Source organism: Podarcis raffonei, chromosome 4 (genome assembly GCF_027172205.1).
Source record: "Podarcis raffonei isolate rPodRaf1 chromosome 4, rPodRaf1.pri, whole genome shotgun sequence".
Classification (NCBI taxonomy): Eukaryota; Metazoa; Chordata; class Lepidosauria; order Squamata; family Lacertidae; genus Podarcis; species Podarcis raffonei.
Window position 1 is genome coordinate 105704486 of NC_070605.1, and position 288358 is coordinate 105992843.

Consider the following 288358-nt stretch of genomic DNA (forward strand, 5'->3'; position numbering starts at 1 on the left):
ACTCTTCTCGTACTAGAGTCTGGCTCTTGTAAAGTTAAAACTAAATCATCTGCAAACGCTCTCAGTTTATACTGTTTAGCTCCGACCTGAATCCCTTTAACCAGCTGGTCCCCTCTGATCATGTTTAATAAAACCTCCAGGACAGATATAAAAAGCAATGGGGATATTGGGCATCCCTGTCGTGTCCCTTTTTCAATAGCAAATTCTTCTGTAACCACATTATTTACAATCAATTGTGCTTTTTGTTCAGAGTAAATCGCACTTATACCATTCTCAAAACCTTGGCCTACCCCCATCCCTTGGAGATTCTTTTTCATAAAACTCCAAGAGATATTGTCAAAGGCTTTCTCCGCATCCACAAATATTAACACTGCCTTAGTATTAATATTAGCTTCCAGTAACTCCATAATGTCTATTATATTTCTCACATTGTCTGACAAATGTCTTCCTGGAAGAAAGCCCGCTTGGTCTTTATGAATCTCCCCCACCAAAACTCTTTTCAGTCTTTTTGCTAAAATGTCTGCAAAAATTTTGTAATCCACATTAAGTAATGATATAGGGCGGTAGTTCTTAACCCAGTTGGGGATGACTCTAGGGTTGCGCTCATCTCACTTTATTGGCCGAGGGAGCCGGAGTACAGCTTCCAGGTCATGTGGCCAGCATGACTAAGCCGCTTCTCGCGAACCAGAGCAGCGCACGGAAACAGTGGCGTAGCGTGGGTTGTCAGCACCCGGGGCAAGGCAAGTAATTTGCGCCCCCTAACCAGTGGATTTGCACCCCCTAACCCATGGATTTGCGCCCCCTAACCCTAACCCCAGATGTTGCGCCCGGTGCAGCCGGGGCCCCCCCTGCACCCCCCATGCTACGCCACTGCACGGAAACAACATTTACCTTCCCGCTGGAGCGGTACCTATTTATCTACTTGTACTTTGACGTGCTTTCGAACTGCTACGTTGGTAGGAGCAGCGACCGAGAAACGGGAGCTCACCCCATCGCGGGGATTCGAACCACCGACCTTCTGATCGGCTAGTCCTAGGCTCTGTGGTTTAACCCACAGCGCCACCCGCATCCCTTAACATATTTGTACATTTGGGCTAATGGTGCCATAGCAATTAATGCTGTCCTGTGCTTAAGCCATTGTCCTACTTAAGCCATTTCTTGCTCTTGTTCCTAGGAGGCTGGTATTCAGAGATACAGTGCCTCTAATGCAAAAGTACAGGGTAGCTGTTTGCCCAACTCCACAGAGGACAGTCATCTGGTCCAAGCCTGGATTGAAGAACCATAAGGAGGAACATCAGTTGCTCATCAGGTCAGTCTTCTGCCCTATGCTGAGATGTAAAGGGACCCCTGACCATTAGGTCCAGTCGTGACCGACTCTGGGGTTGCGGCGCTCATCTCGCTTTATTGGCCGAGGGAGCCGGCATTTGTCCACAGACAGCTTCTGGGTCATGTGGCCAGCATGACTAAGACGCTTCTGGCGAACCAGAGCAGCGCACGGAAACACCATTTATATTCCCTCCGGAGCGGAACCTATTTATCTACTTGCACTCTGACGTGCTTTCGAACTGCTAGGATGGCAGGAGCAGGGACTGATCAACGGGAGCTCACCCCATCGCGGGGATTCAAACCACTGAATTCCTGATTGGCAAGCCCTAGGCTCTGTGGTTTAACCCACAGCGCCACCTACGTCCCAGAGGAGTTCTAATACAGATCTTCAAAAAAATAAATCAATCATTAAGCAAAATTAAAAGAAATGCTTTCAAGGATGAAGCCGGTCACCACAAGTAGTAGGCCAACACTTACTCTAAAATCAAGAAACTGCAATGCATAGGGTCAGAACTGTTGCCTTCTCAGCACAGAGAGAGTAATGCAATGTGTCACACAATGCCCTGGAAACTGATGGAAGAATAAGATTTGTGGGGCTTTGAAATCCATTTCTAATAATTTGACGCTTTAAAATCATTGGAGAGCTTGATAATGGAGAATATGGTGGGCATTAGGGATATTGTAAGGAGTCAAATGGGGCGCGGGTGGTGCTGCGGGAAGGTAAATGGCATTTCAGTGCACTGCTCTGCTTTGCCAGAAGTGGCTTAGTCCTGCTGGCCACAAGACCCGGAAGCTGTATGCCGGCTCCCTCGGCCAGTAAAGTGAGATGAGCGCCGCGATCCCAGAGTCGCCCGCGACTGGAGCTAATGGTCAGGGGTCCCTTTACCTTTTAAAGGAGTCAAATATGGACATTTAGAGGGAGAAGACACCTTCAGTTGTCCCCAGCACTTTTCCAGCTACTGCAAGTAAGTTCCTGGGCCCCTGGGAGTGCAGGGCAGATGGCAGCAGGAGTGATGGAGGCAGGTGCTCTATGGGTGCCTTTAAGCTTTTAGTGAACATTAAAAGCAGGTACTTGCACAAGGCTCAAGCTTTTTTTCAGTCCCTAAATTGAGTGCTCATAAAAATTCAACGCATTAGGGGTTTGTGCATCTTTCCTGAAGAAGCATAATCACAGCAGTCTCATATTCAGAAATGTGTAGTACAGCCTTCCTGGGATTACCCCACTTTGGACTGTAAGTGAGATACCGGATGTTTAAATTATTCCTCATGGGGGGAGGGGGAAACACTGCATGTTCTTATTTTACCAAGGGAATTTCCATCACATAAATCTGTAGAGCAGCAAAACTAGCATAGGAGAAGGCTAAGCTACTTCTTTTAAATATTCAGAACCTCCTTTCATGCAGAAAGACAGCATACCTGTGCATGCCTTTGTACAGATAGTATACACATTGCTGGCTGAGAACACAGCCAGGTCATTCTTTTTCTTGATTCAGACCGAAGCTGGTTTTGAGGGAAGACACCTCAAAATGAAGTATTTCATAAGAAATAGCAGGGTAGATGTGAGTTGTGGTTAATGTCATATGCACACCACTTTCGAAACCAGCAGTCAGAGCTCACTGGAGAAGAATAAATTAGGACACACACAGCCTGAGTAGATGGTACACAGCTAGATAGACTGACAACCTGACTCAAAACTGGGCAGCAGCATCATATATACAGTTTTGTTTTAGTGAAAAGCTTTCTAGGCAGGCTGGAATATGAACTTTTCAATTAAATCCTTCTAAATGAGATTAGACGGTATAAAATTTATAGTGTTGCCATTAAAAATATCAGCCGGCATGCAGAAAGGTTAGCCCTAATCCCACAATTCAAACACAAAAAGAAAATGGGGGCTTTTGCTGGTGGCCTCCCAGCTTCTTCTTAATTTCAGGACTTAAATGGACCTTTCAAAAGCTGACAATAATCCTATATAACCCCTTTGTAGAATATTAGAAAGGATCCAAACACTGTATTCAAGAATGAAAAGATAAACGTTGCAATTACAGTTTAATCTCTCCAGCTACAGAACTCCTATTTGCTTACTTTCTCACCCAGTATCATTGTCCTTAATGCTGCGTTCCCCTCCACAGTCACACTAATGACAAATGCAAAATGTTATGCAGATGGTTTTAAAAGGCTTAAGCCTTTCAAGACTTTCATGAAAGATCTAGGAGAGGAAATGGTTGGCAGACGCTGTTTGTGGCTCCTTAAAGAGACCTTGAAGAAAATGTAATGCAAATTTTATGCCATTTTTTCATGTTGCATACTGTGCCCACAATAAGTGAACAAATTATTGATTTTCAATAGGGAAATTATATCAAACACTTATTTCATGCTTTCTGGGTCAGCGTTAGCCAGCAATAAGCTTGTCAGGATGACATTTATTTAAATCCAGTAACCTCTGTTATGTCAGAGGAGGAGATGCTGAGTTTGCACGATGAATCAAAGCTGTCTGCTTTAATGTAGATATCCTAGCACATTTCCTTAAAATCAATTTTAAGAGCAATGGAACATCCTCAAAGCACATGAAGCATTCTTATTGTGTGAAAATGGACCATTCATTTGGCAGGCTTTGAAACAGCAATTGTGTGGTGTTTTGCTTCTTTAAGGTAGGCCAGAGTATTACACTTCCTCAGTCTGATGGGGTTTAAATTGATAACCTTTGCTGTCCATTCCAGGAAAGGTGCTATTTGGGGATTGTTTGGTGGAATGTGTCCCCGTGATTTTGGCAGTGGTAATAGCTGCACATACAAAAGTGGCACATAATGGAGATGACTAAGGTGGCTTCTTTCTTTCACCTGATTTTCTGTGTACAGGAAGAGGTTTTTACATATGATGGAGCATTCAGTGATTCATCTCCTTCCTCTTGCGGTCTAGTCCAGGGACAGTGTGATGACCTTATCTGCTGTGTGTAAAGTGGGCTTCAGAGAGAGTTGAAGGAGCCAATCTGCCAGGCCTGCCTGCCCTCTTCAATTCCCTCTCCTTGTACATCTATCTTGAAATGGAGATCTGTGGGCAGGTTTCATCTTGAGCATTTAATTCTGCAATGTGCATAGCCCTTTAGGTACTTTAACAATTAATCACCAGAAGATAGGAGAGAATGAAAAGTGAGAAAGGACATGTGAGTCACTCAGGCGTCCTGTTCCCCACATATCCTACCTTCCAATCCTGCTGACATACAAGTAGCTAACTGGATTCTGAAATCTGTAATAACATTGACAATTCCCAAGAATATAAGGCCTTTGAGGATCTGACTGCAGAGCTGTAAAATCAAAGGCTATAGAATGCATTTGGTGAAGCTTTGACCAAACTGTGGGAGGCAGTGGAAGACAGTGCCTGGCGTGCTCTGGTCCATGGGGTCACAAAGAGTCGGACACGACTAAACGACTAAATAACAACAACACAAATTTAGCATCAAATGGAAGACACACTGCTGGAGTAAGGTCCACTCAGGATCAGCCAAATGGAGCTCCTGGGTCAATCCAAATCTGCCTAAAGCAGTGTGACTAGCATTCAGCAACAAAAGCTTGTAAACAGAGCAATCAGGAGCCTTTACTGAGTGCAGCATTCCTGAACTGATCTGCCCCAGCACTGCAGCTTGCATTTGGTGCCAAATTTCAACAGTGCGAAACGCAAGCTGGTTGGCTCTGCTTAAATTTGGCACAGAATGCAAATCATGGTTCTTCACCTGGGCTTGGATTCACCAGATGTCCTACGACGTCATGGGACTGACAAAACATGGTGTATAGAGGGGCTGGTCAAAATCAGATCTGGCCCACTGGCTGAAACTGGTCCCATACCCCTGCAGTTCATGAGCCACCCCTGCATAAACAACTGCTGGACTGCAACCAGCTTGGTGCATCCCAAGGTGTACAGGCTTGAATGAATCATAGAACTGTAGAGTTGGAAAGGACCCCCACCTAGCCCAACCCCTTGCAAAGCAGGAATCTCAGCTAAAGCATCCAAGACAGATGGCCACCCAACCTCTGCTTAAAAGCCTCCAAGCAAGGAGAGTCCACAATCTCCCGAGGGAGACTGTTCCACTGTCGAAAGGCTCTTACTGTCAGAAAGTTCTTCCAGATGTTTCGTTGGAATCTCCTTTCTTGTAACTTGAAGCCACTGGTTTGAATGCTACCCTCCAGAGCAGGAGAAAACAAGCTTGCTCCGTCTTCCATGGTTCAGCCCTTGAGATATTTGAAGATGGATATTATATCTCCCCTCAGTCTCCTCTTTTCCAGGCTAAGATCCCTTATAAGGTCCCTTCACCCCTGAAAGATTCCATAACATTTGCACTCTGGGCTGCTGAAGAAGTTGAGAAGCAGAATCCAAGATAATGGGAATAAAGGGTGCCTGTTTTGTTTTTTTTTTAAAAAAGTCCAGCTTTGTTTTTAAAAGTTACTTACACAGTGAATTCTAGTTTCAGAGTCTGTTATGAATAAGCCTACCTTTACTGGACTTTCCCCCCTCATAATGATTGAATTATCACCCGATTTTATGTGTGAGTGTGTTCTTCGCGAAGTGCTCAATGTCATCTTCCCTTTTGTTGAAAAGTAAATTAAGCAGCTCAAAGAAGCTTTGTGCCAATGTGTTTGCTTCTTTATTCTGTCCGGGAATATTGGGAATTCAGATCGCCTCCTTTCTTTGCAACACCAAGTGTAATAGCTTTAAGAAGAGCATAAGAAGAAACGTAAGCAGAGGGGGAGAGAAAATGCAAATACACTGTGGCAAAGGTCCCAGGAGATAAATAATACATGCAGGCATGATGCATTTTTCTATGTGTTTGAAGCAACATTTCAATTCCTTGGCATTTATTGGAGGGGAATAATCTGATAAAACTTTTCACCCATTTTGGTAGTCCTCTACCAAGGCAATGATACAGAATAGCAGACTTGCTGAAGCTGTCATTCTTGCACTGAAAGAGGGCCACCACAATTGCACAATGCAGGCATGTTGTTCTGGGTTGGTGTTTTGGAGAAGAAACAGGAAGCAGGCAGCCTGCCAAAGAGGTATGCATGAGCAGGCAGCTTCAGAATCTCTAGCTGCAAAGGACCTGGTGGAACCCTTCTGGGCCCTTCTGACCATCTGATGCAAACCATCTCCCTCCTACTTTGATGCTTCAGAGAGCCTGTGCTTCATTGACTGGCACCTTGCACATGTAGAGAGCCTCCTTGGGTTCTTCACAGTGTCTCCACTGAGGTGCTGGAAGGTCATAGAAGGGGCTCCATTACACATGACCTGGCATTGGAAAGGTGGTTTCATGAGGTGTTGCCCTTTCCAGGTATGTTTCTCACAGAGGGGAGTCAACTTCTACAGACATGAGGATTTTGTGCATTTATGTATTTATTTATTTGCTTACATAATACAGTGGTACCTCTGGTTGTGAACGGGATCAATTCTGGAGGCCCATTTGCAACATGAAAAGCCCGCAACCCGAAGTGCCATATCTGCGCAGGTGCACAGTGCGATTTGGCTCTTGTGCGCATGCACAAAGCGCAATTTAGCGCTTCTGCGCATGCGCGAGTGGCAAAACCCGGAAGTAACCCTTTCCGGTACTTCCGGGTCGCCGTGGGACGCAACCTGAAAAAAACATATCATGAAGCAAACATAACATGAGGTATGACTGTAATGAATTTGCACCCCTCCCTAAATCTATTTAAAAATACTTCACTAAAATCAAACTAAAAAAAGCAATGGTAGAAAGAGATTAAAAGTAAGCAACGACAGTCCCTCAGAAGGTGGTGGACTCTCATTTCCTGGGGGTTCTTAAGCAGAGGTTGGATGGCATCTGTCAGGGATGCTTTAGCTGAGATTCCTGCATTGCAGGGGGGTGGACTCGATGAACCTCGGGTCCCTTCCAACTCTAGGATTATTTGATTCAGTCAATAAGATGACAGACAAAACCAGGTCAAAAACAGTTGCACCACAGATTAAAATTTAAAAGTAAAAGCTGAAGGAGGGGGCATTTACCTGGTGCCAAAAGACATCCAAGTCAGAGCCAGGTATGCTTACCTAGAACAATGTTACCTAAGTGGGGCATCACAACCAAGAAGGCCCACCCTCCATTTATCACCTGGCTCACCACAGGTAGTGAAGTACCCCTGAAGATCACTTAAGACTCTTTGTGATCCATTTTATTCCCTTCAGCTTTTTCCGACCTCAGAAAAGGAGGGTCCTGACAACTCCTCAGAGGAAGGTTGAGGGGAGTGCAACCTGTTCACCCACACTGGGTGCTGAGCTGAGAGGGAGCTGCAGGAGACGCCACAGCAACGGTGTAGAATGGAAGGCGAGAGCAGGATGACAAATTGGGGTGTCACACCGCTGAAATTTGGAAGCCCAGAGTCCACCACTACAACTCATCTTTCAAGCCACTCTTCCTCAGTGCAAACAGCAACAGAAGCTGTCCTCCTTCTCCCCTCACATTCATTGGTATCAGGCAAATGGGAGCAAGCAGCTGAGGGGCAAATTGGATGCAATCTCTTCCAAGCCTCAGTAGCTGTTCATATTCAGGAGTGTGGTGAGGGAGCGGCTGAGCTCTCAGGAAGAGAAAACGGGAGTGTGGGGAGTGGGAGAGGCAACACTTCTGCCTTCTATCCCTTGGTCAGTTCAGAATGTGGCCTTACACTCTCACTAAGCCAAGGACTAAACTAGAACATGCTCCTTCTTCCTATGTGTTCCTTCCTTGTTGCAATGTTCAGTTCTCATCCTGTTTGTTTGTTTGTTTGTTTGTTTGTTTGTTGTTTGTTTGTTTTGTTGCTGAATGAATTATTTCTAACTCTGCATTAATATTTTTCTACTCTTAGTCAAACAGGGCAAGGGCACAAAAATGGTGTTGCAAAGCAACAGTTGTTATGTCAGTATTACGGTGGTATCCAAATGGGATTTTTGAATGTGTACACTGAAGTTTGCTACTAGATGCTGCCGAGACCAGTACCTCCTTAATGCATAAACCAGTGGGAAAATCTTCCAGAGCCAGGATGGTCTAAAGAAGGAATTATCTGGCATCAAGGCTAATATCCAAGTCTTTATGGGTTTAATTGAGTTGGGAATTTTATCAACAGTCGCTGCACCACCCCCACCCGGCATGACCTAATACATCGAACCAAGATCTTGATTGCAATTCAATTGACCTTGAAACCCTAGCTGACATTGCCCTCAGCAATGAATGGGATTCTGGGAGGCATGCAGATGTACCCTTACAGGATATACTCCCTCCAAGCAAGACTGTTATCAGAACGACCTACTGGAAAGGTCCCATCTTACTATAGCTGATCCTATCCTGCTTCTTATTGGTGAATGGCAAGAGGCTTTGGAGGGGGAAATGGGTGACCTTGATTCAGTAAGAGACCAAAATGGACCTGTTTTAAGGGTAAACTTCCATCAATAAAGCAGTGACCTGATTTTAAATAGTTCTACTCAAAAGAGACTTTTCAGTCTAACCCGGATTACTATATCTCTGTATTCAAATGGCCGTTAATGTGTGTAGATAAGAAAGTTCAGAGGTATTAACTGAAATAATATCAGTAGCTGGGACTGAAAAGAAGGTTCATGGGGATTTGACATGTTCATGTTTATATTCCTTGGGGCACAATGGAACAAGAGGTGTTATTGATTTCTCCTTCTCTTCCTTGGAGTATTGCAAAACTTTTTGGTCTTTGCTCCCTAATTTTGCAAAATATAACGTGTCATTTAAATGGAGGTAAGCATCTCTTAGGTCAAAACCCCCATTTCACATATACTAGATGCTGCCAAAATTCAAATATGCTATAGGGAACATTGGGATATATCTAGATATTTATTTAATTAGTTTCCTAGCTGCAGCCTTCCCAGTGGTTAACTAAAACTGTGCTAATTTATATATTTTTAAAAAATGCACACTAAAGTCACTTTCTGCTGGCAAAACCCCAGCCACAGAAGGTGGCCATGATTCTAGGGTTGCAGTTGATTCATGCTTTACCACATAATAATTGCAACTATTCTGAAGCAGTTTGGTTCTCTGAAATAGCTCTTAAAGATCAGCTGTCATGGATAAACTTTGCTTATCATATAAAGGCATTGCCCATCAGCGGAGTCCAGCTTCTCAAATGAGATGCTTATCACTTGACAGCTGAAGGGTAGTCAGCATGGTGTGCCAAAAAATAGAATTATATACCAAGAAAACTCAGATTTTGGGCCAAGGAAATTCATAAAACTATTACAGCAAGTCACATTATATAAATTAATATGAAATTACACAACATTTATTCTGACTTGGCCTATACTGAAGAAAGTTTAACGCTTTCAAAACTGCCCAACCTAAACATAAAGAATAAATCATGCATTTTAAAAATTACTTGAAATAAAATGTATGCTTCCCTTTGATAGTATGTATATATATGCAGGAGGAATGTGACTGTGTAGTGATATTAATAATGTTTGTTTGTCTGGTTGCTTGCTTGAAAAAAGCCTCTTCATAAAAAATTGTTGCTATGTACTAATGTGCACAGAAGGACTTTTCAAGCCCTGTTGTTGTGCACTGATGGGCATAAATGGCTGTATTTTTAAACACACATACATTAAAATTTTTGTGCATTTTGAATGATCACTCCAAATAACCAAACATTGTATGCTTTTCAAGAAGGCAAAAATGTTCATGGAGTTCACTTCCTGCCCTGTTTAGCACAACAACAATAATATATTAAAATAGGAAATATCACATCACTTTTACAAATGGGGGCTTGAGAGCGAGATCAATTGTCCTTCTGGGGACTGAAGCTCCACCACCACTAAAACTTTCACAGTTTATGCAGGCAAGTCTGCATGTTGACACTCTTGAGTTCCTTTACCAATAATTTAGGAACTTTCACCACTTTGTAACAGCTAAATTTTGCTGCCTGTGCAACCTATTCTGAAGCACTTGAATCTGACCTTTGAGGAATTTGTAAGGAAACCGTATTTTTTAACTTACAAAATGTGTGCATTTTCTCTGCTAGGGGCAGCAGAGGAGAACTTTGGAAGGAAATTAGAAGGGCATATTTCAAAGGTCTAACAGCTTAAATTTCCACGCTTTACCTTGCTGCATAATTTGTAATTTTAAAACTCTGCTGGGTTTCTCTCACTAAAGAGCACTTGCTCCAAACCTTGATCTTAGCATCCAGGGAATTCTTTTTTTGTATATATATTTTTCCTCCCCACCAACAGTAAGTCCTTCAACAGGAGTGTTCTAGGGCCATGGCAGTCGTGGGACCCGAGAGGGGACTTAGGCTGGATTCTGAGCCCATTCAGCAACCCAGCAACAGAGCAGGACTTTAAAGGCTTGCTTCCCCCTGCCAGGCTCTGGCAGAGAATCAGCATTGCTTAGGAGTGTAGATAAGTTATCATTATTAGTTATCATTATAGTGGTTAGAATTATGGAGCTGAAAAATAGCTAAAAATAATATTATATACTCGTGAATTTTCATAAACATTCTATAAGAACTTTCTAGTAGAAAAGTGGATGCAATTCTTCACCCAATGCTAAATAAGTGGGGAGAAGCAGGTGCCCACTCACCACCCACTGCTGTGAATTACCATATAGTATATCAACTTTGGTTGAGATTAACTGCAGCAAATAATTACCATAATAATTACAATAATTGTTATAGAAATGGAAAAAAGCCTTGTAGAATAGATTGGGGTAACATGCATTCCTTTTAAAACAAAGGACTGACTCATTATAACAAGACATATTTTCTCTCCGAAACTAATTAACTTGTCAGTCAAATTTACTTGAACAATGTTTAAAATGCCTGTGGAATTCTGGAAAAAAGTTTCAGAAATGTTGAGGGTGGGTAGGTGGGGGAGATGGTGATCCATCTTCATATTTTCTTTCTCTTCTCACTTCCCATTTTGCTATATATACATAAGCATCAATGAAATTAATGTATGTCACATCACTTCACATTACTGGGAAGAAGGGAGAAAGACGCACAAACTTTGTAGCCATTGCCACCTAGTCTGGCTCCACTGCACTTCCACCGCTGGTACATGAACCTGAGGACACTTGATGTCAGTCACAATCTAAATGTAGACCGTAGATTTTTGAGAACTAGTCCTGTATTGAACCAGCTTCCATCCAATTGGAAACACAAGCCATGGTTCAGCTGAGGTGTGCACACTTCAGACAACCTCTGCACATGGACAAATGCTGGATCAGGCCAATGGCCCGTCTAGTCCAGCATCCTAGACAGTGGTCTGTGGGAAACCCCACAAGCAGGATTTGAGTGTAATAATAATAATAATAATAATAATAATTTATTATTTATACCCCTCCCATCTGGCTGGGTTTCCGCAGCCACTCTGGGCGGCTTCCACAGAGACCAAAAATACACTAAAATGTCACACATTAAAAACTTCCCTGAACAGGGCTGCCTTAAGATGTCTTCTGAATGTCAGGTAGTTGCTTATCGCTTTGACATCTGATGGGAGGGCGTTCCACAGGGCGGGCGCCACTACCGAGAAGGCCCTCTGCCTGGTTCCCTGTAGCTTTGCTTCTCGCAATGAGGGAACCGCCAGAAGGCCCTCGGCGCTGGACCTCAGTGTCCGGGCAGAACGATGGGGGTGGAAACTCTCCTTCAGGTATACTGGGCCGAGGCCGTTTAGGGCTTTAAAGGTCAACACCAGCACTTTGAATTGTGCTTGGAAACGTACTGGGAGCCAATGTAGGTCTTTCAGGACCGGTGTTATGTGGTCTCGGCGGCTGCCCCCAGTCACCAGTCTAGCTGCCACATTCTGGATTAGTTGTAGTTTCTGGGTCACCTTCGAAGGTAGCCCCACATAGAGCGCATTGCAGTAGTCCAAGCGCGAGATAACTAAAGCATGCACCATTCTGGCGAGACAGTCCGCGGGCAGGTAGGGTCTCAGCCTGCGTACCAGGTGGAGTTGGTGGACAGCTGCCCTGGATACAGAATTGACCTGTGCCTCCATGGACAGCTGTGAGTCCAAAATGACTCCCAGGCTGAGCACCTGGTCCTTCAGGGGCACAGTTACCCCATTCAGGACCAGGGAGTCCTCCACACCAGCCCGCTGCCTGTTCCACAAAAACAGTACTTCTGTCTTGTCAGGATTCAACCTCAATCGATTAGCTGCCATCCATCCTCCAACCGCCTCCAGGCACTCACACAGGACCTTCACCGCCTTCACTGGTTCTGATTTGAAAGAGAGGTAGAGCTGGGTATCATCTGCATATTGATGGACACCTAGTCCAAACCCCCTGATGATCTCTCCCAGCGGCTTCATATAGATGTTAAAAAGCATGGGGGAGAGGACGGAACCCTGAGGCACCCCACAAGTGAGAGCCCAGGGGTCTGAACACTCATCCCCCACCACCACTTTCTGAACACGGCCCAGGGGGAAGGAGCTAAACCACCGTATAACAGTGCCCCCAGCTCCCAGCCCCTCTAGACGGTCCAGAAGGATGTTATGGTCGATTGTATCAAAGGCCGCTGAGAGATCCAGCAGAACTAGGAAACAGCTCTCACCTTTGTCCCTAGCCCGCCGGAGATCATCAACCAGCGCGACCAAGGCAGTTTCAGTCCCATGATGAGTCCTGAATCCCGATTGGAAGGGATCCAAATGGTCCGCATCTTCCAGGCATGCCTGGAGTTGTTCAGCAACTCGCTCAATCACCTTGCCCAAGAATGGAAGATTTGAGACTGGGCAATAGTTGGCCATACTAGCTGGGTCTAAAGATGTTTTTTTAAGAAGCGGTTTAATGACCGCCTCTTTCAGCGGATCTGGGAATGTTCCCTCACAGAGGAAAGCATTCACCACCCCGCAGAGCCCATCGCCCAGCCCTTCCTGGCTTGCTTTTATTAGCCAGGATGGGCAAGGATCAAGGAGACAGGTGGTTGGTTTCACGCGTCCAAGCAGCCTGTCCACATCCTCTGGGGTAACGGATTGAAATTGATTCCATGCAACTTGATCAGACAGGGCTCTAGCACTCTCCCGCCCCAGCCCTGCTCCCACAGTGGTGTCTAGCAAGAACAGCACACTCCCCTCCTTCACTTTTCAGCAACTTTTATTCAGAAGCATTACTGCCTCTGACGGTGAAGCCAGAGCATCGCCATCATGGCTTGTGTCATCTCTTCCTCACTTTTTCTCTAAGCTAAAAAGTACCAAATGTTTTGATTTTGAGTCACTCCATCCCCTTGATCATTTTGGTTGCCCTTTACTGAACCTTTTCCAACTTGACAACATCCTTTTTGAGGTCAGGCAACCAGAATTGCACACAGTATTCCCAGTGCAACCATGCTATAGATTTGCAAATCTAGCGCATGCACAGGTGACAACTTCCTTGAGTTCAGGAGGTAGGAGGCTACGGATGCAGGGAAACCAAGCTGGTAATGTGCATCAGGTGAAGTCATGCCCACCCATTCTCTGGTGTGTACAGCAATGTAAACATGCAATTTGAAGCACAGTGCACTCATACAGCTTCACTGTGTTTCAAGCTGCTAATGTGTACCATGGAGTTGAAGTGGCTTGATGTTCATGTATTATTTTATTTGGCCCTTAAGCTTTGATTATTCATTTATTGGCTGATTACAAAGCTGTGGTTGTGGTCCTACATTAAGGGTGAGGTGGATGAATATCATCCCACCAGGATTTCCCTGCTGTCTAATTTCTTTGTGCTTCCCAGACACACAGAGAGAGGAACAGTAAGACAGAAACAAAGATAGGAGCATAATTTCAAAAAATATTTAGGGAATACCCAAGAGGAAATAAGAAAAAGTGTGTGTGTGTGTGTGTGTGTGTCAGAGGCAGAGAAAGCAGCAAGCGTCCTGGGGTTGCGCCAACCACGGCAAGCATCGGGGGGGGGTACATGTGGCAATGTCACCCCCCTCAGGGATTACACCCAGGGCATGTTGCACCCCCTGGACCCCCCTTTCTCTGCCAGTGGTGTATGTACTGGCACACTGCTTGTTAATAGCTTAATTACTACCATCTGAATGGAAGAGAGATTGAGGGAGAAACAGAAAATATTACAAAAAAGTATCTACATGCTTGTGAATTCTTAAAAGTTCAAACAGTCCCATCTGCATTTGTTGTGAAGTCTTTCCAGTAAAACTAATGAGAGTAATTTTATCCATTGAACAGTAGAAAAGCAAGTCGTGCATTTATTTACTTTAAGTGGGCTGTTGCAGATTTGATGTGGGCCTATCAATAGTGAGTGGATTCTATTTGCCCACCTTACAGAGTTGCTTCAGCATATGCAAAAGTGATATTTAGGTGCTCCTGGCAGCTTCTCAAATGTTGGGATTTAAAATATCTTCTTAGAGGTCATTCCAAGTATCTAGCAGAGTTTGCTGTATAAATGTATTTCATCCCACAACCTGGGTGGCTTCATTTGTTAGAATCCACAGCACACAGTTATAGCTGTTAGAGTATACTGTTCTAAACTCCTGTTGCAATTTTTCATTTCCATCAAGTGTCCCCCTCTGTTGTTTTAGCCTGTTATTGGACTTGTGTAGCACACAATTTGGAGAAACAGGAGGATAGCAGCTGTCCGATCTGTGATTAGTCCATGAATTGTAAATCAGGTCGGTTCACTTTAAAATGTGACTAAACAATTTTTTTAAAAAAAATTTCAGCATTTCTATCTGAAGCAAAATGTTTCAGAAGCTCCTGTGCGGAAAGCAATTAAACAAACATTTTCATAGGACTAGCAGTTTTTTTAATGGGAGTTTTATATTTTTCTACTAATGATGCATAACCCCCCCCCCCTTCTCCTTATTTTCACAGGAAAAGAGGACAGTGCCATAAACCCTAAAATTCTTGAGAATGGTCAAACCAGTTTTCTGTTTTATTGAAGGTGAAATGTGAGGAAAGTGCAAAATATTTATTTTTTTCCTTTTTAACATTTACTATTTCCATTAGCAGGCTGCTTAGATCTTAGCACTCACATTAGGACTCTATAGGAAGTACTTGCCAAAGAAAATTGCTGTCACAACCTTTCGTTACTTTACACAAAAATCTGTAGGAACAGTAATTAGCACTATAAAAAAGACAGTGATTCGTTTTTGAGGGGCGGGATGCAGAAAATAAACCTTGCACCATAATGAAGTCCTTTGCCCTTCCCTCTAGTCCACCAACTGTGTTCTGCTCCCCACCTAATCAAGATCTAATCTCCCTTCCTCCTCTTCTCCCCCTTTCCCTAACATTCCTCCTCAGCTTTGCCTTCCTCTCTCCCCGCTGCTCTTCCACTCTTCTCCCGTTACTTCTGATAACTGCTGGTAACTTTTCCACGCTAGGCCAAGTTTACTTCACTGGTTTGTCTTGTTTTATAATTCCCCAAAGTATTTTTCTACACTTTATCAGCATGTTCTAATCCTACTTCTTATTGCATACCCCCCCGCCCCCGGTATTTTGGGAGGGCAATTCAGGGCACCCCACCCTATTGAACCCATTGCTCCCTCCCTCCCTCCTCCTGCAAGTGTGAGGTCACACTGGCCTGCACAGGATTGAGAGATGCCATGCCAACCTGCATGGCCTCCACCTCCTCCAGCGCTGCAGAAGTGCCATGATGGAGGGAGGAGGAAGATTGGCAATGCACAGGGTTTTCCTTCCATTTTGGGCGGTCCCATGCTCTGGTGTGAGCCAACTGACTTGCGCCACAGCACCGAACAAAAAAGTCTGTCTTTTGGTCCTGCACTGTGGTGCAGCCAGAGCATAGGAGTCAAAACAGGACAACTGGGATTGGAATCAGAAGACGGAGTGACTTCTGTCAATCTGTGATGTGCCCCGCTTAAATCAGGACACTTGGAGGGTATGTTATTGGTATATGGGTCCTATTTTGAGGCTACTAATTTTTAAATTAGTTTTAATAACTCTACCTCTCCAAATGTGGTGTGCTTTCTTGAGAAATACCTGGTGTACTGAATCCAGGTAACTGGCCTCTTGGTCAGACTGCTACTGTGGTCATTTGTTCTAGGCTCAAGGCTGGCAGTAGCAGCTCTTTGATCTTGCTCCTCAAATCTCAAGTGATGTCCGGTAAGCAAGAAGCGAAGCCTTCTCGCCCTGCAGGCTTAGTCCAGACTTCTTAATAAAGGATCATGCAGGCTTGCCTTGGGCTCAAATGAACTATACCCTCTGTACTCAAATCCACTCTTCTTTTCAAGATTATTGTTCCAGCCAAAGGCCATGACAAAGCTGCAGCAATAAAACAATACAGATCCATAATATGAGCCAGCATCCATGATGTAAGAGAAAAGTTATGAGAGACAGTGCTTTTAAAAACAAAACAAAAAACAAAAACATTTAGGGGTATTCTCATTCCATTTGAGACTCAGGAAACACCGTGACAGAAAATGAGGCCGCCAGGGGGGGAGCAACAGAACTAACGAGTTACCATGCTAGAGAAGAAACTAGAAATTTTATTTTTTTTAGTTTCTTCTCCTGTTAGATTCACAAAATGTTTAAGGGTATGCATACCCCTGCGTACCCCAGAAAACAGCACTTATCAGAGACATCAACAAATTCAAATCCAGCTTAATTTCAAATTAAGCCTCTGAATCACCACAACAATTAATAGTGATTTTAATTGAACTCTTTTTCCAGACTTTTTTGGCAGCCAGTGCCACTTTCTGTGTTATGAAAGTATTATTGTCACTCAGAAGAAACTGGATTTCTGCTGGGGTATACAAAGGTTTCAGAAAGTGATCTCTTGGGCCTCTCTAAAAGGGGCAGGCTAACAGATGATGAATGATGTCATCCACTTGAGGTGCATCACAAATATAAAGTCTGTCTGTGTATGGGGCAGCCATGCAGTGGGCATCACTGGGGAAATCTGGTGTTTTTAATGAGTTACAGGTCCCTTCTAGATTCTATCCAGAAGAGCCAATCCCTTAGTTGACACTTATTCAAGGTCAAAGCAGAGCTTGGCCTTTTCAAGATTGCCTTAATGCAGAAGGGAGTTTATGCCTGCTCTACCCTTTATGCCTGTGAAGTGATATGGCAGAGAAGCAGGGACGCTGACTTGGGCCCCAGGTTATGGATGCCCAAGGGCACCTATGACATAATGTGACATCATGGCGTCATGGCGTGTTGCATTGGTGGCACAGCAGCGCTTCCGATGCCTCACAGGGTCTCCAAGGGCCTCACGTCCAAGGCCCTGCAAGACCTCCAATGTGACTTCCGGTTTCTACCAGAAGTTGTGTTCAGAGGCCTGGCAGGGCCTCGGGTGTCACTTCTGAGACCTTGTGGTGTCTCAGAGGTCACATCTGGGGCCTTGCGAGGCCTCTAATGCGACTTCGGTTTCTACCAAAAGTCACGTTCAGAGTCCTACATTGTGGGTGCACCCTGGGCCCCCCCGGAATCTATGTCAGAGAGGATTGGGGCCCAACTAATCCCTGATTATTACATTCACTTTACAAACAAGTCTACGCTCAGAGTTGAATGTCTGATAACTTGCATTCAAGCAATCATGGGAACTTTAGTTCAGTGACAGATGAGAGCCAGTCTGGATGGGACGCCTTGTAAAGAATCCTTCATTTTCCTTACATTTCCAACATTTATTATCGGGCAAATGATAGATTTTTGCAAGCTTGACTGGGGTCATGTACCACCTATACATCATTTTCATAATATTCTCTCTTAAGGCATTGCATGCCGTAAATTGAATCCCAGTGGTCCACAACTGTTCCCAGTCAGCAAACATAATATTATGTCCAACGTCTTGTGCCCATTTAATCATTACAGATTTAACCATCTCATCCTGAGTATTCCATTTCAACAGCAAATTATACATTTTTGACAAAGTCTTAGTTTTGGGTTCTATCAGTTCTGTTTCCAATTTAGATTTTTCCACCTGGAAACCAACTTTCTTATCCAAATTATAAGCCTCCATTATCTGATAATAATGAAGCCAGTCTCGCACTTTATCTTTTAATTTCTCAAAACTCTGCAATTTCAGTCTGTCCCCTTCTTGCTCCAAAATTTCCCCTAATTTTGGCCATTTGGCCTCCATATTGAGTTTTTTCTGAGCCTTAGCCTCCATTGGTGACAACCACCTTGAGGTTTTATTTTCCAGTAAATCCTTATATCTAATCCAAACATTAAACAATGCTTTCCTGACAATATGGTTTTTAAATGCTTTGCGTGCTTTAACCTTGTCATACCACAGATATGCATGCCACCCAAAAACGTTGTTAAAACCTTCTAAATCCAAAATGTCTGTATTCTCAAGAAGCAGCCAGTCTTTCAACCAGCAGAATGCTGCTGATTCATAGTAGAGTTTGAAGTCTGGCAGGGCAAATCCACCCCTTTCCTTTACATCAGTTAATATCTTAAATTTTATTCTAGGCTTCTTGCCCTGCCAGACAAATTTAGAAATGTCTTTCTGCCACTTCTTGAAACAGTCCATCTTGTCCAAAATTTGCAATGTTTGAAACAAAAACAACATTCTGGGCAATACATTCATCTTTATAGCTGCAATTCGACCCAACAAGGAAAGCTTCAAATTTGACCAAATTTATAAATCTTTTTTCACTTCAGCCCAGCATTTTTCATAATTATCTTTAAACAAATTCCCATTTTTAGCTTTAAACAAATTCCCATTTTAATCCCCAGGTATTTCACTTTCTTAACCACAGTCAGTCCTGTTTCATTCTGAAACTTCTCTCTTTCAATCGTTGTTAAATTTTTCTCAAGAACCTTAGTTTTTAACTTGTTCAATTTGAACCCTGCAACCTGACCAAATTCTTGAATTAATTCTAAAACTCTTTTAGTACTAGATTCTGGCTCCTGTAGTGTCAAAACTAGATCATCTGCAAAAGCTCTCAATTTATACTGTTTAGCTCCGACCTGTATACCTTTAACCATCCGGTCCCTTCTAATCATATTCAGCAAAACCTCCAGGACCGATATGAAAAGCAAAGGGGAAACTGGGCATCCCTGTCGTGTCCCTTTTTCTATCTTAAATTGTTCCGTAACCACATTATTTACAATTAATTTGGCCTTTTGTTCAGAATATATTGCACCTATACCATTCTCAAAGCCATGGCCTACCCCCATACCCTGTAGGTTCTTTTTCATAAAACTCCAAGAAATATTGTCAAAGGCTTTCTCTGCATCCACAAATATCAGAACTGCTTTAGTGTTTATGTTCACTTCTAGCTTTTCCAAAATGTCAATTATATTCCATCAGAAAGATGTCTTCCCGGAAGAAAGCCCGCTTGGTCCTTATGAATCTCTTCAATCAATACTTTTTTCAGTCTCTTAGCCAAAATATCAGCAAAAATTTTGTAATCCACATTTAGTAAGGATATGGGACGGTAGTTCCTAAGTTGAGTCTTTTCAGTCTCTGTTTTTGGTATTAGTGTAATATAGGCCTCTTTCCACAATTCTGGTGCCCCTTTCCCTTCCAAAATTTCATTGCAGACTTCCTTCAAAGGTTGTAATAGCCACTCTTTCAAAAATCTGTAGTAGCTGGAAGTCAGCCCATCCGGTCCTGGAGACTTGCCTACTTGCATATTTTGAATGGCACCTTCTATCTCCTGGTCAGATATTTTGCAATTCAACATTAATTTACTTTCTTGTGAATTTTTTTGTAATCCATTTATCTTCAAAAATCGGTCTATGTCCATTTCGTTCTGTGGTCCTTGTGCATATAATTGTTTAAAATACTTCTGGAAGCAATTTCTAATCTCAATTGGATTATGTATGTCTTTTCCTTCTACTTCTAAATTTGTAATAGTGTTTAATTTTTGTCTTTTTTTCAGTTGCCAAGCCAATAATTTCCCACCTTTGTTCGCAGATTCAAATGTCTTTTGTCTCATTTGTTTAATTTTTCATTCTATTTCCTGATTCATCAATTCCATACATTGTACTTGAAATAACTTTATTTCTTTCAAGATCTCCTGTGACTTTGGCTTTACTCTCAGTTTTTTCTCTCCTTCTTTTATTTTTTCCAAAATTTTATCCTTTTTCTCATTTTGGCTTTTCTTCTTTATTGCATTCTGTTGAATCAGGAACCCTCTCATCACAGCTTTACTTGCATCCCAAATTACTCTTTTTTCAACATTAGTAGTCATATTTATTTCAAAATAATCTCTCAAAGTTTTTTGGGCCTTTTTATATACTTCTTCATCTCTAAATAGAGTGTCATTCATCCTCCATCTAAAGGAACCGGGTGTTATTTGCTTCATCTCCATCTTTACAGCATTATGGTCTGAGCAAGTTTTAGGGCAGATTTCCACTTTTTTTATCTTTGGTGCCATTCCTCTAGTAATCCAGATTTGGTCAATTCTAGTCCATGTCATCTTAGCTTCAGAGAAGAAAGTTCCCTCTCTCCCCAGGGGGTTCTTAGTTCGAAAGGTGGAGTATAAATGCCACCAATAAATACATGTGCATGGATGCATCTTCCAGGTCAGGCCTTGGTATTCATAATGCCATTTCATCCCTTTTCTGAAATAGATCTCAAGAATTTCATGTACATGAATGAACATGTATACTCACATCACCTATCATGTATTGCTCCCAGTTGGATGTTTGTTTGTTGTTTGTTTGTTTACTATATTGGCCTATACCCACAGGTCTCAGGGTGGTTCACAAGTTAAAATACACAAGGGATATGCAAAGCAGCCCTAAGGACGCTTCACAGAGCAGCATGCATATAAAGATTGGTCCCTAATAGACTTGTCTGTTCATCTGCTAGAGGCTTATATTCTGTAACGTGCATGGCATTATATAGTACATACAGTGCAGTGAATAAGACACACGCAGGGGGTATACAAATTGCATTTGGGAGGATTATATGTAACCAAATCTGAATGATGAACACATTGTCCATCTGCTTGTTTTCAGTGACAAAATTACCAGTCACAGCATTAATATGGAAGCACATTGGTGTGATAAGGCATACTTCAATTTGCAGGAGGTGGGCACAGATCTGGAGCATGCTGCATGCTGCAGCAGTGTTTATCCAATTTAAGCTTATTTTCACTGAGGTCATTTCAATCTGTCGGAATAGCTCCTAATACACATAGAAAGACAGACTCAACAAAAAAAGAAAGAAGATTAAGTGGGCGGGGGGAGAGAAAGGGATTACATAAAGAGGATGTTCCGTGCGGCAGAGGAGGCTCTCTGACTTCGATTTACAACACAGTGCAGTCAAAGTTGCACAGAGCACCAGATTCCGGCAACTTTGAATGTACAAGACATTGACCCTTCAGAATGCAAACCAGCTGAGCTTCTCATTTGGCTCTTACTATTCAAAGGATTTGAAGCTTTAATTAAGGAAACATCCCAGGACGTCTTTCTCTTTAAATGGGCACCACCTGCATCAAATGAAAATGATCTGTTTGGACTGCTTGATTTCCTAACATTACAGAGGCAATTGACAGCACCCATATGGCCATTAAAAGCATCTGATGAGCAAATACACAGGAACTGCAAGATGGTCCATTCAGGGGGGAAAAAGAAGATGAAATATGATTCATTCCTTGAAAAGTAAATTGCTTATGATAGAGCCATAGAAAGAAACACTCTTTCTGAAATTTGCACTGTGGATGGACAAGATAATTAAGACTGCCGCTGTAATGGTTTTGGCCTTCAGAATATTTAGCATAAGACTATTCTGTGAAAATTACCTCAATGGCATACGTAGATTATATTTTATTTTTGAACTGAATGTCAAAAATCACATCCTTCTTCTTGTTTTCCTGTGCAGGAGTTGGTGGCTGTGCCACAGCATGGTAAATTATCATTCCCAGCCTCATACACCTGCAAGAAAGATGTACATAATTTAAAGAAATGTAAAGGCTTTAAAGAAAACGTGGGAGTCTTTTCCAAAAATCTGCATTGAAATCATGCTTGTAGAAGAAAATGTGGAAACAGCTGATAGAATATATTTATTCAGACTGAATCAAGTCACAGGAAACATTCAGACTGAAGTGTAATTCTATGATTTTGATTAATACAGAGAAAAGGGAGCTGCACTATAAGTGTTTCTACTAATTATAAACTAATGTTATAAAAGCATTAATACTCCCTGAATAATGTTGACTAGTCAGAAAGCTTGGAGTTCTGAGGATATTACCGGAATACCTACAATCTAGAAATGTGACTTTGGGCTGGATTTCATATTCTGTTTTCCATGCCCCAGTCACCTCTGTGTGCAGAATTTCTTCCTCCCTGATGCATCGTTATTTATTTAGGAGCATTTCTACCATGGCTACCAAGGAGGTTCTTCAGGCAGCTAACAATATATTTAAAACACAATAAAATAGACATTGATTGATTGATTATTTAATTTTTATTCCACTTAATATATTAAACAGATATTAAACATATATTAAGTGGTGTACAGAAAACAGAGGCAACAACTGACAACTTAAACTGTTACAAAAATACAGTTACATATAGAAATGTTACATTAATACAAAGTTACCCCTTTTTATATATTACTAGTATCAATTTGTTTTCTTTTGTTTCTTTTGTTTTCCCTCCCTCTCAGCCTCCGGGTTCTTACCCAGGGTCCAAGCAAACTCTCAGCTCGCCCGCAAAAGTCTCACAGTGAGAAGAGTACCTGGAAACAGTCTCTTAATCTGCTTTTCATGGGGAGGCGCAAGATGGCTGGTCCTTCCTCAGGCTGCCCACAGCTGCATCTCATTCAGCTGCCCTCTCCATACCCAGTTCCAGTGTGTTGGTTGGGTTTCCCAGGGGCTCCAGACGATGGGGAAAGGGCCCCCTCCACTCACAGCTCTTCCCCCCCCTCTGTCCTCTCCCCCTCCTCCTCCACCAGCTGTTTTGGACAACTTGCACAAACTAACATCCTGTGATATGGCATAATTAAGCAGCACTGCAATACATGTAATTTCAGTGCTAACTTAAATCTCTGCCCTCACACAACGTAATGGTGTGAGGAAACGTGATATTTCATTTCTAAAGCAAAGCTTGCTACAGACGTAAACTGATTTAGGAAAGAGGAGGCATCCTATGTCCCCAGTGCCACAGGTCAGTGCTCTGGCTCTCAACCAGAAGAGGGGTGCGGGTGGCACTGTCGTCTAAACCACTGAGCCTCTTGGGCTTGCTGATCAGAAAGTTGGTAGTTCAAATCTACACGATAGGTGTGAGCTCCCATTGCTCTGTCCCAGCTCCCGCCAACCTAGCAGTTCAAAAGCACACCACTGCAAGTAGATAAATAGGTACCACTGTGGTGGGAAGGTAAACGATGTTTCCATGTGCTTTGGTTTCCGTCATGGTGTTCAGCTGCGCCAGAAGCAGTTTAGTCCTTCTGGCCACAAGCTGTCTGTGGACAAACAGCAGCTCCCTCAACCTGAAAAGCAAGATGAGCACCCCACAGTCGCCTTTGTCTGGACTTAACCAACCGACTTAACCAACCACCTTTACCTTTACCTAACCAGAAGGTTGATGGTTTGTGGGCGGCTGTGGGCAGGGCTCCTGCATTACAGAGCTTGGGCTAGATGACTCTCAGGATCCCTCCCAACTCTAGAATTCTATGATTCTATATGACAGACTTTGGTAATATGGCACCCTGAGCGAGGGAAGGAAAATGGCACTCCCCCACTCAGTATTTCCTATTTTCACAATAATTCCTTTTGGTATACAGTGGTACCTGTACCTATTCCGGAGCCCCGTTCGCATCCTGAACAGAACGTAAGACGCGACTGCGTGTGTGCGCGGGTCGCGTTTTGCCACTTCTGCGCATGCTACTGGAGCACAACCCGAAAATACTTATTCTGAAGTGTATTTATCTCAAGGTATGAGTGTAGTTGCTTTTTTAGTTGATTTTCTCAAAAGTCTCTCAAGTACACTACATCATAGTTACAGCAACTCAGTCGCCCATCTGACTGGGCCTAGCTATGAGTATGTACCCATATAAATATTTGTTGTTGTTGTTGTTTTATTTTGAGCTCCCACGGCTTGGCACCCTGTGTGAGGGAGCCACCTGCACCGCTCTAAATCTGGTGTTGCCCTAACCACCAAAAGTGATGTGCCCAGGAGCCAGAAATCTCTCCCATTCATACATTCAGCCCACATGAGACGGAGGGAGCCGAGATACTACTTCCCATGAAGGTTCACAATCGCCAGCAAAAACAACGACACAGACAAGGGATGCCACTATGCACTGGCGGAGGAAGGTGGGTGCAGGGGGTGCACCGCTCCGGGTGTCATCCCTAAGCGGGGGTAACATTCGGGGCGCCGCCTGCCGGCGACTCGGACTCCCACGCCTACCGCGTCGAGGGAAGGGGGAAGCTGCTGCGCTCCTTTGGCGGTTCCTTCCTCTCTCCTTCCACTCGCCCGCCTCCTCCCCATCCTCTCCCCTGCCTGCCTGCCTGCCTGCCTGCCTCCTCCAGCCGGGAGCGCGGCGCAGCAGCTCCCCCCTTCCCGTGACAGCTGGCTGTAGGCGCGGGAGTCACAGGCGGGCGGTGCGCCATTGCCCTGTGCTCCTGGCTGGAGGCAGGCAGGGGAGAGGACGGGAAGGAGGCAGGCGAGTGGGAAGGGGAGAGGAAGGAGCGGGATCAGTGGGTGCGCGCGTGTGTGGCTATCCCGCACCTGAGAGGGCACCCTCTGCACCCCTCGGGAGTGCGCCCGCCCTGGGCAGCGCAGGAGGCATATGCTCCACCACTGCCACTATGGTAAGAAGTTGGCAAATAACTACACACTTCTCACTTTGCAGGAACCCTTCTCATTTGAAAATGAGAGGACACTTACTTAATTTATATACTTCAAATATCGACCAATTAAGGAGTAAGGAATTAATAACACATTTATTAACAGCAGCTAGTATGGTAATAGCCAGAACATGGAAAATCTTGTAACTAATGAATATTGATCACTTGCATAATATAGGCTGGCAAACAGCCATAATGGAAAAGCTGTCGTAAAAATTGAAGGTGGCAAGGAGAGAAAAAACAAGATAAATTTTACACTGTATGGTATGATTTTATGAGATATACAAATGAAACATGTGGACAAGAAACATTTACAACATATATTGCAACATGGTGTAGATAAGCAGGCAATACTCTTTGCTTCATTTCTATTATTCTATGTTTACCAAGTTGATTTATTGAAGATTTCATTTTACTGTTTTACTATAATCACCTCATTATCATGTACTGTAAAATAATATGTTTAGTAGTTTACCCCCCTAGTGATGCATTTTTGTTAGTTATGTCATGTTTTATGATTTATATGTGTACAATTTTGCAACAACAAAATAAAAAAAAATTGTTTAAAAAAGGGAACTGAGAGATCACCACAGATGTTCACTTCCAGAGTGAAGAGAGCACTCACTGAGTAGCAAGCACCTCACAACTCTCTCTTGCACTGCTTCTAGAAAAATCTGCAGTCGTCTCATCAAAGGCTCATGAATCTGCACTGGTTTGGCTAAAATAAGTGCCGGGCATCACAGTGGACTCTGGGGTGTCTCCTCATTCCTCAATGGCAGTGGCACCCATCAGTTAAAAGTAGCCTCTGCCTCACCAGCTTCCCAGGTAATAACAAATACCGTATTTTTTGCACCATAACACTCACTTTTTTCCTCCTAGAAAGTAAGGGGAAATGTCTGTGCGTGTTATGGAGGAAATGCCTACGGGTGGCATGCCTACAGATTTTCCTCCTCTAAAAACTACGTGCGTGTTATGGTCGGGTGCGTGTTATAGAGCGAAAAATACGGTACTTCACCTTGCGCTCCCCGTTTAAAGGCAAAGTGAATAGCAAGGATGTAGACAAACACAGCAGTTTCCATATATATGATTCCTTGGCTACCCGTTGGCTATCCCTGTTGTATATATACTCAAAGTGGCTGGATAGGAAATTGCCTGGAAGACTCATGCAAGCCACTCAGGGGAAATATAAATGTCCTGAGTAAATAAATATCCTTCCTGTCTTTAAAAACACAAACAAAAAACCCATCCTCCATCCTGATAAAGAGCTTTGTGCAGTTCAAAAAGTTTACAAATTGCACTGTGAATGTTGGTTAGTCGCAGTAAGAGCATTATTTGATTGACCCTGCACATTTTATTCCAAGAGACCAAGAGGGCTGTGATGTTTTGATCTGTTTCCAGAAAGGAATTCTAACAGATTGCAGCATGATCCTTCTTTCCTAATAATTTATCAACATACCATACGGTGACAAAAGCCAAAATCTCTAACCTAATTTACATTTTTTTAAAAACACCTTTTTGTAGGTCATCCAAAAACCTGATGAGATCCAAGGTGGCAGCTCTTGCCTGTCTGTTTCCCATCAGAGACAGAGTGATAGGAAGAAAGGGTAAGAAGCCCACCTGCAGACCCTCATTTCTCATCTGTCAGTGGCAGCTGGGGGTTGGTGGTGAATGCATAGAAAGCAGAGATTATTTTTACAAAAGGTTGTGCTCTGCAGTTCTGCTCACAGCCTCTGCTAAGCAAGTTGGAAAGATTAGACTTTCTCAACTGACCCTTCAGTAGCCCTGCAGCAGCAGCAACAGCATACTAGCTGTTGGTCATGGGAATTTTCAGGTGGAATTTCAGTACAAAATTTCCTGTACACAAATTACAATCCTTTCCATTTCCTTTGTTTGAAATATTAAAGCAAGCAGTAGTGTTCCATAGCTCATGAAAGGATGAAAATATTCTAATAGAAATCAGATGGTTTATTGATCAGAACAGGTTCTCATGTTGTCCCCTTGGCCCAGCATATAAGGGGCATTTTAGTACAGAAGACATAATCTGTAAACAAGAAAAGTCATAACAAGAAGATGAATATCGAGGGAGGAATTGTATACACAAGAAGCTGGCATATAGGAGCGTCTCCACCCCCATTGCTCAGCCCAGACACTGAGGTCCTCTTCCGAGGGTCTTCTGGTGGTTCCCTCGTTGCGAGAAGTGAGGTTACAGGGAACCAGGCAGAGGGCCTTCTTGGTAGTGGCACCTGCCCTGTGGAACGTCAGATGTCAAGTAGATAAACAGATATATGACATTCAGAAGACATTTGAAAGCAGCCCTGTGTAAGAAGGTTTTTAATGTGGAATGCCCTCCCATCAGATGTCAAGGAAATAAAGAATTACACAAGATTTAGAAGACTTCTACCCTCTATGGGGAAGTTTTTAATGTTTGATGTTTTACTGTGTTCGATGCTTTAATTTGCTGGAAGTCACCCAAAGTGACTGGAGCAATCCAGTAAGATGGCCGAAATAATAATAATAATAATAATAATAATAATAATAATAATAATAATAATAATGTAAGCCAGTGTAAATTAAGCTGCAATTAAGTTACACCAGAGCCAAACTGTAGAGCCAAAGAATTTCAACTTTTGAAAAATAGGACAAATGATACTCAGATTTTGCCCTTTCAGTATTAAACCTATGTTGTTAATTACTCTAAACAGTTGAACTCAGATGATGGCCCATACCTGGTGGTTCAAGTCCTCACCTGGGACTTTTTTTCTTCTTAGCTTAGGAATCAGAGTCTCTCTTTCTTGGGTTGATGCCAGTTGTCATTCCAGTGAAGCTTCAAGTTCTTTTAATACATTTCCATTTCTCTCTACAAACCTTAGTGAAACGTTCTATCCAGGATTCTGCAGATATTTGCACATCTTTCAGAATTCTCTCCTACCTTCCATAGAATAATAACCCTCCCAAAATGTATCTCCTCTTTCTTACTGATAAGCTTAGATCTTCCCAAAACATGTTTTTTTAATTATTTCCACAGATAATTTCCCTTTGAGCTCACTGTTGACCATTCCCTCTCCCTGGCAAACCATGTCCATATATTTGCCTCTGATGAAGTAGTGTGTGGTCTGCAAATGCTTATGCCATGATGAACGTGTTAGTCTTTAAGGTGCCAGAAAATTTTGTTGTTTTAAATTGCTTTCTTGTTTGCTTTAAAGGCGTGTGTGTGTGTGTGTGTGTGTGTGTGTTTAATCAATTCCTCAAGGGTTCCTGTTGCTTTTAATCATTGTGAAGTCTCATGTATTTGTGCAATTTCCTCTTAGCTATCCTACATTCTAAATCAAACCACCCATGGATCTGGCTTCCTAAAGTCTTAACTGATGCTGTCTTAACCACTAAGCAATAATCTTATGATATAAATTATTAAATTTAGAAATTTCAAAATACACTGATAACACTAGATACACTCTGTGCCTTCCATAACTTTCTTTCTACCGTCTCACTTAGGGTTCTATATGCATCAATTTACCTCTTTTCTTCTACACTGCATAAATATGGAAGAGGCAGTATCCTGCAATTATTAGCTAACCCTGGTCCTGGTCTCTGTCCAGTAAAGGACACTAGGAAATACCTAAAGGGGAGGTCAGTGTCCCAGGGCCCCTTGCAACTTCATGCGAACAGGAGCTTCATCAGGCCTTGCTCACATGTGGCCATGACCCTAAGGGCTGCACCACTCACTCCTTTTGTATTGGGGAAGCCGCCGCTGCCTTTGAACAGGGCCTTCCTATGACACAGATAAAAACACTGGGCCTCCAGCACTTCTCGGCTTACAAGCATTACATCTGCTCTAGCAGCAACCCAGTACTGACCTCTTAATTGTCTGTTTCAGGTGTGGTGCCCAAGGAAATATGGATCAGTGGACTGCCTGATGGGGTGTACCTGTCGGTCACTGGGAACAAACTCTGGTTGCAGGATCTGGCCAAGGGCCAAAGGAGTGGTTGTGCATCTGAGTGGTTTGGTGGTGACACAGCAAAATGGTGGGGGCCCTCGGGGGCATTGGGTTGGATCCTTAGCTAGAAAATCCATGTACGAAAAAGTAAGAAACCTTGACTTACCAGAACTGTAAGCCCCTCTCTCTGAATAACCCCAAATTGTTTCAGGTGAATTCAGCTGAAATGCCCTCCAAAATTCAATCAAAATCTGAGAGTGAAGCAGAAGGAAACCAGCCCTATTGAAGATTATGCTTCACTTGCAGTGAACTTGGTTTATCATTACAGCCCCCTCAAGTCTGAACGTCACTGGAATCACTGATGTTATTACCTAGGACAAAAAATTATTCCCAGACCTCTGAGCTGATAACATGCACAGAAATCCCTTCTGCTACAAAACCATCTCCCCTTATGGTCTGCACAGTGTTGTTGACATCTGATAATCTGGTATCCCATTTATAATGACTATTGTGTGTAGAAAATATTAATACTGTATGATTTCTAGCTCAGTGCCTGAGCGAGAAATATGTTGCACATCAAACAGTCAGCACCGATGCGACAATAATAGACTCATTTACAAGACGCGTCAACAAATAGTTCTTAAAGCTAGTGCAAATGTATTCTTAAAAGCATCAGTGTTGGAAATGGAACAGAGAGAGTCTGCTATTCCCCAAAGTTAAAACTTCTTCTAAAAAAATATTTTCAGCATGCTTCCCCTCTCTAAAACATAAAAGATAAAAATGCTGGGTGTAAGAAATATGCACAAGATTTACAAGTGGAGCAGATTGATTCTGTCCTTCCAAAACAAGGAAGGGTTTGCAGTTTTTCCCACTCTCGGACCAGGCTGCTTTACACAGGCTTAACTGGGTAAGTGACTGGCTTCACAGTTTAAAATCTTGCACATCGCCTTTTTTTTTTTAACTGAAGGATGCAAAAATACATAATTATATCCATTCTTAAGGAAATCAGCCCTGAGTGCTCACTGGAAGGACAGATCATGAAGCTGAGGCTCCAATACTTTGGCCCCCTCATGAGAAGAGAAGACTCCCTGGAAAAGACCCTGAAGTTGGGAAAGATGGAGGGCACAAAGAGAAGGGGACGACAGAGGATGAGATGGTTGGACAGTGTTCTCGAAGCTACAAACATGAGTCTGACCAAACTGCGGGAGACAGTGGAAGACAGGAGTGCCTGGCGTGCTCTGGTCCATGGGGTCATGAAGAGTCGGACATGACTAAACAACTAAACAACAACAACAATGTGCACTAAACATGGTGAGATGTAAATAAAAGAGAAAAAGAGAAAGAGAAACAGCACCCATGTAGAAGACAAAGTAAAGGGGGGAGGGGAAGAAAACCAAAATTGCATACTTTACAAAGTTGTTATTGTAATTCACCAGATCCTAACCTATTACAATATTTGTAAGAATGGATTCCAAATACCATTGAATTTGTCCATGGCAAGTCTGTGTTTACATGCAAGTTGTTCATATGTGAGTTTGTATAGGTCTTCAATCCAGTCATAGAAGGGAGCTGCCACATTTTTATTTTTCCAATTCATCAGCACCAAGTCTTTTTGCCTTGGTTAGGGCTTGGAGAGTCCATTCCTTTTGTAAAGTTCCATGTGCTGGGTATATAATTCAAAAGGATATTTTGCACTGTAAATGTAAGATTATTCTGTACAGTTCTGTTGATAGTTTCTTGATAGCTTACCTGTGTTATAATACTTCCAATTCAAAAAAATTGCACTGTGATCAGAAACATAACATACATCAATATCACAGTTTGAATTTGATGGGACAAGGATGCTGTTATTAAGAAAAAAATCCAACCTAAAACAATTTTTATGCACTTGATTATAGAACAAAAACTTTTGGTAGGATGTCTTAAGCACCAAGGGTCAACCAGATTCACCTATTGCATGTACTTTTTGAGAGTTTCTCTAACTAATGAATCTTTTTTTCGTGGTGGTATGTTTCTATCAAGGTTAGGATCAATTATTTCATTGAAATCACCTCCCATTATAAGTTTATCATATGTACTTTGACTCAGATGACTAAAACACTGATAGAACGTATCTGGGGAATCTACATTTGGCCCATATATATTATTCAACATTCTTACCATTTTGGCAATTGTCACACTCAAAATAAAATAGCATCCATTTTCATCACTAATAACTTGTTGTATATCCATCTTTTCACATCAAGACCTCTAGCATTAGTGGTATAATTTGTAGTATAGTGGTACCTCGGGTTAAGTACTTAATTCGTTCTGGAGGTCCATTCTTAACCTGAAACTGCTGCTGCACCGCCGGAGCACGATTTCTGTTCTTAACCTGAAGCACTATTTCTGCGTTAGCGGAGCCTGTAACCTGAAGCATATGTAACCTGAAGCGTATGTAACCTGAGGTACCACTGTATATACCTTTCCTACCCAATCCTTCATTAACACTTTTTTGTCTTGTTGCAACAAATGTGTCTCTTTTAAATAAGCGATATTAGTTTTTAAATATTTTAAATATTGCAGAATTACTTGTTGGTTTTTTTTAATGTCTTTACATTCAGACTAACTTCTTATTGTACTATTAATTTTCTTTTGGCCCCTCTTATCTCAAGTCATAAATCTTGCACATCACTTAACAACCCAATCTAGCTGACATTACGGCAAGTGGGGAACAATGGAAGATAAATATGATTTGGGGAATCATCAATTCCCCTGACAATATCAGTGAGGGCTAAAAAGAGGGGGTGTTGAAGCTACTTCCCACTGGACTGGTCCATCTATGTGGACATAGGAAAGGACCTCAGTCCTTGGAGAGCCAGTACAGAGTCGTCGTCATCATCATCATGTGTAATGCAGCAGTAAAAAGGCTAATGCAATTCTAGGCTGCTTCAACAGAAGTATAGGGTCCTGATCAAGAAAAGTAATAGCCCCACTCTATTCTGCCTTGGTCAAACCACATCTGGAATACTGCATCCAGTTTTCGGTGCCACAATTTAGGCTGGAAGGTGTGCAGAGGAGGGTGACCAATATGATCCAGGGTCTAGAAACTCTGCCTTATGAGGAACACTTGAAGGAGTTGGGTATGTTTAGCCTAAAAAAGGGGAGACTGAGAGGAGATATGATTATAGCCATCTTCAAATATCTTAAGGGCTGTCACATAGAAGTGGAGCAAGCTTCTTTTCTACTTCTCCAGAGGGTAGGACTCAAACCAATGGATTCAAATTATAAGAAGGCAGATTCTGACTAAACAGGAGGAACTTTCTGACAGTAAAATCTAGAATCTCCTTCATTGGAGTTTTTAAAGCAGAGGTTGGATGGCCACCTGTCATGGCTGCTTTAGTTGTGATTCCTGCATTGCAGGGGGTTGGACTAGATGAGCTTTGGGGTCGCCTCCCACTCTACAGTTCTATGATTCTATGATCTCCTTAAGGTTATAGCTAACCTTAAGGTGAGATTAAATAGCAGGTGAGCACCCTTAGGCACCTCTGAAAGTGGAGAGTGTTTCCGGGGGCCAGCTACTCTGGGTTATGGGGCCCTTACCCTGGACATGGAACACCATGGCTCTAGCTGTAGTAGGACTAAAAGAGCCATTGTCCTGGCACATGGCACATGCTTGCCAGTTCTGAGAGGTGTTGAAAGTCAACAGTATGTGGAGGACTACAAGTTCCTGCCTCACACACCCAATACAGTCGTACCTCGGAATAAATACGCTTCAGGTTGAGCGCTTTCGGGTTGCGCTCCGCGGCGACCCGGAAGTAACGGAGTGCGTTACTTTTGGGTTTCACCGCTTGCGCATGCGCAGACACTCAAAATGATGTCACATGCATGCGCAGAAGCAGTGAAACACGACCCGCAGACACGCTGTTACGTCTTACATTCTGTTCGGGATGCGAACGGGGCTCCGGAACGATCCCGTTCGCATCCCGAGGTACCACTGTAATAGTAATGCATCTTTACCAGTTTGGAATATCTTGCTTGTTGATGTCTGAAACAGTGGGATTGATGCTGCTGCTGCTGCTGATTTAAAGGAGGGAAGTGTTCGTTTCCTGATGACACAAAAGGACAGGAAATGTAGCAAATATCTTCCAAGAAAAAAAAAGATGTGTGTCCTATGATTTAAAGAACTTCAAGACCAAACAGAAAGGCACCTGGAGGAAAACGACATGCAAAGGTACAAGAGGAAGACAGCTGAAGAGAAACAAAAAGAAAGGAAAAAAATATAACAGAACAAGGACACCCAGAGGCACAATCTGATCCAAATTATTCTGGGCGTCACAGCAGAATGAAATATCCAATCTGACTTCCCCTTACATACACTTGAAACAAATATCCCATCATTTGTGCCTCTTGAAGTTTTGTGGTATGGATGTGCATACCTATGCAAAATAAACACTGATGAGAGAGGCAGAGGTGAGCAGAGACTCCAAGATGAGAGACTTAAGCAGCAATCATAGCAGCAGGCTCCATAGGTCAGGATCCAGCAGATCTCTGGCTGAGCTGGAGGTTAACTCCCTCCTTCTTGGCTCAGTATATCTCCCCTGGCTCAGTGGGCTGAGCCAAGCTGGTGTAAGTCCTGAAAGAAAATAGTGTGGCAGAGGCATGGCAGGGGAAGGGCGGGGCAGGATGGCTTAGGTTATATATTAAGCCACCTGGCCAAATGAAACTGGCAAAAAGGGTGGCATAACTCAAACACTACTTTAAAGGCTTAGGCCAGCTGAGGCAGCAGTAGCCCCACTGCTGAATGGAGTTTGGATGTGCTGCAGCTTAATGCCAGCTCACCTTACACTGTCCTCCTTTGTGTGGGCTTCTTGTGCATAGGTTCATTTCCTAAGGGTAGTGTTCTGCTGGTGCAACAGGGCTTCAGTTTCCTCTTCTTCCCCTGTAACCCACCCAAATTTAGCTCCCCTCACCCTGGAGCTGATTTTGAAGGCACACAGAGGCCTGGAGGAGACAGAAGAGGCAGTGCCACTCCACACACAGAACAGAAGTCCCTTGTGCCAGTAGAGCTGCCCAAAGTGTGGCTAAGAGGAACGCAGTCTGGACTGGAAGTACAAAGTGGAGGTACACCATCACCCACAACCACCAAGCCCAAGAAGGCATGTAAAAGAGTTTTTTTTAAATGACTTTTTAAAAATAAAGAATAACATTAAACATTGCAAACAACTAACAATGGGCAATGGTCCCCAGGGCCTTTATGGGAGCTGCTTAAGTCCTTCCTTGCCAAGCCATCACATGTTTAGAGAACACATGCACTATGTTCACAGTGGTGTGCTGCTCTCTGGCTGGGCTTCCCAACATCTACACATTCAGTTATATGCATGAAAGAGCACCCTGAGTACACAAAGCGGAATACACACGGGAGCTTTCACACAGTTGGGAACCACAATGGTGCAGGATTTCTGATTATATTCATGTCAGGCTAATAATGCTTTCCAGGTGTCCTCACCAGCTGCCTGTTTCTGAAGCCTGTCACCTGCCGGTGCCCTTTTTATCCTGCCGTTTCAGCTGCCCAGTAAATATTAATTATATCCCAAAGGCATCATAGACCCTATGTCAGGTTTTTATAAAAATGTATTCATCATTCCCCGCCTTCAATGTACTGGGACCGGCCCGTTTCTTCTCCAGCTCACTCAGAAGCTTCACTCCTCCCTTGAGAAGATGAGCTCTTTTCAAACAAATTCTAAATGCTGCGTGAAGTTACAAGGAGGCCTGTCACTTAAATGGGTTGCAACTACGTAGGTCAGAATCAGTGGGGGAGGTGCCTGCCCAGAAGGGTGCACCAATGTTGGGAGAGGCTTCGTATATTAATAAATGTTGTGCTTTAGTGAAAGTTAAAGAGCATTGCCAGCACTCCACGCATCAGGAGTGCTGAACACATGCTAGAGGCGGTAGACAATGTAGTCTCCCTGGGCTCCACTATAACTGCAACCTTTCCATTGATGCAATTCTTAGGCCACTCTTCTGAAGGTGGTTCCGAAGGGATCCCTGCTATCAGAGTTGCTCCTCTACTGTTCCTATTCTCTCCCTACCCTCTTCCTTTGCAATGAAACAGCAGACACTTAAATAATTGCTGTTTTACTAATACTTCACACCTAAGCATGCTTGGCATACGTCAGGAAAATTCCTGACATGTCCTGGTTTTCGGGTGTAAAAATGGTGTCAGGGGGGAATTATGTCAAATTGGCAAAATGTCGGGGAAAACCAGGATGTATGGCAATGCGATGGAAAAAGCTCAACAATTTGGTTTTTTTCCTTTTAAAAGTTCATACCGAGAAACCATACATTATGCAGACGCAAGCCTCACTGAACTCCATGCAAATTGTTCCCTTATATCTATGTCCAGGATTGTAGCCTGAATGGGTTAGTCTTTAAGGTCTCACACAGGACTGTTAACAAGGGTCCCCATAAATTTCCAGGTTGGTGGGAAAAGACTATTTCCCTCCCCTCAATGTATGCACGTCTATGTCTTATTTCCAGAATGTGGAATAAGGTAGAAGGATATAAATGGACTGGGGCCAGAGAGATGAGGGTTAAGATCACCACCCAGCCATGAAATTCACTGCGTGAGCTTGAGCTGCTCAATGCCTCTCAGTGTCAGATCCCTCACAGGGTTGTTGTGATGATGGCATGGGGGAAAGAAGACCAAGGATTTCCACCTTGAGCTCCTTGGAGGATACAAACTCAATAATAATAAATAGGACTTCCGGGTTGGCGCCATCGCCGAATGGCGGACTCCCTCCGAGCTCCGGAGGGAGCCTGCTCGGCAGGGGCTGGGTCCTACCGCATCGGCGACGCGGGGACCCTTAAAAACCACGGCCACGGAGGCCGTGGACATGGAGACTCGGCTGGCACTGCTAGCGCCCTCCCGACTCGTGAAGGAGCCTTTTTAAAGGCTACAGATCGGGTGCCGGGGAGAAGCGTGGTGCTTTGAGTCCTCTGCTATCCCTGCCGAGCGAAGCCGCATGCCATCCGGCGGAGAGCGCTGACTTCTTCCATTGAGAATTCGGATTTGTAACAACAACCCGTGAGTAATTTGGAAACCGGGTTTAAAAGGAGAAAAAAAAGAATTTTTTTTTCGGATTTGATACGAGCGGGGGGGGGATCCAAAAAGGAAGTCAGTCCCCCTCCCTACTGTAAACCTTCCAAAACAAGGACTGGGAAACCAAGGTCCAAAAAGAATTGAATTGCTGATAAGAACTAAGAATTCCACGATGGGAAACTACAAGAACTGTGCTGGAGGAAGAATTGAGGGAGAAGGAAAACGTAACCCCCCCCCTGGGAACCGGGGTGATTGAGGAGAGAGCCTGGCGAAAAGCGAAGGAGATTTTGACAGCTGTCAAAGTAGCTGTCAAAGTCCGAAATTTAAAGAGGACTTGATTATGAGGACTTTGCTGGTTAATTTTGCTACAATTTGTTACAATTTGTCAAAACTTGGATATAAAATGGCGAAAACATGGATAACAATCGGACTTTTGGACTAGAGAAAACAAAGTTACAACAATCCCCCTAGAGGAGTTTCGGGACATTACAAAGAAGGTCGTAAGTGGAAAAATACCATTGGAATTCTACAGGACTGGTTATCTTCTGGGAAAGCTGCGAAACGGAAACAATATTGTGTCTACAGGGTGTTTAGCTAAACAATAGAATTTTCTATTGAAGAAAGGAAGGGACTGAACGTATGTTTTTGTTCCTGAATAACAATAATCCCTGCAGACCTACTAAACTTCTGAATTAGAACGTTTTGGCAGCGGAACAAGAGGAAACTGGACTACAACTTGGAAAGAACAATGGGGGGAGCTCTATTAAAGATTGGAAATTAAATGGTTTAAAAATAACTTTAAAAATAATTATAAAAAGAAAAAAGCCAGCAAGGAATCGGGGGGAAAATGTGATTTATGGACTTTAAGAATTCCAGGCAGACAATATGGATTAGTGGTCAGGGGGAAATTAAACCGGGGACGGGGGGGGGGAGAACTAGAATCCAAAGGCTTGTCAACTATTTTTTGAATTGGCTTTTTTTCATTTACTATACTTTTTATTCCTTGTTTCTTATTTCTTTATTGTGTGAGGTGTCTTTATCACTAAAAAAAAAGGGGAAATTGTGGAATGGAAAGGGGGTGGGCCCTGGGGAGAGAACTCTTGTCTTTTATTAAGGGTACTGGTGAGGACTGAATAATTTTAAATTTAAATTTGAATAATGGTTTAAACAAATTAAGTTTTAATTAGAACTGAGAACTTGTGGAGCCAACAATATGATAGGGGAATATGGTAGGGGTGGGGGAAGGAGGGAGTCCCGGAAAGAGGGTGTTTGAAAAGAAGGCTTTGAATGTATTCTATTCTTTTTCTTTCTGTATCTCTGAAAATCTTAATAAATATTATTTAAAAAAAAAAAATAATAATAAATAAAGGATGATAATCATACAACATCTACTCCAGCCTACCAGTCTCTGGTTTTGAATAGGGGGAGGGTCAGGTTAGGAATCATGAAAAAAGACCAACCTAAAAACAGAAGGAGAGAAAAATGGTGATTTCAAAGCATGGCAGAAGTTTGAGCAGAATGAGCAGGTGATGACACTGAGGAGGGAGTTTCGAAAGGCTCTACCTTATCTTTTTGTGTTTGCCTCTGTGCTGCACCCATCTCTGCTATTTCTCCTTGTTAAAACTGGTTTGATTGTATTAAATAAACTCAGTGTGCCTCTGTCCCAACTTTACTCAACCTCTGCTGTTGTTTAAAGCTACCATTTCCTTCTCAGTATATTCCATCCCTGCTTTACTCAAACCTTCACACTTGTTCAAGTGTAACATATGAATGGGACAGGAAAGCGTTTTTGGCTTTGAGAATGTGGGAAGGGATTTAACAAGAATACTCATTGGCAGAACTGTACCCCGTACCAGCCATGGACCAGCTTCCCCTAGTTAGATGGTATGCTGGCAACCAGGAAGAAGCCCAAGGCTTCCTCAATGCCATGTCCAAAATACTCTCTAAGCAAAATTTCTTGGCAAAGCACCTGTGAATGTGGTGAGAACTATACCTCGAAATGAGGCTGGATTTGAAATGCCATCCAAACTTCTGTTAGGAAAGGTCAACATCTCAACCAAGGTGCAATAATTGGGCTAAGGAACTAGTGAGAATTCTAGAGGAAGGTATAAAATGCCCAAAGCTGCCTACTGTAGAGCTGCCAATGGATTTTTAAAAAATATTCAAAATGCCATAGAATTGCATTGCTCAAAGATCACAGCATTAACTGACAAATATTTATTTAACAAATGTAAGGTAATTAGTAAGAATTTGCAGAATTGTTTCACACAACTGCCTATGTTCTCACACTGTATAAGGCAACGACATGTGAGAATTTCATGGGGTATGAGGAAATGACACACAGAAATTACTTTTTCACACCTGGGCAGGAAAAGAAATCTGTATATCTTCCAAAGGTAACCTCTACTTTTGTTTTTCTCCACAGCTGTACAGTATAAATCTCTTGGTGTCACTAGAAATGTTCCCATTGTTCCTCATGTAACTGAAGTACATGCATATCTTCATTAGCACTGAAAGGAAAAACTGATTACCTGTTTCAGAGATGCTTCTGCTATTGAAAGCCAGAGTGTCGCAACAAACACATGATAGTTACCGGTACCTGGCAGCTCCTTACATAAACAAAGTATCTAGACATGACCTGGAAATGAATAGAGGGCCCCAATAGTAATGCCAGGGCAACATTAGGCCCTATTCAGCTCTGCCCCCAGCAGTAGCTGGCCAGACTAGTAAAGCAGGAAGTTGGTGGTCATTCTTTGTGGCTTGTCCCCAGCATCTGGGAAGCAAAGGTTTGCTGTCTCCAGAGATGGCCCACCCGTGAGGCAGATGGAAGCCGCTGCCTTGGGTTGTGGGATCTCATGGGCTCCCCACCCACCCCTGCCACCACACAACCCCTGTCAGCAAAGCTCTGGCCACCTTCTTGTTTCACCTCTGAAGCATGTTTCCAAAGAGAAGTACACTAGCCATTCGGATGCATGCTCATCCATGCAGAAGGTCACACGGTGGCATCCCATGGGTTGGGAAGGGTACTCAATGTATGAGGAAACCTTGCAGTGTCCTAGTACCAGGAAGTCAGTAAAACTTGTGTGTGTGATCAACATAGCAGCTAGGACCTGCTACATGTGTAAGACCAAGGTTCCAGTCTTGATAATCCATATTGTCCAAGAATGCCTGCACCTGCCACACACATCTATTCTAAAGGGGGAGTTGTTTGCAACTAGTCAGCAGTCTAGACCAATAACTCCAGCGCCGTCTTCTTTAGGAATGAGCAAACCCTTGCCTCTTTCAAGGCAGTAGAGACCCTCCCCTGTTTCATAAGGAAGCATTAACCAGGCCAATCAAACCCCCTCTGCTAGATTTAATAAGCCAAGAGGGACAGGGGTAAAGAGTGTGCTTGGTTGGACATAGAACCACAGGACCCTTGTCCACATCATCAGGCTGCATAAACTGAGTGGTCCACCAACGCATTTTGGTAGGGAGTGCAACAAATATGGAATCGAGGTCTCTTCAAAGTTGAATGACTTTATCCTTGAAATGTGCAGCTGGTTGGTCAAAGCAGGTCTTTGAGGGCTCCAGAGATTATTTCTCCTCTGTTGGATCAGCAATCTCTGGACCCACCAGAAAAAGCTCCATCAGGCAGTTGCTTGAGAATGAAATGCAAGCTATGAAGTTCACTGTCTTCATTGCCTGCACTGCCACACAGTAGACACAATCCTATGCACCAACCTGTGTTTTGTCTGCTTCAGAGTGAGACTTGTGCTTTTGCTCTAGTCTGTATGGCTTGCTTCATAGCCCATAAGTTCATGAGCATATTTGGAGTGATATTGTCAACCACCCACCTCATCTCACTGACTGGGGCTTCAACAGCATTGTTGACTTTCTCCACTGGAAAATTCCCCAGAGCAATCCAGAATCTGTCAGATTTCATTAGTCTCTGGTGGCAGACCCATCCAAATAATCCAGCTGCCTTGAAAGGGGATGGGGGTGGGTATTATCGCAAACAATCCCAACGTCACCAAATGGTGGGCAGACCATGACAATATGGTGCACTCCAATTCCAATGCCCACCTTCAAAACACCCCTCACATCACTTGTGAGAAAAGACATCAGCAAACGTCTGCCCTGTTCAGTGTGTTGGACTGATGTCTCTTTGAGATAGTCCTAATGTTGGCATGGAGTTTAGAAAGTGAAACAAGTTCAAAAAGTTTGGGAACCAAAGTTTGAGAATCTTCTTTCCAAAAAGAAGCAATTCTGGGGCAATGGTTCACAGGTTCTTGGAGTCTAGTATAATGCAGGTTAATGATTGTATAAAAACAAGGCAACAGAGGAGATAAAAGTGTTGCATTATTGGATAATCCATGCATCATCTGTAATAACCAGTAATAACTTCATAGGAAAGCAGAGCACTCAGACTGAAAAAGTATAGACATACAGTATGTGTTTCAGTGGGGGGGGGGGCAAGAAAGCTTAGAAAGATTACAGAATGCAGTGCCAAGTGTAGCAATCAGTTAAAACAGTAAAAGTGAAATGAAATGAAAATTGCAGCAGAGGTTAAGATAAATAATAAACCATATTTTCAAGTACACAAGAAATGAGAGGTCATTGAAGGAGACAGTGGGATTTCAAAGAGATAGCCTGGATAATTTACTAACCGAAGAGGCAGACATTGCTAAAATGCAATCAAATGAATTCTTTTTCTCTGTGTTCACACAGAAGACTGGGGGACAGATGTCAGCAACAGACATAAATTTCCCAGGAGAGCCAGTAAAAAATATCCAAGGCAGATAGATTCATGCTAGAACAGGTGATCAAAAAATTAGAACATCTGAAAACTAGCAGAGCTTCAGAGCTGGGCGGGGGGAATATGTGGATCCTCTCAGGAATTCACAAAGAAAAGGCTACAAATGGCAGGGAAAACAATTCCAGAAAGATTTGGAACCCTTTGAGGAATGCAGAGGGGTACCAAGATGAGGAACTATTCCCAGATGGTGGGCCTGGTCATTCTCATAGGTTGACAAAGCTTTGCAGGTATAAATAAAGGCAAAGGTAAAGGGAGCCCTGATCGTTAGATCCAGTCGCGGGCGACTCTGGGGTTGTGGTGCTCATCTCGCTTTATTGGCTGAGGGAGCTGGCGTACAGCTTCCGGGTCATGTGGCCAGCATGACTAAGCCACTTCTGGCAAACCAGAGCAGCACATGGAAACGCCGTTTACCTTCCCACCAGAGTGGTACCTATTTATCTACTCAAACTTGATGTGCTTTCGAACTGTTAGGTTGGCAGGAGCTGGGACTGAACAATGGGCGCTCACCCCGTCACGGGGATTCAAACCGCTGACCTTTCTATCGGCTAGCCCTAGGCTCTGTGGTTGCAGCAAACTGATGGCAGGTTTTTTAACGAAAGCCTGAAACAAAAATGTGGGCCTGTTCCAACACTTCAGTAGTCTGCCTTTAGAATTCTGCCAGTGCCTCAATGAGTCCCTGGAATGTGGAGATGAGCCGGTTGATTGATATGATCCTAGTATCCTAGAATGGTAGAGTCTGAAGTAGTCCCAAAGGTCATCTAGTCCAACCCCCTGCAATGCAAGATTCTCAACCAGATCATACCTGGCAGATGGTCACCCAACCTCTGCCTAAAAACCTCCAAGGAAGGAGAGTCCACCACCTCTTGTGGGAGTCTGTTCTGTTGTCTATATGGTTTCTGGTACAGACTATATAGCTTTCTGGTTTACTGGGATGTTGAAGCGAAGAGTGAACACGGCGTAGGGCTCACCTTCTGCTTGTTTTAGAGGGATTCTTCCTGGTGAAAATGTTGATTGTTTTATATTTACTGTTTTAGCCCACTGGTATAAGGCTGATATATGTTTTATAAGTTAATAAACAGCCTTGACAAGGTCCTCTCTCATCAGGAAGGGTCATGGTTGGTGTATCACCTGAAGCTGGAGAAAAGCACCCCATGCCACTGGTGCCACCTGGGCACCTCAACAAAAATGCCTGGTTGGGGAGAGTGCACTCCAATTCCAAACAGGTTAAATATCCAGCCCCTGGGTCCCAGCTGACGACTTCCACTGCTGTCCTAGAGTCAGATGTAAATGAGCAAGAGAGCCCATGGGTGACTGTGCAGCACAGATATCCAGATGATTTCACCAAGCAGTTTCATGCAGGTGTTGAACAGTGTGGGGGACAAGATGGAACCCCAAGGAGCCCCATAGGCCACAGGCCCAAGGGAAGGGCAGCAGCCTCTCAGCACCACCATCTGGTTCCAGCCTCCCAGGAATGAAGGAAAGAAGAGAGTGTACACAGAGCTTGTCCCTACAGGGTGGTCCAGAAGGATACCATGGTCGCTGAGAGGTCCAGGAAAACCAACAGGGTCACACTCTCTGGTCCATCCATCTCCCATCACAAATCAGTAGAATGGCCAACCAGTTTTATTTCCCAAAACCAGTTAGGAAGTCAGACTGAAAAGGATCTAGATAATCAGTTTCATCCAGAAATCCCTAGAAATGCTACACATCTTGTCCAAAACAGAAGTATTTAACAGTAGGTGATAATTGTTCATACTGGAGGAGCCATAACAAGAGGGAGGAAGGACCTTCACAAAAGGGGCTGAAAAGCTGACAGTCCTAACACTCTTATTCCACAGGTGCCCACAGGAGGGATCTCTTTGCAATAGCTATACTTTTGGGTTAGGGGTGGTTAAGGGGTGCAGAGACTTGATTGGCCAGAGAGCAGGTGATCTGCAGAAATGCCTCCACAAGCTTCTGTAAGGAGCATAAAATATGTATGGGACAGAAAAGATTGTGTGGGTTTGATTACTTTTGGGTGGCTTGCTTGCTGTTCTCTTTGGATGGTTGTGCCCTAGCAGCTCTACCAGAACAGCCTTCGCTGCTTTTCTGACTTGAAAATAAATTGTCCCATGTGAGCCTTGCATTTCCTTTTTTTCTTTTTGGAAAAGCAACCCTTGGCCTGCATGCTGGCCATGCATATTTGGACTTAGCAAACCTCTTGACACCCTTCCTTTTTCTCCTTACTTCAGCAATTGTAGATATAATGGCTGATTAAGGTAATTTGTCGTACAGCATCTTGCAAGCAACTTAGAACAATCAATCACCTCACCATCACAAAGGTTAAAATAAACTACCCACCTGAATAATTCAGTCTGAATAGTTTCATAATTATATACTCATATTGCAGGGGGACTGACTATGACTGAGTGTGGGTTATGTCAGCCCTACAAAGTAGTCTAGTGTTGTTATACCCATTTTTCTGAAGGGAGTGGTGAGGAAGTTTGTGACAATCATGTTGTTAATTTGGAGAAGTGCAAATTTTGAAGAATAACTGTGTTTCAGTTTGTATATTGATCTTTGCCACTGCCAGTTTCTTACACTTGCTAATCGCCATCATTCTATGGGTGTTTCCAGCAATCGTGGGACCATTTCCCCATGGCCACCAACTGTTCATCTGGCACTGCATGCATCACAGAAGAAGGTGGGTGAGTCGCCTATAACTCAGATTACTCGGTGTCTGTGCTTTTGAAGGAATGCCTTCATCTCCCACTCTCTTGTGCAGAGATATATGTCTAATTCCAGGAGCAGCCCTGAAAAATTAGGAAACTTGGAGGGCATGCAAGGTCCCTTGAAAGGAGGGAAGCTCCACCTCACGATGCTGAGACCTGGCCAGGATCCACATATGGCTACTGCCTCCAGGAGCTTGCAGCTCAGGTCAGATAAAGTGTCCCTATTGCAGAAGAGGCACTGAAGCATGACTTACAATAAAATGTAATCCAGGCAGATCAGAAAAATCAGGAAGTATGTAATCATAGCTACCCATTATAGAACAGTACAGAACTAATTATCTCCTTTGAACTACGCAACAAGATATATAAAGCAAAACATAATTAACACCACTACAAGACTAGTATATCCCAGACCAAACACCAGGTTTTTCCATTTATTATCAGAATTCTAAATCTGTTCCAAAATGCATTTATCTACTTCTGGAATGGGGACATATGGTGTGTGGTCTATGAGAAAATTATTAATTTGAATGGATAGTTCTAAATTTTAAAATACATTTCTTTATATTTCCTGAGGAAATATCTGAATGCACGAATCTATGCCTGGTTAATGGAATAGAGCCAGGTTTCTGAACCCAAAAAGTTTAAAACAACAACACACACCACACCAGTTCAAGCCCCCACCCAGAGAACCTGGGAACCCATTTCGACTGGGTGATGTGCCACACCATTCACACACCAGCAGCAACTCTGTATTTACTTCAAACACATTAGGCAAAGAAGAAGAACGCTAGAGGACTAAGAACAATTCCAGTTTCATTCCAGGTATCCTAGAGTCCTGTGTCATGGGTTTTCCCCCATTTCACTTTTAATTTGTGCATGTAGAAAACAAGCATGTTGTACAGAAATCTAGCCTAGCCTTCTCTCTCTTATATGTTATTTTTCTATGTGCAGGATTTTTTATTTTATTTTTGTATTCAGTTATATGAGCCCACATCTGCAAAGCCCAAACTCGGGTTTAGCACCTCAGCAAGTATTACACTTTAGAAAACTTGTTTAAGAGCACTGCATAATGACTTGCTTCCTCCCCCTCTATTTCTTTTTTGACACTGGCTTTGGGGCATGGTGCAGCTTTTGCATCTCTCAAAGGACCAACTCTGGCAGAGTGTGTCACAGGAGGTGAGACAACTACAGGTTGTGCATGCATTTTTTATGCCTGTACACACCAGAGTTTACAGATGTGACGTCTGCTGATGTGCCCCCTTGCTTTAACCAAGTAAACAAAGAAGAAGAAGAAAGTCTTATGCATTTGATATTTATTTTCTCTTTTGATATTTCCTATCTTTTCTTGTGCAATCTGTCCCATCGTATTTGGGAGGGGGGAGAAGGGAGGTAATGTGCTTTAAGATCTTCCTTTCTCTTTCTCTCTCTTTTAAAGTCTTTTTTCCATTCTGTAAGAGAGTAATGATCAAGAGATACCTACCATGTCTCCATAGTATCTCCTTTATAAAAATATGTGTGAGCTTGTACAGTATATATAAGATTTAAGTGAGAGAAAGCCACCTGAGGTTTCATTAGGCAATAATTCAGGAACAAAGGTAAATTCACATCCCAACCATATGGGTGTTGAACAGAAACAAAATCTTGATAAAGGACACCTCACAATATTTAAAGCTACATCAACTAAATGATTAATATAGTGAAAGATATCATGCTGACACGGGTGGCGCTGTGGGTTAAACCACTGAGCCTAGGGCTTGCCGATCAGAAGGTCGGCGGTTTGAATCCCCGCGACGGGGTGAGCTCCCGTTGCTCGGTCCCTGCTCCTGCCAACCTAGCAGTTCGAAAGCATGTCAAAGTGCAATTAGATAAATAGGTACCGCTCTGGCGGGAAGGTAAACGGTGTTTCCTTGTGCTGCTTTGGTTCGCCAGAAGCACCTTAGTCATGCTGGCCACATGCTGACCCGGAAGCTGTACGCTGGCTCCCTTGGCCAATAAAGCGAGATGAGCGCTGCAACCCCAGAGTTGGCCACGACTGGACCTCATGGGCAGGGGTCCCTTTACCTTTACCTTTATCATGCTGAAGGAGCTATGGGAGCAAAATGAGAGTTAGGCAAGTGAGGGGGAATGAAAGGGGATTTAGTAGGGTTTGTTTTTACTTTTACATCCATGTTGAGACAGCAGCAAAAATAGCTCATGGTCTTCTAGGCTGCATCAACAGAAGTCTAGTGTCCAGATCAAGGAAAGTAATAGTACCACTTTATTCTGCCTTGGTCAGACCACATCTGGAATACTGTGTCCAGTTCTGGGCATCACAATTTTAAAAGGATGATGACAAGCTGGAACATGTGCAGAGGAGGTGACCAAGATTATCAAGGTTCTGGAAACCAAGCCCTATGCGGAGCGCTTGAAGGAGCTGTGAAGGTTAGCTAGGAAAAGAGGAGACCAAGAGGAGATAGGATAGCCATTTTCAAATATCTCAAGGGCTGCCACATGGAAGAAGAAACAAGCTTGTTTTCCCCTGCTTTGAAGGGTAGGACCTGAACCAATGGATTCAAGTTACAAGAAAGGAGATTCTGACTCAACATCAGGAAGAACTTTCTGACAGTAAGAGCTGTTTGACAATGGAAAGGTCTCCCTTGGTTATGGACTCTCTTTTCTTGGAGATTTTTAAGCAGAGGCTGGATCTGTTATCTCAGGTTTAGCTGAGATTCCTGCATTGCAGGAGGTTGGACTAGATGACACTTGGGGCACCTTCCAACTCTGTGATTATACTATACCACTGTCCTCATTATGTCCTGTTACAAGTTAGAATGCTCCTGTGGGCAGACTGATCCAGCAAAGGGCATCCTTACATTCACTTTTAACCAGTGCTTTTTTTAAAAAAAGAAAAAGAACTGCCGGAACTCACCATGAACACCTCCCTCTTAGAATGGCAAGGACACCCACCTGAGAGGAGCTGGAACTGAGTTCTGGTGAGTTTCCCTTGAAAAAAGCCCTGCTTTTAACCCAAACATTCATTGCAGGACCCATTTCTTAAAATTTTACCACATATTTGCATAGTGGTGATGCTCCTTTCCTGTTGTTATCCACCAGCTGAAGACCAGTTCTCTATTTGGTTTCTAATTGTTTTGCAGAATGTAGACATTCTCTGGCATCTTTTTTTATTTGCTATTTATTTAAGATGCTTTAATCTACAGTGCAAACCACTTGCAGATTTGTTTAAATATTAGTGCTATGAAAATTGTCAATTTTGTATTTTATTTTTTTGGAAGAAAAATTGAATCTGCCCTGGGAGCACTTGCTGAAGGGTGAACTACAAATACATATAATAAACAGTAAGATAATTCCATTTGGTTCCCATATTACAACCTCCAAAACAAGCAGGAAGAATAGGTAGTCTAAATCATAAATTTGTAGAGGTGCCATCAAATGGAAGCTCAGAGATCCTGCACTCAGCCATCCAGTTGGACAGTTGTACCAGCACCTGAAAAGGCATAATGCAGAGGAGGTTCAATCCAAGCAAACTTATGCAAGGTAAAGGTAAAGGACCTCTGGACGGTTAAGTCCAGTCAAAGGCGACTGTGGGGCTGTGGCCCTCCTCTCACTTCAGACCGAGGGAGCCGGTGTTTGTCCACAGACAGCTTTCCGGGCCATGTGGCCAGCAGGACTAAACCGCTTCTGGTGCAACGGAGCATCATGAAAGAAACCAGAGTGCACGGAAACGCCGTTTACCTTCCCGCTGCAGCAGTACCTTGCATTGGTGTGCTTTCGAACTGCTAGCTTGGCAGGAGCTGGGACAGAGCAACGGGAGCTCACCCCATTGCGCTGATTCAAACTGCCGACCTTCTGATTGACAAGCCCAAGAGGCTCAGTGATTTAGACCACAGAACCACCCGAGTCCTTGTGCAAGCTTATGTGTAGCATTGAGAGCCCTAGCTGCCAGTAACACTACGTGACATTCAAGATCATAGACCCATTAATAATGTTTTTACTAGTGGTGATATAATCTTTGATGCTAGCAGTAATTGCAGGTTCCTTTGCTGCATTTGATAAAGCTGTTCATGTGTTCATCTCCATGCATTCTCAGAATGTGTGGCAAGAGAATGAAAGCTGAACTGGGCATGCTAAACCTATTCATCCCACTTGTCTCTGCCTGCTGTAGCCGCATTGAGCAGAAGGTCTAACAGGGGAATAATCTTTGCATTTAGAATCTCCACATGATCAGGAAACCTGGGTGGTTCCTTCTTTTTATTATTTTACAACATACAAATGTATTTTATGCCTTTGACCTTCCCACTGAACATTGATTTTGTTCTTCGCCTGCCAGAAAGGATTCTGTCTGTAGATTATGTGTGACTAATCCATGTAGTTCATATTTATGCTGTGGATGGAGGTAAAAGTTTCTGCAGTTCCTATCCTTCTTTTAAATAAAAACTAATTGTGGTCTGTGGGAGGATATCAGATATCCTCATTACTCTTCTCTGAAAACAGATCTGTGGGCTTTGTTGTCAGTGGTGCACAAATGTCAATATGTATTGGAGTTCAGCAGCTAATCAGAATCATGTAATCCATAGAAACCATTTCTGGCTAACCATAACAAATAAAAGCAGTTGTGTAAAACTGTGCAAGGGCCCTAACAGTAGAGGAATGCTCTCAAGACAAAAAAGTGTATCCCAAAAAATCAATATCCAAGTCTTGGCACACTTCACGCTCCTAAGTGCTTCAGTGCTTGGGGGGGGGGGTTGCAGGGTTTATGTAGTTTGGAATAGTCATAAAGACAGCTCCTTGGCACTTGCAAGTGTGAGAGGGGGAGAATCTTCATTTGCAGCAATTTTCCACTTGCAGAATCTAAAAGCCTTCTTTGTTTGTTTACTAAGCCAGTTTTAAGCACTTGCAGGAGACACTCGCTGGAGTCCACAGGCCAAAAGGGCCAGTCTGCCATCACTTCATATATTTTTAGCAAGGTAAGTAGATTTGGGAAAAACAGACCATCCATAAAACCACAGACAGCAATGCTGCTGTTGCCTGGAAATATCTCTCATTTCTGTTCACTGCAGTTCACTTACTTCCTTGTATGTCTTCCCAGTTTTCAAAAAACAAATGAAAACACTTATGCAGACAGTACAGTCATGGGTTTGGATGTTAAGCAGTATACTAGACCCCACTGATCCCTGGATCCAGCAAGTGTTAAAATCTAATCAAGCTTTCTAATTCCTGGAAACAGCCAAGCTGGCTTTCTGGTAAGATGATGGGGACTGAAGGGCTCAGTGTGAGATGGCAAATGGGTGGCCCCCCTCTCGGAACAGACAAGGCAGAGCTGAGGGCAGAGAGTAGCAGTGATGTGAGCTAGAGGTAAAAGCAGCAAGCTGGAGAGAGAGAAGAGCCAGGACTGATTTGTTTGAATCCAAGGCTGCAGCTCTGGGAGAAGCAAGACCCTTTTGGAGTGTTAATGCTGTGAAGCCCTCCATTGCGTATATGGGGAAATAAACCATATATCCCAGGCATGTCCAACTCCCATGAGACTGTGATCTACTCCCAGTTTTTTAAAAAAACTGGTAGTGATCTACCCATTGTCATTGGAGGGAGGGGGAGCGTCTGTGGGGTGGGGGGGTGTGGATTGCCCAGAGTTGCTGAGTTTTTTTTAGGAGGGCAGTGCCCAGAGTTGTAGAGCTTTTGGGGGGGAGGATTGCACATAGTTTTTAAAAAACCTTTTCCCTGTAATTTTTTGTACATGATCCCGAGATCTACCAGGATCAGCCAGAGATCTACCGGTTGGACATCCCTGATATATCCTAAAGACACCACTTTCTCTACTGCCCCTCATTCTGATGAAACCAAATCCTGGGTAAATGCCTGAAAGCCCTGGAATCTCACAGCGCTCAGATTGGTGTGGCAAGAGCACTACACCCACAAAAAAGGCAGTCACACTAGGATTTGGGACACAATTTTAGCCTGAGCCTTAATATTGTTCTGCTATTTATTTTTACTTGGCTTATTGCAGAAAGGGAAAACATGATGCATGCATGGATGGATGGATGGATGGATCCCCTTGGCATTCATGTGGCACATTTCCAAAGGCTCAGAGCGCTTTGCCTCACAGCAGTGCAGTAAGCCTAGTATAAATGTGAGACCATTTTGTTTTGCATCTCTATGGAGTGCTGCCTGGTCATTGTCATACTCAAATGAGCTCCCTAAACCTACATGTGTAGCATTAACTCACGTGGGACTGTTCCTGGGCCTGTGTACAGCACTCTGCCAAGTTAATGCAGCATTCCTGGGTGTCGAATAAGGCAACAAACTGCTTGAATATAAGAAGAGCCCTGATGGATCAGACCAGTAGCCCATTCTGTTCTCACAGTAGCCAACCAGATGCCTATGAGCAGTGCTTTTTTTCTAGAAAAACAGGTGCTGGAGGCGGCAGAGCTGATTTCCTGTGAGTTCCTCCTGCCTATGAGAATCCTATATGCAGGACCTCTGTGCAACAGCACTCTCCCTCCTGCAGTTTCCAGGAACTGGTATTCACAAGCATACTGCCTCCAGCTGCGGGCCTCAAACATAGCCATCAGGGTTAGTAGCCACTGGCAGCCTTATCATTGGAACTAAGGGAGAACCAATGATGCTGTCCATTTCACTTTTCAGCCATTCACCAAATCTTTGTATCCCAGGACAAATCTAACAAATATGTAACATGCTCCCATTTTGGTGTGGCTTTGCTCTTCTGGAACTGGCATCATCCAGTTCAATTTTGGACACTCTTCTCGCTTGCAGGGAAGTAAACATGGGAGGAGGAGTATGAAAGGCAGAGGTCTGACATGGGTAGCCTCCTCCCTGCTCTCTGTGCAATTGTGCAGGGCTGTAAATCACACATCCATGAGCAGAGGAGGTCTTGTGCTCCAGACCTTTACCCTCAAACTTGTGCAGGGCTGCAAACTGGCGAACCCTGATGCACTAGAGGGCCTTGGCAATGCACCCCAAATCACCTCTCCATGTTCATGTGCATGTGAGCAAAAAGGATGCCCAAACAGGGCTTGCAAAGATTTGCTGGCTGGAATAGTGTCACACATGTGTATTTGGTAGATGTTTTAGTTGTGTGTGTTGGAGTCTTTCTGTGGAAAGCAAAGGAAATCTATTTCCTCTCTGAACATCTGCGTTATATTCTCTTAGGTTTTCCTTTCCTCTCCTACACACGCCTTGCTCACAATAATGCAGCAATATGTGCTTTGGGGATGTGAACCTGCTGCATTCCAAGAAATCCATTACTTTCACAACAGTTGGGTAATGTCTAGTTTCACAGACAATACACAATTATGCAGTCATCACTTTTTGCAAAATATTTTCTTCTGAGGATACTTGAACAATCCCCTGAATGGAATAGTGCTGGACAGCAGTGAAATAACATCAATTCTCTGAAAATTGGGATCTCCATTAGCACGGCTTCCATCTTATTTCATAGAAGAAGGTAATTGTTTATTTAAGTTACTATCCCCATCCGTTCCAAAGACACAGACCCTGTTATCTTTGAATATTCAAAAGACATGGTAACAGTATAAATCAGTTTCACAAGTAGCCACTTGCCAGTAAATAGACACCTAGTGGCAGGCCCCTTCCCTTTGTTGTGTGAGGACTGCTATAAGGTGTTTGGGGGGGGTGATTGTGTGTGTGTGTGTGTGTGTGAGAGAGAGAGAGAGAGAGAGAGAGAGAGAGAGAGAGAGAGAAATCCTACCCTTCCTCCCAAAGGAGTCCAGTTAAGGAAGTGACTACCATAGATTTGTGTGGGCAGGTGGGGTAGCAAACTCCACCACCACTGACTTACTAATATTGGGTACTTTGGGTACTTATTTGAAAGTAAAATTACTCAGCAGCAGTTGACTTGCAGACACTGAGGTGTGGCTCACAAGGTAAGTGTTGAAGTAGCAATGCCACCACATAGGATTATCTCCTCAGCATTACTGCTACATCAGATCAAAATGTTTGCTGTTCTGTTCCCACACTGGCCAGCCAGGCGCTTATGGAAAGCCCAAGATTTGATGAGTGCGATAAAGGTGTGCCACAGCCCGACTCCAGGCACACTGGAGCACAGGGTATGGTGCCCAAAGACATACCTGTCTAGGTGTATGCATGTATGTATTTATGTAGGTATAACTTTTATACACTGCCCTTTTGAATAAAAATTCATCCAAGGCTGCACATTGCCCCAAAGGTCAGGCTCTGGTTACACATATTTCTTCTTCCCTGTCATTTCTTTGTAATTTTGTGGGGACGGACTGAAGCAGCCGGGTCAGGGGCAGTGATGGCAGCGATGGCAGAAAGCTCAACAGCAAGAGCAACTGAAAAGCCAGCCCAACAGGATTTGCATTCATTGGTGCAACTCACCCAGCCCTTAATAAATTGTTTTGGGGCTAGAAAAGTTCAAAGCCAAAAGCGGCTGATTTCCCCGGAGCCAATCAATACGAGAAGTGTGCTGGTGTTAGGATCACAGCTGAGTGGGTTTTGTCCTTTCATCACTAGCTGCAGATGGCATGTAATTTAGGGATGCCCGTTTGGTGAAATTTACTAGCTTCTCTGGAGATTGCACATATGGGTTTGCATTTTTAAAAAACCAATTGTGCCATATATAGTATGTAAAGTAACAGATGTAAGTATTGACGGGAAAAGGATAACATTTTTTAAAGAAGCTATATCTACGAAACGGATACTATGTGTGCATGTGGTATGCTTTGAAGCATCCTACGTGCCATTTTTAACTTCACAGAAAATAGACAGAAAATACCAAAGCTCCTAAATTAGATATGAGAATCTGTCATTACGGTTTATGGCTTTCCAGCATCTATATTGTATTGCTCTTGTGGCAATGAAGCCTATGACATTGCCTGGCTCAGAATTTTCAGTTGCACAGGAAAGACTAAATTTCTAGTGCAGGTTCTGTGAGGGAAATATTATCTCCAGTTTGTCTGGTTATCTCCCGCTTGGACTACTGCAATGCGCTCTACATGGGGCTACCTTTGAATGTGACTCAGAAACTATTACTAATCCAGAGTGCAGCTACCAGACTAGTGACTGAGAGCAGCCACCGGGACCATATAACACCAGTCCTAAGAAATCTTTGCTGACTGTCAGTATGTTTCTGAGCACAATTCAAAGTGTAAGTGCTGACCTTTAAAGCCCTAAATGGCCTCGGCCCAGAATACCTGAAGGAGCATCTCCATCCCCATCGTTCAGCTCAGACATTGAGGTCCAGCGCCAAGGGCCTTCTGGCGGTTCTCTCGCTGCGAGAAGCCAAGTTACAGGGAACCAGGCAGAGGGCCTTCCCAGTAATGGCACCTGCCCTGTGGAACGCCCTCCCATCAGATGTCAAGGAAGATATCTGAAGGCAGCTCTGTATAGGGAAGTTTTTAATGTTTCATGTTTTCATTTGTTGGAAGCCACCCAGAGTGGCTGAGGCAACCCAGGCAGATGAGCGGCATATAAACAAAATATTATTATTATTATTATTATTATTATTATTATTATTATTATTACTACCTCACATGGAGTCAACTGAAAACTGGAGAGCTATCCTAGTTGTAGGGAAGATATGAAACAGGAGCCCAGAGTCAAAGAAGTTAAAGGGTGGGTGCACAGAAGGTGGTGGCCTGAGACAGAACAACCTAAAGAAAGAGTATATGGAGAATGAGGCTTCATGGAAAGGACAGCAGATGCAGGGAACTGAGGAGAGATGAGGCTTACTAGGCAGATATGAAGAAGCCTCAGAGTACTTAAGGGAAGAAATGAGAAAAGTGCTTAGGAGACCAATAAAAAGCTAATGGAAGTAGGTCAAAGCAGGGATGGTGAACAAAGGAAAAACTAATGATAACTTACAACCGGGGCAAATCTATATAGGGATTGGAGAAGAGATCCTGAGGGTCATATAGTTCAACCCTCTGTAATGCAGAGGCCATCCAGCCTCTGCTTAAAAGCGTCAAATGAAGGAGAGTCCACCACCTTCCAAGGGAGTCTGTTCCCCTGTTAAACAGTTCTTACCATCTAAAAGTTCTTCCTGATGTTTAGATGGAATCTCCTTTCTTGAATTCATTGGTTTGGGTTCTGTTCTCCAAAGCAGGACAGAACAAGCTTTCTCCATCCTCCATGTGACAACCCTTTAGATATTTGAACATAGCAATCATTTCTCTTCTCAGTCACCTCTTTACCAGGCTAAACATACCCAACTCCCTCAACCGTTCCTCATAAAGCTTGGTTTTAGGACTCTTTATCATCTTGGTCACCCTCCTCTGCACATGTTCCAGCTTGTCAATATCTTTCTTAAATTGTAGTGCCCAAAACTGGACACAAGACTCCAGATGTGGTCTGACCAAGGCCGAATAAAGAGGTGCTATAACTTGCCTTGATTGGGAGACTAGACTTCTGTTGATGAAACATAGAATTGCATTAGCTTTTTTGCTGCTGCGTCGCACTGTGGACTAATGCTCAGTTTGTGATCTCTTAATACCCCTAGATCCTTTTCACATGTACTACTGGGAAGCCAGGTGTACCCCATCTAATATCTATGCAGCTGGTTATTCCTGTCTAAGTGTAGAACCTTACATTTGTCCCTATTGAAATTCATTTTGTTAGTTTGGGCCCACCTCTCCAGTCTGTTAAGGTCATTTTGAACCCTGATTCTGTCTTCAGCAACATTGGTTATCCCTCCCAGTTTGGTGCAATCTGCAAAAGTGATGTGCATCCCCTCAATGTAGAAATGGATTGAGGCACTGGGAGAGGATATATTATTTAGTTATTAGCCTTCCTTACACACGTGAGTGCGGACAGCAGAGTACCATCCTTTGCAGCTTTAAACTTGGAAGCTAAAACAAAGTTGTTTTAACCTTCTAGAAACAATAAGCCAAGATACTTTAAGGCAGACTGGATTTTTGTGATATTAGCCCTCCCCCCCCTTAAAAACATCTCTCTCTCTCTCTCTCTCTCTCTCTCTCTCTCACACACACACACACACACACACACAAACAGAGAGAGAGAGTTTGGTGAAGAAATAAAAGTAGACACATCTACAGCAATTACAGTAGCAAAATGAAGGCAGGTTAATAAATACTATCTAAGTTGTTGTTGTTGTTTAGTTGTTTAGTCGTGTCTGACTCTTTGTGACCCCAAAGTACAAAGTGTAAGTTCAGAAATGCAGAGCTCAGACATGCACATGTGGTCAGTTTGGAAGCCTGAAGAAAGAGGAGGCTGCCCAGACAGGAAGGAAGTAGCATATCTCTCTAGTAAGCTCTGTGAGCCTCGGCCCCTTCATGTGTCTATCTAGCAAAACAAGAATTGTGGGTTTGACTCACTAATGTCCCATACCTTCATCCAAGTCATTTATAAAAATGTTGAACAACAATGGGCCCAGGTCAGAACCTTGCAATAGACCTTAACCTATTGGCAGAAAAGGCCATTGTTCAGGAAAAGAAGAAAGCAGAGAAGCAGAAAGCAGAGAGAGCCAGTGTGGTGTAGTGGTTAAGAGCAGTGGACTCGTAATCTGGGGAACCAGGTTCGCTTCCCTGCTCCTCCACCTGCAGCTGCTGGGTGACCTTGAGCCAGTCACACTTCTTTGAAGTCTCTCAGCCCCACTTACCTCACAGAGTGTTTGTTGTGGGGGAGGAAGGGAAAGGAGAATGTTAGCCGCTTTGAGACTCCTTCGGGTAGTGATAAAGCGGAATATCAAATCCAAACTCTTCTTCTTCTTCTTCAGAGGGTATCTAAGGACTGGATCCAGGATCATTGTAATCCACCTCAAGAGCTGTTAGGCTGACGGGTGGTATTGTCATGTCTTCAATAAATGCATTAAAAACGTTAAACCATCAGACAAACAAAGCATCCAAATGTACGGCTGCAGATTCATATTACATTAATTAAGTGTTATTATTTTTTCACAGGGATAAAAACTTCAGGTCAGTTCTCCACATATTCACATCAGTTGGCAACTTAGAAATCCTCATAAAATTCATCTACATTTTAATCTAAATTTCTTCTAATATACACATTTTTGTATGCAATTTTGCCTAGCAAACATATTTCTGCAAAGTTATTTTCCCCCAATGCAATGCATTTGGGTATGTTATTTTCAAGAATGCACACATTTGTATGGACCCTTTACTCCAGAATATACATTTTGTACACATTGCTTTTCTGGAGAACTGTATCACAAATTTGGAAAAAGTGCACATTTCAAAGGATGACTGATTCAGTTCACATTTTGATTCAGGACACGTGAACTGGGCAAATTTGCTTTTAAATGTAAACTGAATCCGATTTCTCCTCCATCTCTGAATATCACAGTCAAGGTCTTAAATCTCCAGAGTGTACTGAACTACAGAATGAAGAGCTTTTTAGTTCTTGGTGTAGAAGACTGGAGCCAAGAAGAGTATTAGATAAAACCTACCCTAGATTAAATGGTTGTGGTTTTTTAAAAATATATTCCTTCATGAACATACAAGAAAGAATTTTGAGTTCTAGCCAAATTTTTGTTTGTTTTTTAAAAGTATGTGTGACCTTCCAGCTTTGCAAAAATGTTGTCAGTGCAAAAATCCTCCACAGATATTGTTGGACTACACCTCCCATCAACCACAGTCACTATGACCAATGGTCAAGGACATAGGCACCAGGTTCCACCCAACTTTTTGGGGAGGGGGGAATTGCATGTGTGTGACGTCACCCGTATGACACACACATGTGACAGGGCCTGCCACAGTTGCAGGGAGGCCTGACATGGCCCACTGCAGTGAGGCCCGATGGGTCTCGGCCCCTCAAGATTGGGGGGAGTCCGCTCCATCCCAATATATTTCCTCAGCCCCACAGAGTTGGCACCTGTAGTCAAGGATGATTGGACTTGTAACCTGACATTATTGCCAGGGCCACAGATTCCCCATCCCTGGTGCAGAACTTTTGCCATATATTACAGAACTTGTTCCCGCTCACCTTGCCTCCTCTAACTTGTATTAATCTTGGATTTTTTATTTAAATGATCTTGGTTTTTTTATTTAAAAAAGAAACCTTCCAAAACATTCCTAGATATGTGAGTAATGCTGAAGGCGGAAGATCTTTTTTTAGCTACATGGGAAGTGCCTTGTGGGTGTTTTTTACTGTCCGCGCTATTCTGTTACTTCAGCTCTTTTATCTCTTGGTTATTTAAGTGGTTATTATGTGCTAATGGTTTATTGCTATTGGGACTGTGATATTCATATGTAATTCTGAAATGCTGTTTGTCACTCTGAGGAACCTCGTGTGAAAAGGCAAGATATAACACTCCAGATATAACACTAAACATGCAGCTGCTCTGCCAAAATCAGCAGCACCCCCTCCCCCCCCACAAAGTATGGTTGTGACATTGTGATGCTGAAAGGCTCTTTGCCATCTTCCTACCATCACAGATGTGGAAAAGAGGTGGTAAAATCCAGAATTATTATGACACGAGGTAAATTGTATTCAATATTTCAGAGAGGGAGCGGTTGCTAAATGAATGGCTTTTGTTTCCAGCACCATCTTATAATTTGGCCCTGATTAATACCAGCAATGAAGCAGCAACAATGACTTACAATGCAATGGGGCGTGTTCCCCGGCAAGCATGCACAGGATTTCAGGTTTAGCTTCAGAACTGGGAACAGGTGTAAAACTGTATGGAGAACAGCATCAGCCTTGTTCTGGCAGGGCATGTGGTGGTACCTGATTTCCATTTCTCTATTCAGGTGTTAGCGAGCACATATGCTGGAGACAAGGGATCTGCCCAGACTTTTCTATTCAGCAGTGCAATCTGGTGTCTCTCTCAGCTGTTCATTCTGCCATCACATATGGAAGCAAAACATAATTAAAAGATTGGACTGGTCCATGAGGCTTTCTGACACGGATTGTTTGTAGACTGCACATAATTTTGTGCTATTTCTCTCAGCCTCCTGACGTAAATAGCCAGGACCGCAATTTTGCATGCAAATCATGGGCATTAACAGAAGATCTGATGGAGGTTCCCACCCCCTGTTGTTTATGAATGCCAGGCATTTGAAATTACTAGGCACAGAATAGCTTTCACCTTGCAATGTTCTCTCCACACTTCCTGAATAGGAAGCAGGTTCTCCAAGGAAGAGCAAAGGCTGGCTGCCAAGACAAATCCAGGCTGGGTTGCACAGCCCCCATGGTGTGCCACAAGGCTGAGGAAATTGATTGAGTGATGACTGTACAAGCAGAACCTTTCTTCCCGCATGCAGCTGCATTTTTGAGCTCTTGCAGGGACATGCAGGAAGCCAATCCATACACAGTCCTGAATATGTGACTGGTAGTCAGGATGCTGACAGTTGCATGGAACAGCTGCAATACTGTTTGCGTGAGTGGTCAGGGGGTTTCTTTACTTCAGCCATGTAAAGGTTCTTGAATTCCTGTGGAGAATGGAAGGTTGACATTGCAGTTACTTCCCATGGCTGGCTCTTGGGGGAGATGGATTGGCAAGGGAAGCAACCACACTGGCCTTTTGCAAATGATTTGGTAGGCGTTACCTTACCAGAGCTGCATGGGAATATGTCTTTAGGGCTTGTCCTCACTTCTGCTTTTCCTGCTGCCACTGTTTTCCGGGGGGGGGGGAGTTCTGCAGATAAGACGTTTTTCTGCAGATTGACGTTTGTTCTGATTCAGTGCTAAACTGGGTTTTCTGGGGAAAGTGGTGACACAAATGAAAAGCCACTTGCAGCTGTACCTAGAAAGCAGGGGACAAGCGGGAAACCTCTCAGCCCCCTGCTCTTCTAGGCCTGGGTCAAGCGGAAGCATGGATGACGTGCCCTTAGTCTCCCCATAATCTAAGACTGACTCCCGAGGCCTCTTCCATCCTCTCTTGGCAGCAGATGAAGTGGAGAACAAATGGACAGTGGGTGGGAGGCAGTAAAAAAGAGGAGGAAAAGGGACATCTCCATGCAGTTGTCTTTGGCCCACCACTGATATGCTGCCCCAAAGGGAATGTGGTGCCCATCCCAGAAAAGCTGGCTCACCCTTGCAATAAACAGTCAAGACTTTCCCATTATGAATTTCCAATACTTTTTGTTTCACTTTAACATATGAACACCTTAATGTTCTAATAGTAACTGCAGAGATGAGATAGATAGATGATAGATAGATATAGATAGATAGATAGATAGATAGATAGATAGATAGATAGATAGACTCAATTATATAGATCCAGGTGTCTCTATAAGGCCCTAAATATTGTTTAATCAGGATGAAGTTTAAATATTTTTGACATTATTGTTCCTGAAGTACAAAGAGAAATTGTGACCTGAACAGCTGATAACTCAAATCCAGCAAAGAATCAAATCTATTGTCATCAAATTTATATTTATATTTATATGCATGGAACATTATAATTGACATCTGATTAATTAGATTGCTTGAATACTATCACTATTATCAAGAACCATTTTGAATTACCCCCCACCACTAGAATTGCCATTTCAGATTTCAGTGGGGAAGAACAAATGACTGTTGAAGTAGCTGCCGTCCAGAACTACTGCCACTAAGTACGTAGCAACTGAGGAGAGGCTTGTCTCTTACTAGCTCATCATGCAGAGAAGTGACTGAACTTTAGCTGGCTGTGCTCAGCATGAGTCACTGGTATCAGCAGCCAACACTCACATGGCGAGTCCATAGCGGCACCCCTGAACTGTGCCACCTCCAGTGTTGCTGTGTGGTGCCAATCCAAAGGCCAAGTCCCTGCCTTCTCAGCAGCTACTGTGCCAGTGGCAACCACTGCACGATCCATTACCTGGTGACAGTCATGAGAAACAAAATCAACCAGGTTTCTTTAGACCAAGTATGGCAAAACAGAACAATACATGAGGGCCATATACAAGAGCTGGGGTGATATTGCAGACAATTAGAAGACAAGTAACCTGGCCAGAGATAAGGGACACTCCTCTTTCAACCATGCTGTCACTATTAACATGCAGCATGCCAACATATTGGGAGAAAATTGCAACTACTTTGCTCCTCTCCTCTGCTGCCACCATTCTGCTGGGAGTTAATCCATGGTTGGCTTAGAAGTACGTCAGGTGTCTCAACCCAGGCTTGTGGTTTGTTACCCTGAAACAAACCATGAGTTTACCACGGTTTACAAATCAGAATTTTTTGAGTTTGGACTTAATGCTAAGGCAGGTGAAGGAGAAAAATGACTGCAATTTTGTCCCCACATACCAGCAAACTGAGCATCCATCTTTAAAACATAGTTAAGATTAATTGTGATTTAAAATGATGTACAAACCAGGGGGCAGCCTGAAATATGAGAAGGAACTTCACTTGCTCTTTGGACAACTTTGCATAGTCCAAACGACTAAATCAAATCATGGGGGGGGGGGGGGAATAAAGGCATACTAAATGCAAAAAGAATCCCCTAATGATGTGTGTTATGTATGCACATAAAGTGAAGGAATACTAATGAAGAGACTAAATGGAATTTCATTTGGATTTTTTGTCAGAAATACAGTCACATCAGGGGGGGAAGTTACTCTAAATTCCTGCATATTTGAATACAGGACCATGGGAATTAGACAATGGTTCTTTTCATGCTGCATGTTCACCACAAGTGTTGCTCAAGTATGATACATCAGCAGACGGAGCATTAGATTGCAAAATGAAGAAGAGTGAGCAAAACATACACTTTGTCCTCTTTTCTCCCTTCCTTCCTGAAACATCCCCTCACCTTAATCGCCCCCTGGATACATGCTGTCAGGGGCTTGAGTGCAACTCCTCTCCTGATACTCTTCCTCCCACCCTCCCACTTTTCTTTAAGTTGAACATTTGCATGCATACCCATAGAACCACACGTAAGCAGAGGCCCTTACGTTGCCCAAGTGTGACCCCATTAAACCACGGGTGGCACTGGAGTTCGGCATCAGGAGGAATAAATGGGATCCCACAACAAAATGTTCCTAGGTATCTAAGGTGTGACTTGGCATTAGCCTTGGCATTTTCCTTTCCCTTGGTGCAAACTGTATGTGCTTAGAAGGCAGAAATTCAATGGATGAAACTTTGGTCGTTCCCCCCGAGTTGTGCAGAGGGGGCTGCCATTACCTGTGGAATTTCTGCCTAAGGGCAGGTAGCCCTCATGTGTGTGTCTGGAGCCCTCATGTGTGTGTCTGGAGAAGTGGTAGAAAACCTGATCCAACCTGTGGGACGGGGGGAGGTCACCGAGGCTCCAGTCTTTGGGAATTGGGAGAATTATATAAAAGGAGGGGGGTTTTCAGGGAGAAATTGGGCTGTAGGGTGCCCCCTGCCAAAGGTCAAGCATGAACCCTATTTGGCCACCAGCTTCTCAGTTGTTGTTTGTTTCCCTTAAAACTTCTTGGCTTGCACATAATGTTCTGCAACGCGCTACATAATTTACAAAATCCACATTTTTGGGCAGGCAGCACAGAAGGTTTTTTTTCTTTTTGGAGGGAGGGGGTGTCACGATGGGAAAGCAGCAGAACCTGATGGTCTAAGTGCTAGTGGAAGGGAACCCTTCAATGACACCACATTTGCAATGGGGAGGGGACACACACATCCCACCCACCCCAAGTCAGCTCCTCCCACCTGCTATTCCAGGGTGGCTCCAGAGTTTTTAGCTGGCAGAAACCCCCCCCCCCCCCCCGGATGGGATCCTGCTCAGGGAGGGGTCAAGACAGAGAGGAGAGGCTGGGGGGGTCAGACACAAAGCAGGGAAGAGGACACACAGCGAGTCTCTCTTGCTCTGGACTCAACAGTGAGCAGCTCAGGAGACCAGAAACACAGCTGGGGGGGGGCATGGGAGTCACTTTCTCCACCATTAATTCTGCTACACTCAGCTGTGAGGTGAGTGAGAAAGCCACCTCTCCATGGGCAGCATACAAAGCACACAGAAGCCTGGGAAGCAGGTAATCCAGAAGGGATCCAGCTCCGGGATCCACTAGGGGGTGCATAGGAAGATGGCCGACAATAACATCTCTCCGACCCACGGGAGGTAATTTGGGGGCTATGTTGGGAGTAATTAGGCTCCCTACCCACTCAAGACGGTGAGTGGGGCCGTTTGCCTGCTGTGCCCGATACCACCCCCGAATTTGTGAGGGGGATGGGGGCACTAGGCACAAAAACCCTCCCGTGGGTTCTCGGCACTCCTCGACGCTATCTCTGATCTGCGCCACTAGCTGCAAGAACTTCAAAAGAATTAAATTGGCACGAAGGAAATGCACATACTTCAGGAAATGAGGAGGAGTGAAGGCTGCAACAGAAGAGGTCTCTGGAAAAACAAGATTTAATTTATGAGAAGATACGTCAAGATACGGTACAGCAAATGACCGATGGGGGAGGGGGGGAAATGTTTTATTTTTTTACTTATGTGATTAAACCCAAGAATCCCCTCCCTTCAAGAGTCAAAAGCCAGAAATGAGTAAGGACTTAAGCTGTGAATTTAAGGCTGTGTGGAGATAAACTTTCGAACCAAAGCATGTTTATAGAAGACTGTGGAATGTATAAGAGCTTTGTTATGACGCAGTCAAAAATTCCGACGCCATTTTGGGAAGCTCTGTCGGAGGACTAAGACTGGGGGGAGAAAGAGTGAAAGAGAGTCTTTTTAAACTCCTCAAAGAGGTCTTAAGATCGACAGAGCTATAAATCTACGATGGAAAAAGTGATCTTATCTCCGAAGGTGACGATTTATGGGAACTATCTGGACTTGAGGAATGACGACGGGAAATTCACACAGGAGTATTATTGGCGTTTATCAGCTTAAGGAGACCATCAGAAGAGACCATAAAGGACTATAAAGGACAAAGAGAAAATATAAGAATAAGAAGTGATGTGGAAACAGCAAGAGAAGATTGGAAAGAACTATGAACATGTGTTTGGACTGTTGGAACATCTATTTGGACTTATTTGGACTGATTTGGACATTAATGCAGAAGTAAGGATTTAGATCAGAATCCTTCCTCGGATCTGGAAGTATGGGACCCCCCAACAAAATTTAAAAATTCGGCTCTGTAATTTGGAATTTATGTGGTTTGATTCGATGTGATTGGCCGGTTAATAAAATTTATTTGGGAAAAAAAAACAGAAGGGATCCGGCTCCACTTTGGACATTTCAGTGTCCAGGAAATGCAGTTTACCCCCCCCCCCATGCAATTTGGCCCCCAGAGGTACTGACTAGCACAGTGTAGCAGCAGCAGGTGGGCAGCGGACCACGGGATCAAGGGGGCCCCACTGAGGCCCCCCCATCTCCCCCTCTCTCCAGCCAGGAGAGAATCTGAAATATATTCCGAGTCCTGTAGTGATTTCAGGCTCTTTATTGCAGCTTGTAAAACAGTGATTGAATTGCCCCCCAAACCTCAGGCTTTTATATACATTATTTACACAATCAGAGTCCCGTCTGATTGGCTGATTCTGCTTCCCTCCTGGAGCCTGATTGGTCTTTTCCTGCAGGCCAATCAGTTGTTGCATTCTAGGATCCTACTTGCCTATTGTTCTAGGATCCAAGCTTAGTACATAACAGAAGAGAGGAAAAGATTCCAGCAATCGAGACCCCCCCCCTCGAGACCTGCCGTATTCTGGGAGAGTTACACTGCATGGCTGCCACCTAGGCCCCTCTCTTCCCTCAGACGGCCCCTTCCACCCTTACGATTCACACCAGGCCCCCTTCACAGATGGAAGGAGCCCGCAGAAAGGGAAGGGAGAGCAGGACCACGCTCTGAGATTCCCAAGGTGCACAAATTACAAGAGAAGTCTAAAAGGGGTACATTTCTGAGTCTCTCTCTAGAAGCTATGAACACGAAGCTGCCTTTAAAATGCTTACAATACTTTTGGACCTCCTATTTTCATATCTAATGCCCAAAATTCATAATTGAAACCTGTAATTTCTAGCACAGCGAGAGCCAATCTGTCCATGAAATAGAATTTGGGGCTCTTGAAGTTACTTTTGCCTTCGTTTTCAGAATTTGATGTGGGGGAAGGCACTTCCTGTAACAAAAAATAGTAATTTACATGCAGAGTGGCAGCTTCATTAACTACTATAGTGAAGCTATGCACAATCCAAAATTAATAGTGATTTTGGAGTCCTTTGGCTTGTGGAATCCTCTTGCTAGATTTCTGAAATGCAATCCAGCAGCCTCATGCAAACCAGTCACTGCAAGGGAACACAGTAGTTAGGAGACCATTTATTCAGTTCTGCTTCATTATTATTCCACAGTTCCATATTATTATGCCTTGGCTTCCACTCTGGTCGTCTTCTGGCAAGAAAAGAGAATTTCAGAATAATAATGGAATTTTTGCATGTACTCTCACACTTTACTTGTCACACATTTTCACCCTTCAAATGTCTTCTTAGGTTTTTCTCCCCCTTCCTGCACAAGTACACTAGCGCGGAGAATGTGCCCCCCTAATAAATTAGAGAAGGGAAGACAAAAATAGTGTTATTCCCCTAGTCTGTGCTTCCATTTTAGCTGTAGGTATGAGTGCAACAGACCTGAACCCAAACAATGAACGGAGGCACACTTCAAACTCCACCTCACATCCTTACAGGTGAGTGATATACGCCCCCCCTCCTCAGCCATGTTTACTGGATCGTCTCTCAGGCATGTATGTGTGTGTACGCGCTCCTAGCAATTGTGGACTTCTTGGACCTTCAATAAATAAAGGCCTTTTTTGGTTTTTCAAGAGCAAAACAGAGAGGAAGAAAAGAGCTGGCAGCACATTTGAAAGCTGGTGCTGCTGGAGTGCTTTCTATTTTATGCCTAGAGGAAAAAGTGATGAGACGTGAGTGAGGGAAGGGATGACATCTTTCTGAAGTAGTTGAACCTAGAGTCTGGATGCCCGATAGGAGCTTATTTTCACAGTGAAAGCAGCCCTTTCTGCATAATGAATAAAGATAAGATATTTGTGAAATGAAATATGCCACTGCCCCTTTCATTTCTGAAAGAAATAACTTATTCCCATGAAAAAACTGTCAGCATGGCGCATTGCTTTCACCAGAGTGTTAGCACATTTTCTTGACAGTTTATTAAAGTTTCACATAGAAGTCATGCAGATTAGTCTAAATATCTTATTTTGCCTTAACGCCAGATTCCTGGTGGTGGTGGGTTTAATTTAAAAAACAACCACCAGGAATGAAGTCTTCAGGTTCATTCATCATCATTTGGTTCTGAGCTTGCAGTATGCCAAAAAATAGTAAACACTTGTGGAATCTGTAGTAATTGAAAGCAGCAGTAAATTACATTTTAAGTGCTCATCAAGGTAAGAGGGAGGCTCTTCAGGAGCTCATCGTAGGCTCTTGTTAGGAAATATGCCAAAGGAGGCCACATGAAAGTTCAGAGATGGTGCTGATTCCCAGTCTCTTCACACACACACACACACACACACACACACACACACACACCCCTTTTCATTCTGGAGTGCAGGAGAAATAGCATTCCTGGTTTTGTTTAAAAAAACAACCACAACAAAGTGGCAGCATAAGGATTTCCTCCTCCTGACTTTTCAAGTGGTCTGCATCATAATGAGTTCAGTTTTCAGAGCTCTCTTGGAGAATTCCCACAGAAACTCAAGAGTTTTCCAAGCTTTCCCCTAGAAAACTGAAGGCAAAAACCAAGGCCAGATTGCTCGTTCCCAACCTTACCTATTGAAAACAAATTTTCCCTTATCTGAAATTCAGCAGGACTTGACTGCTGACATCCGTGTTCCAATAACGTTCTCTACTGTAATGCTATCTAGGTGGGCATGTCTTCAGAGATGCTCAGGAATCCTATCTGGTACAGAGTGCAGCCATCCAGTTGTCATTGGATGCTGACTTGCACACAGCATTTCTCCCCAATTCTGAACGCAGTTAGTTGGCTTCCAGTCAGTTTCTCAACACAATCGGAGGTGCTGGTTTTAATCTTAAAAGTTTCAGATCAAGCTTATAAAATGTAGGCTCAAGCAAGCTCTTTTTTTCCCCTTTCCAGATGATCTTTATTGAATTTTTAGTTACATACTATACACACACGTACATTATATTTCACATTTGTTCTTGCCCTCCCGAGCTGACTTCCCTCCTTCCTTCTTCCAGCTTTTTTATGTCATCTTTAACTTTTCGCATTGTCTTTGTCCATTTTATATATAATTCTTCTTCTTAATTTTTTCCATAAAATGCCTGTAAACAAATAAATCTTTCTATATATACAATTCTTGTTGTCTGTCTATATTCATGTACAAATATTGTTCAACAATAGTCCTAATATACATTTTTAATTCATTTTGATATTATTATCCAATAAATTTCTTGTGTTTTCCCGTTATGAGGTATATTTTAGTTCTACTGGTTTCTCTATTTCACATCATCTTCTCTCTATATAACATAAATTTTCCCCATTCTTTCTGATATGTTTCATCAGCCTGATGTCAAATTTTTGCAATTAGTTTGGCTTTTTCTGCATACTCCATAACCTTGTACTGCCACTCTTCTATTGTAGGCAATTTTTGCTGTTTCCACACCTAAGCCAGCAATAACCTCGCCACTGTTGTTGTGTATAAGAACAGTTTCTGGTCATTCTTGTCAATATCCTCTCCCACCATTCCCAACAGGAATGACTCTGGTTTTTTCAAAAACGCATACCTAAAAATCTTCTTTAATTTGTTATATATAAATATATATTCCCAATACGTTTTCACTATGTCACATGTCCACCACATGTGGAAGAAACTGCCTTCTTTCACCCCACACTTCCAACAGTTCTTATTTCCTGTTTTATACATCTTTGACAATTTAATTGGCGTGAGGTACCATCTGTACGTCATTTTTAACAGATTTTATTTTAACAATGTATAAGCTGTAAATTTTAGGCCGGTGTTCCATAATTTTATCCACTTTTCATACTCAGTGTTGTGGCCTACATCTATTCCCACTTAATCATGACACTTTTGTTTTCTTCATCTTTTGTGTGCCATTCTAGCAAATACTCATAGACCTTAGACAGTGGTGTGTGTGGTTTTGTTGTTGTTGTAGTACTGCAGTTTCTAGTATTGATTTTGTTTGTTCATACCCTCTTGCTTTCTTATCTTTTGAGAATATGTCATTCATTTGATGGTATTCCATCCAAGTTGATAATTTGTCTTTTAATTCCTCATAAGGTTTGATCTTAATTACATTATTCTCTTCCAATAACATGTCTCCATAGGTCAACCATTTTCCTTTCATATTTAGTCTTTTCAGTGAAAATGCCCCTTGGGGTGACAGCCATCATGGTGTCTTCCTTTCAAACCACTCTTTATATCTAATCCAGACTTCAAATAGTGGTCTTTTTATGATGTGATTTAAAAAGTCCCGATGTACTCTGACCTTGTCTTACCAAAGGTATGCGTGACACCCGTATCTGTTTCTGAACCCCTCCAGATATAATATGTCTGTATTTTCCAAGCTGAACCATTCTTTTAACCATGTTATACATGCAGCTTCATAATATATTTTGAGGTCCGGTAATGAAAAGCTTCCTCTTTCCTTTTTATCCGTTAAAAGTTTGAATTTTATTCTAGGCTTTTCCCCCTGCCATACAAACCTAGAAATCACTTTTTGCCACTCATTGAATTGGCCTTGTCCTGTTATAATTGGAATAGTTTGAAATAAAAAGAGCATCTTTGGTAGGACACTCATCTTAATAGATGCTATCCTTCCACAGAAGGATAGCTTCAGTCTGTTCCATATTTTCAAGCAAGCTCAATGAAGTCTACCAGCCACATGCTGTGGCTTTCTAGGTGCTTTACAAACTGCTCCTCGGTTTTAAAGACACAAGCAGGCAGCAGAAACCAGTTTCCTGCACTTCTGGCATGTCCTCACCATGCAGCTGGGTTTGCATTAGTTGTGGGTCAAAGGTTGTGCAGGTTGGTATAAGGTTTCAGGGCAGAGATGAAGAACCTGTGGCCCTCCAGATGCTATCAACCCTAGCCAGCATGCCCTATGGTCCATGATGACAGCAATGGCAGTCTTATGGTAGTGTTGGGATGCTGCCGGGGAGACGGGGGCATTTGGCAGGCCCCCAGCTGGCTCCAGCCACCAGCCGGGCGAAACTCCGGTTCTCGGAACAGCATCAAAACCGCAACTCAAACCTCAGAAGCCTTCAGAAGCTTAACCACGCAAGCCAGCAGAGATAAGAACTCTTTGCAATGGAAGAGGCGGACAGAGACATGTGTAAGCATTATTTACAGGCGTTTATTCAGCATAGTTCAGGAACAAAGGAAAAAACATATCTGCTTCCCTTCGTGTCCAAGCAAAACAGCAGTAGCAAAAGCAATATACAAACGGAAGTTCCCAGCAAGCCTGTGCTGGAAGTAAACAGGCATGTGACACACAACAGTCATGCCTGTTCCTTTTAAGGTGAAACGGAACTATATCCTAACAGGCAGTGGCAGAGCCACAGATTCCCAACCCAGTGTAGTGTCAGATATATGGTCTGTGGGGATCCTGTGCACAGCCCTTTGGGTGGAGGCTATTCATTTACCTGATGATATCAATGTTAGGGGTGTAGGAGGAGATGATAATGTTTCTGTCTGTATACTGTGCTTCTCCCTCCCTCCTCAAACAATATGGGAATGATCCCTACTGTGGGGCAAGCAGGGGGAAAGGGTGATGCTAGTGACGTCTCTTAAGTGGGTGCTCCTGCCCTCTCCCCTCAAAAGAAAACCTTGGCAAACAATAAGGAAAAGCATAATAATAATGATCTGGATGGTGTTTGTGCACTTTCCCACCCACAGGCAGCTAGGATTCCAACCGCCCCCCCCCCATCAAAAATCCCAACAACTTTTGAACAATTCAGGGGGAAATGATGGTGATGAAGATGACTCCCCCTGCCAAAAGACAATAACTTGGGAGCAACCAGGAGAGACGTGATGAAAATGATGCCTACATACTGCTCTCCCCAACAACTTGGTAATAATCAGAAAGAAAGAGATGGTGATGGTAATGCCATGTCCTCCCCTCACCCTCATGTTCAACTGAGGCCCCTCTCACGTAGCTGCCTGGTTCATGTGCCAGCAGTCAGCCCCACCAAGACAGCAGCAAAGGGACAATTCCCATGTTGCTTTCTCCAACCGCCCTCTCCCCATTTTCAAAAGCAGCTGCCTGCCACATGGCTGGCACGCAACAAAACAAGTTACAGGCAATTTCTGTGATTTCCCACGCCATTCCAATACACTTTTTTTCAAAGTAGCTGCCTGCCTACTGCTCCATGTAGCTGCCAGGAGGCAAGACAAAACAAATGAAGCAGCAAACAGATGAATCTTGCACTTCTTCTTCCACCACTCCAGAGCAGCTGCCTGCTGCTTTCTCCACAAGTCCAGTGGGCAGAAGCGGCAAACAAGCCATGACACTTCTCTTCCTCCCACTTTTCAAAAAGCCACTGCCACCACCGCTCCCCCCCCCCCACGCTTGAACAAAAAAGCTCCCTCCATTTTTTCATGAATAGGCAGCAAATCAAAGAGAAGGCAAACAACCTTGACACTTCCCCAACATCCTCCCAAAGGAGTGGCAACTATCTTATTTCCTTTCCATCTTTGTCCCACAACAGCTTCCCAGGCAAACCCTTCACTCTGGAAATACCAAATGGAGTTGGAACTGCTCTGTGCTGCAGGGTCAGAAGAAGAATGATGTCATCCTTCTGCTGGTGTTGGGTTGGAGACTCCAGCTTAGAAGGTTGCCTACACATTATGTTTCTTAATTGTCTTTCTAGAAGGGCCAGAGGCTTCTTACAAATGAAAGCTCAGCATCTAGGGTTGCTGCTCCCAAAGGGGTGCAATTACTCCAATTGTCCAGCCCTTTTAGATCCCCAGGGAGAAGAAGAAGAAGAGGAGGAGGAGGAGGAGTGTGGATTTGATATCCCGCTTTATCACTACCCTAAGGAGTCTCAAAGCGGCTAACATTCTCCTTTCCCTTCCTCCCCCACAACAAACACTCTGTGAGGTGAGTGGGGCTGAGAGACTTCAGAGAAGTGTGAACAAGGTCACCCAGCAGCTGCATGTGGAGCAGCGGAGACGCAAACCCAGTTCCCCAGATTACGAGACTACCGCTCTTAACCACAACACCACCCTGGGAGGGAGTGCTGTTGCCTGGGGTCCAAACAATTCACTTATCAACCAAATCTAGGACCTCCCTCATTGGCTAAAAATCACTGAGAGACGGGAGCAGCCAGGTTGGCAAATTTAACAGAAATTGCTTAGAAACGGCACATTACACTTCATAACTTGTTGTTGTTGTTTAGTCCATTAGTTGTGTCCAACTCTTCATGACCCCATGGACCAGAACACGCCAGGCACTCCTGTCTTCCACTGCCTCCTACAGCTTGATCAAACTCATGTTCGTAGCTTCGAGAACACTGTCCAACCATCTCGTCCTCTGTCATCTCCTTCTCCTTGTGCCCTCCATCTTTCCCAACATCAGGGTCTTTTCCAGGGAGTCTTCTCTTCTCATGAGGTGGCCAAAGTATTGGAGCCTCAGCTTCAGGATCTGTCCTTCCAGTAATCACTCAGGGCTCATTTCCTTCAGAATAGAGAGGTTTGATCTTCTTGCAGTCCATGGGACTCTCGAGTCTCCTCCAGCACCATAATTCAAAAGCACAAATTCTTCAGCGATCAGCCTTCTTTATGGTCCAGCTCTCACTTCCAAACATCACTACTGGGAAAACCATAGCTTTAACTATACGGACCTTTGTCGGCAAGGTGATGTCTCTGCTTTTTAAGATGCTGTCTAGGTTTGTCATTGCTTTTCTCCCAAGAAGTAGGTGTCTTTTAATTTCGCGACTGCTGTCACCATCTGCAGTGATCATGGAGCCCAAGAAAGAAAAATCTCTCACTGCCTCCATTTCTTCCCCTTCTATTTGCCAGGAGGTGATGGGACCAGTGGCCATGATCTCTTTTTTTTTTTTATGTTGCGCTTCAGACCATATTCTGCGCTCTCCTCTTTCACCCTCAATAAAAGGTTCTTTAATTCCTCCTCACTTTCTGCCATCAAGGTTGTGTCATCTGCATATCTGAGATTGTTGATATTTCTTCCGGCAATCTTAATTCCGGCTTGGGATACATCCAGCCCAGCCTTTTTGCATGATGAATTCTGCATATAAGTTAAATAAGCAGGGAGATAATATACAGCCTTGTCATACTCCTTTCCCAATTCTGAACCAATCAATTGTTCCATATCCAATTCTAATTGTTGCTTCTTGTCTCATATAGAGATTTCTCAGGATAAGGTGGTCAGGCACTCCCATTTCTTTAAGAACCCTCCATAGTTTGCTGTGGTCCACACAGTCTTTTGTGTAGTCAATGTAGCAGAAGTAAATATTTTTCTGGAACTCTCTGGCTTTCTCTATAATCCAGTGCCTGTTTGCAATTTGGTCTCTGGTTCCTCTGCCCCTTCGAAATCCAGCTTGTACTTCTGGGAGTTTTCGGTCCACATACTGCTTAAGCCTGCCTTGTAGAATTTTAAGCATAACCTTGCTAGCGTGTGAGATGAGTGCAATTGTGCGGTAGGTGGAGCATTCTTTGGCACTGCCCTTCTTTGGGATTGGGATGTAGACTGATCTTCTCCAATCCTCTGGCCACTGCTGAGCTTTCCAAATTTGCTGGCATATTGAGTGTAGCACCTTAACAGCATCATCTTTTAAAACTTTAAATAGTTCAGCGGGAATACCATCACTTCCACTGGCCTTGTTATTTGCAGTACTTTCTAAGGCCCATTTGACTTCACTCTCCAGGATGTCTGGCTCAAGGTCAGCAGCCACACTACCTGGGGTGTATGAGCCATCCCTATCTTTCTGGTATAATTCCTCTGTGCATTCTTGCCACCTCTTCTTGATGTCTTCTAACTTGTTAGGAAGGCCTTTTTGGAGGCTGCTCCCAGACTTTGAAACACCTTCCCTAGATAAGTTATTCTTGGTCCTTCCTTGCTTTCCTTTCACTGGCAGGTGATAAACCTTATTTCAACAGGCTTTGAGGAACTGACTGCTTTTAATGAAAGGGCTGGTGCCATGCTGTTTTTATTGTAATCACCTGTATGTTTAAAATGGATATTTTATATTTATATATAGTTTTAATTCAATAAACAGTTAATTCCTGATTAAAGATTGTTTATAGCTGTTCTATAGCTGTTCTATCCTATTTATAGCCGTTCCTGTTTAATCTGTAAGCTGCCTTGAGTCCCTATCAGTGAAGGTTTAGGATCAGAGTTTTCCTTCTCCTAGTGGATGAGTCTCATCTGCCCCTCGCCTCCCTCTACAGCACATGCAGAAACCACCTTCTTGACCGCTGGACCCACTATTGGTCTCTATCTGCCAGAGCCTTAATAGCCCAACTCAAAACACAATCCACAAATGCTTAATATCTGGATAGTCCTAGAATCATAGACTTGTAGAGTTGGAAGGGACCATGAGGGTCATCTAGCCCAACCCCCTGCAATGCAGGGATCTTTTGTCCAATGTGGGGCCTGAACCCACCGCCCTGAGATTAAGAGTCTTGTGCTGTGCTGACTGAGCTACCCAAGTCTTTTCACCCTATTTTGATTACCCACCATTTAAATTTATTTCCATTCAATTTATTAATATTAGAAATCCTTCGTTCTGTTTTAATTTTATTTGATGTCCCGCCACCTCAGATGTGTGAGGCCCCTTCTCCTTCTGCTTCTGCAGACTTTGCCTGTGCCTGCCTGTAGTCTTTTTTAATCAGTCTTGAGTGATTTTATTTCAATTATGTATTCCCCTAACCCTTTATTATTAATTACTATTGCTCTGTATGTGCCAAATATTGTTTTTCGATTTATCAATATTTATTCCTGTCATTATTAATTATTGCATACTGTCTTCATGTGCCTGCTTTCCACATGGATACTAGTGATTGCCGTAAGCACTTGCTGTGCAGCTGGAGTCACTCAGTCTGTCCTCAAGGGAGTTTCTTCATCCCTTTATCTACCTACCTACCTACCTACCTACCTACCTACCTACCTGTCTACAGCATTGGTGTGTGGTTTGATTTTTGTAAATCTACCAAAGAATAAAATAAAATCAGGATTAAGGGGTTTTCTCAGGGTGGTGGGCGGTGCTTGTGCTTTGTCTGATAGGGGTGGGGGTGGTGGCACTTGGCCTTCTTTGATAGGGAATGCTCTGCGGGTGGTGGACAAAAAATGGGTGGGGGTTGAGAAGGGTCACTTGGGGGGAGTGAGAACTGGGGGGGGGGGGCAGAAGCCCAGATGCTGCTGGGGCAGCTGTCAAGCAGAAGAGAAATGGACACTGTCAGCGCTGCCCAAGGTCCCAGCTCACACAAGACCAACGCTGCTTCTTGCTCAAGTTTAAAAGTCTTTATTGAAGTTCAGTTTCATTTCCAGACGCGCAGCGCGCAACGCTACGTCTATCCATCAGACCGTAGAAGTCCCATCTGAATCTCCTCCCCCCTGACACCAGCTTAAGATTCTAGCCTTACTCCACCTCTTCCTCTGTTCCTTCTTTCTCTGGGTCCTTCTGCTAGTCGGAGTCTCAGCCCTCCTAGATTCCTCTGACGCTGATTCTGCTGACTCTTCTCCCCCCCTCCTTCTGGCTTTAGGACCTGGCTCCCAATCCGGGTTTTCTGCTGTCCCGCGCTCCTCCACATTTGAACTTGGCGCGCGCGCGCAGCCTCCCACTTTCCTTCTGACCGTTACACTTGTGTCACTGCTCCCCCTTTCGGGGAGGCTAGCTGGACCTGGCCTTCCCTCCGTCTCCCCACTCCCCGATGGAGGAGAAGCTGGTCCTGACTCACGTGACTCTTCCCCCCCACTGTGCTCTGGCGGGGGAACTGGCCCTACTCCTCCGCTACTCCTTTGGGACTCCCCTCTGGTTCCTTGTTTATGGATCGTCCCCCCTGGGACTCGCCTCGTCCTTACCATAGGCGCCCCCTCCTGGGAATCTTCTGATTCGCTGGAGAAGCTCATGGAATCTCTCGGTCCACTGTCATATTCCCCTACGCTCCCCTCTGATTCCTCTCCTCCGCTCTCTATTTGCTCTCTCCCCTGCTCTTCTGCTCCTGAGCCTCTGACAGACACACACAGAGACTCAGATAGCCACCTGTTTGTCACATGGTCCCACCCTGGGAGGGGCCAAGCATGTGCTTTGGGTAGAAGGGGTTCCCTTCCCAGAAGTACCTGGCACTTACCCTTCTTCTGGTAGGAAACACTTTGAATAAGGGGTGGGGTCAAAAAGTGGGGGTCCGTGAGGGTCAGTTGTGGGGGGAGTGAGAATTCCTGTGGCCGGCAGAAACACAGGCACCCAAGGGCAGGACACCTTCCAACATTCCTCTGATAAAAATGTCCCTATTTCCTCTGAGGAATGTTGGAGGGTGTGGAAGTGGCTTTTGTTCCTCAGAACTGCAGTGCAGAGGGAAGGGAATAGCCCTAAATCTCGCTCCAGGGGATTTCCTCTCTGCGCAAGACCCCCCACTTAGACTGCAGTTTCATGTAGTGAACTGTTGAGGAGAAGCCCTTTCCCAAAGAAGCTTCTTGAGGACACAGAGGACTGCGGGGGGGGGGGGGGAAGGATGAGCTCCTCTTCACTTATGCAGCGTTTTGATAAACCCTGTACAGTCATACCTCGGGTTACAGATGCTTCAGGTTGCGTTTTTTTCAGGTTGCGGACCGCCGAAACCTGGAAGTATCAGAATGGGTTACTTCCGGGTTTTGGCGGTCGTGCATGCGCAGAAGCGCTAAATCACACTTTGTGCATGCGCAGAAGCACCGAATTGCAACCCGCGCTGCGGGTTGCGGATGCTGTGGGTTGCGAACGTGATCCGTGCGGGATGCACAACCCGAGTGCCCACTGCATATTGCACACATAGAAATATGTTCCTTCTGAGCTTGGTGCCATGCAGTCCTCGCTACAACCACCATTAAAGGTTATGCAGGTTTTCTTGCTGCAAATATGAACTTGCTTACTGATGCGTTTCTGGGGTGATGCCAAATGAGACTAGGGTAGTAGAAGCTGTTGCCAAATTGCATTAACCCTTCCTGCTGTACAGATGAAGCACCATTTTTGTCTTCTGTTGATGCAACCATCAGTTTACCCTTTCCACATTTTGTTTATTTAAACAAAAAAACAAAAACAAAAAACCCCCAGCATTGTATCTTATTTTCAAAGTAATATATTTGACGTCTGAATCAGAAGATCACCTGTCTGAATGGCAGTTCCCTCTTCAATCCTTGCCACAGTTTCCTCTGCCCTTACAGGCTTCGATTCCCCAGCTCCTATTTAATATTCAACTCACTCAAGAACATTCAATGTACTTTTGCAACAATATCACTTTTCATCTTTGCCTAGTCCTTGAAAGTGAGAGGGGAGGATATATGCCTATTAAATACTTTTTTAAAAAAAATCTTGGCGGAGTTCCTCCATCTTCTCCAAAATAATTGCACCGTTACACTCATTCACATTCTCCTATAACTGTCAGGTGCTAGTTTTGATATGTAGCACAAGACAAGCATCTGGTGTAATCAAGAGCTCTTTCTTTACAACACAATTTCAAATAATTTTGAGAGTAATCTGAGCACAGGTCATTTCCTTATCTGCGATCCAGACAAGTAGTCGTCATGATCCACTATGCCTTTTGTAAAATCCTATTAGAACAATATTCTTTCAGCAACAATAGTTTGACTTTTGGTGGGGGGGATCTATCATTTAAATAACTACCCCAGTCACATAGGAAGATGCAATTACACCAGGTGTTATTGACTGATGTGTTTAATAATGTAATAAAGATGTCATCTCTGACTAAATTTGTTATCTGAGAATAGGCCATTTTACCTCTAAAGCTGGCAAAGAAAAATATTGCTTACAGATAGAGGCGGTCTGCCAAGTTACCAGTGCTATACATTCAACATGTAACATACACTCAGGGATTTCAGTGGGACCTGAAACAGAAGGCTGAGAGAGGCTATAAGCAGCTCACTTTGATCAAAATCTGGAGATTCACTGTCAGGATTGTTTGGACTTCAGCCAACAGCCTCTAAATCTGCCCATTGGAGCTCATTGTGGTGGTTTAGTTACAGTTCACTGTTATCAGTTGACAGTTATCAGCTTTTCAACAATCATGCTATTGGAAAACTTTTTTGCCCCTCAAATGGTTTTGGAGAAGAGGTTAGGGCAGCTATAAACATCCTTCCATAGTTTTAAAATCTGGGCACTTTCTGGTAATGGTGGCTGGGAGTGATGGGAACTGGAGTTCAACAACATTTGGAGGGTACAACACTTGTTTCCCCTCCTGTGCACCATATGGTGAGTCACAACTGTTTATCCTTGTTGTTGTTTAGTCATTTAGTCGTGTCCGACTCTTTGTGACCCCATGGACCAGAGCACGCCAGGCACTCCTGTCTTCCACTGCCTCCCGCAGTTTGGTCATCCTTACAGATTCTGAATTGCTCAAGTAATTCCAAACTTGTCATCTTCTTTCTGGAGGGAGACCTTTATGGGCCTGTTTATCATTTTGCCTTCACCTCTACCATGAGGGCCTATTCAGGCCTTGCAGGGGTCCTGATTGGGCCCACAAAGCTGCTTCCCCCAAACCTGCCCTCACCTGATGTCAGGTGTGGCAAAGACACAGCAGCAAAGGAGCAATTGGGAGTCTTAAAATATACACCCAATTATTCCTTGGAAAGCAGGGCTTGTATTACATTGCAAAAGGTAAGTTCCACTGGGATTGACAGTCCACAGGCCTTTCTCTTCCCATCAGTGGATGGGAAGTGAACTCCAGTGAAGAAGATGGCAGGAATAATGGAGTGCATTGGAGATTAGGAACACTCACATCCATACAGATGCTTTCAGCATTCCCTCCATCTGGATGTCTCATATTTGGGGGTTCCAAAATACCTGGATCTTCTTCTGGAAATCAGGTTCTCCTCCCAGAGAGATCACCACAACTGACTCTCTCTTGGGTGGGTAAGTTTGGATTGCCACAGCTACCCGATAGGTCCCTCGGAAGCATGGGACCTGTTCCAGCCAATGGGCTTGCAGAAATTGCTTCCGAGGGATAGATATATCTGCATGTTGCTTTGAGATTCTTCTGTTTCGCTTCGTCCACCGGATCACACTGGAGATGGAGCTCAGCGGAAAAGACTCTGGAAACCTGCCGGAAAGTTTGTCTTTATTTTCCTTCTAATTTAAGGAATAGCCTTGGAGTTTTTCCATTGCATTTAATTCTCTTCCCAGTCCTTCCTTAACTCCCTCCCCCTCCCCTTTCCCCCTTCCCTTGCAGGTTTTTCTTTTTCCTGTGGGATCTATCCCCTTTATCCGTGCTTCAAGTGCCTCTCTGCAGTGGTCCGCTGGAAGTGTTTGGGCGACAGGGTCTCTGGCCAGCTGAGAGTGCAGTTTCATATCTTGCTTGGTGGGGAATTCCCTATTATTTTAATCCCCCAAAGGTGCTTGTGACTCGCTTTTGCGGACGCATCATCCTGGGTGCCCAGTTTTTTTTGGGGGGGGGACACACCAGTCCTTAGCTGAGAGCAAGCCAGGGTGGGGCGTTAATGCTGTGGAAGAGGGGCGTACGCCATTGCAAGTGCCCCCAAACTTGGCAGGAATACCATTGGCAGGCCCAGGAGGACTGGAGGCCATTGGTAGTGATTAGAGGGGGTGCGAGTGCCATTTTCTTTAGTGCGCACAGCGGCCATTTTGTGAGTATTTTTTGGCACGAATGTCACTCCTGTGACTAAGCGAAGTTTGGACGCCATTTTATGCACGCTGCTTTTGGCAGGAGCACCATCTTGGATCCCCCTCGAGTGGGGGGGGGGTGACGGCCATTTTAGGAACCTAAGTCTGTTGGGTTGCCTTTTTTCCTTTATTTTGTGCTGGTTGAGGCCTATTGAGGAGCCTGCTGATTTTGCAAAGGGCTGATCCTTCTCCCTCATTAAGCTTGGTCACTATGCCTCCTAAGAGGGTCCCAGCTTCTGCGGAGACGACCCTTCCTTCCAAAAGAATAATCTGCTGGCCTTCCCAGTTGCTTAGGACTGAGCCTTCATCCTTGCCACCAACCCAAGCTGCAGGACGCTTGGAGGCAGTCATGTGAGGGTTGACTCAGGACCCCTGGGCATTCTTCTTCAACAGTCATTGAGGCCCATGGCCCTTCTGACTCTAGCGATGATGGGGAGGCTTTTCCTCGGTCTGGGGGGTCTTATTTAGCGATTCCCAGTTATCTCGCATCCTGGTACCGGCCTCATCATGTGGGCGCCATGGTAGCTTAGATGCTTCTCTGCAACGCACCAGTAAAAGCCAGGGTCCTGCCTACCACTGCTTTCACCTCGGTCTAGGTCCGAGCCAGGGACTGTTGCTTCCGTACCTCACGCTCTCAAAGTTTGTTCCAGATGAGTGCAGAACCTCAAGATCAGGCCCCTGCTGTGGCTTCATCCAAAGAGGACAGCCTGCCAGTCCCTAAGAGGCCCTCTACTGCCAGTCAGCGTTGCCAGAAAAAGCATTCAAAGAAGCGTGCCAGGCGGAGTTGTGATGCTGACACCATGTCTTCCACGGGTGCATCTTCTTCTAGCTCAAATGCTGAGGACCAGGCAGTGGTGAGCATATTGACGAAACAGTCTTCGCACTCCAGTAGAGTAGCGACACTTTTGCGGGCCTTTGCGCTGCGCTGCTTGAAATTTAATATAGTGTTTTCAGCCTGTTTAATTCCTGGGCCTCTAATGAAATCACCGACGCTTTATCCCATTTTCAGATGGAGCGCTTCAGGCTTCAGGCCCCGGACTTCCGTCAATTGCCGGATTCTTTTCCAGAGCACCTTTGGAGCCTTGGCAGCGTTTAGTATTACAGGGAGTAGTAGCTTCAGTTTCCCCTTCCACTTTTCGTTCATACAAAAGGGAATGGACTGAATTCTTAACCTTTTGCTTTCAGTCCAGAGCAGTGGAAATTGGGTGCCTCCATCTCCTGAGCAAGTATTGCAATACTTGGCTCACCTATTTCAGCTCGGCAGGGCCAATAAGACCCTTCGGATTCAATCAGCTGCTATTTCCTTTTTCAGCAAATCTCTTTTTGCCAGAGATCATTGCGTCAAGTTTGTGGTGTGCAAGGCTTTGGAGGGCTGGGGTAAACTTCAGCCCTCAAGGTCCATGGCCAGGAAGCCGATCACTTTTGACCTACTGGGCAGGACACACAACAAGTTAAGACTTGTCTGCTGGTCCAGGTATGAGCGGTGGCTTTTTCAGTCACCCTTTTTGGTGCCTTGAGGGTTGGAGAGGTCGTGCTTGAAGCTGTCCAGGGCCGAGAGCCCCGAGGCTTGTTGCTTTGGGATGCGGAATTATCTGAAGCTGAGCTGGTCCTTGCTATAAGGCAATCTAAAACTGACCAATTGGGCAGTGGTGCCCTGCTGCGACTTCCAGCTACCGGCAGGGAAGGCCCTTGCCTGGTTAGGGACGCTAGGAAGTACCTGACGTTGTGGCCCCCCAGGGCAGGTTCCGTTCATGAAAACGGAACCCCTTCGGCGAGGCATCAATTTAACCAAGTGATGCAAAAAGGTATTGCAGCTTGTGGTGTCCAGCCCAATGGGTTTGCACCTCATTCCTTTCACATTGGCGCTGCCATGATAGCTGCCCACTGGGGCTTGTCCGTGGAAAAGAATAAGGATATGAGAAGCTGGAAGTCTGACGCTTACAAACAAAGGATATATGAGGAAGCGTTGCTAATCGTTTCTAGCACTGCCTGTCCTCTCCTTCCTTTAGGCATGGTCCCATTGCACATTTGGATTGTCGGCCACAGCATTGTGTACTGGGCTGAGCAACGGGCAGCAGAGTCTGGGCTTGGACGTTGACTTAGCCTTCCTGGCAATATGTAAGTGTCCTGGATGTCCAGATGGGGAATGTGATGGGAGGAGTTCCTCCCGATGGTGCGGTGGAGGCTGTCCTGCGAGGCACCTCCCGCAGCCATGGTGGTGCAGCTGGGCGAAAATGATCTGCCGTCTTCCCCCGGCAGGAGTATGCGTACCCGCATACAGGAGAACTTGGTTGAGATGGCAACGGCTCTTCCTGGACTCAAAATTTTCTGGTCGCAATTGCTTCAGCGACATGTGTGGCGTGGAAGCCACTGCCCAGCTACCAGCACGTGGGCCAGAAGGCACCTGGATAGCGCAGTGGCCAAGAAGGTTCTGGCTCTGGGAGGGGCAGTTATCCGTTACTCAGGCATTCCCTTCAGTGACACGGACTTGTACAGATCTGATGGAGTACATCTTTCCAAGGCCGGAAATGATGTTTGGCTGACCAAGGTGTCAGCAGGGTTAAGGGACTGGTTACAGGTGTGATGCGGTTAAGCATTGGTTAATGTGTGTGGAGGGGACGAAGCGTGGCTGTGACCTGTCCCTCCAATGGTTGCTGTGTAGGTATTCCATGAAAGGAATCCAGGGGCTCACCATGCATTTGTCCGACCCCTGAAAGGGGGATAGGGCTGTGCAAGAGCCCCTGGGAGCTTTCAGTATGTGATCTTAGGGATCTGCACCCATCCCAATCGATCTACCAGGGTGCTTACCTTGACTGACATCTGCAACTGGCAGTTGTCAGTTCTGTTCCTGTCCTGGATAGTCTGGGACAGGTTCAGATAGTCTAAACTAATGCCTAAGCAAACCAATCACAGCCTGTAATCAATAAAGTTGTGGCCAAAATTATGCCAAACCTCAAACTAAAATTTGAGTCGTGTGAATTTATTTCTAGGTGGTTTTGGTGATCTAACCACACAAATTCTTTTGATTTGAATTTCTACATAGAGTTATTGGCAGATTTGTTTAACTGAAGATTATTGAAGCATAGAACTAATGAAATGTTGATGCAACTGCAGACATTATCACATGATTAAACGAAAAACTGCTTGGAAATGTCTTTTTCACATGCACTGTGTCTTCCAACCCAAGTGCTTTGGGGCTATTTGTTTTTACAATTGTGAAAATTACACTGAGATGGCCTTGTAAGTGTGGTTTGCTAGAGTTGCATGGTCAGCTTTCTATAGGAGCCTTGGACACAGATCTCCTTATCTGGATCAGGCTGAAACTATGAAACCAGACTGGCCTTTTCAGGCATTAATTAACCTGCTGTCCAGGCGATTTGTTTCTCTCCTCTGTGCATTTCTCAGCAGGGGATTTGCAAGGATGATAAAGAAGCTTAAATGTAACTCCTGTGCTTTTCATTAACTAAACAAGATGTGTTTTAATACACACGATTACTCATGCAAATAGAAGAAACAGCACAAGAACAAATTTTGACATTAATGGTAGAATTCTCAAAGAAAATCTGAATGGTGGAACAGAACATGGAGAACTGCCAGTCCATTGAAGATTAATGGAATAAAACTGGGGAAATGCACCACCCCATTCTTCCTGGGCAGCTTTCTTCCCAGTCCTGCAGGTTGCAAATATCTGATTTTTAGAAAGTGGGTCTGAAACACCAAGTGCCCTCTGAAACTACTCTGGCACTAGATTTGGTGAAATATTCTAGATATTCATCTAGAAAGTGGCCCTGCTGTACAGAGAAGTTTCCCATAGAGATGGGCTGTATATTAGTGGGTGGGTTCCATCCTTAGCTTCATTCTCAGCAGGCTTCATTTACATCTTTATGCCTGTTTTCCCCGTTTTCGTATCTCTTACCAACCCTCGGGATCCTTGCCTCTTCTTCTGCTTCCTCAATTTCTGCATTCTCCTCAGTGTAGTTCACACATGGTGACTGTGTTGGGTGTTGCAAATCTTTCAATGCCTGGAGTGGATTCACTCTCAAAACTGCTTCAAGGCCTCCCATTGTCATTTGTTTTATTTATGTCAATTAAAAAATACCACCCAACAACAAAGTTCTCTTAGGTTATAAGTCAATAAACTACAAGCATGCATTTTAATAATAATAATAATAATAATAATAATAATAATAATAATAATAATAATAATACAATAAACCGTGCTAGTGCCAGCACTTTAAAAAGTCTTCTTACACCATGCAGATACATTCCTGCACTTCATGATGGCGCTTGCAGCAACTGCTTCATGCTGCTACCTGATGGTGCTGGCCTGCACACAGAGCAGTCTTTTCATTGGAGGAAACAGCCACATTCCCCTGGGGGCTTCCCAGGTGAAATGTTGAAGATTCCCCATGTGTACACGGTTACTTTCTGCTCTTCTCCTTCTTCCCAGTTTATAGTTCTCTCACATCCTCAGCACCACCAGCAACAAACAGTTCAAGGCAAAAAAGTGGACAGGCAGATAGAGGTGTGGAGCATTATATGAAATGTGGGGGAAATGTTCCTTCAACTCTTTGCTTTCTTGTGCTGCCTGGATGTTACCCAGGCATTGAAAATGAAAAATAAAACAAAATACCAATTTGGACAGTCAGGAAGTTGAGAGCAGGGGGAAAGATGAAAGCCTGAATCAGTGAATCCAAATCCCAACAGAAGTTTGGCAGGTGACCAAGCTGGTTCCTGTGATGCCAGCATCCGTGGCGAAGGGCCAGCGTCTAATCTTGGATGCATGGCGTGTGGCACCTCGTATCACAATTAGGGCATGTTTGAGGCTCACACAGGCACAGACACTGATTTTACTGATGCCAGGGCCATGTAGAGGAGATCCCGTGAACCCTAACAAATGTTTCCTTGACAAGATAATTGCTTTTAACCATTTGGAAGGAGTTATAAAAGCTTATACTTAATGGAGACATTTCCTCCCATTTTATTCCTTTTCCTTCCACCAAATGGTGGCCAATGTTTCCTAGCAGGAACAGAATTTGAGTCAGAGACTAAACACTGCTGTAAAAATAGCACAGCAAGATAGTTTTTCGATCTCTACTCACTTTTTCCCCTCCTCAAATATACATTGGGCATTAAAAAAATCATAAACTCACAAGTATTTATTATTTAAGCTAATTCTGCAGCATTGTAAAACAATGTGGAAACTGCCAGCTAGAGAGAAATAAAGTGTGCTGGCCTAGCAGAACTCGATTAGAAAGTGTGATTTGATTATCTCTGGCTTATTTGCATCACAGTGCTGGTTCAGTCGGTTGTACCTGACTGGAATATTTTCTTGGCAGCTCAAGCAGGAAGCTTGAGAAAAAAGCTTGAGAAAAAAGAAGCTTTCCACCATTTTTCACGCTGGAACTTTCTGGCATGCTATTGGTTTAATTAATTAATTGATTGATTAATTAATTATCCCCTCCCGTCTCTGTTGCATTCCCTTCCTGGTTTTCTTGATGGGTTGCTTTGGAAGATCTCCACAAAGATGAAGTTGATCTTAAGGATGAGAAAAGGTGGAAGGATGGGATGCCAAGGAACTAAGAGTTTGCATGCACATGGATTGATGCAACCTTTTAATTTACTGTAGCCTTGAACGATGCACATTTCATCCGGCGAGATGGGGGAGATCACAATCAATCAGATTCTGATGTCTTTAAAAGTCACAATAAAACAGAAGACAGCTGTATATTTACTGTCTGGGAGCTGCAAAGAAGACCCTCTCCTGTGGCAATATTTTTTTTAAAAAAAACACTACCTAACTACAGAGGTCAGCCTGAAAAGCAGGAAATGGAAATGAAAAGAAAACCCTGACGTTTTTGTCCTAAGAAGAAGGATCATTACTTGAATGATTAATTTTTCAAAGACTTCATCCCTCGTCCCTAAGCATTTATTTTCACCTAGTTTTCTCTTCTATACGTTCCACGACTTCTTCAGCCAGGAGGGAGGATGCTCTATGAGCAACTGCTAGGGGTCCAGAGACTCCATCCCTGCCATGCTGCTTTCATCGACCCCCCTCTTCTTGAGCTCCCCACGCTTAATAATCTGGCAGGCAGGCAGTTCTTCAAAATTAAGATTTGCTATGATTTTCTGTTATTACTCTGGATTGCAGCATAACTAGACATAGCAAGATGCTGGTGTACATTTGAGGGCATTTCAACTGGACAACTGGTTTAGCAGAAAAACAGACTGGTCGAATTCAGGGATGTGCAGATCCAGACTCAATTTTTGTAGTGTGGTATCATTTTATTCTCTATGCATGTAGAGAGGATCAAGTGAAATGGACACCTCAAATGCGTTGAAAGTTATGAAGGGACATGCGGCAGAGTGGAGAGTTAGACAAAATGCCCATGGTTTTAACTTTTACAGTATAATAGCCATTCCCTGAGAAAACCTGTATGTGCACATATCCTTATATTTGATTTTATTTAGTTTCTTTGTTCATAATAATTTCTACAATGGTCATTTGGTATTCTTCAAACATAATACAAAAAACAAAGCAATAAAAAAAGAAAATAACATAACTGGAATAATTTCCCTGTTCCTTAGAAAAATGGAACTGTAGCTTGTCAGAAGTAGAGACTGAAAGTGACCAGGGGACGACATCCCAAATGTGACACAGTTAAAAGTGCATTGTGATGTGGGGTTGATTCCGTTAGTTTTCCTAGTTATGCTAGTGCTTCTGTCCTGATCTCTAACAGTCCCTTTACAAAGCATTAACTGTATGGCCCAAAAATGGAAACAAGAGGAGTTAGCGACCCTTGAAGAGTGGAGAATGAAACTTATGGACTATGCAGAATTGGACAAATTGACTGGGAAGATCAGATATCAACGGGATCACAAGTTCATCGAGGACTGGGGAAAGTTTACAGATTATCTGAAAAGCATATGTGACGAACAGACAACGCTAGTGGGATTTAAAGAGGCTTTGTGAAAGGTAAAGATGTATTGTAAAAAAGAAATAGAACTGAAAGGATAATATTAAATGGCAATATTAAATATAGAGAATGCGTAAAAATGGAAAATATGGATGATTGGTGGAGAAGCTGGTGGAAGGCCAAAAAGTTGAAATTTGTGAAAATTGTTTGAGATGGCGAATTTGTAAAAGGAAAAATTTAATAAAAATTATTACAAAGCATTAACTGTGGCATTATACCATGGTACCTCAGGTTACAAACACCTCGGGTTACAAACACTTTGGGTTACAAACACTTTGGGTTACAGACTCTGCTAACCTGGAAGTAGTACCTCAGGTTAAGAACTTTACCTCAGGATGAGAACAGAAATTGTGCAGTGGCGGCAGCAGGAGGCCCCATTAGCTAAAGTGGTACCTCAGGTTAAGAACGGTTTCAAGTTAAGAACAGACCTCCAGAATGAATTAAGTTCGTAACCAGAAGTACCACTGTATGGCTTTTCATTGAAATAATGCTGTGACACAACAGCAGATGCCATGAGACATGCCACTACCCTCCACCTCTTAGCTGCTCGTGGGCTTCCCCCCCCCCCGAAAGTGGCAGGTGCTGGGATACCACCCAAATTTCATCCCTTGACTTTCTGGGTTAACAAGGTTGGGTTCAGATTTTTTTTTTCCTGGGAGCAATTAACATAGAAATGAGCACTAAACTTCCTCTGTTAGGTTTCCAGAACTAGCATTTATGTCACATAAAATGCAAATATCAGGGATAAAGTACCGTCTGGATACAGCCATACACAATAGTTGTGAGTCCTCAGAAACCATTGGATTCCTATATCTCACGGAGATAAAAACCAAGAAATGTAACAGTCATTATTGTCTATCATTTGGTTTATTAATCATTTTGACACTGGTTTATATAATGTTATCATCTCTTTTAATGTGTGTGTACCTGTGTATTCAACTAAGAGATTTACCACAATGGGGAATAATAATAATAATAATAATAATAACAACAACAACAACAATAATAATAATAATTTATTATTTATACCCCGCCCATCTGGCTGGGCCTCCCCAGCCACTCTGGGCGGCTTCCATAGAAACCAAAAATACAGTAAAATATCACACGTTAAAAACTTCCCTGAACAGGGCTGCCTTAAGATGTCTTCTGAATGTCAGGTAGTTGTTTATCGCTTTGACATCTGCTGGAAGGGCGTTCCACAGGGCGGGCGCCACTACCGAGAAGGCCCTCTGCCTGGTTCCCTGTAGCTTTGCTTCTCGCAATGAGGGAACCGCCAGAAGGCCCTTGGCGCTGGACCTCAGCGTCCGGGCAGAATGATGGGGGTGGAGACGCTCCTTCAGGTATACTGGACCAAGGCCGTTTAGGGCTTTAAAGGTCAGCACCAACACTTTGAATTGTGCTCGGAAACATACTGGGAGTCAATGTAGGTCTTTCAAGACCGGTGTTATATGGTCTTGGCGGCCGCCCCCAGTCACCAGTCTAGCTGCCGCATTCTGGATTAGTTGTAGTTTCCGAGTCACCTTCAAAGGTAGCCCCACGTAGAGTGCATTGCAGTAGTCCAAGCGGGAGATAACCAGAGCATGCAGCACTCTGGCGAGACAGTCCGCAGGCAGATAGGGTCTCAGCCTATGTACCAGATGGAGCTGGTAAACAGCTGCCCTGGACACAGATTTGACATGTGCCTCCATGGACAGCTGAGTCCAAAATGACTCCCAGGCTGCGCACCTGGTCCTTCAGGGGCACAGTTACCCCATTCAGGACCAGGGAATCCTCCACACCTGCACGCCTCCTGTCCCCCAAAAACAGTACTTCTGTCTTGTCAGGATTCAACCTCAATCTGTTAGCCGCCATCCATCCTCCAACCGCCTCCAGACACTCACACAGGACCTTCACCGCCCTCACTGGTTCTGATTTAAAAGAGAGGTAGAGCTGGGTATCATCCGCATACTGATGAACACCCAGCCCAAACCTCCTGATGATCTCTCCCAGCGGCTGCATGTAAATGTTGAAAAGCATAGGGGAGAGGACAGAACCCTGAGGCACCCCACAAGTGAGAGCCCAGGGGTCTGAACACTCATCCCCCACCACCACTTTCTGAACACGGCCCAGGAGGAAGGAGCGGAACCACTGTATAACAGTGCCCCCAGCTCCCAGCCCCTCTAGACGGTCCAGAAGGATGTTATGGTCGATGGGATCAAACGCCGCTGAGAGATCCAGCAGAACTAGGAAACAGCTCTCGCCTTTGTCCCTAGCCCGCCGGAGATCATCAACCAGTGCGACCAAGGCAGTTTCAGTCCCATGATGAGGCCTGAATCCCGACTGGAAGGGATCCAAATGTATTTACTGAATTTCATTTTTCCTGAGCATCTCTCTACCTTTGGTCTTCTTGAGGTTAATCAGAAATGGTACAATACAATCAAATCGTAAGACGTCTATTTCAAACAGCACATTTCCATTTCACTGACCAAAACATACGGTTTGAGTAAAATTAAAATAGCAGCATGCTTTGACCCAGCTTTCGGTCTCCATCACAGGCACATTGGGTCATATATAACATAGATTAAATCTACTAGGGCCAGAAATCTTCATTCCCCCCCCCCTTTGTCTCAGAATATTGCCAGCCTCCTCCTGTTTTCATTATACCAATGTAATGCCAGCCATTTCCTGTTTTCATTAGACTATTGTAATGCTAGACTCCCACTGTTCTCATTAGTGCAGGACTCTGTAATGGCAGCCACCTCATGTTTTCATTATAACTTAACTGTATGGTGCCAGCTGCTTCTTGTTTTTTTCTGTACAGAATTATATTTGACCACAGCTTATATAAAGACACGTTGAGGGATTTCTAGGTTTCAGGAAAGAAACAGAGGAGAAGGCTACTTTTCTACTGACTCGAGGCATTGCTCCCTCTTGCCCAGTATGGTCTATCTGACTGGCAGAGGCTCCAATGTCAGAGCTATGTGAGGAAACCTTAGCAGATGGCTGGCATGGGCTCAGATGTGTTGGCCCACGGCCTTGAGAAGGAGAGCCAGTTCTTTCTCCCAGGGTCATAGAGCAGTCAGTTCAGATAGACGTTCCTATATTCGGCATTCCTATATGTCACACGGGAAAGGCAGCATGGAAACCAGTAACTTAGCTACAGCAAAATGATAGGCCAGGATTTGGACCAGGGACCATCTCAGATTAATGAATGTTATGATATTTTTGAAAAAAATTATTATGGGATGCTAGGTTGTATTTTATTTAAGTAGTTATGTGCTTGGCACTCCTGATTGGAGGAAAGGCAGGATATAAAAACAAATACTCAATAAGTAAATCAAATCACTCTCTCCAGAGAGGCTGCAGGCTTGGACACAGTACTGCAAATGCATAAATATTGAGCTGCTCTGCTAATTATCAGTGATTATTGTGACTCCATTGATGTGTGTTTGATTTAATGGCATCAAGTATGGAACCAAGATAAGTCGCCAGGGCATTCACAAGTTTTGTCACCCCGGAAACCTGTAATGCTCATTATTTCAGAGGATACAAACTTGTAATGACACAAAATTCCCTATGTACAGTATAATGTATCCCCTTTCACCAACCACATGCTGAAAATTCTCTCATCTCTGGCATACAAGAGAGGAAGGAATACTGAAAGTGCTGTTCAGTACCAGGACATGCCCAGTTGTGTGGTACATGGCTGATCCTCCATTGCCTGGTGAAAAGCTCTGTTCTGCTCTCCCTAGGGAAACTCTGGGAACAGACCCTTTCCTGGATAAAGTGGTGTTTTGTTTTCATTGGCAATTGCTTGCTGCCACAGCACCTTGCAATGGTCCTAGCCAACCAGTGAGCATGGCCTCCTTGATGCAGGTGCTGAAGGCATGTCCTAGACCACCGCCCTTAGTTCCTGCCATACCCACAACATTTCTTTCCAGTGCTGCCCTCTGCCTTCAAGGCTCAGTCTCAAAACGCCCCTAATAGGTACAGAGCAACCCAATCCCAGATTTGCTGTGCTGGATGAGGCAGAAGTGCTGGGCTCTGCTCTGCTGACGGAGACACTCCACTGGTAAGCACTTCTTGGATACAATGAAGCCGCAGTGCCATTTTACAGGAGGTGAGTAGAGAAATGGTGGGAAGGAGGGGTGCTTAACTCTTTCCCTACGTTCCACACATACACATGCACACCACACAACAGCAGCTCTTCTCCCTTTGGCATTCAAAACATTTTGTGTATCATGTGTATCATTGTGGGGGTTGGGGCCTACAACAGAAACATGTGTTGGTCATTAAATCACATCCATTTCATTCATTCACAAGCATTTCAATTGCTTCCTTGCGCTTTTTCATTGTTGTTTTCCATTGCACCCATAGGTACTCTTCTGCTGGAACTTTTTTGTTTTCCTTCCAAATGGCATTCTGCTATAGCAGCCTTTAAATAAATAAATCAGATCTGCCAAATTTCAGGCAGCTTGGAAAACATGCGGCCCAGTTTTTGAAAGGCAGGCATGTCCTAACTACAACCAAAACTACTCTAATAAGCTTGTCTTAACTATTTCTCTTTACAAATAGTTTGGGGAAATTTTCTTTAAAAAGGGAAACACAAGTATCGCATACTCATTCAAGATCTTTGCCACTCCCTTAGCCAGAAAGATATCTGCAATAGGAAAGATGGAATAGGGCAAGATGTAAACTCACTGCTTATGGAAGTGTCTGTTGCTTGGTATCAGAGCAGGCAGATGGTCCTGATTTCAATTGCTGGGGATGGTTAGAGGGTCTCAGATTGCAGGGCAAGACTCTGGCCTGAGATCTTGGCAAGCTGCTGCCAGTAAAAGAATACAATCCTAATGAAGGTGAATTAAGACGACTTGGTCTGATACAGCTGTAGCAACAATGGCTGACCATAAGAATAGTTGTGAAGATTACTTTAAATAATGTATGTCAGAGCTGCCCAACCCGGACTTACCAAGCTGAACACAAGTCACCAGGGGCTCACAGTACAAGCCTATAAATGTTTGCTCAGAGGTCACAGCCTGTTGCATGGGGCTTATTCCATAGGAGTTGTATTTAGGAATACAGTCTCAAATTCCTGACCTGTTTTCCTGATGGGTGTATGAAAAACTAGGGGTCAGTCACCACCTTGTGCATCCCAATGCACAACTGGGTGAATGCATTAATCTTGATGGGGCACAGGGTTAGTAGGGGTGGGTTCAAGACCTGGAGTGTGCTATACAGCTTAGGTTATTGAGAATCACCTGTGCATTTCCTAGTTTAAAAGCAGCATTCATACCCATTCTTGTCTTTTGACACATGAGTTCCATATAAACCATATTGAAATACCACTTACGTGGTGTCATTTTTCTTTGCCTGGACAAAGGTTGCTTTTTGACTTCTGTTTTAAATATATATGGGGTTGGGGTTTCTTTCTTTTTTGCCATGTTTTAACCATTGTACATTTTCATTGTTGCTTGGCAGAGACCACAAATGCCCTCACAAGATAATATTGAACTAGGGTATACCACTATTATTAAAAATACTGGTACCTTCATTCATTACTTAGGTGGATCTTTACTTATTTTTTGTTTTGTTTTTTACTTTATAACAAGGGGGAAATGTTCTTTGTCATCTTCCAATTGCAGTATTATTAATATTACAAAACAAAGTAATTGACAGATGTGTAAAAGTTTGATTCAAATGATTAAAAGCTGCTGAAAACCATAACCTGTCAGTTTTCCCTGGGAAATAAAGACCCATCCATCTGTTGGGGGCTCTGAAAATGACTGTAATGAGTCACCTTTAAAATGACAGCTGTCACCCCAGGAACAAAGCCTTGAAGCTGAGCTAAAATATATAATAAATTATGTACCATGTAGGAAGAGCGTAAACCCTCCCGACACAAACCCTAGACCCCAAAGTCAGCTTCTAATTTTGTGCTATTTTGATCGCTTTCCTCAAGGTAGAGAATAATATCTTGTAACATTATCTGTGATCACTAGCATTTGGGCTAGGCCCAAGTCAATAAGAAGATAGTGATGCCATAGCAATGCTACTTTTTGATAAGGTGCAGAGTGTCAGCTTATATCATTGCAGTTTCCTGTCACATTGCATAGAATGAATGAGGTTTTACCGGGAGAGAGGCAAGTGATAGCATCACACCTGAAAATTAATTCTCTTGAGCTGTGCTACCCCCAAAAGAAGTTATGAAATATTCTTTTTGGTTACTGGCTTGCAATTTCTCCACCGACTCAACCTCCTCCCCTCTTATAAGAGAGGACCTCACCTTCACAGCCAGGCAGTTTTGGCAAGAGGAACTCTCCTAGGTGTGTTCCCCCTCCCCATTTTCTCTCCCTCCTTCCCCCCCCCCCACATCATCATTTTTGTCTCCAGTTGCTGGTGTCTAGTGTGAAATAGGGCAGGTGGAGCTGTAACATCCTCTGTGAAATAAAATGCAAATTCCACTATGCAAATGGACCATTAAGAGGTAAATTAGATTGAACAGCGGTGGTAAATCAGCAATTATATTGTTGTTGGCTTAAAAAAAAAAGCTAGTGAGATTCCAACAGAAGTAAAACCTGAGATGTTTGCAACACATGTTGGGGGTGGTAATACAACTCGCCACTGGAAAAGCTACCCTAGGGCTGCTGATGTGCTTTGCTGGATCTGGAGCACATTTTGCTGCTGTTTTTGAAGTTGTCTTCAAAAGAGGGGATGCTGAGCAAACTGCCTCGAGACGGCTGGTATTAATTACTGTTTATAATAGCTTCCATTTTCACATAATTATTGCATATTTGGGCACATTATGCCAAAGGATATCCCCAGCATGGGCTGGTGATTAGGATTAATATTTATATTGTGGTTAAAATGTCCATGGTTTACCTTTTCCTGCCAAATAGCTCCCAGTCCTTCTGGATTACCCATAGCACCTTTGGACCATATTAAAGTACAACTAAGTTTAAAAACACCACCACACAGGGCAGTACCATAGCTACGGGGGCGGGGGGGGGCTTAGCTGGGGTTTTTTGCCCCAGGTGACGTTTCCAGAGGGGCACCATTGAGGCTCCCCAGCCTGTGTGTGTGTGTGTGTGTGTGTGTGTACACAAATGCACACAGGGGGTGGGGGTGCCAAATTGGGTCTTTCACCCAAGTGAAATAAAGCCTAGTCTCACCCCAGCACAGGGTCTACTACCAATCCCTGTATTAGGATCAGCTTCTTGAACCAAAGAATAATGATTATTATTTATTAAATTTAAATATGGCCCTCCTTGTTCTAAACACTTGTCCTGCTGTTATGGGATATGTGGTGGATGAGCAATGCAGATGTTTGAGGAGGGAATTACCGGTAAAACCAGAGCCTTGGCAGGATGCTGATTTGATGGGGGGAAACCTCATGACTTTGCCTCTGGCAAAATGTTGTAAGTTCACTCCAAGAAGGCCTCCAAACACCAAAACATGTTCTCTTTTATTTGGATACATCTGACTGAACTCCAGATCTCAAAGGAGCAGGTTGATTTTTCAGGCTCCTCAGGTTCAGTAGATTTTTACACACACACACACACACACAAAACTTGCTTGCTTGCTTGCTACTGGGCTGAGCTTCCTGCTCAGACTTCTGCCTCTCAAAATACTCTTCAGTTCTGTCATTTTAAGGGTTCTCCCCGCCCCCAATCCCTGTACCTTTTGGGCAAATCTGCCCATCTCAGTCTCCCACCTTCTTCACCCTCCTTCCCAATCAACTGCCCCCCCTTTCTGGCCCACACGTGGTGTCCACATGTGAGTGAGGGATAAGGAGGATGCAGTGGCAGGTAGCTATTCCCATCCCATCGCGCTCCCCTTGTGGCTGAGATGGGAGTGGGCAACTGTGGCTCCCAGTCTCCTCCGCCATTTTCTTTCCCCATCTTTCCACACAAACCTCCAACTCACAGTCAATCCCCATCTGCAAAATGGGCATAATAATGCCAATCTATTTTATAGGCCTGATGTTGTGTTATTGAGATGATCTAGGGAATGGCTTGAAGCAAGTTTGTTTGCCCTGGTTGATGACTTTTCCACTGGGAAATGGGCCGGGGGAGGGCAACCCTCTTCATTCTCCTGTACTCCTCAGCAGTTTTCAATGCCATCACCTGTGGTGTTCTTCTAGTCCAACTAGTTTCATCAAGACTTGGAGGTGTGGTGGTGGTCACGGTCCTTTCTGGCAGGATGGCCCAGAAGGTTGTGCTAAGGGACTACAGTTCTGCCACATGGACAATGACATTAGCAGTACCTCAGGTTGTTGGTTGTCTTCCACGCTGTTTAACATCTACATGAATCTGCTGGGAGGAGTTATCCAGAGGTTGGGGTTAAAGTCTGAGGGAAGCTGTGGAAACTGTTATCCACAGGCAATTTTGGGGATAGATGAAACATAGTCCAGATAACCCAGAGGTACTATGGGTGGAGAAAGATCTTGATCTGGATGGAGGTGTGCAACCAATTCTGGATAGGGCTCCCCTCCTAAGAGACAAGGATCACAGTCTGGCATTTCACTTGGACCAAGCACTGCGGATAGAGATACTGGTATCTGGTCTTGTGTGTGTGTTTTCTAATTATAACAAACATCTATACCATTTTTTGTGTATTGTCCTCTATATGAACTCCATTGCAAAAGGATAGGAATAGGAGTTGATTGTTCAAATTTTGTTTTGTTCTAATTTCTTGGAAATTTGTCTTTCAAGTGTTTTTTTAAGTTACTATAATAATAATAATTTATTATTTTACCCCGCCCATCTGGCTGGGTTTCGTCAGCCACTCTGGGCGGCTTCCAACCAAATATTAAAGACAATACAGCATCAAACATTAAAAGCTTCCCTAAACAGGGCCACCTTCAGTTGTCTTTTAAAAGTAAAATAGTTGCTTATTGCCTTGACATCTGCTGGAAGGGCGTTCCACAGGGCGGGTGCCACTACCGAGAAGGCCCTCTGCCTGGTTCCCTGTAACCTCATTTCTTGCAGCAAGGGAACCGCCAGAAGGCTCTCAGCACTGGACCTCAGTGTCTGGGCTGGACGATGGGGGTGGAGACGTTTCTTCTGGTATACAGGACCAAGGCCGTTTAGGGCTTTAAAGGTCAGCACCAACACTTTGATTTGTGCTTGGAAGCATACTGGGAGCCAATGAAGATCTTTCAGGACCGGGGTTATATGGTCTCAGCGGCCACTCCCAGTCATCAGTATAGCTGCCACATTCTGGATTAATTGCAGTTTCCGGGTCACCTTCAAAGGAGCCCCACGTAGAGTGCATTGCAGTAGTCCAAGCGGGAGATTACCAGAGCATGAGGCACTCTGGTGAGACAGTCTGCGGGCAGGTAGGGTCTCAGCCTGCGTGCCAGATCATAGCTGTCAACTTTTCCCTTTTCTCGCGAGGAATCCTATTTGGAATAAGGGAATTTCCCTTAAAAAAAGAGAAATGTTGACAGCTATGTGCCAGATGGAGCTGGTAGACAGCTGCCCTGGACACAGAATTAATCTGCACCTCCATGGACAGCTGTGAGTCCAAAATGACTCCCAGGCTGTGCACCTGGTCCTTCAGGGGCACGGTTACCCCATTCAGGAGTCCTCCACACTGGACTCTCACTTGTGAGGTGCCTTAGGGTTCTATCCTCTCCCCTATGCTTTTTAACATCTACATGAAGCCGCTGGGAGAGATCATCAGGGGGGTTGGACTGGGTGTCCATCAATATGCAGATGATACCCAGAAAGTTGTAGGACACTTTGCATGGAACATCATCCTTCATCTTCTGTCTCTGGTGGTTTCTCCCTCATTCATGTTTGCTTTGCTGGCCAAGATTTGGATGACATCCAAGCCTGAGGGTGACGTGAGCAGCACCTCAGACTAAAATAATCTCCTCTTATCAGCAAAGCTGTCTCCGCTTTACATCCTTGATCCCACATTCAAGCTGGCATGCATCCAGAAAAGCTCTTCAGACATGATGAGAGTTTATCTCAGATGTTCTTCACCCACCTCTGTCTAGTCTGCTGTCCTCCCCGCTCACAATTTCTCTATCCTTCCTCAGTTTATACTGACCTAACATGTTCCTGGCATTTCACTGTGTCTGCAAAAGGTATAGTGAACACAAAGTTCCATTTTCCAACCGGCGTGTGCCATCTCTGACCCCATTCTCTTCAGCTCGATGTAAACCCAAAATGAGGACTATAATGGGCTTTTAGAGCTATTAAGACTTACCAATTTGGTGACAATTGCTCTTATAAGCTTAATGGGCAAGAATAGGGGAGTAATTTTTTTGCGGAAAAAAAGCTAGTTCACTTAGGATTGCTGTGTAAGTCCATTAGTGCAATATTGTGGCTCTCTTTAGCCATGAATCATCAGTGTCAGGGATGGATGTTTCTCCACATGATGCGGTTGGTGAAATGTTCACAAATGTCTGTGATCTAATGGTTTCTTCAGTTCATATTCCTCTGTTTTGGAGAAGTGTGCTACTTTGAGGAAGATTTAGAAATGAGGTTCAAGAGAAAGAAAGAAATGAAATGAAGTCGCCAGACAGGCGGTGGCAAAGTAGCATTACAACGCACGCTGGGACTGATATTATGGGTTTGCCTAATGCCTGCTGGCCTGCGTGCGGATGTATGAGAAGAAATTGCCAGCTTCCGCAGGCAGAGGCAGCTTCAATGCATTTAAGGCTGTGAGCTGCTTTCTGTCGTCTGGTTGCTGGTGCAGAAGTCGGGGGCAAATCACAGCCTCAGTGAGCCTAAGAAGCTTGTCTTGGTGCCAAAGATAAAGGCTTATTAATGGTTAGTAATCTACTGCTAAATACCTATTGAAAAACTTGTGAAATGCATGTTATTAAATCCTTTTCTCTAAAATGCATTTTTTTTCACCAGGTCAAAGCCCCAAGAAAAAGTTGTCGGCTATAATTGTCTGCTGCTAGGCATTTCATCTTTACAAAGGCATTTCAGTACCATTGAACAATGTAATCTACTTAACGGGAGAGATTTGTCTATGTCTTTTCTATGTAATGGTTTTATGCAACATTGTTGTCATTGCTTGCATGTGGTCTTGGAGGTTCAAGTGACCATTGATACCAGGGGTTATTGGGAAGGGCAGGTGAGTTGGGAATGGGGTGGCAAGGCTCTGAAGACATGGGAGCCAGAGACGCATTTAGGGTGGTGCAAGCAGTTCCTCTGCACAGGGAACTGAGCCAAGGGGGTGAATAATAATAATAATAACAATAATAATAATAATAATAATAATTTTAAAACCCTGTATTTATATGGGTACCTACTGAGAAGATCCATTAAAAAAGCAACTGCTCCAAAAGGAATCATGGTGAAAAGAAAGAAATTGGGGGGGGGGCTGCCACATTTTGTCCTCACTGAGGGCACCACATTACCGGAGTCCAGCCCTGTGCATCTCTGTGCAGTATTTCTAAAGGGGCCTTCCTCTCGTTCTCTACCACCGTGGCCTTGGCTATGCTGCTGTTGAATGCCAGGTCAGTACAATATTCATGGACAGCAGTGCTGCCCTGACTTAGGGGCAGGTGAACTGGGTGGACTTCTTTTGACCCAGCTGTGCCCACCAGGACCAGCATAAGTCATTGGACCGAGGAAGGGGGTTGCAATGACCCACAGGGAATCCAACTCCATCCCTAGAAAATCATTGGGCTTTGAAGTCATCATATTTCTTTTTGTTTTAAAATACTGAAATGCTACTTTTCTGGACAATGCCCATCCAAATAATAAAAACATTTCTCTCCCCCTTTTTGTCTCCAAGAATCAAGCAGGGTCACAAAAAAGCAAACAACTCAGAACTCCAGTAGTGTAAAAAATATGTGAGCCTTAATCTGGTGAGCAGGACAAAAAATTACCCAGGGAAGACCAGCCAAAACAAGTGAGTCCTCGAGGCCTTCCCAAAAGCCTACCCCCCCCCGTTGCATCTCCCCTGGGAGATAATTCCAAAGGTGTGGGGCCACCCCAGTAAAGGACCTATTCATTGCGGTCTCCCACCTCGCGCCAAGAGGGCCTGCGACTGAGATCCCAGTGAGCAAGCAGAATGACATGGGTGCAGGTGGCCCATTGGATAACTCTGGCCCAAACGATTTAGGGATTTGAAGCTTAAAACCAGCCATTTAATTTCACCCTAAAGCTCCCTCCCTAGAGAAGCTAGACTGGCTCCCTCCTTGTTCTCCTTCCGCTGGCAGGTGAAGATCTTACCGTTCCAACAAGTTTTGGAAAACTGGCAGCTTTAAGGAAAGTGGTGGTGCTGTTTTTACTGTAATTATCTGTATGTTTTTCATAGATCACCTCAGTTTTATTTCTATTAAAGCTCAATTGGTTTTTGATGCCCCCCCCCCGTGTTTTTACCTGTTCTTAATTTTTCTGTATGCCACTTTGAGCTCCTGTCAGGGAAGAAGGCTTGGTATAAACAAACAAGCAAACAAACAAACAAACAAACAAACAAACAATAATAACAACTTGGCCTGGAAACTCACTGCAAGCCGGTATAGTTGGCATAATACTGGTTATGGCTACATAGTTTCACGAGTACTTGCTCAAGTTTTTGCCCAGCCCCTGGTGAAAGGGTACACAAGGGTTGAATTCCTCAGCCTTTCGGTTGACAATTCTGCAACACTTCTCCTGAGGCAACAAGAGACGTTCTGGCTGCTGTGTGTTTTCCCACTCCATCTGCAGAGTTCTTCACTGCGGTTGCTCTCTCCACCTTCTCTAGCAACCTAACTTTGACATCAACCTCCAAAGACTTTGGATTAAACTACTGACTCTGGACCCTGTCCACAGTCAGAATAACTCAGTGCAAAGGGTGCTGGAGGCTCTGCTTCTTCCTGTTTCCATTGCTGGTGGCTTCTAGTTCCAGCAGAGATCCAGGCTTCTGGGCAGACTTCTGTGCAGCTGAGCTGCTCCAGTTCCAGCTGACCACAATCAGCTCGCCCTGGCTTAAAGTAGGGACTCAGCTAGATTGGCAAGGAAAAAGCGTTTCATATGCACTGTATATGCGACATAACACTGTGACACCAGATGGCTCTGTGGAGTCCCGTCCTTCCCTACCGGATTTCCCTGCATGAGTTTACAATATGTTTAACTGAATCAGTTCTTTGATGTGTCTAGCTCCAGCCTAACTCTCTCCAGCTGGGAACAGGGCTAAGGATTGGGGCGGGGGCACTGGAGCAGCCAGCCTAGGAGCAGCCAGCTGCACAGCTCCTGCTCAACCACTGCCCTCCTCTCCACCAGGGTCCTGTGTGCAGTGCTGCCAGGAGAACGCTTTGAATTGGAGTGGATTCTTGCAGGCCAGGAGCATAGTGTGTGTGGGGGGGCCTGCCAGGGTGATGGCCCTGGGTGCATTTGGGGGGGGGCACTGCTTATGCTGCCCTGCCAGCCAAGTGCCACTTTGTGAGTCTGGCAAAGCGGCTCAGGGCTGGCGTTGCTCCAGCATTATCCGTCGTGAGGGCAGGGCTCCATTCACTGCCGCACCCTGCCCCTCGGCACACACCAGCCCGCTCTGGGCACCAGCAAACAATGCTACTGAGAAGGACTATGAACTCCATTCAGTCCCAGTACTCAAAATAAATTCCTGGCTCCAGCATTTTTAGTTCTAGGTAAAATCAACAGCGGCACATTAAAGATTTAAAACAAAAATAATGTTATGGCAGAAGTTTATATGGCTTCAAGGCCATTGTGTCAGGTGTGCAGACTCATAGTTTGCAAGTATATAAAGGAGAAAATTAAAAGGTGTGAGTTGAACACCAGTGAGATAAAAAAAATACAGTTGGTGATTATGAGCTTAATATGCACTTAGGTAAAGAGACCCCTGACCATTAGGTCCAGTTGCGGACGACTCTGGGGTTGCACGCTCATCTCGCTTTATTGGCCGAGGGAGCCAGCGTACAGCTTCTGGGTCATGTGAGCAGCAGGACTAAGCCGCTTCCGGTGAACCAGAGCAGCACACGGAAACACCGTTTACATTCCCGCCGGAGTGGTACCTATTTATCTACTTGCACTTTGATATGCTTTCGAACTGCTACGTGGCCAGGAGCTAGGACCGAGCAACGGGAGCTCACCCCGTCACAGGGATTCGAACTACCGACCTTCTGATTGGCAAGCCCTAGGCTCTATGGTTTAGACCACAGCGCCACCCTGTCCACTTAATATGTAACAATTGGTGAGGCCAAGACAGACGCTGTGGTTTGAGGAGGAAAGGGATTGGGCCAAAGGCCCCGCTGATCTCCTGTTCCCAAGAGCACCAAGAAACCTGTCTGGAAATATTTTGTAGCATGTGATTTCTGGCCAAGAGCAGGAAAGCAGAGGGCATTGCTGTGTGTAGAGCTGATATGATTTTTCCACTCTTTCTGAAGTCTAGTGCTGCAACATATAAAGGGCATGTGTGCAGCTTTCATAAATTTGGGCTGTCTTCTAAGGACTTCATTTGAAAGCCAATGTAGCCCTGTGAGCAGAACCTTGGCTGGGAGGCAAGGGCTGGAATACTTTGCATAATATGACCATGGACAACTGGCAATCCATTTAGAATGACTGCTGGGCTGTACTGAGGTGCAACACAAAATATATACTATAGCATTTTGCACACAGGCACCATATCACACAGAGTTATGTATGTGCCCCTAACACAAAGCTAAGCCCATGAAACCAATGGTGTTCAGCATACTTAGTGCTCTGATGGATTGTGACCTAAAAACAGATTATAACTTTCAACGGCAGATGTTAAGAACATGGTTTAAGATAGGGTTGCCATATTCTGAAGAGTAAAAAAGAGGATGCTATGATGGCCATTCAAAGCAAATAAATGCAAATTGTCTCAAATTTTATCCCTGAAAAAGAGGATGTGTCCTGAAAGAAGAGGACACAGAAAGATTATTGCCTTTCATTATATTTTATATCTGAGGTTTGGCTTATTTTATAGTCTTTCTTTTGTTTTTTAGTCTGTTAGATCTGTAAAATTGCTGTAAAATTTGATAGTGCCACCTGAGGATCAGATGGTTTTAATCGGGGGCTGGATCCAGACCTTGGGGTAACATACTGGTCTTCTCTTTAAAAAGCAACAAGCTAGTTACATCCTTAAGGTGGGAACTATGTCACTACGACAAACCCATAAAGAGCTTATTTTGCAGCTGGATCTAAACTATAAAATTCATCAGCAGTCTTTTGGTACAGCTTTCAAATAAGCACGGAAAGACTGGAATGACCACAGAGGGAAGCGTTTTGTCTTGAACTTCAGTGAAAGATGCTAGCAAGCTGCCTTTGTTAGCATATGCACGAAACGAGGTGGGAAGGGCTGTGTTATTTTTGCCCCCTGCTATTGCAGGCATCATGGAAAATATGTCTCAAAAGGCTTCGAGATGGCTCATTAAGCTCCCGATCCATTTCTGCACACACTGCTGCTACCACACTGACCTTTTACAGCTCAGACTACAGATGGGCATCTCCCCGTCAGTGAGATGCAGCCTGTAGGGACACATAACCAGCGGAAGAAATACACTTTCAGCTGTTTTGTCTCTCAGACCCAGAAGGGGAATGGCAAGAGGATCTTTGTCCCATGAATGAACGAACACACACACATCATTCTATGTGGTCAACCTCCGTGGATAGCAGATAACTTTTGCTGCTCCTTTGCAAAGAGGAAATCACCTCTGTCTTGGGGGATGGATGGGCATGCGATGCAAGGCCTGTTTGGCACTTCCTTTGTTCTTCACACAGCAGCATGAACACAGCCCAGCTCTGAATTCTTTAGATGGAGTTGATGGCAGCAAGGCACCGAAACCTCATTGTGTCTCACAAGGCATATTCTGGCAGGACTCCTCACAGACAGCCACTTGCTGGAGTTTCGAATGCAGCCTGCGGAAGGGCAGGCATACGAAGCTGAAAGCAAAGGAGGGAAACAATAGCTGCCCCCACCCCCAGATCTGAGAATGGGAAGTAGTTTTGTTACTGCAGCAAAAAAAGAATGTCCAGCCGGGTGAATGAACTTCGTACCTGTAGCTTGGCAAAGCTCAGTCTCAAGAAAAACACCAAAAGCCAACAAAAGACTTGAGTTAAAGTAATAATTAGACAGGAGGCACTTCAGCACATTGGCCAAAAGTTTCCAGCCTTGCCTTCTAAGTGAGGCTTTAAATTGAGATTTAAATTTATTAGAATCAATTGCTTTGAGTCACTGCACTCCATCAAATCACATAGTGATTCTTAGTGCCTTCCAATGTTTCAAGTATTTCAGTGGGTGTGATTCACCATTGCTCACTGGATGGAACAATTCCACCTCTCCTCTCCAGCTCTTTTGGGAGCTCTCTCTGATGCAGTTGGTGCCCCAATCCACCCACTGAAGGCCAGGAGTCTAGACTACAGGAATCTCCACCCCACCTCCCATCCCTTTTCCCTTGTCTCCCCTCCGCAGATAATTTAAAATACCATGGCCTGTAGTACAGGTGATGCTACTGAACGAGAAGCAATGGAATCAACTTTCCAAGGAACTTGGTATCTGTCCATTTCTTCCTCTCTCTCCCTTTAAAAAAAGAAAAGGCACAAAGTTCATTTTAGACTTGATTTCTGGAAATCATTGTTTGTTTTGTTGAATGTTTAAGTTTCTAATTAAGTTGATATTTAGTGATAATTATCTTCTTTTGCTAATAATTCAAGCTTGTGTGTTGCATGGACACCTTGTTACACTGGCACGTTGGTGGCTGTTGCTGAATAATAATAATAATAATAATAATAATAATAATAATAATAATATATTATTTATACCCCACCCATCTGGCTGGGCTTCCCCAGCTGCTCTGGGCGGCTTCCAACAAAATGTTAAAATACCGTAATGCATCAAACATTAAAAGCTTCCCTAAACTGGGCTGCCTTCAGATGTCTTCTAAAAGTCTGGTAGTTGTTCTCTTTGACATCTGGTGGGAGGGCGTTCCACAGGGAGGGCGCCACTACCGAGAAGGCATAGACTCCTAATGTCCCCCTCAAATATAGACGGTAAATTCCCCAACCCCTATGTAGGGATATATACATGACCAGGTGCACTTCGCTGGTTGCCAGTGGGAGGGAGATTTTTGTGTCCCTTACTTCAGATCTTAGAGATAAAGTGCCCCATTGCTATTTCTAGTTAGATGATAAAACTGTGTGTTTCCAAATTCATTTCTGGGTATTATGGAAGCACATTAGTCATTTGGAGGTATCATTCATCACCTACATTTTGAAGAGCCACCCAGCCAGCCTTTTCCCAACCTGGTCAACTGCTTTCTCACCACCTTGCAAAGGGAGTGGGGGGGAAATGATATCTGGCTATCAAAACAAGCAGCCAAGATATAGCAAGTGATGAGAGAACATTGCTGCCATCAGCTTTGGAGGAGGCGCTATTATGTCAATCAATCAATCTTGTATGGATAGGCTGTTGCATTCCTCAAATGATGTACTCAGGGAGAAATAGATCCATTAACTTCTAGTAGGTAAACTGCAACATCTAAAGAGTGCAAGAGGAGATCAGTTTCCCGCTAATAAGACACTAAGAGCTTGATGGTTGATCTCCCCACACCCAATCAAATACCACTTCTAGATTATTTTTCACTTGCATTGACTTCAAACAGACTGTCAGCCTTTGCAATTAAATATAATTTAAAATAAGATTTTGGAGAGCTTGCTCGCCACCCACATGCAAAACCCAACACGTACGTGTGTGTGTGTGTGTGTTTTACTGTGGTGCCATATTCTTGCAAGGCACAGAGCAAATGGCAGGATGTTTACCGCAGCAGCAACTTAAAATACAAACCAAGCCAGCAGGCTGGAAAAACCTCTGCTGCCTTCCTGTCGAGAGAAAACAGTCACACATTCTTAATAAAGGAAGCAGGAACTGTCAACATTCCCCCCCTTCTTTTTTGGCAACCCAGTACCTAGATGCAGGCACTGCAATGTCACAGTTGCTTTTTCTAATTACCTTTGTGGTCCCGGTGGTATGTCTTTAACGCGTCTTCCATATTAATGAAGGCAAGAACAGACAACACCACTATAAGAACTGCTTTATTACTACTCTACTGCTGTCTGTGGGGTTTGGGTTTCTTTTGTATTGTTACGAACAGTCCTATTTTCCAGATAGGTCATATCAAACACATCCACTGAATAACAGCTATTGAAATCATCCATACAATGAATGCTGCTTGTGTTTGTTCGCTTGTGATGTTCACTAATCACTTGTTGTGACTCTTCGTACCATATGGGAGTCAGGGCTGATAGATGGGAGCTGCAGCCCTGGAAAATGGAGGGGCAAGAAAGTTGAGACCTTAATCAGGTTTCAGTCAATGATACTTAAAATCAACAGATCTTGATAGCCCAAACACCATTTGAATTAATGCACTGATAAATGCCTCCTGATGTCAGGGAATATAATTAGGTGGCCACAAGAGGGTATATATTATTGCCAAGTATCAAACTACTTGTTGACCTCAGCAGTGTTTCCTCCATTAAGCAACAAGAAGCTTGAAAGCTGGTTTGAATAAAATATTGGGTTCCATTACCAGCGACTGAACAGCTTGTCTGAAGTGCTGTTTTTCAAGGGAGATAACCTCCTGCTTGTTGCTGACAGCAACATTTGATAAAAGAGAAGTTCTCTTTTAGCGGAGCAGCCAAAAGCATTCTTGATTTCCTGACCAAATATGAACCCACCCAGTCACCTAATGCCAACCTTTCCTTGACATTAGACGGCCGAGTTCTTGATTTTTGAAAATTTGTTAATTCACATCTTGTGCTGTCTGTTACTTAACCAGCTTTCACTTGCATTGATAATAGTGTATTATATGTATCTGGCTGACTGTACACATATACAACAATACAATCCTCATCACTATTACCTGGCCTAAATCTAGCTGTCCAGTATTTAAGTCCATTGGGTTGCAACTCTTTTGGCCAAATGATACCCTGAGTTTCGTAAAACTTACTGGTGAGTAGCCTGCCTGGTATCAACTGCTGCAACAGAACATCTTACAAAAAGGAATTATGTTTCCTCCCTTCAAACTTCTGGGTGACATCTAAATGCATATTTGGATGAAACCCAGAATAATGGAGAAAGGACACAGAAGTAATTCATGCTTCCTCTCTTGATGATTTCTTGGGGCATCATATATAATTTGTATTAAAGGGCCATTTGGCTACCATTGCAAACTGAGTGGGGAATACACTCACTCTGCCCGGTCCATTGTCAGTGGTTGAAGAGAAGATTGTTTTAAAAATGATTTAGTACATTTATCAAATGCAATGGGTTGAGGGATACACATTTGGGCTCAGATTCAGTACTAGTCATGATCAGGCAGTCACTTCCAACGCTTGGGCATAGAATACACAACAATTCCAATTCATATCTTCCTCCTGCTGCTTCTGCACAGTAGCCTGTTTTTAACTGTGGGATTCCTTTGCTGGGTGGAGGCAATTACATTTCCTTCATGTGTAGCATTTCCTGTTCTTGACATTTCTAATATATCCTTGTTTATATCAATTTGCCTATTGCCAACAGTAGCCACAAGACACCTCTAAAATAGCAGCCAGGATAGATAATATCCATGATTTCTCAGCCTTGGAGAAGTGCAACAGTCTGCAATGCTTTATGTCAGGCATAGGCAAACTCGGACCTCCAGATGTTTTGGGACTACAACTCCCATCATCCATAGCTAACAGGACCAGTGGTCAGGGATGATGGGAGTTGTCGTCCCAAAACACATGGAGGGCCGAGTTTGCCTATTCCTGCTTTATGTCCATAGCTCACTACTAGCTCCTCCCCCATGATCTCCTTTTCCTCCACTTCATGAGTTTGACTTGCAGACAGAATGAAGGTCAAGCCCACATTATTATTTGAACTTTGGGGGAACTACCCTTGACTCATTCAAATCCAAAGTGCAATGGCCCACTTGCAAACCCTTCACAGTTTGTAATAACAAACATGGATCTGGAAACAATAATTTTCAAACCTCCCACCTGTTCAGAAAAGCGACCTGCAATAGCAGAACGCCTAAATGGGACTGACTTGTAAGTGTGCTCAGAGTTGCAACTGCAGAAAATAATCCACATTTCCTAAACCAAATGAGATGGCACTTCCTTGCCTTGCTACCTGGCACTGTTTTCCCTGAAGATGCCAAGGACAGACCCTAGGGCGTTGCACATCTATGATTACATTATATGATTTGTAATCATACTGCTAAAGTTCAATGGGACCTCACTCCCTGTTAACTGTGTTAAAGATTATAGCCTATCTGTACATCACATCCCTAACTATATTTGAATTTTGCTCTTAAACCTATCAACCTTGTGTTTGATCACCCATATGTCTGGGGCTCTGCCATGCCATCGGACAATGGTCGGGTGTTGGCCAGCAGCCATATTGCAATTCGAAGGCCATTTCCCATTCAGAGAGACAGAGTGACGGAGTCTGTGACTGCTCGTCTCCACCTCCATGCTTGCCCAGTGCTGGAACTATCATTCTCTGGGTAGAGTCATAGGCTCAGGGGTAGAGCTCATGATAGGCATGAAGCAGGTCCCAGCTTCAATTGCTAGATAACCAGTTACAGGATAGCAGGTTCTGTGGAAAATTCAACTGGAGACTCTGGAGAGCTACAGAATGGGCAGTGTGTGCTTGTGTGTATATGTCAATGATTTAACCTGGCATATGTACAAAGAAGTCCAGTGTGTGTTTCTTCACTTGACTACTCACTTGATCCTTTGCACTCGAGGGGTGTCATGATGTGTGCCCCATGGGATATATCTGTTGCTAGTCTTTACTGCTTTAGGATGCAGGTGGAAGGTAGACTTAGAGCTGAGCCAAAAGTCATTCGGAGAACTTGGCTTCAAAATAAGAGGCTTATAGTGGCCACTGCCTGCTTGTATATATCTGGTGGCAGTGCTAGCTACTCCCTCCAAATCATTTCTGCAGTTTTTTCATTCTTGCTGGTTTCTGTGTCTTAATACTGTTTCTGTTCTGCATTCTGTTCTACATTCCGTTTCTGCACACCGCTTTAATATTCTTTGAATGTAGAGCGGTTTATAAATTATGAAATAACTAAACAAATACAGAGCACAACACACTTCCACTGCAAAATGCTCACAGCCTGTTAAGGGGCATTTTTCCTAGAGGGAATTTAAAAGTTTGGATGTCCATACCATCTGCCCCTGAGTTGCACCTCTGACTGGTGTGATCCAGGGCAACAGATCTATCAGAAGGCCCCCCTCGTTGTGTGTTTTGCCTCTCAGTGTGGGAGCAGCATTGCAGCTCATGCCATTGGCATGACAGGAGCATTCCAGCTGTGGCATCTGACTGTGGTGGGGCTGATTTGCACATCATGACCTGATACTGTGGCCATGACAGCTCTGTTCAGGCCCTTCTTATCGGGTCAGGCTTCCTGTTTGCAGGAAGGACTGTAACTGCGTTTTGTCCCCTAGGCTTGCAATCCTCCTCCAGACCTTCCTGCTCAATGCAGGAATGTCAGCTGGGGTGTGGGAGGAGGCAGCATGTAGAGCACATTCATGAGCACCAGGAACAACTCACCAAGGGGAAGGTCCATTGCTCAGAAGCAGGGCATCTGCTTTGCATCTCAGGGTTCAAGCCCTGGTCCAGGCTGGGCTGTAAGAGATGCCTGCCTGAAACCTGGAGAGCCAGTCAATGGGTACCATGCTGAGCTAGATGGATCAATGGTCTGGCCTGCTATAAGGCAGCTTCCTGTGTTTCTAAATAGGACTTGAATGGCCACAGTATCAGCCCCTGAGCAGTTTTCAGAAGACAGATCAGCATCAACTGGTAAAATTCTGGGTGATTTGGTGAAGATCTGCAAGGGTTTCTGTCTCCCCAATTGTTTAACAGAAGCAACAAAAAGGCCTTTCACCCTTCTCAATTAGGCTGCTGAAATTAAGGGAGCTGTGAGCTGGGGGGAATTGGGAGCTGATTTTTATGTGTGAAGGACTGAGAGCTCAATTATGATCCTGAAAACAAATGGCTGTTTCATAATTTACTCTCCTGACTCACTGTTTTGCACCTGGTTTCAGCTGGTGAACCTTGAGGTTCTACTAACAAAGCAAGGGAGGTCCTGTAAGCCTGAAGTCTTCCCAGCCTGCCTTGTGACCTCTCCATGGATACAAGAAACAAATGCCCGAGCAGGACTTGGGTGATTGTGTGAACAGATCCAGCAAGCACAGCCTTGCTGCTTCACCCCTTTTCTGCTTCACATTTGTCAGGCCAGGAAGCAAAAGAATGCTTCAGACACAAACAGCATCCCAGAGTTCTATGGTGCCTAGTAATTGACAGCTAAATTAAATAAAAGCAAGATTTCCTAAACTGAGCATTACAGCTGTGAGTCATGAGCACTGCATTACCTAAGCCTGGTAAATAAATAATCACAACTAAATACAGATAATGTGTTAAACAGCTAGAGCTAGTAAATCACCAGTGACAGAGCGCCTTAAGGTAAATTGTTTTTTTACATTGGCAAAGGCCTTTCTGGGAAGGCTCTGAATGTGTGTGTGTTTGTAACAGTAACTGGTTACTTAATGCTGCAACCATTTGGAAAATGCATTTTACCTCCATCACTTAACATTACTTATACACAGAAACTAAGCTTCTGTGGAAGAATTATGTTGCTGGCAGTAACTACATGCCTGATGTATCTAAGAAGGATATTTCAGATGTCAAAGCTACACCAGCTTAGAAAATATTTCCTGGTAAAATAATACTTTATAGCACTCAGAACAACACATTTTAGATACATAAATTGATTTGTATCAATTAATTATGAAGAGGAGCTTCAAACATCAAACATGGCCATTTTGTTAATTCAATAATGGGCTCTCGGGTAACAATTCAAAGTTGTCTGGGGCATATGGCGTTCAACATGGGCAGGAGCACATGCAGACCTCAGAATGTCACTTGGGAGACATCCAGACTCCACAATTTGTAGGTGATTTGAAAACTATATCAAAGGACAATTCCTTTGATTTCCTGCTACCATCACTTCGAGGCAGGAGCAGATGCCATGGTGAGGCAGCGGTGCCCATCTCACCTTGTGATGTTGGGAAATGGGAGGTGGTGGCAAGGTCAGTGCAGTGCAATGCACCCGGGGAGCCAATCTGGCACTCCTGCCTGTGTTTGCACCATGCTAACCTCACCACCACCTCCCACCTTCGTCTCCATCCCCCAGAAAGCAGCAGTGATGTGACTGAGCAGAGGTCAGGTGAGTGCCGCCCCCACCACACTGCCAGCTGCAAGGAGATGCAAGGAGGGTCACCCCAAAGCAATCTTAAATGTCAGGAAACAAGGCAGCTCCTGCTCCTAAATAACAGAGTCCAACTTGAGCATTGTAGGCTCATGATTCAAACATCTGTGTGATGGAAACCAAGTTCAAAGTGAGCTGTTTTCAGATACAAGGACAGGGAATTATTTTTAGTCCTATTTTGCTTTCAAGGATGTGATAACCATTGCACAACTAACATAACATCACCTCTGATACTACTCTCTCACTTCTTTAGTGGAGTGAAAAATGTGGCGTTTGAAGTAAAAGAATGGCTGTGAAGCCTGAAATTTGCCAGCCTGAAGTAAGTTTGCTTTTCACACTGAAAAAAAAAGTTAGAAAATGATGGGTTCATATTTAATATTGCTGCTATGTTGCACAGTTTACCCAAAACACAGATATGGGGAAGTAAGGAGATATATGAATGTTTTATGGTGCTCAGTTGTACTTACAAATTTAATTCAAAGAAAACATTAATTTTAAAACGTAGCTTTCGTAAGAATCAAATGCGGAACAGCACATAGAAAAGTGTGTGCAATGGACAGAGAGCGAATAAAATTACCAAAAATTCTAATAATAGAGGATGATAGGAGAGAGAGGAGGGCTGTGAGCTCAAGCTGAAACCTCAGTCAATGTAACAGCAATTTCCAGGAAACCAGACAAAAGATTGTTTGTACCACATGGGCACCAAAGCATTTTCATGCTCCATGAACCGAAGTCTAGTATGAAACTTTGAAATATTAGGGTAATTTGAGAATTCAACCATGACTGTGATATCTAAACAGACGGCCTGTGTTCATGTGAGTGAGTGACGAAGCTCAGTAAAGAACAAGGTTCCAGGTGTTGGTTCAAGTGTAATTTTTGTTATTAAACATGGGTTGCGACAGAAGCTTCTACAAGGACTTGCACATAACCATGACTGATGGATGTATTTGTCAGCCGTTCAGTTAGCTCCATCAACTCACTCAAGACACATTTTGAACAGATTATGTACTGTGGTACTTGGTAGACCATACATTAAACAAGAGACTGCTCTGAGGCTCTGCTTCTGACACTCCACAGGGGGAAAGAAAGAAAGAAAGAAAAGGAGAGAACAAAACTCATAGAGTTTGACAGCTACTGAGGCAACACTTGCCATTTACATCATAAGCCCAAATATATTTTTTTTTGCAACACAACTATATATTAATTTAATAAAATACACAATATAGCTCTTATACACTCAACAATTTGGCTCAAATGCACTGAATCTGCAATAAATCAATAAAAATATGTCATTTGATGTAAACACATTGAATCTTCTTACATTTGCACATTTAAATGGTTTTGTGTGGATTTGTGTTGATGTCTGAAATGTTTGCACTCACTTGAGCTATTTTAGTGTCCACAAATGAATTACAAAAGGTGTTAATAATGTTAATTTGTCTCCTCTATTATTACCTATCAAAAGGTAATTATTATTTGTGATCTCATATTATGCCTCAGGTTTAAAACATACTGCTAGCCTAGAAATTTTGCTGGACACTAAAGCATTTCCCCCCCTCTCCTTTCCACGTGAGTTAGTTTATGCAGGTGCAGGACAAACAAGGACTCTATCATTTCACATTTAACTTTAATATGACATGAGCTGTGTTACTAATGACCAGAATATTTTTGCTGAACAATGTTATGGAATGGATTCTTGGATTTCTTTCTCTCCACCCCCCTTTTTTTGGTGGCAGATAACTTTATACAGAAATGGTTGTCACAAATGAGTGTTAATTCTTGGTGGGGCCTGGTTGACTACAAGACTTTTTGTTTCTTGGTTTCTGATTTTGGGATTTTCAGTAGAAGCCTATAATGACTGCTGGAAATCTATCAGAGAACTATTCCACCCTGCTTTTTATGGAGTCTACACATAAACAGTGAACAACTATCAGTCCTAAAATATCAGGTTCCATTTGCCTATTTTCCCTTTATATCTTTCTATTAGATTGTCAAAGTGGCATCCTTTTTCTCCCTCCTCCTTCCTTCTCGTTAACATACATCACGCCGTTCTAATGAAAGTTTGGTAAAAACGAAACCAGTGTTATCTGTGGAAAAAGATAGAGCAGTGAAAAGAACATACTTGTGGGCACTTCAGATGTTCACTAAAAGCCTTAAAGCAGCATTGGTCTTCGTTCATCCCTGTATAAATTTTAGAACCAGGGGAGATTTTTCTATTTTTAATTCAGCAGAAGAAGCAAACAAATGCCAGGCTGTCTTTTGTGGTTTTTGTTTCATTTCCTCACAGCTACAGGGTCATTTCCCCGACAGTCCTGCAAAAGCTTGTCAATCTCCCGCACTACTTCCTCTGCATCCACTGACTCTCTCCCTAGTTCCCTGTTTGAACGGTCTATCTGCTCCAACACAGAGTCCATCTCAGCGGAGTCTCGGCTCACCCGGGAATGCACCTCAGCAAAGACCCTGGCCATCTGATCGGACGCAATGAAGGCAGCGTCTCTGGACTGTTTACTAGGAGATAGGTACTGGCTGTCACTGGCTGTCATGTACTGGCTGCTGGGGTCAGCCAAGGCTCCTGTTTTGACTTCGCAACTATCCAGCGGTCCTTTTGTTGAGGTGCAAGGCTCAATACAGGTCTTGGTTGGGCTGCTTGATGCTGAGGGAACCTCTTGGAGGAGAGGGCTCAGGGCACGTTTGGCTTTGAGATAAGGTTTCACATTGGCAATGAGAATAGTGTGCTCTCTCTTGTCTTTCCCAAATGTACAAAAAGTCTTTTTCCCCGTGGGGTTCACAGTTTCGTAAGTCTCAGTCTCAACATTAGCTTCCACTGTGGGGACAAAGAGATTTGTTCGATAATCTGCATTTTCAGCCTGGTTGGCAGCAGGGAACTGGGGCATCCAACATCTGTCAGAATGACCAAGCACTCGGCATTCATCTGTGCAATTAACACACTCCTCTTGTTCTGCAAAAACAAACGGGGGGGGGATACAATGCTTTTAAAGTCATTAATCAGCTGCCTCAATCAGATCACAGCTTGCTTATTTGATCACTGGCCATCCTCATTACAAAAGGAATCATAATTAAAACATTTCAGGAGCATTGCATAAACCAACAAGTTGAGACCATCGATTTATTTAGAACTATTCTCAAGGTACATCAGTGGCTCTGTAGCCCAAAGGAAGCAGAAAGGGGCCTTTAGGGAGCTGCTCTCCTTGGAACTGAGCTTCATCTGTAAACTAATCTGCGGTAGAAATCTGTTTGTCTGGCTACTGCTTAAATTGTTTGAGAGAAGAGCAAATGGTAGTGAACTAACTCAAGAGGAATTATCAGTATTACTTTTTAACACAAGAACCAATAACCGAACAATGGCTGACTCTACGTAAACACAAACACTTCATAAAAATTAAGCAAGCCGAGCTTTCATCTTTGACATCTCTGTAAATGTTTTGTTGCATGGCAGTCGTGTAATAAAAAGTGTTTCTCAAAAAGCTTCCTTTTCTAGCAAAAAACACAGGAATGGAATTTTTCCGCTTCTGCGCATTGAGTACAAGCTTGTCAAAAGAGCTATTGCAGCTGTTTTATTAGACATGAGTATGGATCGTGTAATTGGCTTTTATCTTTTTTGCTTTTGTTTTGGTAAGAATCTGTTGGAAAATTTGATTTCTGCAGCACTTACTATTAGGAAGTGTCATACATTTACGTTTTCTTACAGCAGATAATATTTTCCAGTCAGATTGCTTTCTTCTCTTTTCTCAAGAATCGTTAACAAAGTGGATTTTCTTTTCTCTGCCATGATATTCTCATGAGAATTATCAAAATGCCTGGAGTTACAATGGGCAGTGTGTATGTGTGAGTGCATTTAGAGGAAGGGCGGGTGGTGTGCACATGTGAAAAATGTGTCCTGGACACAATGAACCTTCCATGAGATTCCTGCTGGTGGACCACCCAGTGACAGGAGCAAGGGGCAAGCTTCATCCCCCAAGTGCAGTGCTTTGGATTTCTTGGTAAGGCTGAATTGCAGGGATTCAGTAGCATGAAAAAAAGTAACAGGGTGGACTAAGGGGTACAGCTAACATAGGAGCTAATCCTGTCCATGGCGATCCCAGTGGAAGGAAGAAGGGGCAGGTTTTACTGTATCTCAACTGATTGTAGCTATTCACTTTGTCCCACTGGGCTGAGTGTCAGCCATTGAGCCGTGGGCCATCACCCCCCCCCATCTGCATTGATACCCACTTTCATCTCCATATCATGAAACACACCCCAGCCTGGTTCGGTATGCTGGTCACACCGAAGTGTGACAGAACCTAGAAACTGGTTTTCAAAGGAATAAATATGAAAGAAGTAAAGGAGTAAAATAGAAAATAAGAAAGTGAATTTCCTTAACAACAACAGTCTGGGTTTCCCGAGTATTCTGTAAAGCCCTGTCAATCAAAGAACAAAAAATGAACACTGAACACAATATAGTCCTAGTTAAATTACATCTAATCCCTGTTCATTTCAATGGGGGCTTTTAAACACACATACATTTAACTGTCTTTGGTTGAAGTCAGTGGGACTTATGTGCTTAACCTTGGCTGGATGATGTCCAGAGTATAAATAAGCTGATTGCATGTGTAGGGCTTTAATACTTTGCATATTATCTCCTAAAAGAACTATCATCCTTCCATATATTATTTAAGAATTGTAAAACAAAATACATAAAAATGAAAATATCCCATATAGATTGCTCTGGCCACTCTACAACTGTGTAAAAAACACAAAAATCAGAACATTACTACTAGAAACTTTCAATGCATAGATGTGTACCAAGCCAGTCTATGGATGGCAGTGACTAATATATCCCTCTGTGGACGTGGCAGGGATTCACAGAATTACTTTATTTTCTGTATCTTGATGTTTCTGTGTTGCTTTTTGGCCTGATGGCTTCCACAGCAGCTCACAAAACAGTTTCCAAACTACCTAAGTCACATCTGGGGACTATGACAAACCCAGTAGAATCACTGGCATTTTTGTTTTTGAATGGCAGTCTTGCCCCCCACCCACGTCACAATGCCACGTTACAAACCACATCAGGAACATCCAAACCATATCCAATTATACAAGTTTTGCCAGTTAGTCCACTGCTATTAGGATTTTCTGAGCAACTTCCTGAGCAATATTGAAGATGATCTCCCTTTAAAATACACCAGGGAAAGGAGGCAGCCACACAAAGCAGACAACAGGCTGAAGGTGGAAGGAGGCAGAAAACGTTTTTAGAAAGAAACTGGCTGAAAGAGTCTTTTTTGTTTTCACCACTTCCTCCAGAAAGAGTCCCCTTGTTCTCTGTGCAGGTGGTCCATCCTCCCACTTCAAAACCTTACCTAAGTGACAAGGCCAGTCCAAGACATTTGGGTGTCAGGGGACAAGGGAAATCCAGATGGCATTTCTCCAAGCACACACTCCTAAAGACACATGGCACACTCTACTGGAAACCTCACATGATGAGCAAGGGCTGCTCATGAGAAGGCATATTCCTTGTTCCCTGCCTCCCCAAACCCTGGCGCAGGGGGCCTGTGCAGGAAAGGGCTTCCATTGCCATTAGAGCAGCTCTCCATATCCCTTTCTGCCACCCAGGTCAGAGGTGCCTGCCTCCCACTCTGCCCCCCTGAATGGTGGCCCATAATTTCCCGAGGCAACCATCTCAGCTCGCCTGGTCTCAGCTGCTAGAACCGACCGACGTCACTACGGCTGACTCCACTACTTTCCTCTGAACGTGTGAACTAACGATCCTGGTTTGTATTTATGCTTCAGTATTGACTAAACATCCACTTGAGCTACCAGGGATTCCTAGCACCAACTGAATTAAATATGAAGAGGGGAGAGTGGTTTTAAGAGGAAATAAGCACGCATTGACCTTGAAGGGAAAACCTACCCCTTCTCCCCAAGCTTTTGTCCCACTGGGCTGGGGGGAAAGAAGGGAGGGGGGACATCAGCAGCTTTCTGTCTCTTTTATTCACCTTCCTTGCTTTCCTTTTTTATGTCACATCACAGAAAGCAGATTTGAAGTATTGATTATCATATATTATAAGCTGCTCACCTCACCATTAGCCTGCAATTTTGACTTGCTGCAGCTAGCAGACAGGAGAGAAGTAAATCGAAGAGGTACTCTTGTACCAAAAGCAAAAAAACAAAACAAAAAAGCACCTATAAACTCAGAGTGAACTATCACCACCCACAGCTAAATGAGTATTTATGAGAAAGTGAAATCAATTTGAAAGGTAAAAATAAATATATAAAATGGGCCCTCATCTCACACTGTGCAGCAGAAGAGGTTGGTAAGGTGATCTGCGCCATTGGTCTTTATCACAACTCAGGCCGACCTGCTTCTCTGGTTGAAAACAAACCTTTCACAGTCCAAGTGGGAACAATAAACAGCAGCAGCCCGGAGGCTTTGTCAGTCTCTGGAGGCACCGGGGTAAACAATCAGAAGCGCTTTGTGCACATTAGGGAGAGCAAATCCGAAAATAGACCAGAGAAATTAGCAGCCATAGAAAGAAAAGGAAACAAGTTACCTGGAATTAACCACGGCTGGCAAGTCATAGCAAACAGGAAAGCAGAGAAACAAGGCAGCTGCAATAGAATTTAGAGTCGCAAAACCCCAGGATGCAGCCCAGAGAATGTGTGGTTGTGCTAATTGTATACAAGTAGGCAAGGCTCTCCAAGCATACTGAACATTTAAAAAAGGGGTTACAGGGTAAGAACAAACTGAAATTACAGCTGTTGAAAACTGAAGTGCATGTGCCACCAAAATGGACAAACTAGCTACCAAGAGGATAATGTTTAAGCAGAATGATGGGGTGTAAAATGGCAAACAAGAGAGGCTTGGTATAATGCAAATTATTTTTATTTTTGTAATGTTTTCAATGTGCATGTTGCAGCTTCTATTACCTTCTGGATCAATAGGAATTCAGCTTAATGTATTGTTTATAAGGTGTAACTGAATCCAATGGAACAGAAGTGCTTTGTCCATATGATGAATGTGCTTTGTGACCATTTTACGTATCTTTGGCAGTAAAATTTATTTATAGCGCCCCCCCCCCACTGTTTCCTCTGGCTTCAAAGCAAATGACAACTGTTAAAATAAATCAACAAATATGCATGAATATAAAGCTAAAATTATCTCCATGTCTGCCACCTAGAACAATGGATAGATGTCACTAATTTGGAGCAGGGTTGCCAACAGCTTTTTATGATCACTTCTGATGTAGCTCCAGCCACTTTAGATCATGTGGGAGGGGACAAGGATGTTCTCTGTCCCAGATCAGGACTGTCTTTTCTTGGGAGAAGTGAAACACTGGGCTGAGATACAAACACACTGGAGTCCTGGAGAGCAGCTTCCCTCTCCGAACTGGCCGTAACCATCTACCTTGATGACAGTCATGTCAAGAAGCTGCTCATCAGACAATTTAGTCTCTTGCAAAAGAGCTTTTTAAAAATCAGGCCTGGGGCACAGTTTATAATGGTTGGGATTTTTGAAAGAAAAAAACCTTTTTAAGGTTTTTTTTCTGGAGTGCCCCCTACATCAGGGTGTCTTCAGATACATATGCACCAAATAATATCTATCTGAGGCATGTGGAACTGCTCTGAGTATTTTGAAAGTGGTCTTTCTTAATCTGTGAAAGTGGATTTAAGAAAATCATGAAATGAAATATGCCTCTTCAGGAATTAGGCAAGCACTTTTCCTTATTCCTTGCCTTTTAGTAATTTGTTGCCCATTCCCACAGTTTACATAACATGTTTAAAATAAACCACATGGGATCAGTTCCCTGGAGAATGAGCAGCACTGTCCGTCCAGATTATATTGTGGTTAATAATTCTTATTTTGACAGCTTTTGTTGCTGCCACAATAGTGTCACAAAACCTTCTATAATTCATATCAAAAAGTCTCTCTCTCTCTCTTTTGGAGGGGAGCAATTGTCTGCTGGAAAAGGAGCTGTTATCACAAGGTAAAGTTAAAGGACCCTCGGATGTTTAAGTCCAGCCAAAGGTGATTTTGGGGTGCAGTGCTTATCTCCACTTTCAGGCTGAGGGAGCTGGTGTTTCTCCACAGACAGCTTTCCGGGTCATGTGGCCAGAAAGACTAAACCGCTTCTGGCGCAATGGGACACTGTGATGGAAACCAGAGCACACAGAAATGCCATTTACCTTCCCACCACCACAGAGGTACCTATTTATCTACTTGCACTGGTGTGTTTTCGAACTGCTAGGTTGCCAGAAGCTGGGACAAAGCAACGGGGGCTCATCCCCTCCCGAGTGTGGATTCGAACCACTGACCATCTGATCAGCAAATCAAAGAGGCTTAGTGGTTTAGACCGCAGCGCCACCTGCATCTGTCAAGGTATGTAAGGGGGGAGAGGGGCAGAAGAGGAAGGGATTCTCCTGATGAGAAGGATCAGCTAAAGTGCTTCTTTTGAAGCTGAATTCATCTTTAATTACAATTGATCTTGACATAAATAAGCAGAGACAAACAAATAGAGTTCTATGTTCAAGCTCCATGTTATTAAATAGAGCTCTCTGGAATCTACATATTTATATTGGTCTAGATGGTGTTTTCAGCTAAGGAAAGCAATTAGGAGGGTTAGATTAGAAACTGATTGGCAATAAATACAGAACAATTCCTGCCCCCTCCAGGGGCCTTGCAGTCTCTTTTCAGTACAAAACATTCTGTCTCTGCTAGGGCTAGCCCTATACATGCATTTTGGTGCCTGATGCACCAGATCCCACTTACCCTAATTAATCTTGGGGAAGTCTGCTCCACAAATGGCATAAGAATAGATTGTGCTCCTGCTGGATTGTGTCCATCATGCACCAAGTCCACATTCCAGCTCTGAATGACAACCATATTCTGCCTTCCCTTCCTTACTGAGAGGATTGTCTCTAGATAGCTACAACTAGCCAAGGATTGCTACCATTGCTCCTTAAAGGAAGATGTATAGCCATATCTTCCTTTAATGTGGCCCATAAACTTCTTGCGCTTCTACCATTTATAATGTGTGACATCCATATTATGTTTCCTGGGAATCACTGTTGCCCCACACTTTCCCCTTCCTTAATCCAGATTATCTCTACCCAGCAATAATCTGTAGAGGAGGAGAAAGTTCTGATCAAACCACTGCCAATGGCAAGTGGGTCTTTGCCTCTCCTTCCCCTTTCTCCCATGCTTCCCCTTCCATTTCTCTTTCCATCTGGGCCCCCGTTTATTTCTGGACGTTGTCTCAATTATTTCTTTCTTCTTGCCAGAGCTTATTCTACCGGAGCTTCCAAGCACCTTATGTCGTCTTTTTCTTGCCTACTTGTGTGGTATTTCTTTGGCAGGTGATCTGTGGGAGGTGGCAGGTGTTTCGTTCATCCCCCTTTTTCTGCGCTCAGCTGGAAACTGTATTTTGCATGTCATACATTTACTACTTCACAGTTTAACATTTCTTTGCAGAACCAGAAACAATGAATATTTTTTTAAAAATACTTCCTCAACCTCACTTTTTGCTATGTGAGGGGCAGAGGTTTGGAGGTGGGTGGGGTCTTGTTGGATGATCAGAGTTTTGTCCCTTCCTTTAGCTAGATAGTCAATGAAATGTTTGAAATGGAGGAGGACGGGGTGCTTTACCACATTTGAATGGTTGCTTAAAAGCTACTTTTGGGTTGTTGCTGTTGCTTTTTTAAGGCTCACTATTGGCCCCAAACACTACAAGTTTTACAGTATATTCCAGCATATTGTTTTGTGCATAAACTGATCCATGAAAAAAAAGATAAATCATTTTTGCACTGTTTCTGTGGGGAGAAAGTTGCCATTTTTTATCGATTTAGAATCAAGTTGAGATGAACCTGAACTAGCAGCAAAAACCCTACATACTCCATTTCAGTAATTAAAATGGCAATTTCAGATTAAACAGAAGTAGCTTCTGTGCATGTCTGCATTCATGGCCCAGGAAATTCCATTTTGCACATTTCCTGGGAGGATTTTTTTTTGGGGGGGGGGGGTTAAACAATCCAGAACATGTATTTGGATGTTGAGTGAGTAGTGCATTCTCAGTCTGATCAAAACAGAAGGGTGTGCGCTGAGACAAACTTGAGTAAAAAAACAAACAGGATGCCTACAATATGTGGTCATGGAACTGTCAGATTTTTAATTGCTGATACATGTGCTTAGCTCTCATATTTGGACAAGAGACAAGTTGAACATGGAAAAAATGGATTTTATGCTCAATGTTACATTTTCAGAAATCCAAGAACCATTTTTATTACATAAAAGTTGCTTTGGGACAGTTGAATAAGTGGCAAGGAAATGGGAGAGAGGATGCTTAACTCTTTCAATGGCCAGTATTGTTCTGCTTTATCTCCCCCCTCCAATAATCTGTGCTCCCCCCCCCCCCGTTAAGTTCCAAATACACTTTTGCAAGTACAAGCAAGCATCTGTGATGGTAACAAATGAGGGAGGGAAAGCAGCTGACATGGAAAGGGTTAATAATACAAAGATGCTCAGTGTTGCTTTGCTCTCTCCCATTCAATGACTCCCCCAGTGGTTTGGCTGTAACAGCCACCCGCTCGCCTCCCACAACAATTGGGGGGAAATTAAATGTGTATCTATGTGATGTTTAATTAGGCCTAGAAAGGGTTAAGGGAAGATATTTCAACATGAACTCAGCATGCATTATTTCAAAGGCAGTGAAGAACTGATGGACTAGTAGTGGACCTAATTCTGGTCCATCACAGCTGGGATGAACTGCATAAACAAGAAGCTTATTTAAAGGGGTCAGCGCTGCTCTTTACTCCCCATACTCCCCATCACATAAAAAACCCCTTGTACATAAACTGCTTCTGAGAAATCTGAGTGCCAGTTCAAACACAACCCTGTGAATGAGACTCCCTGTGGTCAGAAGCCTCCGGGTGAGAGCTCTTGGGTCTGGACACAGCGATAGCTGCGCCTAGCCCTGTGCAGCACAGCCACTCGCCTGCCACTCCTGCTCCTGCAGTGTCAGGCTGCTTGAAGCAAGAGAAACAAGAATGTCTCTTGGTTCCTCTCTGCTGTTGCAATAAATAAAACAAAAAACTGAGCGCTGAAGGACGATGAGCAAGCAAATGATCCACACTTGGAGCGAGCTGGCAGCAGCGCTCTGTGGGTGGCTGTAGCAGCAGTCACAATTCCTTCTGTTGTCACCCAGAGGCTTCTCTCCACACTGAAGCCATTTTTAGGCCTCTGGTATGGACATAGTCTGCAATTCTTACATTAAATTTAGAGTTAATATATTCATGCAAGAAAAAGAAAACAATGGTTGTTACCTGATAATTTTCCTTCCTTACAGCGGGCCGGTCCACAGAGCCCAACAATGGGTCTTTGGCCTCTCCCTTGCTGTTCTGGAGGAAAATTGGACCTGTGAGTTATAAAGCAGAAAACACCCTTCATGCCATACTCCCCAACCACCCGCATTATGCCTGCTAAATTTTAAATGTTCACAGCTGAAATCTGTGCCCAAAGCAGGTTCAAACCTGGACCCTCTGAAAGACAGACATGCGCCTCCTTGTTCTCTTGGCCCCGCAGCCTGGTTACCCTGCCCCCTGCACAGGTAAGAGATACAAACAAACACCACAAAAGCCATAAATCTGTCAAGCACAGAATAGTGAAAATACTAACAACATACCCTCCAACATTTCTCTGGTGAAAACAGGGGCACCCTATTCCACCAATCATCATCATTACCACCATAATTTTACTATTTCTTACCCTGTCCCCCATCTGACTGCCCAGCCACTCAGGGCAGCTTCCAACATATATAATAAAACATTAAACATAATAAACATAATAAAACACCTTCAGGTGTCTTCTAAAGGTTGTATAGTTACAGTCATGGGGCAAAAGTAAGTGCACCCTCTTTGAATTCTGTGGTTTTACATATCAGGATGTAATCACTTGTTCCTTAGCAGGTCTTAAAATTAGATAAATACAACCTCAGATGAACAACCACACATGACATATTATGCCATGTCATGATTTAGTTAACAGAAATAAAGCCAAAATGGAGAAATCATGTCTGAAAAACTAAGTACACCTTTACTGCTTCCATAGGAATTAAAAGGCTAAGTAGCAGGCAGGGGCTGCTAATCAAATGTCCTTGCTTAACTGATCATCGGCAAGTGTGCCCACCTCTACAAGAGCCAAAGTTTTGGCAGTTTGCTGGTCTGGAGCATTCAGGTGTGCTTTAACACAATCCTAAGGAGGAAAGATGAGACAAGGCTCTTAGAGAAGCAGGTGATGCTGCCCATGAAACTGGGAAGAGTTCTAAGGCCATCTCCAACCAATTTTATGTCCATCATACTACAGTGAGAAATATTATTCAAAAGTGGGAAACATTCAAGGCAGTTGCCAATCTTCTCAGGGGTGGACGCCCCAGCAAATTCACCCCAAGGTCAGACCTAAGTTAGCATGTTAAATGTTAAGGTTCATGACAGTACAATTAGAAAAAGATGAAACAAGTATGGTTTGTTTGGAAGGGTTTCCCGGAGAAAGCATCGCTAAAAAGAACATGGCAGCACGGCTTAGGTTTGCAAAGTTGCATCTGAACAAACCACAAGATTTTTGGAACAATGTCCTTTGGACAGATGAGACCAAAGAGGAGATGTTTGGCCATAATGTACAGTGCCACATTTATCAAAAACCAAACACAGCATATCAGCAAAAGCACCTCATACCATCTGAAGGAGCCTCTCCACCCCCATCGTTCAGCCCGGAAACTGAGATCCAGCGCCGAGGGCCTTCTGGAGGTTCCCTCACTGTGAGAAGCCAAGTTACAGGGAACCAGGCAGAGGGCCTTCTCGGTAGTGGACCTGCCATGTGGAACACCCTCCCATCAGATGTCAAGGAAATAAACAACTATCTTACTTTTTAAAGACATCTGAAGGCAGCCCTGTTTAGGGAAGTTTTTAATGTTTGATGTTTTATTATATTTTTAATATTTTGTTGGAAGCCGCCCAGAGTGACTGGGGAAACCCAGCCAGATGGGTGGGGTATAAATTATTATTATTATTATTATTATTATTATTATTATTATTATTATTATTTCAAGTACGCTGGTGGAGGGCTGATTTGGGCTTGTTTTGCAGCCATACAACCTGGGAACCTGGCAGTCACTGAGTCAACCATGAACTCCTCTATATACCAAAGTATTCTACAGTCAAATGTGTGGGGATCTGCAACAACAGCTGAAGGACAAGCATCCCAAGCACACCAGAAAATCTACAACAGAATGGCTGAAAAAGCACAGAGCCAAGGGGTTGCAATGGCCCAGTCAAAATTCAGACCTCAACCCAACTGAGGTGCTGTGTGGGACCTTAAGAGAGCTGTGCATAAACAAATGCCAGCAAACCTCAATGAACTGAAGCAATGCTGTAAAGACGAATGGGCCCAAAATCCTCCACAATGATGTGAGAGTTGGATAAGGTCCTACCACAGCCATCTTTCCCATAGGGCTGGGTGGTGCATCGTGCCAGGGCGCCGGCCTCTCAGGGGCTCCCCAGCTGCGCGGCGTCTCACCTTTCCCTGTATGCCCGCCAGCTGCGCCCCACCAACCATAAGGCTGGTGGGCTTGCAGCTTCCCTCCCAAGCCTCCTCTGGAGGAGAGCGGTCCCCGCAGAGGCTTAGGAAGGAAGCTGCGCCCCGCTAACCATATGGCTGGTGGGCGCACAGCTTCCCTCCCAAGCTTCTGCGGAGATCGCTCTCCTCCCGAGGAGGCTTGGGAAGGAAGCTGCGCTCTCCTCCCGTGGAGGCTTGGGACGCGTGCAACTTCACTCCCAAGCCTCTGTGGGGATCGTTCGCCCTCAGCGTCATGGGGGAGAGTTGCCCCCCACGATGGCTGGCAGTGCGCAGCTACAGCCACAACAACACTATGTTTGGTAATTTGGGGGCGCTGGGCGGATATTTGCACCCCGGTGCCACATCTGCTAAAGATGGCCCTGGGTCCTACAGAAAACAAATACTTCATATTACTTCATGTTATTGCTGCTAAATGTACACTACAAGCTATTGAATCATAAGGTGTACCTAGTTTTTCATACATGGCTTTTCCATTTTGGCTTTATTTCTGTTAAATAAATCATGACACAGTGTAGTATGTCATGTGTTGTTGTTCATCTGAGGTGGTATTTCCCTAATTTTAAGACCTGCAAAGGAACAGATAATTGTTATTATGTCTTCATATGTAAAACTACAGAATTCAAAGAGGGTGCACTTTCTTTTTCCCATGACTGTACTTATTCCCTTGGTTTGAGAGTCACATAACTCCGTACCCTCCAACATTTCTCTGATAAAAATAGGGTGGTCCAAAGGAAAAGTGGGACAATCCAGGATCACATCAGAAACCAGGGTGGCTTCTTTAAATTTGGGACTGTCCCTGGAAAATAGGGAAACTTGGAGGGTCTGTAACTACTGTGTTTCCTTTAAGGACACATTCAAATATAACTATTCTTCAATGTGTTGGTCAAAACAAGTAGGACTTACTCAGTGGATTTACAAATGCTTATTCAGACTTGAGAGTGGATCCATTACATGGAAGGGGGAAATATCTGGAAAATGTGGGGTATTTAACATCTTGGTCTGCATTCAAAATCCCCTGTAATGCAGGTAAATGGACTGAATAAATAAATAAATTGTTGTGTGTGTTGGCTGAGCTGCAAACAAAAGAGTTCCTTCACAAAGAGAGTACCATAAAAATATGGAGTTTTGAACTGGCATCCCAAGCAAGAGGGCAGCTCCAGGTACCTGAGCATCTTAGAACCGGCGATCAAGTGTCAAGTCAAGGTAACAAGCAAGTTAAGAATCTGAGTGACTGGAGGCTAAGTGCCTCCCATTTAATTAATTAATGTATCACTTAAACTTTAGCAAGGGCACAGTCAGGGTGTGCTAGAGGATAAATCCTGTAAAATATATATATATAGTTCAGGAGCCAAATACTAGGAACAATAAGCCCGGACAAATGCATTTTCAATTCTGCCCCAGAAGGAAAGCTACCTCTAAATTAGCAGAGAAGTCTTGAGGGGCAATAGTAAACCAGAAACCTAGATTAAATACCAATTTTGGAGGAGTAACCCCACCCCACCCCTACCCTTATATGGCTCCACACAATGGAGCAAATGGGAGATATTAAAGGTGGCATTAGCTTTTGCGTGTTCAGACCCAGAGACCTCCCCCCTAAATAAAAACACATTTTAGTTTTGGTTTTTGGCAGAATTTAGGCCACAACTTTATTGCTTACAGAAAAGTGAGTGGTTGCATAGGCTCTGGTTCGACTAGCTCCCTGCATCCTTGCAGGCAGCGCTGACCCAGGGCACCAGCATAGGTCAGCCAAGGGTGAACACCTGAGGTAGGTGAAAAGCCCGGGAACAGACTCTGTCCACTCCCCAGATGCTCCCGTGGACTCTGGCACGGGCACCACCCCCTCTCAGGCATTGACCAAACCAAGTTGAGTCCCTGGATTCCTTGAACGGAATACCTTTCACATAGGGATGGCGAGACCGTTCTCCCATCCCTATCACATGAACAAGTGCCCATCCGCAACCTTACAAGTTGTGATGATTTGATACGCGGCAGGCGAAACCCAAATGGCAACAGCCAATCAGCCAAGGGGGGAAATTTCTGCCATGCCCCTGTCCCAATGACAGACAACACACGACGGAATAGCAAGGTCAATCGCAAAGCCCTAAAAGTAGGGAGAGATGGGCAGGTGTTCCGATGCATGAGCCGAAAGAGGAAGTTCTGGGTCACGTGCATGGGTATATATAGGTCCCTCGCTCCGTTTAGACTGCGCCCCATTGGCCAGATTAAACCCAACACCGAGGGACCTACCAATCGGGTGTTGTGGCTAACCAATCAACCCACCCACAACCAGGTGGTCAGTCTCCAGGTCTCACCGCAACACATGCCTCTTTTAGGGAGGACACAATTTAGTTCCAACGCAGTATAAGTTTCAGTTTTTTAGGGTAAAAGGGACAGCATTTAATGAAAGCCTAAGAGTAGGACTCAGCTGAAAATTTCAGCTTCCAGTTCAATTAACACCAGTTTTAAAAGTAGTTCAATTTTTCAATACTAATGTAAATCACAACTTAAACTGCATGGTTGCTTGCAGTATAAAAAGCTTTAGTTACCATATAGCACAGACCTGGTTTAAGGTATTTAGGGCAGCAAAATCAAAATGGCAGATTCCAGGCCAAGTCAAAGCTTCATCTTTCAGTCCAGCATAAAAAACTGTTTAAAGTTCTGGAGGGACTTCAAGCTCCCACACCCAGGCCATAGTCCCCACCCAATGTCTACTTCCCATTTAATCACTGCCCATCACCTACTCCTTAAATTACCCTTGTTCTGGTCATGACAATGAGGTAAAATTTCTAGATTCCCTAAATAACTGCAACCTAGAACAGCTCTGGTCATACAAGAGATGAGAGGGGGTGGGGGCTCTTAATCGTAACTGGCATCTTGCTGTGATATGTCAGTGCTGTTGAACTGACTGGGAACAGCAGTCAGAGATTTGATATTTTGAAATGGCCAAGGAAGTTCAACACAGTAACATTTGACTTCAAAAGAGGAAACTCCCCTCAAATGAGATCACCTCTCAACTTCATTTTTTACAAAAGGATAAATTTTTCAGGAATGTCAGGGGGTTGTTCAAAACTTCAAGAACAGAAGCTCATATAGAATATATTCTACAGAATGCCAGGGGAGCGGGGAGGACAAACAGGACCAGGAGAATGCCAGCATGGCTAACAAGCAGAGTCAGGGAAGCTATTAGAGGCAGGAATACTTCCTCCGGAAAATGGCACTACAGTGGTACCTCGGGTTACGAACGTAATTCGTTCTGGAGGTCCATTCTTAACCCGAAACCATTCTTAACCTGAGACATGCTTTCGCTAATGGGGACTCCCACTGCTGCGTGATTTCCGTTCTCATCCTGGGGCAAAGTTTGCTACCAGGAGCACCAACTTCCGGGTTAGCGGAGTTTGTAACCTGAAGTGTTTGTAACCCGAGGTACCACTGTACTCTTGCTCAAGAGAGAACAAAAAAGGAACGCCAACTTCAGTAAAAGAAATGCAAGCAGTTAACAAAGCATGAATGCAACACTTCCCTTGCAAAACAGCACAGAATTTATTTTAGAGGAGAAATAGACATTACAGTACACTACTATTATATCAAATTCACCGATATGAATTAATTCTGTTCAGTCTAAAGGTTAAACTACATGTGATATGGGGGATCCATGACTGAATCTTCTTACCCCTTTACTTCAAAGTAGCATGGGAAGAAGGGCTGGTAATTTAAATGGGAAATCATGCTGGCAGTTCAAAACTGCACACACACACGCGCGCGCACACATGCAGACAGAGATGACATTTAGGGAATGTCCCTATATTTCAGAGCACATATGATATTTAGGACCAATATCTATGGTCCTTCACTGGCTCCACATAATGTCTTTATGGTATGGTAGATGCATGTCACAGACATGAATTCAGGTTTCAAAAAAGTCTGAAATGAGTTAATAACATTGGTAAAACAAGTAAACCACAATGACTGCTGTTTAAAAAGGGCAATTTAAATCTCTGATATATGCAAGCACAAGCCTTTGAATTGTCCTTTGCCCTCTTCCTCAAAATACAAACCAAAACACTTATTTTAGCTAGAGGATTTTTATCAGGATGTCTCCTTCAATTAGAAGATGTATTTTGGGATTAAAAATAGAACTGACATAACTACTTGTGGTAGGGATTTGTTTATCCGCATGGCCCAAGGATAGTTTAATAATGACAGATAAATGGAATGCACTTCTGCAGCATATCAGGAACATCTCTGTACTGCTTTAACCTAGTCCTTTGGTTCTCCTAGCCTAGTGCTGTGGCTCTTCAAGGTTTCAGATGTGAAACAGGCCACTGATTTGGGCAGCTATGCAAGAGACACTTGGATCACATAAAACATTTGGTGTACTTGCAGCAATAGTAATGGTGTTTGTTTGTGGGTGTATATTGCAGTTTCTGCCATTCATATTAAGCACAGACATATTTGCCAGTATCAACAGCAAGATGCGTCACTGGAATGGTGAGAACCCTCCCCAGAATTGTGGCTTTGCACCACAGGAAAATAGAGCAGAACATGCACAACAGCTTTATGCAGTAACTGCATGATCCCCCCAACTATGCCAACAGAAGACAAAGTCATTACCAGATGCGGAATGGATGGAGCTCTGGAGATGGATGCAACCATGGCACTTCAGATAAATGATAAACGTGATCTCGGCTCCCTATCCGAAATATGGCCAGTTTTTCCAGCCAAACCTTGACCCATATGCCTCTTTCATTATGTCCACACGTCTACAAATGTCTGCTGCAACAAAACTATGTTTGCTCTGTAGAAGCAAGATGAGAGACTGTTAATACGTTGGGTTCCAGGAAGGCAGATGGTGTACCAGAGACATAAACATCAATACTCCAGTAATGCAAGCAGTGGGATTTATTGCTATGACCATTTCACTAAAGGCCACCATAAGCCTGCTCTCCCCCCACCTTTTTTTTACTGTTAGATGGATCTGGTAGACAAGACAAAATCCACACCATACTGAAAGACCTGTAGGAAGGTTAGGAGGTGCAGGAAGAGTCATCACCTGCCAATTCTACTCTTGATTATCAGAAACACAAAATAAAAACTTAAAATTCTGTTTGAAAACAAATCAAAGTCTCTTACCAAGTAACCCAAACCATATACAAGTGGACACATCTGTTCATCCACCCACGTTTTGCCCTGGGCTCGGCTCGCCACTGGTGCGCAGACCTTGGAAAGTTGCCCATGAGGGAATGTGGCCATTGCGCTGAAACAGGTTTCCCCACCTCTGCTCTGCATTCCTGTGACAAAAGTGGGAGGGGCAGGGACTTCTAAACCTCTTTATTTGTCCCTCAGAACTCTCCCTAGGCCACACCTCCTCTCCACAGGCCACGCCCCCTCATTAGCCCTGCTTGGCATGCAGGTGTCTTGCTCAGATGTCATGCCTCCTGCTTGTCTGGATGCAGGATGGAGAGGGGTGTGTGAGCGTGAGCAGAAACTAGCATGCCATTTCCATTCCTTGCTCCACCCACTTTTGCCATTGGCCCCCTCCAGTGTTGCCATGTGGCCCTTGGAAAGTCACCCAGAATGGAATGTGGCCCTCAGGCTGAAGAGTAGCCTCACCCTTGTAGGCCTCCTGAGCAGGCCAAGTCCTCAATTGACTTTTTAAATTTATTTATAAAAACCAACATTTTATTTGTTTTTGCATTTCTGCGGACCTCAGAGCTCCACCACGAGCATGCTGCTGTTTCTCAGCGGTTTCGGTTGTAGCTGCCATCACTACCTGAGTTCACTACTAGAAGCTGTGCTTCTTGAGCAAGTTATGATAGTCAAAAGCCAGTGGTGAACTCTGCATTCTTCAGTGTAGGACAAGGGCTTTAAGTTTGTTTTCACTGTAGTTGAAAGGAAAAAAAGAAAGTGATTTCTGTGCACCACAGGAAAGACTGGAAACTGGCAGAATTTCTTTCATCCAAAAAGTTTGTGAATCGCTTGCCCTCCATAGTGATAATGATGTATTAGACCAACATTCCCAGCAGGTTCATTAGTGCTTGACCAGATGGCATCACAAACTATGACTTTCCAGATCCACTGAATTATGCTTCATTGAAAGCATTATTACACCCAGGTGAGAGATTTCCTGGATGAGGTTAGATGGCTTCTGTCTGGGTTATGGGAAAATCCATGTTTTGTCCAAAAGCTGAAATGCTACAAGACTGCCCTGGCTTTCTGCCTCTCTTGTTTCTAGGTTAGCAGATCACTCCATAGCCAGGAACTTGGTGCTCTCTTTTTGTCTGGAAAGCTTTGTCTGGAAAGATTTTAGAGCCATAATAAAAACCCTCTGCTTGTGAGGCAATTGAAATACTCCCCACCCCTCGGAAACCCAGTCATGCATCCGTAAGAAAAAAATCAGTAAGGTCCTAAATGAAGTATGAAGGTGCCTCACAGTAACTCAGTCCTAGATAAAGACATGCAAAGCAATCACACAACTACTGGCATTTTACAAGTGTTTTCTGTAGTCTAGCTTAATAAATGAACAAGCTGCTTTTTCTATTTTAAACTAGTCAGATGATCACTGCATTTTCATGTGTGTTACTGGTATCTAGGATTGCCAACTACAGCTTCTAATTCCCCATGCACTTTGAAACATAACATGAAGTGTCTGTGTTGTTGAGTTCTTAGTAGTTTTGTTCTCCTTGAGCTTCTGGACCAAACTGGGATGCCCTCTCCTTCACCCCAGGGTTCAGCACTGATGTGTTAGCAGGCACAGAGGTAATTCTCCTCTCCCATAGTTGGTCAGCACAGTGCCTGCAGATAATAGCTGCCACGGTAGTCTCCATTATCAGGATGATAGAGGGTAAGTAGAAAGAAACATAGAGAGCAATCCAAACCCACTGTTTGCTGGAATTAGCAGAGTTTGAAATAGGCAGATGTCCATCCGAAGTCTTTCATCCTGGCTCAGATGGAGAAAAGTGGAAATAAGCTGTCTGGGCCAAGGCCAGAGTAAGCCCTCCAAAAGGGGCAGGATAGAACAGGGGCACACTTAGCCCTGCCCCAAAATCATTTCAGCTCAGTCGCATGATCAAGACACCTAGCAGAAGTTTCACTGGCAAAAAGGATGGTGTAAGTCAAGCTCTATTTTAAAGGGTTATTTTCCCTCTGCCAGGCTCAGCCAGCAGTAATCCCCACTTCTGAATGGAGTTTGCCCTGGAAGAAGGTGTGGGGTGGGGGAAAAGCACACATATGCTATGCCCCAAGTGGAAAACCCAAGTGTGTGAGAGGGGGGAATAAGGAAGACAGTAAGGGTCTCCATAATTTGCTCCTTTTTTAGGGTTACCAGACGTCCCCGTTTCTCGGGGACAGTCCCCGGATTTGCGAATAAGTCCCCAGACAAATTCCATCCCCGGAATATCCCCAGATTTCATCTAATGTCCCTGGGAAACGCAGCAGTGGCAGTCTCAGCAGACCGGAGCAGTTGGCTCTGGCTGGCTTCAAGAGCTGCTCAGAAGTCCCCATATGATGGGGGTATAAGGGCTCTAAGATGCAGCTTCTGGGCTGCCTCCACCTTCCCTGACCCCAGCAACTAAGCTGTGAAGGGAGGCTTCATGCTGCCTATCGGAGCAACCTCCCAACTCCTACTTTCCTGCAAGCAGGAGCGGGGCGGGGATCTCTCAGCTGTGAAGGGAGGCTTCACGCTGCCTATCAGAGCTTGTGTGCAAGCAGGAGGGGGCAGGGATCTCTCAGTTAGGCAATGGGAAGCCTCCCTTCCTAGGTGAGGGATTCCCGCCCCCTCCTGCTTGCACGCAAGTAGGAATGGGATTGGGGCTGCTCCGATATGAAGATCCCTGCTCCCTCCAGCTTGCATGCAAGTAGGAGTTGGGATGGGGCTGTGCTAGTGTGAAGCCTCCCTTCCCAGCTAAGAGATCCCCCCCCCCTGCACGCAAGTAGGAATGCGATTGGGGCTGCTCCGAGAGGAAGGGAGGCATTGTGCTGCCCGAGCTTCGCAGCCACCGCTGCTTTCGACCCTCCTTCTCTGCCTTCCATGCCTGACCCACAGCGCACAGCTTCCCCACCACCACCAGAAAAGAACCAACAACTCAGGGGCTGCCCAGGCTCATGGAGAAAGGAGATACAGTGGTACCTCTGCTTAAGTACTTAATTCATTCCGGAGGTCCGTTCTTAACCTGAAACTGTTCTTAACCTGAAGCACCACTTTAGCTAATGGGTCCTCCCACTGCCGCCGCACTGCCAGAGCACGATTTCTGTTCTCATCCTGAAGCAAAGTTCTTAACCTGAGGTACTATTTCTGGGAAGCGTATGTAACCCGAGGTACCACTGTAGAAGCCTCAGAGGAAGGGGAAACGTGGCAGTTGAGGTCAAGGCGGTGGCCACCCCCCTGCCACCATCATTGCTGCAGCATCAACATCCCAAACATTTGTTTGTTTGTTTAAAGTGTCCTCGTATTCATTGAAAAAAAATCTGGTAACCTTATCCTTTGTAACCTTTAAAGGAAAACTGGCAGCACTTCTCCCTGTCCCTCACACACACCCCTGAACTGGTGGGACAGTTTCTGCAGGGCCATAGCTACCATTTTGCATGACTCCATCCCACACCATTCTGGGACTGCTGGGGCCAATGCTGGCATGGGAGGCAATGCTGTTCCCCCATCAGCTGTATGGGACTTGGCCCTCCCCTCTGTATCCAGATGTTGCTGAAGTAGCATGGGATACAGCCATGGCCTCGGCAGCAAGACTATTGCTCTTGTAACTTAAGGGCCATCACAGGGTTGCTGCTTCCACATTAATTGCTCCTAACTCTGAGGTCCATGAAGCTGCAGATATAGTTGTAGCTATCAAAAAGACTTATTTTGAGCCTGTTTCTTTAATCCTGCCCTAGGACACAACCTGTGTTGCATTGTAGAAATAAAACACTGCTCCTGACAGAAGCAGAACTCTTGCATCCAAAGTTTCTTTTCAGCCTGCCTAATAGTGTCCATATGCATCAGCTTCATATCTTTCATCTCTTAACTTTCAGACATGTAATTTAGCTACACAGCTGCAGTTTAAAAATTATTTCTCTTTCTACCCACCCTCCCACTGCAGCCGCCAGTCTTCCCTCTCTCCCTCTCTCCCTCTCTCAAGTGACTCTGTGCAGTTCAGCTCAAGACAAATGCACGCCAGCCAATTTGCTGCTACCCAGGGAAAATGTTAGAACATAAAAACATTCCCTCCCCTCAGCTTCAGAAAGAGCCTAGGGCTCAGGGATGCAAGTATTAGTAAATCTGATGCCATGCATATGCTCCTATTGCAAGTGCTTATAGACAGACCTCTGGCATCTGTCTCTCTGTGTTAAAACAGGCTTAATTGTAATAATATCTCTCTTCTGGATTCTGAGCACACAACACTACAAAACCGACTATGACTGATACCATGGTTAAAAATGTTTTCTTTTTGGGGGGTGAATATATCATCTGTGCATTTTAATGAGCTGAGTTAATGATTGTGAGTCACGTGTATGATTCACATGTGTGTATGAACTTAACAGTGCCTAGTTTATTTTTTGCTGCTTTTTTATTTTGTTTTACAGATTATAAATGTTGTATTGATTTAATAATCATATAATGTGCGTTTTGCTTTAATTGTGATGTTTAGCTTATTTTTTTAGTTGTTGCCTTATTAACAGTGTTTTGTAGATTGTAATGGATGCATTTGTAGATGTTCTATTATGTTCTAGTTATTTATTGTTTGTAAGCTGCTTTGGGATTCATTTGAATGAAAAGCAGCATAGAAAGATTTTATAATGAATCAAATAAAATCTTCTGCAAGATCTGAACAGTGAGTTTTGCCCAGAAGCCATGCTGGAAAGGAATCCTCTGCTGCCATCACACCCTCCAGATTGGCTTCCTTGCAATCTGCAGACCTCATGACCCTTGAAGAACTTCAAGCATGGTGGTTTACTGCCCTGATCTCAATGTCCCATTTTCACTCTTGGCTCCCTCAGGAGCTGTTGCTTCCCTTTCAGGATCACATTGTGGGGGAAGCGGCAGACTACAATATTGGCCCAACTGTGAAAAGATCTGCAACAGTGACTGCACACTTCTTGGTTAAGGGAAGGGACAGTTTTTTAGGAAGCCAGAGGTATATGGTGACCATGGGCGCTAGTCTGTATGGAAAGGGGACTCACCTGGGCCAGAAGGCCGCACAGTGAAGGTGAACCAGAGACTAGATGCAGAGGAGCATCAACTGGTTGGAATCAGAGCAATAAATCTGGGCCTGAAGTCATGGCCAGCCATGCCCGTCCATGGAGTCCACACATTGAACCAGAAGAACAACATGTGAGGTGGGGGGGGGGGGGTCGTTTGCTATCCTTGATTTGCCAGCAGGTGTGGAGGGTAGGATAGCTCCTCACATCTAAAGAGAAATTCATTACAAGAAGTTTCTGTTTTATCACAGCCATTCTGGGGCAACCCAGTCAGATGGATACATATAATTATATCATTACCACCACCACCACCACCATTATCTTTGATCTTCACTCTTGTGCCATATAATGATATTTTAAAATAATCTATTTTTTGCTTCTGGCAAAACCATATATAAAACCATATATAAATGAGCTGGTATTTAAATGCGGTGTGGGAAACCTCTCTGAGAAAGGTCACTGCTCTCAGCCAAACATCCCCCCCCACTTCCCCCCAAAATCATAGAAATTGTATTCCTCAGATGGAACCTTTAAATGTGCCTTGAATTACACTTTTGGCAAAACCTGGCAGCAACTCAGGGAAATGTGGAGCTCTTTGTACTGAGACATTTTTCGCTGTCATGCTGAAGCTTTCTAGCTTTTTTCCAAATTCCTCTCAGATGTTTTGCCTGAGGACAAACTTCAAATTCATTACAAATTTCAGTGTTTTGGTAGCAAATCTAGTCTTTGAGCTGTGCCACAGGGCTCTTTGATATTTTCACTGGAATAAACTAATGTGAGTACCTCTATGGAATTTAAAAAGAAGAAATGTTATTTTCCTTGATTTAACAGTGGAAACTGTTCACAGTCTCTTAATCAAACTTAATGCCTAGGAAATGTTTCATCTAGTGTTCTATTCCTCATTGGTTCCCTCTCCCCCCCCCCCAATTGCTAGTTCTCCTTCCTTCACACATATAATCTCTCATCAAATCTATGTGGCAGCAAGAAGAGAAGAACGGAGCTTTGCAAATCTGCAAACAAGTGTCTTTAGGTGACTGAAAAAAGTTTATGGAATATTACTTGTCAACAGAATGCAAAACTTGGATAGATTCGTGGGGGTAGTTCAAGGCTTTCCACTTCCTGGCTGAGTAAAAAATAACTGAATGAAGAAAATGTAAAGTATAATATTAGACAATTTGTGACCTAATCTTAGTAATATAATTTGCTTTCAGATAGGACAACAGCATTGGCAATTGCTGTTCATTCAGACCAGCAAATTTACACACATCCTTCAGAGGTATGACCCCTTTCTGCAAGAAAGAATGAAAATGGTTGAAAAGCTGACATCCAACATGAATTATAACAGCAGAGGCTGAATCTTCTCAAGGTCTTTTATTTTACAGAGCTTATTACTATTCACATTCTTACTCAAGTCTATAAGCTGTAAAATTCTCCCTTCTTGTAGCAATAACTCACTTTCTAGAATGACACCTTGTACTTTCTCTCTCCCTCTTGCATGCGCACACACACACGCACACACACTGCGACTTTCATTGTTATCATTGCTCAGTGTAGCAGTCAAAACATCGTTTTCCACATCCTTCCATTTAATTCTACCGTAGAACAATAACAATACATCCTTTAATACACCTATGGAGTTCTTCTAAGGGGGTTGGTTCCTGTACCTTCTTTGCTTTCTTCTAAGCTGAGGCAAGCCTCTTTCTATGCAAGAGGCCAGAGCAAGTAGCCACACACCGTGGTCATGCAGGGTCTGTGAAGGACTGCCCTCAACGTTTAACTTTTAGCCTTTCAGCTTGTGGCCCATCAAGCCGAACAGAGCCACCAGTCCCCTCTTTAACACATGAAGCTGCCTTGGAATGAGCCAGGCCACAGGCCCATCAAGTTCAGTGCTACCTTCTGAGGCAGGCTGTGGATTTCCAGGGCATCAGGCACAGGCTGTTTCCAGCCCTGATTCTTTCTTTTACTCTGGGAAGACAAGGGATTGAAGTGAGGGCCATTTGCATGCCAAACACCCACCCCCATTTTTAACACTCCTATGCAGACACAAAAGTCAGAGCCTTATTGACATACAGCATCATGATCAGATACTGTACTGCAAGTAAACTACTGTTCTCCAATGGGGCGTGCATTGGCTTGGCTAACTCACAACGTTAAGCCAAACTATGGCACAAAGTAGGACTGCAGCTTCTAATTTGCTCCCCTCCCCACACACAACTTCCATGCTACTGTGTCATGACTGGGCTTAGGGCTATGTGTAAGCTTAGGTTCATGATTTGTCTTACAGCCAACAAACCAGGAGTTGTAAACAAGGTTTGTTTTGCACTTACCAATCACGTTTTTTTGTGGGAGACACAAACGAAAAGTCTGGGTTCACACATAGCACTAAGTCATGGCTCAGATCCCGGTTGCGCAGCAAGGGGGGAGCAAAGTGGCCACACTTTTCTGACTGTGAACCAGTACACTTGCTCTTTCATGCTTGCTCATGTTTTGACCAAGCATCACATGCAAATGTGGCCATTAAGAAGGCCAATTTCAAAAGGCTGAAGGAGCTAGGGAGTGTGATCCCGTGGTCAGAAATACTCAAGGAGCAGGGAGTCCAAGAAGGATGGGAGTTTCTAAAAGGAGAAATACTGAATGCCCAAATGCGGACAATAGCAAATTGGCCTTCTTAAAGTCCAGAGTGTGTGTCCAACTACACTCAGTTTTCCCTTGCCTCTGTATCCTGGAACCCAGGAGAACAAGAGCACTTCCACTTCATCAATCCGTTCCTCCCGATTGGCAAGGACCAGGTCCAAGACAGATGATGCCCTTGTTGGTTCTTCCACCTTCTGGGAAATGACATTGTCAACGAAGCAACTGAGGCATTTGTCAGACCTTCATGCTTCTGCTGATTAATATTTGTTAGTTGTTTTTCTCACGAAGTGACTCAAACTGATTTGCATAAAATGCTTATGACATTCATTTTTTGCATATTCATTTTTCAATTTTTAGGAGCACATTTATATGAACTTTAACTATAGAGAGCTAAAAGCATTTTTGCACTCATTTTGTGAAATTATGTCCGTTCAAATACCCAGCAAGCATCTATGGTGCTCTTCTTTAGATGCTTACTTAAAACATTTTGAATCATCCTGGCTTTCCCTTTCAGCATGACTCAGCCATGCTGCTCATCATATTGAAGGTGCTTAACTGTATCTTCTATTTCATTTTGTCTAGGGCAGCTGTGTGGCTCACTAGCCCCACCCACCTCAAACCTCACACTGTTAACACTTCCCACTCTTGACTAACCTGGGTAAGCCCACTCCTCACTCCCTTTACACATCACAACCTCCCCCTCCCTCGTGATAATGCCAGACCTTCTCCCCACTCCATGCAATTGGTAGGCCTCCTTTGAACCTTCCCAGTCTCAATTTTGATGTGGATCTCTTCCATTTTGCAGCCTTGCTTTGCATCCCCTTCTCCCCCATGCCTTCTCTCCCCTCCTTTCCCATGACCTCCCCACATGCACACAGACCACCCCCACAGAGTCTTCTGGTACTTATCTCCCCCCCACACACTGCAACTGCTAAGCCCCATTTCAACAAACCCACCAAATTCTGAAGCAGACAGCCCCATCTATTCTGCGTCTCCTTGGTATCTGGGTTTTCATTTCCAACCCCTATTCCAATGCTACATCCTCCTACCTCCTCTTCTGCTAATCCTCTGTCCAACACATCTGGCAAAGCTCTCTGGGTGCAAAAGAAACTCCTCTGTACATGTGCAGAGTGCCTGTGTATTTTTTTCACCACCCCATGACTGGTCTCCTTAGTGCACTCCTTTTTCCTTTTCTCCTTCTCTCCCACCTCCCCGAGTGATTCCCTGTCTCACTACTTCTCTGTATGGGACACTTCCCCACACTATTTCCCCTTTGATACCTACCCTTTAGCTTCCCTCCATGATTTTGTATCCCTTTTCTCCCTCCCCTTCTGGTAAACCCTGCTTTCTACCCACCCCGTCACGAATCTTGCTACAACAGTATTCTGCTCAAAAGTGGCACCAAAAAAATAGTCAAAAGACAATGTGTGAATTGAATATTACATTCAACAGCTGCAGTGTGCTGCGGAAGGTTTCAGTTGCGGTGATTTTTCTAACTTCATTCAAAATTCTCATGAAAGGAAACAATTGGATAATGATCTTTGATCCTGTGGGCTTTCTAAATAGTTTTATTTATTTCAATAGTTCATTTTCAGTCTCTCCAACAACTTTCCACTGTTGAGGTCTCTTCTGGTAAGAGAGAAGAGTTAAGTGGTCTGCAAAAACTGAGGAGGAAACCTTGAAGATACCTGCTACCCCAGAATACAATATAATTTCTGCCAGCAGTTTCAAGGGAATGGCTGGCTTAATATGGAATGGAAGGAATTAAAAGGTTTGTGGGGAATACTGAAATTTATTGAGAGTTAGGTGTAAAATAGTGTTGAAATCTGTATTAAAAATAACATCTCTTCCCTGTACCTAGCCTCGGGCTGACACCCCATATTTAACAGCTAATATTTTTAAAGCCACAACCAAGAGGAAATACCATGATAGCAATCTTGCATAGTAAGCAATGGAATGTGTTACAAAGATGTTTCTTGTGATCTCCCCCCCCCCCCCCACTGCATGCAGACACAAAAACCTCCTGGTCTGCATCATGTTCAAGTCAATGCAGCAGCAGCTGGGAGCTCCAATCTGCAGCCAACAGCATCAGCTCATTGAACCTGCACACCTCTAGGGACTGATTCAGAGCCTCACTGACCCTCTGGACAGACTACTGAGCATCTCATCCACAGTATGTTCTGGGATATGTACTGGCAAAGCAGCGGAATGCCCTGTGGGTGGCAAAAGCTAAAGAGAAATTTCAAATTGGATGGAAAATAAAGGGGGAAAGGGATAAAGCAATGGATTATACAAGGACTAAGGAGAGAGAAATGAATACAGTCAGGGATGGCTGAGAAACAAAATACAAGAATCTTTATCAGCACTTTAACAGATTTTGAATGCTAAGGGTTAATACTGACAGGAGGAGAAGATACTCAGAAAAATAATTTTCACCCTGATATATTTCTGGAAGGACGCTTTTAACCATGCAATGACTAAAGATATGTGCGTCTGGGAGCATGGTTCATGATGTTCTTCTGAATCTCACTGAAATAAGTGGTGATTAGATGTGTCGTTTGAGGTAGATTGAAACGTATGCACTTTAATGCACCCATACATATCCAGGTTACTAGCTCTTGAAAGCATCTTGTTGCACGTAATGAGAGCTGGATGGCGAGAGTTAGGGGAAGATTTCAAAAAGATGTGACATCTATTCTGAGAGTAGCCTGCTCAGTGTGAAAATGCTGTTTTATACTAGTCTGCATTGCATTTGCTTATTTGGGCTGCGGAGAAGCTTCTATATGCACAGCCCCAACCCCACAACTGTATCTGTCTTGTGCTTATAGTTTTTCATTTCAATGATTGGGTTCCTGGAGCACAGTATAAGAAGACTTACACATTTTTAATCCAAAACTAAACTAGTGAAGAAGGATATCAGTCCCACTGGAAAACTGATAGCAGGATTAAGGACTGGCCCACAGGGGTGTCATTTAGGAAAGACAAAGAGGGCAATCTATGTTTCAGACCGCATTTCTCAAGTCAACTCCCTGGCTCTGTAAACTGGGCAAATCCTAGGACAATTCCATTGCCTCGCATATATGTGTGCCAAATAATAATAATAATAATAATAATAATAATAATAAATTTTATTTATATCCCGCCCTCCCCAGCCGAAGCTGGGCTCAGGGCGGCTAACAACAATCAAAATAATCCAACATTCTAAAAACATTCATTATAAAATTAATTAAAATCAAATTGATGGCAACCATTAAGCAAAATTCTGTGCAGATTGCCAGAGGAGGGGGTCAGGCTGCGCCCTGACCAAAGGCCTGGTGGAACAGCTCTGTCTTGCAGGCCCTGCAGAAAGATGTCAGGTCCTGCAGGGCCCTAGTCTCTTGTGACAGAGCGTTCCACCAGATTGGAGCCGCGGCCGAGAAAGCCCTGGCTCTAGTTGAGGCCAGCCTAACCTCTCTGTGGCCTGGGACCTTCAAGATGTTTTTATTTGAAGACCGTAAATTTCTCTGTGGGACATACCAGGAGAGGCCGTCCCGTAGGTACAAAGGCACAAAACAGTTTATACTAGGAAAGCCAAAAGGATGGCTTTTGGACCAGAGTTACTAACTGCTTATTATGAAGTATAAAAAACATAATTGTAACAAATGCTCCTGAACTGCATTGCTTTTTGGGTGGTGGTGGCGGGAGGAGAATTCAGCCTTGAGTATATTCAGGAGAAGACATTTCACAGTGCTGTTAATCACACACAGACCACTCTGAAATTTCTCTGGCCCTGAAACTTGAAATGCTGGAACTTCTTGGTCCATAAGCAACAAGGTTTAGGATCATAGAACAAAAATGCTCTAATACTTTGCTACGAAGCAGGACCTGCATATGCCAAGCCCCTACAGCGGAAGAAGCAACTCAATCAGGAATACAATGGGTCACAAGAAGTCAGGAGGAACAGGGGAAATATGTGCGAATGGCCAGGTTCAACTTTGTACAACTCAGTGCTCCTGTTCTTCTTAGGAAGGCCACAGTGAAAAGATAACCATAAACCTTTCTCTTTAGCTGTGGCCTGTGCCGCAACACATAACAGTTACGACCTTGCACTGATTCTCAGCATGAAACAACCCGGTAAAAATATCTTTTAGCAACATGCACCACTTGTAGGAGTTCAACCCCCACTTCTCCAAAAGAAAAAAGAAGATGATAAAGTGCTTTGTAAAACAAAAGTGAATTGTATAAGTATTTGTAGTTTTGGGCTTAAAGAAGAGAAGCTACTAATTCAATGTGTCTTTCTATCAATCTCACAGATAGCTAAGTGGAAGTCCAGCAATACCCAGAACTTGTCTAGATGATTATGTCTCATGGAGACACTTCTCTTCTAGCAAAGCCATAATCCTGAACTGAAGGCCAAGGCAGCAAGCCCATCTATTAGGCTCAGCTGTGAGTAGCAGGGATTGTTCTCCTGCTACACTCTCTGTTTTGCACCTATGCAATTACTATAGCAGCACCCTTCTATTTGCCACACTAAATCTTGTTCCTCTTCTACCTCTTAGCACACTTCCTTTGTTCTTCTCCCAGAGTTAGGCAAACAGAATTGGCATTCTTGTTAGCAACCTCTGAAGACACAGAAAATGCAGATATATCTAATCCCCTCCCACTTATTATTCAGGTATTGGTGCCTGCCAATAGGATCAGAGTGTCCCAGAAGACATGAGTTTGATGGGAAGGGTTAAAATCAGCTTGCTTCCTGACACTCTCCATTCTTGAGCTCATTCATCATATTCATGGAAACAGCACCATGGAGGGATCTAAGGTTGCCAATTAAGTTAAATTAAGCAAGATGGACAGGAATCTAAGTGAACAAGATCATTGTCATGATCTAAAGCAACTTCATTAATGGCAGAAAGCAATCTTGGCTAAGACAGTTCTTTTAATCAGGTTTTTCTGTCAGCCTTATGTCTCATTAAAAAGTTCCATTTGGGAGAGATTGCTCTTAGAGCTGTATTCCCTATGAAGGGAATGCTATGAGAATATTATGAGTAAAATTTTGTTACCAATATGAGATCGCTGCAATTGCTCATACTGACATCCTTCTTACTCAAAAAAGTGTCGTTTTAAAAAAACAAGTTGGATCTTATGACATCTTTAATCCCTGATGGAGACGCTGGCCTATCTAGTCTGATCATAGTGTTTGGAATTGGCTTGGGGAGATAATCCTGTCTGACTTTATGACATATGGGTACTCAAAACTTTTTCTTTTGATATTAAAAAAACAGCTCTCTTAAATATCCCAGAAATGGATCAGGCTTTGGGACTGAAATGTCCTCTATGTCACCCTCAGATTCACGGTTTGATTAATCTGCCTCCCGGATCTACCAAAAACTTTAAGGCAGAGACTAATAGTTTGAGGCAGGAGTAGCCAAAGCAGGGTCCTCCAGAAGGTTGGCAGTACAAGGCTCATCAGCCTTGATACCAGGGCCAGGGATGATGGGAGTTGCAGTGCACAACTTCTGGAGGCTCCACACTGGGTTGAAGAAAACAGGATTGGAAGATGTAGCAGTCATGATGCTCATGGTGTTGATTATGATTTGGGGATGGTGATTTGGTCCAAGGCTGTGCTTGCTCCATTTTCAATAGAAAACAGATTGATACAAAAATAAAACAGGGAGATAGCAAAAGCAAGATCCAATTAGTTAAAGGATTTCTTAAAAACAAACCCAAAAACCTTCAGATATGGCAGTGGATCTGCTGCTCCATTGCTGTGTTTTGATTGCTTCACTTGGTCTTGTAGCAGAGCTGTGGAACATTGTCAGAAGCATTTTGCAAGCTTGTACCACTCTCTCCTCGCACCCCACTATTTCTCTCTCTGATTCTTGCACTCTTTCTATTTCAGCTTTTGCCCTCTCTTATTTCCTCCTTCCTTCATTTCACATATCAGAACTGACGGCTTGCAGGGGGCTTCTTCCATCACTTTGTCTGTTTCACCTCAACCCATTTTTCATTCCCCTGCCCCGCCATCTTTCCCTCTGGCCCTGACTCCACTCCATAGCTCACTGAAACGTTTTCTGAATCCCACAGTTCACTGTGAAGCAGCCTTGTCTCCTTCTCTGCCTCTCTATATCATCTACACTTGATGCAGAAGAAGAAGCAATTCCCAGAGTGATGGAGACCAGAGAGCAGAGGAAGGGGAGAATATGGCCATATTATTCCAAGGGTATTTTCCAATGGACATTATAAGTAGCCTCAATGCTCAGCTTTATCGTTAGCGGAATCCTCCTGCTAAGAGCTTGGTACTGGGACCAATGCCTGGACTTTAAACCAAGTGGTTACAGTGGTACCTTGGGTTAGGAATTTAATTCGTTCTGGGGGTCTGTTCTTAACCTGAAGCACCACTTTAGCCAATGGAGCCTCCTGCTGCCGCTGCGCTACCACTGCACGATTTCTGTTCTCATCCTGAAGCAAAGTTCTTAACCCAAGGTACTATTTCTGGGTTAGCGGGGTCTGTAACCTAAAGCATATGTAACCTGAGGCATATGTAACCGGAGGTACCATTGTATTCTACTTTTAAAAGAGACAATAACTTAACATTTTTTGCTAAGTTAACAGAGACTTCATTCAAAGGTCATTTGTAATACCAGAACCTCCAATCAGTGGCAATACACAGAAGTATACAAGCAGGCAAACAAAGGCACAAAGAGAGTACACAGCTCACTACCCTATATCACTTTAAATCATTTAGTGCCTGTAAAAAGGCCCAAACTGCTTTTCTGAAAGAGTTTTTGTCGCTTGCTTTGCTCATTCCCTTATAATACCTGCAGGTTCAGTAGAACACATTAATACACAGGTTCCGTCTAGCCACAAGAGTGGGGGCGTTTCAAGTGACCTCAAGTCAATTGGAAAAGAAAATCCTACCTAGCACAAAGGAGCCTTTTTCTTAAAAGCGCCAAATAAGAAAGCATATCACTGAAAAGGTTGCTTTCACAATATTGCCTCAACAATTCTAAAGAAGAAAACACTTATTACAATATGATAATAAAGAAGAATCAGGTGGCACAGGGTGGAAGGAGGCCTGTGCGTTGCATGCAAGCAGACCAGCTGGTTTCTCGCTCCTAATTGCTCTGTAGTTAGTAAGCAGGTGCTGAACTGGTGAAGAGACTCTACTGAAAAGCCCTGTGTGATCCTGAGAGCTCCAGCTGTGGAGTTATGTCTCTGGACCATTCATACAGGCAAGCCATCACGTGCAGGTGACCCAGGCCCCTTTGGCATGTTTGTGTGAATGGGTTATTTCAAACCTAGCTGTGCAGACAACATTTTTATAGCACCTCAAATATTTCTCAGTAGAGGCCAATTCACACACACAGCCACCAATCACTAAGTGTAGGGTGAGTCAAGTGCAGAGAAATCAAGAAGTGTGCATGCATGTATGAATGAATGAATGAGGTCTGCAACAAACATGCACACAGAACAGAGAAGCTGAGTGGGCTCAGGAGAAGCTCCTTGACCAGCTAACATGGTTTGTATATACTGCAAGACATGGAGGTAAGACATTTACTCATTTTCTAGAAAGAGAAAATGGGGGGGTCTTTATATATAATTATCTCTCCTAAGTAGTTTTACCTAACTAAAATTAAGAATTCTGGTTTTAAAAAAATAATAAAAGTTTAAATTAGAGTGAATTTTGGAAGCAATTTTAGAGGTTCCTTAATGGCTAAACATCTGAGGAATGTCAAGAGAAGCAAATAAAATTTTGATCCATTTAATAAAGCTGCTTTGAATGGTGCTTTGAATCCTTAACTTTTCATTCAGTGCTTTTTCCCCCCTGGAAAAATAGATGCCAGTATTCACCATAAAGTTGTTACAGTAAGTGCACACTTTTTACCCCCCCCCAAAAGATGCCAGTATCCCCTGAAGTGAAGCACTGCCTACATTACCTACAGTAAAATTTCAAGGTGAAGTTGGATGCTAAGAGACTTTGAACTGTTGCAATTTTACTCAGTAAATCAGACTGAAATGGATTTGGGACTCTAAACTTGGTTCTCACTGAGATGGATAATTAAGGTTTGGGCTCTGCCATTTCAGATTGCAGGTGGGGTTTTCATGGTTGAAAAAGCCTTACTGCAAAATAGAACTAAAAATGTCCTGCATGTAAGATGTAAGGCAGGAGACATGTTGGTTTTCTACATGCAGGGATTTGCGGGTGGAGAGAAATGGAGGATTCTTCCATCGTGTGATGCCCCACCTGCTGCACCTGAAGTGCTGCTTTCCAGAGAAAGCTCTGCCACATAAGTACTAGGCTCAGTGTTAGAAAGGAGCCGGAACAAAAGGGCACAGTTTCCACTGTCAGGAAGCTGTGAAGCTGAGCTGGCAATATGCTGTAAATAGGTGCCATTGAAATGCCAGGTTCATGTCAAAATGTTCTGGCTGCCTTCCTAGTCTCTGTCTTCTTTTGATTCTCCACCACTCAGCTTTCCTAATTTGATTTTCTCCACGATCATATTACAAGATACTGCTCATTAAAATAGAAAAGTATTTTTTTTAAAAAATGGCAGAGAAATCCAAAAAAGTAAAAAAGGGATAACAAAGCTAATTCTATAAAATCCCCCACCACACACAATGATTACATTACAATAATTTGGATCCTACCAAGTGAAGAAAGTAGAGACCTCATTCTATTAAATAACTGTACACTATCCCAGGCCTAACCAAGCTAGTTTTGATAACAGAGCCTTAGTTCATCCGATTATCATCAGCACCTGCATTTGGGGAACCCGTGTGGGTAAAACAGGCCTTCCGGCATGTGGCCACAGTGGACAGTGGGAGTCCAACGAAGTGACGCTGCTCTCCTCCCACACGTGATGATGATCATGAGGACAATGTGAGGGGAGAAACCTTGTTTAATACTTACACTAGATCAGGCTAAGATCCAGGAGATCCCAGCCTCCCCCCATGCCCTGCCCTCTCACCATCCTGGTACCTGGAGGTCAGATCTTCACTTCATCCGGATCATCTTTCAGTTTCCAACAATGGCCAGTCAGATAACTGTTCCCTGTTATTGGTCCTCAGCACCTGGTACCCAGAGATATACTATTTCTGAACATGTAAGTTCCATTTAGCTATCATAAGAGACATAACCTCCCTCCATCTGATTATCATTTCATGGAGTGTTGACCCTTACAAATGGCTCGAGTCAGTTATGAATCAAGCTGGGGAGTTCACCTGACATTACTTCAGTCAGAGGAAGGGGGGGAATGGCTGTGAATTCATTTGATCCCCAAACTGTGTCACTTTAAAGTGCAGGTGGTTTTGAGTGAGGAGAACTAGTGGGGCTGCCTCCACTGCAATTTTCATGGGTGGCTTTGGGCAGTGGGATTTCACAGACTCAGCTCCCTACCTGGGAGGTGCCTCACAGAGCAGCTGATGTGGGGACAATGAACAGCAGGAATGCTGCTGCTCCTCTTGAGCCTTGGCAAAGGGGGATTCGCGTCCCCACTGAGAGTGTGCATGGAGTCACCACTGATCTGTGAACACAGAGATAGCCATTTATGACTTGTGCTTAGGAAAACTTAGGTTTTCATGTATAGGAATGTTTTCTCATGAAAGGACATCAGCTTGCAGTTGGAGGCGATACAGTCTGGAGTCAGCTTGGCCATCATCTGCTGCTTTTGAGAAGTAGGCCTGAGAAATACCTGAAACCGTCTTAGTGGGAGCTTCTTTGAAATGCAAACCTGAAAATTACTGTTGACATATATGTTAGATTTATGGGGCTGGGGAGAGAAAGTTTATTTTGGAGATATTTGGTGCTGTGGAGAGGATATTTGGGGAGAAAACATTATTCAAAGCGGGGGGTGGGGTGGCTGCAGCCCTGCCAGCCAGCCACATTCCTTCAACAGGAGAGAGTGCTGAAAACTTGTAAAGAAGGGCAGGCATTGTTTCTTTTCTTAAAAAACAACCACAACCAAGTGTTTCCGGGACTCAAACCCAGTCGCAAGCTGCGCCCCTTTGCAGTGGAAGTCATTGCCCCCATCAAAGAGCTATGCTTGGGTGGTTGTGGTTATTCCATGAGAAGGTGTCTTCATGTGTTAGAAGTCTTTGCTTCCTCATTAAGTTGCACACATTGTAAGCAAAACTGTCAGAGTCCCCCTGCTCCTCCTCAGGCATCTGCTGCTTTAAGAGACAAGACTATGACTGCAATCTCCAAGAAGAGGGAAAGGCATCCATCCTTTCAATGCAAATTCAGAGAGATAGGCAATGCTTTCAACTCACATCATCCCTACCACTCAGCGAGGGTGAGGCATAGCAGCTAAGCCCCTAGCTCTAGCATTCCTCCTGCCATAAACTCAGCCTTCTGTCTGTCTCAAGAGACAACGAAGTGTGCCTCCAGGCATTCTGTTAGCAGCACTGAATTGACCTTTCTGGGATGCAAGCCTGGGCAGTGGGCATGGAGAACCTGGGCTGCCCAGACAACAAGACCCCCCTCTCGGCCTCACTGATGTGATCCAAAGAAAAGCAGAACAATATGTGTGGCACCAGCTTGGCTGCAGGAGTTGCCAGAAGGAGGTGTACAAGGCACCATCCAACTGTCTTAGGGACTCTACTCTGGATTTGTGTCGGGTTTACTCTTTAGCCTTTTTGGCTCCCGAAGTTATCTCACAGGGTAGCAGATGTCTGAGATTTCCATCTCCTAGATGGGCTACCTTCCCAGGTCTCAACCTCAGCTCCATCTGTGTCTGAGATGTGGAAATAACAGTGCCCTGCCCTAAAGAGTTGGAAGGATGACTGTAATTATGTATAGAAAATGCTACCGCACAGCTGGACAGCAGTGAGCCCTAGGCTTAATTTCATGAGGTCTAATTTCATGTGGGTGACTATGAAGGGGAGCTGGAAGGTGAGTGAGACAAAGGAGCAGCAGAAAGATGGAGAGAGAAAACTCTGTCCCTTTGGCGGCTCTGGCTGAGCTCACTTGGACTCCAGCCCTGCCCACTGGCAGCAAATGGCCACGACAGGTTACCCTCAAGGTTCTCAACAGAAAACAAAAACCAAAACCTAAGGTTTATTACTCTTAATGCAACAGCATCCGAAACTGCCATCATGTAACATTGGGATGACAGATGCATGTCAATTTCTCTCAAACCAAGGAAAAGGTGCATTCACACAGCATATTTTGAAATGGGTGAAACAGTAACAAATTTCTCAATTCCCATTTTGGGCCAGTCCTAACACTCACCAATATGCTAATGATGTTTTAATGATCCTTTTGGTCAAACAGAAATCTTCACAGACTGACAGCAATTTAAGAGGGTGGGGGGAGATGTTTCTTGTCTCCAGCTGTCATCCACTGCTCAGCAAAAGCAGGTAATAACGAGACAAAATATGCCAGCTACTTTTGCAAAAACTGCCTTTTCAATAAATTTACGCTAGGCAGTAATGAGCTGTGTTGTGCGGCATTTAATCTGTTCTTTAAAAAGAAGAAGAAGCTAAAAAGGAATTCTTTCAGCGTGGCTCTCAGATATTAAAGTCCGCACATCATTTATGTTGACAGTTCGGCTTCAGGCTATAAAACAGAAGAACCTGTTCTACATCTTCGCTTAAAAAAGGAGCAGAAAACCTAAACCCCCATCAATCCACTGTCATGGTTTTACATCTTATCTGTGGCAAAAAATGAATCATTGGAAAGATTTGTTCTGATTCCACAGACAGATCCATCAACTTGGTGAGGTTGTGAAACAGGTGATTCAGAGACTGGTAATTAGTGGCAACCATCCCATAGGAATGTGTGAACACCTTGTGCAACCATTCTTTTTGCATTCGTAAGTCAGTATTCTGGATTCTGTGTTTCAATTCTGTGCTGCCCCTTTGAGTGTCTCCTTAACTCAGAAAGGGGCAAGCACTTAGCGGGTCTGGCCCAAACAGAAAAGCAAACCAAGCAACTACTTGGGGTGCAGAAATCTCAGTGGGATTTCAGCTATGGTAAACTGATGGGAGGCACACCTAATTGTAGAGCAGTTTGTTGGCTGACTGGATATCCGCTTTATTGCTAATGACACAACTGAGAGTCTTCAAATGTCTATCAGTTCCCTGGGGCACAAACACAGTGGTAAAGGTGAGGTAGTAAAAAAAGGCATTAAATGGGGGGGGGGGAGCCTGTGCTAGCTAACTAGGAAAGGAGGTGGGATGGGGTAGAATCCTAACCCCTGCTCTGGATGCAATTAAATTGTGAAGGCGCACAAACTGAAGGCACCACAGTAGGTATAGAGAATCAAAGACCCAGTGGCCCAACAGAACCCTTCAGGCCCTCTCTCTGGTCCTTGGGACTCTCCCCGGGCTGTAGCCCCTCCCTGGGCACACACACCCCTTGCCAGTCCCACCTTGCACCTTCCTTGAGTAATTCTGAATGGATGGAAGGTGTCCTTGAACTCTGCTAAGGCTTGCCTGGATGGAGGGTGGAGGGGTGTGAGACTGTGTGTAGAAACTATCCTACTGTACAAAAGTAGCCATCACATTTGTTGCTCTGCCCCCCCCTGTATGTGGCCTCCCAGAAGGGATTGCCACCCTGATGCTGAAAGTTTGCTACTCCTACCTTCTCCGTTACACACATTTAATACAACTAGTATCAGAAATGTGCTGCTTTGGTCTCAGGAAAGCTGCACTTCAATAGGTGTAGCAATGCCCAGGCCAAAAGCAGTGCACAACATTACCAATCCTGCACAGTAAGAGCAGGCAGAATTGAAGCAAGGACCAGATTTGGTCACTGCTGGCCAAGCACAAAGGAGCTACCACAAGGGATGTGAAGAAGCTTACAAATCATGTTGCTCCCTGGACATGCAACAGAAGTCAGTCAGTTACCTACATCATGTGCTTTGTGCATGAAATGAGGAGAGGTCAAAACAGCTGGAATTTCAGATCTACTTTAGCCAAAACTGAGCTCATTTGCAATGCAAAATGTGCTTCTAATTAATTCTCAGAATCCTAATTCAACAAGATCTTTGAAATTCTTTGCAGTAAAAATTCACTTTTATCAAATTCTCAGTTGCAATATTTAAAAAAGAAGACACCCCCCACCCCACCCCCAGAAGTTTTACAATTTCACATGTAAAATTCTGACCCCGAGAGTAAGACAGCTAGCAGACGAAGGGTTTGCTCACCTGACAGAAGCAGATCAAGAGACTGAAGTCTACGTGTGATGGTGTGGAGGGTGAGGAAAGCAAAGGAAAGCAAAGTCGGGAATGCTTGAAAAATAAAATATTTTTAGTTAACAAGGAGGAAAAAATCATTTGCAGGAGAAAGGGTTCATTTGCATTCCAAACCCCGCTCCCCAAATGGTCTCTGCTTGTGCTTGAAACAGCCATTTAGTTTGGTATATATTGCAGAAAGCTACAGAAGCAGCAGCAGCAGCAGCAGTCCATCATGAATCCCTAGGTAGATATTAGTGAGTCTATCATGCTAAACAACACAAAAAGTTTCATAGAATATGATGGAGGTACTCTGGACAGAGATGTCACTCATCACTGAAAGAAAGCACAAACCTGACAGTGATGTCGACGTCATGTGGCAACATACAAAAAACACCCCACCCCCAGCAATTATTCTACTACAAATGATAAGTGCAGAAAGGCCCTATAATTTGGGGGAGACCCAGATTTCCTTTACAGTTTCACTCACCATGAAGCTCCCACAATATTGCTGAAAGGATAAAATGGGGGAGGAGAGAACCATGGATTGTCCCACATAAAACAGGGGCAGGTAAACCTTTTAGCTCCACGGGCAAAATCCTTATCAAGATCAGCTGTGAGGACCCACTCATCTGTCACAACCCATCACTTGACTTTGCAAGCCGCCTCCCTGCCCTTTTGAACTCCAGATCCCAGAGGTTTAAAACAGAAGTATGGGGCAACTTACTACAGCTTTAAAAGAGCCATGTTCAAGTTGGAGCCTCAAGAGGCTCAAATAAGAGAGACGTGGACTAGCCTTGTAAAAGTGCTTTTGGAAGCATCTTCCCTGCAAACAAGCAGGCAGTTGGGGTGCAGTGGGGTGCATGGGGAGGGGAAGAGTCCTCCCTGCCACTGCCTACCTAGTCACTCCAATGTTAAAAGGAGAACATTTTAAGGGGGTGCTTCCAAGAGTGCTTGTGCAAACCAAGGAACACTTTTACAAGGGGCAAAACTGCTCTTTGAAGCAGCTCCACTTCTCCTTGGAGCAGGTGGGCAGCAGTCCCCCACACCCCTGCTGCTGCCACTCATGTGCTCACTTCAGTGTTTAAATTATGGGGGGGAGTCCCACCCCCAGCTAGGGTTGCCACCACCTCTCCATTCAGTTAAAGGAGAAGCGTAAAAAAGTGCTTCAATGCCCCCTCATTGGCTGATGAGCAGATACCCAACCCTGCTGCCAAGGCTCTGTGATCTTGTTACTTGCTGGTCATAGCTAATGCAGATTTAGACCCTGCCCGCTGTCCATCAGCTGATGGCACCAGCTGATGTCAGGTGATGGGCAAACGGTGTGGTTTGGGTAAAATGGGCTTGTGAATTAAACCGAACTCCTTGGTGGGCCAAGATTGGCCCATGGGTTACAAGTTCTCCAACCCTGACATAAAATGCAGACTAGGGATCAGATTTTTAAATTCTCTCTCATGTTTAGAACAAAACAAAAGCCTTGCATCTTGAAAATTAAAACATCAGGGATACCGCTTTTTCATAGAAGCATTCTTTTTTGTTTTTGTTCTGCAATTCTCCACTTGCCTTCTGAAATCTACCAATCTCAGTCTCAAAAGGGTCGTACCACCTGCCTTTTAAATATATTTATATTTTATTCCTGAACATGCTCTAATTTGTCAATATGCACACAATACACACACACCGAATGTTCACATTGGCCCTTATTGACCAATGTGTCATCATCTCTCTCTTGTTTGATCTGTGTCGCCCATAATACTTCCATCTTCTCACGTCTCTTTGGCCTTTGGGCCAGCTCACATACCCAGAACGGTTCAAACGATTGTAATGTGGCCATGTGATTGCTTTACTGCCAGCCCTGAATGCTGTGTATATTCTACTGTACCAGTATTGGCAACTTTTTTCTAGCTCACTAAATGTGGGTTGCAATGTAAGGTGTTTTGGATGTTGTTATTAGATTCACAGCAAATTCACAAACTCGCCAGCCAATGATCCTTTTCAAATTATGTCCGATGTTTTGACTTGATGTTATGACTCCCCATGTAAGCCCAGTTTGCTTCCTAAACGAGGAGGGAGGACTATCAAACCTACTGCATGCAGATTTATGAATGGATCATCCACGAGCACGTTGCCTTGCATATGGCAGAATACATATAACAAGGATCCTTGGCTAAGAGGGTATGGAGTCCAAACCTTAATCCTAAAACAGTTCAAGGCTTTCTAATAAACGATGGCTTCTCCGCCCCTTGCAGAGCCTGAGGTGTTTTGCTGGATATAGCATGTAAGTCTACTGTAATGACGTTTATTCAACAAAGACCTTGACAACTGTACTCCTTTACTGATTGTTTCTCCCTTTTTGTGCTGAGTAAAACAATTAATTTGTAACAGTGAAAAATACATCCACTTGTAGCATTTCTGACCTGATATCATATTAATTTAATCTGCTTTATGAATTGCTGGAGGAAATATTCAGCTATTTTCTGAAAGACTGACTTGGGGATTATTGGAGCTGTATAATTGTTCTACTGATAAGATGTGAGAAAAAATACTTTATTTGACATTAATCTTACTGAAATGGGCAATGTATCTGAGAAATAGATTGCTGTATAACTGGCTTGCCAAAATATCTCTTGCTGAGAGCAACTGTAGCTCATTAAAAAAAATTATTTATTTAAACAGCCTCTTTTAAGAATGTTCAATCTTTCGTCAACATCTGTTGTCTCTTCCTCCTTAGGAACATAATTGTGCAGATTTCCAGTGTAAAACAGGCTGTGTACAGACTTCTCAAAATATTCATGCAGTTACCCTGCAGATTTTTTTTCATTTTTGTATATTTCTCCCTTGCTCTTAGAATGCATGCACACAACATATGGAAACACCTGAAAATAAGTTTGCAAAATGCTCTTACTGAGATGACTACTAAATATATACCTCCAGTGCTTTCAAGAGAAGAATAAAATGCAAGCTACTTGCTTAGTTGGTTACACACACCACTTCAAACAATGATGAAGAAGAGTAACACTCTAGAACAGCAGTCAAGGCAATGAGCACTCACACTTTACATTGTGGGTGCCCTTTGCGGGATCGTGCGTGGTGCTACAGTTCCCAGGGAGCTTACTGGCAAACAGGGGCTGACTTGCCTCTCAGTGTTAAGTTTTGGAGGTTCACACCCAGCCTCAGTATTCAAGTATCTTGCTGGGACGTGGGGCGAGCAGGAGCCGACAACAGCCAGGCAGTTGGCTCTGAAGATTCACCCTCCCTTTGTTTAATGTTTCTTGTTTGCAGGTTAACTTTTTCTTCCTGTTTAGCGGGCGCTGCTGTTGAAGGACCGGGAAGAAATTTTCCTGCATTAGCAGGTTTTGTCTTCCCCATAGCAATTCGTCGCAACTTTTGTGGTTACGGCCTTGTTTAGAATCCTTTAGTCTTTTCTTCCCTATATGGGGGGGCATGGTGCCTCACCCCCCTGCAGCGGCTATTCCAGGGCCCCCCTCTTAAAGGGGTTATATATATATGGGTGTCACTGAAAGGTCATCAGTGAACCACCCTGCGTTCAGGGATATAGGATATCTGGCTGCCTGCTACACTTACGTCTTGCAGAGCACCCCCATATTCCATTTACCCTGGTGAGCCCCAGTTCCCCCCGGCTGGGGGGCTGGGAGGGACACATCCCCAAGGCCTAAGCCAAGGTCTTTGTACATTCAGAAGTTTAATAAAGTTGTGGCCTAATTTTAATTCCATATAACGTTGTCAGAGTCTTTATTCCTTCCTTATGATCCCGGGGGCCTGGGGCTGTCACTGCCTGGTCTCACAATCTGTACTGCATTCATTCCTGCTGGACTTCAAATCCTTCATACATTTGCACTCTTGGGTTTCGTGCAATGCTACTGTATCATTTGGAAGCTTAAGAAAATAGTAATTTCTCCAATGAGAGAAGGTATTGGAGCAGCAGAACTGAGCATGTGACATGAAGATGCCAGAACACTGAATTTAAGACAAAAGGTACAAGCTGTAGAAGATTTTGGTTTACACAGAATTTGACCAGCTTTGTGTCCTTAAAGAGAAGCTGGGTGAACAACCCAGCTCAGGGGTAATGAATGGGATGCCCTCCAGATGCAATTGGACCACAACTCACATAATCCCTGCCTAGAGCTGATGGGAGTTTTGGTTGAATAGCATCAGTAGGGCACCAAATTGGCAACTGCTGCCATAGTTCATCCCACATGCAGCCATGGTTCTCAGACCTGTTGGCTCTGGGGGAAAATGTCAAAGGCTTAACTATGTCATTGGACAAGATGTTAAAGCGCCTTCATAAGAACTTTTCTCTATACAGTCATACCTTGGTTTTCTAACAGCTTAGTTCATGAACAACTTGGAACTCGAGCGCCTCAAACTCGGAAGCCAGATGTCCAGAGCGGCTTCCACAGCTGGATGCTCCTGCAGCCAATCGGAAGCCGCACCTTGGTTTCCAAACATTTCAAAGTCGAATGGACTTCTGGAAACGCATTCTGTTTGAAAACCAAGGTACGACTGTATTACATAAATTAAACCCCACCTCTATCATTCAATTACATTCCTTTCAATTCAACTACTCCTTTACCTCCTCCCTCCCTTTCACTGTGAGGCTGACAGCCTCAGTTCCGTGATATTGTAAGCTGAAGCCAATGGAGGGAATCCATTGACTTTGTAAACTGGAGCAACTTTTTATGATTGTAAGTTCAATGCAATAAATAGTCCTAATTTTTCAAAGATATGATTTTGGTCAAGCACATTTGCCATTCAGCAAAGAATAACAAAGATGTATGAGGTGTCACGCAGAAAGTTAGATACTTTGTTCTGAAATCCTAGCTATCTAGAATTATTTCATTCAAACAGACAAAACTAAAGTATGACATATTTGCTTTCCTCTGAATTTTAAATGGATCATTTATAAGGATGAGTAAAGATTCTTAAGAGCAAATGGAAATGAGGTTACAATAAGGGGAGAGGACAAGTTCACATAAAGGGAAACAAAAGAATAGACTAATTAATTGCCTATTATGTATTAGCATAAAGGGTAAACAAGAAGGAACATCAGTTCAAAATATGGCACTAAATTATAATAATCAGTAATCGGATGTGCTGAACCATCTCCCCCCCCCCCATTCATCTGGCATTTTGCTTTAGGAGAGGCTCTGTGGCAAAATTCATTTGCTGGAAGCGTACTCTCCAGGCAGGGATGGGAACATCAGGTCCAGGGGCCAAATGTGGTCCTTGTGGCCTCATGGATCCTGCAGGGCAGCCTCTTTCAGTGTTTCTGCCTTGGTGGAATAATGAGTATTTGAACTCTGATGGCGCTTCTTGACAGTCTGTCTGGAGGACAGAGAGGGGTGGGGGAGGGAGTGCAGAAACGAGCTCACGGTAACAAAGGTAAAATTCACATTGGTTGATTTGCCTGTGGACCCACACACCACTGTCAAGTGGCCCCTGAAAGTTTGTTCAGAAGGGAATGTGGCCCTTGGGCTGGGAAAGGGACCCCATTCCTGTCTTAGGGCTTTCTTCTAACACACCATACCACCCCAACACCTGGCTTCTGGCACACAAGTCGCAAAGGATGTAGAATGTGTCAGTTCCACAAGGGGTCTTGCATGTATAATTTGATGCTGTCTCCTATGTAATAATGGCAACCTTGCTGGGCTGCCACATAAAAATGCTTTGGGACACAAGGGAATCCACATGGGATGGGATGACTTGGTACAAGTTTTATAAATTAACTTGCTCACTCAAACCCGGTCATCATACTATCTACATTGCAAGCACAATTTTAAATGGAAAGGCTTCCCTCAAAATATCTCGGGAATTATAGTTTGGTGAGTTGCTGAAAGTTTTCTGCTAAGCCACTAGCCTTTGTAGCCACTAGTTGTAGTTTGCATAACTACAAATCCCAGTTTCTCCTGATTAGAGGGACTTATTTTAAAGCTAGTTTATATCTGTAATTCAAGTGTATCCTGTGTCATATTTAAAAGCCTGTTTGTCTATCCTATACTTCTGCTGGGGGTGGGACTGTGTCAATAGGGCTGGTTAGCACAACTGAAAATAAGAATGATGACAACGCTGCCAAAATTTTACCAAATGGAATTTAATTTTATGCACTGCAGTCTCAGGGCTTTTGAGCTCCAAATCAGAGGCTATTTTCAAAACTCGTCAACACCATCAGTGAATTTAAATACCAGATATGATAGCATGAAAAAAAGTATTGTGCATTCTCACCTGATTATTTCCTGTCTCCCAAAACATTAACTTTTCCAAACAATGTGTATTTTATTCTCAGGAGCAAGCTCCACCTGCACAGAAGCAGCAAACAGCCCAAGCAGTGTTAAGACTATAAAATCCATAATGCTGTGTAACCATATGCAAAAAAACAAAATATCCTTAAATGAACAATTGTTCGTACTGAAGGAACTGGAAAAATGTGAGTGAACAGGGACTCTTCTCCTTGTAAATCTGCCATTTGAGGCCAGAAAAAGATGGATCTGAAAAAGAGAGAGACCTGCCTATGCATTTCATGCATCTACCTTTTATTACACATGGACAGAAATCCTTTAAATATAATGTGATTTTCTTAAGGGAGAAATCCAAAGAGAAAAGTGTCTCTTTTGTTCTTCTGAATAATGTCTTTTTCCCTCCAAGCAGAAGGCTGAAAATAATTTCAATGTGAAACATCTCATATCAAATCATGCTTTTAAATCTGATAAGCAGAAGCATTTGAATTATTTTTAAGAACACCTTTATGTTGGAAGCTGCTTTTTTTTAAAAAAAAGATTACATTTGTAGTTTTTAGTGAAAGTACCCTTTAATAGTAGCCATAAATATGTGCATATGTAATGTGGACATTTCTTTTGTAATGTAAAAATGTCAGGGGGTGGGGCTTGCATTTCTGTGCTCTCTTAAAATCACTGAAGTTACAAGCCCACCTTTTGTTCCAAACTGTCCTCAACTGCTTTCAGCACAGGAATCAAAGCAGCAGCCCACAGCATAATGATAAAAAAACAACAAGGTTAAAGGCAACAGTGAATGACAAACCCCAGGTCTGGAACCCAAAGCAACTCCACAGCAAACGCACATGTGGGAGGCAGGACTGGAACCGAAATTGCTGAGATGTACACAGCAGGATCCCAGGTGCTTTATTTTAATCTAATAGTGCGTCAAAAATGAAGATACACCAAAAGCAGCATATTCCAAGTTGCACCAAAATAGCATATTTTAACCTGAGACTGTTAGGGACTGATGATAAGGATGCTTGAAGATTTTTAAATATATATATATATATTTAAATTCCAATGTGACCTGACCTAAACTTTGGATGTCACACTTCTCTGAATTTTGCAAACATTTCTTAGCTCAAAAAACATACCAAAATGTATCAAACATTAATATTTTTGGAAAGAATATGTTAAGAAATTCAAATATTTTATATATTTAAAATATATAAAATACTATTTTTTGTTAAAGTGTTTATTTAAATGTTAATTTCCATGCTCTTTTTCATTTTAACCCAGCAGATTAATATGGAAGCCGGTCAGAATGGACTCATGAATGAAGACATGCAGTACTGACAGGGACCCGTAATAGTCCATCGCCACCCAATGATTCCATGACCATGTTTTGGTAGAGGTTAGGTGTTTATCACTCATCTTGTTTATAGTAAAAATCATCCTGAAAGTTATTTCAGTGTTTGAATGAAAAGTTGCACACCTGTTGCACACTCTGCCTTCAAACAGACTCAGCTGTTGAAAGCGAAGAGATTTTTCACACACTCCCACAACCCACTGATCCTCTTTGCACAAGAAAGAAAAGCTTCTGCCAGTGCCCCCGTCATTCAAACAATGCAATGAGTTGCACAGAGTTTCATTCATGCAGCTGACTCATGCATCCTACCCTTGACATTAAGCAGAACACAGAGTCTCTTCTGCTGCAAGAAGAAGAAGAGGAAGAGGAAGAGTGAAGGGCTTGGTGAGCATAGTAGCTGCCCTATTGTTTCCAGGCAGCAGGCCATTGCAGACTTATTGGCAAGGGCACCCTGGCTGTGGAACACTCCCCACTTCCAAGCTTCGGCTTGCACCCCCTTGGCAGTTTTTTGGCAGCAGTTTTCCTCTTCCACCAGGTTTTCTCAATGTGCTGTGTGGGCATCTGTGATATATTTGTTTATGTATTGGGTTATATGGCCATACTGACTAAAATACCTAACAGATGGAAGGATATTGTATGTTCCTTTATTGTATTGCATCTGATATTGCTGTGACACCCCCCCCCCCGAGATCACATGTGATGAGACGCAAGATGTAAATTCTGTAAAGAAAAGGGATTGTTAGGGAAGAAGAGAAAGGCAAGCTCGGGCACTATTTCTTCGTTACAGAATTTTTGACATGATCAGCTGAAATGGAAAGAGGTTGCTGATCTCTCTGCAGAGCTGGTGGGCATGTCCTGCAGTCCCATCCCTGCCCCTCTCCCACAGGGGGTTGGAATGGCTGCTGCAACCGATATTTGGGGTGAGGACTATGCAGTGAGCTGCTCAACTTCCCCTTGTCACTCCATCTCTCTCCACTCATCTCAACTCACTGCAGGAGATTCACTAGCACAAGGCTCAAGACTCCCGTTTTGGATGGTACACTTCAAATAAGAATTTCGTTTAATTAATCTTGTAAAATAACATGTGCATGTATAGTGCTATACAGAGAATACATAATTCTACTGATAATAATAACAACAACAACAGTGAACTGGAAAGCCAATTATACAATCAGATTAAAGACCCAACAAATCCTAATTAAAGGGTAGGACAGAAGCAGATGCCTATGAAACAGAAATGCAAAGCCAGTATGTGGTTAGCAGGGCAAATCAAGAAAGATGTGATGAGCTGTACAACAAGATGAAAATATGTAAGAAGAATGTAAGAGCATGCAACAGAAATTTAACAGTTCTGCAGAAGGTATGTCAGGCTAACAAAATGATCAAGGAAGACTTATGCTGCATGGCTGAGGATGGGGATGGGGTCTCGAGATTGGTTACAAAAGCAGCCTTATTTGAAGTGAAATAGCAGGTACTTGAGAAACCTAAGTTATTTTAATTCAGAAACCAGAGGAGCTCATAGGAGTGGAATTTTTGGCACTTAAAATTAACATTAACATTAACATTAGGGTAGGACATACTTTACGCGGGTGGCGCTGTGGGTTAAACCACAGAGCCTAGGGCTTGCCGATCAGAAGGTCGGCAGTTCGAATCCCCGCGACGGGGTGAGCACCCGTTGCTCAGTCCCTGCTCCTACCAATCTAGCAGTTTGAAAGCACGTCAAAGCGGAAGTAGATAAATAGGTACCGCTGATGCAGGAAGGTAAACGGCATTTCCGTGCGCTGCTCTGGTTCGCCAGAAGCGGCTTAGTCATGCTGGCCACATGACCCGGAAGCTGTACGCCGGCTCCCTCGGCCAATAAAGCGAGGTGAGCACCGCAACCCCAGAGTCAGCCACGACTGGACCTAATGGTCAGGGGTCCCTTTACCTTTACCTTTAGGACATATTTTAACTGTTATCAGCAGCACATGCAGCAATACATATGCAAAGAAACACTAACCATTCAGCTTTTTCTACAAATAATAATTATCCGGGATGCTAAAATATCATGGCAAAAGTTAATCTAATAAGTCTCTCATTATCCTGTAATACTTTAAATCTGTGCTGTAAGCTAAACAGTTGTCAAAGAAACCCTGAGCTCTATTTACACCAAGCTGAAGAAGACTGAAATAAACAGAGACTGCGTGCTGAGCTCTAATTACGAAAAGCAAATTGCTCTCTCTGAAATCTAGCGGGAAAAGGTTAGCTCCTTCCCTTGATTCTGCAGGTAGAAGGGGCAGGTGAAAGAGCCAAAGAAATCTCAGGTGTCTGCTCTCATGCCAGCTACGTTGATGGTAAGAAATTGTCTATGAGAGAAAAGTCCACCAATGGACATAACATGTTAGGAGCTGCCTTGAAAGAATGAGGTAATGGAGAACATAGGAGTATTTCTTTACCATCTGATGCATTTCAGATTAAAACAGCTATGTAATAGCTTCCAACAGCCCTACAAACTCTGCTTTGTGTGAAAACACACCAAGTGTTTGTTTCATATATCAATTTAGGCTCGTTCTTCCTGGGGTGGCTAGCCTGTGCTTGTGGACTGCTCCACTTCATAGCTCATGTGGGAGCCGGTTAGCGCCACAAGAAAACAAGAGCCCCTCTGGGCAGCATCCTGTCCTCACGCCCACAAGCAGGATATGAGCACAACAAGCTCCCCCTACTGGGACTCCCAGCAATTCAGAGACACCCCGCCTCCAATCACAGGGGCCCAGGAGCCACAGGTAGCTTTATCCCCCATAATTCTGTCAAATCCTCTTTTCAAGACATCCAGTTGGTGGCCATCACTACATCATCCAGTAGTGAATTCTTTAGCTTTACGGTTATCTGTGAGAAGTACTTCCAGCATTCAGCTTCACCATGTGGCCCAAATTCTAGTATTGTGAGAGGAAGGCAAACCTTCCCACTTTCTCTACACCATGGATAATATTTATTAATTATGATGGTGTTTATTATTATTATACCCTGCCCATCTGGCTGGGTTTCCTCAGTCACTCTGGACGACTTCCAGCATATATAAAACATGATAAAACATCAAACATTAAAAACTTCCCAAAACTCTTCTAAAAGTTGTGTAGTTCTTCATCTCCTTGACATCTGATGGGAGGGTGATGTTGTTCATCATACATTGAAAGCATAAAATCAAAACAACAATTTAAGGAACACAATGAAGGTGCATCTTTTCCACAATTATTGCCTTGGTCAAAGTATTGAAAATCCATACTTAACATTAAGAAGTATTCTGTGTAAACTACAGTACTCAATAAACCTGTTCTACTTTGCCAAAAAGAATTATCTATAGTTATATTCACTAATAAAACAGTCCCATATCTTACTAAACCATTTTGTAAGAAAATTCTCTTCCAGTTTTTGCATATAAGATTCTAGCAGCCACTAAGATATAAGAAACAATTTCCTTCTGATCCTTTGTTACCAAACCATCTAAATAATTCAATAAAAAATATCACTGGTTGAAGTGCACTTCATAACCCAAGCCTTCTCAAATGTGTTTTTTAAACAGTTTCCCAGTATCTATTTGCTACTTCACACTTCCACCACATGGGGAAAAGGTCTCCTTTTTCTTTCTGTCCTTTCCAACATTTGGGGGGGAATAATTGTTAACTGTTTTGGCAGGAGCGATATACCACCACCTCACAACTTTTTAGCAGTTTTCTCTTATTCCCAAATTCAAAGAAACATGTACACAGATGTCCACAGCTTTTTTCTAACCTCCACTGGTCTGTTTCCTCTGGGGTTTGGGGCCCTTTCCATTATGTGCTCTTTACTTTGTTTCTGTTCTGTGCCAAAGTTAAGTAATAAATAACATACAGTGGAACCTCAGTTGTCGAACGTAATCCGTTTTGGAAGACCATTCAACTTCTGAAACGTTTGACAACCAAAGCGCAATTGATGGTCAGCAAAATCCATTGAAAAAATGGATAAACGCGCCTTGGAAGCCATTCAACTTCTGAGGTGCGTTCGAAAACAGAAGCATTCACTTCTGGGTTGTTGATGTTCAAAAGCCAAAACATTTGACTTCCGAAGCATTTGACAACTGAGGTTCCACTGTATATATAAGTGTGTGTGTGTGTGTGTGTGTGTGTGTATATATATATATATATATATATATATATATATATGCCAAGCTATGTTTATTTGTTTTTAGTATAGCTTTCTCAGATTCAGTCATCTCCCTAACTCTCATATACTCAAAACAAAAAAACAAAAAAAAATTTTTTCCTTCCAGTAGCACCTTAAAGACCAACTAAGTTAGTTCTTGGTATGAGCTTTCGTGTGCATGCACACTTCTTCAGATACAGAAGTGTGCATGCACACGAAAGCTCATACCAAGAACTAACTTAGTTGGTCTTTAAGGTGCTACTGGAAGGAAAAAATTTTTTTAATTTTTTTGTTTTGACTATGGCAGACCAACACGGCTACCTTTCTGTAACTCTCATATACTCTTGCACTCTGGAACAAATTTGAAAGTACTCAAACCAAAATTAATTTATACCTTGCATCTCTCTCCACTTCTGCATATGAGATAATTTGTTCTTGATTTATTAGATCTTTTATTCTGAACATTTACTTCATTTCCCACATTTTAAACCTCCAAGTACTTCCCCTTATTTTATCTATGACCGAAAGGTAAGAGCTAGGACTTAACAATTTATTATATTGATTAGATTTTAACAGATTTGGTGTGAACAAACTTGGCTCTCTCACTGTTCAGCCCTAATTCTAGTTTCTGAACAAATTAAAAAGCACAGGTCCAGTATTTTGGGGGGGCTCCACCAGCTACATCTTTCCATTAAGAGAACTGTCCCAAATATTTCTCCTCTCTGCTTTCTGTTAACCAATACCTAATCCGCAATAGGACATCTCCTCTTATTCTATGACTACTAATCTTACTCAGGAGTCTTTGGCGTCAAACTGATATGATTAATCACTTCTACACCCACCCACAACCCTATTCCATTTACACAGAAAATCAGCACATTCATCAGAAAGTAACAGCCTTTGTAGAGCATGAGACTCTTAATCTCAGGGTTGTGAGTTCAAGTCTCATATTAGGCAAAAAGATCCAGCATTAGAAGGGGCTGGACTAGATGACCCCCGTGGCCCCTTCCTGTTCTACAATTCTAGGATTCTATGCTCTCAGAGATATCTGGTTTTCTAAGTGGAGGCCAGGATCTTTTTGTATAGCATTCAACCAAGCAGTCTGAATTGCTATCGCTCAGACACGGCTTAGTGAGAACTAAGCCTAAGTGTGTGCACTATTTTCCTGCACCACACTATTAAGCATCAGCTTCAAATAAAAAATGAAATAAATTCTGTATCACTTAAAACAGAGGTTCTCTGCAGTGGATTAACCAGCGGGCTAAAGTAAACTGTAGAACAGAAGTGTTGCTAAACCGGGAGCCCAAGCACAGAGTCATCCTCTAAGAGCACATCTGGTGCAGAGAGTGTGCCAATCTGCCACAGGCAAGCCAGAGCTGTGGGCAGCTGTGCTCAAATGCAGACATTGTGTGTTTGTTCTCTAGCTTATGATCCCTGAAGGCAGTTTCTGAAATGCAGCAGACAGAAAGGACTACTCTGTTGACCAGTCAAGGCAAACCTGACCAGTCCAGAGGTTTCATATCGCCCGACAGTCCCAAGGGCCAATTTAGTATTCCTCTTCTCCAAAGAAGACTTTGAGGCCTGAGCACATATAGCTCAGGGAGTAAATAATCTGACTTGAAAGGGCTGGGTGAGCGAAGGACTCAACCTGCTTTATGCGCTATAGATAAATAGCCCCAACGCTTCCAGAAACATGAGATATCCTTCAATTAGAATGTGGCATTCAAAACAACAGCAATTATCTGTCTCACACCTCCATATGAGCTGTACAGTCGCCCCATGGATATGAGAGCTATGCTGATACTACACCAGTTGCCCATAGAGGCTTCCAGTTTCAGTCGAACCATCTATTCATTAACAGGAAGACATCAGTGAACATTTCATAAAATATTGAAGGAAGGTCTATCCTGGAAGGTTATAGTTCTTCAATGCATCCTTTAAGGCCACAAACATTGATGTACTTTAGCCACATGACCAATTTAAGTGGTCTGTTAGTTCATATGGTAGCATACACTGCAAGAAATAGAAAGGTGGGTTCTAATCATGTTATGGCAAGTAAAGAACTTTAGTTTACTTCAATCTTGTTCATTAGGTTCTAGATATGCTAGTCATGACTCTTTTTGGAGGGTCATTACTGATGACAGATCATGTGATGTTCCTTTAAAACAACAGAGACTCAGCACAGAAAAGTGTAGACATTCCTTCCCAGCCATTTTCTGACCACAGCCATGCTAACCTCCTTAACAGCAAAATCACATATTAATGGGCATCTTCAACTAGTGCAAATATTCGTAGCTGAATAAATATGAAGCAGCCAATGCCAACTGTTGCTCATCTATAGGTGTAAAATTCATTTATTGGCGAAAATGCTATTCTACGTGCAACGAATATAATCCAGCTCATCCGGTTCTACTATGGTGAGAGGTGACGTGAGAAATTTGTTTTAATATGAACTAGTTTCTGCTTGTTCAGTACCAGACACAAGAAGCTTTGCATCCAACATTTATGCTGTTTTGCTTATCTGGCACCTAAGTTTCAATCTGTAATTTTCCATGGTGTACATTAGGAGGCAATATTATTAAAAAACAAATAGAACAGAAAAGCTAGGAAAGTGCAGGATAGACTGCTATTAATACTTACGATGAAGGAAACTCAAGACCTTTGTTCAGAAGAAGAAGAAGAAGAGTTTGGATTTGATATCCCGCCTTTCACTCCCTTTATGGAGTCTCAAAGCGGCTCACATTCTCCTTTCCCTTCCTGCCCCACAACAAACACTCTGTGAGGTGAGTGGGGCTGAGAGACTTCAGAGGCTATTAATACTTACGATGAAGGAAACTCAAGACCTTTGTTCATGTTCACCATTTGCAACTCTCATTTGCACTATTTTTCTAAAATTATCGTGACATTCGAAAGTAAAATACATGATACTACTACAGCATGATTTAACTTGAATTTGCTACCTGGAATACGTCCCAGAATTTGAACACCAATTTGAAAGTGGAGAGAACCTGTGAAAAGTGGCTTGATGGCTTTCAGGGGCTTTATTTGCTGGGGTCATTTCTGCAGCTTATCGCAAGAGAAGTCTGCACCTGTGGATTTATCAATCTTTGGTGCGTAAGGCTTTTGCATTGGCTGCAGAGGTGGCAGCTATAAGCTACGATAAGAGCTTTCAACGTTGGGCCACCAGGATCCCTTCTGCTCGTTGGGATTGAAAGGATCTTGACGTGTGGACTACTTATGTCTCTCCTAATTTTGAGCATGTCCACTGAGCAGTTGAAACCGAAGCAAGATGCTAAGAAGTCAGGGAGGCACCTTTTTTGCTGGGAATACAATAAAGGGTCCTGCCAGCGTCAGGGTTGTAAGTATCCCCATGCATGTGATAAGTGTTTTGGGGACCACCCTGCCATATCATGTGGGGCCAGGCGGCCTTTTCGAGGGGCCAGGAGAGGCCCCCAGCAGGAACCAAAGGGAGCCTCTTCCCAAGCAGCCTGCAATGCTAAATGCTGTCTTATTGACCCTAGCTCTCACTCCCATTAAATTGCCCACCTTGAGGGCGTGGCTACTCAGGTATCCTGACACAGTTGCTGCCTCATATCTGTGACTTGGATGTGTATCCCAGTGTCGTTCCCGCCCAGGGCCACGAAAGTTGAAAATCAAAAATCAGTTAGGGAAATTCCGGATATTGCTAGGAAAAAGATCAGGAAGGAATTAGTGTTGGGAAGGATGGCTGGCCCATTTGAGTGCCCTCCTTACCCAGATTGGCACCTTTCCCCTTTGGGTGAGGTGCCCAAGAAGGCTCCAGGGGAATTTCGCTTAATTCACAATTTATCTTACCCAAAGGGTTCATCTGAAAATGATGCTATCCCTCCTGAGGTATGTTCTGTCACTAACTTCTTTAAGTTTTCTCTAATGCCGCTTTAAGGACACTATCCTGCTTGTGGATATAGTAGCTAAAGAGGGTCAGTACTACATGTGATATGAGAAAGATCCTGAAAAATCCACCCTTGAGCAAGGGAAGAAGAGAGTTGGGGGCACTGTCACTTTTTGAGGGAAGGGAAGGGGCTTCTGCCACCCAACACACAAACACCGTAATTTTCATTTAAAAAAAAGTACAGTGGTCCCTCGGGTTAAGAACTTAATTCGTTCTGGAGGTCTGTTCTTAACCTGAAACTGTTCTTAACCTGAAGCACCACTTTAGCTAATGGGGTCTCCCGCTGCCAACGCAGCATTGTTTCTGTTCCCATACTGAAGCAAAGTTCTTAACCCGAGGTACTATTTCTGGCTTAGTTGAGTCTGTAACCTGAAGTGTCTGTAACCTGAAGAAGAAGAAGAAGAAGAGTTTGGATTTGATATCCCGCCTTTCACTCCCTTTATGGAGTCTCAAAGCGGCTCACATTCTCCTTTCCCTTCCTGCCCAACAACAAACACTCTGTGAGGTGAGTGGGGCTGAGAGACTTCAGAGAAGTGTGACTGGCCCAAGGTCACCCAGCAGCTGCATGTGGAGGAGCGGAGACGCAAACCCGGTTCCCCAGATTACGAGACTACCGCTCTTAACCACTACACCACACTGGCTCTGTAACCCGAGGCACCACTGTATCTTATTCATTACATGGAAGCTACCATGTCAGAAAACAAACAGTCTATTTTTCATAAATTATTAGGTGGAGTAGAGCAGTTTGGGGCTACACTCTGACTCTGGCTTTGCAACTTGTTCTTTGTGGAATTTCATCCCCCCCCCCCTTTTAATGTGGATTGAAACGAAGACTTCCAGGTTTTCTTCACTGTGACAATGGTTAGGAATGCTTGTATGTAAGTATGCTATTATTAAATCATTCTGATCTGTGCATTCTGCATAGTGGACCGAAGGCTCTGGACTCCCACCCAACTCTCCTTGCTAAACTTCAGAAGCAGATGGTGGTTGAGTTTTATGATTCTTTTTTACAGTTTCATTATACTGTTTTCTGTGGATTGTTTTCATATGCACTGCTTAGAAATGTGAATAATCGAGCGATTTAGAAGTATATTAAATAAGTAACTAAGTTCCAAAAATATCATTATCAAGTGCTTCTTGCATATATCCTTTTATTTCTTTTGTTGTTTTTTACACATTCGATATTAAAATTCTAGCCTGTTCTCTTTCACCTTTTCCCCAATTGTAATCCAGAAACTATCTCAACTACCTGAACAAGGAAGAGTTTCATCTGAAGCTGGGCTCACAAAGCCTTAGCTCTGTTTGAGACCTGGGTGTGTCTGGAGTCATAGCACTGAGTAACTGCCACCAGCCTCCATAAATATTAGAGGAAGGGGTGGGAATTCTTGGCCAGAGGATGTGACTTCCTAGCAACCTTGATCCCAGGTTCCCCTGATTTTAGACATTAGATTAGACAATGGGACAAGTACATGAGAACTCTAAAATAGGAGCATGTGCTGTTTGAAATAAAGAACTAAAGGACAATAATAAATGCAACACGAACAAACCAGTTCTTCCCCATTAAATGAAAAGCAGCTCAAGAATCAGGGATGAAAAGAACTATTGAATAAACTTCAGTTAAATGTTACTATCATCTCCCTGAATGGTCTACAAAAGAAAAGGCAGGCAATTAGACCTACTTAATTCCTAATTCTTGCAAATCTACATCACAAATCCAAAAAAATAAGACTCATTTAAAGCTAACCAAGTGGGCAATTAACAGCTTGTTGAAGCCATCAATCAACTAGAGATGTGGGAGGAATTTAAACAGATGTACGTCCTGTAAATCTTCAAGTTTCTCTCTCTCCCCACCCATCTAAGGGAGAAAGACTCCAGTCAGTTTTTGTCAGTCATGTGGGCAAGAAATGTGTGAACACACAGTTTTTCCCTAATTGAAAATTACAATTGGAAGCTGCCTGCTTTTGTAAAGGAATGGCAGGGATAGGAATCACTTAATCCTTTGCCCTCTCCCAGTCCTTCTGCTGAAAATGGCTCCCCACCCCCAGTTGTGAAGGGACTCAGAATCTTTCCCCCCATGTCATACCCTCCAAGTGTCCCTCTTTTCCAGGGACAGTGCTGGAGTTACAAAAGTCATCCCGACTTCTGATTTGATCCTGGAATGTCCCTTCCCCCCCCCCCAGTGCTGCTGCCACTGAGCTCCGGGAGGAGGAGGAGGAGCCAGCAATTTCCCTGAGCAGCAGTGGTGGTAAGGAAGCATCCCCTTGCCTCTCCCAGCCTCCTCCCTTGGGCAGCTCTGGGCAGGAGGAGGAGAGGCTGCCACCGCCGAGGCCCTGAAGAAAGGGAGCAGAGGGGAGCACAAGGAGTCTGGATGATATATATGTATGTTTTGTGCATCTGTGTCTAATCTCGGCTCTTTCTAAAATGTATTTATTGCTATGTGCTTTTCTTTTTTGCAAATCTACCAAAGAATAATATAAAGTAAAATCAGGATTAAGGGGTTTTCTCAGGATGGCGGAGGGTGTGTGAGCTGTGTCCTGTTGGTGTCTTGGTGGCAGAAATGCTTTGTGAGGGGGACAAAACATAGGGGGAGGGGTCAAGGAGGGTCAGTTGTGGGGCAGTGAGAAATATCTCTATTGAGGAATGTTGGAGGATATGTCATGTTTGGGGGGAAACAACTGGGATAGGAGGAATTTTGATTAGAAAACAGCAAGGAAGGATAGAACATCCAGTTTATATATATATAAACAATAAATATTATAAATAGAAAAGTATCCAACTGACCTCTTACAGCTATTATTATTATTATTATTATTATTATTATTATTATTATTATTATGCTTACAGCATTTGAAGTGCAAAGTGCTCTGTAACACAAGCTCAAAAGTTAAGCTGTGTTTTTACCTACTGATTTTGTCTAGCACAAATGACATCAAAGTGGAAACTAAAAAGAAACATGCATTTAAAGCTGACTACCTAAACAAGAAAAGGTTGCAGGTACCTTATTTGCCACCCCAGCTCAGTGTAGGCAGTGCATTTTAAAAACACAGTCATTGAGCAAAACCTGGAGCCCCACTCAGCTCTGTGTGAACACTTAGCTCACCTACTGCTAAGGCCAGTCCCAGGGTACCAAAGCTATTCAGGTAGATCATTATTTGGAGTTTATTGTCCTACAGTTGATAAGCAATACTTTATCAAACACTAGTCTTGTAAGTTATTCAGTGCAAGTAGATAAATAGGTACCACTGTGGCAGGAAGGTAAACAGCATTTCCTTGCACTCTGGTTTCCGCCACAGTGTCCCGTTGCACCAGAAGTGGTTTAGTCCTGCTGGCCACATGACCCGGAAAGCTGTCTGTGGACAAACACTGGCTCTCTCAGCCTGAAAGTGAGATGAGCACTGCAACCCCAGGGATCCTTTACCCGTCCCCCACTTGTTTCAGGGTAGGGATGCAGTCTATAGCTTCCGTTCCCTCAGTAGTGTTTCCCACTGGCCAAATCTGATTGGCTGATGAGCTCATCCTTTCTAAGAAGAAGTTGATTTTATCTATATGGTCCAGGAAGAGGAGCACTGAAGTTGTGGGTTGGGTGACTCCCATATACGGGAACACTTTTGCTTCCCCCCTCCCCCGCCTTTTATGTCAACCTAAAAACACTGGCAAGGTGTGAGGAAGACTTTGCCATGGCAGAAAATGTTGACTGTACCACTCTGGCTTAGGACTATCCAAAACTACTTCCAGAGCCAGGTCAAAATCAATATGGGCCTGGCAGGACAGAAACGGAGTTCCGCTCACTGCACACACAGGGACAGCTGTGTTCTTCTAGCCCAATGAATCCAGATGGCACCAAGAGTGAAACTGTCAAAAGCTGGAGGGGAAAATTGCTCTTCAGTTGCTAGCCGTTGCGTGAGAAAGACCCCTCAGAAGAACCTAAAATGAAACTCAAATGGAGCACACAAGAAACCTTTCCAAATATGGTATCAGTGTTATATGTTACAAAAGCCTAATGACACACAATAATAGTCTGAGGCCGGGGTGAATGGTTTATAGGAGCAGAAGATAAATAATAATTATTAACTGTGTTTATAGCACTTTCCCTCAAGAACTTAATGGGACCATCACAGTGGTTTTACTGTTTTGTTCCTAGAAAAATCCCGTGAGATAAGTAGTAAAAGGTTGTGGCAGGTCTAAGGATCACTGAGCGAGCTTTAAAGCAGAGAAGGGTGTCCCTATTCTAAGACTGCACCTTTGATCGTAATAAATACCCCACTTGTTCTCAATGTGAAACTGCTGTAAAAAGTGAATTGATGATCAAGGAATCACATTGATTAGTAATCTCTGAGAAGCAGTGGAGCTTAGCACTGTGTCCATTCACAAGTATGTTTATCACTTGATGAGTGCAACATCATGTGGTGACTTACATGTGTAGACAGGCCATACTGAATCCCAATTCTATCTTCTGTGGTATTAGCTACCCCTCCCAGTTTGGTGTCAAAGTTCTTTATAAAGACACTGAGCAGCACTGGGCCCAGGAAAGAACCCTGCAGCACTCCCACTTGTCACACAGGTGAGGTGTTTGCCACTGTGAAAGACTCAATTATGCAATCCATCTTCTGTCAACAGGCTGCATTCTACATCACAAACAGTGATGTACATCACAAACGGTGGCATGTCACCTGACATATGTTACATTTCTCTTCATGCAAGGAAACAAATTCATACAAAGGAACGGGGGAAGGGAAAAGCCAAAATTACTGGGAAACTGAGGACTTCTTTCTCATGAGATTTTGCATGCTGCACTTCTCTGGAGAATGAAAGCAGGGCCAGGCTGCTCATAATTTGCCTTCTCAAAATGTATTAACCCTGCAGGAAAGAGTTCCCTTATCATCGTCCCTTTGCCTGTGTGTGGCAAACACTGAGTTTTTCTCACTACAGCAAGCAGGTGTGGAAGAAAGACTGATGAACAATTGGCAAAGAAAGTGCTGTGAAAGGCCAAGACTGGTATGTCTGAAACGTAACTGGCGATTTCAACAGTACAGTATGATTCTCCACATTGTAAATCAGCAGCTCTAGGTAGTGAGTGGATCCTGAAATAAAAGTCAGTGTTGCAGAAGCAATCAACTAATTGTATACTGTTAGTTAATTAAATCTGATCTGTTCATTAGTTGGGGTTATCACTATAACTTTTCTGTCCAGTGCAGGTGTCTAAACAGTCATTGCTACAGGGGCCTGAACTGTGCATATTTGTACTTTTGGGGTGGGGAAGTTTGAGAGTAAAGCATGTACTTTAATTCTTAAAGATGCAGATCTTCTGGACTAAATAAAATGTTTAAAATGAGCAAGGCTACAGCTGAATCTGTGCTTACGTTGCACCTTGCTGACAATTTTTATTGCACTTGCTTTCATATCCATTATTCTGAATGTCAGAGAACTATTTTAAGTACCAGCTTAGTTCAGCTTAAAACATGTATTAAAATATCTACATCTGAATAGAGAGAGAGGTGGCGACGGGGGGGGGGGGGGGAGTAACAGCTTATTTTGGATAAAACCAGATGTTACCCCACCTGCCTGATTACGAACAATGATCCAGTTGCTAGTGAGGAATGCCAATAGATTGGAGGAAGCCCATCCATCCGCCTGAGGCAGGAGGCTGCGCCCTAAGCCAAACCAAGTTCATCAGCCCTGCTGCCACGCTCTTGCCCTTCCGTGGGGTTTTCACAGGAGACCAAAGCTATCAGCCTCTCACTCTGCTATTCTGAAGCCATACTCCAAATCCGCCACCTTCGGCTGCTTGAGCCGTCTCACAGTGGGGCCACAACTGACGCCTTGTTAACAGGTATGAGGAACATAGCCTGGCACTAATCAGAAGAGGTTATGAAACATCTGTAAAACAGAACAAATCTTGCCAGTGCTGTTGGCCTTGGTCTGAACTGTCTCCTTTTCTCCACTTGTGTCCCCATTAATCACCCTCTATTTGGCCACATCTCTTCTGTAAAGAAAATATATAAAGTAAAACTACATATATCTTATACAACACTGTATATCCTACCAATAGGTACAATATAAAAGTAATTCTGAGCATGTACAGCACAGAGTAACTGCAATCAGTCTCCACATCCTTAGGTCTCCTAAAATTATTGCAACGGTGTGATAGTCGCTAGTGCCTCATAGATGGCATGATAAAACCCAAAATTTTGGCTGCTTTCCACAACAAATTAGCAGAACAAAAATATTTCCGATGCATTTATCCAAACATTTACTGATTCCAAAAAATGTCCTCTGATAGAGAATTACAAGAAACCATTACTAAGATTAATCAAGGGATGAATGGTCAATAAATGAATGGTTACTCCCATCTAATTTAAAACCTGGAGGGAATACCTGATTTAGGAGATGAAGGATATTCTACTTGTGATGAGTATTTTAGCTGGAGAAAAAAAAAGTGTATTATTCTGAAATGAGGTGGAGGACAATTATTCACCCCATTTGCAAACAGTTTAAAACTATAAGTGATGGTATTTATAAACATACATTAATAGAACTTTCAATGACATACAGGAAACAACTTTGCTGATGATGCGGTTTGATTGTTATAATGACAAATCTTGAGATAATGTTCAGCCTCATCATGTGTTTACACTGCTGTATATATGTGCCCTGAACCTGCACATGCTGCACAAACCTGGGGGAAATATCCTCCAAATTGTTCTCTCAGCAAGAAACTATCCTACTGCTAATAGCTGTGCCAATTTTTCAGTACTGGACAAATCAGAAAACAAACACTGCAAAGCTGTCCCTGACATCTCCATGTCATGAGCTTTTTGATGGATACCCAGAGAGATCAACATTTGATTAGGAGGTTATTTAGGAGATGGGAGTTTACGCCTCGTGTTCTTTCTTAAGATGCCCTCATACGCTTGCCAGAAGTGTATTCTGTAAGCTGCATCTGTGGGTCCCACTGATCAGAAAGCCTTTAATAATGAGAGGAGTGCTGTGATGCACTCTGTGATTCTGTCGTTCAAATAATGATACGTGCTGAGCGATGATGAATAGAACTGGGCAGTGTAGATTGACTTCAAGAGCTTGCACTGCATATTTGTTTGGATTTAATAAGACTTGGACTACATATTTATTAAGTGCCTACTGATTCCAAAACCTATTTGTCAAGATTAATAGTTGTTTAAAGACCCATCTGCAATTACTGAGCACAATAAGTGGCTTCTATAGTAATATCATTATCAAATAGATTAATTTAAAATATACAGTTAGCTATTTGCATGACATAAGTAGATTACTTTACACTTTAATGGGGAAAATAACTATTGTAATATTTCAAAACATTCCCAAACAACTAGGTTAAAAGCATTTTTTTACAAAATCAAAACATCTCTAAATTCACAAATACAGTTTAAATTAATCATTAGAACTTTTTAAAAGTTAAGAAGAATAAATGTGTTATTTTTATGAGTGTTTTTTTTTTTATTTATTTCACTGTGTTTGTATATGCTTTTTAAAAAAGAAATTTACATATGACCATTTCTGGTGTAGGTGGTATATAAATCTCTTAACACCTAAATACATAATGATGTGATAGCTGTGTTTATTCAGATAATGCTGGTCTCCTTGAACTGACTAAAAGACCTTGATGAAAATTATCATCTGTTTTAAACAGACTTTAATGACTGTTTAAAACTGTTTAATGTCAACTGACATTTAGAATTGAAATGAATAGAAATGGAAACTAGATCACATTTAAATAATCAAACTTCATATTTTCATTTAATAATTTAGAATAGTATCACTTTAGAGGATGTTTAAAATTGCATATTTGCATAGGCTCTATAATTCTTCAGGATAGAAAGTAAATATAGTAAAACAGGAAATTTACAATACCCCAGCAATATTATATACCCTTAATTATTGAAATGCACTGAAGCCCATTCAAGTCCCTTTTATAATTTACACTCTGATGCATCACCTGTCATCTCTGTCCTAGCACCCTTTATAACTCTTTAATGCGCGCGCACACGCATGCACGCACACACACACACCTACCTCTATCTCCCCTTGTTGTGATTGTTTTATCACTGTTTAGTAGGTCTGGTAAAACAGAACTTTGTAAAAGACTGAAAATCCTCAAGTCCACATTTTGTACATGAAACAAGGTGAACAAAACCAAATACCTCTGATATAATAAGAGCCTATTAGCCACATCATTTATCTTGCCCTCATCCAATAAATTTAGGGCCCATGAGCTTGATCTGTTCCGTCCTCTCAGCATTCCTTTGCTCTCAGACTGCAAAACAGGGACTCACAGCCAATGCTTCCCGATAAGTGACAGAGCTCAGCAGAGTTTTCCCACTTGAAAACTTCCACTCTATCCTTGAGTGCCTTTTCTATTTTTCAAACTTATTTTTCTCTATTTACAATTTTTAAGCATCATTATTATTCAATTTCATTAAGGGTACATTTCAACTGAAATTAAGGTACAATTAAAGCAAAGGGGGAGGTACAGTGCACCAAAAAGGCAAATAAGCCAAACACAAAACAATTCAGATGGACATTCGAGGGTACAGATATACAGCTGCAAGAAAACAGCAGTAAATGTGAGTAGAGAAACCTGTTTCCAATCAGGAACATACAATGCATAACTGATCAATAAAGCATTACTCTCTTTCAGTCAACACCACTGCCCGCCTAGCTACCCAGACCTGATCTAAGAATAAAGACATATGGCATTGGGGCAGGGTTAAGAGAGGAACCAAGAATTATAAAGTTTTCTTCTTCTTTTTCTACTCTTCTAAGTCCTGGTCCTCAGAATCTGACATGGAAGCTTATGAAAAATGATTGCTTCCCACACGTTCCCCTTCCAGTCTTTATGACTAACCAAAGTTCAAAGCCTTCATTTACTCATCCAGGCTATTATAGCTTTCAGAAACAGTAAGAAATTCTGTAAATTTCTGTACAAGTTCAGAGCATCTCCCTGTCAATGCTGTGCAGTATATGAGTTTGGGGTTCTTAGCAAATGCATGCTTAAAAGTTTCCCCACATGCTGATAACACCAGGTCTGAAAACTATTGGTATTCCTACCAAATACAGTCATACCTCGGGTTGAATGCGCTTCGGGCTGAGCGCGTTCGAGTTGCACTCCGTGGCAACCCGGAAGTAACGGAGCACGTTACTTCTGGGTTTTGCCGCTTGCACATGCGCAGACGCTCAAAATGACGTCACGCGCATGTGCAGAAGCGACGAAAAGTGACGCGCGCACGCGCGCAATGTGCCGTCGCTAGTTACGTTTGCTTCTACATACGAACGGGGCTCCAGAACGGATCCCGTTCATATCCAGAGGTACCACGGTAGGAGAAAATGTGCCCATCTGCCAAAACTGTATCCAGAACTGGACAGGAACTAGACTGCTCATTAACTTACACTGTATCACAAACACATTTGTACATAGAGCTAACTGAGCTGCTCAATGTCAATTTCTTATCTGAGGCTAGAGCTGATAAAAATCCATAACCCCAGTGTTCTTCCAAGCTGTACCATACATCCCCCTCCCCATTTCATACTCATAATCCTGTTTTTATTTATAAGCTGCCTTGAGTCTCATCAGGGGAAAAGGCAGGGTATAAACAAACTACTAGCAACAACAACCCTGTAAGGTAGGTTAGATAAGATAAGAGACCGTGACTGACCCAAGTTTGCCAGAGTTATTCTAGAATATCCCTACCCAACTAGCTGCTGTACAAATGCTGTGTCAAACCCCAAATTTTGAGCAGAAATTAGAGGGGAAGAATTTGTAGGGAATGTGTACCTTGACAGAGCAAAATGGAATCCCCATGAGGTGTGACATGGAGGATTGGGAACCACACCGATTGCCTTGTGGCATTTTAAAATGGATAGTGCAATTTGTGAATTTGGTTTTGTCATGCCAAAAATTGGCTGAAGTCATGCCAAAGTCACATTTTGGTCTGCGTGTCCAAACATCATCCACGATGGCTGCCCCCACCTCAGGAACTCTCCTGCGGAGGCACCCCGCTGCCCTGCGGAGGCTTGAAAGGCTGTCCCCGAAGCCAGAACAGTGAGATGGAGTGCTGCACAGTGCTCCGTCTCGCTGTTCTAGCTTGGGGATGCCGGGGCTTTATGGGGAAACCCCGGGCTTCCCCCTTCAGCCCCGACACTGGCTGGGCTGGCTGGGGAATCCCCCGGCTTCCCCATAAAGCCCCGACAAGCTCAGCCAGGGCTGGCTGCTTGCCAGGGCTGTAATTCAAGCAAAGGGAGAGCTGCTTGCACGCGTGTAAGCAGCTCTTACTCTGCTAGATGTACAATGTGCCGGAAGGATGGGGACTGCCCCTTCCGCCCCTCCTCCAGCTTACTGTGCCGGTAATTCCCGGCATTTCCTCCTTTTGCGCTGGTTCCACGAGGCAAGGCAGCTGAAATGATTTGATTCAGAATGTTTTTTACTTGTTTTCCTCCTCTTAAGACTAGGTGCAGCCTATGCTTGGGTGCGTCCTATAGAGCAAAAAATACGGTAACTGCTTTTTCAGCCACACTCCAACAGCTGCTCTGTGGGGACAATAATAGTGGCCTCTTATACAAGGCTATTGCAAGGTTTGCCGAGATAATGTATGTGAACACTTGAATTGTGCTATATAAATGCTAAGTATTATTATATTCCTGATGGTGTAGTGACCTTCAGTGAACAAATACATTAGTGCTAGATCTCCTAGAAAATATATAGCTGAGTTTAAAGCCACACTGCACGTCCTTATTTCTCTTTCTATGCTGCCTGCAGCAAATACACAAACCTTTCATTTTTTCTCCCTTTTTTGGCACACTTGTGGATGGTGCAGCATAATCAGCCTGGACGAGTTTCTCTGCTGCTGGGCAGCTCAGATTATTCATATCGCTTACACTGCCTTTGAACTTTACTTGGGCATGGAATGTCCTTAGGTAATTTGACCCAAAGTGACTGCTCAAGTTTTGGGTTTGTTTTCTTTCTTTTTTTAAATCTTTGGGGTTATGAAAGAAACATTTTGCTGCAAAAAAGGGTGACTGCTAAGGTTAGAGACAGGCAATACTTTTTAAGATTATTAGAAGGTTGTTACATCACCAACCACAGTATACACACTAATTTCTTTTCTGTCACTGTCATTTGAGGTGATAGAGGTTTGGTGTATTTTTTAACATGCAAAACATTCTTACCAGAGGCAATAACAGCATGAACGTACGGGCCACAGGCAGCGATGCCTCTGTCATGCCACCTTCTACTGAATACAAATCGTAATCTATTTCCTTCAGCATCAGGACTGGTTCATACCAGCTTAAACATTTCTTGATCTCTCTGCACTTGCTCCTGGACACTTGAGGTCAGGAATCTCAATGCATGAACGAACTCCACTGGAAAGCATTGTATTTTAAGGTAATGTGAGGCAGTACTTAACTTATATCTGTGATGTTGTTCATCTCATGATCCATTTATAAACATAAATCAGTCAGGAAGGGGAATGTACGAACATTTATGGACCAACCCTCAAAGAGTTTTGCAATCCTACATTTCTCATACAACCTCATCTTATGCTGGTTCTTTGTCTGTTTTTGGCGTAAGCAGAGCTTTTCACTGCAACAGCTAAAGCCTCATTCTGTGTTAAACTAATGGAGCAGGGACATGGGACTGACAAGTGACAATCTCTAGCTGCAGTCCTTCCCAGTAGCCCTTAGGATATGGTAGAAGGGTTCACTCAAGTGGTAGAGGAGAAAAAGACAGGAAATAGCAATCACTCCAGGTCTTTTATAAGGTCTAGGGTGCTTGTAATCTACAAATAAATTAAACTTGAGTACTAACCAGTTTAATCCCATCAATGTCCACATAATTAACAACTTAACCTAATCCTAAACACATTACTTGATAATAGGTCCCTCTGAGTTTAATGGATTGAGGCATAATTAACTTAAATTCAGTCATTCTTCTGGGCTATTTAAGAGGAAACACAACATCCTCTAAAACCGTTCTCTGATCAGTTGTGCTTCTCCAACAGTGCTTATTTTTAACTTGAAACAAAAATAAAAATATATCACAGCTGCAAATGCATTTATTATTCAGTAATATGATGCAATCCGGGTACACCTGGATTCGGAAATGAATGGGGAAGTCACTGCTTGGCTTGTGCAGAAGCCACCCAGTTCTGTGAACCATTAATCAAACTGAGCCAAAACAATCTTAAGCCAACGCATGTAACATTAGCAAGCATAAAAATGCCATTGCTTTGTCATGGTCATGGTATCAGATCATTATCAACAAAAATGCAGCACTGAGTCTCATCAATCCATACAAACAGTTTGATATTCACTGAGCAATGGTTTAACTCATTAAAACTTACAGAAAAGACCAATGCTTTGCATCTATATTTTAAAAATTAATTTTCCTACGTGCTTAAAGTCTTTCACATACTTTGCCTCAGTGCTCCTTACAACAACCCTGTAAAGCAGGTGAATGCTATCAACTCCATTTGTTGTGGAGCAGCTGGGGGAGGGGCTGCTAAGGCTAAAGTGAAAAGGCTCAGGCAATTGCGCACATGGAAAATGTCTTCCATAAGCCATTGAGAACTGCTGGGCAGTGAAGTAGACAATATTTGGCTAGACAGACAAATAGTCTTGACTGACATATAATCCACACTGAAGTCCCTTTCATTTGTCAGGTATAACTGTTGTGGCACTTTCCACTTAAGCAATTGCCACGCAGAGAGCATCCTACACAATACCGTCTCTTCCCTCTTCGTATTATGTCCCTGCGCTACATTACACCATTTAATTTGGGATATAAGTAATGAAATTGTGGGTGGTTCTTAAGTCACTTAAACACACACACACACACACACACACACACACACACACACAGTTAGTAATCTCAAAAGTTAGTGCCACACATGACTGTTATTGGTTATAACTGCATGGTAAGTAAGCAACATTTTAAAGCCTCCTTTTTGGTCTTGGGTGCACACATGCACTCCTGGGCAAATCATTACATGCCTAAAGAGTGCCTTGTGGCTTCCACTCCTTTGCAGGTGGCTTTTCTGCTGTTCTTAATAGCATTCACTTCTGTTCATTCATATCTCAAAATGGATCCTCAAAGAGTGGAGTTGTATGTTCAAGTAATCTGCATTGTAATTATCTATGGATTTTCAGCTACTATGAAATTAATAAAGTCATGATTCTGAACTGCAAACCTCTGCCTTATGCTCAATAAAAATTGGTGGGGAGGGAAGAAATATGGTAGAATATTTATTATTTACTTAATTAAAAGATTTTGAGGCTGCTTTTCTGGACAAATGTCCACCCAAAGGTGCTTATAATCAAAACATGAAAATATGAAAAGAAGAATAACACAGTTCAGTGTTCAGTAGAAGGGAATTTCATAATTGAAATGTTAGCAAAGGTGGCATGGGTGCAGGCAGTCTAATAATAGCAGGGCCAAACCATTTGTAGTTTTAAAGATTAACACCAGGACTTAAAAATAGGGTCAGAAACTTGCTGGTGCAGCTATTATAATGGAGGTACTACAGACCTTGCTTCCAACAGGACTCTGGAAGCTGAATTCTGGACCAGATGAAGTTTCCCAACCATATTTAAAGGCAACCCCACAAATAATGCATTTCCGCAATCTGGTCTGGACATGAACAGAAAAGGGATTGCTGTGTTGTAACACAGTCCTCTCCAGACAGGGGTGTGGTTGGCAAAGCAGTCAAAAGTGGTAAAAAACATTCTTGGTAACTGACCATCATTTGGGTTTCCATAATCGGTGCCAAATCCAAGAGTACCCTCAAGTCACATGCTTAGTCTTCCAGTGTCCAACAACAGCTGTAAAACACCTTTCAGAGCTGTGGACCTCTCTGCCCAGATCACATTCAGATGGTTATGATTCAACTTATTTCATGCACTGGTTTAGGGTGTGGATATAGTCTGATGCCTCTCATTATTATCTACTTGAAGAACATTTGGGCGTGAGGGGAAATAAATATTCTGTTTGGTTTTTCCTTTCTGACTCCTGATAAACACTTCGTGAACAGAATGCTCTATTTGAATACAATGCTGTGCAGCAGCGAGGGCAATACCTAAATCTGCTCCATCTGTCAGAAAAAAGAGAATGACAATTACCTCTAAAAACAAATCCCCCATGGTGAAAGCTGAAGGATAATGGAGAAAGGATGTAGTTCAATGCACACAGGGGTAGTGGCTTAAAATCTGCCAATAAATGGGATAAAATAGACTAGATGTGAATGGGTTCAATCATTCCTGACCATCACCACAGAAGCAGGGGAACAGGAAAAGGCATCTGACATTAAGCAAAGCTACTGAAGTCCACTGGTATGCACTGGGCAGTAGCACTTAAAAATAAGTCAATGTACCGTGGTGCAATGGGTTGGTGCATCTGGCTGTAACCAGAAGCTTGGTGGTTCAAGCCCACCCAGGGATGGCTGTGGGCAAGACTGCTGTGCTGCAGAGGGTTGGAAGGTCCCTTCCAACTCTACAATTCTATGGTTCTATTATTCTGTCCCCTTCCATCCCCATGAAAAGTGAATGGGAAAAGGGCTCAGTCATTAAGCAAAGCTGTGCAGGCCCACTACTGCACACTGGATATTCAAAATATTGTCAGTAAAGTAGTCGATATAACTTTATTCCAAAAAGAGCTTTTCCCACATGCCCAAGGATGAAGCGGGTGCGGGGGAGAGAAAGGTGGAGTAAAGGTTGCCAAACTACTCTGGCAGGTTTGAAGCCATTCCCACCAGTAAGAGTGACAACAGAACAAGGTTGGTTCTCCGTGGGAAAGAGCTGTGCCATTGCAGTGAAAGAGCAGAACCTCTCCTCTCCCAAATAATCATAAAACAAATATGAAGAATACCATAGTAAAGGGGCACAACTAGCACAACAGCTACAAATTGGGACATGCATCATGCAAATCACAAGCAAGAAAGAAGCAGCAGTACCATGAGGAAATGCTAATATGGATTGAATCTACCAAATGTGGATTTTAGATATACAGTAAGACCATAACTTACACAGGAATTACATTCTAGGGATTGTACATAAAGCCAAAATCTTGTATAGTCAAAACACACTGGGTGCAATGGTGGGTGGGATTGCCAAAGTCTTTTTCCCTGGACACCCCCCCTTTCTTTTTCTTTTTTTTAAACAACAATTTTTTTTGCCAAATACATACAGCACACTAGTTAGATGTACATAAGTAGCAGGCTTACTGTACTAAAAATTAGTATAACGTATGCTTCTATGTTCCTACATCTGAGACATAGCATTTTGTCCAAAGTTACCCACCAAGTTCATGGCTGAGATTAGATGCAAATATTTGAGCCAATGGCATCCTAGGTCACAGGACTACAACTTTACTGGCCTCACTCAGGTGGAGGACATTAGCAAAATGTATGCCTGGATCCCTGCTCAAAGAAATATGTTTTGATGTCACAGTACAGGTTTGTCACAACACAGACGCTGCTCTCCCATTGCTGAACTGCGCAGCAGAGCAGATGGAAAGAAATGTAATTTGGCACACCGCCCATGGGAAATGGTGTGACATTTGCCCCTAACACCATGTAGTCACAAGCAGCCCCTTCGGAAGAAATTCACAGCAGAACCTCCACAATGAAAAGGGCATGCATCTTCAGGAAAGGGGAAGAATCAAGAATAATGTATGTTGCTGGTGGCATATTTCCAGCAGAAATAACATGAATGCAGACTTTTTTTAAAAAATCCTTCCTGCTTTCATGAAAAGTGGGCTCTGGCAGCATGAAGGTCAAAAGGGTTTATTGCAGTGTATCATCAGCTGAATGTGGAGGGAAAAAATACCATCAAGTCATGGAATCCAATGAAAAGAACATAAGAAATACTCAACCGGATCAGACCTAAGGTCCACTTAGTTCAGGATTTTGTTTGCCCACAGTGGACCACTAGATGATTCTGAACAATCCCTGTCAAAAAGTGAAAGCAATGGCTTCATCTTCGGCAGGACGCTCTGCATTTGAACATGCAGATTGCTATTAGCTTTACGAGAGTCATTTGATTACACTTGGCTGCTACTCTGAACATCAAAGAACCCAAGTCCAGAATCTGGTCATCTGTCCTGGATGCTTCAGTTGAGATTCCTGCATTGCAGGGCACTGGACCAGGTGGCCCTGGGGATCCCTCCCAACTCTACAGTTCTATGCTGCTAATATTCCTCACCCTTTTTCAGCAATAGCAGACTGCCCCTTCTGCCTAAGCATCCTGCGTTCACAATCCAACTCAATTAGAATAATTATTTTTAAATAAAACATAGCCTCAAACTTACAATATTGAACATCTAAAATTATAGATTTTGGTTTCAAGTAAGCATTGCCTTAACGCCAAAGAAAACTTTAAAACTATTTTTGTTCACATTAGCTGTTTGGGGAGGGAAAGATAAGAGGCAAACACACTATATACATAATTTAAATATTTCTAGAAGCATCTTGAAAAAATTGCTGGCCGGGGTGGAAGATCCGCAATGACACTCACACCCTTCCCCTGATAAACCTACAGTTTGGTCTCTTGGGAAGTTTTTCTAGTAATAAGCATTATGGTTGCAAATTGTGGATTCCCAGTGGATTGTGCTCCTGATGGATCAGAACTTCCTGCCTCTACTTTATTGCCCCTTAAAATCCACCACCTGGAAAGACTGCCTTAGTGTGTTTCATGATTGGTCTGTACATCACATATTTCCTTTATTCATATTTAGAGACTTACTATGGCCACAGCTCTTTCTCTATGTAAATATCTGCACAAATGCTCAACAACTATTAACTGTTGCCAAAGCACTCAGCAGTCCAGGCACACCCTCTCCACTTCTGCACCACCGCTAGCCTTTCTCGCAGACAAAAACCCTCGGGATGATGCAGTTTAAATTTTCCCCTTCTGTGCATTTTTCTTCAGAAAAGGAGGACATGGCCCATTGTCACATTTAATTATGTGCCTGTTCTAATTTTGTAATTTACATAACTGGATACACACACATACATAAATAGGCCTGCAATTTAATTCTAATGGAGTTCCACAACTAAGCAAGTTAAGTAGGTAGATTTTCATCTCTTTTATGGAAATTATAGGTTAAAGCATTCTTAAGAATGGTAATGAGCTCCCAAATATAATTGTATAGGTAACAAACAGGCAAATTTGATTTCCTTCTCCAGCAGAGGGCCAAAATGCCAACCCTGTTCCTCTACTTTTGCATTCCAGATTGTTCACTCCTTCTGATTCTCACTCATGTAGTCAAAAATATGTGACAGTTCCCTACTGTTTATAGGAGTATCTCTACTTCATTGAAGACATTCAAGCTGTTCTCATTCCATCTTAACAGGGAACCCTCTGAGCTGCACTTTGTGGGGGGAGAGGAGGGATCTCAAACAGACAATTCTTAGCATTGTCACCAAACTACAATTCTCAAAATGAAGCCACAAAAGTGATATCAATCTGATACAAGTCTGCAGTGTGAAATATACCCTATGGTCAGATGTTTTTAAATACTAACTATTATTATATTATTATATTATATTATATTATATTATATTATATTATATTATATTATAATCTCAGGGACGCCGGTGGTGCTGTGGTCTAAACCACAGAGCCTAGGGCTTGCTGATCAGAAGGTCGGCGGTTTGAATCCCCATGACGGGGTGAGCTCCCGTTGCTTGGTCCCTGCTCCTGCCAACCTAGCAGTTTGAAATCACGTCTAAGTGCAAGTAAATAAATAGGTACCGCTCCAGCGGGAAGGTAAACGGTGTTTCCATGCACTGCTCTGGTTCGCCAGAAGCGGCTTAGTCATGCTGGCCACATGACCCGGAAGCCGTACGCCGGCTCCCTCGACCAGTAAAGCGAGATGAGTGCTGCAATCCCAGAGTCATCCACAACTGGACCTAATGGTCAGGGGCCCTTTACCATTTTATTATATTCTCATCTCCACTGTTTCAGGATGAAACTTGAAAAGCTTAAGTGAACAGCAAAACACAGGGTTTTTGTTTTTAAGTTAGGATTTTAAACAGAAGGAAAACATTTTGAAACTAACTAAAACCAAACAAACACACTACTATTTAAATGTGGACTATTCTCCATTTATTTCAATAAATTTTATCATTGCCAGTAACTTTTTATCCAAATTGCTGAAATAACGTTTTGGATGGAGTGGCCTGCACATATTCACATCATCTTTTCTTAGTATGCTCTGTTTTCCAATACTTGGAATAAACGAAAACAGCAGCACAAGGGGGACAGCGGGAGGGAAGCCCCTCCCCAGTCCAAGACTTATTCCCCTGCGGAGAGCCCCACTACCTGAAGGAAAGGCACTCTGTAGTGCATCAACAAGTTGGAAATTAAAATAAGGCTCCACATCCTTGTGTGAAAGCTAATGCCATCAAAATCGGTATGTCCTACTTGAGATGAAACACATTTCAGATGGGAAAGTTAATGTGAGATATTGTACATTGCTCCTCTTTCCACACACTCAGTATTCTTTTTTCTTATTTAACCAGTGCTGGGGCCTCAGGTGTTACTCAGTGACTCTCAGGACCAGGGGCAGAAATAAGTGGAAAACTCGCTTTATCACCTGATATGTCCTGATTTTAAAAAGTGGAGATGGAGACTAAGGGAGTCTGTGCCTTGCCCTTTGGGATTCTGGCAAAGGGAAAAACAAAACAAAGCCAGGTCAGGCCATAGTGGTGGTTGTTTTTCTGACTGGCTGACAACCCCACGAGCAACAGATTCCAGCAAGAACTGCATGCACATGACACTGTGTACTACAATTTAGAAAAGAAACCTTGATCAACATTTTTTTCAAGTGGAATGGTTCCTGAGATTTATTAAAATTTTCGATTAAACTTCTAAACTGAGCATGCAGTTCCTAAAAATACTTTAGCTGTGGCTGAAAGAACCAAGCATATTGTAAAAGACATTAGAAGTAGAGAAACCTGCTTAATACTAAACTAGACTATGAGATGGGCAGCAGCTCCCAAAGACTCAGGCGTTGCTCTGCCCTGAGTTTCTGTTTCAAAACTAGACCTGCCAGGAAGGAACCTCAGTATATGTAAATAATGTACCATATCATGTAGCTATGGCCCTTCTCAATTTTCTCATATGAATACAGCTAAGCCCTCTCTTCCCTACCAGCCTGGTATTGTGCAAGGCGCCATGATAGTTCAGCCAGGCTTCTCAGTCTCATGCTTTACTTTAGATTGCCTTGCAGTTTGGCAGTTTCCAGGTCTCAATGGGCAGCACCACCTCGGCTTTTGCAAAAGTGGCTTATATGCAAGGTGCAGAAGACTTTGATTTGAATGAACAGCTCATTTCCATTGCCCAGCAACTGATGCGGAAGCATCATAGCAGGGGAGGAACAGGCTGCATGGGACCACTCCCCCCCCCCCACATGCAAGCCTCTCTGCATATGGAGGGTGAACAGAGTTCTTTGTGAATGGTTCTTTCACGAATTGGTTGGAGGTGGTTTTGCTAAAGTAAACATACACAGTACTAAAAGCAGTGAATGAATTTTCAACCCTTCTACTCAGCTTTAAGCCACCTTTCTCCCCCAAATATTTTAAGGTAAAGCTGGAGAGATTTGGGACCTTTTTGCACTGGGTGTTGATGTGCTTCCCCTGACTGTAGTATTTAGTTGCTTAAAACACAGACATCAATCCGCAATCAAAATGAAAACTAAATCTCTATCGAAAAACCAGGGCAAGGGGTCCGCAGTCTGTACCTGCAATCTACCTATCAACAATCCAGCCTGCTCTTCACCACTAGTTTCCTGAGTTAGATGGAAGTGAAGATGGGAATTGCGTGCACGTCCTAACATACAACAGCAAGGCAGTTTCTTACCTGACCTTGTTAGGGGTAACCAACTTGGAGAGGATGGTACTCTTGGACATAAAGTTTCTTAGGTGGAGTCAGAACAAGGAGTGCAGTCTGACAGCTACTCTCATTTTGGGCACAGAGAGAATGAGAGAGAAGATGTTCTGTCCAGGGGGAAAAACCTATGGGAGGAAGCAATGGTGAACAACATTTCACAGATTGTGTCATTTTAGGGTGGGACTCCCAAACTAGGCCACGCTCACAGTTAGGGAGGAAATCACCAAATGGTGAAAAAATCAAGGAAGTATTTCAGTTTACATGCTTTGGGGTTGTAAATTGATTCATATTGTATGAACCGAGGATTTGCAAAGAACATATTGGTGATCAAGGGGGGGGGGTTCTAATTTACAAAGTGAGACCACCCTACCCAATATTTAACTTGGCCAATTTCTAGATATTTATTCAAGTGCTTCCAATTTTATTTTGTTTTTCTTTTATGAGCCAATGGATAAATATCACCGGTGGCATTAGGAAGTTCAAAACATACTGGAGACTCAAAGTCTATTAAGGAATTCAAACCTATTGTTTTGAAAACATAGCAAAGCCCTGGATTTCAGAAGCTGTCACTCTTTCTTATTCATGGGAAATTTGTTGTGCAAATATTTTTTATATAAATCATAGTAATCATTTTCCAAGGGTATGATACCAGCAACTTTGGCTGTTAATTTCATAATTGAGATCCAGGGTATCTCTACACTACAAATTTGTATTGTTTCAATATCAGTTTGTGCGTCATGATTAAAAATTCCTGCATTGCAGGGGGTTGGGCCAGATGACTCCCCCCCCCCCCAACTCTACAATTCTATGATTCTATTACTCCCCCTGCCCCTGCCCCACCCATAATGATTATTGAGAGTTGCTATTAAGTGAATACCGTTCTGGAGATCTCTAGCGTCCTAGCTCTCTCTCCCACAATCACGCAGATTGAAGAGTTCAGTGGTGTTCATATGATCATAGAATCATAGAGTTGGAAGAGACCACAAGGGCCATCGAGTCCAACCCCCTGCCAAGCAGGAAACACCATCAGAGCACTCCTGACATATGGTTGTCAAGCCTCTGCTTAAAGACCTCCAAAGAAGGAGACTCCACCACACTCCTTGGCAGCAAATTCCACTGTCGAACAGCTCTTACTGTCAGGAAGTTCTTCCTAATGTTTAGGTGGAACGTTCCAGTTTGTCAGTGTCCTTCTTGAACTGTGGTGCCCAGAACTGGACACAGTACTCCAGGTGAGGTCTGACCAGAGCAGAATACAGTGGCACTATTACTTCCCTTGATCTAGATGCTATACTCCTATTGATGCAGCCCAGAATTGCATTGGCTTTTTTAGCTGCCGCGTCACACCGTTGGCTCATGTCTAGTTTGTGGTCAACCAAGACTCCCAGATCCTTTTCACATGTAGTGCTCTCAAGCCAGGTGTCACCCATCTTGTATTTGTGCCTCTCATTTTTTTTGCCCAAGTGCAATACTTTACATTTCTCCCTGTTAGAATTCATCTTGTTTGTTTTGGCCCAGTTCTCTAATCTGTCAAGGTCGTTTTGAAGTGTGATCCTGTCCTCTGGGGTGTTAGCCACCCCTCCCAGTTTGGTGTCATCTGCAAATTTGATCAGGATGCCCTTGAGTCCATCATCCAAGTCGTTGATAAAGATGTTGAATAAGACCAGGTGATGAGCACCCTTTGGGTTCGGTCAGTCAGCCAGTTACAAATCCACTGAGTGCTAGCATAGTCAAGACCGCATTTTACCAGCTTCTTTACAAGAATATCATGGGGCACCTTGTCAAATGCCTTGCTGAAATCAAGGTAGGCTACATCCACTGCGTTCCCTTCATCTACCAGGCTTGTAATTCTGTCAAAAAACGAGATCAGGTTAGTCTGACATGACTTATTTTTCAGAAATCCATGCTGACTATTGGTGATCACAGCATTCCTTTCTAGGTGCTCACAGACTGTTTGCTTAATGATCTGCTCCAGAATCTTCCCTGGTATTGATGTCAGACTGGCTGGGCGGTAATTATTTGGGTCCTCTCTTTTCCCCTTTTTGAAAATAGGGACAACATTTGCCCTCCTCCAGTCTGCCGGGACTTCGCCTGTTCTGCAGGAATTCTCAAAGATGACTGCCAGTGGTTCTGAGATCACATCTGCCAGTTCTTTTAATACTCTTGGATGCAGTTCATCTGGCCCTGGAGACTTGAATACATCTAAACTAGCCAAGTATTCTTGTACTATCTCCTTAGTTATTCTGGGCTGTGTTTCCTCTGCTGAATCATTTGCTCCAAATTCTTCAGGTCGGGCATTGTTTTCTTTATCGGAGAAGACTGAGGCAAAGAAGGCATTGAGGAGTTCAGCCCTTTCTGTGTCCCCTGTTTGCATTTCACCATCTTCTCCTCTGAGTGACCCCACTGTTTCTTTGTTCTTCCTTTTGCTACGAACATACCCATAAAAGCCTTTTTTGTTGCTTTTAACCTCTCTAGCAAGCCTGAGTTCATTCTGTGCTTTAGCTTTTCTGACTTTGTGTCTACAGGTGCTGGCTATTTGTTTGAATTCCTCTTTGGTGGCTTCCCCCCTTTTCCATTTTTTGTACACATCCTTTTTTAATCTTAACTCAGTTAAAAGTTCTTTAGATAGCCACCCTGGCTTCTTTAGGCACCTTCCATGTTTCCGTCTCATTGGTATTGCCTGAAGTTGTGCTTTTACTATCTCCCTCTTAACAAACTCCCAGCCATCATGAACTCCCTTTCCTTTTAGTATTACTGTCCATGGGATCTCACCCAGCACTTCCCTAAGTTTTATGAAGTCGGCTTTCTTAAAGTCGAGAAATTGAGTCCTAGTATGCTTGGCTGCTCCTTTCCGCTGTATAGTAAACTTCAGAAGAGCATGATCACTCGTGCCTAATGATCCTTCCACTTCTACCCCACTAACCAGGTCATCAACATTGGTTAGGACCAGATCTAAAATGGCTGTTCCTCTTGTTGCTTCTCCCACTTTCTGGACAATGAAGTTGTCTGCAAGGCCAGTGAGGAATCTCCCAGCTCCATTATCATTTAGGTCAGTGAATTAGCAATTGTCAATCTATGGTGACATTAATGACCTAGATCCCAATCATGGAACTGAATCATGAGTGTTTTATATTTGTACAAATTTCTATATTACTTTTTGGTGAGCCAATTTGATTTTTTTAAAAAATAAAAAATAAGATAGAATCTTTTACAATAATTAAATGCATATGAAACCACTGACAAGATCTAAAGTGAGAATTTGTAGATCTCATTGATTTCAGTAGCAGAGATTTAACAACTTAACATTTTCACCAGGAAAGTTGAAGCTGCAGTTGTATCGCCCCTTGGAGGGATTCATCAGACTTCCCTCTGCAATGCCAGAGCAAGAGAGCGGATGTCAGATGACCCTTCCCACCACCACAGCAGCTCCCACTGCCCTGGTTCTGCCAACATCGGGAGGGTCAAAAGGGGTGGGGCATCAGGGAAAGAGTGGGAAACTCTTGTAGAGCTGGAAGGGACTCGGAGGGTCATCTCATCCAACCCCCTGCAATGCAGCCTTTCAACCCTGACACACAAACCTCAACCCTGGGAGAGATTCATACCAGCTCAGGGCATGCCATAAATCCACCCCATTCATTGTTTTCAGTGGAGGGGGCTGCTTTTTAAAGGGGAAAGGACACTTGAGGACTAGAGAGCTCCTCCGGCTCTACTTCCACTCTGTCAGTGTGTGACCCAAGCAGGACATTAGTGGGCAATTAAACTGCCTTCAGTTTCCTCACCACAAGCAGCTTTAAGATTGTCCCACCAGTCTTTGGACCTAGAACATGCCAAATATATTTTCCTGATTCTGAGCACCAGTGCAATCACATGTCTTTATTGCGTGATTCAGTTGGCAACTGATGGCCCAATTCAGCAAAAGCCAAGGTTTCATAGATCTGCTCAATGAGGTTCACTTGCGGCATGAATGGAAGGAAACATTTCCAGCAATGAGGCAGTGTATGCCATAAGCCGCCCCCTCGCGCCCCCCCATGCTAGGCTCCTGCTTTGTTCCTATACAGTGGTCCCTCGGGTTAAGAACTTAATTCATTCTGAAGGTCCGTTCTTAACCTGAAACTGTTCTTAACCTGAAGCACCACTTTAGCTAATGGGGCCTCCTGCTGCTGCCATGCCGCTGGAGCACAATTTCTGTTCTCATCCTGAAGTAAAGTTCTTAACCCAAGGTACTATTTCTGGGTTAGTGGAGTGTGTAACCTGAAGCGTATGTAACTCGAGGTACCACTGTAGTTCTCTGGAGTGGTGCTGGGTTATTAAGCTCTGCTCTCAAGACCAGGTTCACAACTTGCAGCATTGTGCCTATAGCGGCCATTGGGCAAATTAACCATGTGAATGGCAAAGATGAAACAAATTTGAAATGCAGAATTTGGCTTCATAGCTCAAGCATAATACTGAGCTTGAAAGTGTGAATTTAGGGGGGAAATGGGATAGGTGGCTTTCACATGTATGTAATGGAATGCAAGAGACAAATAACAAATAATGGATACTATTTTCTGGCACTAAAATCTAAGTTTCAGAGATTGAGAAAACACTGAATCTTGAAAGTTGATTTGTAAACTTTAAAACTTTTATCATTTCCAGATCTGATTTCCCAATTTAAAACCTTAGAACTTTATGATATGATACTATTTATTATCTGTTCCACTCTGATTGTTTTGGTGTATATATGGTAGCTGAAACACACACAGAGTTTGCCTCATTCTCTTCAATTAGTCAAGGAAGAACTCATGCATTCAGTGGAGATTCCTTCCCACAGAGAAACCTCCAAAATAGCCTCTGGGAGCCTGGAATTCCTCTTCCACTTTGAAGCTCCATAAAGCATGTCTCACGTGCTAAGAGTTCAGATTTATTTTCTTGTTTAGTTTGGCTGATAGGATTACATGTAGAGTTTTTTAAGCTGTTTGTGATTTCATCTGCATTAGGCATTTGATAATGAGGCTGGTGCTGTGGATTTTGCAACAGTGGCTGGAAGCTCTTTTCCCTACGATGCTGCTGATGGTTTACGTCTAAACTGCACTTCCTATCAAAGCAAAGCATCACAAGGCTTTCTAGAGACATTTTAAAAAATCTTACTGTTGGGCAAGAATGGAAGAATTCTAAATAACGAAGGCTTACCTTCTTCCAGACCCTAAATCAGGCCTGCAATTGTGAAATGTTTAGAGGTGAGGTGAGAGACCCCTGTGCCTCACTCTTCTCCCTCTCCTTTTGGTGAAAAGCAGTGACCTGACACTCCACACCCCACCACCACCACCACTGCTCCCAGTAGAAACAACACCAAGCGTTAAGTCCCACATGTCTCTTCATTGTTTCTAAACCAGGCCTGTAAAACCTTTGATCCACAAGGCCAAACAAATGTGGTCCATCAGTCCTGATTTGTTGCCTTATTGGGACTACAAAAAGGGGGAAGCATTTGCCAGAGCGCAGCACAGAACAATGTTTGGTGGACCGCAAGTGGCACCGGCCAGCCCTAAATTACACTCCATGCAGGTGGGGAAATATATCCCCAACACGCCCTTTGGGTTCTAGGCTGAAGGGAAGCTGGTTCCCTTCAGTGGCCTAATCACCAGTTAGCTGAGAGATTGAATTGGTTCCTACTGGATTTGAGGGTTTGGAATGCTTTCCTTCTTTCTTTTTCTCTTTCCTTTTCCCTTCCTTCCTTCCTTCCTTCCTTCCTTCCCTCCTGTTTTCTAATTTTACCTTTCCTACTGTTTGGATACACAGACTACCTAGATAAATGTTATGAATATGGAAAGCACCCCCTAAACCCACCCTACTTTACAAAATTGAGATGAGAAGATGCCAGCAGTAACTGGAATGTTTCGCTTTGGAGCACATCTACACAGCAAGCCTATATTGGTTTTGTACCAGTTCTGCTGTCCAGTTCCTAAAATAACATGGAAATTAAAGTTTAGTGGTGGTGCAGATCGTTTTCTGTTAGAGATAACTATATCTCCCTATGGAACTTCCCATGATCCCTTGAGGTAAAACTAAAACTATTTGGACGTGATTCAGCAGCTTCCCACAAGCCTTCCTCAGGCATTATTCTCAAGCCCCTGATAATAATCACATGAGGGAGGAGACCGGGGGGCCACACACATTTGCCCTGCTGCTTTGTCCTGCACCAGCCCTCTCTCCCCGCAAGACTGTCTGCTTGTTGAGGGCATGTCCACAATGGGGCAGCCTGCTGACTGCATGTAGGTTATTCCTGTGAACTAGACCCTGAGTATTTGGGGTTCCAGGTCCACCTACATGCATCCAATGGGTTAAGCTTCTGTGTGCGAAGGCAGGGAAAGCGCAAGTGCTCCTGCCATTCTCCCTCACTCAGTTATCACATTTGGCAATCCCTGGGCTGCCATTATGGGAGGATGGGGAAGTATTCCTGCCTTATTTTAGATTGCACATGGTTATGCCTTTAGATGGAGACCTGCAGAACAATGCCAAATCCCAGCAAAATGCTAGTTAACAAAGCAGAGTTCAATTCTGGTAACGTGGCTGACGAGGATTTTTGTGGGGGGAGCACACAGTCTAAAAATGAGGCACAAACAAAATGTCAAGCTGAACAATTTCCCTTAAAGAGTAGTAAACATATGGAGGGAGCTGCTTAGTAAGGCCAGTGAATCAGAGAGCATAAATAAGCTTATGAGACAGCTAGACATTTTAATAGAAAGAGTAGGTAGAGACTTCCTTCAGATAGCTAGAGTGAAGATAACTTAAAGGGGACATGCTTGGTTATTGCACAAGACTTTCTGTCCCAATGATTATGCTTTCTTTTACACAAGCTTTTTCTCCTTTAGGCCACCTGCCAAGATTTATCAAAGCACCCTCATTTTTTATTCTCCTTCCTTTATTTACATTTACCAGGGAGGCTAGCACAGAGCAAATATTGCTATCTGTGGAGCTTTCTTTTTAAGCAACATTTCCTGAAGAGCAGATATTCTTGGGTTTTCTTCTTCATTATTCCTTCGTTTTCAACCAAGCCTTGTCAAGTGAGATGAGAATAGGGACTGTGTTTGTTTAGCTGAGCAACTGGAAGATTAAAGCAGACACACACTGGCATTCCCAAGGATTTCAAGCCAAGTTAAGAGATGTGTCTTTTATTTTATTTCCCTTCTACAAAGTTTGAACATCACAGGCAAATAATAATAATATGGCTTCTCTTCTGATCCACTGATCAGAAAAAGCATCGTGCTGGACCAATACGACCTGAGAGCTAAGGGGAGCAGTGAGATGCCTGAAGCATCTTCTGTTCTGATCAAAGCAACTTTGCATGTGATGTGTCTCCACAGTTTGAAAGAATGACTCTTGAAGTATGTGGTGTGACCAGTCATTTGCTAAGGGAGGTCATAGATTTTGTGATCCTAAAGTTCAGGGTCACTTCACATGTGGCAGTGTAGAATGAAAGTGTGTATATATCACCAGTGCTGTTTTTCTAGAAAAATAGATGCCAGAGCTCACCATGAACTTCTCCCTCATTCTCTTAGAATGGCAATGGCCCCCACCTGAGAGGGGCCGCAGCTGAGCTCCACTGAGCAAGTCACACACCCCACCATGTGCAGCCAACAACAGCTGACTGCAATGTATAAAAAGATACATAGCCACAGGGCAGGAGCTGATACACCCTCAGGAAACTGTGAAATGATCCTTATCTGAGCTCAAAAGAGGCGGCTTCCCTTTTCAAAGAATGCTGCAGAATATGGCAGTTGGTGGTTGGGGACACTGGGACCCTGTTACTCCAGGACAGTGATGAGGAACCTGTGGTGTTCCAGATGCCGCTGGACTACAGCTCCCATCAGATCCAGCAACGATGGCCAAAGGCAAGGAATGCAGGGCAAGACTATACTAGAATGAGAGGAGCCATTCAGGTCACTTCTTCTGGTTTGGCTGTTACCATTCTGCTGGCTTGAATAATTCCTCCATACGCAAACACACCAACAGACTTAGCATTACAAAAATTTCACTTTAGCGTTTTATTTACTTTCACATATGCTAAGGAAATAACTATTAGTCCTTATATTTATAAATGTGTGTACTTTTCTCCAAAATTGAGATGCAGCAACCTCCACAATTCTTTAGTTATGTAGCCTGGGAAGGGAGAATAATTAAAGAAAATTCAGGGACAATCTGTTCCCAAAATGGTATCGGAAATCATTAATAATGCACAGCCACACAATGAGTTCAGCATTATTAAACCCTCGGTGCCTCTTTTCTTTAACCTTTTAAAATATATTCTTTCTCATTTCCTGTTTTTGAAGATGTACGGTAAGGGTTACTGTTACTCCTTGAAGTACATCTGTAAAGTACCTTCTCCTACTGCAGGCATACACTCTTCCTGGGTAGCCATCCAAACACATAAAACACACAAATAGTGCACATACCCACAAGGATTAATCTTTCCATCTCTTAGGTATTTAGAAGAGTAGACCAGCCCAATCTACATGCCAAGGATGGAAGAGTTAATTCCAGCTGTTTGCACGAGCTGGTTCCAGAATATGGTGAAACACTTTGCCTGAACACTTTGCATTATCACTCATATAAGCAATAGTAATGGTTGACTAAACCTGGTTTATTTTGATTTTTTATATATTTTGCTTCGTAGGACAACTTGCAGGGTTCTAAGTGCTGTTTCTTCTAACAGCGTGAGCCTATTTTTTATATATTATATTGGTGTGACCTATGGACCACTTTCTTCTAAGCCCTGCAGAAACCTTGAAATTGTTCTGCATGCAGCCTCCACCTTCCTCAGCTCACAGCCTGCAGCATCCCAACCATAACTCATAACTTTTGCCCAAATTTTGGCAAGCAACTCTGATTAATAGGAAGAAGTGAGAAAAACTCACCTCTTGCCTACCCAGCCTGATTTGGGATATAGTTTGGACAGACCATATTATTTATCTGGATACATGAACTAGTATTCCTCAGTAGGAATAGAAGTCAGGTACCTCACAGGTGCCACTGGTGAGTGCCAGGATTCTGTTTCTGGGCCTAATGGAACACATGTTGGGCATTCTCTCACCTGGTACCTTCCAGATGTTTCAGACTGTAACTCTCAATAGCCCCAGCTAGCACTGGAGAACGTGGGAGTGAGAAAGGCTGATCACATCCCTCAGGGTCTCCAAAATGGATGCAATTAGACCAGAAGAATCTACCTGCAACTCTGAACATTTCTGACTTTCCTGTTGATTATATACAGAATTAAAGAGGGCAACGCTTTCCATGATATTTAGGGAAAGCAACATATGGTGGGCATATCCTGTTCACCAGTATTTTGACTTTCACTCTGCTTTTTTGCATCTATAGGTATTGTCCACTGTAGGTTTCTTCAGCCACTGCAATAAACAGCACTTGCAGAAAAGCACAGTTGTGGGTTCTCCTATTCATTTAAATGGAACTTGAGAAAAGAAAAGAAAAAGTACCTGGGAGATTCAAGCTCATGTATTCTGCAGACAGCAAATATATACACAGCATGTACAAGGTTGTGGACAGGGAGATGAGAATCCCAGATTCAACTCCCCATTCAGCTATGAAGCTGTTTTGTGGCCCTTGGATGAGTCTCAGTATTTCTCCATTTATCCTACTTCACAAGGTTGTTGTGAGGTTAAATTCTAAATCTTCTTCAAGAAAGGCTGGCATAAAAATGTAAGAAAAAATTTACAGAAATCCCTTTAATTTTCCTACAAAATCCAGCAGATTTCTTGTTGAAGCAAGGCTTTTAAAAGCTACTATGAATTTCAGTGTAGATAAAATTTGATGGCAGCTAGGAAATGAAAAAAACCTTCCACACTCTTTCCCCAGCAAATGTAGTGAAGCTTTTAAAAATGTCCCTCATAATGCCAAAATATATTTTATCTGGCACAATTCTTCAACAGCTGTACAACCCAAGCTATAGAACAGTTTGGAAGTCTTATTCTGTGTTTTTCATATTAAAATAAATTAGCAGGTATATATGTTAGAAGAGATTTTTTTAGAGAGAAATATTTACACAGAATAGTGGTTCAATTATAAACCAAAGGGGGGGAATTTGGCATCTATCATTTGGAAAACAAGGTCATGAGGTCCTCCCTTGAATGAATGAGGAATAAATTACAATGCAGTTTTCTAAATATTCTACATGGAAACAAAATCTTATTGCATTCTTGACATGATCAAGAAAATGAAGCCAAGCGTGCATTTGCTGATGAATGTGGTACAACTCTGGCTGTGCTGGAGGCAAAAATCTAGTTCTAATTAATCACCAATTAATAGAAAGCTTAGAATGTGTTTCTGCTTAATTATAAATATAGCTTCTCATTAAGAAAGACTTAATTAATCAATTTTTAAAACATCCTCAGTGCTGTGAATCATTTTCCACACAACAAGCTGAAATGACTAATGGAGATGAGAAACCAAATTCAAAATATTTCAGCTGTGTTCCTCCTCACTGCTTGGAAGCGAAATGTACAACACACACACACACACACACACACACACACACACGGACACACAGCTGATATACTCAGTTTAACTGGCACTGATAGGAAATAATGGGCTTCTTTTGAAATAAACTTACTCTTAGCAAAAGGGAGCATAAACCAAATCATACACAGACTTTGGCGAAACAGAGATGCTTTTGTCTCTGTAAATATAACCCAGTTGAGAACAGTCACTGCTCTGCTGTACATCACTCTAGCAGTGTCACAGGCACCTGTCAGTAACTTCTTTGTAGCTTGTAAATGAAATGATTTACTAACTAGGGGCCAGATCGTGGGTGTACCAAGGATCTGCACAGCTTCCACTTATTTCAATGAGACAGGGGTTTTCAAACTGCGTTTCAGGGAACTCCTGGGATTGTTTGGAAACTTGTCAGGAGCTTCCTCATGAGATTAACCGTGATGGACAAATTTCTCTGAAAGACAACTTGCCCCCGAGACTAACCTTCCTCTGCCATGTTCTAAAGTGAGTTCTAAAGGGCCTGGAATGGTGCCTGGCAGGAGCTGTGTATCTCAGAACAGGATACAGCATCCTCCATAACAGGAGAAGCCAATGCAGTGCCCTCCAGATTTTGCAGGACTACAATTTCTATCATGCTGACTGGGGCTGATGGAACTGCAGTCCAGCGACATCTGGAGAACACCATGTTGCCCTCTGCAACATGCATGAATATCTGGCAGGTGCTCCGGGTTCTCAAGCAGGCAAATTAAAGAGTGTGTTGCAAGAGGTTGCAATTAAAAACAAACAAACACGGCAAAGGAACAGATTGAGGGCTCGAGTTAGAATCCACTGAAAAAATTAGAACCTGCATCGCACTAGCACTTGGTGGAGTGAGCCCTGTGTCGTGATTTGATCATTTAGTAGCACAGGCAACTCCTCATTTACACATTCTCTATTTGTGCACAACTGTGCACACAGATGTTGCCAGGATCCTGGAAGTTGAACCCGGAAATGGGGAACACCCTGGAGAGGAGTCCTGGCTCCTGAGGAGACCCTTCCCAGGGCCCGAAAAGGACATCCTCTTCAGTCTCCTCGAAGGGTCTCCTCGAAGGTTCTTCCCTGCCCAGCAGCTGAGCTGATCCAGGCAACTCCCCATTTTACGAGACTTTGCACATGGGGGTTCGGAACACAACCCCCGACTCTTGAGGTTGCCAACAATGTTTTATATTTGATAATGAAATCAATCTTGGAAACAAAAAAACATGAAGCCACCATTAGTTGGAGTTGGTTCTGATTTCAAATGTTTATCCTGCCAAATTATCATAGCAAGTGAAAAAGGAAAAGTATAACCATACTGTGGCCATATTTTTCCATGCAATAAATGCAGCTATCACATAATATCTTGGGTCCCATGAGCTTTCTAACCATGAGTCTGTTATCACAATTAAGCATTTGGGCAAGGAATATTCCACCGATGTGGTGGAGAAGGGCAGGTGTGATGATCAAACCATTGTTCTAACTGTGTAAATCCAACTTCACTCTTCGGGACAACACTAAGGAAAAACGGCAGCAGGCTATCCATTTCTAGAAGTCCTCAAGAACATAAAGTCAGGATCCAAAGAGCTGCTTTGTATACACCCGGTGAGTTTTTTGCTTTTTCTGTCTTTAAATATCAGGCCCATATGCCATATCACAAGATACTCCCGAAAAGTCCCAAGGCCTCTTTGCAGATGTGGAGCTAGTTAAAAGCCTCTCTGGATCCCAGGGGGAAAACACCCCTATTACTCGTTAATACATGGCTTGTTGGGGCTGAACAGGCATGATAACTGTCTGTTCCAGTTTCTAATTATTACATACTTATGTGTATATACACCAGTATATTTATATGTGTGTGGTATATGCATACAAACAGAGAGAGAACATGTTTGTGTGGCAAGTTGGCTGGAAGATTTAGTGCTGCATCTGATAGCATTATCAGTGGGCTTGCCTATCTACTGCCAGAACAGAAGTAATAGGTTTCTAATCATTGCTTAAGCTGCAGACGTAGCAAGCAGTGGCTGCTTCACTCACCTGGTTCAAGCGGCTGGCTTTTAGTCGAAGTCGCTTTCATCTTGAGGGCCTCTCTAACCGACATGTCACAACAGGAGCCTTTGTTGGTATCCTGGTCACTGTCTGCTTGGTCACTGTCCCCATGGCCACTGTCTCTCAAGCTGGCTCTCTCAGGGTCCTTGAATGTGGAGCTACTGATATTTCATGTATGGAAGGAAAGAGAACAAGAGAGAAAGGTTACAGATAGGTAGCCGTGTTGGTCTGCCATAGTCAAAACAAAATTTTTTTTTTCTTCCAGTAGCACCTTAAAGACCAACTAAGTTAGTTCTTGGTATGAGCTTTTGTGTGCATGCACACTTCTTCAGATAACAAAAAAAAAATAAAAAAATTTTTTGTTTTGAAGAGAGAAAGGGGGAGAGAATGTGTTAAACTTGTATTTATTTTTCCCCACCCCATTTGAATTGTTCTTTCTGGCAAAGGAATTTCTGAATAGGATGCAAATGGGGAAGCCGAGAAAGTTATTTAATAGGCCTTACCTTTGAACAAACTGCTGCCTGCTGCCCATGTAATTGGGCTCTGCGGGAAAATTGTCTGTCTGTGAAAGAGAAGGAAAAAAAACATATCTAGTTGTACACTGGACAAATCTCCTGCAGAGCAACAAGATTTCCTAGAGGAGGAATGATTAATAATTCAAAAATAATTTCCCCCACCCCTTAATGTTCAGATTTGTACATTTTAATTAAATTGCAAAATGCTGGTATATCATTATGCACTCAGAACAATTAAGTGATACTGGCCCACAAATTACCTGCTAAAACAAACAAGGAAGATTTACATAAGTGACATGGAAATATGGCTTGTAATTAACCAAATACTCGTCTTAAGCTTTGTATTAAGGCAAGTTCAGATCACCACATTTTGTTCACAAGTACTGTATTTACTGTTATGTATCACCTTTTGCAGATGCAGTAGAAGCTCTCTTGACAAACAGCAAAAAAAAAACAAAAAACCAGCTGGAATATTCATTTTGATTTATAAACAGATGTTGGAGAAGGTTCCAAGCTAGCTAGTTTTAAGCCCCCTGATATGATAGATTTCAGCCCCCTCCCCTGTCCAGTGAAGAACTATTCAGTCATGTAGCCCCACAACCTTACTTGATTGACTGCAATCTGAATGAAGCAGCACAGCTGAGCAACAATTGTACCACATGCTTAGAAAGGCTCTTCTCCAGTCCATGTTAGCAAGCGCACACAAAGGCTTCAGTCAACAGATGCAGCAGCAAGTTGCCCATCTGCTCCTGAATACAGGAATCCCCCCACTAAAACAAAACAAACTTATCAGTGGTAACAGATAGAATACTGGATGAAAGCAGGGAGAAGGACAATCTGCATATGAATCCCACAAGCACCAGGACTTTGGATATTTGATGCGGTTCACCCACAAGATGCTATTGTGCCCCCTATGAAGGGAGATCAAATGGTCTGGGCTGGAATAAATAAGGGTGGAGACAGATGTCACCAAACAGAGGAACTGATTGGAACTCCAGTTTTTGTTTCCAGGGCAGTGAATGTGTATTAAAACCACTTCCACCATACTTAAAGCATAGCCTCCAAGTGCCACTATTCAGCCATGGAAATTAATAAGCTATCCTGCTTTGTTCCTGTGCCAAAGGAAATCTTGGTTTAAGCTGGGGACATAGGCAAGACTGCCACTAGTTTGCAGACCTTTTAAGAGTATCTTGGCTCCCCAATTCCCCGCCTTGCTCTCCTCTACAAATATGAAATGCTCCTCCCTGTCCAGTTTGCTTTCCACAGTTGCCTGCCCAGCCAGTCTCCTGCTCACCAGTGCTTTTCCCCCAGGCTCTGCCTGCCTCCACCCTCTGCCCGATTCCATGGCCAGAAGGCTAGGAGAGATCCTTAATCCACACCGGTGGGATCTTCTCAGCTCGGCAGAAGAGCACTGGAGCGAAACAAGTGCCTCAGAGCCAATGGGCAAGCAACTGCACCTGCGTGGCTTTGCAAAGTTAGCTAGGGATTTTTCTCCCCCCCCCCGCCCCCAGTCCCATCCCAAGCATGTCTACTTAAAGCTGTTGCTGCTCCTGTGAATGTCTGGCAAGACCACTGCAAGACAACTGCACCTGCGTGGCTTTGCAAAGTTAGCTAGGGATTTTTCTCCTCCCCCCCCCGCCCCCAGTCCCATCCCAAGCATGTCTACTTAAAGCTGTTGCTGCTCCTGTGAATGTCTGGCAAGACCACTGCAAGACAACTGCACCTGCGTGGCTTTGCAAAGTTAGCTAGGGATTTTTCTCCTCCCCCCCCCCCCGCCCCCAGTCCCATCCCAAGCATGTCTACTTAAAGCTGTTGCTGCTCCTGTGAGTGTCTGGCAAGACCACTGCAAGACAACTGCACCTGCGTGGCTTTGCAAAGTTAGCTAGGGATTTTTCTCCTCCCCCCCCCCGCCCCCAGTCCCATCCCAAGCATGTCTACTTAAAGCTGTTGCTGCTCCTGTGAGTGTCTGGCAAGACCACTCCCCCCTGCAAGTCAATTCCATGAGGCCCAAGGGGTGGGGCCTGCACTCACACATACTCTGAGCAGCTCTCTGCAGCAAGTGGCGAAAATGGTTTTAAGTGATCTTAATCTGCTGTACCTCGAATGGTGATTTTTTATAACATAATATTATTTTATTATTTTCTTTCTGTTTTGGGTGGGACAAATGTTTTCTTCTTGCGAAGCAAGCCCATAGGGAAATTCGTTTTGCGAAGCACCTCCAAAACGGAAAACTCTTTCGTCTTGCGAGTTTTTCGTTTTGCGAGGCGTTCGTCTTGCGGGGCACCACTGTACTAAAATACACAGAGATAATTGGGCTTGGATACGGGTTTAGAAGGGAAGGATCTGCAACAAAACATTATAATGTGAACAGTTTCATTCAGGGGTTCAGTCAGCAATGCTTCTCCATTCCATTTCCCTCTCCCCCAAAACAAAACAGCAGTTTAGCATTCTGTATTGGGGGGGGCATTTCCTACTTTACAGAGGACCATTCTCTGAGTGAAGGGATATCTGGTCCCAATGTCGTTTAAAGATGCAGAACCATCAGAAGTGATCGGAGCCATCAAGCTGCTCATCCACAGCCCCGGGGCAGCCGACTCCACAGACACACAGATCCTCAGGTCACAATTCTCCTCATTACAGTGAGACATTTTGTATTTTTATTTAAACTATAGGCGTTTTTCTAAAGTTGCATTTTTACATAGAAATAGTCACGTGTAAATATTATGCAAATATGTCTCATCTTTTTTGGTGATGCATTTCCTCTATTTTGATGGTACATCCTAATTCTGTGTCCACTAAGCATGCGCAGTCCTCGCTGAGCTGGTCTTTGGGGCCTGCCAACTTTAGAGATTTTCCAGTAAATATTTGTGTACTTCTATGAACCTTGGAATATCCCTGTGCATGCAAATATTTACTGCTTGTTTCTCCGTGACCTTGTGGTAGCTACAGTCCTCTCTGCACTCAGCAGCTGAGTTCACTAGGAAGGAGTGATATGCTGCTTATGAGGGAATAGTGGATTTCTCATTCCTTTCATGGAAGCTGCATCTGGAAATGTGGCAATGTCACCTGGCAAGGTAAGCCTTGTTTCAGACATAGTTCATGCAACTAACAGATGAGGACTGTAAAAGTTTTCATGGATAATATCACTACAGACTGAAGGTGGGAGATCCAGTGAATACATATTTTAATTTTATAATGTGCTAGTAGAAAATAAATGTTATGGGGGAAAGTGCTCTAATGAAGGCTTCATTCTGGTATACTAATTTTGTTGGTGTAGGTTTGTTTTCTCCTGATAGAAAACAATAAACCATGTGATTCCCCACCTGAAGTCAAAAATAGAAGTGTTAAATTCCAGGAACAGTTTTATTTTACTACTTTTTGTGTGAGCAAAGCATCTCACCATGGTTTGTTTCATTATATGAACACATCCCAGTAGATTAACCATGATTGATTTGTTGCCAACAAACTATGATCATAAGTCATGATTTGTGAATGGCTTGCAAGTCTTGGCTTGTTCTGGCAAATGCTTTTTATTACACGTGAACCCGACACGGTTTGTTAACCATGGTTTACCCTCCTTCATCACAGACCTCTGCCAAGCGGAAGAGCAATGCGGCATGAGCAGTGTGAAAACAAAACCACCCCATGCCTAAGTGGCTCTTGCTCGCCCTTTGCCTAAGAAGAATTCAGGTCTAACTCACAAGACAGACAACTGCACTTTGCAGCTGCTGCTGCTGCTGCTGCTGCTGAGAAAATGAAATTTTAAAGCAACTGCAACCAAGTACAGTGGTACCTCGGGTTAAGTACTTAATTTGTTCCAGAGGTCTGTTCTTAACCTGAAACTGTTCTTAACCTGAAGCACCACTTTAGCTAATGGGGCCTCCTGCTGCTGCCACGCCGCTGGAACCAGATTTCTCTTCTCATCCTGAAGCAAAGTTCTTAACCCGAGGTACTATTTCTGGGTTAGCTGTATTTCTGTAACCTGAAGCGTATGTAACCCGAGGTACCACTGTATTCCTTACTAACATCTAAAATTAGTGGAACATGAAAGCAAGGAGTTAAACAAACTGTAAAAGGTAAATGTAAAGGATCCCTGGATGGTTAAGTCCAATCAAAAGCAAACTGTATATAGTGATTCTCCAATTTCCCTTATTAAATTGTAGCAAATTCTGTGATTTTAATATGTAGATATAGATATAGTTACACTGCAATTGCTGAAGAGAATAAAAACAAACATTCACATAGGTCAAACTGGCAAAAATTTAAGAAATTCAAACCCCTTGCAATACAGAAATACAGTTCTTGGAAGACAGGGTGGGGGGACTTAGTGAGCTTTCAAGCAACCGTCAGTACTGCCCATAAGAAAAGAGTGTTGTCTGCAATTTGCAACTCACAGCTACAGTGTAGTTAGCGCCTCCTACACAAAGACCATTCAAGAAACAAACCATAGTTTGTTGGATCATTTGCAAGGCAGTTTGTGGCTGTTTTGTAGTTTGTGAAACAAAGCATGGTTCACAACAGGCCAAATTAGGCCCACGAATCTGGCTTGTGTAGCCATTTTCTGTTGGCCATGCCCACCTGTAACTCACCTGACATGATCAGATCAGGCGCTCCCGAGAGATCCCCTGTTGATAGTAGGCATGAATCCACATGACAACATATGATGTCAGGTGAATGAGACGGGTGAACCCTATCAAAAGGGATCCATGGGGTGCTGCTCTCTTTTGGAAACCTCTACTTCAAGCTCTCATTTCTGAGTCTTACGCTTAGTATCTCTGGTCAGTTTCCCATGTGAACTGGAGGTCTGAATAATGTACTTTACTGAAAGTCGCCTTTCTGAATATGTCCAAAAGGAAACAGCAGTTACTGCTATTGTCAATAGCATTATTTCCTAGCACCCTTTTGTGTATTTAATAACTTCCTACACAAACTGCAACATTCTCCCTAAGTCTCAAATAACCACTGCAGGCTACTTATATTGGCAGCTTGTGTTCTTTTAACAAACAAGCAAAAATCGGAGGAAACAAGTCCAAGTATGATGGATGTGCTTGATTTCAAGTCTCAGCAAAACTCTGATTCCCTTTGATAAGTGCTTGCAAGCATGGGGGCTGAAGCAAACACAACCAACAAACAGGACTCTTAAAAAGAAAGGGAAAGTGATGTGGCGAGCTTTCTAGTCAGAAGATCAGGCAGCTAAGGGCCCAATCCAGCTACAGTTGTTCCATTTCACAGGGAATGTTAGATGCATGCCTAAATCTCTCCCACTCTTTAAAAGTGCTTAGTTTTTCATATTCTAAAGCTTTAGTGAAATAGTCACTGAGGGTCAACTTTAAATGGGAACTCTTGAGAACACTTGATTATTTTTGCAGCTACAGTAATTAGTTCTCATGTATTAACTGTAAAACAAGGTGACAAAGGAAACATCCTAACTTTTAAAATTACATTTTAAATTCTCCCATGCATCACTGGCGATACCCCTATATTACAAGTTCGAAGGAACCTATACTAGTGACAATGTGCAAGCTTATTTACATATTATCAAGCACATAAAATGTCCTAAAATTCATTAATAAGATGGTAGTCAGAAGAAATATAAATTATGAACAAGGATCCAGAGAACATTAAGCACTCTGCAGTGTCACTGATTTCAACAGAACTGCCATATCGAGCCATATTGAACTCCATGGGGGTCACTTCTGGATAGCTGTGTCTAGGCCTGCACTGTCCAGCATGTGTTTAACTCTCACTGAAATCAATAGGGCTTAGAAGTGTTTTAACACTGGATTGATCATGCCCTAGGTTTGGTGAGCGGGTAGGCGGGTATTTACAGTATCTGTGGAAACCAGCCAAATACTAGAACTGAACCACTCTTGTATAGTCTTCTGAGAGAGTATTTTGGGCAAAAAATTGTTTCACAGAATTCCAGCAAATGTACATAAACATCACTGGGTGGCCTTGCGACTGACAAGGCTCCTGCTGTGTTCTTCATCACCACGCCTCTATGCTGTGGAGCAGCGACGAGATCTGCAACATTGTCTAGGGCTATTACTGTATGCTCCGTGTGTCAGGACTGCAAGATGTGCAGGACTGAGTTTGATAGAACAGGAATGGGCTGTCCTATCCAGCATTCGGGACACTCTTTGTTCTGAATATTTAATGCACATGAATAAAATAGTGTACGACATGGGAACCAGCAGCTCTGAAAAGTCTTCAGGCTCCTGTACAGCCCTCACCCACTGTGATGTCACCCGTGTCAACTATTAAGACCCCAGGTTTGCCGAAGTCAAAACAAAGCAAAACAAAGCAAGTGAAAAGGAAACTCTGTGTGTGTGTGTGTGTGTGTGTGTGTGCGCGCGCGCGCGCATGCACGCATGCACACACTCAAAATCAGACAGAAGATGTTCAATGACCACAGGATGCTGAATCTGTTTTTTTGGAGGGGGGAGTGGCAAAATTGAAAACTGAGTGGATGAAACAGAGTATCCTCTAAAAAGGGCATTCCTGGTTAAATTGAGGTTGCCCTGATCCTACCTCTCTGTGAGCTTAAGGGCAATCCCCTGCTCCTTCTCCAAGCCAGAAATGTTTGCTTTTCTGTTTGTCCATCTACAACTGAGGCACTCTGAACACCTTAGGCGTATATGGGCCAAGCAATGTCAGCCTTTCTCCTAAACTTGGAGTTGGAGGACAGGGCATAGTCACACAACTGAGGGGACGATTCTCCCCTTTCTGCAGTGTCATGGTCGAATGGAAGACTGGAGCTTGTCATGTCAGGGGTCACTAAGCTGTCACCATGGCAAGTAAAAATATGGAACCCCGGCACTGACATCATTAACAACCCTTTGATGCAATCTGGGATAAACTGGGATTTCCTCAGGTCCAGCTATCACTCCCATCCCTCCCCCAAAAGTCTTTCCAAACTCTATGGGGATGGTAACCAGAATCTGCCACTTATTTATTTATCTCATAAAAGTTAGACACCACTTGATTGTAAAAAGGGAAAACCCCTTATTTCGCTTTAAGAAATGTCGGTGGCATCAAACGTAACAGCCTCTTCCCATAAAACTGATCACCAGGAGAGGAGAACGCTTTCTTCAGTCTCAGCCTGCCATGATACCCTTGGTGGCGAACGTCTATGTATTTATGCTACTTTCCTATCATTGTTATGCCTGCCATGGGGTGCGAAAGGTCCACTGTCGGCAACCAGCAAATCCCAGGGCAGAAGAGAAGCATTGGGCAAGACGACTGCAGTGAAAGTTGCCATCTTTACCCTTCTGGACCCTTATGGGCTACAACGTAGGAACCACAGGCATTCTGGAGAAATGAAGATGTGGCCGGTCACTTCTGCACGTGCCTCGCCCAGTGTGTCTCCTCAGAGCACAGGTTGCCCACTGCTGCCCCGTTGCCCATACCTGCTGCTGCCACCTCCTCCGACCTCCTGTGATCTCTCTTGGGCAGCATTGGTGTGGCATGCGGGTACCAGGGCAGTCATTGCTTGGGGAGTGGGGCCTCACGTCCCCACAGCTTATGACCTATCAAGTGAAATGCTGCCTACCCTCCAAACAGTGTGGCCTTTAACATGTGACCCCCTCCCCTGCTTCTGCAGTTCTGGACAGGGAGCGAAGACAGGAGATTTTAGGTGCTATGTGGCAGTTAAGCTGTCCCCCAAGGTGAGCAGAGCACCTTCTCTCTCCTCTTTGGGGGTCTGTTGGTCTGCACCAGAGCCAAGAATGAGTATGACTATGGCTGAACTGTTTCATAGGACAATGGTGTGCTTCAACCGTGCAGTGGGGGGCTCAACTCACACCTTGTCTTGTTCATGAGTATAAGCCAAGTGTCATTTCTCTTCTTGTTTTTTTAGAGACATGGGTACATTCGCATGAGTCAATCCCATCTCTAACAACCATCTGCAGCTAGAACACAGGATGATGAACGCAAGCTGAACAAAGATAAGACCTGTGAACTTCAAGGCTATTGAGATACGGAATCTGAATTTGGAGACAAGCGCTCAACAAGATCTAGAACTAGGAATCTGTAGGAGGAGTTATGAAATGAAACTGAAATGAGCCAAAGAAGCTGAAACGTTGGCAGGGCTGGAGGAGGAGGCTGCACTCTCACACGTCCTTGTACCAGGGCTGGAGGAGGAGGCTGCACTCTCACACGTCCTTGTACCAGGGCTGGAGGAGGAGGCTGCACTCTCACACGTCCTTGTACCAGGGCTGGAGGAGGAGGCTGCACTCTCACACGTCCTTGTACCAGGGCTGGAGGAGGAGGCTGCACCCTCACACGTCCTTGTACCAGGGCTGGAGGAGGAGGCTGCACTCTCACACGTCCTTGTACCAGGGCTGGAGGAGGCTGCACTCTCACACGTCCTTGTACCAGGGCTGGAGGAGGAGGCTGCACCCTCACACGTCCTTGTACCAGGGCTGGAGGAGGAGGCTGCACTCTCACACGTCCTTGTACCAGGGCTGGAGGAGGAGGCTGCACTCTCACACGTCCTTGTACCAGGGCTGGAGGAGGAGGCTGCACCCTCACACATCCTTGTACCAGGGCTGGAGGAGGAGGCTGCACTCTCACACGTCCTTGTACCAGGGCTGGAGGAGGAGGCTGCACTCTCACACGTCCTTGTACCAGGGCTGGAGGAGGAGGCTGCACTCTCACACGTCCTTGTACCAGGGCTGGAGGAGGAGGCTGCACTCTCACACGTCCTTGTACCAGGGCTGGAGGAGGAGGCTGCACTCTCACACGTCCTTGTACCAGGGCTGGAGGAGGAGGCTGCACTCTCACACATCCTTGTACCAGGGCTGGAGGAGGAGGCTGCACTCTCACACGTCCTTGTACCAGGGCTGGAGGAGGAGGCTGCACTCTCACACATCCTTGTACCACCCAGCATCACTAGTGCCACTGCGGGGGCACCTGCACTGCCGCTTGTGGGCACCACCTGTCATCACCCCCTTTCCCATGCACGTATGCCGTGGGGTGGGGGCTCCTGCATGGGAGTCTGAGACGCTGCTCAGCTCCAATGCACGACAGACGGGGGGGTATGAGCCCTGGGCAGGTGCCCAGGTTTGCACTGGGAGGGGGTGGCTTGGTGGTCCTGTGTAAAGGGCCCACTAAAACCTGACAGTGGGTCCTGAGTGGTAGAAGCTATACCCTTTGTATCAAAAGTTATTCTTTTCATATTCGTAAGTCTTCATACTTAATGTGCCCAATGGCAAGAGATACCTCCATGGTCTTGTTGAACAGGATTTTCCTTTGGAGGATGAGCTTTCTCATCAGGTTTTACCTTGGAGGATGTGCACTGGGCTTCCCAGGTGCTGAGCTTCCCAGGGCTGGCCCAAAACATTTTTCTACCCGGGGCAAATAATATTTTCCCCTCACCCAATTCCATGTACAGAAGCTAACGAGGTGTTCAAACATTTATTTAATTTTAACCTGTCATCATCTTAGGTATGCTTTTCATTCTTTTGAAAACATGGGTGCACTTTTTGTGCTCTGCTTTTAGGTTTAATCTCTGGCATCACTTGTTTAAGCACAGACTTCAAGGAGAAGTGGCCCAAAAGACTTACACCTGGGCATCAGAGCAGGCAAGACTGGGATACATTGATCCGTGGTCGGATTGGCATCAGCTCCCTCTTGTATCTCAATGTGGGAAGGCGCCACTGCTCGTCACTAGAACAAATTCTTTGCATGAAAAGCTCTGAGAGTCGACCAGCAGCAGAGAGCCTCCTGGGCAGATGTATGAGGTGGCAGCACTCTAGCCTGGATTGCAGCAGATATGCAGGAGCCAGTGTGTAACATGCAGCTGCCTTTAGCCCAAAGAAGTTGCGACAGAAGTACAGCTCTGACTTTGTGCCGCAGCCAGGTAAGACCTCAGGACCTGCTGCTCTTGCATGCCCACAGGCGCAATACCCATAAACATGAGCCCTTACTGAAGAAAGATGTGTTAGCAGTTAAATTAATGGGTGGATGTGTGCAAAGCCTTACAGAGAAATTTCACTGCTCTTATCAAGGCTCCTTTTGCTTTGCTCAAAATTCCTTACATGTTCCAAACTGAGTAGGAACCTTGAAATTTCACTTTTAGCCAAATCCAGAACATACAGGCATGAGATATACGAACTAATTATCTGCCTTGAGATAAATAAAGAATGCTGTTATATGAGAATATTGGAAAGTTTTAAAAGAAAGAGATGCTGTGTTATGAATAAGTCACTAAAGAATGCTGACACTCTATGCAAACAACATACCATCATCCTTGGAATAAAACCAAAATTAATAATATTCTTTATATCAGTCTCAAGTCTTCATTTAGAAAAGCCATTCAGCTCCCACCAAGGACCAGCTACACTGATTTACTCCCTTATTGCTTGTTGTTTCCAGCAACAAACAAACACACATGCACACACAAAAAACAATCTATGATTAGACATTTAGCATTAATATTTTTGAGCAAATGTGCATCACTGTGTAGGCAGATTTTAAAGTAATTAGATTTTCTGGACGTGTTTTCATTTAAGGTACACTGCAATGTGAACAAGCAGTTCTCTTTAAAATGCTTCAGCGGCTATGCATTTGGGGTGGGTGGGAATGGAAATTGTTGTCTTTTGACAGCAAAAATATACTTCAAAATATAATGTAATTTTGTAAAAATGATTTTAAGTAAGACCTTTCTATATTTTTCAGTAGAAGAAAAAACTGAAAATATTCATATTACTGTTAATAAAAATGAAGACAAAATAGTTAAAATAAAATAAATGAAGTAAAGAGTCCTCTTCATGCAATTAAAATAATGTGGGGGGGGGACCTGGGGGGGAGCAGGTGCACAGGCATCTTCCCACCCTCTTTGCGCCTGCTTGCTCTACCCTGACCTTCCTGCATTGAATGGGAAGGTCTGAGAGGGGCTTCTTGGTGCATTGAGCATTCCTTCTCACCAATGGGAACCCTGAGAATGCCTGTTCTCACTTGCAGAGATGCTTCTAGACACATCAGCCAAATGTTCCCAGAAGCTCCATTCAGGAAGGCTTGAGGTGGAGCAGCATATTTGGCCTCTGCAGGGACCCTGGGAGCAGGGGACAATGAAGACAGGCTGAAAGCGCTGGGGTCAGGGTAATGCATCTGCTTCTCTGACACACTTTACACTTGTTTTCTTCTATGTATGAACAGGTGTATTTTAGGAATGTAGGAATACTGTTTTTTGGAAATTCTACCAGGGAGTTCTGCGAAGCCCCATTCATTTCACTGGGCCTGGTCTAGGTTAACCTTCTGTGTGTGGTGCCTACAAGTGCCACTTACTGTTCTTATAGTAATATATTTAGCTGTTTCAGGGCCATTTTGGACATGCATGCAGATTATTTGATTTATCTACATGTAATTATTGTGTGCATAATTACTGGGGCAGCCAAATGTGTGAACTCTGAAAAGCATGGGGCTTGAGGTTAAAGTTCTTTTCATGGTATTACATCAGTGATGACCTATTCACAAAATCAAGCCACAATGTTAGTCATCCGTGATGAACATACTTGTTTGATTCAGGCTTGGGATTCTAACAGTTGCTTCATTCTGGGCACAGATCCAGTTTGTGGGCCTATTCAAATTCATTACTACCTTTGTCACAGTTATTAATCTAGTATGAAATAACCAGGTTGGTGTGCTGAGCATATGTTTCTAGGGATGAGTAAAAGAAACCCTAACTGAAATTTATCACAGGATCTGTTTGCTCCTTCGGGGGAGGAAGACAGTTAGGAGCTTAGTGGGTTGGACTGTGGCGCTAGTAAGGTTTGATCCCCATACAGGCCACGATGCGCCTTCACCTTTCTTTTTCAACCCTATCCTGCCCCTCAGTTTCAACAGAATTTAATAGAAATGCACAGGGACATGGCAATTTTGAAATTTTGAAAATGCAGCCAACGCACAATGACAACTCTGTCATTCTGTGTGCATGACACTGGTTGCTGGTTCGATACCTGAAACATGGAATTGTAGCTTCAGCTGCGTAGATTTCACATGCCTGTTCCAGGGATCAGACAAATCTTAGCTTTGCCACCTTTGCAGCTTAACGGTAGTGGATGCAACTCTAACTCACCGTAGCACAAGATATATCATATCCATATGGCCTAAGTACCGTATCTATTAGGGATGTGGCCTCTGACAGCTGCAATTTCCCACCATCTTGGAGCTTCAGTGAACATGGAAAACCCTTAACACAACATGTTAAACTACAGGTAAGGTTATTTGTTAATTGAATCAGTGCAAGGCGGCCATGAATTCCAGTATCACCAGAAACAGTGAAAAAGTATCTGGCATTTTGCATTGATTTTTACAAAAGGACTCTGAAAGTCATTTTAAGCCAAAAATAAATTAAATCAAACTGCAAGTTGCATTTAAAAAACATCACCTAGAAGGACAATTTAATGGCAATTTTAACCAGAGATACTACTGTGAAACGCTGTATTTAAAGCACTTGTTAATAGCCTGTAACTCAACAATTTGACACATTTTCTTCATACTGTGCTATGTATAGCAAAACAACAAAATGGTTGGGTGCCTACCTTCAACTGAGCAAACACAATTACTAATAAATCACAAACAACTAATAGGTGAGGGCCATAGAGCAGTTCCAGCAGGCCCAGAATCACAAACCTTTATCATCACACAAACCACTGTAAAAAGAAAAAAAGGAGAAGCTATGGTTGAGCAGTGACATATTTGGGGCAGAGATCTCTACCATTTCTGCATAAAACTATTCCAAATTCTGCAATTAGCATGCAGTATGCAAGCCTAAGCTGCCTGCAAAGGTTTACTCTGTGCGCAATCCATCCTTCCAAGGAACACTGCTCACAAAGTGGTCTGTTTTACTGTTTCAAACAGTTGAGAGAAAGAATTGGTTTTCTCAGCATAGGTTCCAGGGCCTCATCATGCTCTGCTTTCTCTTTGGGGTTTTTGTTTTTGCTTCACTGGAGAGGGTTGTTCTCCCTTCAACTAAATATAATCATTACTGTGCCCTGCAAGTGAACAGGACTCTATACATGCTGGATGTTAGAAGAGTGATGACGGTCCTTAATGTAAATTTAATGACATCTAGGACACCTTTCTGCAGTATTGCTTCAAACCAGCAAGTTGTGATCTGGTAATCTGACTCCTTTCTCAGCTGTCACAAAAACTTACCTTCCCAGTCTATCCTTCCCATCTCTCCTTTTCATTCTTGCCTATTTTTGACCTTATGTGCCAACATCTCATGGGGGGAAATTCCAGATATTCTGTAATTCTAGAGATGTCAAAAACTGTACAACAGAAACAGAATTACTGGAGGTATATTTTGTTCCTGATAGCTTTATACCACATGAGCTCCCTGATTTTCAAAATTCTTTGTTCTAACTTTAGTTATAAGTCTTCCCTTTAATTTCTGATGTTGTTTATTATAAACATGTTGATGAATTTGTGATACATCAGAAGGGAGATAATGTTTTATTTGGGCTACATGGTGCCCTTTACACAGTCTGCATGCTTTCACACTGGTGAAATGTAGAAATGATCACCTCCTTGCATGAACTATTCTGATCTTCATGCCTCTTGATACAAAACCTATGGCACAAATAGCCATCTTAATTTGCAAGGTTTGCAAATCCAGGAAATTTATAAATGAAGAATCAGATTGGGTCTTAGAGAGAAATCTTTGTCCTCATGACAGAGGTCATGCATGTGAAAGTAAATACTGCACAAGAACTGATGATAGTTTCTTCATATCCGGACCCTTCCCCCAGAAGCCAAAAGCTAGGAACAACATGCGAAAAAACATGTCAGAAGAATTTTGCTATTGAATCCATGCCCAGAAAGAATTGTCTTATTAGAGGAAGATTTATTCCAAAATCTAACAAAGACTTAAACATTAATCAGATTTATGAATGTGAGGCTGCTGGAATATTCATAGGTTTCCCCCCACCCCACTCCCAGAATTACAAGAACAAGTATCACATTTTCAAACCGCATGATTCAGTGCTGGCCTTACTGCATGTAGGTGTTCATACCTGAAATTGTAATAAAGCAAAATGTCTTTGCTGACTTTAACTGCTTTTTAATTAAACATTACTAGAAAAAAATGAAATGGAACATCTCTACCCTTTATGGAGCAGCTCTTTAATATCTCATTGAAGCATATTCCAGTTCTTCCCCGGAAATCTTAATTCCAAGTATTTCTCCTTCAGTGCCACAGTAATTTAACATTACTGTTAAATGGCTCTGCAAGACAAGAGAACTGCATTCTGCAAAATGTGGAAAGAAGAGTCGACGACTGTGGTTTTCACAGAAATGGTACATTTTGACTCAGAACAGGAAGAAAACCCTTTAATCAACATGACTTTGAGGATGTACTTTCCTTTAAGAACTGCATTCTATTTTACAAAATTGAAGTTTCAGCTCTAATAGATAAAAGCTTTACAAAGAAATCCATGTAAGGTCATAGTGTCTCTGAGGATATGCAGAGTGTCATCTTACCTGCCCCCCTTCTTTTAAAGAAATCTTTTTGAGGGAAGTATAAAACAAAACAAAAATTTAACATTAAAAAATATATTATGGCTTTACATCCTCTTATTTAACACAGCAATTTCAAATCTGATTTGTGTCAGGCGGGGGAAGGGGTGTGTGGTTTGGGTGGAAGTGCTTCTCCCCACCCCCAGCCCCTGCCAATCTCCACCCAAGGAGTGATGCCAGCGTGACTCTGCTGGCATGGAGTTCCCCCCTCTGTGGGTGGGCAGAAATGCTGCCCATGGAAAGCCCCACAGTTGGGCATTCTGGGATGCAGAGCCAGCTCGGGATCTGCTGGATTGAGATCCAGCCCCACTGCCATCAAATAGAACCACGTAATGATTCTGGGGTCATCTACTCGAATTCCCTGCAATGCAGGAATCTTTTGCCCAACGTGGGATCCCTCAGGTCTGATTCCCAAAATCTACTTGGAATGCCCAGCTGATCTCTGGGATACGTAAAGTGACAAATCAAAAAGGCTGAGCCCCAGCATGTACATTTTCGCTTACCAGTGAGTAGCGACAACAAGCAGCTAATCTAGTTTCAAGGAGAATGAGTTTTGTATTCTCCGGAATTCAATTATAATACTGCAGGGTTCAAACAACACCTTCATCCTGTCATGGATAACATGCCTTCCTTCCTTACCTACCTGAATACATGTCTCCTAATAGAAAAGCAAATTCCAGAGACAATCTCTTGAAGGGCCCTTGCTTCTTTTTTCAAACAACCAGTCTTTGATCCTCACTATGATTTTAGTGTTTTAAAAATGTGCCAACTGATTAATTGAGGAGAAGATGGATCTTATGGTATCTCAACGGGGCTTCTCAAGACAAACTACTCTTCTGAGAAGGTAGATGAGGTTCCCGTAAGAAGTGCCAACTATCACAGTATATAAATATTTCTAGTCAAGAGAGAACACAATAGCTTTTCCTTCAGCCATCACCCAGCCGAGTCAATAAATAAACGTAATGAAATTCATGGCACATTATTACATTACTCAGTACGGCTGCTATTCATTTTTTTAAAAGGAAAGAAAACGCTGAAGAGTTTTGAAATAATTCACAACATGTCAAACGCTTACGAGTGCCGCAGCTGAGATGGATGTTTTAAAAAGGATTTGTGAAGACTAAGTGACAAAGCTCGGCTTCACTTACATCAAAGTTAAGATAGAAGTACGGGAAACCGTAACAAAATCTATTTCGCTCTAAACCACCCGTATTGTTGTATGAAATATATTCACATCATTCACCACAGGTATGTATTATTTACTGAAGTAGCACTGCCAATAATAACCACATTGGACCGGGTTGCGGGGGGGGGGGAGAGAAGAAAGAACCAAAGCAAAACGTTAGACTGTGCTTCCCTGTCAATTAAGCCACAGATAGATTTTGTCATTCTAGTTTCCGCATGTCAGTTTAATATACTGGATCATATTAAGAGTGCTGGGCTTGTCAATAAGACAGATCAGCATCCTATTAATGGAGCTACCTTGCTAATATAATTGGCTTCTCATGTATTGAACTATCCAGTATTTTTTTGGGGGGGGGAGTGTGAAATAGGATTAAAAGGTTACAGTGGGTGCATCTATTGTGATGTTATATAAATACTATAGGAATGTGATCCTACGGATGGAAAGAACAGCTGCCTAATCACGTTCCCCCTGTTACACGAGCTTCAAAACAAGAGAACAGTACAGCAGAACAGATAAATCTCACCAGGCTACACTTTTACAAGATATCCTGCCTGTGTCACACATGTAAGAGAAGTAAGTGTGTGTAAGGGAGAGAGGCGTAATTCTACTCCTGTGTGAAGTAAGTCATGGGCAGAGAAAATGACAAAGAATCAGAATGAAGGGCTACACAGGAATGAATATGCAAAGGGCACCATAAGTTCAGCATCTATTTTATTTCTGCATCATGTGGTTCCAGAAAATAAGTAGGAAGGGTAGTGGCTCAGACATTTAAGTAATACTAAGAAGTTCAGAAACTCTTTTGTTTAACAGAGACCCTGATGAAGTTGAACGTTAGGTATTCTGTAAACCAGCTGGCAGAATATGCAAGAAACCTTTAAACCATCAATACTAAAAGAAGACAAAATACCATAATTTGCATTTTTAAAGGTGTTGGTTGGTGCTGTAACCAAGCTATCTAGGTCATATATATATATTTTTAATGAAATGACATACTCTAACAAGACAATCATGTTGTTGTTGTTCTTGCTGTTGTTGTTTAGTCGTTTAGTCGTGTCTGACTCTTCGTGGCCCCATGGACCAGAGCACACGAGGCACTCCTGTCTTCCACTGCCTCCCGCAGTTTGGTCAAACTCATGTTCGTAGCTTCAAGAACACTGTCCAACCGTCTCGTTCTCTGTCGTCCCCTTCTCCTTGTGCCCTCAATCTTTCCCAACCAGGGTCTTTTCCAGGGAGTCTTTTCTTCTCATGAGGTGGCCAAAATATTGGAGCCCCAGCTTCAGGATCTGTCCTTCCAGTGAGCACTCAAGGCTGATTTCCTTCAGAATGGAACAGTTTGATCTTCTTGCGGTCCATGGGACTCTCAAGAGTCTCCTCCAGCACCATAATTCAAAAGCATCAATTCTTTGGCAATCAGCCTTCTTTATGGTCCAGCTCTCACTTCCAAACATCACTACTGGGAAAACCATAGCTTTAACTATACGGACCTTTGTCGGCAAGGTGATGTCTCTGCTTTTTCAGATGCTGGCTAGGTTTGTCATTGCTTTTCTCCCAAGAAGCAGGTGTCTTTTAATTTCATGACTACTGTCACCATCTGCAGTGATCATGGAACCCAAGAAAGTAAAATCTCTCACTGCCTCCATTTCTTCCCCTCCTATTTGCCAGGAGGTGATGGGACCAGTGGCCATGATCTTCATTTTTTTGATGTTGAGCTTCAGACCATATTTTGTGCTCTCCTCTTTCACCCTCATTAAAAGGTTCTTTAATTCCTCCTCACTTTCTGCCATCAAGGTTGTGTCATCTGCATACCTGAGGTTGTTGATATTTCTTCCGGCAAACTTAATTCCAGCTTGGGATTCATCCAGTCCAGCCTTTCACATGATGAATTCTGCATATAAGTTAAATTATATTCCTATTTTAACCTCAAACTCAGCAACCAAAGTCCTCTTCTACCAAGTCAACCTGCAGAATGTGTGACCAACCAAACTCAACACAGCCCTCTCCCTATGTATGCAGACCCAGAAGGATAAATCCCTTGTTCCTACTGGCTGCTTGCGTGTGAGGCACCTGGCAGGCTACAACACTTGACTTGTGAGCTCTATTCAGCTTGGGTCCTAAGTTCAGCAGGCTTGGGGCAGAAATACACATTACAAAGTTAAACATTCCTGCAAAGTATTTCCAGGTAAGCAAGGGAATGCAATGGAGGACATAAGAGGGAAGTTCTTAATACTTTTCCTGCCCATCCATTCTCCCGTAGGAACCTCCCCCACCTAGCTTGCTTTCGAAGTTTCACCACCCAGTGAGCTCCAAAACTGAAAGTCAGTTCATCAGCTGGGGAGAAGATGTCTCTGGGGCAGGGGATCTGCAAGGCAGAACTGGTTGGCATTAACAGAAGCTCCCCTTCCTACATGTTGCCGAGAAGTTCCATTCAGCTGCAGATCTGCATGTGTGCCAGGAATATTTAACTGCTTTGGCTCTTCTTTGTGCAATGTGCACTGAGCCACATTATCCAGAGTTAGCTCTGTTCTTTTAATATCCACCTCTGTTGCTTCTTCATCAGCTCTATATCATTTTCATGGATCTTTCCTTTGAGGTTTGACACTCCTGTTGCTCCCTGAGGGCGTGCCATTCACACCATTTTCATTCTAGGGGAAATACATTGGCGGTAATTCTATACTCCCTTTTGCTGTTTCCGCTGAAACAACAGAAAGGTTACCAAAAGAGCAGGAAGGGCAGAAACACACATGGATCTGCTTAAAAGTTTCATTTTCCATAACCATATATAGACAAACTGGAAATCTAGGAGGATGTTTTACTGAAGCACAAACTATATAGATGCTAGTATTGTGTAGCATTTACATAGAAACTTAGAATGTTCAAAGTGCTTCATATATATTATCTTCATCATTTGGTCCTGCAGATGTTTTGGACTCCAGATTCTATCAACCCAGCCAGCATGGCCAATGGTCAGAGATCATGTATTGGAGTCCCAACAATATTCACAACCACCCAACCTATGGCTGCCTAGTGAGTTCAAGGTAAAGGCAAATTTCAAACTGGAGACATCACGATTCACAACTAAGGGTTGTATCCAGTGCTGCACAAACAGGGTTTCATTTGTGTAACAGGATTTCTCCTTCCTCTCCCCCACTGAAAAAAAAGATCTACCGCAGAGGATGCTCTAGAGCAGATTTTGAGGGTGTGTGGAAGTAGGCTGTAGTAGAGAGGAGGGGGTAGTTTCACTGCACAAGCAGAAGTCTCGTGTGCAAGCAAAAGAGTTGCATTGGATGCGATCTAATGTCACTTGCCATGCTACACTAGCTATCTTGAGTTTCTTGCAGCTTTTTCCAGACAAAGCAATCACTGCAACGTTGTCTTCTGCTGCAAGAAGCGACCAGGCATTGCTGCAGGGACAGGCAGGCATGTGGTGTTCAGAAAGGGCTGAAAGCGGCCCTCTGTGGGTGACTGTAGTAGCTGTCAGAAACAATAGCTGCTACAGAACAGTTATAAGGACCCTTCTGGCTATATTGAGGCTTGTTTATGGCTCCTGTATGAACTAGCCCACCGTAAAGAAGGTTCCCTGAAGGAAAATAAAAGAAACCTCTAGTCCTTCTACAACATCAGTACAAGTAAATTGTGAAGATTACTTTCACACATGGATGCTACTCGTGGCTCATTTGTATGTAAATAAAGCAATATCTAGCAAACTCCAAAAGTTTATTTCTATATTTACTTATTGAAACCTGTGTACTTATTTACATCCCCCTGTCCCACTAGGATAGATCCAAGCATTGCACAAAAGGGATCAATAATTTAAAGTTAAAATGTAACTAACATTTATCATTTTTCAATGTGTTTAAACCATTTTATTGCTACTGGTTTTGCTTTTCAAAATTGTACTGTAGTGAGCTTGATTTGGTTATGATTTAACCATATCAATTAAGCACTCTCACAGAGCCTGGAAGGTCCAGCAACACCGCGTGGCACCTCTAGGCAGCTGCCCATGGCCCCAGTCCTCAGAAGCTCCCACCACCAACCCTGCCCCCAAATGCCAGCAAGCTGCACTCAGTCGTACTCCCAGGGCTTGGGGTCATTCGTTTTCCTTTGCTCAGCACTGGAGCTCCAGCAGCTGTGACTGATGGACACATTTCAAATCACCCGCCACGCCACAGGGGCTCCGGTGTAGCTTTGCTCTGGGATTGTGCTATATTGGTATCCCAGAAGCCACGTGGAGCTATTAAAACGGCAGGCACCAGCAGCAGTGCATTTTTGCGTGCTGCTGGCCCACCGCCCACTGTCACGGTAAAGGGGGGGGGGAGGCAAGGGGAAAGGTGCCTCCCACAGCAAAAGGGGGCCAACCCAGGTTGCGCCAAATCTAAAGCCTTCTCATTGTTACTTTTTCTTATCCAGACATAGTTCATTTAAAAAATGAAAAGACAAGAAGCTAGCACACAAAAATTGCTGCAAGAAGTGGGAAAACAAGAAGATTGCCTCTTCCTTTCCATGAACTGTGAAATCGGAAATGGTAATATTCTGTTTTATGGAAGGAGTTGTGAACTCACATGAATTAGTTCATTCCTTCAAATTTATGCTACTCATTTAGACCACTTGCATGTGCAGTTTTGTGCAATGAAGCCTGTTTTTATTTTCTAGAGCTGGAGTCAAAGTAATATTTCCTCTAGAGACGCAGGTGGAGCTGTGGTCTAAACCACTGAGCCTCTTGGGTTTGCCAATCTGAAGATCGGCAGTACAAATCCCCGTGACGGAGTGAGCTCCCGTTGCTCTGTCCCAGCTCCTGCCAACCTAGCAGTTTGAAAGCACACCAGTGCAAGCAGATAAATAGGTGGAAAGGTAAACAGCGTTTCCATGCACTCTGGCTTCTGTCACAGTGTCCTGTTGTGCCAAAAGTGGTTTAGTCCTGCTGGCCACATGACCCGGAAAGCTGTCTGTGGACAAACGCCAGCTCCCTTGGCCTGAAAAGTGAGATGAGCACCACACCCCATAGTCAAGTTTGGCTGGACTTAACCATCCAGGGGTCCTTTACCTTTTTTTTAACCTAAACCTTTCCTCTGCTGATCACCAGAAACAGAAGGCAATTCTTGTTCACACATTGACAACAGGTTGAGTATATTTCCCTTTTCTGATCTGTTATTCTTCTCTGGTTTTGCTATGCCCCACAATCTTCCAGTTTAACTTGGATAACTTCTTAAAATTGATTTCAGAATTGGTGCACATGAAACATGCCATAATTTTAAGATTTTCAGTTGTTGTTTTATAAGTTACTAATGCATATTGTTCAAAGCAAAGAAATTTGCATATGATTATCCAAGTGCATCAAGATACAGATTGGATGGTGACTTAATCTAGACTCTTGGAAAGATGAGGCAAACTGAAAAACTGCAGCAAACTGTGTATAAATATTGTGGGGTTGTCTGAAAATCATAAAAGGAAGAATGATGGATTCCTAATGAAATTAATCCATTCTGGTAACTTGTAAGCCAGTATTCTGCCGATAAAACCAAATGGGGAGAACATCATTAAGCATACCTAATATACATTTCTTCCTCTCCCGCTAGAATATAATCATGGGGTTATGGTCTTCTGAAAAGGAATCATGCCCGTTTCCTCCTTTCCTCTCCAATAACAACAAAGAAACAAGAAACTGGAAAAAGCATAAGAATGGAACCAAAGGATGATTTATTGTTGTATAATTTTATTGTACATCACCTTGTGTGTAATAGTAAAAGGGTGATTCATTAATATTACCCCCAAAATGCTATGCTTGGCACACAGTTATTAGGGAGCTCTTTGTTTTTCTTGTTCCATTAATGACCACGGCACTTCACAGATTAATGCAAAGTGCTAGGGTAGGGTAGCAGTTAGAATACTGGACTACTTCAAAGAATCCACAGGAGGAGAATCCCAAGAATGCTGACAGTAGAACAAAATGCTAATAGAACTCTGCCTTCAAATCAAAGAATTCAATCTCAAAAGATAGCATATCAAAAATAAGGCTAGATGTGTTCTCACCATTTTCTGGATTGGAGAGAAGCTCTGAGTTGCAATATAATAATAATAATAATAATAATAATAATAATAATAATAATAATACCCCACCCTTCCCTGAAAGGACCGGGCTCCGGGTGGCTAACATGAAAGTATGATACATTAAAACGTAAATCAAAAAATAATAATAATAAATACAAATACAAAATCAGAGAGGCAAGATTTGGAATTTTTACTAATTTTGAATGCTACTTACAGTTATAATTCAAAACCCTTTATCTGCCAAGTTATTAGTACTATATAAGTTTACATTTTTGTGCTTTCACTAATTACCGCTGTTGTGAACAGTTACTCTAATTTTGAATAGCTGTGACTGATTTGTCATAGACAACACTCTTCACAGTTCATTGCCATTAACCCTCAGTATTACCTTTTAGCTCTGCTGAATCCCTTGAATTGGAATATATATATAAAATAAGGAGAATTGACTAGATATTTCCTCCAGTTGTAATGTTGGGGTTTTGCCTTCTCTGCTTCCATGAGGACAGAGTTAAGTTGACCAACATGACCAAGGGTCTTGAAACCAAGCCTTATGGTTGAGGCAGTTGTGCATGTTTTACCTGGAAAAGAGGAGGCTGAGAGGAGATAGGATAGCTATCTCCAAATATCTCAAGGGCTGTCACACAGATCAAGCTTGTTTTCTCCTGCTCTGGTGGGGAGGACCTGGACCAATGGATTCAAGTTACAAGAAAGGAGATTCTATCAGGAAGAACTTTCTTCTGGTAAGAGCTGTTCAACAGCAGAATGGACTCCCTCAGCAGGTGGAAGACTCTCCTTCATTGAAGGTTTTTAAGCAGAGGTTGGATGGTCATCTGTCTTGGGTGCTTTAGTGGAGATTCTTGCATTGCAGGGGGTTGGACTAGATGATCATCAGGGTGCCTTCCATCTCTATAATTTTATGATTCATTCATTTATTGCATTTATATCCATTTTCTTTCTCCAAGATGTTCATGGTGACTTTCTCTCCCGCTGTCAGGCATAGAGAGTCCTCCCCTCCCTTAGTTGACTTCGCAGACAAGAATTAATGAGAAGTTTGTATTTTATGGTCTTTTTTATTCAGTTATCGGGATGCAAGCAAAAACCCACCTCTCCCCTCAAGGAGAACAGTTGGCTCCTCCTCCTCTATGCATTCCTTGTTCTCTAATACGGACGGACCTCCTAGTTCTTGGGGAGGGAGGGTCCCCCCCACTCTCTAATGGTGTCTCTGCTGGCTGTTCCCTCCCTTTGTTTCTCTTTCCATTATCTTGTAACTAGGTAACTCCTGTCTAAGCTGTTCAGTGTCTCTCTCTCTCTTTGCTCCTGAAACCGCTGGAAACGGGGGGGGGGGGGATCTTCCCCCTTCTTCTCCTCTTCAAAGAGCTGATCTGCCTGAGAATGCATTTCCCAATCCTCTGATTCACACCATTCCCTGACACACGTCCTCATTTGATACCCACCCTGTGAAGTAGCTTAGGCTGGGAGGCAGTGACTGGCCCAAGGTCACCCAGTGAGCTTCCTGGCCAAATAGAGATTTGAATCCTGACCTCGCAGGTCCTAGTCCAACACACTGACCACTACACCACACTGTCATGCAAACGTCTAGGTGAGCTTTCATATGGGAAGGGTTTTTGTTGCAGTGGCGTACGTTGATTTTTGAAGAGAAACCACTGTTGATGGAAATGTGGGGACACCCTACCCTTCCCCACAGAATTCACACAATTAGTAAGCTATGCTAAACTACAAGCCTCCCTTTGAAAGTCTATTGGCTGGGCTTGCCGTGAATTAATCTGCCATTTCACACATCTGCCCAAGGGAGGCATTGTAATTGCAAATTTTGCATGTCGACTGCTGAGAGTCATAACAATTATATATGTGTGCTTCTTTTTAGAATAGAAATAGCCACAGGTGGTTAAAAATGGGTTTAAGATGGGAAACTGGGCATGCATTTTAATTAACCCAAATTACTTTGGGAATCATCTTGATTAGAAAAAAACCTATAGAAAATCTATTGCTTGAAATGTACTTTAGAACAAAATGGGAGTTGGGGGAGGGAGACCTTTTCACTCTATCTTCTCCTACTCTCCAACTATTCAATATATAGCTTCCTTTATTAACATCAGCAAGACCAAAAAAAATCCCACCTCTAAGCCATGAGCTATTGTCACTGCCAGCCAAAGAAATCCTGCCGTTCTCATTTGTTTAAACAAATGCAGTTGTCCCTCATTTTACCTTTATGCTAGGATAAACAGCTGCCTAACTGAGCAGGCCAAAAGCTGTGCAGTATAGTCACTAATTGTAAGGCATCCCTTGCCAAAATTCAAAATGCTGGGATGAGAAGTTGCCTCTCCCCGCAATTTAACAGAGCTAAAGTAAGTCTTATTTCTGATGGCAGAACTTCTGACATATAATTGAAAACTAGTAGCAAATGAGCTTCCTTTCTTCATAAAATCTTTATTTCAAGAAATTCATATTCCTGTCGATAAAGAAATGCTGTACATCAAGGTGATCTATGAATGAACAGCAAAAGAAATCTACTCAATAGACCTTGGCTTTTTTATTTTAGGCACAGAGCTGTTAGGGTTGGGCAAGGTTGCCTTGTTGAACCCTCATCATAATGTAAGGCTGGTTCACACGTACTGGTACAATGCAATATTTGGTTTCTCATCACTTGATCACTGCCAGCTGAATGTATGGATGTGTTAATGATGTGTTAATGATGGGCAATGAATTCACCTACTATAAACACATTCTCATCTGACTTATCTTCCCCGACATATATATGAACCACCTTCATTGGACAGCACTGTGTTTAAGAGGATGTGAGAAGATATGAAAGTGATGAAATAAAATGCAAAACCTGAGAAAGACAGACAAGGAAAAACAAGGAGGTGGCAAAAAAACAACAAATAAAGCCTACTTTTTTCCAAAGTGGGGGTTAGGAAAGAGCACTAGCAGTGCAACTGCTGTGGCAGCAAATAAGCAAGAGTCGGAAAGTCAGAGTCCACACTTTTGAATGTTCTCCTCAAGAGCCTTCGGGGGGGGGGATTCATTTTGCTCTGTGCAGGTGCAGGACCCATATGTGGGACTGCACCAAGACAATGAAGAAGTTACCAGTTTTTAAAAACAGCCTACGTAATAGTTTATTACAGTCTATAATCCTTTGGATATGATTTATAACAACAATTAGGGCCATGAACAAAAAAAGAAGTTTCCTTAACACCAGTAGGTGTATTGGATTTAGATCCAAAAGACCTAGAGACACATCTGACCATTGCTTTGGGGGACACAAGCAGGATGGGGTCATCTGAGCCCTTTGCACTTACTTGCCAATGCGTGTGACTGAGCAGGGCCAAGAAAACACAGCTCGGCTTGCAGGGCCTGTATCACCTCCAACCTGTACAATGGGAATAACCATCATTGGGCAAGTGAGGGCAAAACAGAACCAAGAGTTGCAGGAAAGATAATTGAATAAGACCTGCTAAGAAAGTTTAAATATGCCTGATCCACAGCCACTGTTCTTGCAATTTCACAGAGATTATTCTTCATGGATGTGTAGCAAAGTAGATAAGAGAGTGAGCTAGGAAATCCCCAATTCACATTTCCTCCCTGCTATGCACTCACTGAGGGACCCCTAGGCAAACATCTATTTTCTCAACCTCTGTTTGCAATACAGGAGAAACAGTACTGATCTATTCTATAAGAATGAACAAAGATTGCTGAGATATTGTCTGTCTTCTAACATCAAATGGAGTGGTTCTTCATGTGTATTTAAATATTCTCCAATCCTGAAGACTTGCTATGAGGTGCACAGTTTGCACAGAATTGTGTGAATCTGAAAGAAAAAGGAAAAACAACTCCTTCCTCTTTCCCCAAAGAATGTAAGAGGCAGGATCTGGCTCTGAGTCATTGTATAGTGTTCACTGGATAAGAGGCTAGAAAAAGGACAACATCTTTTCTCAGGCTGTTTAACTATTCTTTACAGGCCACATAATATCTCCAGAAAATGCCATTAGATGAGCATTGTTAAGTAAGATTCTTTCTCCATTCCTGCTGAAGTGGATCTCTGTCTCCCTTTGAAGCCGCTTCCCACCCCCACCCCCCAATCCTGACTGCACACACACATTTAGTTTGTTTGAAGTGTGGCCTAGATATTGAAATAATTTCTAAGGGATTTTATAGCCATTAAAAAAATAAAAATAAAAGGCTTTTAAATCCATTATTTCCTGGGTACTCTAAATTCGACTGTATTCTTACTGTCATTTGATCCAGCAAAAAAGAGAGAGAGAGAGAGAGACAAAGAGATTGGGAAAGAACACAGTGGACAGTTTTTTTTTACAGCTGTGGCAGGATAATCTTGTGCCTGATCATCAAAGCAGGATTGTGTGGTGTGTTTTTTAAAAAAAGAATGATCTTCAGATCTGCATCTCAAATTACACACAAGTGTATGCAAAACAGCTAAGCTATCAAGCTGGCAGCCATGAGGATTATCTCAACAGAATACTATAGAATGCACTTGGAAGGCTCCTAGTTAAAAGGTGCACTTATGCTGCATTGGGAACGCAGAGATGCCGTTAAACGGGAGAGGCTACAAGAAAAAGTGCCTGAGGGGCTGGACCCTATCCTGCAGTACACTTACTTCTTAACAAAAGGTTATGATGGACAAGTTGTATTGGAATACTTCCCGATGGGGTTCTATTTTGATCACTGATTTAAAGCAAGGATGACCAATTTTTGGGTGGTAGAGTATTCACAGAAGAGACTTGTATCCCATGACCCATGAAGCTGTCAGGAGCCAGAGTAAATAAGAAATAACACCAGCATCAGTGAAGTTAACTCTGCATTCAAAGATGCCAAGGCAGTGCAGGCCTAGTGATCCCGGCAGCTCTTCCCAGTAGGTCTTGCCCCAATGAGGCAGCTGCAAGGCCTGAAGGTCCTCACCTTCCCACCGCTCTCTAAGGCACTTCCCAGGGTAGCTGAAGCCCTTGCCTGTCCTTCTCCGTCCTCTTCATTTCTCTGCATGTTCTGGGAGACGGGGGACGGGGGTCTAGTTGCAGCAGGAGGGGGAGACCCCTTGGATTCTTTGCCAGCCAGCCTCATCCCTGCCTCTTGGCCTCCCCCCTCTTCTGACTCTGGTCTGCTCTCAGCCACAGACTGTTCTTGCAACTCACCCCTGTTGCCCCTTCAGCTTCTGACACCTCTTCCTCCCGTCTGCTCCTTTTTCTCCATCTGACCGTTCATCCCTGGATGCTTAAGCTGTGATTCCTGTATGGCAGGGGGTTGGGCAAGAGGACCCTCAGGATTCCTTCCAGCTCTACAGTGCTATGATTCTATGAGTGGCTGATGTAGCTGCCTTATTGATTTGGGGGAGGGGGTTTAATTCCTGCACCATTTGGGGGGTCTGCCACTTTTTCTGCTCTTTTACATGTGGCAGCCACTTTGCGCTATACCAAGCCTCCTACCTCAGTTGTTTTATGTTAAGCCAAACACCTCATGGCAGCCATTTTGTGACTGGTACTCACAACACTTTCTCAACATTGTAAATGTGCCCACTGGCCCAGGAAGGTTGGTGACCCCATAGATGGTGACCCCATGCATTGTCTCCATTGCACATTTGTGTCCTCATTGGTGGGTACTGACCTGCAGCTTAGCTGCTCCGTGCCTGGTTCACAGAGACTGAAAAAGCTGGGCTGGAGGCCGTTTCCCCTTTGCAAGTCTCCAACAAAGGAAAGAGGAGAGGTTGCAGTAAGAAGGGATTCTGCTTGTGGCCTCCCATCACACCCCCCAGCCATCTCTCAAAATGACCTTGGAGTCCAACAATCTCACTTTTCCGATAGAAAAAAAATGTGAAGGAGCAGACACGCTGGCAGCCACCTTAGCAGAACATCCCAAGCCATGGCTCAAGCACTCAACCAGCTTCAATGTTTCAGGACAGATATATGTCAGTTCTCCCACAATCAGTTCTTCCTTTAAGGCAAGCCTGAAGAACCTTTGATCCACCTGAGCTGAACACAGCCTGCAAGAGTGTTTCATTGTTTTTGTATTTATTGTTGTTGTAAGCTGTCCTGGACCCTTATGGCAAAGGGCAGGTTAATAATAATCACGGCCAGCCACTCCTAACTCTACGACCTGCCCCAGTCCCAGGGTCTTCCTAGTGCTGCAGAAAGAAGCAAGGGGGTCAAGCACTTGGCCGATCACAGTGCAGGGCCGCTGGGCTGCATTTGGCGGCACAGCTTACAGAACTATTTCCATTGCAGGGATGGGCATCCTGCGAGCCTCCAGGTGTTCTTGGGAGGACAACTCCTCTCACCCTCGACCAGGGGCTGGTGCAGATGAGACTTGGGTACCCAACAGCACCCAAAGGGTCACACAACTTCCATCCCTTTTTTGCCCCCGTGATTCTCTCCAGAAATAACAGCTCAGCAATCGGCAAAGACATGGGTGAAAATATGGCTCTTAATATAATTTACTGGCAAGCTCTGGTATGGACTTGGGGTATTTATTAAAATGAATAAGTAAAAAGAAACCCAGGGGTGGCAATCCTATGGCAAGATCCACCGGGATGAGCAGCCTAGGATGCTGCAGGCAGCTGAGCTCAGCCAGTTTTAAGGGCACAAGTCCAACTCAGCCAAACACAGACTGGCAGAACTTGCTCAGCGTGGCTCAGCAGGTGTAAATCGCCCAAAGGGGGCACTGTGGGGCACAATGAGAGAGGGAGAAGGAGGCTGGATCCTAAGCTGGTTTGGCTCATCACCAGGAAACCCAGCACAGAATGTGAATTTAAAGGCTTGTTTTCCCTCTACCAAGGCCAAGACAGGACAGCCCTGCTAGCTACTGGATGGGCTTTGGGTCTCGTGTAATTTTACACCAACTTAACTTACACAGACTTGCTTTAGGGCAGCTTCTTGTGCGCAGGATGGCTCCCCTAAACTGCCATCAAAAAGAAGAGATGGAAGCAGCATAGCTATCAACAAAATAATGAAATTGTTACAAATTATTCATTAAAAAACAAAATTGCAAATTGTGAAGTCCACGCCACTTAATGGCAAAATATCTTTTAGCTACTATTAAAAATACATCAAAATCCTTCAAAATTTTGATGATGCTATTATTTACCTTTTGTTTTTAAATCCAATTGTCAATTATGTTCCAGTGGGGGGGGTTGGGGGGGGAGGTTAAAGTATATATCTACAAAGCAAGAGAGAGTTTACAGCTTTGAAGACTTGCAATTGATTTTTAATGCACAGCTTCAGACACTACAAAGGCTGTTCTCCTCTGATAAAGACAGTAAACAAGAAATTGTCCTTTAAATGTTCCCTTTAATGTTTTTTTTCCTTTAATTAAAAATCAATCAAAATTGTGCAGCAATTTTGTTTTTAAGTTCAAGGTTTCTGACAGAGTTTTGTTTTTGTTTTGCACAATGAGAAGCGCCCAAGGTTGTTGCAGAGGCTGATAAATTCAGGAGTTGCAACCCTGGATTGATAGTCTGGAATCCTGGGCTGTTTAAACTAAACTAGGCATGACTCAGGATGCAGCAGCCAAATTTGTTTATACACATGTCTACCCCATTCAAGTATAAAACAAGAAATAGATCGGGGGGGGGGCTATCCAGAAGCAAGCTCCATGCACACCACCCCTGAATTTTTGGGGGAGGAAGGTGGGATATAACATATATATCATTGTGGCTGCCTGTTGCTTCTGCCGGTGTGACTCTTGTTATGGCCAGTCCCTCTGGGGTCACTAGGGGCTTCCTGTGGAAGCACAGAAGGTTCCAGAAGGGAGCAAGCCGCCATGATGCCAAAGAGTTGCAGGAAGCACCAAGGAGACTGGGTGAAGCTGAAGGAAGACCAAATGGTTGTTATTTGCCCTTTTTAGAACCACAGAATTGTAGAGTTGGAAGGGACCCCAAAGGTCATCTGGTCCACCCCCTGCAATGCTGGACTCTTACAGTGAATGAACTTGTTGTTGCCCTCAATTGAAAGAAACAAATGCCAAATTTGCACATAATTCTGCCTCTACAACAATATTATTCTCAGGATATGGCCTGGGCTCACTGGCCTGAGTCACCTCGGGGTGCTCTCTCAGTTTATGCACCCCACCCCTGCTACTGGTGAAAGAGTTCCTTGTCGGAGGGGGGCAGGGGACAATCCCATTGTCGACATTTCCTTCCTTACATACTTGCCTACACAGTTGATATGAAACAGTGAAAAAACCTTTCCTCATCCTAGGACTTTCTATTTGTTTAAGCCTTAAATTAATATTTGATCGAAGCAGACTCTGAAATAATAAACTATATTGTTATCCCAGGATACCACAGAATGTGGTAACTCCACTGTGCAGAAGCGCAAATGAACTTTAAAATCTTGTGCTTTTTTACTTGTGTTTTCTGTTTTCTGCTAATGGTAGACATTACTTTTTTATTTTAAAAAAGTGCAGTGCTGCATTTTATCACTGGAAGCAGTTATTTTTAATAGAAATGCACCAAACAATAGAAATAACTCATTATTTTTTAAAAAATTACTGAAACAAAATGATTTTTTAAAGTAACATCTAAATTACTTTAATGTATTCCATTCTTCTAATCAGACCAAAGCCTATTTATGTAGATTAGTTACATCTACAGTCTCAATTTATCCAACCTGTATTTATCCTTCGATCACAAAGCTTGTTAACTTAAATGGTCTTTTATTGTTATGATTCGTTTTCCCATAATTATGCAGTTTAACTGCCGGATTTTTTTCTGAATAAATATATGTAAACGCGCCAATCATATTCAGCCGTATTATGCTAGATGCTCAATGAACTGGAAGCAGCCATTTCAGTACAATAAAACTGCCTGGAAGTGTTCCAGGGCAGGGCCTGCAAATACCCGTAATCAACGCGTCAGAAGGACTAGAATGGGCAAAGGGAGGAAGGCTGGCACATGAATCTCAATAGATCGTCTGAAACATCGTCTGAAATTAATTTCGGGTGTCGATCACTCCAAGAGCAAAATAAAAATATTTTTTAGAGAACACAGATGCCTAATTTCTGCTGCACGGGCACGGCCTTTATGAACACATGTGAGTTCTTCAGTGGCATGAAACAAGTTTCTTACACATCGCCCATCTGCCACAAAGCCTTGGGATACTGGTGGCTTTGAAGACTTACAAGACCACTTCCGTCCCCCTGAACCAAACCTTCCTGCATTCTCACTCTCCCACTGGCTTTCTGAAATCTTTGGGCTTGGGGGAGTGGGGAAAGCAACAGAAATCCATTTACCAGTATATCCCAGATATATACCAGTATATACTCAGGAGCAAACTCCATCAAGTTCATTTGGACTTACTCTGCTGTATAAGTCTGCACCCTAAGAGGAGCAGCTGCCACAGAAGAGATTCAAGGCTGTTTCTGCAAACTATGTCAAAATTAGGGATGGGGAGAAATTTGATCAGTCCACATTTTAATTCAAACCTACCTCATTCACAATTCCCAAAACAATATGCAAACTGAAATGCAGGTGTACAAAAAGGATACAGTAGGGAGAAATGTACAAAAATGCATTGTATTAGGGGGGAATTCATGCAAAAATGTGTATATTAGGAGAAATATGCGCATGCACACACACACACACACACACACACACACACAGCATATAAATGTTCATACAGACTTAAAACAAAATATCTCCAGCTGATGCAAAATTAGATCAAATTCAATTTAAGACTGGAGAAGTGAGAAACTGAGAGAAACTAAAATCGACAGATTTCTCCATTCCTTGTCAAAATGTCACTCCTCATAAAAGCACCTCCTGTTCTACCAAGCTGAAGATTCATAGCTATGGATAGACCTCTCCTCCCACTAACAGTGGAAATGGGTCCATTTATATTAATTTGGACATCTCCTGCATATACTGAATCTAATTTAAGGCTAGTCTCATTCTTAATTGACAGCACCACACTCCTTATGGTGCCAACACAAGTCCCTCCCTGCCACAGAGTATAGAGCCATGGGTGGCAATGTCACGCCCTGCCACGGGCTTCTCTTTCCAAAGCTTATTAAAGCGAGAGGGGCTGGCGAGGGCTGGCAGGCGTCAAATCCAACAATATCTAGGAGGCACTGCTTTGGCTACCAGGAAGCAGCCAGGGAAGCCAGGAACGGTGGGAACTACATTTTCTATGGTTCCTGTTGGCCCTGGTCACTGCTGCGCACGCTGACAGCAGGGTGCAGGATCTGAAGCACCAGTGAAGAACCTCCAGCCCACCAGCCTAACTGGACATGACCCAGCAAAGAGCTAAATTGGGCCTGAGAGGACATTTCCCCCCAAACACATCCACCTGGCCCACACCAGACGTCATACATGACATTATGTAGGGGCAAGTAAAGAAGATGAGGTGGCAAATAAATCACTGAGATGCTGATTGTTTCTTGGCAGACGGGGCTGTCAGAGAGCTCCACGGGGACCATCTGCACTGATGAGGTTCTCAGCACTTTGAAGTCCATTTGCAAACTGCTTGTATTCAATCCTCTTGCAAACGAACAACAAAGGCACCCATCAGCTGATTGGCACTGAGAGCTATACCAGATCAAATAGCACACACTGGACAGATGCCCTGCACAAAGGCAAACCTAAGTCAGATGTTGCTAACCTAAAGCAAGAGCAGATCAATCCAAGGATCCTTCTTAGCACAGCTGACACCTTACATGGAGAAGTCAACCTATACAGAAAACTGTGGGTGCAAACGGATATGGATAGAATACCTACTGCAGCTAGATACAGTGGTACCTCGGGTTACATACGCTTCAGGTTACAGACGCTTCAGGTTACACACTCCGCTAACCCAGAAATAGTACCTCGGGTTAAGAACTTTGCTTCAGGATGAGAACAGAAATCGTGCTCCAGCGGCGTGGCAGCAGCAGGAGGCCCCATTAGCTAAAGTGGTGCTTCAGGTTAAGAACAGTTTCAGGTTAAGAACAGACCTCCGGAATGAATTAAGTACTTAACCCGAGGGACCACTGTATTGCACTATCCAAAGTGTTTCCCCCACAGAGTCTGTCTAATTTTGTTTGTTTGTTTACTGAATTTATATACTGCCCTATATCCAGAAGCCTCAGGGCGGTTCACAGAGTAAAAACAGTATATAAAACCACAAAATACATAATTAAAATAAAAACAACAACCCAATACCCCACCCCACAAAATACAGATGAACCTGCATACCTGGATACGCAAAAGGAATGCATGCTGCCTAGGACCACAACAACCAGTTTCTTCCCATATTGCTGGTCAGCCACACATGCTGTTGTGCCTGAGTATGCCTGAGTATCTCTGGTGCTTGGAAATAGTTTTACTGAATAACATTTTCAGCCCACAGAACTGCTCTTTATCTAGAGAACACCAATAGTGTCACCGTGGATTTAATGAAGGTGCTTTCATTTCAAATGCATCATTAATCCTCCATTCTCACAAAAGCAGTATGTCCCTTCTTGGCTTCTTATCTTGTAGCTTCACTATCAATGTTGCAACATTCTCCCTCAAACCATGGCAGCAATGAAACCCCTCCCAGCAATTGGTCGTGGTGCTGTGACACCTTGGAGGCTGCACATACATAACAGCTATGGGAAAATTGCTGAGTCTTGTTAAGGAGAAGGAAAAAGACAGGAGGACCTGCATGGATAGGTCAGGTAGCTAAGGAATGCAGATCATAAAGGAAGTGAGTTGAAGAATGAAGGGGTAAAGGCAAAAACATGTCTGAGAAAAACCATACTTAAGATCTAGAGAAGTGAGGCTGGAAGGCACTGAAGAAGGATGGAGACAAGCAAGAGCTGGAGAAGCTTAGACACTGAGTTTCAGGATCCAATAATGTATTAGCTTGCCAAGAGTTGACAGTTGTGTAGAAGCTGGGATTCTGCCAGATCTGCCTTCTCATTGCAGCTACACTGTGACACTTGCAGTCCAAAGCAGGCTGTGGGAGCCAAGGGGAAGTAGGGTAGAGAACTGAATTGGACATCTTGATTTGAACGGACCATCTGTCATTCACTGCAAACTTCTAGTATGCATACTTTCAAAGTTCTCAAACTCTGAGGGTTCCTCGGTTAACACAATGGGAAAATCTATTTAAGCCTTCAGCACATAGTCCTCAGAGTCAATCTCCAGAAGCAATTTTCCCCTCCAGGAAGGCTGGCTTTCCAATTCCCCATCTGCAAAGTATAAGGAAAGGGAAACTAAAGTGCAATCCCAACTGGGTTATTGTGGGCAGCCAAAATGGGTTCAGATTGAAGACCTGATGGAGAGGTCTGCTCTAATGGTTTCTAAAGCAACTGGTCAGGAAGCCAGGATAGGTGGTCTTTGAGAAAGAGTGAAGTGTTTTGGCTTGGCGAAGTGGGCTTTGCCATGGTGATCTACAACTTGTGCAAGCTGGGCTTAGCAGGCTTCATTTAGGGCTGGACATGGTATTATATTAAATGCAAGATCACACTGAATGTACTGGTATTTTTGTGTGTTTTAAGCAGGAGCCATGGGGAGCCTCCTTCAGGACGGGGACTGAAGAGAGGGAGTTATTCCTCCCCTCCCCCAATAAAGCACAGCTTCCCTCCCACAGCAAATAGCTGCTTCCTGATCATATCCTTACCCATGTGGCTGATTTTTAAAATATACATTAAAAGGATCATTTATTTGGCATAATTTATAGTTGCCCGCTTAAAATATACTGACAATTCTTTGTAAAGCATCTATTCCAGATCTGAGGCTTCTCAGTACAATTTCTGGATAGTGATGGACTTTGCTAAAAAAACAAGAAATCTCAAGTTCAAATCTTGTCTTTGACATAAAATCACTGGGTGGCTTAACACAGATCCCTGGTCTGGTTCAGACAATCACAACACAAAAACCACAGCTGAGGGGGTTGGGAATGAGCTGCAGAAAGACTTGGATTCAGGTACTTCCTTTCCTCTCTGCTAGAGGAGCAGCTTAAAAGCTGCACATTGCACCCAAACTTAGGGAACTGTGGTTTCTTCTTACCAAAATTAGTTTAAACAAACCACAACCAGTGGGAGAGATGAGAAGCAGGGCTCATTCCATCAGCTTTGCAAGAAAGACCAGCTCATCAGGCACTTCCTGCCCTTGAAGGGTTTATATGGCAGCTGAGATAGCGTTTACAAATGTATACAGTCATTCTGAATGTTCTTTATATAGACTGTTTCTGAGAAGGTCTGACTATCGTATCTGGGTGAAATATTGTTTCAACGAACCCCTTCTGTTCTTGGAAGCCAGAACAAGGATTTTCACTAGCGCAATGGAGCTTCCCCCCTTTGCTCCCCCACATCTACTCGGGGGGTTGCAACAACCCCCAAACAGCATGCGAGGGAATGAGAGGGGAGGATGATCCCTAAGTGAGGCGGAAATGCAGGGGCTGACGGAACAACCTCCTTGCCGCTACACTGAATTCCACTTGTATTATTTGGTCCCATGCAGTCTTCATAGTAATTACAACAAAATGGTGATACTATGCAATCCTCCTAAGCATGCATACTGAAAGAGGGGAAATCTGTGGTCCTCCAGCTGCCACCAGCCCCAAGCAGAATAGTGCAATTCTTGCACTGAATATGGAAGTCACATCAAAACATCTGGGCCTGCCTTCTGCGGAAACCTCCTTCAGCACATGCTGCATGAGTTCTGGGACACAGGCCCTCATTATTTATTTTTCAAAACAGGACTATCAGCCAGAGATCCAGGCAGCTAGTGAATTTCATTAACTCCTGTTACCTGAAAATTGCTACACACATGAAGGATGAAAACAAAATTAAGAAGTATGTGGCAAATTTGGTAGTGGATTTTTCAGTGTGTAACATAAACACAGCATCTTAAAAAAGAAGAATTCTCCCCCTTTCCTGTTGCTGTGTCCTCAGGCTCTATTAAGCCTTCTCAGAACAGACACACTGAAGTTTCTAACAGCAAGCAATGCAACAATAGCACATATAGATGAACAGCATGAACACAGCTTATGGGTTTTTTCTTCCCCCCCGAAGTCTCTTCTCTTCTCAGATGCTACTAGGGACACCTGGTGATGAGGCTGCATTGGGATTTGACAGTAATCTGTCAGCACATCGTAAACATCAGGTGCCTGGAAGTATTATGAACGATCTGTACTTTATCTTAAAATGTTACAGGACTGCCTACCACAGCAAACCGTGGCGATTCTCAGCTTGAGAGTTTCTTGCAAAATGGCCTTTTTTGTTGCCACTGCTCAATAAAAATCTGCAGCCGTGGTTCTCTTATTCTGTCTCCACTCTTGCTATATTTACAAATCTCTCCGCACCAGATCACAAGTACAATCGTAAATATTCTCTATGATCATCAGCACGACTTGCATATGTAGATAGTTTTCAATGCTGCTGTCATGTCACTTTAAAGAACCTATATCTGCTGCTTTCCCTTTATCCATCAACTCTTTCATCTTTCTGAAAATGTAGAGAAAAAGAAAGAGTGGCTTGTTTGCCAGAAGTAAAAAAACACACCCCAAAAACAAGCCTTTTGTGTGTGACTGTTAGCATGAAATTACTGCACTTATCCACACAAGTTTTCTTCTTCTGATTTTACATGCAAGGATGCTTATATCTGAAAGAAACAGAACAAATCCCTGTTTGCCTTACTTAAGTGACTTGGGTCTGTATAAGAACTTAAGAACTGTCCAGCAGGTTCAGATGAAGGTTACAAACAGGAAACAACAGGGCGGGGGGAATCAGTTATAATTAGCCATGTAATGAGAAAAGCTTACACGTAATATGCCTTCTGGATTTTATTTTTTGAGTATTCATCAAGCCCTGCACATCCAACTGGGAGAGGGCCTAAAGGATGTAAGGAGTCCGGCGGTCCTGAAGGACCCAAGTTGTTAAGGGTTTTGTAGAATAATGCAAGAACCCTGAACTTGGGGAAGTCACTCTCTCCCCAGCCTCCTCAGCCCAGAGTAACCTCACAATAATAGGAGTACGTAATACTATATTACACATCCAAAATAAGGGTGAGTTGAAGCTCTACTTTTTCTCCCATGCAATCCCCTCTGGATTACCTGAACATGAAAACCAGCCACCAGGGATCATTCCATCTTAGAGCCAGTTCCCTAACCAAGAAAGGTTCACCCTTGCTAGTATTCCTGTTTCTGTGGGAGCTTGTTCTAAAAGGGGTGGAAATGGATCAGAACTCCTCGCTCCTGCAATTGCCATGTTGTGCTGCCTTTTAGATTTCATGATTTATAACACAATAACTGTTCCAGATGCATAGTATTACAAAATGTAGTCTGTTCTGCAATCATGCAAAAAGGAAATAAACACCCAGAGAATTTTACTAGTAGATCTGGGGGGGGGGGGGTTAACAGTTTGTTCTGAAGACTAAAAAGCATGGAGATTTAAAGAGTTCACAGTTACAAATGTATGGGGGTAAGGGATTGGGGTTCCCTTTTTAAAACACATCCCAAAAAACATTTGAACTATTTTAGCACTTTGGCTGTTGTGGTTCTTACTGAAATTTGAATTTGAGGTATCAACATCAGGTGCACTGATAACTTTCTACACTTGGATTATTTGCCACTGTGGAAAGAAAAAGACACAGAAATCCAACACATCAGCTACTTTTCCTTCTGCAGGGAGATTTTTATTTTTCCCCATGGGAAAGAATTGAAACATGAGATTCCTCTGATGTGATATAGTCCCAGAAAAGCTGCACCATACCATATGACTGCGAGACTTGTGTAGGAAAGGTGAAGAGCCAGCTAAGAACGCAGTCGCTTCCTTTTAAAGCCCATGTTATTTGAGGGAAAGAGTATTATTTCACGCTAGCGCCAGCATCTTGAGGCATCCTGGCCTGCTGAGACTATGTGGGTCAAGATTCGTATTCATTTCTGAGGAAGTGTTTTTATTTAACTCCCTTAACCTGGGTTTCTAGCACTGGTCCATCTGTACCATTGCAGGAAATGGAGCAATTCAACGAGCCTTTCCCTATCCTAGCATTTTCAAGCCAAAAATGGAGGAAAGTGACATTTCTGCCCGAGAAAAGACAGGAGAAGCTTCACAGGAGGCATTTAAGCAGGGGCTGGATGGCCAACTGCAGCTCCCACACAGAACATGAGGCTGGAGCAGAAGCGCTAAGATTCTGTCCTAAGGTCCAGGATGGAGGTTTCCATTACTAGCTGCAGATTGGAAGTAGCTCCTCAACTTGTACCCAAGGAGCCTCATACCCACAACCCACAGAAATCAGTCACCTACCACTTGATTGAAATATCTTTTTCGAGAACATGTAACACCAGGGGCACTATTACTTATGGCCTAAACCTTGGGGCCCCTGATTTTCCCAGGTGGAAAAAAAGGAGGGAAAATTTAGTCTGCTGACTCCATAATCCCCTCTGCCACAGCATGTTACAGATCCTGCAGTTAGTTCCCATCCATGGTTAGCATTTTATTACATATATACAGAAACCACAGAACACCTTTTTAAGGGAGGAAATTCCTCTTTCAGTTTTATATAAATTTCAGGACAAAAAGATATTATGCAGTATTACAATGTAAAAAAGGAAAACAAGTCATGTTTGCCAACTGGGATTTTACACTACATTAAAATCTTTAATGATTCGGCACCATCAATACATGTGTTATTTGCTCTAGATGGATAATTACATGGTTTTAGCAAAATATAATTCTCTAAGATTTAAGTAACTATTACACTAGATAAAAATGATTTTGGAGAGGGTGGGTTTTAGAGGGCTTGGTATTCTAATTACTCCATTTTACATTTTTAAGACAGACATGATCTAGACAAATGCCACTAGGAAAAAAAATATCCATTTTAAATGCATGAATTATAAATCAAATTACCTTCCGTTCTGCCCTAACCTGATATTCTTCCTCCAAGTGTCACTTTTTGTTAAAATCAATTTCAAATTTTGAGTATTGCTCAGCTCACCTAATTGATAGCAACACACATTCATGATAAGCATAAAATGAAATTGTTTCTGTAATACAACTCAATAGTGGGAATTGAAGAATCGTTCACAGTGACCTTGCAAGGGGGTTTGCAGTTATTAAAAGACATAACTCTGCTGGATCAGTGACTGCAGTATTTGGGCCTAAGGCTTGCCAGATATCAGCACCCCAGCCTCAGCAGAGCAATTGGAGATTAAAGGTAAAGGTACCCCTGCCCGTACGGGCCAGTCTTGCCAGACTCTAGGGTTGTGCGCCCATCTCACTTAAGAGGCCGGGGGCCAGCGCTGTCCGCAGACACTTCCGGGTCACGTGGCCAGCGTGACAAGCTGCATCTGGTGAGCCAGCGCAGCACACAGAACGCCGTTTACCTTCCCGCTAGTAAGCGGTCCCTATTTATCTACTTGCACCCGGGGGTGCTTTCGAACTGCTAGGTTGGCAGGCGCTGGGACCGAGCAACGGGAGCGCACCCCGCCGCGGGGATTCGAACCGCCGACCTTTCGATCGGCAAGTCCTAGGCGCTGAGGCTTTAACCCACAGCGCCACCCGCGTCCCTTAATTGGAGATTAGTCCATCATAATGACGTACCAGGGAAGTGTGGATGGCAACCTATTATATGGGCGGGGGGGCATGCTGGAGGCCCACAGGATTCCTTTTGGTGGAGACAGCTTCTGCTCTCCCCTCAACATTGGTTCCAAGAGCCGCACTCCCCACCCCCAGAAATGAACAACAGCCTAGTCACCTACATAGGAACTTGAAACATGAGCCATTCAGCGACACCATTCGAGTGGGAGTTCAAAATGTGTATGGGCACATTTTGTGTTCTGTTTCTTGGTGACACTGGAGTGTGACGAAGTGTAACTTGCAGCAGGACAGAATGTAGGGGAGTGGCCTTCTGAAGCCCAATTCCACACATGTTTACTCAGAAATAAATCCCCTTAATGTCAATGGATCTTACTCCACGTATGTTTGCATAGGATTGCTGCGAGTGACAGAAAGACAAAAAAGAGCAGCAACCTTAAGTATATGAAATCATGCAGAAATGAAAATCTCAAACCCATTATAATTTCTTTTCAGTGCACCAAGAGCAAGAGAGCAACTTTCCCCATTAAGCCTGGAACATAAATGAGTCTGTCACTTCTGATACACTTAGATCATTCCCCTGTGACTCAGAATAGCATATTAGAAGCAACCCGGGACAAAACATACGACACTGGCAACGTGTTTAGCAGCCATTATCCAGAGCCTGCACAAGGTTGTTTTGTCATAGGCAAACATCATTCCACAACTACCACTATTTGTACACAGAAGAAAACAAACCCAGGTCAAGTCCTGTTCCATAGGGCTTAGACCCAATCTACTCATCATGCAGAATAAATGAAGGGGTGGAACTTTGAAACGTACCGCTTCAAATTTTAGGTGAGGGTGGGTCATGCTTTTTATGCTCCCTGCGTGTAATAGACCAGCACATCAACAAGAGCTGAATCCCAATGTATATAGTATTTTACTACCATGCAGAGAGCTTGCATAAAACAGTGTTTGAAAAAATATGACACCCCCCCACCTGCAAACCAAAGTGGAACAATCTAGAATGCAACCACTTCATCCTGAATTAGGTGTAGATTGACTCACACCCCAGTGAAGTCCTCAGGTTTCAGCAAAACTGAGCTTAAACGTAAGCCTCCTGGTCCAGGCTATTGAGATGCCATCTATAGCCCACTGGCTCGACAACAGCCCTCTGAAATAAGAAGGGCATAATTTGGAAATACTGAGACCCTGGGAGATGACTTCCGTAGCATCATTATTCCAAACCAATGATCTTCCTCCTTGAAGAAAGTAATTTCCTTCTCTGAATTAAAACCAATAACCAATGCACAACATTCCACCCTCGTTTGCAAGTAAAGAGATGAGTGGCATGCAACCCACCCCAAGTTGAGCATGTTTAAATTAGTCATTACAGGTAGACAGTTGTGCATGTGCTTCAGTCTCTACTAGACTTTAAAAGTAATTAATTTTGGCTGGATCATTGCCATTCCACAAACATCTGCCATCAGTTTCAGGTAAAAGCATAATGTAGCCCCACATGTACTTGCACCATAAAAATTAAACCATTTCAGAGCAGATTTACACATACATGTACGCTACTAGACAGTTCAGCGGTGCAATCCTTGATAAATGCTGGCTGAATGGATAAACTGACTCCACTGAAAAGCACTATAGTCAAGAGAATGTACAATATTAAAATGTTATCCATTGTATTCAAACTCTGATGGTCCATTCATACATGCAAGTCACCATTTGATTTGCTCCCATCAAATGAGGAGCACGCATGCCTGCAGGGTCATCCTGAAGTCCTTGGCTACAAGGCAAAAATCAAAATGTCGATTCATGCCAAGAATAAATATTGTGCTTTCACTTCCTTTTTATTTATTTGTTTGTATATTTGAATCCCATGAAGTGGAGCTAAACATATAAATTAAATATATACGCGGCTAAACATATATTCTCAGTCCAGTTGAAGTTAAGCACAATCTGAGCCAACGGGGGCGGGTAACGGCACGTGGCTAAAACCTTTTCTGTGGAATTTCAAAGTGTTTAATTTTCATCAGATAGTAGCAATCTAGCAAATCTCACTGCAGAATTTATGTCTCTTTTAACTGCTTAGTTCTTTTGGTCATGAAGAAAAAGTGGCAAGGGCACACAGTACTCTTATGTCAAAAATAAATATTATGTGTACAGTATATCTCTGTGTACAGATATATTTAATAGGACATTCTAAACATGAAAACATACATTTGCAAACAGAATTCACCTTGACATACACGAATGGAGAGCTACATACACTGCATCTGCAAATTTCCTCAAATCAAACCCCATATGTGTAGATATATTTTTTATTAAACTGAACAATATCTACCATCTCCACTTAGCAGCGAGGGATGGGCCTACCCATTTTCCCTGGGAATATTACAGTGAAACCTCAGACAAAGCACCTCTGCTGGCCAATTTCCAGTTCTGAGAAACCTGATCAAACATAGTGGTTCTAGGTCTAAATGTGCACCAGTTTCACAGTACCGTAATGCTTCATTGGTGTGCCATTTTTTATTTTTATTTTGCTGACCTAACTTCCAATCAACCTGCTACCAATGAACTGAAACAAGAATCAGGCCCAAATGCGGGCAGGTTTTTGAACCCTGAGCCAACCCATCTTGGGGGATGCCTGGAGAGAGGCCTCTCAGCAGGTTTCACTGCAGACCTAAAATGCAACTGGGCAGTGAGGGAGTTTCGGGTGATTTCTAAAAGTCTCCTACCTGAATTATGGACATCCGGCTCGGGGGAGCCTCACTGACGTTAGTCCCTTGCCCTGTGAAGCTGGTGTGGCACCCCACATGGCCCTGCGGCACAGTCAGGTTGTTGGAGGCAGGTTTCAGGTACATCACCTCTGACCTGGGCGAGCTCAGGGGCAGCCGGGTCTGGTAGTCAAAGTACATGGGGGACGTGGCCAAGGAGGGGCTGCTGACCACGTTCATGACATTGAGGGGCCCCCGGCTGTCCTCCCCTTCACTGGGCACGAGCATAATGTCGTTCTTGCTAATCTTCTTCTTCTTGCCCTTGCTCCCGCCGCTGCCTCCTCCCCCACCTCCGCCACCACCCCCTCCACCCAGCTGGGGGTGGCTGTACTCAGCAATGCGGCAGTTGTAGGTGCGGATCTCCTTGTTCTCCCGCTTGCACTTCACGGCAATGGTGATCATGGCAGCCAGGAGGATGATGGAAACGGTGCTCAGGGTGACGATCAGAGGCAGGGACAGGTCCCAGTGGGGTCGCCTGTGCTGCTCGCCATTCACCTGGGGCTCACCTGCTTCAGGCAGAGGTCCAGCCAAGGCCCGCACAATCAGCTTGGCCACTGCGGAAAGGCTGGGCTTTCCGTGGTCACTGACCTTGACCACCAGCTCAGCCACAGGGCTCAGCTCTTCCCAGTAAGGGTGCAGTGTGCGGATCTCCCCACTGGCTGGGTCCATCTCAAAGAGGTGCTCCTCATTGCCTTCCACAATCTCATAGGTGAGGCGCCCACTTTCCCCAAAATCGCTGTCCATGGCACGGACAGTGCCCACGGGATACCCAACGCCAGCGTTCCGCGGGACCTGGAGCTCGGCGGTGTCATTGATGAGGGCTGGCAAGACAATGAGAGGAGCGTTGTCATTGACATCGAGGACAGTGACGCGGACGGTGGCGTTGCTCTCTCGGTGGGGGGAGCCAGAGTCTTTGGCCAACACATGGAACTCAAAGTGCTTGGTCTGCTCGTAGTTGAAGCTACGCAAGGCATAGATGGCGCCATTGGTGGGGTTGACGGAGACATAGGTGTAGATGGAAACGTCACCCACGTGCCCTGGCAGGATGGAGTAGGACACTGTGCCGTTCTGCCCCAGGTCTGGGTCCTTGGCCAGCACAGAGCCCAGGTACTCCCCGGGGATGTTGTTCTCGGGGACCTGCAGCACGTAGAGGCTCTTACTGAAGCGGGGAGGGTTGTCGTTCTCGTCCAGGATCCTGACAGAGAAGGATTTGGTGGAGTTGAGTGGAGGGCTGCCCCCGTCTCTCGCCAGGATGGTGACGTTGTACTCGTCCTGCACTTCTCTGTCCAGAGGCCGGTCTGTCACCACGGTGTACAAGTTGTCATAGTTCTCCTCCAGGGTGAAGGGCACCGCCCCGTCCCCGCCGCTGCCATCCCCTTGCACCCGGCACTGCAGCTGCCCGTTCTTGCCCGAGTCACGATCCGTCACTCTCACCAGGGCGATAACGGTGCCGGGAGGAGCCGCCTCGCTCAGCGCCCCTTGGCGCACCGAGACGAAGCCGATGGTGGGCGCGTTGTCGTTGCGGTCGACGAGGCGCACGGTGACTTTGCAGTGGGCCGGGATGGGGTTGGGCCCCAGGTCGCGCGCCTGCACGTCGATCTCAACGAGGCCGCCCTCCTCGTAGTCCAGGTTGCCCTTGACGCGGATCAGGCCCGTCTGCGGGTCGATGCTGAAGAGCTCGCGGACCCGCTCGGGCGCGTAGCCGCTGAACGAGTAGAGCACCTCGCCGTTGGTGCCCTCGTCGGCGTCGGTGGCGTTGAGGTCGATGACGGCCGTGCCCAGCGGCGCGTTTTCGGGCAGCTCCACCACGTAGGAGGCGGCCTCGAAGACGGGGCTGTTGTCGTTGGAGTCGATGAGGCGCACGTTGAGCTGCACGGTGCCCGAGCGCGGAGGGTCGCCGCCGTCGAGCGCCGTCAGCACGAGCGTGTGGTGGCTCTGCTCCTCGCGGTCGAGCGGCTTCTGCACCACCAGCTCGGGGAACTTGGTGCCGTCGCCGCGGGCCTTGACGTCGAGCGAGAAGAGGCCGTAGTCGTCGCGGGTGAGCACGTAGGTGCGCAGCCCGTTCTCGCCGGCGTCCGGGTCGTGGGCGCTGGCCAGCGGGAAGCGGGTGCCCGGCGCCGCGTTCTCGGAGATGTCCAGGTCCACCTGGTCCGACGGGAAGGCGGGCGCGTTGTCGTTCAGGTCCTGGATCTCCACCTTGATCATGCAGATCTCCTGGTCGTTGGCGAAAACCTCGAGCGACAGCTGACACTTGGCGCTCCGCCGGCACAGCGCCTCGCGGTCCAGGCGCTGCTTGGTGTACAGCAAGCCGCTCTCGCCGTCCACGTCCAGCAGGTGCGGCGCCGAGTTCTCCAGCACGCGGAAGGTGGACTTGGCGCCGCGGGCGCGCTCCAGGGACGGCAACCCGCCGCCCGCGCCGGGCTGCAGCCGGGCATCGCGGCCGATGTTGCCGATCACCGTGCCGGCGCCCTGCTCCTCGGGCACCGAGTAGTTCAGGTTCTTGAGCGTCAGGGCAGGCAGAGCCCAGCACAGCAGCAAGGAGCAGGCCGAAAGGGGCCACATCCCCGGGCGCGCCCACCAAGCCCCCTGACGAGGCCGCCCGCTCTGCCGTCGCTCCCCGCGGCCGGGAGTCGCGCCCGCCGCCTCGCTGCGCCCCGGCTCGCCGCCGCCGCCTCGCTCAAGTTCCAGGACCTGTTGCTCGCCAAGATCCGCGCAGACCCGCCAGCCCCACCATGGAGGCAGCGCGCGGGCGGGCGGGCGGGCGGGTCCCCCTTGCTGCGTCCAACTTCGGGGTGCGGGGCGCGAGCGGGGCGGAGAGAATAATTCAGAACCACGCAGCTTCTTTTCTGGACCCGAAGCAGAAATCTCCTCAAATGCGGGGACTTGAGGGCGAGAGTGCGCGCGTGTTCTCACGGAAGCGCTTCCTCGCTCCAAGGCGCCTGGCCCAGAAGCGCAGCCCCGCCAGCGCGGCCAGGGAGGGGCGAGCAGCCGCCGGGCGGGGAGGGGGCCGCAGTCGCTCGGCCAAGACTTGCGGGGGGGGGGGGGGCGGCGGGGAAGCGACGCCTGACGGCTCCGGCTGCCGGGTTTCCTCAGCGAGCCTCTTGCTGCAGTCGCCGATGAAATCTCGCCGGCTGCGCCGCTGCCGAGCGCCGCATCTCTCAGGCTGGACCCGCCGCCCGCTTGGCCGCCTCCTGCGGCGCCAGAAATAATGTTCTCAGTCGGAGGGGAGGCAAAGCGCGGTGTCCAAAAGCCCCCCGATAGAGCCGGGTCTCTGCAGGTTTGTAAGTCCTACACACCAGATCCTCCTCCGGGAGGAAGGGGGGGAGAGAGATGATTCAGAGCCCGCCAGAGCCGCTCCTCCTCCGGATTTGCAGTGGGTCTCTCGGCAAAACGAGACGGGGAGGGGGGGTCAGTTAAAAAAAGAAAAAATCAGCCGCCGGCCCCGTCAGAGGCACGCCGGGGGTTGCTGCGCCTGGGAGATCGGGAGGAGCCGCCGCCGCTGCTCGTGGCGCCGCCGCCGCCACCGCGACGAGCCCCTTGCCCGCCCGCCCGCCCGCCTCTCGCTGCTGCCTCTGTGCGTGTCTGCGAGAGCTCTGCACTTTCCTCGCTGCAGTTTAATTTCAGTTTGCCTGCCTCGCTCTCTGTCTTGGCCGTCAAGAGGAAATCAACAGGCAACTCATGGCTGGGCGCATAGAAGGGAAGGGGGAAGGGGGGAGCGAGAGGTGGGCGCTGTGTGCGTGTGTGTGTGTGTGTGTGAGAGAGAGAGAGAGAGAGACGCGCACACACGAAGTCTCTCCCTAAAAGGGAAAACAGCCTTTGCATTCACGAGGCAGCGCCTTCAATCGCCCCTCTTTTCTTCCTCGCGCCTCCATCTCCTCCCCACCGCAAATGCCACTTTTGTCCTCTTCACCGAGTAGAGCTCACACAGCTTGGCTAAAAAAAATATTTTCGAATCCTTTTATTTTTAAAAAAATGCTCTCAGAAACTGGGAGGGAAAATCATGAGGCTGCAGCAGCCAGCAGCTTCGGTGCATTTTCACAAGCTTTTTAAAGAAATACGTGTCTGTGGAGCGACAGCAAAATGGGGAGAGATTTTTAAGGAGGGTGGAGTTGGCTGGCGGGAGGGGGGGTTATTGCTGGTGGATGAAGGGTCTTTAAAACAAACACACGCACAACTCCCTCCCTTGGACGGGATGTCAGGATTTCACAGAACAGTCTTTACTCTCTCCCGGCTGTCGTCCATGGAAGCCAGAGCCAGAACTGCAGGTGTTTCGAAGCGTCTGGGTGAGTCAAAGCTCGCCGAGCAAAAACAGAAAGCACAGAGCACCCAGTCAGTAGCGCCTCACGTTGCTCCGCGGCAGGCGAGAGTTGCAGCTTCCAGGGCTCTGGACACCCAAGACACCCCCCCCCCCGGCAGTCCGGGCTGGAGGATGCAATTCTACAGTCTCAGAAGCGCCGAGTGGGAGCAGGATAAGAGGCTGCTTTTAAAAATAATGCCATTTGTTGCAATCCACGCAGAGCTGGGGGGAGCCCAGGTGTGGGGAGGGTGCTGGCCTCGGATCCACTTCTGCTCGCCTCGGCCCCTGGAGGTTGAAGGAGGGTCCGAGAGGGCGAGAATCAGCCTGGAATCCCCACCCCCACCCCCGCTGCTTTGGGGTGCAAGGTTGCTGTGCCCCCTTGTTTTCCCGGGTATCACGTGTGATAGAAACACCCAGAGTTCAGATGGAGTGGGGGGGGGGCGGGAGAGAAACACGCCGCCCGCTCGCACTGCGCACACACGCAGTCTGAAAAGCACAGCTCTGGCAAGTTTCGGCACTGCTTGGATGTACGTGAGAAGCAGCTGTCTTCTCTTGCTGTTATTTTGTATCTCTACGTAAGTCCTGAGGAGGATCGACGGGCCAGGAGCGAATCCTGCAATCCGCTGGAAGGCGAAGGCTGCTTCGGTCGCTTCCCACGCCTGAAAGCAAAAATTCCTCTCGCGGGTGGGTCAGTGGGTCAAGCCCCACGCGCAGCAGGAGGGCGCGCGGAGCCCGCAGCGAGCAAATCCATCCCGCTTCAATCCCGCAGCAGGTAACGGCTGGGAAGACCGGAGGCAGATGCAACAGTTGGATGTAGCCAAGGAGGAGGAGGAGGAGGAGGATCGGCAGTGGCGCCTCCCCCTCCTCCCTTTCTGCAGCATTCGCCGGATGCAGCAGCAGCAGCCCCGCGCTCCCTCGCTCGCTCTCTCGCGGGCTCCCGCCTCCGTCTTGCCGACTGACTCTATTCACCTCACGCCGCCGCTTAAACATTGATACTGATTTCTCGCCAGCCAATGGCGGAGGAGGCCGAGGGGCCGGCCTCCAATGAGGGGCGAGTGCCGGGCTGCCGCGGGGCGGGGCCAGAACCCCCCGGGCTTCGCTGCCATTGATGAGAAGGGAGTCGGAGGGAGACGCGGGAGCGAGAAGCGGGATGGGGCGCCGCCGCCGCCTCTTTCGCGTGCGCGGGCGACGCGGCGTCTCCTTCTGCTCCGGGGGCTTTTTCTAGGGGGTGCGCCTTACGGTGCATGCAGCTCCCCCTCCCTTTCGCAGGGTCCTCGTGCAGCCACATTCGTCCACGTTCGCCTCCGTTTTGTTTAATCCGGATTTGCCATTTCCAAGAAACGCATGAGAAAACACAACGCAAACCTGTTGCCAGTTTGCAGCGAGGAGCAGCACCCCATTGGGCATCTCTCGACAACACCCCTTGCCATCTTTCTTGACTGATGGCTCTTGCAAAATAAGGGGGGGGGATTGAGGTTCCCACGGGTCCTTCTGCCCCCAGCCTAGGGGAAGGTATACTGGCTGCCCACGCCCTGCAAGGCGTCCTTTGGATGAGGCTGGGGTGGAGGGGACGCGAGGAGCTCCGCACTCGCTCCCTTGAGAAGCTGCGCGATTCAAGCAGTCGCGCAGTGGACGCGAGAGTGGCGCTATGGGAAGCACCTTTGGAGAAGGTAGCGGAGAGGTCACTGAACTACTCGCAAGGGTGCCAGCGCACCTCGGTCACCCTTTTGCAAAAGCGCAACAAGGCGAAGATGATCCGATTCAGTCCCGCGCAAAGGGGCGGCACATAAACGCATCCAAAGTCCCCTTTCTCCGCTACTCAAAGAGCGCAATGATTTGTACCAAGCCAACCCTCCTGAGGTTAAGGCGCGAATTTAAAATATTTTTAATCAACTAAAAACTAGGTGCGCTGGGGTCGGCGGGCAGGCAGCGGCGGAGACAAGGCTGCAAGTCTGTGGGGTGGCTCCCGAGGCACGCAGCTCTTCGCCAACTTTGGGCACTCTAATTGAAACAAAAGTTTCTGGTCCTCGTTGAGAAGGGAGGGGAGCTGAGATCCTGCTGACCGGTCTTCGGCACCCTGGTCTACAGCTCCCCTTCCTTCTCAATGAGGACCAGAAACAACAGCGGAGAGTTATCTAGGCGTCGTGTTCTTCCCGGCTCTCCCAGTCCTAATAGAGGTGTAAACGCATCGGGGGCCAAGGCCGCGCTGTTGCTCCCAACTCGTCACTTGCTCTGGAAATCTCCGTTCAAGACACGTGAGGACTGGTTGGGGAAGGAAAGCATTGTGCGCCTGGCCAAGGGCGCTCTCTTCATTATTCCTGCTAAGGCTAAGCCCTGCCCTGGCATGGAAAGAAGGCCTTAAGCCCCTTACACTTGGGATGCCCGTCCCCCCCCCAGTGGCGTAGCGTGGGTTGTCAGAACCCGGGGCAAGGCAAGTAATTTGCACCCCTAACCCGTGGATTTGCGCCCCCTAACCCCCAGATGTTGCGCCCGGTGCGGCCGGCCCCCCTGCACCCCCCACGCTACGCCACTGCCCCCCCAATTCCTCTTTGCCACGCAAGCCTTCAGTAGCGGGAGGGGGAATCCGCACACCACCGTGCCTTATTGTACCCACGAAGGGGATTTCCCCAGGTGCACCCTGTCCTCCACCAGGACTAAGAGAATGAAAAAAGGTCCAAGGCAGAAAGGAGAACGCCTCGCTCGTTTTGCCTCCTGCGCGATCTCGAGAGAAGCAAACCCGGCAGCAGAGGAGGGCTGGGACTCCCCCAGGAAGAGAAGGCGGGGAGGCGGCAGGATCGCCTTCTGGGCCTCCCTCCGCTGTGGTTGGAGGCGTTAGTCGTGAACAACAAACTTGCAGGGAAATAACGCGCGCAGACTCGCCCTCGCCCCCTCCAGGAGGCATTTGGGGAAAGGTGAACGTTTTTGATTGCTTAAAGCATTGATCTCGATTCATAAATACTAAAGTCAGGTTGCCATTTATAAATTGTGAATGACTCCCGCGTGAGAGACTGACATGAATCACTTAAGGATGGGAGGGAGGGAGAGAATATCAGATTGTGAGGGGGGCAATTACAAAAGCCCCTGAAAATTATCTAAAGGGCCGGGTTTCTTTCCTTCCTTTTTTCTTCTTTTCTGGGGCTTGGCAGATTTCTCCCAGGATAACTGCTGGGACTCTTCTCGAGCGACGCTGTTCATAAATCTCAGTCCGAGACGCGTCTTGGGAGGCTCTGCATTCCGGTTCCTGTCCTCCTCCAGACGCCTCCCCAGCCAAGCCCCCTCGGCAGCCTGCAAATGGACAGCTGGCCGTGCAGAACGGCGCTGCTGCTGCTGCCTCTGCTCGCCATTATCAAGCCGATACAGAACTGTGCAAAAAGAAAGGGGGAAAGGCGCGCGAGCGTGGGGCGGGGGGAGAGAAAGGGGAACAAAACCCACAAAAGCGCATCACGTCCTGCATGCATCCATTCGCTGCGGCTTAAGTAGCATCGCACTGAGCAGCACCGGAGAAGACTGAAACTCAGGATGCGATTGGCTGAGAAAGGATCTCCCAGGATCATAATCAGATCCTGGGCTGCGTGGTGGGGAATGCCTCCTGCTGCAGCGCCCACGCCTCTTTCCCTCGCTCAGCCAGTCACGCAACTTTGCAAATTCATAACAACAACAACAACGTCTAGTCAGATAAAACTGCGAGCCGCGGGCGGGTGCTCCATCTGCGCTGCTGCTTGCGGTGGTTGCAATGCACCTTGCAAAGTTTGGCCGTGCTTTATCTTCTCCATAGGAAGCGGGGGGGGGGGGGAGCCGCCTTGCGATGAGGCTGTGCCTCCCTCTAGTGCGCAGAGCCAGTAGCACGGCCTTGGGGGCATGTTCGCTGGCAAGGAGCAAAGGATGCCCTGGACCAGGCGCAGCGGGTGGCGCCTCAAAGACTACTGAAACGGGCGGGTGGTGCACGCTCATTCGCACCACAGAGTGGTTTCAGCTTTTTTTTTTTAAGTTAGATGGTCTTTTATTTCTAGAGGTTAGAATGGTACTGAGAAGGAGCAACCCAGTATGTGTTAATGGCATTGCCAATGTTAGGATGTCTGTGTTATCAACAACTGCTTTTCTGCATTTGATATCTCTCTGACGTTGCTGTTTACAGCAGCCACCCTTCCTCCCCCAGGATAACATGTCATGCATCTGACAAAGGGACTGAAGTCCGCAAAACTCATTACAGTATAAATGTGCTATGTTGGACTTTAATGAACCAAAATGCTGTGTTGTTTCTAATGTCTATCATGCTACACCCTATAATTTATTTAGGAATTCTAGCAGGTTTTATAACTGAGATGCATCATGTTGTTCTACGTGCCTTTTTTTTTCTTAACTCCCCCTCCGACAAAAGGAAAAAAAATCTGTTACCACCACAGAATCTTCCACTACAAAGTAGTGGAATAGAGACATGATCCACATGGGATGAGCATCTTAATTATTGCAAAAAGCACATAGTTTAAATGAAGTTCCATTTAAACAAAGAACAAGACCACTACCAAAAACAGCCACTGCCCAATTTTTTTCATAAGGTTTATGGAAGTTTGACAAATCAGCCCTTTTGAGGAGGCAATGGGGTATGTTAGTTATTTGGTGAATTGCAATAGTTTTATTATCTATATAAACAGTTTTCAACAATGAAATTGGAAATACATATTTTCTTTTTTGTAATTTTCAAATTACAATCTTGATGGACCTCATCCTTACAATGCAATCATTGGGAATTTGAGGTGAGATCCAATATAATGGGAGTGAGCTCACGCAGTGGGGCTCACGCAGTGAGGCTTCTACTTCCTCTTCTACCTCTGTATCAGTTTTGGAGGTTTGAGGAACCATCCAGAACTGATTTGGAGGGCACATGGAAGCAGTGGCGTAGCGTGGGGGGTGCAGGGGGGGCTGGCCGCACCGGGTGCAACATCTGGGGTTAGGGCAAATCCACGGGTTAGGGGGCGCAAATCCACGGGTTAGGGGGCGCAAATTACTTGCCTTGCCCCAGGTGCTGACAACCCACGCTACGCCACTGCATGGAAGGCATATGTAGGGGGAAAATGAGAAACCAGAAGTCTCATTTTTCAAGCAGACATCACTGGAAGACACCCACAATTCCCTCTTTTGTTTGCTTGCTCTGGATCAACTGCTGTCGTTCCCCAGAATTCCATGCAAATTGCGTCAACATACATGCACACAAACATGTTTGTTGTGCTAAAGAAGTTGTGGCCGTTATCCAATGACTTTTCATCAGTAAATAAAGGTGCTACTGGTTTGCTGAAATTATTGAGTCATGTTTTTAAATAACCCTTTATGTTTCATGCTTTATACATAGTGGTGTCACATATATAAACACATGAGGGGAATGGTATATTAATGTGGTTGAGGTGGACACTAAAAACGTCTGATGAATCTTATATTTCACTAGATCATCAAGTGATCTCCATGTGGAGAAAGCACTGGTAGCAAGCAAGCTTACACAAAGGCTTGAATTGAACACACAAGCTTTTCCCTGAACACATGAAGGTTAAAGGTGTGAGCATGAAGATCTGAAGGAGGCTTCTGCATGTGTTCAGTTGCACCCGCTTAGAAACCTCCATGCAACTGGGAACCTTTGCTTATCAGGGGATAATGGATGGGGGATCTCATACTAACAAAAATATTGCCATTTTGCTATCGTTTTTTGGAAATAGGAAAAGCAGTTTTGTTTTAACATCACTGAAAACCAGCTGCCAGTGGCTCTTTAAGCATTTGTTGAAACAACCTTTTAGGTTACACTTTTGCTTGTGCTTTTTCGCCTCCTCAGTATTTGTATATTGTTGTGTGAGTTTCGAGCGTAAACAAAAAATGGTAAAGAGCATACTGTAGATAAGCTTTCAAATTGTTATGTGGCATTTTACCCACATATCTGTCAAGTAAAAGGTTAGAATTTTCACTCTTCTGAGGAAAACATACCAATTAGCAGCAAGGCAATCCTGTTGCAAGCTTAAAGCTTGGGGGGAAAGTTTTGACATATTTGCAGATATAGTCCCTGCCATTTGTGGCCGCATATTTCTATGATTAATCTTCTAGCTGACCCAGACTTTGTGGTGCCTGACATGCCTACTAGAAAAGGACATGATTCAGCCAAGCGTATGCACAATGCAGCATGATACTAAGATACATTTACTCTGAAGTTGGGCACACTGGTGGGGGGATTAAATCCCTGTGACTTACATGTTTGGGGTGGATAACAAAAGAATTGGCTGGATTCAAAACTTGAGGCTTAGCACACTCTCCACCAGGAGGAGAGAACAGCACCAAAGTCCCCAGCTGGGGCTTCCCATCACTGCTCTGCATGCAGCCAGTCCATGACACATATGCTCTAAGGAAGCATGTGGAGGACTTTATCCCCAAAGCCACACAGAGATCAATGGGAAAATCAAGCAAATGGAGAAGTATCTCCTGTTGGGATAAAAGTGCTTCATTTTAACCTGGTGTTTTTAATTACTCTCTTTGTCATTGGAACCCCACAAACAAGAAGTGCAACCATTCCCCTCCCACCACATCCTCTCCGTGCGCCAGACTGGAATCGCGAGGGCAGCTGCCATTTCCTTCCAAGGAGGTGCACCATTGTTCCCTGTGGAACACAAGTGCAAGGTTAGAAGCAGCACCACACTTGGCACTTGGAGCAGAGGGGAGGGAGAGGGCCAAGAAAGGCAGATGTGCTGCTCCATGGGAAAATGAGAGGACATTACCATCCCACCTGCATTCGTGACTCAGCTTTGAAGTGTGCATTTATCTGCCTATACACGCTGCCTGTCCACATGAGCACTATTGATGTTAGAAATGAGTAATCACAGCTAGGGATGGACAGATGTCATGTCAATTTCACATGCACTCAGTTTTAGGTTTCTTTCTTCCTATTTGCAGATACACACACACTTATACATACAGTATTTAAAACTTTGTTCACGTATTATATACGTGAATATGTTCACGTATTATATTAAAACTTTGTTCACGTATTATAATCTTCCCTTAAATACACATTGTTTAAAATGCATTTCTTCCATAAAAGTCATGTTGTGCACATTTTTAAAAAACTGAAAGAGTGTTGCAAAACTCAGAGAAGTGTGTGATCCAGTTGATTGCTGTGTTTCAGTTCATGTATAAGTTCTGGGCCAGAGAATCGGGTCAGTTCAAAACGCAAACTGAGCAAATTTCTCCCCGTACTCACAGCAGAAGTAGCCACAGAGTGCCCCATGAGACCCTCCCAGAGTGCTACAGTTTATTTATTTTTTAATTTAGTTTGACAATTCATATACTGCTCAATCACAGTCATCTTTAAGCAGCGTGCAGGAGATGTAATATAATGAAACTAAAAATCAGTTAAAACTCTAAAATCAGAATTCAGTCTAAAAGCCTGCTGGACGTTCTTCACAAGCATCTCAATACACAAATTATGCTGGTCTCGGGTCTCAGAAAAGGGCAAGCTACTGCAAACAGAATGATCTTTTATAGGTACGGGAGTCATTTCCAGGTGCTCATTCAGCATTCATTCTGGTTTATTTGCAGTTTATATGATGCTATGTTACCCAAAATTGCCACTGCAATTTTTCCTTTGTTTTGGCATTGGGTTTGTTGGGCAAGAGTGCCCAATTCACTTCAGCTGATCACCCTGAATTTGTCAGTATGCAACTGATTCCCAGTCACAAAATAGTGACAGTTTGCAAAATGAGTGGCAACAAGAAATCTAGAAACTCAGAAAATACCAGAAACATTCTTGCCCACTAGTCAAGGGCCAAAGGACACTTTACATTTACATTTGTAGGTGTGCATCTAAGGTCTTTTACGTGTACACCTCAAAAGTTGAAAGAGACAGCCACAAGCATGCTTGCCACATCAGAGAGGCAGGTGTGTTTGACTCATTGACACACCTAAGTTTTAGAGTACAGGCGTCCCCCACACACATTCAACTTGTGCTCAACCATGTATACGTGCAGCACTGGAAAATAAATAAACAATTCCAATCAACCCATCCATCAATCAGTTCAAACCTGAAATGGCAGGAGAGAGCTGGAAAGTCCTTGTGGCTCATGAGGAGACCCTCCCCAGAGCCTGAAGAGGATGTCAGTGAGCCAAAAGTCAATAAAGAAAAGGCTCCAAAATGACGCATGGGAGCTCTCACTGCTGCCACACTACCCTGCTCAACAGCTGTTGGGTGGGAAGCTGCACTGCAGGGGGCTCTCCACTTACAGGCATTTCACTGAGGCGTACAGGGCCCCAGAACATACTAAGAACTTCTGAGCATGAACACCGAGTTACACAAGTTGATGCTTTAGTTCACCAACAGATTTTTGAAACATATTTTCAAGCCCAGTTTCGTTATGGCAGTTTTTGCATTTTTTATTAGTTTTTGCTAACATAATCGGCACTCTTCATTATCTCGTTTGTCTCTCCTGCTGTTTGCTAAGTACTGATAATGTCTTTGTTCTTATAAATAAACAAACAGAAGGTTTCTTGACCAATCTCTCTAGATGTTTAAAATTTCATTAAACATGAGCTCGACTGAACAGTTGTGTCATCACAGTTAGTACACTTCAATTAATACAGTTTGATTCTATGGCAATAGCTAATGTTGTTACACGGTGAGTTCACCCCTCACTTATGCCAGGGAAGCCCTGCAGAGCAGTTCAGACGTGCTGAGCATACGCTCAACAAGAAGCTGCTGTCCATTCTGACTCCCCAGCACACTGAAACACCTTCAGGCTAAACTAGATGCGAAGGCACCAACCACGACTGCTAAATCACATCTCCACCCACATTCAGGCGTAAAGCCAATAATAAAGGAAGGGGTGGGGACATGGGCATAGCCAGGATTTTTGCTGGGGGGGGGCAGCCAAAGTTGTTTAGCTTTTTGGGGAAATCAAAGGTAAAAATACCTGGTAAGAGGACAGTTATTGTGCTTTTAATATTCTTTTGGGAGCCGCCCAGAGTGGCTGGGGTATAAATAATAATTTAAAATTTAAAAAATACATTACATGGGATGGGCAAGCTTCTGCTGGGGGGGGGAGAACCTCAGTTAATTGAGTACTTTCAATGCTTTTCAATAATATTTGTGGATCTATGCCCATGGGGTGAGGGCTGCTTTTAAGATCAAAATGGGCACACAGGTGAAGAAGCTGAACCTCCCTCCTAACCACAGCCAAATATTTTTTTTCTCCCAATCGACCTGGCAGTAAAGGCAGAGAAACAAAGGGGCTCAGGGAGCTGACCATGAAGAGATGAGCTCCCCAAACCCATGTGCCCCTTTTGATATTAAAATCAGATCCTATCCTCATGTTATTTCTTATATTTATTCAATCAATTTCTATGCTGCCTTTCACTGGAGGATCACAGGGCAGTTTACAATATAAAAGCACAAAAATACATAATGTAGTAACAAACAAAAACAATAACCTAACTAGACATTATGGCAGCAGCAACCGTTGTTGTCACAAATGTGCTCTGTGGGGAGGCAGTTTCCCCAAACCAGCCCATTTGACAATCAGCTGACATCACTTGAGAGGGATAACTGGGTTAAATCCTGCATTGGCCTCACACAGATGTTCGGAGCACACAACCAAGGGCCAGGATTTAACACTCTCCCATCAGCTGATGAGTAGGGCTTAAATCCTGTTCAGTTAGGCAGAATTCCAGATTCAGGAAGGGGTTTGCATGGAACGCCCCCCCTCCCCCCGGCCTTAAGAGGAAGCCTGTCCCCTTCATCCAGGGAAGGGATTCCTATGCAAACTCCTTCGGCAGCCAACATGCCTTTAAACAACCATGCACGTGGGCTAAGGACTCCTGGCAAAGTTCTCAGGCCCAAGAATATGGGAGAAAGAAAGAAAGAAAGAAAGAAAGAAAGAAAGAAAGAAAGAAAGAAAGAAAGATACATTGCTGACACTTTGCCATAGGAAAACAGGGCAATTGCAACAGCGCTATCTACCAGCAATAGATTGCCTAGTTGTCCTTAATGGGAATGCCCTAGACTGAGTGGTCTTAGTTAAAAGATCAGAGCTTAATATCCAAAAGTTGTATTCAAATTAAGATTTGCATTTGCAGAGAAAATGAGTAAGTTGTACCCATACTGCACAATTTGTTTTAATTTAATATGTACAACAGTTTTAAGTTTTCCAAATGGGTAACTTAGGATAATTGCCCACATCATTTATGTATTTCCTCCTTGGTGAGTCCATTGTGCTGTAAAATAGCAGGCAGAATTGTTGGGAAGAAGAGTTGCATTTTAAATTAAACTTCCCATTGAGTTGTCATATGGATTTGATCAGACTATTATTGTACATGAATAAAATATAGAAAACTTCTACAGCACATTTATTGAGGCTTAAATGTTGCCTCTTAAGGGTTGTGCTTTTCCATTTCACTCTTTATTGAGGAGTAGTCAATAGCCAACATCTAGAAATGGTCACATTCAACCTTAATTAAATGCATATTTGGGAAACTTAATGTAAAGTGCTAGCCCAGAAGGTTAGTTAATTTGGCTGTAAAGTGAAAACCATATTGATTGATGCAGGCCACAATACTGATGTGGATTCCTCTGAAATATAGCATTTGCTGTCCTGACTGTTGGAAGTACCTCGGGTCATCAAATTGATGCAGAGGTTATTGAACTCTTAATGCAAAACTTAATTACTCAGAAATCTGTTGAATATGCATCTTTTAAAAACTTACCTACTGTTATATTCTTTAAGGGACAATGACCTCTTCTGACCTTTGCCTTGTAAGAATGAAATGTTCTCAATTCAGATTGAAAATGGCAGGTTTCCTGAGCCTGCAAATACCTAATGGCATGCATTTGTTTGAATTAAACCACCCCTTGTGTTGAGCCAGATAAAAATGTACTTTGTTAATATGCAAGGGCCATCTGTGAGCATTTTCTATGAAGCAATTACTGTGATCAAGGAAGAGAGACCCGCACACATCTTGATTTGGGTCAAGCACAGGCATGAAGGAGTTCTCCAGCCATCAAAATGCCTATCCTACTTTTACTGAATGGCTGGATACAACTTTTGAGGTGCGTCCCCACATCTATCGCCACCATTTGTATTTAACTAGTTGCTCCTGACTCCTGCTGGAATCGGAGCCAGTTTATTTCTCTACATGTAAAGGTATGTCCTGTTCTTGTGACTGTAACTTGTTAAGCAGCAGGTCAGCTGAGTACTGCCACCCTACCCACCCCACCATCTCCCATTTATATGAGACCCAGCATGGGATGCTGAAAATGTGGTTTAAAGAATGTGGCCGTGTAGGCCTCTCCATGGAGAAAATTCCTGGGGCGTTACACTGCAGTTTGGAAATGCCTTCCCCAAACTCCCTGTTGATCCATCTTCCCTAGCAGGTTTGACCCAAAGCAAAGCCTCCTCAGACGATTTTAAAAATAAAAAACAAAGCACTCCTTGAAATGCATTGGGCCCACCAAAAATATTACAGTGAAATTCTGATTCACGTGAAGTTAGTGGTTGGATAATGCTAATTTTCAGATACAGGCTGACTGTCCAACTGTTTGTGGTGGTGTGGGAGTCAATGGCTTAAAGTACTTTAGTTTATAGATGTAAACAAATATGCCTAGTACAAAACCTACATTAGTGCAATGAATTTCAGCATCACAGGGGGCAGGATTCAGCTTTGTGGGGGCATTCCCAAGACCCCCTGCTGACCAACGGAACCACCTTCCAGCCTTAATCTTCCACCTTGCTGCTTCTGTCTGTTTGCCAGCTTCCCCAAGCAGGAAATCAGAGACGAGACAAGAAGAAGGAACAGCTTCCATTGGGCCCTGAGGAAGAAAAGACTGGTGTGAGCAGCAGTGACAGGGGCAAGAAAGCAGGCCCACTCAGCAGGGGAGGAGCCCCACTGAAAACCTCTTGCCCAAGAGTCCTCTAAAGTCTGGAGCCAACATGGAGTTTCTATAGTATCTATAGAATACGTATTTGTATATAGTATTCTCCAATCTCTATTATCTATTCTCAGATTATTTTACTTAAAGTTTTGAAAGCCTTTTAAAAATCCTCTAAAATAGACATTTTATGTTGGGGGAAATTAAGGGTTATCAGATAGGATGCAGCACCAGCTACCTTGCAAATCTGGAAGCTGTGGAAGTGATTGTGTGTTTGAAACTGTGCACCGCGAACATCCATCTCAGCTCAAGACAATTGGCTGCAAGCTCTGGTACACTCTAATTAAGGTCTTATTTCTCATCAGGAGAGGGCGGTGACAAAAAAACCCTTTTGGTTAAATGGGAGTGGGATGGACTTGTTTGTTGGCAACATACTATTTACAATATGACACTTAGAACTGGAAAGCAAAAGTGTGACCCAATATTCCCTCAATGGTGAGTGTACGACCATAAGAATGAGATTTCCAAAGCAAGAATCCTCTGTTTTCACAAAAAAATGTATCTGTTTAGCTAGCGTTACCCTGAGAGATATTGCCCATCAGATTTTCCTGGGTATTTGGAGAGCATAGCATTCATATGAATAAGTGCATTCATATAAATGAGTCTTGTGTTTCTGGAATAGCTTACTTATCCTAGAATAGTAATTACTTACAATGTTAAAACTGTACTGGGGAGACTTGAGTTAACATTTATTCTCAGCTGTGAATCTTGTTGGCTGAGCTGGGCAAGTCGTTATCTCGCTGCCTAACCTACCTCACAGAATTGTTGTGAAGAAAACATGGGATAAACCAGTACATTAAGCCTGGACCTTCATAGAGGAAGAGTGGGATAAAAATTAAATAAGTAAGTAAGTTCCACTTTCCCTTTAATTTCTTAATCCTGTAGGAAGATATAATCCCACTCTATTCTGCCTTGGTCAGACCACATCTGGAATGCTATGTCTAGTTCTGGGCACCACAATTTAAGAAGGGTGTTGACAAGCTGGAAGGTGTGCAGAGGAGGGAGACCAAGATGATCAAGGGTCTGGAAACCAAGCTTGATGAGGAATAGTTGAAGGAGCTGGTATGTTTAGCCTGGAACAGAGGAGACTGAGAAGAGATATAATAGCCATCTTCAAATATCTTAAGGGCTGTCACATGGAGGAGGGAACAAACTTGATGTCTCCTGCTCTGGAGGGTAGGACTTGAACCAATGGCTTCAAGTTAAAAGGAGATTTCGACTCAACATCAGGAAGGACTTTCTGACAGTAAGAGCTGTTTGACAGTGGAATGGTCTCCCTTGGTTATGGACTTTCTTTCCTTGGAGATTTTTAAGCAGAGGTTGGATGGTCATCTGTTATGGATGCTTTAGCTGAGATTCCTGCATTGCAGGGGGTTGGACTAGATGACTCTTGGGGTCCTTTCCAACTCTAAGATTCTATGACTCCACTACTAAGGATGGAAGCTTATTTTTCATGGCTTTCCTCCTCCTCTTCCCTCCCCATTCCTTTTCATTTTGCATAATGTCTATTAGATTGTGAGCCTTGGGCAGGGTCAGTCTGTACCTGTACTGCACTTTGAAAATCTAAGCAATTTAGAAGTGATTCTTATGATTATTTGTTATTATTAGATGTTGAAGGTGGTGAGAATTCTGTTAGACGCTTCTAGCCTCTTGCGTAGAACTTCACAAAGGAATTACTATTAAATCAGTTTAATTCTGTGGTGCAGATTAATTTGCATGAATGAGGATGCTGGTGGGAAATTAAACATGCATTCACAATGGAGAGAGTCATCCAATCATACCAATTTCCATAAGAAAATGAATCTTTGTGCATATGTCTACTGTCATAGAGTTGGAAGGGATCCGGTGGTCATCTAGTCCAACCTTCTGCAATGCATCCATGACAGATAGCCAGCCAGCCTCTGCTTAGAGCATTGGGAGTGACTCCTTGGTCCACCTTCATTCTGCTTCTTTTGGTTATTGATTCCATGCCTTGAAAAGAGCCTGGCAGACAATGTCTGAGGGCACTTCTCTCCCTTTTGCATAGGAAGAAGATGCAATACTGATAAAGTCTGCAGTCAGTAAATCATGGGAGGCTTAACACATCAGCCTGCGTAAAGCCTGCGTTAGCAAAAGGCAACGTAAATTATTTAAAATTAAATATGTAAATATATTTTGCTGCCACTCTGAAATATTGCTCTAATTTGGCTCAGACATATGTTGTGGGAGAAAAAAGAAAGAAACTGTGGGCTGTTCTGGTGGGTTGTGGATTGCCTCTCTGAATAGAGGCTTTCAATCAAAATATTTAGACCATTCCATGCTGTGAGTGCTGCTGACTCACTGGTGCCATCCGACAGCTTGGCAAGGAGGCGTCACAGCTGAGCTGTCGGGTAAGCTCCAAAGCAGAGTCCTGTGCAAGGATGACCAAGAGTCGCCCCAAAGAAGGAGAGCCCAGATGGGATCTCCAGCTTCTGCTTCCAAAAATTCCGCTACCTGGGCAGGGCTAGGCATGTGAGTCAAAAAGTCCCTGGTTCAAATCTTGTTGCATCATGAACTTGCTAGTTGGCCTTGGGGAAGCCATTCTTCATCACCTGCCTACCCCACCCCCATCTCAGAAGGAGTAAACTCTGAATTACCAGTGATGGAAAAGTTCAATTTCATCTCCTGTGGCTTGAATACACAGAATGAGGAGTGGTTGTTTTTTATCTCACATGTGCTAATGTGATTACTAATTAACTGAGCAGCAACATTGCTTTGTGAATGGTCACCATTCAGCTGTAATGTGATTGTCACTCTCTGTGTTTTGTGCATGTCTGTCTGGAACTGTTTACAGTCCAACCTTCACATCTCACCCCCCCCAAACCATGTTTCTGTCTACCTGCAATTTGGGCTACAATTTCCTGGACTCTTCTCCATGAAAGCTTATGTTATAAGAAGAGAGCTGGTCTTTAACATGCTGCAAGACTCCTCTTATTTTAACCCACCTTAGAGGAGCTTTTAAGTGCACTCTGCTTTAGGGAGTTTATTTAAAAAAGCCTGGTGACCTTTATATTTTCCATCTGATCTGGAGACTCATCAAACCCAGTCCAGTGGTATAAGGCTTTTGAAAATTCAAGCTGGCTTTAAGTGGCCTGGGATATGGTGAAATCATTTGTATACTGTGAGTTCAAGCCCTTGGGGTGGTGCTGGCCATAGCAAGCCAACCCTTCCAATGTTCTGATGATCAGCTGAGAGACAAGAGTGGGACACCCAATGGCGACAGCCTTGCTCGCGCCTGGGAGAATTTCAGTGAGTGTGCACATTATCTGACCGACAAGCAGATGCTTCTGGCCAAAGTGCTGACACCATGCAAAACATGCAATAGCAGCTGAGTGATTTATGATTACTCCAGCTTTTCAGCAAGTGGTGAATTTGGACTCATAATGGGAGTATCAGAACCAACTTCAAATCATTTGAATATATTAACAAAAACCCTGTGATGTGAAAATCAGGATGAAAAGTCCTGTCTTGGTAAAGATTAATGAAAGTTTTGCCACCAACTTCAAAGGAACTGTAATTTCCCCATTAACTTTTAACATTTGCAATGCATCTGTTGCCATCTTATGTTGAGACAAATAGCAGGTGTCAATTAGAAAAGAAACAATAGATTATGTAACCAATCACTTTCACTTTCCAGACAACAGTTTGCAATCAGAGGGATGTGTGATAAGGTTTAATCAAAGATTAGAACTTTTTAATTAAATAGGGCCTTTTGTGGCTAGTCGTTTGACATTAATTACTGTTTTAACTTGATGCATTTTGATTTGTAAGAAGCCTGAGTACAACAAAAGAGAAAAATGCATCATAGAAAGTGTTGATTATTAAAGTGGAGATAGAAACTTTTTTGTCATGTAGTTCCCACCTTTCTAAAAAGCAAATGTTATTTCAAATGCGAGGTGGCTGTGTTAGATAATCAGAGCAGTGAGCTTTTAAAGCTACATAGCAGATGGCTCTTGGAGCTGAGAACTACACAAAGACTTAATTGTCATGACTGAAGATCTTATCAATCAATGTTGCGTAAAAACTTTCAGGGGGCAAAATGTTGGCATGAGTTACGTTTGGCGTTTTAACTAGATGTCTACCAAGTGGGCATCTTAAAGCTAACTAACAGCATTAATAGAGGTCATCAATCAAAACGAAATGCCAAAGCCGGAAACTTTGGGAGAGATTTTCATTTGTTGGCCCACAGAGAGGCAGATAAATGTTAACAGCATTCTTGTGATAACTTTAAATTCAGGTCCAGGGATGGTGCTGGCAGCAGCTTTTGCAAGTCACTCTTCTGCAAAACCTTCCTTTCCATTTCCTCCAGTTATTCCGTATAATGTGGTGCTTCTATGGACAATGAACTCCCCCTCCCCTCTCAGAATTGACAGCAGAATGGAAAGTGGGGGAGGAGGAAAAAGGACAAGAGAGAGCAGCAGTTATCATTTTCTCATGGAGGATGTGAGGGTGATATATACAGAGGCACAAAAGTACCCTTCTCAGGAGAGAGTGGCGGGAGGGAGAGAAAATGAGAGAGATTCCTGATTTCCTTGGAGGGAAGATAGAATCTAGCTTCAACCTAACAGACAGATACATATCCTCCAACTCCTCAAAAATGAAAATAAGAAGAGTTGTGTGCTGGTTTTTTGTTTGTTTCTTCTGATGATAATTATTTGGCTAATGGAAAGTTGTGCTCTGTTAAAGCCTGTCCTTCAGTCTTTTTCCCCTGAGAAAGAGTCTTCTGTTTTTCTGCCTGATCCTTGCAGTAATTTGGAATTTCTTTGGAAGTACTGAGGAAATGGGATTGAGCTTACCAGCACTTTTTATCATTGTGATGTAGCCACTGGTGGTGTACATGTGTGTTTTCTTTCTGTTAAAGGTCTGTCCAGCATTCTGCAGCCTTATTCACTGCCTGGACCTTTTGAACAGAGAAACCCCCATGGACGGTGTTCTCTGACAGTACCTTCCCCTGAGCTCTCACTGCAGTGTAGGAAGTTCCCTACTAAATGTCTGAAATTGATGTGTTCCCTGATTTTGTTTTTAAAGGAACTGCTTCCTTTTACGTTTTTTCTAAATAAAACAAATAAAATAAAAGGAGTTCTACATTGATTTATTGAAAAGGTGTGACCGGAAAGTTTGGTGAATGGTCACAGAAATCGGACAGTGAGAAATATTTGAATATACATGCCTTACAGACCTTCAAAGTAGGCCCCCTCTGATACAATGCACTGTTGACAAGGTTCGTAGAACTGTTGGAAACTTCTGGAGAAGTCCTCTTTCGTACTGCTTTCAGCTCCCTCATCACAGCAGCTTGGATGTGCGAAATGTTGGAAAATCTGTGCCATTTCAGTGCTGATTTCAGTTTGGGAAAAGAAAGAAATCTGGTGGGGTCAGATTGGGAGAATATGGAAGGTGGGACAATTCAGTAACCTTAGTAATGATTTCATGTGGAATATGCAATTCTTCCGCCATCATTCGGACGGACAAACACTAATCCCACATCAATAACTCATGAACTCTGTTGACATTCGCCGCCATTCTGCCCATTGACGGTCTGCCAGACCAAGGGTCATCTTCAATGGTTTGCCGCTCTTCACGGAAACGCTTAAACCACTCACACACTGTCTTTTGAGTTACAGCTTCATCTCTGTACACAATTGTGAGCATTTTATGGGTTTCTGATGCCGATTTACCCTATTTGAAACAGAATTTTATATTGACTCTCTGCTCCATTTTCAACCACAACGCACTGTACTATCAACAGCTACTAAACGCTACTGCATGAACGTAGGCCTGTCAACGCATGCTGAGAGATGTGCGCATATGTTAGCTGAAATCCGGCAGTTCCCATTATCACATACAGGGGTGATTTGCCCTACCTTCCAGTCACACGTTGTATTTCACTGAAAGAAATGACACTGAACAGCTGTTAGGAACCCAGTGAGAAGTTTCCTATACTTAGCAGGAAAGCCCCACGGAGGGTCTATGATAATTCTAGGAAAGGAAAGCAGCACAGAAGACTGCAGAGTGAGGATGTGTACAATGGTGGAAAGAGCATTCACAAACACAAAATACTCCTAAGCTACCTTGAGAGGTAAACATGAAGCCTTGATAATTCTTTTCCTAAAATGTTTTCTTACATTTAACAATCTTCATGTAATTTTATATTGTCATTAATGGATGGGAAATGGTTTTTAAAATGAGAGAAATTTTGCTCCCAATTCTGAGTAGCCCCTCAGCTGTAATGCACAGGTGAGGAGGGCCATAGCTCAGGGGCAAATCCCATGCCTTGCATGCAGGTTAGATCCAGGTTAAATCCTGGCATCTCCAGCACCTAGTAATAATAGCAGGCTGCTTTATACTAAAACAGACTTCAGCACTGCTTGTTGTGACAGGCAGTGGTTCTCCAGGTTTTTGTGTTGTTGTTTTTACCAGCCCTACTGGGGAAGCCAAGAACCAAACCTGGGATATTCTGCATATAAATCATGTGCTCTACTACTCTACTGAGCTATGGCTCACCTGCTGCCTCCAGGTAGGGCTGGAACAGACTACTTTTTGAAAACCTAGCAAGTCACTTCCTGCCTTGTGCTAGATGGGCCAATGGTCAGACTCCTCTCTGCCTGCTGAAAGCGGTTTTCCTCACTCTGCAATACAGTGTTTTCTTTTGCCTTCTGAAGCATGGTGTGTTAGGGCAGCCCCATACTTTACACAACAGCTGTGTTTGCCATGGGTACACTAGTGTTTTTCCAAGAAAGAGCATAAAGTAAGAGTGGCAGCTGGGTGCCCCAAAGCACCTGGTTGCTTGGCACACACCTGGGAGCCCTAGTCCAATCAAAGCTCTCAGGCACAGGGGCACAGGTGTTGAAGAGAACACATCTGTTGTTGACATAGTTTGTGCATTTGGTGTGAGAGATACTGATACCTGGAGTAAGTACAACTGCCACAGAAAATGCACAACTGCTCCAAATAAATATACCACAACAATTTCCTTAAAACAAAAAAGTTTTACTTGACAGAATGCTTGGAAAATTCAGCTTTCATTTTGCAGCTGGAGATGGCATGTGAATTAGGAAGTGAGATATATGAGTTGAAGACAGATCTAACCCTTATTTGTTCTTCCACTTAATTTGCACAATGAGTTTATTGGCTGGAAGGATTTATATTAGGAACCTTCATAACCAATGCAAAGTTTAGAAGGAATTTTTGATTTCTTGAGTACCTTTATTCTCAAGCAATTTATAGGATGGAATTTGGATTGTTTTAAGCACATTTCCTTTAAAGGGACTAAAGTCATCTTTGTTGGATCTCTTGGACATCAATTGTAATGGTGGATTAACCTGTATATGCTGTATCAATATTCTTGAAAGATAAAACTGTGACGGGAGAGAGAGAGAGAGAAGAAAATAGAATTCAAATCAATACTTTTTAAAGCTAAAGTACTTAAAACACCACTCATGAATATTTGTAAAATACTATTTTTTTGGGGGGGGGGAATACACACTGCAGGGATCTCAAAAATAATACTATTTTGTATTCGATACACCTGCTATTTCTCTAAGAAAGCCTATCAGTTAAAATGATGAATTTTAACCTTTCCAATTCTTCCAGGGAACATCCAATTTATATTCTTCAAGCTCTGTGCTACTAGTTTGCCATACTGATGCAAAAATTATTGTTTTTGCAATATTTATAAAGATCTAGTTACAGTTTTTCAAGGGCATAGATTGCATTTCCTCTGGAATTGACTGATCAAGTATAATTAAAGGGGGAAAGAACTGCTTAGACTCTCATGATATGAGTGCATGTTATAGTACATTAAAGCCACCACTATAGGTTTCCTATTAATTCAGCTCTTGTGGTCAATATAAAGCACAAAAATTGCATCATCACAGAATGCAGGAGGGTTATGGACATGAATTTCAATGGATCCAAACTTCTGTGAAAAATTTATATTTTTTTGTCCATTTTAGACATGTATTATTAAAAGCTATAATTCCACAGGCCTATGACAAAATACGAGACCTTTAGCGGAATCAATAGTTATAATACAAAATTTGAAATATAACAGTTAGACAGGTTTAAGAACAGTAGGTCCTGTTGGTAATAATTTAATAAATATAAGTGTTAAGAGGTGCTTATTTATATTATTCTTCATGATACTTACCTTTGATTATATATTTTGTAGTAACATTAAACCCCAGTCTTATTCACAGCTACTTGAAAGTATCATTGAAGAAAATGGGACTTTCTTCTGAGTTTACCTATAAGGAATATGTCTGCACACTCTCACATTATTGTTACTGTAGAACTCTTAAAACACAATTTCATTGAAATTTAGCGTATTGGTTTTTATGGATTATCCCAACACACCATATTTCATACTGGAAAATATTTGCAGCCGCCCTATCACCCTACCCATGCCTGGATTTGACAGTTATTCAAATATATATGCCCCTTTTATCTGTGCTTAACACACACACACCCCCATTTGTTGTTTCAGCATCACTCTCTGTTCTCTGCTTCAAATGGGGCTCTGAGCTGCTCTGCATTCCCCATTCAGTGTAATGGGAAATGTGACTATGGCTATAATATTTCCCCCTCTTGGTCAAAGTGGATTAAATTTACAGGCAAAGGAACCCTTCCTGAAGCCTGCTGAATTTCGGGCAAATAGGTCCTAAGACTTTATGTGGGAGAAGTAAAAAAGATTCACTTTCTTCCATAATATTTTATGAACGGATTTGTCTCTTGCTCTGTCTTAGCTTAAAATAATTAATAGGGGGCTTGGGTGCGGTATATTTTTGCTTGTGCATTTTTATAAGCTTTGTAGCTTTTCCCTGGCCTTTTCTTACAAAGCAGGCTTTCCAAAATGTTGCCTGGGGAGTCCTGAAGGGTTCGGAGGGCTTTGTCACTGTTGTTGCAGAGCAACAGGGGATTAAAACATTCAGCAACCTTAAATGAAACTTCTATCTATAAAAGAAAACAACCTCCACTACAGTGCTTTAACAAAACAAAACAAAAAACAAAAACAGACCTTGTTCTTTGTGCTCCACAACCAAGGTTTTAAACAGTATTACTTATTGTGATGTATGGAAGTGAGAGCTGGACCATAAAGAAGGCTGATCGCCAAAGAATTGATGCTTTTGAATTATGGTGCTGGAGGAGACTCTTGAGAGTCCCATGGACTGCAAGAAAACCAAACCTCTCCATTCTTAAGGAAATCAGCCCTGAGTGCTCACTGGAAGGACTAATCGTGAAGCTGAGGCTCGAAGACTTTGGCCACCTCATGAGAAGAGAAGACTGCCTGGAAAAGACCCTGATGCTGGGAAAGATGGAGGGCACAAGGAGAAGGGGATGACAGAGGACGAGATGGCTAGACAGTGTTCTCGAAGCTACCAGCATGAGTTTGACCAAACAGCGGGAGGCAGTGGAAGACAGGAGTGCCTAGTGTGCTCTGGTCCATGGGGTCATGAAGAGTCGGACACGACTAAACGACTAAACCACAACAACTTATTGTGAAGCTCTTAGACCTAGATAAACATAGAGCTAAAGCAGAGTATAGAGCTATAAGAGGCATAAATTCTACAACAACATGAGGCTCAGGGTTGGGTGGGTGGCTGATCTGACTCAGGTGGTTTACTGACATCATGCATTGCCTTGAGAAGGGGAAAAGGACTCAGATCACCCCAGATCGCATTAGTCAGCGCACATGTACAAACACACACACTGATGCTTTTATGTCAATTCTGTGAGTTGGCTGAAATTTTTGCTGGGCTAAAGGGAATAAACTTATGCATCCTCTCCCCAGTTCTTGCTGCAAATATTTTCTTACCTATGAAAATGTGAGACATATCACTGGTATTGCAAGAAAGAGCGAAGAGTAGACAGTTAAGATGCGGATTTCAGGGTTTGCTAGTCACCCAGGGATCTCTGCTCTGTGAAAAATACAAACAGCCTTAGAAACAGCCCTCTCTTCCTTCTTCTGGAGAAACCAATGCTCCTGTCTCACTTACGTGCCTCTGACAGCTGCCATTTTTCGTTCGGTTTATAATGTGGGGAACGGGTGGAATGCTCAGCATGTCTTCAATACAGATTTGCCTGACAGTGTTTGAGAAGTTAAGATCAAGCACTGTCATTCTGGCGAGCTTTGTGGTGCTGCTGCTGTTTTTATTTTGCAAAGGGCAGTTTTTCAGCAAAACCTGTTTTTCTGCAAACCTGTGTCATGGGAGATGTTTCCAGCCCTAATATCTGCAGCTCATCTGCTGAGTACACTGGAAAGATTCATTTTACGTTATATGATACCAAATACTATTGTAAATTTTCTGACACTGTTAAATACTAAATATTAGTGCATGCCAACTGTTAAATATTGTCAGCTGCTGGCTGGCTGTCCTTTGTAAAGGTAAGCTGCAAATAGTTTATGATCAGTTGCTGTTTTATTAATGGCAACTAATAATAACAGCTGTTTTCCCGACAGTGATATCTGGAACATGACATTCACCAAAGCTTGGAGAAGGTGGCAGCTGAGGGGAGGGGGCAGTGAAATAGCAAAAAGTAGTAATCCAAATGTGAATGGACAGTCAGAAGCTTTTTTCAGCATTCATTTCATTGATAGTGAAAATGCATGGGGGGTGTAGTACCTCTCCTTGTGTTGCAAATGGCTTAGGCTTTTTTACCAACAAGTGGTATACAATTTTTGTAAATTAGAATGATGGATATTCAGCTGAAGAAAGCCCACATGCATACAGCTATGTGTGCATAGGATCTCTTCTGATGAAGGGTCACAAATAAGGAGTGGCATGGGCAGCGGCCCTACACATCCATAATGAATGCTTGTAAGGGACTTCAAAGTCTTCTTGGGGTGCAGCCTTGAAATGAGTGTTTTGTGGGTGTGATGTCTGCTCTTAGGAACTGGCCTGCTTCCAGTAGGATCTGCTTGCTTATCTGTAAGTAAAGCAAATATTACAAAGACATGGAAATTCTCCACTGGGATCTCATATGGAGGAAGTCCTCGTTGCTTAAGGAAGTAGGGTGTGAACAATGATACAAACACACACTTAATATCATTACATTTCTAGAACATGCTCTCATATTAGATGTTGATTGTAGATGCCAGACCTTGAATATTTGGCAAAAACCCACATAATTGGCAAATATTTGGCACCAAACTCCAAAGGATGGTTTTCAGGGTTTTGAATTTGTGAATCATGTTCATTTCAGCTCTGGAAGTGCAAGTCAACATAAATAAGCCTGCTGGCTTTAAATAAGGTTTTAATTTGTGCTAAAAATAACGTTATGAAAAAGCTTGGAAGTGTTTTGACAATTCTTTATGAGAATTAAGGCTGCGTAGGGCACATTCTTCTGTAAAACACATAGCTTAAAGGAAAAGAAAACACAAGTCAACAGAAATTATTTGTGGACTAAACATTGTGACGTATGCTTGCTGCTGAAGCACAGATTTCACAATTCAATCCTAATCTAGATATCTGATGTCTTGAATGGAATTTAGAAGAGATTTGAGGTTCTGGCAATCAGAAACTCAGAAAGATCTGAGGTCTTTCCTGTGCAAAGACCTCAGTTGTCATCTGAGGCTGATGACACTGGGTGCAACACAAACATCCTTTAAGCTGGACTGTTGGGGGAAAGTGATTGAGTGGGCACATCACTCCTCTTGCTTCTGCCAGCTCAGCTGGCCTCCCACTTGCCGCTGAACATGAAGACAAGGAGTAGCTCCACTGGTGGTATCTCTACTGTGGAAAACCCCAAAAGGTGGTGTTACAAGAACAGGGCTGAGGCAACACAGTATCTGCTGAATCCTGTGCTGCTCTTACAGTCAGCATTGAGCCAGCTCCTCACCATTTGCCTGGTCCAAACTTTTTGCCACTGCTGCCGTAAGTGGCTGGGCTGTGGATGTGGCAGAAGGTCCACCAATGTTGTGGATTGGATGGACACAGAGGAGTGGTGGGAGGAACCAGCTGGGGAATCCTCAAGGGAAGAAGGCTCAGAGCCAAGGGAGTGGTAGTGGGACAATGATGAATGGTCAGAGGGAGAAGAGGCAGAAGATGAGGAAGAGCAGGTGTCAGAACCTGAAGAGCTAACAGGGCTTAATGAGCAGGGAGAGTCTGTGCAGAAGCAGAAGCTTCAGAGGCAATGGGAGGAGGGCAGTTGAGAAGCAAAGATAAGGCAGGCTGGTGGAGAGTCATGGGAGCCTCCTCCTTCTGCAGCAGCAACCCCCCCCCCCGCCTTCCAGAACCAGGAGAGGCATGAAATGGGAGGAGCAAAGACAAGCTGCACACAGGTACAGTCACTGGCTGCTTGCAAGAAGCCCTGGAGAGGAGGAGACATAGATGGCTGTGGACTTTTAGACTTGGCAACTGATTTCATGAAGCATATCATGGACTGGTTTGATACAGAGAAGTGGTGGGAGGCAACAGCTGGGGAACCCCAAGGGAAGACGTGGCGGTGGGCTGACGATGAGAGGTCAGAGGGAGGCTGGGAGGAAGAGGTGTCGGAAGCTGAAGAGTAGGGCTGGGCAATACCTGGTTTTCAACATTGTGATATATTAGCAGCTAAATACTGTGATATTCAGATATGTCACGATGTCTGAAATGCATCTAGGCTGCTTCTTCCTCCCCACCTTAGGGGAAGAAAAAAACAGTCAAAATACATCACCAAGCCCTACATGAGCAAACCCCAATGCCTCTCTGGTTCTTCGTTAACTGCTCAGCTGGGGGTTGGGAAGCCTCCCACCCCTCAGCTGAGCCAGCCCCCATAATGCTCCGGCTTGCACAAGCCAGAGGGGCAGGGGAGCTTCCTCAAAGGCACAGGCAGGCAGGCAGAGCCCAAGAATGTGCTCGCCCAGAACCTTCTCAGGTTCTGCCTGGCTGTGCTTTTGCCGTCTGCAGGCAATTTGAGTTTGAAGGTTGTACTGCCAGCTCAAATTGACTGAAATCAGTATCACGATCTGAACACCATACTGGTTTCAGGCAATTTACCAATCTATCACCCAGGTAACAGGTTGTAGTGAGCAGGAAAAGGCTCTGTCAGAGAGCAGCCCACAACCAGAGGCTGAAGAGGAGCCTGGAGAGGAAGGGGGCCAAGAGGCAGAGATGAGGCAGGCTGGCGAGGAAGCCCAGGGGTCTCCCCCTCCTGCAGTGACCAGCTCCCCTCCCTCCTGGTCTCCCAGAACCAGGAGAGGTGTGAAGAGGGTGGTGCCAGGGGTTTATCAGTGCATAAATAATATGAAGGAAGTCCCCCCACACACTTTTGCACAAGACTAGAACTTGTGCTCATTCATTGAAATTAACAGGAAGTAGTCAGGATAGTCCAAAGAAACACAAATGCGCTGATAATGCATGGAACTCACTGTTAGGAGGTGTTATACTGGGCCACAAGCCAAGGACCAAATCTGTGTAATAGTAGCTTGACATCCTTTTTAGACCATTTAGGGAAAGAAAAGCTGACTTTGGGAGAGTGACCTGGAACAGAGAAACGGCATGGGAGGGAAAATTCAGCCTATTTTCCTCCTGTGGAGTTTCAAAAGAAAGTTGTTTTTTATTTTATATTTGAAGAATTTACACCGCACCTTTACATCATTCAGTGGCCAAAATGACTTAAACAAAATAATGAAAACATCAGTTAATACAAGCCAAAAATACAGTATGACCAAACACATCCAAAACTAGGTTAGAAAAGCAGATCAGCTAACAAGCAGTGACAATTAGGAAAACACCAAAAGACAAAATAAAAGTTTTACTTGCCATCTAAATGGGCGCAGAGACAGTAAACTGCTTTGCTTGTTAACGCCCCCAATAAGCCAAATTGTGTTTTTTTATTTATTTTTAAAATAGTCATATTTTGGTTTCTGTTAAAAATCTTCCTTATTATCCTTCTCAACATACTTCATGCACCTTTTCACTACAGCCTGAATGGTGCTGAAGTCACACAAATTTACTTATTTATTGGGGGCAGTGAGTGGTGGAGGAGCTTAAATATATCAAATGTTCTGAGCTTAAAGGACAGCAAAGATTTGCTTTGAATGAAGCCAAAGTTACTTTTAATGAAGTTTAATGAAGTTCAAAGGCAGATCCTGGAACAGTCTTTGAAACTCAAATTTCAGTCCTTGAATAAAACCAATCTCACATTTTAGAACATGCGCAGATAGTTTCCCAAAGCTGAAGTGTTGGTCCAAATACAGAGCAGTGATTAGAGAATAAGGGAGAGAATGTCTGTCCAGGGGATGGAGGGACAAAGACAAAGAGAAATGGCTGTTGCTGCCAGAGGTCCTTTAACCTGGAACTTCACCATCTGAGGCCGGGGAAAAGAACAGGGTCTTTTGACTTTCCAATTGAACTCAACATGAACCTCAAGGTTTCTTTGTTGCTACTTAGCAGGATGGTTCAGCTGCCTGGAAGCAAGTCGATTTTTCTTTTTCTTTTTGATTTCTTTAAGCTTTATGGAGATACTCAAAACAGGGGGGTTTATTACAGCGGAAAACCAGACAAAAACAATCACTTCAGTAGATCGCAAGCACCCAAACATTAAAGGTTTTTTTCAGGGTCTTTTCACATGTTATGCTGTTGAAACAGTAGAGTTGCCATTAGATGGAAACACAAAAGGGAACCACAGCTGATCTTGGATGCTTGATCACTAGGGTTGCTAGGCAACCAGACCAAAATGGCCCGGCATGACTTTTCACCTGGGAAAATTGCCAGATTTTCTTCGGTAAAGACCAGGATGTTGGCTGGTTGCTTTTTAAAATAATAATAATAATAATAATAATAATAATAATAATAATAATAATAATAATGGTGTTTGAGCAGAACCCAGTAGTTTCATTTCCACACCATACGCAGGCTTGAAATGTTCAGCTCACAGATGCTTGCAAAAGAACTCGGTCATTGAGCTCAGCTCCAGCGCACCATTTTCAGGGCTAAATGCAGAATTTGGGGACCCATTAGGTGTGCTGCCATTGGCTGCCTTCATCTCTCTCTCTCTCTCTCTCTCTCTCTCTCTCTCTCTCTCTCTCTCTCTCTGCCCATCGCCCCTCCCCGGCTAGAAAGAGAGTTGGCAGTCCTACTTACTGCTGCCACCAATTCTGGGTGAGCAAATGACTTCCAAAGATGCCCATTTCCTATTTGGAAATAAGTCCCAGTGATCTCCACAGGACTTAATTCCTACTTGTGTCCAATGCAGTTGCTCATAGATAGGATGGGTGCCTCACAGCCTCCCCCTGTACTTCCAGGAACATAGGCTTAGTTATATTTTTCTTCCACTTCTTTGAACTATTCTGATAAAGATCTTCTTAGTACTATAATTTACAATCCACTCCTAGATTCTGAAGATGTCCTGTCCTTCATCACACTCTCATTAAGCACAGCTGAAGGCAGAAAGTGATTAATCATTCTGATTAATCAATTAATGTTTAATTGCTGAGTGAGGCCATGTACTTTATTTGCACAAAAACTTTCTCTCTTTCGTACAAAGCTGCCACAGTTCTCACCAGGCTTCCACAACCACAGCTATACATAGCTTCATATGTCCAACCCCAGCAATTTCTGTGGCTGTCATGAATGACTGCATGCCTCTTTCCCCTTGTACTGCACCATCACATTGCTTTCCATCGTTCATTTATTTAACCCTGACTCTGCACCCAGCTGCTGCTGCTACTAGAGCCCTGTCTCATTTCTCTCTCTCCCCCAGGTACACATCAACACTGCTTCCTTTTATTTATCCGGTTTCATGTACTTGAGAAAAAATATATTCTGACCTTTGGTTGTCGAAATAGCACCCATGGTGGTTTGCAAAATTTTTAACAAAAACAATAACATTCAATAAAATAATTAAATAATAATATAAAGCAGAGACAACTGCAGCAAATGAAACCAGCTAAAAAGCAATGGGATCAGCTATTAAAATCTGCCTCACAAATTCTATCTATAGTGGTCCATGTACTATCATGCATATACCAGTAATCCCTAACCCGTTTCTGTATTTTTAACAGTCACCTGACACTGACCTACAGAAACTTAGCAGGTGAAGCAAACCTTTTTTAGCACAGAGATATATGGCAGGAAAAGCTTCACCATCTTACTTAGTTTCTGAGCCAAACTAGAAGTGCTCATAATCAAAAATTTGAATGCTCCAGGTCTAAGATACTTGAGGGAGCATCTTCACCCACATTTTACTCCCCATATTTTGAGAGCAGGAACTGAAACCATCTGAGATTAGTCTGGGTTTTGGTGGGGATTCCTCAACTCTTGAGCTTTCTCTTGCTGAAATGCACCACATCTCCTCCACTGGCCCTTTTACGAGAGTTATGGATCATTTCCAGACATGTGAGTTGCAATTGTAAATGTTGTCTTCTCTCATATATGGATTTCTAAGCTGCTATTATTTTAATTTTTGATATTTTATACACTTCACAATGGCATCTTATCTAGGCTTTGAGCTGGTTTAGGGATTGCAGTGGAAAAGAAGGTTACGTGAAGAATACTTACAATGTCTGTGTAGACTGCTGTCAAAGTCACATGACCAGAGCCAATCAAACAATGACAATTTTTGTGTAGCTGCTTTTAAAGGCACTTAAAGCTGTCATTTACTGGCCCTGCTCCTGTCCTTTAACAGCAGCTTCTGGAAAAGAGAAAGAGAGAGAGATGTGGATTGGATTCAGTGCCTCAGCGGTATTGAAACGTGATTTATTTGGATTACACAATATAGGGTGTTCTCACATATTTATCATGTTATTGCTACTTCATGAATACAAAAGATACATTTATTTATATGAGATATGGATCCATATTTTTCAGTATATTTATGTGAATAATTTTTTTTTATATTCTTGGTACATTGGATGAAAACTTTGGTGGAGGGGGGGAGGTACACTATTAAACAGCCAAGCAAAAACAAATTTTAATGGCTTTAGGGTAGTAAAGTTAACCCTAGTCAGATGATTAAAATGTGCTTTTCTGCAGATAAATTAGTGTATGTAAAAATCACACAAATATGCGCCCTCTTTCTTTGTGATATGTTTCCTCTTTTTGTGTGTTCCTCCCAGGAGAACTTGTTGCAGTAGTGTAGCTAGCTGGGGGGGGGGCAGTCTGCACCGGCAGGGGGGTTGTAGGGCAGCATGGGGTTCTGTCGCCTGCGCACCTCGCCTGGTTGTCCAGAGCCCAGGGACAGCAGGGAGGAGTGGGCAGACTCATGGTTACTCCAAGCCAGAGTGGACAGGCATGATTCCACCCCCAGGCCTGTGGCATCGGTGGGGGCCAACCTGGCCAACTCCTAGGCATGCCCCCCCCCTGGTAATATGGTAGCTCCACTTTGATCTGCAGGATAAGGTTTGGAAAATAGCACTCAAGGTTTCTGCTTAATCCTGCATTTGAGGTATGGCTTCCTGCAAAGTTCCACTTCAACACTCGCACTCAACAAGCTTTTTAACCACCTTTAAGTTGCTGAGGGAGGTCATCCAAGGATTTGGACTCTGTGTATGTGTGTGTTGGGGTTATCAGCGTGCAGGTGGCAGTCATGAAGCCCTCCTTGTCACTGGAGTCAGGAGAGGCTTTGGAAGTGCTGAATTGCTATATGGACTTGGAATGGCCTGGATAAACTGGAGCAGAATTTGGCAAGATAGTGGCACTGTGAGTTGGCAGTTCCTGGCCCAGGAAGTTGTATGTCACCTGTTTTGGATGGGGTTGTACTCCCCTTGAATGTGGTGTGCAATTTGGGGGTGCTTCATGATCCAGTGTTGTGACGTGAGACCCAAGTGGTCTCAGCAGTTCAGAGCATCCCTTTCCAGCTTAAGCTGGCTCATTGGCTGTGACTAATTTGGCTACAGTGAACCCTGAATTAATGGGAGATAACTGCGTTTAAGCAAACATGCTCAACAGGCTTTGTTTTAATTCAATAAATTTCTCCTATAATTGTGGTTTCTTTTTTAAAAATAAAAATCATAGCCCTAAACAGCGCAAGCTCAATATGCAAACTAGGATCTTGTCTTGTGCTTTGTAAGATGAACTTTCAGCTGCTTGTGCTTCACCTACTTAGTTTATGTGAAAGGCTAAGGGAGATGTTAAACAAGGGTAGAGGGAATTGAGGAGTGATGCTAATTGAAGCAAAGCATTTTATTAATGTGGAGCACTGGCTCTAGTCATGCCTGAAATCTAAATAATCATCATAACGCTGAACACTTAATAATGCTGTCTTGTATTCTTTGTTGCACCCCAACTCCCACCAGTCTTAATCATTGTGATCATAAGGAATTGATTGATTAGAACTATGTGAGGAGGCAACAGTGTGTTGAACCTTCACACTGACCCACCTGCAGACCTGACCAGAAGCACAAACAGGTGGGCTGGAGGTGGGGCAGTGCAGCAGCAAGTGACCATCAATGCCAAGGCCCAGGACTTCATGGCTGCCATGAAGGGCCATCCCACCCATGAGGCAAGTTGACACAGCAGCCATGCACTCCATGGATGCCAGATCTGCCACCTACTTGGCAGACTTCCCCTGATGCCTTCTCTACAGAGACCTTTAGGTGAATAGGAGGTACTGCTGGTCCCCTTCCACCCCTAGGGAGGAAATGGAAAGGGCTGCCCTCTGGGCTCTGCACTCACTCAGCTCATTGCCTCCTCCCATGACAGCCTTTGATTCATCATCATCATCACTGACATCTGATGGAAGGGCGTTCCACAGGGAGGGTGCCACTGCTAAGAAGGCCCTCTGCCCTACTTCAACTGTCGAGTAAGGTTTATTTGATTCCCCACTTGCTCCTGATGTGGATCTTTATTCTCCCCTTGTTCCTTACATTGTTCTTCATCCACTCCTTCTCCCCTGGCATGGGGCAAGCACCATTTTGTGGTTCATCTAAGGTGCCAAAATGTATTGGGTCAGCCCTAAGGCCATGGGGCAGTTTCAACATGTGATCTGAAAATGGAGATCTTGACATTGGTCCCTTGTCATGGTCAGATCACCTGCTGCTGTGATTTAGGCTTCAGTACCTTTTCCCTTCTGCAGAGGTGGAGCATAGTCCATCCTTGGAGGCTGATAGATCCAATTGGCTTCCAGGTGAGACTGGAGGATTTTCTGGCTGATATGACTGGTGCTCCTGTCTTTTTTTTTAAAAATTATGTTTATTAAAATTTTCAAAAGAGAATACAAAAGAAAAACAGAAGAAAAAAAAGAAAAAAGAAAGAAAAAAGAAAAGAAGAAGAAAAAACAACAGTTAAAAAAGTTTACCTTAATTACATTCTATACCCAATTTCCTTGACTTCCCCACACCTGCCCTTCTTGTATTCCAATTCCAATTTTTAGCTCAGCAATTTTTATCCCCCCCACTTTACCTTATTTCCTCTAATTCAATTAACTTAATCAAATTTTAACTTCTAAACCTCTATCTTTATATTTCAAAACTTATTCTTAACATACTTTTCCTAAATTCCTCCATCAATTTAATTAACCTATTTAAACTTAAAAATCTCAATCTTTATACACCAACACTTATTCTTGACAACCTTTTGCTAAGGTCGGCCCTAAATCTCTCCCCAAATTCCCCCTTTTTATGTTAATGGCAAAAACCAACTTAATTAAAACAGAATTATATTTTTACACCCTTTGGATTCCCGAAGCCCTACCACCCCCTTTCCCGGTTTCGATCCCCAGCCAAAGTCCATCAGTCCATCCAAAATCAGCCTGGCGATCTCACATCCGAGGCACTTAACCCTCTCTCAATTTCTCTCTGCCAGTTTTCTTGATAGTCCTTTATTTTAAATTCCGAATCTCGAAGAGGCTCTGTTCCAGTAAGGTCCGTATTTCTTCCAGCCAGACCTCCATATTTAACAATGGAGCCAAAATCTTGTTTCTTACTTCTCATAAGTCCAAATGTCCCAAAGGCTCCAAATTCTGCGTTGGCCATATTTATATTCCATATGTCTTCAGATCCCCATAAGAGGAGATCTCTCCAATTTCCATTCTTCACTTCCAGCCAAACTTTCATCGTCATGTTCTTATTTTCCATTATTTCCATTATTTCCAACTTAACAGGCCTCTGGTTCTCTTTAGTCATCTGCAACATCCCAGCGCCTCCTTCCTTCTCATGTTCTTTAAACGGCACCTCAAATGACTCAGACTCTTTCTCCTGTTTGGCTATAAGGATTTTTGGATCAGCAACAACACTTCCCTGTTCATCTGCAGGAGCTTGAATCATATCCTTTCCAGGTTCAGCAATTTTGTTTACTGTTCCCTTCATTGTTATTACATTCATAGTCAAAACATTTGTCTGCTCCTGTAGATTTCCCAAGAGACGAAAGGTCTTTTCCAGTTCAGCCAGTATTTTTCCACTTACAGCCATTTGTAATGTCCTGAATCCCCTCTAGAGGGATTCTAGTTACTTAATAACAAATTATCCTTTTCTTCTTTATTTTTAACAATTTGTTACCAATTTGTATCAAATGTAACCAGCAAAGACAGCAAAGACACAGTTCTCCTTTTCCCCCCCCAACTTTGACAGCTAGTTTGACAGCTGTCAAAATCTATAAACCTCTTCCACAGGCTCTCTCCCCGATCGCTCCCGGGTTTTGGGGGAGGGGTAAATTCCGTTCTCTTATCCTCCAGCACAGTCACTTAAATTGGCCCAATATAAAGTTAATTGCTCTTTTTCCACAAAAAGAAAGACATTCACACAACCTTAGTAATAAAATCCTTGCTTTACGATGTCTACAAGGCGGGTAGGTTGACTTCCTTTTTAGCACCTTGCCCGATCTTGCCAAATTCCCAGAAATAAATTTCCCTTTTAAGTCCAATTACCGTGTTACTCATAGGTCGTTACTTTTGATCCAAATGTTCAAAGAAAGAAGTTAGCGCTCTCTATCCATGGCATGCGGCTTCACTCAGCAGGGGAAGCAGTCGAACTCTCAGCACCACGCCTCCCTCCGTCCCCCGTTCCGAAGCCTTTAAAAAGGCTTCTTTGCGGGTCGGGGGGGCGCGCAAATGGTGCCCACCGAGTCACCAGGTCACCAGGCTTCAGCGCCTGTGGTTTCTAAGGGCCCCCGCGTTGCCGCTGCGGCAGGACCCAACCCCTTTTGAGCAGATTCCCTCCGGAGCTCGGAGGGAATCCGCCATTAGACGATGGCGCCAACCCGGAAGTCTGACTGGTGCTCCTGTCAAAGCCCTGGCCAGCTTGTGGAATATGCAAGTGGCTTGGGCATGAGTGCCCTTTCCCCCTTGGGCATGAGTGCCCTTTCCCCCTTCGTAGAGCTGGTGTGGCTCCTTGGTATACACCAGAGCTCAGGGCAATGAAACAAGCTGGGTAAGCTCCAGACAAATGCAAACTCTGGTGAGTGCTCATGATTGAGTCTACTCGGTCCAGAGCACTAGCTAGTCCTTTTGTGTTGGATGACTTTCAGTTAGGAAGGCTTGAGGAAATGGACAAAGTGATTGGTTCTATCTGGACAACCACCTGTGCCCCACATGGCTGATAAAAACTAGCAAGGAGGGGACAGCTGGCAGGCCAGGGAGGTGGTTCATGTCTCTTTGTGAGATGGGTGGTCCCTGGCTGCTTAAAGGAGGCAGTCATGAGTTCTTAAGAAACCCTCCCTAGATCCAGAAAATCAAAATAATTACCAACAAGTCACCAGTGTCCCTTCCCTTATGCTGGTGATTGGAGGCCAGATCCAGGCTCTCTTGGGTGAAGTCAGCTTTCTAGATCCATTTGAGTTGAAATTTAGGTCCAGTTCTGGCTGAGAAACTGCCCTGGTCACCCTGAATGATGCCCTTTGTCAGGAGAGAGTGTGGCTTGCTTGCTTTCTTTCTTTCTTTCTTTCTTTCTTTCTTTCTTTCTTTCTTTCTTTCTTGTTAACATTTTCATCTTTTGTTATTTTATAGTATTCTAGAAAAACGTAAGTTCTATAAGAATTACTGTGCTGTTGGGAGTATTTGTTAATTTTTTTGTCCTCTGCTGCTGGATTTATGCTGTTTTGGGTTTTATGGTTATTGGTTTTATTTTTATGTAATTCTTTTGTAAAGCTGCAAGCTACCTGTAACACATTTTGTTATAGGGGGACACAAATAAAAAAACAGGCATATATGAAAAAATAGCCATTACAAAAAAATGCCAGGTTAGAGACTTCTGTCTTTGCCTCCTTTTCTCCACCTTTCATTTTCCCTCCCACCACTTGGATAACTTATGTCAAGGCAGGTGGGTCAGAATTTGTGTGTGAGAGAGAAGGAGATGGGGCCAACAGTATCGGTGGTGTCTTTATCAATGACAGGTAATGAGAGGGGAGTTCATGTATATGGGAGGAAGGGATGGAAACCGTCACAACAGGTAGCATTTCCGAACACAATGCCACATTTATACTTTTTTTTTTTTGTAGATTTCACATTCCACATTTAGTTAGCAGTTCATTTTGATGGAGCTTAACAGAAAAAATCCCTCAAACACATTACGGATAAGAACTGAGAAAATCAATGTGGGGGTAATATTTGCACACATTCAGAAATATTACGTTGTAGCTGTTAGATACTCACAAGTGCCATTCAGGTCTTCAGATGAGGGGAATAAGTGAGGGGCAGAGTGAGGGTGGCCGCATGCACCAACCCAGGCCCCAGTCTCCCTGTGCCCACTGATTCCACCATGACTATCCTGAAAAAGCTAAGGAAAGTCTGGCCAAAGACTCCTCCCTGCAACTGAGAACCCTGATTCTGCAAAGTTCTCAACTGTGGGAAAGATCTGAAGGACATTCAGAATGCAGGAAGGACCCCATGAAAGTGGTTGGCCTCAGTGCAAGAAGCCATGGTCCACCTGCTACTCCCGAGAAATAACACTGAGCTAATTGGAGGAATGTCCAGAGCACAAAGAGTGAAGTGGCAGAGAGGAAGGAGTGGAGGAGGAGGATCATTCATTTTGACAGGCAGATCTGGCTTTTAATCACAGTGAATTATTTCCCCAAGGCACTCCAATCACAGTGACTTGGGGAGGAATTAAAAATTGTTTGATTTCTACTTGGATCCTTTCCCCATTGCAAGTCAAGGGAAAGATTGCCATTGTATCCCTCAAAATCCATGGGAGAGAGAAAAGCTACTCTCCACCAATGGCACTTGGGGTTACAAGGTCCCTGCTCTAGGGTGACATTTTCCCCACAACAGTCTGTCCTGGGGATTTAGGCTGTTTTTTCCCTCCAGCATGCATTCACCTATGCAAGATTTATTTCTATCCCAAGGAGAAGAGGCTGAGGGAATTCCATAGGAGTGAGCAGAAGCCCATTAACAATCTTTGTGTAACAGGATTTTTGCTGGGTGGTGACATTTTCCTCACTGCAGTCTGTCCTGAGAATCCATGCTCTTCATTTTCCACCCCAGCCCACTTCCATGATTCCTACTGTACCCACCTGAAAGTGGGAACACCTGCTCTTGTGGGAGAACTTCTGCAGCAATCATATGACAGGCTTTGGAAGGTGTGGCCATGCCTACAAATGGCATTCGATTCTGGCAAAAAATGAAAATGTTATGGACTTTTCCTTTTTATACAAAAAAGCAAAATGTAAAGGTAAATAAACAAAACAAAACAAAACAAAGCTGGATGGATGGATGGATCTGCCTTCAATCTGGCAGGATTAGTCTAACCTTGAGGGGCTCCTATGCCTGTAAATTTCATCCACTTTGGTCCACAGGAGAATGTTATGAGCAGAAAAGGACTGTAGGGCTCTGACTTTAGGACCCCCTTCCCCCCAAAAACCATCAGGTGCTCATGATCTTCCAAGGTTCTCCACTTTTCTCCACAAGGAGAAAAGACTCCCCACAGTGGAAGATATGCTGTATATTCCAATATAGGGAAGGGGAAGGAATGGTGCGTTTTTAGCTGCATTTCCTGAAGAGGGCTATTGTCCGTGGCTATTCATTGTAAGGTAAGGTGAGTGGTGGGTGAGAGAGCAGTTTTCAGGGAAGGTTATCTGATGTCTGCTCTTTTAACTGTGGAAGCCCTGTTGCACTTCCTCACTGATACTCCACTGCTCTAAAGTGCTATGTAAGGCAATGGTAAAGGTAAAGAGACCGCTGACCATTAGGTCCATTCGTGGCCGACTCTGGGGTTGTGGCACTCATCTCACTCTATAGGTCGAGGGAGCCGGCGTTTGTCTGCAGACAGCTTCCGGTCATGAGCAATGGGAGCTCACCCCATCGCGGGGATTCGAACCGCTGACCTTCTGATCGGCAAGCTCTAGGCTCTGTGGTTTAACCCACAGTGCCACTCTCATCCCTTAAGGCAATGGTAGCATGCTGGGAAAACCACAATTATAGATTAAGGTTACCAGACATCCCTGTTTCCCAGGGACAGTCCCTGGATTTACACATCAGTCCCCACAATCCATTGAAGTTGAAAAGTGTCCCCAGATTCATTGGAAAAAATCTGGTAACCTTACTGTAGAAGCCAATTTTATGCCAAATAAATTCTGAATTTCATACCAACCTGCCCTTTCCTCAAGATTTTTGGAATACAAAAAGGGGAGGTATGAGGAGGTCCGGGAAACAAGTAAATGAAAGATAAGTGATGAAAAGATTGAATTGTTTTTTAACTATTTTTATTTTGTATTTTTTCTTTTCTTTTTTTCATTTTGTAATATTGTAAAAACCTTAATAAATATTTATTAAAAAAAGATTTTTTTTGCCAAGGCTCAGTGAGGACCTTTGCTGTGGCTGTATGCGGATTGTGAATTAATAACCTGTGCCCCCCCTTTATTGCTGGCCCCCTGGCCTGCGGTCAGCAATGATGGAAGTTGTAGTCCAATAATATCTAGGGGCCCACATTTTGCCACCCCTGGATTATAGAGGTTCCATCCTCAGGAGTTTTATTTGTAACTGTCTCTTCTTGCTTCCTACTGGTACAACTAAGTTCTTTTTATTCCAGCTGGACTGAGAAGTTCCTCTCAGGACTGGTCCTTTTATGAGGCAGAGTGAGGTGGCTGCCTTAGGCAGAAGATGCTGAGGGGTGTGTGTAGACATTGCTGGTTGGGCCAGGCAGCTGCCCCTGCATCTCCTATGCCAGCCTGCTGCCCTCAGAGCTGAAGAGTGCTTCAAAGGCTAGTTTGGTCAGCTCCTGCATCTGAAATGGGGGAGACGCCATCCTGTCAATTGGCTTGGCCTTAGGCAGTCAAATATCTTGGGCCAGTCCTGTTTCTTCTAAGTTGATTTTATGTGCTATACATTTTTCTGTTTTGATATCTTTATTGTCTTTCATTGTTGGCTGATGTAGTTTATTGTGTATTTTTCAAATGGTAATCAATCTCCCTGAGCACCATGTCTGCAGGATATAAATTCTACTTAAATGGTACCTGATAATTTAGTGTGGCAGCCCCTGCACTTGGGAACTCCCTGCCTGTGGATATCAAGAAGGCACCTTCACTATGCTAAATGCTAAATGCCCAAAACATTATTGTTTAGAGACTTCTACCCAGATGCTTACTATATAACTTTTTGTAAATACTAGAGTTGTAAATTTTTCCTGATTTTGTTTTAGCTTTTTGTAAACCTCTTTGAGGATTCCTTTACAACCAAATGGTATATACATTTCGTGAAATAAATACAAGTAAATAAAATAAACAAACAAGCAAAACAAGCAAAAATGCAAACAAGCAAAAATGCAAAGGTGGTGGATAGGATTCCTGAGCTTCCACTGCATCCGGAGCCTCTGCAATTTGGCAGAAAAAATGTAAAGGTAAGGATATCTGTGTGTAGACACTGCTGCTGCTGCCTGGGAGAAGGCTGAGGGGAGTATGCAGAGAGAAGGAACTAATTAGGCATTTATATTCCCCCGCCCCCCGAAGTCACACAAGTGACTTTATGTGATTCCAGCAGGGGAAGAGGATTAGGGATGCAAAAAGGCATTTGTTTCCATTTTGCCCTATATGAGTCACATGCAGCACTGTATCCCTTCTACCACAGTTTGGATTCTGCAAAAAACAAAACCCAACTTTATTTGATGTGCTGTTTGCTGTGGCCAGATTTAATAAAGTAAATAAGTATGCTACGGTTACATGATTCTGCACCATTTCAGGGCTGGTGGTGGGTGGGAAATGATATCAATAATACACTGAACAAAATAACAACAGTGAATTGCAGACTGGGGGGGAAATGACAACAGCAAAAAATGTATTGTGTTTGCCTCCTTGGTTTTCATTCCTGTTTGGTGATGGACACGCAATGACACAATCTCCGGTACCATTTCCCATTTCAATAGAATTCTCCAGCTTCCCTAAAGATAATCCTCAATATATTGAGCTGTATTCAATTAAATTGCTGTGCTAGAGGAATCCATCACAACAACCCCCCGCCCAACGCAATGGGACTTCCCATCTTCCCCCCCCCCCAATGCCCCTCCACAGATCTGTTCAGGGGGGTTGGGAGAAGCCACAGAGCAGCACACAGAGGGTGGAGAGGGACAACGGCTTCATCCAGCAAGCACAAATGCTTGCTGAAGGAATTATCTCCTAAGCGCTATGTTGAATGAGGCCCATTGCTTTTATTCCAGAAGTTTAGTTGGCAATCAGATCTTTTTCTTTGTAGTATCTTACCCTTGCTTATTTCTTAAAAAGCAGTGGGAAATGGGTCTTGTCTTGGTGTGGCTTTTACTTCCTTCAAGACGCACCTCTGATGCAAAGCAAGAACAGGTCAAGGATAAAACATTGTCTTAAAGACAGGTGAAAAAAATACAAATGAAGTCTTGGGACATTATGCAGGATACAGTCATACCTTTGTTTTCAAACAGCTTAGTTCTTGTCCATTTTGGCTCCCGAACGCTGCAAACCCAGAAGTGAGTATTCTGGTTTGGAAACTATTTTTGGAAGCCGAATGTCTGACAGGGCTTCCATAGCTTCCAATTGGCTGCAGGAGCTTTCTGCAGCCAATCAGAAGCCACACTTTGGTTTTTGAACATTTTGGAAGTCAAACGTATTCTGTTCGGCTTCCAAAGTACGACTGTACTTCACTGAACAAAATCAGTTCCACGGTCAGTTCCTGGAGTAGGTCAGTCTTGACCACATAAAAAAGTGCAATGCTACTACGTCTACTAAGGAGTAAAGCCCACTGACTTAAATGGTACCTACTCCCAGGTAAGTGTGTATAGGATTGCAGCCTTAATTACTCTATTTTGAATACATTTAATGTACGTCTATGCTTGAATAAGACTAAATTTAAACAGTAAGAATTATGCCATGAGTGGATGATCTATGTTCTACATCCAATCTGTATAAATCTACCCAAATTGATACTGCTGAAATAAACAGCATGAAAGGGTCCAATGTAAAGATTAACACTGCAATTATTTTATATTACAATATAATATTCATATATTATCTGGCTTAAAATAATCACATTTAAGCTTCTTTAAATGTATTCTGAAGGTTTTATTGATAGGGCTTCCTACATAGACCTGCCTTGGTAGGTGGTAAACACATTTATCCTGGGTTTTATTATTTATTTATAAGACACCTTTGATTAAAAATGTTTTTTAATTCCAACCAGTATTGGGCTAATTTAAGCCTCAACTAAACAAACCAGCTGGGATTATACAGCTCATTTGCTGAGTCTTGTCACATTCATGGCAAACATATCCATACTTTATCTTGTGCCTTTTTATAACCTCTCTCTAGCAATTTTCATTAGCATTAACTTTACAGATAGAAAAAGAGTTATTTTGCACAAATATCCTGAGATTTTGTTCTTTACCACTGGCAGTGTGTGTGTGTTGGAGCCAGAGACTATAAGGGTAAATGTAAGGTAAAGGACCCCTGAACAGTTAAGACCAGTCAAAGGTGACTATGGGGTTATGGCGCTCATCTTACTTTTCAGGCCGAGGGAGCCGGCATTTGTCCACAGACAGCTTTCCAGGTCATGTTGCCAGCATGACTAAGCCATTTCTGGGGCAACGGAACACCGTGATGGAAACCAGAGCACACGGAAACACCATTTACCTTCCCGCCACAGCATTACCTATTTATCTGCTTGCACTGGCGTGCTTTTGAACTGCTAGGTTGGCAGGAGTTGGGACAGAGAAACAGGAGCGCACCACATAACGTGGATTCAAACCACTAAGCTTCTGATTGGAAAGCCCAAGAGGCTCAGTGGTTTAGACCACAGCGAGACCTCCATCCACTAGTGAGACTATATTGCTAGCATGTAAACACTGAGGTTCCCTATCCCAGGACAATTCAGAATAAGCACAAGAGCTCCATCTAGCTTCCAGGTGCTGAGAACCTGAAAGTTGTCAGAGTTTGCTGCAAGGTTTAGCACTCATTGAGCCTGGGCAGAGTAGCCCATTGCTCAAGTCATAGCAGCTGCTCTGCCTTTAGAGCAGATTGCATTTCCACCAAGTCTCATTTAAATGAATGAGCAGTACTATGCAGCACACAGCAGAACATGTGCAGGAGAAAGTCCCAGGGTATTGTGTCCTGAACCTGCAACTTTCTTTACTTAGTACTGTGCTCCAATGAAATCAATGAGACAATTCCATGTAAATCAGTAAATTGGCGCCATCAAAACGATATCAAAAGTGCAGTTTTATTTTTAGTGGCATAGGCATGCTAGCACCAGTACTGTTGTATCCCACCCCAATATTTTTATTGCAGTTCCATCCTTTCTCTAAGAAGCTCAGGACAACATAGATATATAGGAGCCACACCATTTTTGTCTTCACAACAATCCTAGAAACTAGGTTATGATGAGAGACAGCCACAGACCCAAGACTTCAAACAATGTCTATATGACATTGCTTGGTATTTGGGTACCTGAAGGACTTCTCCCACACAAACCTGACTATCCATGCACCGGTGTCATTGTCCAGGGTGACCACTTATGCATCAATAGACAGAGCTATTCCACCTGGCCTTTAATTTGAATTCAGCCCAATATTTTATTTCCCTTCTTTTCCCTCCAGCCCAATCTTTTATTTCCCTTCTCTTCCCTCCCCCTCCCCTTTTATGAAGATTACCCGCTCTGAGACCCCACAGCTAATTCTCCCTTGGCCTCCTCGCTGGCCCAAGTAGGACTAATTCAGCCAGCTAGCCCTGGTGACTATCTAATGTTTATTGGATGGATTTTTGAACTTTGAATTTTATTGTTATTCATGCTTTTATACTGTATTTTATGCTGCTTCTATGTTGTATTACAATTAAGTGTTTTAAATTTGTTGTTAGCCACCCTGAGCCCGGTTTTCTGAACCGGGAAGGGTGGGGTATAAATAAAAATGTATTTATTTGTTTATCAATGGAAAATAATATTTACATTGCCAAGAAATAGGACAAAAGAGGAGCATGATCTGTTGCATACACAGCTTAGGAAAACAAACCACAACAAAATACTTTCATAGCCATGCAGTGCAGAGTGGTTAGAATACTGCAATTTTAGAGAACAAGTAAGGAATCCAGACAGGTTCTTCAAAAGAGGTTTAAAAGCAGGATATCTGCCCATTTCCCATTGCCAGAGGGCTGTCTCTATATGCCTTGCCCTCTGAAGCTGACCGGAGATGGACTTGCCTTCTCAAGCACAATGCCCTGCCTGAGGAATAGAGGAAGCTGAGCCAAAGCATTAGTCCACCAACTCAGCCATGTCTACCTTGAGTGGTTTCAGGCAGGGGCTTTCCCAGCTCCACCTGAGATGCCGGGGTCAAAACTGGAAGGATCTGCATGCCAAGCGCTTCCTCAGGGAAGAATCACTTGGTGCCCACCTTCCATTCCCTTTGTGGCCAGACCATGGCATCTTTATTTTAAATGTTAGCTGTGTTGGTTTTCTTCTGCTGCGGCAGTTCCTTTATTTTACTGTTATGTTGTCTTTATTTTATTTTTAATGACTTTATTGATTTTGTTCTTTTTATCTCATTGCTAGCTGCCCTGGAAAATAGTAATGTTGAAATTTTTAAATTAAATATGTTCATACCCAATGAATGTGTTCATACCCAATGAATGTGACTGAACAGGGTAAAAGTAAAGACTCACGACACACAACACCACATTGACTTTCACACCTCATTGGCTCACAAAGTGTTATGGGAGCAGTCATACTACAGGGAGATAACACTGATATGGATTAATAGCCCTGTCATGTTTGCTGCTGACTGGAAAAACCAATAGGACTTACATCTTAGTGAGCATATTGAGAAGCTGGGCTGAAGTCATATATAACCCTGAAGTTATCTATATGAATACTCAAGTGAGTATTAGTTCACTCCTGACTAGGAGTGCTTTATACATATTGCAGTTCATAGGCCGCTTTTCAGGAGTTCACCAGAGTACAAGAATGCGAGGAGTATTGTGGTGGCAGCTTATTATCTGACCAATGCATCTTCAGTAGAATATCTATAGGATGTCTGCTTATACAAACCTATGGGAGGTTCTCACAGACATTCTTCTGAACATGTGTATGTCAGGGCACATTCATTGAGCACAGATGAGCACCTGAAACATCCCATGATATACCTTCAAGAGAGGTGATGAACTTGCTATATTTGAGAATTTTTGGAGAACTGGTGAGACCATGCAGACTGGAGGCAGGCAAATGTTGTCCCCATCATCAAAAAGGGGGGGGGGGAGAAGACCCAGAGAAGGTCCTAAAACAGATAATTAAACAGTCAGTCTCCTCCTTGGTTGCTTATCCAGGAACATCCATGCGGAGACTGTCCATGATGTGGCAAATGACATGGCTTGTTCACACGTTACTTGGTCGCTCCCCATCCAGCCCTTAGCACACTGCTGCATCATCACAGGAACTGAGCCTCACTGAGGCGGCCTGCAGGGCTACTGCACACATCACATAAATGCAATGGTAAGATTCTGAATTGTATCACTTTAGAGTGTGTGTGATATATTTGATTCACTAGTTGGCAACTTTTTTAAAAAAATCAACTATCTCATTCTGTGTAATGTGAAGAATGAGGCTCTTAAACCTTGACATTCTGAAAGAGTTCCATTTTGAGCATCATTGCTGCTCAAAGCGCAGCTTAATTTTGTGTTTTGTGTGTGTGCACATTGTGGATGTTTTCAGTTATCATTCTTTGGCTTTCAGAATAGAATGTGATGCAATCACTCTGGCCTGACTTCCCCCTAGGTTCATAAACTTCAGAGACAGCAAACAAGTTTTGAATGTAGTAGCTGGTGCTAGCAGAAGAGAACATTAATATTTTCTCCTGGAAAAACAACACTTGCTATACAGTGCCAGCTTGCAAAAGAGCTGAGTCAAGTGAAAAAAACCCTTACATTTTTCCAACTGGCCATTGCTCTTCTGGGGCATTTCACTCTTCAAAGAGGAATGCTTTCTACTTCCAGTCTTGTAATACACTTTTTAAAGGTAGTGCAAATATTGTCACCAACGGGTACATAAGAGTATTGCATTCAGAGATACCAGAACAATATCATGAAATGGCATTCAGTAGCACTTATGACTTGGTTTCATTTATCCTACATTTCCCTTATATGTATGCTACATTTCCCTTATATTTTTTCTCCACCTCCCTTAATAAAAAGAAAGAAAAATTTTAAAGTTTGAGCTCACCTGTGGGAAAGCAGTGTGATTAACCTCTGTGAAGTGTATGCAGACTCCTGGAAGCAACACCAGCTGTAACATCCTTCAAGTGACATTTCACGGAATATAGCAAGCTTGAGAGAATGTTGAACAATTACAGCAGATCATTACCTCACGTAAAAATGTTGTATGAGGGTGGCTAAACAAATGTGCGGAGCTGCAGTTTATCCTGTTTACCATATGCTATGTCACTTGCAGTAATAACAATTCTGCTCCCCCAGAAAGTGCCCTTAAATATCAGTGAACAAGGCAGAGCACTTCTTCTTGATAGAACTTTGTAAATTGTCAATGCAAGGAAACATTTGTAATGCAGAAAACTCAATTTATTCTTCAGGAAAGTTTTGCCTACATCAATTTGAATTGCTTTTTTTAAAAAACAAGGGAAAACAAGAAGTGCAGCACAAGGAAATAAAATGTGTATTCTGTATATTTGTTTTTCATATAGTTCTACGTTTTCCTGCATTTTACTGCAACTGGGGGTGGGGACCTCCACATTGGCCATTTATTGGGTATTTGCAGTGTCCCAGACATCCCAATCACCCCTCCTCTTGTTCATGCAGATACTGGGGGAGCTGTACCATAAAGACTAGTATTGAGGAGAGAACTACAAAGGTGTGGAGATTTCCAAGTAGAACTCTGCAATTTCTGGAGTTAGTTTGTTTCTGACAAGTTATGTGGAAATCTTTGAAAGCTATCTGGTGTTTCTTGGGGGTGCACTTGGCTCTCTTGCCCTCCATTTTGCCCGAGTGAGCCAGGCACGTCCTCCAGCCAAGTTCCCAAATCCAGAAACATCAGATAGGTTCTGTCTGGAAGACAGAGAAATCCCAGTGGCAATTTCCACCAGCGACAACCATCTTCTCCAGCTCACAGTGGGTATTTGACATCTCCCAAATCCCAGAAACATGACACACTGACCAGATGTTTGGAAGCTGTGGCTGGATGGTTTCATGGGAGCCAATTGAAACTAAATCCTTCGAAGACAGAGGTCCTTTGGCTGGGTCGGGATGGTATGGGGATGAGGGACCAACTCCCTTCTCTTGCGGGGGCCCAATTAGTGCCATTGCCTTCCGTTAAGAGTTTGGGTGTAATCCTTGACACCTCCCTTTCCATGGAGGTGCAGGTTACAGCAACAGTGAAGGTGACATTTTTCCACCTTCGCCGCATCAAGCAGTTGGTCCCTTACCTTTCCCACCCCAATCTGGCCACAGTGATCCACACGACGGTCACCTCCAGGCTTGAATACTGTAATTCGCTCTACGAGGGGCTGCCCTTGAAGCTGTCCCAGAAACTCCAGCGGGTGCAGAATGCTGCAGCGAGGCTCCTCACGGGGTCCCTGCCATGGGAGCATATTCACCCAGTGCTTTTCCAGCTGCATTGGCTCCCAGGGTCAGATTTAAGGTACTGGTTTTGACCTTTAAAGCCCTTCACGGCCTAGGACCCTCGTACCTACAGGACCACCTCTCCTGGTATGCCCCACGGAGGACCTTAAGGTCCATAAATAGTAACACCCTAGGGGTCCCGGGCCCTAAGGAAGTCAGATTAGCCTCAACCAGAGCCTGGGCCTTTTTAACACTGGCTCCAGCCTGGTGGAACGCTCTATCTCATGAGACCAGGGCCCTGCAGGATCTGATTTCTTTCCGCAGGGCCTGTAAGACAGAGTTGTTCCGCCTGGCCTTTGGCTTGGAGCCAATTTGATTCCCTCCCCCTCTTTCTTTTTTCCCTTCTCTTCCTGTGAAGAGGCTGCATCTTAATGTTTTAATGTATTTTAATCTTGTTTTTAAGTTGTATTTTAATCAACTTGTTTTTATTATTGGTTGTTAGCCGCCCTGAGACCAGTCTTGGCTGGGGAGGGCGGGGTATAAATAAAATTTATTACTATTATTATTATTATTATTATTATTATTATTGGTTTTTTTGTAAAAGTTATTTTGAACATCCTTTTCAATTCATTATATATCATTTCCCAGTAAGCTTTAACCTTATTTCATGGCACCCCTTTCTAAGTGCTCACAGACTAACCGTTTAGGAGATTTCCAGGTTCAGCATCAAGCTGACTGATTGGTCTTCTCTCCAACACAAGTGTTGAAGATAAGGACAACACTTGCCACCTCCAGTCTGCAGGGAGCTTTTTGGTGCCACCTTAGCCTTAATTGGAAGGGAAGGCAAATGGCAGCAGCAGATTTGGTTTCCTGACTCTGAGCTTGATGCTGGAGACCAGAGTCCCCTCAACTCAAGGCTGGCCGGCAGGCAGGAGGCTCCTGGGCCAGATCTCACAGTGCAAGGGGCTACGGAGCCAGAGCCAGGACCCTGATGGACACCTTCCATTGGGGCCAGTGAACTGAGCACCTGTCTCCCAGTCTGGGTACATATTACAACTTACATTGTATTTTAAATTCAGTTCAAACGTTTCAAAAGATGGTTGGATCGCTCACAACAAAGGAAGGAAGATTTTCTAGAATCATAGAATCATAGAATCATAGAATCATAGAGTTGGAAGAGACCACAAGGGCCATCGAGTCCAACCCCCTGCCAAGCAGGAAACACCATCAGAGCACTCCTGACATATGGTTGTCAAGCCTCTGCTTAAAGACCTCCAAAGAAGGAGACTCCACCACACTCCTTGGCAGCAAATTCCACTGTCGAACAGCTCTTACTGTCAGGAAGTTCTTCCTAATGTTTAGGTGGAATCTTCTTTCTTGTAGTTTGGATCCATTGCTCCGTGTCCGCTTCTCTGGAGCAGCAGAAAACAACCTTTCTCCCTCCTCTATGTGACATCCTTTTATATATTTGAACATGGCTATCATATCACCCCTTAACCTCCT

The 288358-nt window shown here is 43.7% G+C and overlaps 1 protein-coding gene across 11 annotated transcripts; it reads right to left on the reverse strand.

Moving 5' to 3' along the window:
* Positions 1-107788: 107788 nt before the first annotated feature.
* PCDH17 (protocadherin 17) lies at positions 107789-242287 on the reverse strand. 11 transcript variants are annotated; one of them, XM_053384719.1, is made up of 6 exons: positions 237697-242287; positions 195676-195734; positions 195161-195333; positions 146998-147081; positions 118744-118818; positions 107789-110389 (listed from the first exon to the last, which is right to left on the reverse strand). In XM_053384719.1, exons 1-6 carry the CDS (start codon positions 240295-240297, stop codon positions 109704-109706), a joined length of 3678 nt encoding a protein of 1225 aa, XP_053240694.1. In that variant the 5' UTR covers positions 240298-242287; the 3' UTR covers positions 107789-109703. The 11 variants fall into 11 exon arrangements, 10 of the variants coding, with proteins under 10 accessions (XP_053240694.1, XP_053240691.1, XP_053240693.1 ...); XM_053384716.1 differs by having other exon boundaries at positions 195161-195330; positions 237697-241018; XR_008330013.1 differs by lacking the exon at positions 146998-147081 and adding an exon at positions 182603-182757 and having other exon boundaries at positions 110373-110389; positions 237697-241018.
* Positions 242288-288358: the final 46071 nt, after the last annotated feature.

Coding starts and splice junctions, on each gene's coding strand:
- PCDH17 (XM_053384719.1), bottom strand. CDS start 240,297: ATGTGGCCCCTTTCGGCCTGCTCCTTGCTGCTGTGCTGGGCTCTGCCT. Junction 118,819..146,997: donor TCTTGATCTGCTTCTGTCAG/GTGAGCAAACCC, acceptor ATTTTCCTCCAG/AACAGCAAGGGAGAGGCCAA. Junction 110,390..118,743: donor TAAGGAAGGAAAATTATCAG/GTAACAACCATT, acceptor TTGTTTTTGCAG/AACAAGAGGAGTGTGTTAAT.